General features: G+C 51.9%; 6 protein-coding genes and 3 long non-coding RNA genes across 12 annotated transcripts; 5 read left to right on the forward strand and 4 right to left on the reverse strand.

Annotated features, from left to right (window-relative positions):
* Positions 1-32,665: 32,665 nt before the first annotated feature.
* On the reverse strand, positions 32,666-61,094 carry NLRP12 (NLR family pyrin domain containing 12). The gene is made up of 10 exons (XM_045789412.2): positions 60,693-61,094; positions 56,338-56,418; positions 52,335-54,036; positions 46,948-47,118; positions 44,863-45,033; positions 43,282-43,452; positions 40,486-40,656; positions 36,378-36,548; positions 34,452-34,622; positions 32,666-33,931 (listed from the first exon to the last, which is right to left on the reverse strand). Exons 1-10 carry the CDS (start codon positions 60,973-60,975, stop codon positions 33,844-33,846), a joined length of 3,180 nt encoding a protein of 1,059 aa, XP_045645368.1. The 5' UTR covers positions 60,976-61,094; the 3' UTR covers positions 32,666-33,843.
* Positions 61,095-83,888: 22,794 nt separating this feature from the next.
* Positions 83,889-105,649, reverse strand: LOC123786997 (uncharacterized). Of its 3 annotated transcripts, none has more exons than XR_006778096.2 (5): positions 104,743-105,647; positions 95,386-95,440; positions 87,462-87,557; positions 85,188-85,323; positions 83,889-84,626 (listed from the first exon to the last, which is right to left on the reverse strand). It is a non-coding gene; the product is annotated as an uncharacterized LOC123786997 (long non-coding RNA). The 3 variants fall into 3 exon arrangements; XR_015728137.1 differs by having other exon boundaries at positions 83,889-85,323; positions 104,743-104,859; positions 105,443-105,640; XR_006778095.2 differs by having other exon boundaries at positions 83,889-85,323; positions 104,743-105,649.
* Positions 96,264-102,311, reverse strand: LOC148108330 (uncharacterized). Its single transcript, XR_015728138.1, has 2 exons — positions 100,427-102,311; positions 96,264-97,540 (listed from the first exon to the last, which is right to left on the reverse strand). It is a non-coding gene; the product is annotated as an uncharacterized LOC148108330 (long non-coding RNA).
* Positions 105,650-105,653: 4 nt separating the features above from the next.
* On the forward strand, positions 105,654-109,708 carry MYADM (myeloid associated differentiation marker). Its single transcript, XM_045789409.2, has 2 exons — positions 105,654-105,816; positions 107,289-109,708. The coding sequence occupies exon 2, from the start codon at positions 107,291-107,293 to the stop codon at positions 108,257-108,259; it is 969 nt and encodes a 322-aa protein (XP_045645365.1). The 5' UTR covers positions 105,654-105,816; positions 107,289-107,290; the 3' UTR covers positions 108,260-109,708.
* A 2,770-nt stretch (positions 109,709-112,478) lies between these two features.
* Positions 112,479-130,238, forward strand: PRKCG (protein kinase C gamma). The gene is made up of 18 exons (XM_045789406.2): positions 112,479-112,921; positions 113,449-113,480; positions 114,453-114,535; positions 117,978-118,089; positions 118,235-118,366; positions 119,530-119,686; positions 120,388-120,522; positions 120,837-120,924; positions 121,206-121,235; positions 122,913-123,065; positions 123,404-123,592; positions 124,358-124,449; positions 124,528-124,590; positions 124,805-124,943; positions 125,966-126,046; positions 127,472-127,579; positions 128,896-129,036; positions 129,275-130,238. Exons 1-18 carry the CDS (start codon positions 112,752-112,754, stop codon positions 129,461-129,463), a joined length of 2,094 nt encoding a protein of 697 aa, XP_045645362.1. The 5' UTR covers positions 112,479-112,751; the 3' UTR covers positions 129,464-130,238.
* Positions 130,239-131,978: 1,740 nt separating this feature from the next.
* On the forward strand, positions 131,979-151,777 carry CACNG7 (calcium voltage-gated channel auxiliary subunit gamma 7). Of its 2 annotated transcripts, XM_045789405.2 has the most exons (6): positions 131,979-132,108; positions 134,660-134,884; positions 135,719-135,805; positions 136,167-136,307; positions 149,882-150,027; positions 150,324-150,717. In XM_045789405.2, exons 2-6 carry the CDS (start codon positions 134,689-134,691, stop codon positions 150,579-150,581), a joined length of 828 nt encoding a protein of 275 aa, XP_045645361.1. In that variant the 5' UTR covers positions 131,979-132,108; positions 134,660-134,688; the 3' UTR covers positions 150,582-150,717. The 2 variants fall into 2 exon arrangements, with proteins under 2 accessions (XP_045645361.1, XP_045645360.1); XM_045789404.2 differs by lacking the exon at positions 149,882-150,027 and having other exon boundaries at positions 150,324-151,777.
* A 5,047-nt stretch (positions 151,778-156,824) lies between these two features.
* Positions 156,825-160,848, reverse strand: LOC123787040 (uncharacterized). The gene is made up of 3 exons (XR_006778099.2): positions 160,729-160,848; positions 159,172-159,340; positions 156,825-157,077 (listed from the first exon to the last, which is right to left on the reverse strand). It is a non-coding gene; the product is annotated as an uncharacterized LOC123787040 (long non-coding RNA).
* Positions 160,849-164,443: 3,595 nt separating this feature from the next.
* CACNG8 (calcium voltage-gated channel auxiliary subunit gamma 8) lies at positions 164,444-176,778 on the forward strand. Its single transcript, XM_045789465.2, has 4 exons — positions 164,444-164,900; positions 172,938-173,021; positions 174,094-174,234; positions 175,881-176,778. Exons 1-4 carry the CDS (start codon positions 164,723-164,725, stop codon positions 176,642-176,644), a joined length of 1,167 nt encoding a protein of 388 aa, XP_045645421.2. The 5' UTR covers positions 164,444-164,722; the 3' UTR covers positions 176,645-176,778.
* Positions 176,779-182,668: 5,890 nt separating this feature from the next.
* Positions 182,669-200,572, forward strand: CACNG6 (calcium voltage-gated channel auxiliary subunit gamma 6). Its single transcript, XM_045789464.2, has 4 exons — positions 182,669-184,240; positions 190,565-190,639; positions 192,408-192,545; positions 200,039-200,572. Exons 1-4 carry the CDS (start codon positions 183,910-183,912, stop codon positions 200,275-200,277), a joined length of 783 nt encoding a protein of 260 aa, XP_045645420.1. The 5' UTR covers positions 182,669-183,909; the 3' UTR covers positions 200,278-200,572.
* The last annotated feature ends 12,896 nt before the right edge of the window (positions 200,573-213,468 follow it).

Genomic DNA, 213,468 nt, shown 5'->3' on the forward strand with positions numbered 1-213,468 from the left:
CATCAATTACCACTAATAGCAATAATTGATGAGGCCATAGAATTCGCCCGGGAAATACCAGGTCTGTCACAAAGTAAGGTTTCCAGTAATATTCTAAAAGGAAGGAAAGGTTTCCCAGCATCCTCAGAATGAGAGTTTTTTTTCTTTTTTTTTTTTTTACATCAAATTCTGCTCCGTCCCTCTCTACCACCTTCTAATGCCGTCTTCTCAAAACTGCCTGATGATGAGAATCACCTAGAGAGCTTCCGAAACCAGACTCCGGGGTGTCGCACCTGCAGGGGGGCTCCGAGTGTGTGTTATGTGTCTGTGTGTGTGTGTGTGTGTGTGTGTGTGTGTGTGTGTATACACGTAGACACACAGGTGCCGGAACTCTCAGAAGCTCTTGTTAAAATACGGGCCACCCATGTTGTCACTTGCTTCACAAGAATACTGAGCTCTGTCCAGGTTTTTCCTATCGCCCCACACTCCCTTCTCACAGAAGACCCCCTCCTCTCTGCCTGTTCAGTAGAAACAGTGGCCAGCCTCACCTCCCTGATTGCACCTGCTGATGAAGGATAGTTGGAAGGCGGGAAGGCAGGGACAAGGGACCTCACCCTAAGAGGAAACCTCCCTTAAAAGGATTCTGCACCACCCTGGAAGGAGCTCTCCACCCTTTCCCACGTGATAGATAGATGACAAAAATCTGATTGGAAATCTGATTGAATGACAGACGCAGGGAAGGTTAATCAGATTAAAACAGACCATAAAAATCCCTAGACTTAGACACTCCAGCAGTAACCCCTTCGGGTCCCCTCCCTCCTCGGGAGCTTTGTGCCATCACTTTGCTGTCGCTCAATAAACCTTGCTTTGCTGCCCACCACTCTGTCTGGTCTACCTCTTCATTCTTGGAACTGGTGTGACCAAGAAAATCCTGTAACAATCGCTGTGTTTGAACCGTGTTTATATCAGGTGGGCTGGAGAGGGGAAATTCGCGGAGCAAGTCATCAGGGTGAGCGGGACTGGGGGCGATCAGGATGGAGAGAACTCCGGGCAGGTGTGGACCATGAACCTGGGGCTGGTGTACTCAGTCCTGGGTCCCCAAGGCTCCCAGCAGACAGGTATAATCATGGCGAGCAGGCCCCATGTCTGAGTCCAGCACCCCTCCCATAGGATTTAAGCTTTCTTTACCCGACTTTTCTCACCTGATAAATGGGAATAATGATGCCCACTGGGAGGACAGACTTGGACCAGCTTTAGGCTAACAACAGAAGGATAGTGTGGAGTCTTAATGAGAAGCACCGATTAACATCCCCACGCAATGAGGAACTAAAGCTCAGGAAGGTGACCATGATCCAAGGACACGGAACTGGTGGGTGCTGGATTCCTCAGGCTCTGTCCCTGCTGCTCCTTAAAGGAGCCACAAAGTCAACAGCCTGTCTGTCCCACAGGCCAGTCGCACGCCATCCAGTCCTCGAGGACACCTGCCCTGCTGGAAGTCTATCGCAATGGCCCCACTGACCCCCGCTGGTTCTGTGGCTCCCAGGGCAACCCCAGCCGGAAAGCCCTCCCATCCTTCCAGTGAGTCTGAGCCACCCTGGCTTCTGTGCTCTGTTCCCCCCAGCCACAGGTGGGGCTCCAACTCTAACCTCGAGGGCGCTAAGAGCATGAGCTGGCAAGAATTCTACACAGTCAGATGGTAGATATTTTAATCTTTCTCTGCTATATGTAATCTGTCCCATATTCTTATTACCTTCTTCAATCCTCCTCCTCGTCCCCCAGTCTGTCCCCCCCCCCCGCCCTGCCCTCAACTCTGTTCCCCCCCCACCCGACCCTCATCACCACCTTCACCCTTCCCTTAACACTCCCCCAGACCCCACCCCACCCCTGCCCTCATCCTCCCTACTCACCCTCCTTCTCTAAACCTCTACAAAATGCAAAAACCAGTCTTCACTTACTGGCCACACAACAGACCAAGAAGAGAATTTGTCAACCTTTGGTCTAGAAACTGGTGACTCACTGTCCCAGTTTGTACCTAAAAGGTTTTCCAAATGCAGCCCTTTCTGTGCTAAAACCAAGAAGCCACCCACCCACCCACTCCCCAGCAAATCAGGATGCATTAGTTATCCTATCTAGAAGGGTTGAGGACACTTCTCTTCCAAAACGGCATCTATCAAAGTAAAAATGAGATTGGGAAGGAATAATCTTGTTATCTCTTGTTTCTTACTATCCTTCCTCATTTTGTTATGTAACTTCTCTGCCTCAACTTCCTAATCTGAAACTGGGAACAGGAATGGCGGCTGTCTATAAATCTGTTACAAGAGTTTAAATGCAGTGATGTGGGAAGGAGGTCAGATGGTGCCTAGACATGGCTAGCTCGTACTTTTCTTCTCCCCACTGGAATCAGAGGCAGACAGGCTGCGTGGTTTGGGCAAGGGTCCACCCTTCTCTAGGGCACCCAGAGGAAAGATAAGGGCTAGAGCTGAGGCGAACAGGGTTTGGCTGGGCAGTGCACACCATGCGTGTCTGTTCTAGGGTCTCCTGGTCTCTGGTCCCAGGAGGAAGGGAAGGCTAATCATGAATCTGGCATGACTACTCCGTTTCCCCAGTCTGCTGTTTCCCTCCTTCCTAGGACAGCGAGGGCACAGCCCAGCCAACAGTCATGGCTTACCTAAGAGCAGGTAAGGAGTAAGACTGCAAACTTAGCCAACTCCCGACTTAAGGAACTGTCGGTATTCTTCCCCAGCTTTAAGGAGGTCCAGTTGACAAATTTAAACTGTATACACTTCAGGTGTATAGCATGACGGTTTGATACATGTCCACACTGTGAAATGATCACAGTGGGGCACCTGGGTGGCTCAGCAGGCAAAGCGTCTTGGTTTTAGCTCAGGTCATGATCTCAGGGTTGTGAGATCAAGCCCTGCCTCGGGTTCCATGCTGGGTATGGGGCCTGTTTGGGGTTCTCTCTCTCCCTCTCCCCCACAAAAAAAGAAATGACCACCACTATCAAGCTAATTATCCCGTCCAGCACTTCACATAGTTTCCATGTGGATCGACTTTGCAGATTTCAGTTATGCAATCAACGTAGTAGTATTAAGTGTTCTCACCATGCGGTATGTTAGACCCCCCAGAACTCATTCATCTTACGGTTATAAGAAGTCTGTACCCTTTGACCAACCCCCTCCATTTCCCACCCCACTCCTCAACCACCGTTCATTCTCTGGTTCTAGGAGTTGGACACACAAGGAACATCATACAGTAAGTAGATCTTTCTCGGGTTTGTCTCACTTAGCATAATGCCCTCCAGGTTTATCCACATTTTCACAAATGGCAGGATTACCTTCTTTCTCATGACTGAATAATATTTAAAGAAACTTTCAGGGGCACCTGGGTGGCTCAGTCGGTTAAGCCTCTGTTTTGGCTCAGGTCATGATCCCAGGGTCCTGGGATCCAGCCCCAAATCTGCATTGCCAGGCTCCCTGCTCAGTGGGGAGTCTGCTTCTCCCTCTGTTCCTCCCCACCCACTCATATACTCTCTCTCTCTCCCTCCTTCTCTCTCTCTCAAAAAAATAAAATCTTTTTTAAAAATTAAAAAAAAAAAAAAAACAGAAGTCTTTAAAACCCATTCTGCACGATCGTGTAACTAAGGTCTGCAGAGGTTATGTCCTCCAGCCCAGATTTTTATTCCTATCCATGTGTCCAGAAACACCAGCAGAAGAACGTAAAGGGCTCCTATGTCAATCACATCCCATTCACGTCCCATTAATCTCCGAAGCACGATCTTTGTGCCCAGATCCACACAATTTCCCTAACCACAGAACCCCTTAGGGAAAGAGCTGTGGCGTTCTAGCCTTCCAACACCACCGAACCGCACCAGGACACCCCTGGGCCCGTGGGCCTCTGCACCGCCCCGAGGCCCATGCCTCCTCGGTGCCTCCCTTGGAACTTGAGAAACAGCAGGAGTTGGACACCAGGCCCCTAAGTGGATGCAGAGGAAGAGGTGGGGGCTCTGCAATTCCCAGCTTCTGTCCTGGGAAAGAGGGGCGCGGTCCCGAGGACCCTTTCCGTACCCTGATTCACATGTTCTCTCTCCTCCCCAGATTGGGTCTAGGAACAAAAGAGCCAGAGCAGGAAAGTCAGCGGCAGCAAAGCACGAGGTGGGGGACCAGAGTACAGAAGGTGGACCGACACACTACCCGCAGCCTCGCTGTGCCGGCCCCGACACCGCCGAGGTCCGCGCGTCTTGCCCGTGGCGCAGGCCTCCTTACCTGCGAAGCAGGGCCGTCCGCTGGTTCTGCGTCTCTACGCCGACGTCTGCAGCGCCGGGGTCCTCAGGCCCTCAGCACCCCCATGTGGCATCTCTTCGACCCCCGACAGGCTTCTGACGCCAGCCCCCTCGCCCCGCTCCTGGACCGTCTGCTCGCCTGCCCAGCGCGCGCCTGCACCCGGTCCTGAGGAGGCCGGTTTCCCGCCAGACTCCTGGCGTGCGTGCGTGCGTGCGTGCGTGCATCCGTCCGTCCCTGCGTCCTGGCGCTGCGTCAGGTCCCCAGAGCTGCTCCCGCCCATCTCCACCCCCCACACAGGTCCCCCTCGCCCGCAGCGTCAGTCTCCACGCCCCACAGGTCCCGACACCTGCCCTGGGGAGAGCCTTTCCTCCAGCCCATCCCGCCCACGACACCTCACCTGCGACCCCAGTGACAGCTGTCAGTCGTGATGTTAACATTCTCAGCAGTTGCACGGTGTCTCCCCCCACACGCACCCCGCAAGGCCCACACCGTCCCCTCCGCCACACCTGTCCGCCAGCCCCTCAGTCTCCGGGCCCCACTCCCCCGACACCCTCGAGGCCGGTCCCCCGTCCGAGACACACCAACTCCAGGCCTCTCTCTGGCCCCTGGAACCCAGAGCTTGCTGAGAGGTCGGAACTTGTGGAACTGGAATTTGGCTCAATTTGAATTCTGCTGTTGATCTGTTCCAACCTCGGAATTGGGTTCTTCTGCCGTGTCTTGCGGCTTCTACACTGGGATGGGAATCTTTGCCCCCACGCACACCCTCAGGCCCTCTCCAAACCCCACTAGTTGAGTGGTCCCCATGCACCACTGCCTTGATGCCCCCCCATCCCGAGCTCTGCACCCTGCAGTCTTCCACACAACCAGGAATTCCAGCACCCTTGGGCGCACTATACCCCACGAAGCAGTGGGGTCAGAGCTCCAACCAGGACTCGCCCAGACACGAGGTTCCCCCTCCTGCTTACTCCCCTTTTTCCTTGCCACCCCACGTGCATGTTCAGGCTACCCCACATCTTCCGCTGTCTTCAAACAGGGGGTCAGGAGGTCTCAAGGCACTTGGTCCTCCGTTTGTTCTAACTCAGCATGGCCTTGCCTCCAGGACCCCTCTCCCCAAGGTCATCTGAGTGAGGTAAGTGAACTAAGGTGGAGTATTTCCTGTGTTGTCTGTAACAGCATGTGGTGCCTGGGGTTAACACTGCATTGCGTTCAGTTGGGCACAAACCACCCCGTCCCCGAGACCCTCTATGGACCGCAGAGTGTGCTAGGACATTGCTCAGAAACCCGGGGGCGTCTCCCAGTATGGTCTGCTCCCCAGACAAACACCCCCGTCTCTGCTGACACTCTGCGGGGCTGAGACCGTCTCTGTTACTCGATCTTATGCCCGTCCTGTCTCATTTTCCTCCCCACCACAGACAACTCTCCCAATTTCCAAAAACATTGATTCCCCTTATTCATAGGAGTGCTTTTATTCATTTTAGGCTTTGTTTTCTAAGATGTTTTGACGGGAGCATACATTTTTAACATGCATCAGTGGAATTGTTTGAGGTCTCATAATGTTTATTCTTCCTACACCGTGTTTATAAAGCTGTGTGAGGGTGCGTCCGTCTGTCCCTTTGCTTGCTACAGCTGCGCCACACCCCATGGTGGGTGTCTACCCCAATTCTCCTTACCTGTTCCCTCGCTTGTCTCCTGCTCCCATGACTGTGAGGATTTGTAAGGAGCCCCCCAGAGCTCTCAACTCCTTGACCAGGGTGGAGATTTCTTCCCCTGTCCATTTCCAGGACCCTGGTTGCTTGGTTGTGTTTTAAATATGGAACTGATTTAAACAAGTCCTTCTAGGGGCACCTGGCTGGCTCAGTGGGTAGAGCATGTGACTCTTGATCTTGGGGTTGTAAGTTTGAGCCCCACGTTGGGTGTAGAGATTACTTAAAAGTAAAATGTCAGGGGCGCCTGGATGGCACAGCGGTTAAGCGTCTGCCTTTGGCTCAGGGCGTTATCCCGGCGTTATGGGATCGAGCACCACGTCACGCTCTTCCGCTATGAGCCTGCTTCTTCCTCTCCCACTCCCCCTTGCTTGTGTTCCCTCTCTCACTGGCTGTCTCTATCTCTGTCGAATAAATAAATAAAATCTTTAAAAAAAAAAAAAGTAAAATGTCAACAAAAAAAAATCCTTCTAGATTGCTCTCCAGCAGGCTACCCTGGTCCATACTCCACCCTCTAGCCCTGACCAGCCCACACCATTTATCACTTTGGATGGTTTTTATCCTTTCTGAAGGGCAGACAGACAGGTCCCTTGCTTCACGGCTTTCAAAATATCCTTCTTCCATATACATTTTAGAATAGTTGAGAATTTCTTACATATTATTCCTTTATATGATTTTTGGGCAAAACTTTAGCAAGTCCCCACCCACCCACCCCAAGAAAGTCCAGTTAGCATTCCAATCAGAATTGTTCAGAGTTTACAAGTGAATTTGGAGGAATCTGCTTCTCATTAGACTTTTCCATTCATGGACATGTTATATCTCCTGTGTTGTCAAGTATTTAATGCCTCCCACCCCGATAAAAGTTTACCACTTTATGCAGAATGACCTTGAAGATTATTTGCAGATTTGTACTTAAACCTCTTTTTTCCCCATAATTGTTACTGGTGAATAGGTCTCTCTCTCATCCCTCTCTCTCTCTCTCTCTCTCTCTCTCTCTCTCTCTCTCTTTTAAAGTAATCTTGGGGCGCCTGGGTGGCGCAGTCAGTGAAGCATCTGACTCTTGGTTTCAGCTCACGTCGTGATCTCAGGGTTGTGAGATCAAACCCCACGTCAGGCTTCAGTCTCACCATGCTCAGTGTGGAGTCTGCTTGAGTTTCTCTTTTCCTCTCCCTCTGCGCCTCCCCGCCTTTCTCTAAAATAAATAAATCTTAAAAAAAAAAAAAAATCTCTGTGCCCAACATGGGGCTCGAACTCACAATCCTGAGATCAAGAGTGCCATGCTCTACTGACTGAACCAGCCAGGCCCCCCTACTGAGGCGTGATTATGTTATTTTCTTTGGCTGATGTAAGAAAATAACTCTTTAATTTTGTCCCATTCACTCATAAGCATGTTTTAAATTTTATTGTTACATAGTATATGTTTTATAAAGTCAAACTTTTATCATTACGTAAGTATGCATTTTATAAAGACTCCTTTTTCCTCTCATTTGTGGATGTAGTTTCTGAAATGCTAGCTCCCTTCCCCCCCACCCCCATGCTGTCAGCCCAGCAAAGGACAATTTTTTCACTAGATTCTGATTTAGAGGAAAGGTTTCTGTATCCCCTGATGATTTCGTTTAATTCTATTTGTTCTGTGGAACCCTAATGCTCTCCCTCTGCTTCTTTTTTCCCCTCCCAGACTTAATCTCCAAGGAACTGGTCTCCTTTGCATTGGACCCTGCAGATGCCGTGAGTCCTGAGAAAGCCATCTGGATGCATGCTGGTGGGTAAGTCCCTTTTCTGAACTCCAGGTACTCAACAGCTGGGGCACTCTGCATTTTCACAAGTAGGGTGGACTTTTTTTTTTCATCTCTTCCGTGCATTTTTTTCCTGGACCATATTCGCTCACTACAAAGGCTCAGAAGGAACGTTTGGGGATTTGGATGTAATTCTTCTTCTTACATGTAATTTGAAGTTTGGCCATTCTCTGCCTTCTAATTAACCTGAGGACATGATTTATTTTTTCTTGTCTTTTCTGGATCTATCTCCAGTGTATTAAAGCTGCATTGGAGATATGCAAATACTGTCCAGGTATTATTGGCATCAGTAATTTGCTCCTTGAAATAGCAAGGGAAACAGGGGAAAAAAGCTATTAGAAGGGACCAGACTGGGACGCCTGGGTGGCTCAGTCCGTTAAGCCTCAGCCCTTGGCAGGACCCTGGCAGGGGGAGGAGCAGAGGAAGAGAGGAAGAGAGGAAGAAAGGGAGCGGGCTCCTCACTGAGCGTGGAGCCTGATGCGGGCTCTATCTCGACCCTGAGATCATGATCTGAGCCGAAATCAAGAGTCAGACACTCAACTGACTGAGTCACCCGGGTGCCCCAGGACTTAACTTATTTTACAGCTGAAAGTTTGTGCCTTTTGACCATTTTTATCCGGTTCCTTCCCCACCCACCCCCCACTGCTTCTGATAACCACTATTCTGTATGTATATGCGTTCAGGGTTTTTTTAGACGCCACAGATAAGTAAAATCATACACTATTTGTCTTTGTTTGACGTCTCTCATTTGGCAAAAGTCCCTCAAGTTCCTCCGATGTTGTTGCAAATGGCAGAATTTCCTTTTTAATAGCTGAATAACATACCGCTAATGGGTACAGACCACATTTTCTTTATCCATTTGCCCGTCAGTGGTCACGTAGGTTGTTTCCCTGTCTCAGCTAACGTAAATAATGCTGCAGTGAACGTGGGGGCACAGATACTTTGTGAAATAGTGTTTTCATTTCATTCAGATATATTCCCAGAGCAGAATTGCTGGATCATTGGGTGGTTCTATTTTTTATTTTCTCAGGAACCTCCAAAATGTTTTCCACAATGGCTGCACCGGTTTGCATTCCCACCAACGGTGCACAAGGGTTCCTTTGTCTCCACATCCTCGCCAACACTCCCTGTTCCTTGTCTGATAACAGCCATTCATGCTAGCAGGTGTGAGGTGCTATCTCGCCGTGGTTTTGATTTGCATTTCCCTGATGATGAGAACATTGAGCACTTTTTCACGGGCCTGTTGGCCAGGGGTGTGTTTTCTTTGGAAAAATATCTATTCAGATTCACTTCCCATTTTTTAATTAGACTGGGTTTTACTTCTTTTTTTCCCCCCTTTTTCTCTTTCTTTTTAGCTTTTTTCGCTGTTGAGCTGTATGAGTTCTTTATACGCTTTGGAAATATTTGCTCCCATTTGGTACCTTGTCTTCTCATTTTGTTGATGGTTTCCTTTGCTGTGAGCAGCTTTCTAATTTGATGTCGTTTTGTTTGTTTTTGCTTTTGTTGCCTTTGCTCTTTGGCGTCAAACCCAATAAAATTATTGGCAAGACAACGTCAAGGCGCTGACCCCCTGCTTGCTTCTAGGAGTTTTATGGTTTCAGGTCATGAATGCACTTTGAGTTCATTTTAGTATATGGCGTAAAATAGTGGTCCGGTGTCATTCTTGTGCACGTGGCTGTCTAGTTTTCTCAACACCCAGATGTGAGCTTTTATTTTATTTTTTTTTTAAAGATTTTATTTATTTATTTGACAGAGAGAGAGAGAGACAGCCAGTGAGAGAGGGAACACAAGCAAGGGGGGTGGGAGAGGAAGAAGCAGGCTCCCAGCGGAGGAGCCTGATGTGGGGCTCGATCCCACAACGCTGGGATCACGCCCTGAGCCGAAGGCAGATGCTTAACCGCTGTGCCACCCAGGCGCCCCAGCCTGAAGTTTTTTAATTATGACTCGAAATCAACAGGCCATAAAAATTTAATTAAGAAGGATGGAAATTGTGACACATATTGTAACATGGATGAACCTTGAGGAGAGGCCCACTGACATAAGCCGTTCACAAAAGAACAAGGAGTTTATGATTCCACTTGGGTGAGCTTCCTGGAGGCATCGTTCGCAGAGACGCAGCAGAACGGTGGGCACCAGGGGGCGCCAGGGGCTGAGGGACGGGAAAGGCGGGTTGCTGTGTAATGCATACTTTTAGTATGGAAGATGAAAAGAGGTCTGGAAGTGGGCTGCATAACGATATGAAGTACTTAGCACACTGACCTGTACCCTTAAAAATGGTTAAGATGGGGGGCGCCTGGCTGGCTCATTCCATAGTGCATCCGACTCCTGATCTCAGGGTTGTGGGTTTGGGCCCCACGACGGGTGTCAAGATGACTTTAAAAATTAATTTTAATAAACACTAACTTTAAAAAATGGTCAAGGTGGTTTTAGGTATATTTTACCACAATTAATAAGTAAATTTTTAAAATTTTTGCATGGCCTGGAACATTAACAAAGCGTCAGCTAACAGCCTGGTAGAAAATCCTGGCAACACGCACTACAGACAGAGGGCTAAGACTCCTGACATAGGGAGAGCCCTCCTAGGAAGCAAGGAAGACAGACAGAAGTCCGGCAGCACAATGGCCTTTCCCAGCAGCCTTCTGTGACCGGGTTTATTACATCCCCCATCACACAGAACACCAAGACTCAGGGAATCAGGAGTGAAAGCCAACTTTATTTGCAAATGTGCCATCCCAAAATGCAGGCAGTTTCTTCTTATAGGAAAACAAGTATGACGGATTGGGTCCAAAGGGCTCTGGTTTCTGCAATGTTTTTCCTACCATGAAAAACAGAGGAATGAATGTCTCTAACCCAGAGCTTTGGGTGCAAAAGCATGCCCGAAGGAAAACGGGGGCAAGAGAAGAAAGAGAGATCCCCTGGAAATTCTGGTGTGACCTAAAACCATAATTTTTTAAAGATTGATTGATTGATTTGTCAGAGAGAGAGAAAGAGCACAAGCAGAGGGAGAAGCAAGCTCTCCACTGAGCAGGGAGCCTGACATGGGGCTCAATCCCAGGACCCTGGGATCATGACCTGAGCCGAAGGCAGACACTTAACCGACTGAGCCACACAGGCATCCCAAACCATAATTTTTTTTTTAATTTTATTTATTTATTTGAGAGAGAGAACAAGAGGGGCAGAGGCAGAGGGAGAAACAGGCTCCCTGCTGAGCAGGGAGCCCAATGCGGGGCTCGATCTCAGGACCCTGGGATCATGACCTGAGCCGAAGGCAGACGCTTAACCATCTGAGCCTCCCAGGCACCCCATAAATTAACTTTCGTAGGTGGTTGGATCCTGATAGAAGGCTCTGTTCTACCCACTAGTAAAATTACCCAGTGACAGGTCAGCCTTTTTGTGCAAGAGAAATGCACATTGTCTTTTTCATAGTTTCGGCTGTCCTGGCACAAGGACATGCCTCACAGCCACTGTTCTATAATCAAGCCCTGAACAGCCCCGAAACGCCATCCGGTGCCCCAAACAAACGGGCATGTGTCACCTGGGCAAATCGTGTATTTTCAGACTTTTGGGTAGACTCCATCCGTTTGCCAATCACGGTGGAGAGACAGGATCAAACATCTGAATTGCACAGCAGATTCCACTCGGGAAGGATGGTAGCTCGGAAAAACGCATGCATCTGCTGTCGTCAGGACCACACCACCTTGTATACAACAAAAGCCTGATCTGGTGTCGCTCCCTAGGGCACGGGCGAGCGTGCATAAATGTTTAGCTGGTGCCGAGGACCATGCGGTGGCCTGGGTGGCCTGCGTGTTGCCTCGGCGTCGGAGCTGGGCCCTCAGGGAGGAGGGGGGCACCTGCGCAGATGTCTTGGGACAGCCTCCAAGAAAGGAGAGAGGGCACGTCATATGTGTGGCCTGAAGAAGGAGGAGTTCAAGGAAGCAGGCAGCTGGGGGTGGAGGAAGGAACTGGTACAAGGGACAGATGAGAAGCACAGCCAGAGGCAGGGCTGGGTAGGGCCCAGCGGCCTGTTGTGACACCGGGTCTCATGCCGAGGTGGTCATTATGCAGTTTGAGAAGAGGGGTGACATCTGATTTATCTTTGTTCTCTCACTGTGTGCAGGGAGGTTTGAACACGGTCACCCCTGGGACACTGACACTGCTGCCCAGGCAGGAGGTGGGGAAGCTCTCAAGAGGGTACCAGCCGTGGACACGGCACACGTGTCCCTGAAGCTGGGGTGCCCGTATTCCTGAGGGGGGTGCTACGGGAGAGGAATCAGGGATGTCCTTCTAGCTGCAGGGTGGCCCTGACATCGACTAGGGTCGGGGAGACAGAGTGTGTGGCTCCCATCCCAGGGGCCACACGCCCAGGGACGCAGGCTGCGTCCAGGAGCTGGGAGGGGCAAGGAGCAGATTGTCCCCGGGCCTCCAGAAGGAACACAGCCCTGCCCACACTTGCATGCTTAGCCCCAGAGCAAGTGAAGGAGTTTTCAGTCGCTTGAAAGCTTGCCTTTCCATTTGGATGCATCTTCATCAGTGAAACACACTGCTTAGATAATCAGGTCGGCGAATTCTGAGTTTTATGTCAGGGCCTTCGGTGCTATCTGTACTTGGGTCCGCTCTGTGTCTTTCAAAGCATCCCAATGACAGGAGATGCGGTCAGGAGCCTGTTCACTACCTCAGCGTGGTCCCCGGACCAGGAGCACTGGCCGCAGGCTTGTTGGCAATACAAATCCCCGGGCTCTTCCCCAGAGCGGCCACATGGGGACGACCGTACCTGTTATCAAGCCCATGGGGATGCAGACCCAGAGCTGGCTGGGGAATCCCAGGACACAGAGGTCGCAGTGAAGGGTGCGAAATGTGCCACCCCCAAAGTGTGTGTGCCACTCTGGCATATCGATCATTTTACATTCAAGGTACTGACCCTCCTTTGCCCCCTGAAAGCAGCAGGTGGGTCTCCCACAGGAAGGGTCCCCCCCCCCCCCCCATAGCAGGAGGAGGGAAGGCATCCTTATCACCAGAGAGAGACTTCAGAGCCGGGAAGGCTGGAGGAACCTGAATCAAGTCCCTTCTTACCTCCCCAGTGTACTACTCCCATCCCAAACCCCTTTCTTGGTCTTGTCAATTCTTCACACATTCACCATAATAAAAGCTAAAAGCTGCTTGCATTGGCCATTTCTTTGAATCTCCTATTTTTATGGGGCCCAGGTACCTACAAAATTATGTTTATTTTTCTCCTGTTAATCCGTCTAATGTCAATTTAAGTATTCGACCGGCCAGAGAACCTGTGTCTCCCCACTCCTTACCACCCAGCCCCTCACCGTGTTTGCGGCAAGGGTCGGGGGCAAGGCTCTCTCCACGGCGTCTGAAGCAACAGGCTTGGCTTTTCCTTCTGCTCTTTACGGTTCTGCTTGTTTTTCAGTCTTCACGGAGAAAAGATTCACCATCACGTTCACCATTTTAAGAGCGTACAATTCCACGGGCATTATTCGTATATTCATGGGGTCGTGCGATATCCCCACTAATTCTGGTACGCGTTCATCCCCCCCGAAAAGAAACTCGTACCCATTGGCTGCCACTGCCCAGTCCCCTCTTCCCCCAGCCCTGGGCTGCCACTGGTCTGCTTTTGATCAGTAGGGATTTGCCTCTTCTGGACATTTCGTGGAAGTGAAATCTACACCACACTACGTGGCATTTTGTGTCTGGCGTCTTTCTCTTGGCATACTGTGCTTTGGTTTGTCTGATGACAGGACTCTCATAACTGCGGAGTGATCCTTGGAACATGGAGCACATGGCTGGGAGAATCCAGGGCAGAATAACCCCACCCCTGGGAAATGAGGGGTGTAGGCATATCCTGATGATGGGGAAGCCAGACCTGGGATGGTCACGAGGGTGGAAACCCCATTCTGGTCACTGGGGTCACTGAAGTGACCAGTGCAAGGGGTGCGGGGAGGGGCAGGGAGAGTAGAAGGTGGCGAATGACGCGGGCTTGGATCATGAGGGCTTTGCCCTACAGCACAGTGTGGGGTGAGGGGGAGGTGGGAAACAGGGCTGCAGGATGAGGATTTCTATCAGGCAGTTTGGGGGTTGCTCTGAACTGAATGGGGAGTTCCCCGTCTGTCCTCCTGGACATCTCTCCCCATGGCCAGGACCTTGCCCATTTCTGCAGCCCAGCCATCCTTCCTGCCCAGACTCCCACTCTGCTGCAGAATTTATGGATCTGGGAGGGGTTCTGAAGAGTGATGGAGACCCTGCTGATCCAATCCCTTCGCTGGGGCCCTGCAGCCCTAGTCCCTGCTCAGGTGCAAACCATCTGGAGAGATGCCTCCCTGCGTCCCCAAGGGGGAGCTCTCCAGGATAGCGCACCAGCTGGAGCAAGTAAATTACCAGAGGCCTGGTACAATTTGAAATTCAGACCGACAGTGTTTTAGTATCAGTATGTCCCCTAGATATTGCATACATGGGACATACAAGAAAAGTCACTTCTTGTTGAGGTGTGGACATGTGTCATTGGAGCCTGCAACACGCGAGACATGTTTCTTTGACTAAAAGATGACGCCTTGTTCACTTGAAACCCAAACGTAATTGGGCATCTCGCATTTTCCGTGGCCGTCTTTTGCTGCCCGGTGGCCTGTGAGGGCTCCTGTCTGTCAGAATGGTCTCCCTGCCTTTGTTGGTGTGGCCAGATGGTGCTTAGTCTCACACAGAAGACTCGGCGTTCCGTCTTTAGTGCACGGATTGCGAGAAGTGTTTCTGAGCCAAACACTGTCCCCTCTGTGTGGATGGGGGACTGCACACTAACATCTGTCCTCAAGGATCTTATGGTGCCAGCAGGATACAGAAACGCACCATTAAAATAGAGATGGTAGACACGACAGTAAAGCATTCACGGAGAAATAATACTCCCTCCTTTTCTGAGGCGGCTCCACCAGCCAGACCCTTCTGGGTATCGGATTCCCTTTGCTGCTGGCTGCATGGCCACACCTGATCCACGCCGCTAGAAAGGTGTCCCGGGGTCAGCAGTGCTCTTGTTCATTTTGCACCATTTTGTCTGAAATAAAAATCATAAAAATCAGAGCTATAATAGAAGCTTCTGAGAATTAAAAAAAAGTGATCTGTTTTGCAAAAGAGAAGAATGGGGCATTTGGTTTTGTCGGGAGCAGTTTTTTCTAAGGAAATCGCATTGCATTTCGGTTCAGGAGGATGCACAGTGGTTGGCCTGGTGATGGGCTAGCCAAAACTGAAAACCGTTGCAGGCGGAGAAAATCCTATGCTGACGGACCCTGGTCAGAAAAGAAATGAAGGACAGCCAGCGTGGCTGAACCAAAATGAGGAGGGAGACTGAGAGCAAGTAATTACGTTGAAGAAACTAACAGGGACAAGGTTATTGAAGTCCCTGCGAGAGCTGGTTAGAATGTGATTTTCCAAGGACACTGGGGACCAGTAAGGTCTTTCTGGCTGGTTTCATGTCAGGATAATTATTTGCGTTTGGAGAAGAACATTCTGGTCCAGCTGGAGCGCCTATCCCCCGGAGGCCTGCCTGGATGTAGGGCGAGCACAGAGCGCTGATTGGTCAGCAGGTGGGACCCGAGCCGCCCCGCGCTTGGCCACGGGGATGGGCGGGGCTTGTAGGGTGGGGCGTCCTAGGAGATGGTCAGCAGGTGGGACCCGAGCCGCCCACAGGAAGGTCGCGGAGATGGGAGGGGTTGCCGGGTGGGGTGTCCTAGATGTTCAGCAGGTGGGACCGGAGCCGCCCAGCGCGAGGCCACGGGGATGGGCGGGGTTTGTAGGGTGGGGCGTCCTAGGAGATGGTCAGAAGGTGGGACCCGAGCCGCCCACAGGGAGGCAGCGGGGATGGGAGGGGTCCTAGGAGATGGTCAGCAGGTGGGACCGGAGCCGCCCAGCGCGAGGCCACGGGGATGGGCGGGGTTTGCAGGGTGGGGCGTCTTAGGAGATGGTCAGCAGGTGGGACCGGAGCCTCCCAGTGGGAGGCCGCGGGCGTGTGGAAGGGTTTGCAGGGTGGGCGACCGGGGAGGTGGCTCACAGGTACTGTGCATTTGAATTCGTCCCCCCAACACCCTTCAGGACGGTAGGGGAGATGGGAGAGCTCCATAGCACGGGGAGCGTGTACAACAGACATTACGTTGGTAAACCGAACGTGCCCTGCATGCAGACTGTTGAGAGCGCTTGGCGCGCACCAGCCAGGATGCGCTTTCCCACCGCGGCCACCGGGGGGCGCGCCGAGCCAGGCCATCCGGTAAAGCGGAGGCGCAGAGGCCGCGAGCACTTCCTTCTCCGGCCAATAGGGGGAGAACACGAACCAGGCCAGACTCGTCCCGCCGCTCAAGCACGCTTTCCGAGCCAGGTTCCTGGGTTCAAGACCCGCGGCGCCCCCAGGCCAGCCACGGACGCCTTTCATATCTACCTCTGTGCTTCGTTTCAATCAGATACGATTCAGCTGTGGATAAATGTTAGCTCCCCAGGCCTGGTCCCCAGGGGACCACAGGACCTCCTGTCCCCAAACTCATGCCCCTAGGATGCAGAGTGGCCCCCCAGGAAAACAAAACCCAAAGTATTCCTGAAAATAATTTGGAAAACAAACAATCGTTCAGGTTTCATTTGGTTTTTTCTTCTGTCCTCAGCCCTGTAGCTGTGACTTCCCAAAAGGGAGGAAGTAGGATTCAGCATTCCCCCCACCTGTTTTCTTGTTCTCTACGTTTTAATAAACAAAAGGATATCTTTGATTGAATGTATGTGGTTCCACGTTTTCACAACGGTTTGTAGAAGTTGAAAATCGTCGGGACTCTCCCACCCACCCTTGTTTCTTTGCTCTCACTCATGCCCGTCCCTCCCCCTATGAATGCCCCCCCCCTTACCCTGCTCCTGTTGCTCCCATCTGGAACATGATTTTCTCCCATTACTATATGCATTCGCCTACACCTTTAAAAAATTTTCTGGGGGAATGGGGCGCCTGGGTGGCTCAGTTGATTAAGTGTCTGCCTTAAACTCAGGTCATGATTCCAGGGTCCTGGGATGGAGCCCTGCATCAGGCTCCCTGCTCAGTGGGGAGCCTGCTTCTCCTTGATCAGTGGGGAGCCTGCTTCTTCCTCTGCCTTTCCCCCCTGCTCCCCTGCTCGTTCTATCTCTCTCAAATTTTTAAAAAATTTTAAATTCAGCAGTGTGTCCTGCAGAACTTTCCAAATCAGAGCTTCCTCACTTTTTTGCATAGCAAATACATACCATTCCAATATGTGTGTGTGGACCATTAATTTTGATCTAGTCCCTTATTAACAGATTGTTTCTAAGATTTAATTTTTTTACATCTTTCCTGCACCCAACATAGGGCTCGAACTCACAACCCCAAGACCACTGAGGGAGCCCGCCAGGTGCCCTGACAGATTGTTTCTCATGTTTTTCTGCCACGTGCAATGCTGCAGTTAATAACCTTGTCCGCCTTAAATTCTGTGAACCTGCTGTTATACCTGCAGGCTAAGTAGCAAGAAATGGTAAAAGGGCAAATGCTTTTGTAATTTTAATTGCCAGTTGGCCACCACAGGGTCCTGCCATTTTGCGCTAGGACCTCAGTGTCTGAGCAATTGTTTCTCCACTCCTCTTCCAACAGAAGGAGTTTAGTTCCAGACTATTTGTTCATATCCTTTGCCCACCGGGGACACAGAATTCCAAATGTCTGACCATCTGTTTTAGGGGGCAGTCCTGTCTGTTCCCGGACACTGATCTGAAAGCCCGACACCTGCTTATCTCATTTGACACCTGCTTATCTCACTTCACACCTACTGGCCCTGGAAGTGACACCATGAAATCACCATCTCTAGGCTCCCCATTCGGGAGATGTACAAAAGGAGGCTGTGCATGGGGGAAAGCGTCTCTGCGTAACCTGCTTGGCATCTTGTCTTATTTGTAATAAGTTCTCGTTGACCGAGAGATGATACAGTATTACTAGACTGTCAGCGTTACTATTATTATAGCCGTAAGTATTACCATTATCACTGTTACAGTTAGCACTTACATGCCTAGTATTCATTAGAAGTGTTGCTATTTTTCTAGTAACACAGATTACTATTATCACCATTGCTTTTATTATTATGTAGAATAATGAGTATCACTATTATTTTCTGAATTGCAAGCTCACGGGCCTTGGAGAAAGAATCTGCCAGCCACTCTGCCCTGCTCGCCTTCTCCCGCCGAAGGCAAGTCCCCAGGGAGCCACTCCCGAGCCATCAGCTCTGAGCTGGGCGAGGACAAAGGTTTTCCTACACTTCTTGGACTACACCCTGAGGTACCAGGCATGCCATTGACCAAGAACTGTAGGAAGCCTCCATCCGCCATGACCTTGAGTAAATGGCTTGAGTTCTCTGGGTTCTCAAATACCTGGTCCCTTCCTCATGGTGGGGTGGGGGGACAAATACAGGAAAGAATGTGCCTCGGGCACTGGGCAGGCCGATGAGCAAACACTCCCTGCTCAGTAAATGGACCCCTCGTTAACTGAGCCGCCTAGCAGTCGTGGCCGATGGCTCTTCCCTGGGATCTGCCAAATCCGGGCTGCTAGACTCACTCATCAGTCTGTCCGTCCATCTGGCCCTATTCAGTCAGCTTTCTGCAGGCCAGTGCTGAAGCTAAATGACACCAGGGATGTGTCTGAAACACTCCCCAACTGAGGGGAAGGCAGCCACAACCCAGGGTGGCCCGGGCAGTGGATTCCGTGGCAAGTCACAAATGACACTTCTAAACAGAAGTCTCACCCCAAAAGGAACTGTATTTGCAGATGTGCACCTTCCTGGGGGCTTATTCTAGTCTCCACCGGCCTCTTCTCCGTGTGCACCCAGATGGGCTCCCTCGTCCATTAGCCGAGATGGCAGCTGGGACCTCACGCCCTCCCGGCCGGGATCTCTGTGAGCCCATCTGCAAAATGGGGCAGCGACAGTCTAAATAGGAACATCGTTTATTGAACTCCAATTAACACATGATTTAAAAAAAAAACAACTTAGGATCACATTCATCAGTGACTCATCAAATACTGATCAGAGATGCAGATGCACTGGAAAGACACGGATAATTCATTCGGGCCCGATCTCTGCTCTCACGGAGCTTGTTTCAGGGACCAGGTTCCTCTTCATGAAGCTCCAACCCTCCACTCGGGCCCCACTGCTCCATCCCCAGCCTCAGGAAGGCTCCAGAATCCGCGTCCAGCACCACACATCGTTGTCATGTTGTTTCCCTTGTGATGAAAACTTCCAGATACACAATCGAGTATTATTAACTAGTCCCTGTGCTGTGCATGACATCCCCATGACGTACGTCCTTTATAGCTGTGAGTTGGTACTTTTTACCCCCTTCTCTCGCACCCCCACCCTCCCACACACACCCCATAGCCTCAAATCTGTTCTCTGTATTCATGAGCTGGGTTGTTTCTATTTTTTAAAAAAATTTTTTTAGATTCCACATATAAGTGAGACCATATGGTATTTGTCTTTCTCTGTTGTACTTATTTTCCATTGCATAATGCCCGGAGAAAACACTCCGATCTTTCAGAACCAGCCCTTTATCCCGCGAATGCAAATGCTAGCAGCGTCTCCTGCAAACCACCCCCACGCCGTCTCACCAGGCTCGGGAGCGGGGACCCACGCAGACCCCAGAGCTGCCATCGAGTTTATCGTATCTTTGTCCCACAGGGAAAACCTCTGAGCTACCGAAGATGCTCAAGGAAATCTTAGACGAACTTCCCTCCCGGGGGGGGGGGGGACAAAAAAAACCAGTTGCCCTCAACCCCCGCCCCGCCACCGCCCGAGGGAGTTCCGGCAAAGTCAGCTACCGGGACAGACTAGTCTGCGCATTTCCCTTCGCATCAAAAAGCCCCAAAGAATCCTCGATCCTCTCCCATTGAAGCCGTAACATCCCTCCTTTTGTTAAGTTGATACATATAAACTTTTCTTCACACCCTTCCTCCAGTTTACTGGGAGGTCCCTCATACACGTGTAAATAAACCTGTCTTTTCTCCTGTTAATCTGACCATTGTCAGTTAATTTCCAGGCCCCCAAGCCCTGGAATCGGGCTGGGAGAGGAAGGTTTTCCCTCCCCACGTTTTCTCTGGAACACCTTCCGTAACTTCCCAACCTGCGGGGAGCCACCCCCCCACCTTTTCAGATTCTGAGCTCTGGACGATGGGCCCCAGGTGTGAAGGAATTCCACGTCCCCTCCTTACTGTTGCACCTGGAAAGTGGTACGTGTCAAGGGATACTTGTTGAAAACCAAGTGTGTCGCAGGAATCTTAAGAGTGGGCTCTGGAACCTTAAACACAGTCCCGCCTAGCAAACCCGCGAGAGACCGATTTCTGCCCTACCTCACTCCTCGCGAGGCTTCTGCACTAATCGGAAAGGAATCCCCCATGGTGAACAGAGCGAGCGCTGATCTGTGTCACTTCAAAAAACAAAAAAACAAACACCTTTTTGCATCAAACTCATCAGAACCTATTCTTTGAGAGAACCAGCACCTGAACTCTTTTGGCAGAAGCTGCAAATCGTGTGTGATTCACGCCTTGCAGTCTCGTCCCGTTTCCTAGACCCCCCCCCCGCCCTCCCTCTAGGCTCTGTGCCCCCTGCCCTGTCCGTCCACATCTGCACGTCGGACGGTGCCCACACCAGCATTTTTGCACCTCCCTGCCCAGCCAGACCTCCGGCGAGGGTACAGATCAGCATCTGTGCAGTCCCGTCCGGGGCGCGAGCCTCCCTGGGGCTGCTGTGCCTGAGGAGCGCTGCCAGCTTTGGGGCGCACGAACGCAGGGCACCCGGTTAAATGTGCACACCAGACAGGTTGCTGTCCTTGGAACATCTGTGTACTAGAAATTCACACCCGGGGTGCCCAGTTGGCTCAGTCCGTGGAGCAGGTGACGCAATCTTGGGGTCGTGGGTTTGAGCCCCACGTTGGGCGTAGAGATTACTTTTTTTAAAAATGGGAAGAAAGAGTGTATTCAAGACAAATGACTAGGAATTGTCAGGAAGGGAAAAAAAATTCTCTAGGACCCTTTGAGGTTCTGGGCTGAGACATCCCCCAGCTGGACATAATAAAAGGATGAACGGGAACAACAGATTTGATTGTGTTTGTCCATAGGTACGTGTGGGAGGCCCACCGAGATGTAGACTCAGAGGTGACCAGAGCAGGGAGCTTTTAGACCTTTTAGAAAAAGAAACAAAGCTGTGAAGAATTGACAAGAGGAAGGGGTTTGGTCTCCGGGTAGTTAACAGGGTTGATTTACACAGCCCCCTTGGGCCTCGGGTCCCCCTCTCCGGTGAGGGAGGTGGCTGTCTACCTTCCTGCTGCTGGAAGGTGTCTTTCACCTGGGACATTTATGTCCTGCTTTCAGGGCGACAGAGGAAGCTCAAAAGGGCCTTCTTGCACCTGTGGTCTCTCTTGTACCTTTAATTCATTTTTTTTTTAAAGATTTTATTTATTTATTTGACAGAGATAGAGACAGCCAGCGAGAGAGGGAACACAAGCAGGGGGAGTGGGAGAGGAAGAAGCAGGCTCATAGTGGAGGAGCCTGATGTGGGGCTCGATCCCGGAACGCTGGGATCACGCCGAGCCGAAGGCAGACGCTTAACCGCTGTGCCACCCAGGCGCCCCTGTACCTTTAATTCAAAACAAGCAGTATGCCGAAGTGGCCAGTTTTAGGGTGATACATTCTGAACCCCTGCAGGGTCATGACGATTGCAGGAGGGGGGAGCTATGGGGCTCAACTCCATAAGGAAGGCAGGGAGGGAGTTAACAGCCAAGGAGAAGAGTGAGGTGGTCCTTGGGTGGGAAATTACTGAGGGGGGACACGGGGAGGGCGATTCCTACTGGACTGGCCTCAGGCTTCTGGACAAGGACGTGGACGCCAAAGGTGGAAGATGAGAAACGTGATCAGATATCGGGGTGGGAGGGGTGACAGCAGGATTCTTTGCTAAGACAGGTTGGGGCCAAAGTCAAGGTCTAGTTAGGAGGGCTGGGGAGCCTGACCACTGTTTGGTCATGGAGAGCATCTCAGTCAGGATGTCCCTTGAAGCGTGATGAGAAAGGCATGCATGTTGATGGTCTTTCTCCCCAAAACCCACGTTGCCAGGCTAATCAGGACCAGAAAACATCAGACAAATCCCAATGAAAGTACTTTCTGAAAGTCTGACCATGAGGCCTCAACCCAGTCATTGTCATCAAAGAGAAGTGAAGTCTGAGGGGAGCCTGAAGAGACAAAATGTAATGTGGTCCCCTGGGTGGGAGCCAGGACCTTAGGGGAAGCAACAAAAAACAAAAGCCCTAAGGAATGGAAAAAACTACGGCCTGTGGCCAAGACTAATAATAATACTGGTTCTTGAATGGTAACAAATAGGAATGTATTTATAATAGCAGAAACTGGGCGTCCAGGGTGTAATGGGAACTCTGTGCTGTCTTTCCAGGTTTTCTATAAATCTAAACTTGTTCTAAAATTAAAAATTTTGTTTAAAAAAAAAAAAGTCCGAGGACCGGCCTGGCTGGCTCGGTTGGTGGAGCGTGAGACTAGTGATTGCTGTAAGTTCGAGCCCCACGTTGGGTGTATGGATTACTGAAAGATAAAATCTCTAAATTTAAAAAAAAAAGGTCTCTGGCTTGGCAAATTCTTAGAAATCCAGTGACTGGGAGTGTGTTCCATTCCCCACCCCCAACACCCCCACCCCCCCAGCCCCCAGGGTTTAGTAAACAGAACTGAATTTGCCATTGTTAACAGATGCGTGCCTACCCTTTGTGTTCCCTGCTATTCAAAATATTCTCTAAACAGCCCATCAACTCTGATTCTTTGCACGGAATGAGGGTCCGACTGTCTTTCCTGAACCCTGGGGCAGGAGGAATTCCCACCTCTGGTTCCCAGTCCCGTTTAGATCACCCCGCCCCCCATCACCCTGGGAGGTCCGTGGATTCCTGCGGCCCCACAGATGGGACTTTGTGGGTGAGGAGATGGCCGGTCACAGACGGTCCTCGAGGCTCGGCACCCACTTTGCTCCCAGCCCAAGCTCTCACATCTTTTCCTCCTTTGTGATTCACGTATTTTGAGCAGAAGGACTGGGTCCCTTCCCAAACTACAGCCTGTAGCCGGGCTCCCCTGACCTTGACCTTGGCATGAGACCGTTTAGGCCTGCCCAGCCCAGCCCTGATAAAGAATCCTGCTGTCTCCCCCACCCTTGGTATCTGATGACTCTTGATATCTGATGGAGTTCCCATCCCCGCTCTTGGATGTTCCCGTCCTCTGCAAAAGCCTGTGAGGCCGGATCTGTCAGAATCCCCCTACCCGAGGTGGCCCTCTTACTAATTTCCATCCGCTGACTGCCTCCCCCTGTTCCTCGGCTGCAAATCCCCTTTCTCCCTGTTACGTTGGGCATTGAACTCAATCTGTCTCCCCTGCTGAGAGTCTGGACCCTGGAATCCAGAACGTGCCACCCCAAACTATGCCGCTCTCCTCTGACATAGTGGCTATTCTGAGTGAAAAATGCCTGAAACACAGCAAATCCACCAAAAAAAAAAACAAAAAAAACCCACTCTTTTTTTTTTTTTCTGAAAAGAGGGAGATGGAATTTCCGGATGAAAGACGTAGTCCCTCTCCGAAGGAAAGCCATAGGGTTGTCCAGGGTGAGAAGCTGGGACTGCCCCTATTTCATGGATGGGGAAGTGCAGGATGAGGGTCCCACAGGTGGTCAGTGCCAGAGCCCGGATTTAAAGCCCTCAGTCTCCCCCCAAGCCCCTGCCTACAGCCTCTCAAACCTTCAGGTTTCCCCAGCGCTGCCCTTCTAACAAGCTGCAGCCCCCAGGCCACAAGGCCACACCTGTGCTTGTGGAAACTTGACAAGACACAGCCCGGGGCTATCCCGTGGAAATAAATCATGCGGGCTGCATATAAAAGGTGAACATGTTTAAAGATTTTTAATTTTTTTAAAGTCATGTCTACACCCAACGTGGGGCTCCAACTCACAACCCCAAGATCAAGAGTCACGTGCTCTACCCACTGAGCCAGCCAGGCGCTCCAAAAGGTGAAAAATTTTAATAGGCATATGAAAAGAAGAGGTCGCAGGTGAAGTTAATTCTGTTAATCTACTTTCTCTCACCCAGTAAGTCCAAAATAGGATCATTTCTGATTGAGATCAGTATGACAACATGATTGAGACCATGTGACTGGTTTCTGTTTGCTTTTACTAAATCTTTGAAATCCTGGGTGAATTTGACCATTTGACCATTGGAGCACTTTCCAGTTTAAACCAGCTGTTATCAGATCAGCAGACATGGGGAGGTTCAAGGGAATCCTTTGGGAAAGTGAGTTTTCCTATTCTTTTAACAAAGCTGGAGAAGCTAACTGTCATCTCATTAAAAAATAATTTTTGATGATATATCATGTCATTTTTGGTACATAACTTCAAAGGGATTTGAAAACAACTCAAGTTGACAATCTGAGTGAATAAGGATTGTGGGCTTTTTTTATTTTTAAAATGTTGCGTATTAGCTCACATCATTTAAAAAGAATTAAAAATTTTGAGGAGCATTTCACTATGCCAGAACTCTCCTGTTCTCATCTATTTACCTGAACAAACGTTCTGAGAACTGACATCACGACAATGAAAAATAAGAACGAAATATGGAACTCTCTTTTATTCTAGCTACACAATCTATTTGGGAGAGAAACTGTTCATCTCATTATCATGTCTTTCTGAAATTGGATTGTACTCTTCCCCCAAAGTGGAACATATGTGGCTTTGTCTGGTCAACTCTGAACCAACAGATTTCCAACGACGACCCAGGCCAGAAGTCTCCGATTTCACACTTAGAACAAGGATCACAGAAAAATAAAAAATTGTTACATAAATTGTGATGGATGAGCACTTCTCTTGCAGATGGTAATCATAGAGTGGGGTTTTTGTTTTGTGTGTGTGTGTTTTCTTCAAGTAATCTCTATGCCCAACATGGACCTTGAACTCATGACCCCGAGAGTCACACGCTCCACCAACAGAGCCAGCCAGCTGCCCTTTCATACTGAAAAAAAGATAATTTTTTTAAAGACTTTATTTATTTATTTGACAGAAAGAGAGAGAGCAGGGGGGAGGGGCAGAGGGAGAGGGAGAGGGAGAAGCAAACTCCCTGAGGAGCAGGGAGCCCGATGAGGGGTTCGATCCCAGGACCCTGGGATCATGACCTGAGCTGAAGGCAGGCGCTCAACCGACCGAGCCACCCAGGCGCCCCCATAATAGCCATTTTCTGAGGACTTTTTGGTTGTCGGTGGGGGAGAAAGTCAACAAAGTAATGATCGAGGGCAAGGGCCAAACACAGAAGGAAACGGTTGTATTTACGCTTTTGCAGCTGGGAGAACATTGCAGATGCGACCAATGATCAGAGCATCTGGGCAGAGCGGCTTTGCCGGGGAAGATTTTAGGAAGGCATGGGCCGGACAGTGTGATCACTGGTCTGAGGGGCCGCCCCGCCCCCTCCAGGGAGCATTTCCCTCTCTAGTTCCGGTGGATTTTCACTTCAGCTAAAGCATCTGGGGGACACAGAATTGGGAGCCCGGGGTCTGGGTCTGGCCTTGTCTGCAGGTGCAGACATAAAGGGCAGAGGTCAGTGTTTGGCCTCGTCTCAGGACAGGGGAGTCCCCTGGGCACATGGAGAAGGGCGGTGGTTTGCACAAAGTCTTTTCCCGGAGCACAGAAGTGTCCAGAAGGGACTTCTTCACCATCCCTGCTTACAGGACATTGGGACAGCCCAACACTGGCCAACTAAACCAAAAATGTAGAGTTCGTCCGACGATCACGAGCGTATTAAGGAGAAGTAAAGCAGTGTGAGGAGACGGGGTGGGGGCAGCAGGCTAGGATCCTGAGGTCATGGTTCTAATGACGGGTATTTCGGGCGAGGTTTGGAGGACTGGAGAGGCTGCAGCCCCATGAGTGGACAGACCCCAGGGGGGTCTCTGCAACAGGATTGCCTAGAAGACCCCCAGGCCACCTGCAGAGTATCATCGCCGGCTTCCTCAGATGACCGCGGAGGTCCAGGGACCTTGAGTGACCCTGGAGGCCAGGTCCTTGCTGGACCCAAACTGAGGACTTGGGCTGATGAACAAAGGAACTTGTTTTACCCAATTTCCTCAATCCAGAGGGCAGGACCACCACGAACCGCCCCCCCTTCTAGCACCAGAAACCCCGATTTCCTACCAAATCAACTATTTGGGGGATACCTCCACCGGCCTGGGAACGTTAACAGACTTAAAAGTTGTGGGTCATGTCTGCTTTTTTTTTTTTTTTAAGATTTTATTTATTTGACAGACACACAGAGAGAGAAGGAACACAAGCAGGGGGAGTGGGAGAGGGAGAAGCAGGCTCCCCACTGAGCAGGGAGCCGGATGTGGGGCTCGATCTGATCCCAGGACCATGGGATCATGACCTGAGCCGAAGGCAGACGCTGAACGACTGAGCCGCCCAGGCGCCCTGGTCGTGTCTGCTTTTTAACTTCAGTGTCTTTCAGTCTTTGAGGGCGAGCCTGGGGTCTGGAGGCCTGACGTTACCGATGCTGAGTTTCCTTCCCTTAGCCCCTCTGCACATCTGGGAGAGGCAGAAACTCACCGTGCTCCCTGCATTTCCTAACCACACGAGGTACGCATGCTCCCTGAAGGAAATACAATATATCGAGGCGAAAACTAGCACAAAACTCATAAACATGCCTCAGGGCGGCTCCTGGATGGCTCGGTCGGTAGAGGATGCAACTCAGAGTCGTGAGTTCGAGCCCCCCGGCCCCACACGGGGCATGGGGCCTACCAAAAAAAAAAAAAACTCAGAAAATGTTCCAAACTGGAGCTGTTTGACTCAACGCCCACCACACCTTACGCCCCGTGCTTGTGATGAGTGAACGTCTGGTGTCTCCCGAAGTCTTCTGCCAGGGGCTCAGCTGGTGTTCCTAAAAGTAGAGGTTTGCTTACGGTTTCACATACAAAATTATCACAACACAGCACATTCACCTGGATTCCTCCGGTTTCTAAAGTGTTCCCCCAGACTTGATCTTTTTTTTTTTTCTTTTCAATTGACAGATTCGTTTATCTGGTAAATATTTCTGAGCCTCTATGACGTCCCAGGCACAGGGGAATACAGCCCTGAACAACCAGGAGAACGTTCTACCCTCAACGAGCTCGCGTTCTAGCTGTGGAGACAGACAATAAAGAAACAAGTGGGTTTATGACGCCAGTAACGTCCAGACACGTGGACCCTTCCGTGTTTGCTTGTGCAGTTCCGGGCCTCCCGGTCTCCATTCCATGGGGTGTGACGTCCTAATGTAACCTCATGCCTTGTGGGTTGATGACGCTCCTTGCCCACTCTCTTCCTGCTCGAATGCAAACTCCAGGCACGTCAGGACTTTGCTTTACTGTTTCTTAGGTACCATTGTATTGCCAGCACTCAGGCCTGAGGGCAGCACCCCTAGGTCTCAGAATATATTAAGGGACGTGTACCGAGTCTAGGCGGTGCCGGGCACACAGGCAAACAGGACAAAAATCAGTGACGTCCTATGTGCCCTTGAGAAGCGTCTCAGCTACTCAGGAAAGAAACTTCCCCCACATTTTCTCCCGAACCTTGTCCCAAAGCAGTGCATTTAGATAAAATGGCAGGATTCTCCTAATGTCGTAAATGGGATTATCGACCCTCCCCATCCCCCCACTCCTGGGGCTGCAGGTAACTGTTGACCGATTGAATATAGGGTTAGCAGGAACAATACCTACAAAAAAGGATTTCAAAAACTGTTGGGATCTTCACAAAAGAATCTCTTCTTATTGGTATGGAAACCAGCCAGATAATGCTGAGGACTGGGTGGGGAGGGTGTGTGTGTGGAGGGGGGGCCAGGCGGATTGTAATGACAACGAGGTCTAGTGACTTGCAAATGAAGATCTTGCAAATCTGCAGGAAGAATTCCTGATTAGGCAAAACTCTTTCTGTGTATTCCCAACCTCCCCCAACCACCTCCATAGCCTCAGGCTATCGAATCAAGTCTGGAGAATTTCTGATTCTTTCCAACCGGAATCCAAAAAAAAAAAAAAAACCCAAACCCAAAAATCTTTAGAATATTAATTTGAGACTTTAAGTCAATAAAGCTGGAAAAAAAAAAGAAAGCAAACCACTTGGAGGGGGCAAATAGCTAACAATGATATTAACTTGAGACGTTCAACAGACATGTTAAATTGTCAAAATAGCAACGGTTAGACCGAGCTTGGAATTGGCGAATCAGAGGAAGGTGTGAGGGGCTCATTCTCTCGCACTGTCTCACCACAAACATCACAAATCACTGGGAAAATATCAAATTGGGTCTTTTACTATCAATTTACTTAAAATCATCTTTGAATATAGTCTTCGTTTAATGTTCCCTAAATTCAATTGCATTCACCACATTGATCACCCTGGGGCAGGGAAATGCTTGCTGCATTTTTACTGTGCGTCAGACCAAGGACTGATTTGGGGGGGATAGAGGTTGGGGGGGCAGGTGAATAAGACAAGCAAGGGATTTGTTCCCCAGGAGCTAAGCACAAGAGGCAAGTTAAAAAACGGTGGCAAATAACCGGAACTGGTGAGCACTTCATATTAGAGAAACAGAACTGGTAAGCAGGTAAAACTAAGTCAAAAAGGGATACAGGAGGCTGTCTATGCAGCACTGAGGGGAGACCCCTAGACAAGGCAACTTTCAGCACGAGAAGAAAGGCATATGGGGGTCAAGGGCCGGAGGAGAAAGCTGCCACTGGCCCAGAAAGCTGCAAGGACAAGGTGAGGTGCTGGCAAAGAGCTTGCTGAGTTTGGAGAAACACCTGAAGGTCCAGGCAGATGTGTGTGTGGAGGGGTGTGTGGAGGGGTGCAGGTGTGTGTGGAGGGGTGCAGACCCATTCAGATCTGAACCTGGAGCACGTACCAGATCGTACGCACAGCTCTCCAGCAACTTGACAAGGACCAAAGCAAGAATTCGGAGCCCAGACTTTCAAACCTTACTTCTTTCTGGCCCTTGTTTTCCCCGGGCAAATCACTGCATTCCGTGGTCACACCTGTCAACCGCCCACAGCCTTTGGAGGGTCAACTCGGAATCCCAGACGACATCAGAGATGCCTGCACTCTTAGAGCTGCTCTCACAGACGTTTAGGATAACTTGTTAAATTATCCCAAAATTCTGAGATGCCTGGCTGGTCAGCAGGGCATCTGACTCTTGATCTCGGGGTCGGAGTTCAAGCCCCACGTGGGGCGAGGAGCCTACTTAAAAGAAAAAATTATCCTAAATTTTAAAAAATTGAACATGTGTAAGAATAGGGGATTCATGAAATTAAGATAAAGCGTTCTCTGTATTGCCCTTCAGCCTTTAAAACACATTTTATCTATTTTTCTGTTGTTTTACTCATATATTTTAATTCCCCTAACCTCCCCCAGCAGGTGCCGTGGGCTTCAGGTATATAAATCTCCAAAGTCTGCCACGGGGAGAATTCCAGTAAGGCCCCAGACCTCAGCAAGATGCACGTTTTAAGTAAAACCGTGCACATTTTGGAAAGGTACCAAGTTTATGGTGGTTAAAACACGTTTTAAGATTTAAAAAATTTCTGGGGGCGCCTGGGTGGCACAGCGGTTAAGCGTCTGCCTTCGGCTCGGGGCGTGATCCCGGCGTTATGGGATCGAGCCCCACATCAGGCTCCTCTGCTATGAGCCTGCTTCTTCCTCTCCCACTCCCCCTGCTTGTGTTCCCTCTCTTGCTGGCTGTCTCTATCTCTGTCGAATAAATAAATAAAATCTTTTTTTTTTTAAATTTTCTGTTTGTAAGTCATCTCTCCATCCAACACAGGGCCCAGACTCACAACCCCGAGATCGGGAGTCTCCTGTTCCACCGATTGAGCCACCTAGGCGCCCCTAAAACAGGTCTTAAATACTTTGTAACAGACAGTTGAATTTACAAAACACAGAGGTGTGCTCCCAACACCAACATTTCTATAAATATGCTGCAACGTTGAGATGAAATCATTTGAATGGCAATTGTACGCATGTGTGCCTGTTGGGGGGGGGCGCTATTTTCCCCCTGTTCATCAGCCTTGTACTGAATCAATTCCTCATCTTTGATGCTGCTCACAGTTGGGGCTGGGGACCCTTCTTCATCAAGAGGGGCTGCCTGGCCCCCCGGCACTAAATGCTGGAAGCACTCTACCCCCCACAACCCAGCTGTGACAACCAAAAATTCTGTAGACATTGCCCTTTGTCCCCAGGGGAGAAAGAGACCCACCCCTGGTTGGAAACCACTGTTCTGGATGATACAGCCCATGGTCTAAGTCATCCCTCCCCCCGATGGAGCTAGCAAAATGCCTGGTGAATCTCATAAATTCACTGATATAATTCAGATTATACTTAAATGTTTGCTGAATGAATAACTGACCCCACCCCAGGAGAAGGAATTACTTTCCTCGAATAAACTGTTTAACAGGTAAGGGAGTGTCTGACCCAGACCAGCTCCAATCAGAGGCACTCAGGTGGGTCTGGGCGGAGAAGGGGAGGAGGGAAGAGTCCACCCCAGAGTCTGGGAAGAGTGGGCCTGCAGCTTATATAAGAGCCCAGCAGCTCCTACGTTGCTACCGGCCCCAGAAGGCAGTCTGCCGGCGTCCTTTTTCTTTGTGAGTATGATCTGCCTCTTCCTCCCGTTTTCTCTTCCTGCCGCCCTGCATATCTGAGGTTGCACTGGGTGGTGACTTAGTCCCACTCCCCACTCCTCGTTCCCTCTTGTCTCCCCCACCCCAGCCCCTCAAGCTTTCTCATGTTGTGGGGGCTCTCCCTGCAGACTCTTACTCAGAAGAGTGTTTCTGGGTGACTTACTAGTCAACGGTATCCTGAGTGGGAAGCCTTGATTCTTCGTGGCCTTTGGGTATCTCCCATGCTCAAGTGTTGAATCAAAAACTGTTAGTTTGAGACTGTTCACGCCATTCTGAGTCCTAACCTCACGTCACCAAACGTTCTTTTTAGGTCTTAAGCGATTCCGTGACTGTTTTCTCAATGGATGTTTAACGTTCTAAGTTGGGGGCTGGTGGGTGACCTTGTGTCTTTTCAGTTGGCGTCCCCTTCATCTCCCAGACCTTGGGGGCAAGGCGGGTTTCATCTCCGGTCCTGCAGGACTTCCCACCCAGTAAGTGGCTCCGTTGGTGGCTGGTGGCCAGCCGTGGATACTCGACCTGTGCCACTCAAACTGTGGGGGCACTTTCTGTTCTAAGTAGGGAAGTGCCGCCATTTTTTGAGTGTCACCGGTTGAGGCGGTCTGCTGGGAGCCACGGAACCGGTCCTTGCCTGCTGAGCCACATGTCTTTCGGGGTCAAGTGGAGCCCGGTCCACGCCATGTCCCTGCAGAGGTCCCCCGTGGTACTCAAATGTGGAAGCACTCTTCGGACAACTGGGGGAAAAGTGCTACAATATTTGGGTGTTGCTGGTGGGCACTGTCGGAGGAACCCAGTCCTGCTCTGGTCCCAGCTGTCCTTGGGGCTCTTCCGTGTCAACGACTGAGACCTGTATCCGTGGGGAAACGATGTTGGGATTCAGGAAATGCCTGCAAATCTTCCAGTCGGCAGTGCTACTTGTGGCCTTTCCCGTACATGTTACGTGTTAACCTTGTTTCTTAAAGGTTCTATTCATGGGACAGCCAGCGAGAGGGAACACAAGCAGGGGGAGTGGGAGAGGAAGAAGCAGGCTTCCAGCGGAGCAGGGAGCCCGATGCGGGGCTCGATCCCAGAACCTTGGGACCACGGCTTGAGCCAAAGGCAGACGCTCAACGACTGAGTCACCCAGGCACCCCAACCTTTCTGTATTAGGCCTCGCAGGGCTGCGTGTGGCCCAGCGCCCTTACCGCTGACTTCCGGAGCCGATCCCAACTGCTCACACTGGGGGACACAAAATGAGGGCACTTGCCGTTGTCTGTCTGGAAAGTGCTTCCATTTTTGTGTGTCCTTGTCTGAGGAAAGCAGCCGCATGCTCAAGGCCACCTGGGAAGGTCCGGGCTTTGGGTGAATGAATGCACTAACCTCTGCGTCTACACTTCCAGCCTCCTACCTCCAGGTCTGGAGCCAGACCCACGGCCTCCAGCCCAGCCGCCCCTCCTGCAGACCAGCTGTCCCCACAGCCCACGTCCTTCTGTCCTGCACATTTTCTCCTGCCTCGCGGGATTTAGGGCAGTTCTAAGTTTTTTCCATAAACCGACCCTTGTATTAGAAGAGCCTTAGGAGATGGGAGAGTTTTGTTAGAAACCTAGGACTTCCTTCAGCTTAGACAAGCTTTTCCCTTCAGTTCCAAAAATTTCTAGTTCACTGAAACTTGGGGAGTTGGGGTTCCTCTTTGCTATTCCTGCATATTCTCAGCCCTGTTTCAGAAATGGTATTTCTCAATGCAATAAAATACGAAATAAGCAGTTTCCGTGTCATTCTGACTTCACCCGACTTAGCCTCTGCTTGGCAGAGTAGTGCGGAGGGATGGGTGGGGCTGTGTCTTGGGCCTAAAGTATCCGCCCTGTGTCAGAGTTGCCCCCATAAGAGGACACGTGCCACATTTTCCCTACTCACCCATCAAGGAGTCACCCTGATGAACTTCCTGCACTTTATTCCCCACAATGAGGGGAATTCAGCTGTTGAACTGAATTCTCCACAATCCCTAGTGTTCAGCTTGGCTACAGACCAAGCTCCCATGGGCTCATACTGAAAATGAGGGGTGTCAGGAATAACAAGGTTAACCCTCTATAGGGTATGCAGGGCCTCGGTTTCCGGTGGGAAAGCATCAGGCTGCTTGTGCTGGGGGGAAGCATCCTGCAGGGGGTTAAATTTTAGGTGCTGGCATGTAGGTAAAGGTGAAATCTTAGACCACGAACTTGGCTGCTGGCTTCCAAGGTTTTATTAGCAATGGCTGCTATTCACCATTTCGTAGAGCAGATCGGTCCTGGAGGGCTGGGACCCGCGGGTCTCCCCGAACCACTGCAGTGTGGTCCCTGAAATGAGCAGTCGGGCCCAGGGAGCTGCCTTGGCCCTCGCAACTGGCTGCCATCTAACCAGAAGCCCGCTAACTCCACCTTAACCGTGTTGAGTCTTCGTCCTCCCAAGAGCTGCCCTCCAACTCCAGCAAAGGGCCTGAGTCGTGACCCGTCGGGCTGTGAGGGGCTCTTCCAGAAGCTGCTGATAGGGAGTGGAGGCCAGAGAGACTGCAGGGGCTCAGTAAGGGAGGGCATTTGTTTCCCTTCCCAGACTTCCATGGGTTACAAGTAGAGTTTTCTCTACAAATTTCCTCTGCTTCCTGGGAAGTTTTTCCCGACCCCTTCACCAACGGCCTCAGTGTGTCATGCTCAGGTCCTTGGGGGTTCCTGCCCATCATGGGCTGGGGCTGAGGTTCCCCACTTCCGGTGTTCAACTGGAAAATCCGGGTTGTCATCCAAGGCATGGTCCAGGTTATTGGCCAGCCTACAGTCCAGCCAACCCTGGCAGGGGGGCCAACCACAGGGCACCTGCCTCCAGCTAGGGGCCCGAACCCCGTGCAGAACAAGGTTGCAAGGGCACGGGTGGGGTGTTGGCATGAGCAGCGGCCTACGGCACACCGGCCTCCAAGATGGCCGGCACCCTCATTGCACCACTGGTCCCTGAATGAGGCTTCTCAACCTCGCCACAAATGTCCTTTCAGCTAAACACTTGGCCGTGAGGGGCTGTCTTGCCCTTTGTGGGGTGTTGGGGAGTATGCCTGGCCTCCCTCCACTACGTCCTCCAGGAGTTCCCAGCACCACCCCAACGCTTCCTGACATTGCCAGGTGTCCTCGGGAGGGAGAGGGTGCAAAACCTCCCTCTGCTGGGAATTACCGGGGCCCCGTCCGAGGTTCCCTGTGTGACACCCGCACCCCCAGAACCAAGGCTCCACGCTGCACCGCACGTCCATGACATAGTCCCCAAGCTGAAGGGCTTCATGTCGCGTGGCAGTTTGCAGGAAATAAAAGCCTGATCACGATGACTGATGCGCTGGTCCTGGGATCACCGTCCTCTGTCCTGACTCCAAGAGAAGAGCCGGTGGCTAGAACCGTTCAGCAACCGATGTCCAGGTGAGGTTTCGTGAGCCGAAGGGCTGCCAGTCTTCTGTGGGCCGTTTTATTCAGGGGCATGCCAAATAGCCTTAGGGCACAGAGCGGGACACGTTATTCCAGGCCACTGCCGTGGCATTCCGATCTACCTGGCCTCCTGCCTTATTCCCGTAATTTCATTATCTAGTACTTCGTCGGGAACCAGGCCGCACTCGGTCCCTGACCTGCGCCGACCCCTTCAATCTGGGGGATCCTGAGGCACCAAGAGGTCGCGCAAGTTGCATAAGCCCATCACAGAACTGGCAAGTGACCGAGTTAGAAGTGGAGGCCTGGCAGAGTCATTCCAGATTCTCTCTAAGCTACGACAGCCTCACTGGACAGAGGAGGAAGCCGGTCCTCAGTGCATTACCCAAAGTCACCCAGCTAGCGAGGACAGAAGGTACGACCTCCTCGGCGTTGCACGCTGATTGCATACATGGGGCACGAAGGAAATGTTTCCACGTTTTCTAGCTTATTTGTCCAGCCGCACCGTGGACCTCAATCACTGACCCTCACTCCCACCTCCGAGCCCCATGCCCTGCATCCTTCAGAACCAGAAACCCGTCTCTCACCAGAGGACTTGAAGTTTGCAGCCGGGATGACTCAGCCCCTTGCAGAGCAGCCTGACCCCGGAGTTCCCCAGGGCGTTGTTGGTCAGATAAAGCTCCCTCAGGGTCTGGCTGACCCCGAGGGCGGAAGAAAGATCCTCACAAGCTTTGGCTGTGAGGCCGCAGCTATCCAGCCTGCGGGAGACAAGGGGTGGTTGAAGAAACCTAAGGAGCTGTTTTGGAAAGTCTCTTGCAAGGGATTCGGGGTGATGTTTTGGGGGGACCAACTGAAGAGAAAGCAGAGTAGAACCCAACCGGTCCTGGTTAAGGCCAATGTGGTGACAGAAAACATTTAAGAGACGATTTAAGGATGCTTGTCAGTTCACAGCTCCACCTCTTTAGGATACCCACTGATTCTGCAGTCAAGTATCCACTTCCCTTCCTGGTAATTCTACCCCAGTTTCTCATTGAAACCCCAGTCTCAGCCCATCTGGGGTTCACACCATCCCTAAGCTCAGGACCCAGGCCTGAGTTGGTTAGTTTCCGTGTCTCCAGTTACCATGAATGGTTTCAGCTGAACAAAGGACCCACCCAAAACCGGTGAAGGAGAACCATACTCGATTCCTGGAGGTTTTCTTCCAGAACTTAGACCTGGTAAGTCCTCCTTAGAGCTGCAGGTGTTTTGCCACCAAGCAGGATCAAGGCTAAACTTAGTCAATAGAGGAACCAATACAGCAGCAAGTATGGAAGAGAATAGAGATCAAGACTCCAAACACCTAGATCAAGCCATGCCTGAAGACAGTATCCGTTCACTAGTCAATAAGCCCTCCTTTTTTTTTTTTTTTTTCCCGCCCAGGAGCCAGTATGAATTGGGCTGCCACCTGCCCCAACAATATGCCATCTGATTCTCTCTGATTTCCAATCTGCCTCCCAGTGTGTTTCCTTCCTGCATTCTCTGCTGTTACAAGAAGACCAGGCAGCATTCACTGAGGGCCAACTGTGTGCTGAACACCTTGCTAAGGGCTTTGTGCTCCCTCATTTATTCCTCACAGCAATCCTTTGAAAAAAGTACTATCACAGCTGGGATGCGAAGCAGAAATATTTTAATCTTTGTTTGGCTGAAGCTGTGAGGCAAGAGATACCAGCTTCTAAAATGGGGTAGAAGACAGCAGCTCTGGACTTGCAGAGGAAGAAAAAAAACCCAGCTTGGTGATGCAGAACTGCCCACATCACAGGTGCAGAAGGGTCAGGAGAGGAAGGTTAGGGTGAGACCCGAAGGGGCGGGGGGAACTGTGCAAAAGGAGGTCGACCCAGATTCCACGTCAGGAGACTGGGCAGTCGGGGTACTTCCGGGGGGCTCCCGTAAGAACGCGCATGCGATCCCCATGACCGAGGTGGCGTTGGATGCCTGCCAGATGGGGGAGATACTGACATTCCGGGAGCCTAGCAGCACCGATAAGGGTTAAGTGCTGTCCCTGAGCCCCTGTCTCCGATGCCCACCCACTCAGGGCCCCAGATAATCGAGAGACTCAGAAACCACCACGACAGAAACAGTCCCTCAGGGTGGGGGCCAGGCGGGTTCCGGGGAGAAAAAGGGAGGAGGAAGGGACAATTCACATTTGACTGGAATTCACACTGGAGCAGATTGAGTTTTTATTCTAAAAGATCACTGAGGAGCCACGCATCTGTGCAAGTAAATGTCAACAGAAAAGGGGGAATTTTACAGAAAATGTTTACAGGCCATGAGCGAAAGGAAAGCGAAGCATTTTATGTTTGCATCCTATAGAGAACGAATTCCACCACTGCGAGCTGTTCGCAGCTTTTCCTTCCACCTCTCCGGGCTCCTGGTGTCTTCCAGAGCCGTGGAGGGATGGCCCTTCCGTGAAGAGAGCACAAGGACAAGGACGCCCCACCACCGCCACCCCACCCGTCCCGACGCCCGGGGCTTACCACAGTTTCTGCAGCCTGCAGGTGGGGTGTCGCAGCCCCTCGCACAGCGGCCACATGCCCGCGTCCCCCAGGTCATTGAAGCTCAGGTCCAGTGCCTGAAGGTGGGGGTTGACCCGGAGCACCGTGCAGATACCCTCGCAGGCGGCCGAGCTGAGCCTGCAAATGCCCAACCTGGAAGACAGGACGCCCCCAGCCCAGCTGCCTCAGTCCACAGACGTCCCCGGGGACGGCTCCCCGGCCAGGCGCCCCCAGACAGAAGAAGGGAGAAGCAAGGGGCAGGCGGGTGGACAGGCAGAAGGAAGAGAGAAATAAGGAAGAGGGGGGCAGGACGGAAAGAACACAGGACTGTTTGGGTTGGGTATCGGACGGGGGCCAGTGTAGGAGCGTCCCGGGGCTGCTGGAAGGAGAACCCACGCTGGCAGCTCACACGACAGAAACTGTCTCACGGTGCTGGAGGCTGGGAGCCTGGGTCCCTCCACGGCCCTGGAACCTGCTCCGGCCTCTGCCCCGGGGATCTTTGGAGTTCCCTGCCCCGTAGAAGTGTCGCCCCGATCTCTGCCCCCATGCTCACACTGCATCCTCCTGCGTGTGCACTGTGTCCCAATGTCCCTTCTTCATCAGGACATCCCGCTCCAGCAGGGCCCTTGCCTGAGCTAATTTGTTTTTTTAAGATTCTATTTCTTTATTTGACAGGAGAAAGAGCACAAGCAGGGGGAGCAGCAGAGGGAGCAGGGAGCCTGATGTAGGACTCGATCCCAGGACCCTGAGATCACAACCTGAGCCGAAGGCAGATGCTTCACCGACTGAGCCCCCCAGGAGCCCCACCTGAACGAATGTTACCTGCAATGATCCTGTAACGGGCTGAGTCGTGCCCCTCCCCAGTTCCGACATTGGAGCCCTAGGCCCCAGTATTTCAGAACACGGCTGCATTGGGAGATGAGGCCTTACAAGAGGTGGTTAAGTGAAAACACTGTCCACCCGGACCCAACAGGAGCTGTTGTCCGTACAAGAGTAACTCTGGACACACAGACAGACGGGTGTGCACACGGGAAAGATCGTAAGGACAGTGACGAGGGGACCGTTTGCAAGGCAAGCAGAGAAGTCTGACGACAAATGGAGCCTGCCGACATTGATCTCCCAGCTTCCAGCCTCCGGAATCCTATTTCCACAGGAGGTCACCTTCTGAGGGCCTGGAGGCAGGGCCTTCCACACATTTTCCAAACACATGGACCCGTAACAGCAAGTGATTTGCATGGGCCTCCCTTTTTATTTTATTTTATTTTATTTTATTTTATTTTATTTTATTATTTTTATTTTATTTTATTTTATTTTATTTTATTTTATTTTATTTTATTTATTTTAAGTATTCCCTACACCCAATGTGGGGCTCAAACTCGAGACCCCGAGCCTGGGGTCGGATGCTTTTCTGACTGAGCCGGCCAGGCGCCCCAGCAGCGAGTGATTGCAAGCATCACTTCCTTTGCTCCTGGCCATAGCCGCTGGGAGGAAAATGCTGTCATACCCGTTGTACGACACCTGTGAGCTCCTAGGCCTGACAGACAGACAGACACCAGGCACTGCTCAAGGTCACACACGTGGGGCCCCTTGGCCACTGTCCATGCCCTTGCAGTCCGAAGACTATGTGGGGTTTAAGAGAGTCTGAAGTGCTATATCTCATGGTATAGTATTTTTTCCCCTAATTTTCAGAGATTTCTGGCTGTGATAGAGCTCCCGTACGGTGAAACCCTGAGCTCTCCTTTCCTCGGAGGATCAGTGTGCATGCAAGCGTCTGGCGGGCCTGCCGAGTCCGAACAAGAGAAGGAGCCCAGCCTCAGTCAGTAAGAGCCACGCGGGGGTAACTGGACCGATGTGTTCTAAAAATAATTTTTTTTAATGCATCCTAAAATTTAACGGCAGAATAAATGTCTATAGATAACAGAAAATCTGCAAAAACAAAAAGCCAAAGACAGAATCTTCCTAACAGTGGGGCACGTGACAAACTATAGCAATTACAAAGGCAGGAAATTAGATGAGGCGCACAGAGAGGGGGAGAGGATAGAATCAAATACAATATGGGGGAGGGGGCTCCTGACTGGCTCAGGCAGCTCTTGAGCTCAGGGTCTCAAGTTCAAGCCCCATGTTGGGTGGTAGAGATTCCTTAAATAAACTCACAAAACAAAAAACAAAAAACCCCCCACAACTAGTATGGGAAAATAGCTTACAATAGGACGGGCATTTCAAATCAGCAAGGAGAGCATGGGTCCTTTATTAAATGGCATCGCCAAAATTAGAGAAAAAAAATTGAACCCTGCCTCACCACACATGTAAACACAAAGGAGAAACTGAATACACCTGTCATGTTGTACTAGCAAAGGATTTCCTTTTATCTTTTTTAAGTTTATTTTTTTTAGTAAACTCAACACTGAACGTGGAGCTTGAACTCAAAGGACCCCGAGACCAAGAGTCGCCAGCTCAACCCACTGAGCCAGCCAGGCGTCTGGCAAAGGATTTCTTAGACTTGTCAAAAGAATATAAATCATAGACATACATATGGATTTGACCTCAAAACATAAAAATTTCTGTTTGATGAAAGCATCCACAGACCATTTGACGGATCGGGGACCTGCTGAGGAGACATTTCCAAGGTAGGCAGTCCACGAAAGATTAATATCGGAAACAGGGAACATCTGCACATCGAGACAAATATAGGACACACACCAAATAAATAAATAAATTACACGAATAGGCAACTCACAGAATGGGGAAACCAAAAGAGCTGATAAGCACATGAAGAGATACTCAACACTGAAATGCCATCTAAGAACATTTCACACCCACCAGGGTTTTAAAGATAGAAAGTTGAATAACCCTAAAGATACCGGCAAAGCAGCTTTCCTAAATTGTGGGTGGAAGCGTAAACTGCCGATCTTTCTGGAGAGCTATTCAGAAGGGTTGAGATACCGAGGATGCAAATTCAGGCTGAGTGTGCGACTCTGCCCCGGGATGGGATCTCACTGGGGTTCAGAAAGGGACCCAGCCGAGAAGGAACAGCGGGGGGCGGGGAGCATGGATCCAGAGCCTCTGGTGTGTGCAAATGGTGGCAGCCAGGTCCCCGCGAAGGAATGCCTGGATCGTCTACACCAGGCAAGCGCATCCTGAATGTTTAATGGTAAGTGGGGCGGAGAGGGTGGGGAGGGAGACACTGGTGAGATGTACCGGTTACATCAAATAGAGTCAGGAGTGCCTGCAGATGAGCTTTGGGGGCCAACGATGGAGAGAAAATTAAAGCAGAGGCGTGAATGGGTCCATAGTGATGTTGTGTACCAGACGCAGTGGAGAGAAGAATGTGAAGAAACAGGGCACTTCCCCAAACGTAACAAAAGCAATAGAAGGCACGCTATTCACAATGTCTGGAAAGGAAAAAAAAAAAACCTTCCAGCATGAACAACATCAGATAGTAGTTGAGGCTCTTGTAGGACAGACAGACAGACTCTCCTCTGGGACTACAGAGAAAAATTATTTTCTGAAAATTGACAGCCTTCTGCATTTTCTTTTTTATCTTTGGTGTGTTCTTGCATTCACTCACTTAAAAATATGTTAACTAACCTGGAATTAAAACAAAACATTAATAAAAAATAAAAATAAAATATATACATTTCCGAACACCCCTGAGCCAAGTCTTACACTGGCCACCAGAGTACAGAGCTGACACGGCTTCTAAACTTTTGGAAGATCACACACATGTACACAAATGACAACTTTTAACGAGTGATGCTGAGAAGCATAAGACTGAATTAAATCCCCAAACTAGGAATCGAGACCCTATTCAGGGGTTAGGGGAGGCACGCATAGGGAAGAAGCATTTGTTTTGTTTTGATCCTAACAGATAAAACAGATGTCATCAGGGCAAAAGGGGGATTAGCAAAGCAGAAGGGCATCCCAGGAAGAAAGACCTGCTTGTGCAAAGGCCCTGTGGCAGAAAAATCTTCGAGGCAGATGTAGCTAGAGGTTGGGAGCAGAGGGGAGTGAGCGTGACCCAGGGAGCCCAGACCCAAGAGCAAAGATTGTGGATTTGGACTCGGATGATGGTGAGCAAAGCAGGACTCACCGGACGGTCTGGAGGCTGCACTGCGGATGCCTGAGGCCCTCACACAGCAGCAGCGCCCCGGGGTCCCCCAGGTCATTCAGGCTTAGATCCAGCTCCATCAGGCTCCGGTTCACAGCGAGGGTGGAGGCGAGCTCCTCACAGGCAGCCGCGGTGAGGCGGCAAATCTTCAACCTGCAGGAAATCCAATTCAGCACGCGTCACGGAGTGTTTTGCACACCGTGCTGATGCTGCCCTCCCTACCCCCACCCGTACAAGCAATAGCTTCCAAACAAAACTCAGTTTTTTAAAAATGGGCAAAAGCTTTGAATAGACATTTCTCCACAGAAAAGAAACGAATGATCCAAAATCACGTGAAAAGATGCTCGGCACCCCTAATCGTGGGGAAAATGCAAATCAAGACCAGCACGAGATACCACGTCACAGCCATCCGGATAGCTATTATAAAAAATAATAATAAAAATTTTTCATAATTGAAAAAAAAGAAAGAACCCCCAAATCACAAGCGTTGGCAAGGACGTGAAGAAACTGGAAACTTTATGCACTGCTGGTAAGAATGAATAACGGTGCCGTGGCCGTGGGAAATGAGATGGTGGCTCCGTGAAAACTTAAAAGGAACCACATGGTCCATCCATTGCACTTCTGCTTACAGAGCCCAAAGAGTTGAGAGTAAGGGCTCAAAGAAATATGTGTACCCCAATGTTTCCAGCATTATTCAAAATAGCCAAAAGCTGGAAGCAACCCAGGTGTCCATCAGCGGATGATTGCACAGATAAACGAACGATGGCATATCCACGCAATGGAATGTTGCTGAGCCTAAGAGGGAAGGGACCTCTAACACACGCTGCCGTGGGGATGAACCTGGAAAAGAGACTGAGTAAAACAAGCCAGGCACACACACACACACACACACACACACACACTTCGGGATTCTACTTATATGAAGTAAATGAAGTCTAATATGAAGTCAATTCATGAAGACAGATAGTAGAATGGAGGTTGTCAGGGGTCGGGGGAGGGAGACGGGGAGTCCGTGTTGAACGGACCGTCTCAGTCTTGCAAGATGAAAAGGTCAGGAGATGGATGGCGGTGACGGTTGCACAACAGTGTGAATGTGCTTGGTACCACGGAACTGTGTGCTTCAAAATGGGGAGATGGTAGGGGCGCCAGGCGGGCTCAGCTGGTAGAGCGTGTGACTCTTGATCTCTGGTTTGTGAGTTTGAGCCTTATGTTGGGTGCAGAGATTTTTTTTTTTAATTGTAAGACGGTAAATTTTATGATATGTGTATTTTATTTTATTTTTAGCACGATGCATTTTCTTGGCGAAAATAATCAAGAAAATAGAGAACAACATTTCTGTGCCCAGCATGTGTGATTCCTCAGCCTCTCTTTGAGGCTACCCCAGCAATCCGTAGTAGTGTGTCTGGGGTGCAGTTAGCACCTCAACTGATGGAAATATAGAGCAGAACACTACTGGCCCTCAAAGATGTCCTCTGTTGACATTTCACATAGTGTCTTCCTATATATAGAAAGGGAAGACAGAGACAGAGTCCTGATTTTACCACGTGAGTCCCTGGATTCAGCTCTGCTTGAAACCAGTATTTCCCTCCGGACTTCCTGGGCACGGAAGCCAACAAATTGACTTTTATCTTCAACCACACTGAGATGGGGAGTCTGTCTCCGGCGACCACAGGAGTTTTTGTGGAAGCCTTTCTTTTAGGGGGCTCTATGGCACTTGTCCCTGACGCTACGACCCCCTTGATATTTATTTATTTATGTTTTATTGTAGTAAAATATATACAACGTGGGGCGCCTGGCTGGCTCAGTCAGTAGACCTGCAACTCTTTTTTTTTTTTTTAAAGTTGCAGTCTTTTTTTTTTTTTTTTAAAGATTTTATTTATTTATTCGATAGAGATAGAGACAGCCATTGAGAGAAGGAACACAAGCAGGGGGAATGGGAGAGGAAGAAGCAGGCTCATAGTGGAGGAGCCTGATGTGGGGCTCGATCCCATAACGTGGGATCACGCCCTGAGCCGAAGGCAGACGCTTAACCGCTGTGCCACCCAGGCGCCCCTAGACCTGCAACTCTTGATTGGGGTCTTCAGTTTGAGCCCCACGTTGAGTGTAAAGCTTACTTCAGAAAAGTGTATATAGATATAGATAAATATAGATATAAAGCATAAAATTTACCATTCTAACGTTTTCTTTTTATTTAGTAATCTCTGCACCCAACCCCACATGGGGCTCGAACTCACGCCCCCGAGATCAAGATTCACACGCTCTTCCAACTGAACCAGCCCCCGTTTTAACCATTTTTATGCGTGCGACTCAGTGGTGTTAAGTACCTTCACATGGCCGTGCAACCATCACCACCACCCACGTCCAGAACTTTACATGGTCCCAAACACAGACTCTGCACAGTTCCCCATTCCCTCCTGCCCTGGTCCCATGGCAACCACTGTTCTTTCGGTCTGCATTTGACTCTTCTAGGGACCTCATAAGTGGAATCATACCATCTTTGTCCTTTTGTGATTGACATTTCACTTCACATCATGTCTTCCAGGTTCATCCATGCTGGAGCACGTGTCAGAATTTCACGCTTTTTTTAAAGATAGAATAATATCCGGTCTCACATACATGCCATATTTTGTTTACCCATGCACCTGCAGATGAATATTTGGGCTGTCTCTGCCTCCGGGCTCTTGTGAATAAGGCTGCTACAAATCTGGGCATACAGATAGTGGCTGTGTTTTTATCCATCCCTCGATGCGTTTTAAGTTGGCGCCATGAAGAACTCACCACAGGATCTGCAGCCTACACCCTGGGTGCCTCAAGCCTTGACACAGGAGCCTCAGACCCAAATCCTCCAGCGCGTTTCCCGTCAGGTCCAACTCCACCAGATGTCGATTGGTGCTGAGCACGGAGGCGATCTCCCGGCAAGCCCCAGCCTCCAGCTGACACTTCCTCAACCTCGGGAGGAAAGGGACGTTGAAGAGGGCACCATCTTGCTGTCCCCTACCCTGGCCCCTTGACTCACCCAACACAAACCTGCACACGTGTCACTACAGCTCAGAAATGAGCAAGACTTCATCATTTCCAGCAAGGAGCATCCCATCTCACGAGACAGAGGGGTAAGCAAGCATGCTCCAGCGAAGGTGGTGCCATTGAGGCACGAGTGCACCATAGCTCAGGTGGGGTCTCCAGAGCTCAAGACCTGCGTGTATCCATCTCTGCCCCCCACTCGCCCTGCACCCTCCAGCAAGCTGTCAGCAAGTCTGTCCCATGTTTCAGGAGCTGCCTCTGTGTCTTAGGTTCACTGCCTCTAAAATAAGGAGATAATTGCACCTGCTTCAAAAGGATTGTATGTACTTTACTGAAGGCACACAGTAGGTGCTCAGACAGTGAGCTACGGTTTATTAAAACCATCACGGTGGAGGGGACGCCTCACTCAGGTTTGGCAAACTGTGCACAGTCAGGGAGGACTCTCTGGGGAGTTTGAGATGGTTCTGGAAGGCTGAGCTGGAGTTCACAGGCAGGAACAGGATGAGACAGGGTGGGAGATAGTAGAAAACCCGTGTGCTGGTCTCTGCGATCCCCCTTCCCACCCCCGCCCTGCCCCATTCCTGACACCCCTGAAACCCGCTCCTGAAACCCCTGCAGTTCCTATGTGACAAGGGCGCTAGGAGCGTCTCTGGTTCTAAGGGCCGAGCTTCCTCGTGGGGCTGGGCCCCAGAGAGACCACACCAGGATAAGGGGCTGGCAACGTTCAGCCCTGCCCCCACTCTCCTCCAGAGAGGGGAAGGGGCTGGAAATGGAGTTCACGATCTACGGGCCACAAGACGAAGGCTCCATAAAACCCCGAGAGCGTATGGCTCCGAGGTTCCAGGCTGGCGAACAGGTCCACGCCGGGAGGGTGACGCACCCCAGCTCCGTGGGCAGAAGCTCCTGATCAGGGACCCTCCCAGACCTCTCCCCACGGGGCTCTTCCTCTGCCATAGATCTCACCCTTTACCATATCCTTTAACAAACACCGAAGTGCTTCCCGGAGTTCTCTGAGCCTCCCTAGGACACTCATCAAACCGAGGCAGCTTCAGAAGCCAGGTGACAACCGGGGTGTGTAAGGGACTCTGCAGCAGGGGGGCCGAGAGGGGGCAGTCTCAAGGGACCAAGCCCTCACCTGTGGGGCGTGACCACCTCCAGGGAGATGGTGGCGGAACGGAACTGCAGGGGACTGTAGGACGCCCCACGGGTGGGGGGGTGGGGCAGAGTTGCCGCACGTGTCTGACCAGAAGTGTCAGAAGGGAGTGACGAGGCCCCGGGGGGACGCTGGAGGGGCTCCTCTACAGCCACGGCCTTGCAGCCAGAGGGGCGGAGACTCACTGGATCGCCTGCAGCCGGCAGCCGGGATGCTGGAGCCCCTCGCAGAGCAGCCTGACGCCGGGCAGGCCCAGCCCGTTGCAGCTGAGGTCCACCCTGGTCAGACTCCGGTTGGCCACCAGGGCGGCCGCCAGGTCCTGGCACGCGGAGCTGGGCACGCAGCACCTCTTCAGGCTGGGTGGGAGGGAGGGAGAAGGGCCAGGTCACCACGGTGGTCGCTTGGTGGATTCTGCCCCTCGTCCTTTGTCTCCCTCCTTCCCAAAGTAAAAGAAAGGAGATCAGGGGGTGCCAGGGGCTGGGGGAGGGGGAAAGCCGAGTGCCTGCTGAGGGCTAGGGGTGTTTCTTTCTGCTGCGGGGAACATATTCTGGAGTTTGTGGTGACGTTTACACAAGCTTGCGCCTACACGGAAGAAAAACCGCCACTGAGTTTTCCAGTATGTCAATGATACGTTAAAACATAAAAGCAACAAGAATGACATAAGACGTCTTGTGCTTTGCAGGGAGGGCAATGCCGTCACAGAGGTGCCCTTAGAGGGGAAGTCAAGACCCCTCCTCCTGGCTCTGCTCAAGGCTTTCTTGGAGAAGGAGGTGCCCTGGGCCCTGTGGAAGCTTGCCCATCTCTGCATCTCTCCCTGAGCCACAGGAAAGCAAGGCTGATATCAGGCCTTGACCTGAGTGAGTTGGTGACATGTGTAATGTAAGTTCTTGGCATGGTTCCTCGTACACGGCACGGGTTCAAGGAAGTATGTATTATTTATCATTCTGTCTTTGGGATCAGGCGGTGTCCTGCTCACAAAATGCTGGGCGGGATCCCCGTGTCTGCCCTTCAGGGCGCGCACTCCGGGAGCAGGGCTGTGTTCTGGTCAGGATCCAGACACCCCCGGTTCCCTCAGCTGGCTGTCATCTCATTTCTCTAAGCCGCACCTTAATATCGCCACGTTTGGAAACAGCACAGTTGAATACGCAAAACGTAAATTTATTATCTTCACTGTTCTTTCTTTCTTTCCTTTTTTAAGTAATCTCTACCCCCAGCGTGGGGCTCGAACTCACGACCCTGAGATCAAGAGTCCCCTGCTCCTCCAACTGGGTCAGCCCAGCGCCCCTGGCACCGGACTGTTTTAATTACTATGGCTTCGTGCACCCCACTTGGAAATCAGGGAGTGTGATTTCAGGTAGCAAGCCTGGAAAGGAGGAGATGAAATAAGAGAAGCGGGAGATAGTGATGCTGGAATTTCTACTGACTGCTTCTAGTAGTTATGGGCGGAGTCGTGTCCCCCCCAATTCATACACTGAAATCCTAATCCCCCCAACCTCCAAGTGTGCCTGCATTTGGAAATAGGGTCTTTAAAGAGGTAATTAAAATGAGGTCACCGCTGTGACTGGTGTCCTTACAGAAAAAGGAAATGGACACACACACACACACACACACACACACACACACACGTGAACACACTGGGAGGAGTCGGCCCAGGGGAAAGCCGCCCCGCCCACACCTGGATCCTGAACCAGGCAGCCCCGCCCACACCTGGACCCGGAACCAAGCAGCCCCGCCCACACCTGGATCCGGAACCAAGCAGCCCCGCCCACACCTGGATCCTGGAACCAAGCAGCCCCGCCCGCACCTGGACCCGGAACCAAGCAGCCCCGCCCACACCTGGACCCGGAACCAAGCAGCCCCGCCCACACCTGGATCCTGGAACCAACAGCCTCGCCCGCACCTGGATCCTGGAACCAAGCAGCCCCGCCCGCACCTGGAACCAGAACCAAGCAGCCCCGCCCGCACCTGGATCCTGGAACCAAGCAGCCCCGCCCGCACCTGGACCCAGAACCAAGCAGCCCCGCCCGCACCTGGATCCTGGAACCAAGCAGCCCCGCCCGCACCTGGACCCTGGAACCAACAGCCCCGCCCACACCTGGATCCTGGAACCAAGCAGCCCCGCCCGCACCTGGACCCCGAACGGTGAGAAAATGAGTTTCTGTTGTTTAAGCCCCCAAGTCTGGTGCTTCGTGAGGGCAGTGAGAGCGAGCACCACTACGTAGTCTCCGCGGAGCCCCCGGAAGGTGGGGTGCAGGTCCGCCTGCACTCACCTCAGGTTCTGAAGCTTGCAGCCAGGGTGTCTGAGCCCCTGACACAGCAGCTTCACCCCCCGGCTGCCCAGCGCGTTGCGGTACAAAACCAGCTCCGTCAGGTTCGGGTTGGTGCTCAGAGCGGCGGCAAGCTGTTTGCTGTAGGCCTCCGGCAAAACGTGCTTCTCCGGTCTGCAAGGAGGGGACACAGGACAAAGCCTCGCTGTGCCCGACGCCGCACAACTACTGTGTGGGGACTGTGTGTCACCTCGCAGTTTATGAAGCACTGTCATCTTTACTGGTTACTTTTTTCACGTGGGCTCCATGCCTCACTCAGGGCTTGAACTCCCAACCCTGAGATCAAGAGTCCCACACTCTACGGACAGAGTCCACCAGGCACCCCTCATGTATTTTAAATATTCCACTGTAATTATTATTACTTTTTTTTTTTTTTTTCAAAAGCATTAGCAGCCCACGCAGACAGGGCAGGAAATGTTCAGGCTTTGCTCCTTGTTGATTTAACACCAGGGAGCCCATGTCCACGCCCTCCCCTGCACTGGTCGGCTGAGTGCGGCCCCAGGCCCACGGCAGCAGTGCCTGGGAGCGTGGCAGAAACAGAAGCCCCACTTCACCAGAGATTCCGGGGACGTGGCCCAAAATCTGTTTCACAGACAGCCCCCTGGGGGTTCTGCTCAGGTTCCAGAAACACAGGTGAGCCTAGTGGTTTTCTGCAAGTTTTTCCCTTTCTTCCCAGCTAATGAAAGTGCAATGTTCTCTACCGGAGATCCAGAGCCAGAAATCACGAGTCTGTGGCCTGGGAGCTGAATTCCTCCAGTAATTTATAAATCAGGAGGCCTCACACGAAAATAGGGGTTTCTACACTTTTTTGAAAAACCAAGTCCGGCTGCAAGGGGACCTTATGAGTAGGAGGCAGCCGCAGGGCGCCCTAACCATGTGCGTGACAACCCTGTTCCTGAAACCTGAATGCTCGGGGTGGCCGGCCTGCCGAGAGCTGACTCATTAACCCGAGCGTCGCAGCTTGAAACAGCACAGCTGGTTATCTTCTAGTTCTGGAGGTCAGAAGTCTGGAAGGAGTCTCGCGGGGCTAGCGTCAAGGTGGACTGTCTTCCTTCCAGAGGCCCCGCATCCCTTGGAGGGTGTCTCACCTGGATAATCCAGGTCAGTCTCCCCCATCTCAAGATCCTGAATTTAATCACACCTGCCAAGTCCCTTTTAACCTGGAGGTGACATATTCACCCATTCCAGGATTAGGGCACAGGGGTCTTTGGGGGGCGGCGGCATTATTGTGCTCCCCACTCTGGCCTTGGCAAGCATTTGCATTTATAATTCCTGCTTACGAGAGAATAGAAAGTGTCTCTATTGGTGTCTGTCCCTGGTTCCTGGCACAGAGCCCCTAAAACCGATGTGATTTCCTAAGTGGTAAGAGCACTAGGCCCATCTCTTGTTCCAATATGTGGTCTTTGACCCCGTCCCTGACCCAGGGCTCCTAAATCCTTTGGACTCTCTGGGTGAGAGGAGAGGCTTTTGTTCTCATGAGGTGACTCGGAGTGACTTCTGCTGACCAAGGCCAAGCTATAATTAGAAGCTTTGCACTTCCTATGGAATTTTGGGAGATATTGTAATTTTGGAACCTCTAAAATCTTTATGACAGTCTCTTCCTCTGAATCGGTCTGGGATTGAGAACAGGCAGACTCACATGGCACAGGGTATGACATGAGGCCGGTAAGGCTCCTGATTTACTTCTAGTTATACAGTCTGTCCTAAAACCTAGGTTTAGAGGCGCCCGGGTGGCTCAGTCGGTTAAGCGTGTCACTCTTGGTTTTGGCTCAGGTCATGATCTCAGGGTCGTGAGATCGAGCCCCATATTGGGGTTCACCCCCAGCATGGAGTCTGCTTGAGTTTCTCTCTCTCCCTCTGCCCCCCCAAATAAATAAATAAAATATTTAAAAAATAATTTAAAAAAATTTTACATAAAAACCCTACGTTTATAGTACATATATAATTATACATATAACTATATATAATAATTATATATAATAGATAATAATATATATAATTATGTGAGAGAGAGAGAGAGAGAGAGATAAATAAATAAATATGGGACCCCAAAGCCCCAGAGGCTTTAACCACAATGGAGCTGGTGGGTCTAACAAATCATTGTACTCAGAGTGTCTACACTGTTACGAAAATGTCATGATGAAAAGGTGACATCTAACATCTGTTGGCTTCTGACCCTGTATGCAACCCAGCATTGAGCCTTTACAACAAACCTGAAAAGGTCAGAGTTTTAGTTTCATTTTCTGTCCAGAAACACCGAGGCTCGACCAGCAGAAGTAACAGCTCGTGAGCGGTGGAGTCGGGATGCTAACCAGTGTGCGTGTGATTCCAAACCCCGGGCCCCTGACCTCCACCCCCTCCTGCATCCTGGAGCGTGCTAACAGAAGTTCCGAGGCACGTGGCCCCACATTTAGGGAACATTTAGGGCATCTGGGTCAGGGAAGATCCTGCTTAGCAGAATTTTGCCTCCACGTGGGATGAAGAGTCGTGCAGAGCAGGGCAGAGTGCCAAGTGGAAGTAAGCCTCCAGTCAGAGTGGGATGTCCGCACATTGATCCCTACCGCCTGTACCCCTGGCCCTAGGACACCTCTCCTTCCTAAATGTTCCCATGGCTGCCTCATCTCCTCACTGAGGTCAGTGGCGGACATTTGGTGAGCAGACTGGGAGATCCTGGGGGCTGACACCCCAACTTGACTGGGTACAGCTCAAGACCCCTGCTCCCCTGCCCGAGGAGGGGCTGAGGCATACCTCCAGGTCCGATTAGTGACCCGCCCAATCATGTTCCCTCTGTTGGCTGCCTCCCTTCCTTCTCTTCTCTACTGCCTGGGGTCACCTCCGAAAGAAAGTGCTCTGGGGGAACAGGATATGCCACCCCCAAATATGCCACTGTGGCATAAGGATTATTTTGAGTTTAAGGCAAACGAGATTCAGAAAGAAGCCTTCCCAGAACTTCCTTTACATGACACTTTTTTTTTAAATTTTAATTTTAATTTTTTTTTACATGACACTTCTGAAAGTGAGGACTGCCATAAATCCCTTTCCTGGGGAGGTTTTATGGCCAAGAAGATGGACGTGTGGTGCCACTGGGGTTCAGAACACACTACCCCAAGAGGGGGCACCTCAGATGTCTTGAGCTGAAGGAGTGTGAGAAAGAGGCAGAGGCAGGAGGGTCCCTGACCCCCTACCCCACCACCATCTGGCCCTTCTTCCCTGAGAGCAGATCAGTCTCGCACGTGAAGAGTGTCCTCCCTGTACCAGAAGGAAGGGAGGCAACCTGACCACTAGAGAGTGAATTCTGGGCCACAAAGCCTAGGTAAACAACCTTGTTACTTCACCATGTACTGCTCCCCAGCCCAAAGCCCTTTGTCTTGTCAATTCTTTTTTTTTTCTTTTCTTTTTTTTAAAGTAAACTCTATGGGGACGCCTGGGTGGCACAGCGGTTAAGCGTCTGCCTTTGGCTCAGGGCGTGATCCCGGCGTTATGGGATCGAGCCCCACATCAGGCTCCTCTGCTGTGAGCCTGCTTCTTCCTCTCCCACTCCCCCTGCTTGTGTTCCCTCTCTCGCTGGTTGTCTCTATCCTGTTGAATAAATAAATAAAATCTTAAAAAATAAATAAATAAATAAAGTAAACTCTATGCCCCATGTGGGGCTCAAACTCATGACCCCGAGGTCAAGAGTCACATGCTCCACTGACCGAGCCAGGTGCACCCCCAATTTCAGAGATCTTTCATTTTATTTATCCATTTATTTTTAAAGATGTTATTTATTTTAGAGAAAGCATGCGTGAGCAAATGCACATGAGGTGGAGGAGGGGCAGAGGAAGAGGGAGACAAGCAGATGCCCCACAGAGCGGGGAGCCCCACGCAGGACTCGATCCCAGGACCCTGAGATCAAGACCTGAGCCGACATTAAGAGTCGGACGCTTAACTGACTGAGCCAGCCGGGCGCCTAATTTCAGAGACCCTTTAACGTAGCTCTCTATGTAACGGCATGGTAAAGCTGATTTGGAATTGAGCCTGACGTGTCCTCAGATGGCCTGTCAGTTCTTTACAAGTTGATGGTCTTGTAAGGCTCCCAGGCTCCCAGGCCCATGTGAAAATTCAATAAACTGTTTCCTTTTCTCCTGTGAATCTGTCACGTGTCAGTTTAATTCCTAGGCCCGCCAGAGACCCAAAGAGCGAAGAAAAGAATTTTCCTCCTCTAGAGATCCAAGTCAGACCTGCACAAACATGTCAGCCCATTAGCTTCCCGCATATTTCTGCCTTCCCACAATTAACCTCCGGAGAAACTCAGTGTCCTTTTCCTTTGTCTTGCTACTTCTCTAAAAATGCATTGTTCTTGTGTTACAGATTCTAACCAGCCCCTTGAGTTACTCATCTCTGGGGATTCCCAGGTGTAAGTGAGGACGAACTAATAAACTTTTTTTTATGCCTAATGCGGAGCTTGAACTCATGACCCTAAGATCAAAAGTCACATGCTCTACTGACTGAGCCACCCAGGCGCCCCAGAACTCATAAACATCTAATAACGTCTTTGTTTTTCTCTGTTGATCTGTCTTTTGTCTGTTTAATTTGCAGGCCTCCGTACAAGACCTAAGAGGGTAGAAGGAAAAAGGACGATTTCCCTCCTCTATTTTACTTACATTCAGCTCTTCGTGCCTAAGATTACCTTTCGGGGAACCCAAACCAACACAAAGCCCTAGCCAAAAAGCCAAAAGAATCACTTCCTCCGAGCTTCCTTCCTCCATCCCCCCCTTCATACCACCCAGCCCTCCAAATCACTGTCTCTTATACAACCCTGTTTTATTTTCCTTATAATGCTTTTCTCTACTGAAACTACCCGAATGATCATTTTTTGTTTGTTTGCCTGTTTGTGTATTTACTGTTCTTTGTCTCTCTCCCTTCCCATTAGGATGTCTGGGCTGGCAGGGCACTGCTGGTCTGCTCACATTGTCTGCACCCTGTAGAAAAGCACCCTTGATAATATTTGTGGGCTGGATACGGTCTCCTTGACCGGGGCCCCGACTTAGTCCAGATGAGTTCTATTTAAGAGCAGGACACTCATCCGGACACTGTGGACCTTTGGGGCCAGACCATCCTCTGTGGTGGGGGGCCATCCTGGGCACTCTGGGGTGTCTTTGCCGCATCCCTGGCCTCCACCCTCCAAATACCATAGCACCCCCCTCCCCACCTCCTCTAGTTGTGACGACCCAGCATTTGTCCAGATATTGCCACGTATGTCCTGGGGTGGCGGCAACACCAGCCCCAGCTGAGAACACCAACCTGGCCGAGAGCAGGAGCCCGGAGAGCGCGCCCCACCGAGTACTTACGACGGTGCCGGTAGCGTCTGGGGCCCCGGAGCCCGTGTCCCCCCATCGTCCTCGTCCGTGCTGTAGGCAGCCCCGTGCAAGTGCAGCCCCAGGGCGCGCCGGCAGCTCTGCACGCAGAAGGAGGCGATCACGTGCTCCATCTTGGTGGCCATGTTGCCGACCACGACCACCTGGAAGTGGCTCAGCGCCTGCCGGATGAAGCGCTCCTCCTGGATCTCGTACAGGCAGCTGAAGAGCTCCAGGGCGCCCTGCTGCAGAGTCGAGCCCTCGCTCTGGGCTTTGCCTTGGATGCAGCGCAGCAGCTCCGCCTTGACGTGAGGCGAGACCTTCCAGCCCAGACTCTTCTCCAGGTAGCTCCTCGTGTCCTCGTTCAGGAGTCCGAACAGGAAGCGGACGGTGAGCGCCGCGAAGCTCCGTTCCGAAAAGCCGTACTCGGCCAGCAGCCTCGTCACGTTCTGCTCCGGGCCGGACCCCCTCTCCCCGGGGTCCAGGAGGTAGTACATGGCCGCGAAGAACTCCTGGAAGCTCAGGTGGATGAAGCTGTAGAACTTGGCACGGTTGATGTCCTTCTGGAAGATGTTCATGTTGAGGAAGGAAGACACGTCCGCCCCGGCGAGGCCGTGCTTCCGGAGGTCCCGCTCCTCGAACAGCACCTTCCGATTCCAGAGGCCCTCGGCCGCCAGCGAGCACAGCCCTCTCTGGTTGGGCGGGGGCTGGGGGGCCGGGCTCCCCGGCTTGGGCTGCATCAGACTCAGGAGATAGAGCACATACACCGCGGTCGTGGTCCGGGATGTCTGTCTCAGAAGCCCCCCGTCCTCCAGCTGCTGCTTGAGGCAGGTGCAGACGACCCAGCACACCATGGGGACAAAGCACAGAGTGAAGAGGGGCTCGTTGTCCCTCACGAAGTGGAAGGCCTGCCCGGCCTGCTCCGCGTCGTGGAAGTACTTGTAGAAGTACTCCTTCCTTTCTGCCTCAGAGAAGCCCAGGATCTCCACGTGCCTGGGGTGCTCCAGCCAGCGGTGGAGCCTCTCCAAAGCCGTGGGCCTGGTGGTGATGAGCACCGACAGCTCGGGCAGCAGCTTCTTCCGAATCAGGCTGCAAAGGAGAAGCTCTGTGGGCCGTTTCTCCTCCCAGCAGAGGCACCAGGGGCCCTGAGGGTCGTGGAAAGAGGGTTTGAGCTCATCAAAGCCATCAATGATGAACAGGAGGCGCTCAGGGACTCGGACAAGCTCCTGGAGGGGCACGCCGGGCTCAGGCCAGCAGCTGGAGATGAGGTCTTGGGCGCTCTGCTCGGCGGTGGTCCGGTTCATCTCCCTGCAGTTGATGTAGAAGACGTAATCAAACCTGTCCTGGAAGAGCCTGCCGTCGGCCCAGTCCAGCATCACCTTGTGGGCCAGCATGGACTTGCCCATCCCCGCTGCTCCCTGCAGGACCACCGTGCGTGGCGGCTCAGGGCGCTCCTCGTCGGGCTCAAAGAGGGTCTCCATCTGGATGAAGCTGGCCTGGTGTCCCAGGGTTCTCTCCTGTCCCCAGCTTGTGTCCAAGAGCTTCTGCTGGGCCCACATGGGATTCAAGTGCTCCTTCACCAGGAGAAGGCGGGTGTACCTGCGGCTGAGGTTGACGCATTCCCCCAGACGTGCATTGCGGTCTTCCATCAGCCGGAACTTCCTGCGGACATAGTCCCTGTAGGTTTCCTGGGGATCTAACGGAGAGGAAGGAGGGGTCCGAGGGAGACTCATCAGCCACCGTTCATGGATTCATAAGTTAAAGCCAACCACGGTCTGCTGCCTACTTGTTCCACGATATCCATGGGACGGTTTTCTGGATGGAGCCCAGGACCCTTGGTACTTCTCTATAAAGATCTCCCCTTTTCTTGGGAAGCAGAGGCACTAACATGGAACTGTCTTTAGGCACAGTATTCTATCCTTGCTACTCAGACAGTGGTCCCCGCCCAGGAGCTGATGGAAGACCACAAGGGCACCTAAGGAACGTGTCAGTCTCAGCCACTGGTTCCCTCGGGCCTCCCGGTGAAGAGACACTGAAATCCCGCCCCTTGTGGGCTCACAAGGAGCTGGTGGGAAATGCAAACGTGAGTCCCACTCCCCACCTACTGAATCAGAAACTGCAATTCTAACAAGACCGCTGCATGATTTGCATGCATGTTTAAGTTTGAGAAGGCCGTGCTGCCACGTGTCCCCTTTGAGAAAAGGCAGATAGGCACCTGCACCAGAGAACGTATCCGTTCCATAAGTCCTGTGCTTAAAGTCTCTTTGGGAAATCTACTTGGTGTAGAAGTGACTGCATAATCTAGAACAGCGGTGCTCAGCAGGGTGATGGTGTCCCCCCTGAGGGGCTTTCTGGAAAGGTCTGGAGATATTTTTGGCTGCCGCACCTGGGGGGTGGGGGCAGGCTACCACCATCTAGTGGGTGGAGGCCAGGGATGCTGTTCAACATCTTACAGTGTCCAGGACGCCCCACAACGGAGAATGGTCCAGCCCAAACTGCCAGTGCTGCCCAGGTAGGGGGACCCTGGTCCAGACAAAAATGTATCCTTTTATATTTGGATGTCAGCAGAGCCCCCTAATGCTGCCCAAAGGAAGGTAAACAAGAGATCTAAATTTGATCCCAGGACTCTCTCAAAAGGAATGCATGTACTCTTTTATTTGTAATCGTAGTAAAATACACGTAACATAATATTTAGCATTTTAACCACTTTGAAGTGTCTGATGGACTCGGTGACATTACATGCATTCACAAAGTTGTGCAATCATCACCACTAACCATTTCCAGAACTTTTCCATCCTGCTTAACGGAAACCCGTGCCTACGAAACGCTAACTCCTCATTCCTCCCCCTCCCCCAGCCCCTGGCGGCCACCGTCCCTTCCTGTCTCATGAGTGTGATTACTTTAGGGACCTCATGTACGGGAAATCACACAGGGTCTGCCTTTTTGTGTCGGCTCTTTTGACTTAGCATAATGTTTTCAAAGTATATCCCGGCTGTAGCAAGTATCAATTTCATTCCTTTTTAAGTCTGAATAATATCCCATTATATGTATATATACCATATTTTGTTTATCCATTCATCTGTTGATAAAGCAGTTTTATTAGCTCCCTTAATGCATATTAATAAATATTAATACTTCTAGGTTCATAAATACACCAACCGTCCTTCTCTTTTGTCAACAGAGATTGTATTTCATGTAGAAAACATTTTTCAATTGAACAAAGATAATTGTGACAGTAATGTCTGGATTCTGTAAAAGTCTTAGTCTTTAGAGAAAGTGTTCTTATTTTGAGACACAGAGAACATTAGGAAAATAGAAAAGCTTAAAATAAGGACAAGAACAGTGTTACAATATATTGGCCATGTGCTATGCCCGGTGCATTAAGGTGCCTTGAAAGGGTGTCCAAATCATGGGGGTTATTGCTGACGGTGGTGCTGTCTGTCCAGCAGCCTATACTCATTTCTTCCTTGCCAACAATCCTGATTCTATTAAGGTAATGGGTGCTGGTCCCTCAATCCCAGTGAATGCTGTCCCTTCACAAGCCCCAGGGGATGAATGTTGGCTAAACCAGTCATGAGCAATCTCATTCCCTGTTGCCAGTGGCTGGTCTGGGAATGTGCACCAGTCCCGACCAGTGAGTGGGGGGATGACCACTGGGAAGGGGGAAGCTTATTGATTTTATTCCTGAATGAATCAGTACTCTCGAGGAAGAAATCCTTCTGTCTCTCTTTTCTCCCCTGCTTGGAATTCACTTGCATGGTTTGGCTGCCATCTTGCAACTGTGAGGTGACAAGTCTCAGGATAAATGAACCAGCAAGAAGTTGGGGCTTTGACGGTGTTGTTGACCTACATCAACTCTGCAACCACCCAGCCCAGGGGTTCCTGTTATAAGCAAACATGAAATAAACATCTTTTTTTTTTTGCTTGATCTACTCTGTTGGAGAGTCTGATGCGTGTAGCCTTGTGCGTTCTACAAGCTACAAGGCTCATAGCTCACCTCTTCTTGGAGCTCCAGGAAAGACTTCCAGAGAACATGCTGACAGGCTCCCCAGGGAGGACGGGCCACCAGGTGGAGTATCTGGAAGAGACATTGTAGGAGATCAGCGAGCATTTTTCTGGCTAGCTCACAATAATATTAGCTACTGTGCACACCTGAAACGGATATAACTTGTATGTCAATTTAAAAGATATTAGTTACTGTTATGTCAAACTGTCTACACGATGACTCTCTGCCCACCCATGGTCACCTCACACGCACTGCTGTTGAAAACACTGTCCTTCATAACCCACTCTCCTTCCTGGGCACACATCATGGTAATTGGCACCTCCCTCCATCCAACAAATCCCCTCAGGCAGGAAGTTGTGTCAGCTTGGATTCCCTCCCTCTTCTTCAGTCCTCGGCTGTGTCTCATCCATCCATGCACCCACCCATCTACCCATCCATCCATCCATCCATCCATCCATCCATCCATTCACCCATCCATCCACCCACCCATCCATCCATCCATCCATTCACCCATCCATCCATGCACCCACCCATCTACCCATCCATCCATCCATCTATCCATCCATCCATCCATCCATCCATCCATCCATCCATCCATCCATTCACCCATCCATCCATGCACCCACCCATCTATCCATCCATCCATCCATCCATCCATCCATCCATCCATCCATTCACCCATCCATCCATGCACCCACCCATCTACCCATCCACCCATCCATCCATCTATCCATCCATCCATCCATCCATCCATCCATCCATCCATCCATCCAACAAATATACTCGGCACCGGTGTTATCCAGGCAAATTTTGCTAGCATTGGATACACAGCAGTAAACAAGGGCTCTGTTCCACGGACCTTACATTCCAGTGGTGTGGGGAGTTGAACACATAAGAAATAAACACTTCAGAGGCGCCTGGGTGGCTCAGGTGGTTAAGCGTCTGACTTTGGCTCAGGTCATGATCTAGGGCTCCTGGGATCCAGCCCCACGTCCGCTGCTCTGGGGTCAATGCAGAGTCTGCTTCTAGCTCTCCCTCTGCCCACCACCCGCTCATGTAATGTCTTTCTTGCAAATGAATGGATAAAAATCTTTTAAAAATAAATAAATAAACACTTCATATAACTTCAGGTAATGATGAAAGTTGTATCTACAATTAAACAGGGGTACACAACAGAGTGCTTGAAAGTAGTATTTTAGTTTGGGTGGCCAGGAAAGGCTTTTCTGTGGATGTAAGAGCAAAAATTCCAAGTACTTCCTGGGCCTCTTTGAGCCTCACAGGGCCCCAAAGTGTGAGCCTACGTGTGAGTTCGGGTGTTCTGGCCAGGTATGACCCCACCTAGTGGGAGCCTGTCCCACTAGGTGCTAGTTTTCCTAGCAGAAGTAGACCAGCTGCCCCCCACCTCATCCCCATGTCCTAGACCTACTGCACCTCACCTGGTCCTCATTCTCACAAGTTCCAGTTCCCTGCTAGCCCATGAAATCATTCAAACAGTCAATCTCATCCTTTTTCAGGAGTCACAAAGCACTCCATGCTCCTGTGTCTACAAAGCCTGCCTCCCACAGCTCCTGCTGGTTCACTGTATTCCTGAGTGCAGCCCTGCGAGACCTGCGTGGTGCATGGGGTCTCCTCCCCTGGGCTGTGAGTACGTGAAACCGTTGTCAGTCTCATATGTCCTGTGTTTGGTGTCATGTGTTCAGCCATCTAAAATCATTGAGTGGGATAACCCTCCTTCCTCAATGGGTTGAATAGGGGGGGTAATCAGAACAGAGTATAAGACACTTAATCTAAGATTTGAACAGCAAGGGGCCAGATACGTGAGCAAAGGCGTTCTAAGCCAGAAAAAAACACAGCAAGTGTAAAGGTCCTGGGGAAGAACACAATGACACAGAGAGGATTGAAGTCGGGAGTGGAATGAGCTTCAGGGTGAGTGCTGGGTGAGTTTGGAGAGACACGCTCAGCCAGATCTTGTGCGAGCAGGTTGGGGAGTTTGGATTACATTCTATTATCAACAGGAGGCCCTTGGAGGATTCAAAACAACGGAGGGGAATGATTTAATCAATGGTTGTAAAGGTTATTGTGCCTGCTGAGTGGGAAAAGCCTGTAAGGGGGGGTGATGGGAAGCAAAGCAGAGCTGGGGGCAGTTAGCCAAGTGCAAAGTGGGTGCCAGCAGTGGGAGACAATGCTTAGAGGGGGAAGTACTGGGATTTGCCAAAGACCGGGTGTGTGAGGTTTTGGGAAACAAGGACTGAGGGGATGCCCGGGTAAAACTAATGACAAATGACAGCAATCAGACTTCACACTCATTAGGATGGCTGCTTTCAACAAATATAACAGAGGGGGCGCCCGGCTGGCTCAGTCGGTGGAGCGTGGGACTCCTGACCTCAGGGTGATGAGTTCGAGCCCCACGTTGGGCATAGAGATGACTTTTTTTAAAACTGAAAAAAAAAAAGAAAAAAGGACACGAAAACCTAGAGATAGCAGGTGTTGGCGGGGATGTGGGAAAATTGGAACCTTTGTGCACCGTGGTGAGAATGTAAAACTGTGCAGGTACGATAGAAAACAATGTGTTTCTTATATATTAAAATAAAATTACTGTTTGATCCAGCAATTTCATTTCTGAGTATATACTCAGAAGAATTGAAGGCAGAGCCTTGAAGAGAGAGTTGTGCACCCATGTTAACAACAGCATTACTTACAATAACCAAAAGGTGACAGCAACCCCAGGGCTCATCAAGAGATGAATGAATTAAAATGTAATGTGCACGTGTGTTTTCCACACGATGGAATATTATTCAGCCTTAAAAAGGAAGGAAACCCTGACACCTGCTACAACATGGATGAGTCCTGAAAACACTGTGCTCGGGAAATAAGCCAGTCACAGAAAGACACTCTGTGACTCCCCTTCTAGGCACTCAAGAATACGGTGAACCAGGCTCTTCATATCTAGAAGAGTCTGGTTCATTTATAATAATTTCGTTCTGTGAATTTTACCACGATTTTTTTTAAAAGGTGATCAGTGAATAGTACAACTGACAAAGACGTCAGAGATGTCCTACCTTGTGTTTTCTGAAGCGTGCCCTGAACACCACCCACATCCAAAGGCAGATTCCCGGTGCCCCAAACCTGCTGGTCTTGGATTCTACCTTCCCAGCAAGGTGTCTGGATGATTCCCACGCATTCAACATGCGAGAACCACTGAGCTAGTCCAAGCCCTTCTGTCTTGCTGATGAGGCAACAGAGGCCCAGAGACGTCCACTGATCGCCTAGCACCACACAGCTGAGGAAAAGTTGAGTTTCAGACCACGGGGCTGCCCTTTGATGAATTGGAAGGACGCAGTCTGGAGAAGGATGCTTGCCAAAGTCATCAGTTGTGACGCTGGGGAGAGGTTTAGGTGCAATGGGAGAAGTGGGGGGCACTTCATACTTGTGTATTATTTGAATTTCCTATAAGCAGTACGTAGAACTTCTATGAGTAAGACAATTATATGAGATCATAGATGGATACATTTATCCTTTTTTCTCTATTGCTGATAGCGCTTTGATTTCCATAGGTGTCCTTGAGTAAAGATGGGACGCAATCTCACACTGGCGCAGGCCGAGGCCCCCGCAGAGTTCTCCAAGGATGGAGACAAGGAGAGAAGGAGCCACCTGGGCCCGGATCTGGGGAGACCTCTTGTCATCGCGCCTCACCAGTTCAAGAGTCTGCCGCTGAATTTCTACGAATTACTAGCCAGTGGGCATCACGCTGGGAACTTCAGATCAGCCCTTGGGCGTGTTTACGCCCTGAAGGGTAGCAAATGCTACAAACCAGGGTCTCTGTTTTCTCCCCCACCCCGCGTCCAACAGCAGCTGGTACCCCTGCGCGGGGCCTGAACCACTCTGCATGTGTTATCCGGGGAGCTCTGGCCTGGGGGCAAATCGTGTTTTTCTGAGCCTCCGTGTCCTTTACCTCTGTAACAGGGGTGATCCTAATAATATCTCGCACACAGCACTAAAAGCACAGAGCGTGTCCTTGTGCCCCGTGGATACCGTGTTGCCAGCGTCGCGACTATCTCACAGGACAGCAGGTACAGTAAGAGAAATCGGGGCGCTGCAGAAGCCAGCCAGGGTGGCTGAGGGCGAGGGGCAGGCTGGGGGGGTGGGGGAGGAAAGAACTCGCACACAGGGTAGTGCTTCCAGGGTTCTGATGGTGAAGCAGGGATTTTCCAGGTAAAGACGGCAGAGCGGGGGCGCCGCGGGCAGAACGCAGCGCGAGCAAGGCCAAGGGCAGAAGCTAGACCCGGGTCTCGTGCGCGCGGCCACTGTCGCCAGTGGAAGGGCCCCCGCGGCTGCGGCCTCCTTACCCCTCAGCGGCTCCTCTCTCTGTCCTCTCTCCCACAGGTCCCGCCGGTTGATGCGCTGGAAGAGGCCCAGCGCCAGCCGCCACGCGGCGTCTGGCCCGCAGTGCACCACCAGCAGCCGCGCGGTGTCCAGGGGCCCGGCCGGCTCCAGCCGCCCCCAGGGGATCCTGCTCGCCTCCGCCTCCGTGCCCAGGTACAGCTTGAACTTCTTCAGCTCCACGGCCTCCAGCTCTTCCAGGTAGGCCGAGAGGCGACAGAGGCCGTTGCTGGCCGGGGCTCGGGTCATGGGGGCGTCGTGAACCGCGCAGGGCAGCAGCCGGAGCCCCGGGTGTGTCGGCCCGAGGGGAGCGATGCCAGCATGCCCACCGTCCGCTCCTCCACAGGCCGGGCTGCAGGAGCGAGAGAGGCAAGGCCTAGTGTTGAAATAGAGCTTCCTCCCGCGGCAGGTGACGCCTGCCCTGCCCCACGACATGCACCCATGGGTGTTCCCCTCGAGTAAGAGGAAGTTGGTCAGGTTAGGAAATCCCAGGAGCCATTCCACCATGAGAAAGACTTTCACTTCTGCTCCCTCTTCCCGGCTCCCTCGGCCAAGAGCTGCACTCCTTCCTTAATCCTTCCTGCTGTTTCTCTTGGCGCTGGGGTGCCTGTGGTCCTTTGGATGATTATGGAACTAGGTACTGCCCCTTCTCATGGGATCGTCTCTGTTGGTATTGGACTTGGACCGGCAACCTGCAAAGGGAGGTGGACCCTGAGCCAGCGGGATGTGAAATGTGGGCAAATGTGGGCAAATCTCCCTTCTGGTAGAAGTATTAAGAACCTTACTTGCAGGGGCCTGCTCTTTTCTCTTTTCTTGGCCACAAGACTGTTATACCTACCACTTTGTGGTGGACAGGATAACGGTCCCCCAAAGATGCGTGTCCCCATCCCCGAACCTCCGAAAGGCTACCTTCCATAGCAAAAGAGACTTTGCAGATGTGATTAAATGTAAGGCTCTTGAGATGGGGACATCGGCGTGGCCTGTCCAGGTGGGCTTGGTGTCCTCACAAGGAGGACCAGAGTCGGAGGCAAGAGAGATGAGAGCCGAGGAAGGAGTGATGGGATTGATGACTGGCTGGAAACGGCAAGGAAATGGATTCTCACCTGGAGCCTTCCAAGGAACAGCCTGCTGACACCCCGATGTTAGCCCCCTTTCGAGCTTCCGACCTCCAAAACTGTAGGTAGTCAATATGTGCGGTGGGGATTTGTTACAGCAGCATAAGAAACTGGTACAGACTCCCAGGAATGAAAAGACTACAGACGTAGCCAGGGCTGGCAGGCCCACAGTGAACTGCTAGGGAAACAGTGTTGCTGTAAGTCACGAAGGTGAAGGACCCAGGCCTCACTGCAGCACACCTCAGCCGAGACTGACTGGCATGGGGGGTTAAGGATTTCGGGAGGGCAGTCAGAGCAGCATTGCTTCACTTAGGATGCCTTGGGCTGAACCTAGGAACCCTGATTTCAATGCTTTAAACAATAAGGAGAAACACACCATAACTACAAGAAATAATATGGATTAATCCCGTGGGCATAATGTTTTTTTGTTTTGTTTTGTTTTGTTTTGTTTTTTAAAGATTTTATTTGTTTATTTGACAGAGAGAGAGACAGCCAGCGAGAGAGGGAACACAAGCAGGGGGAGTGGGAGAGGAAGAAGCAGGCTCCCAGCAGAGGAGCCTGATGTGGGGCTCGATCCCAGAACGCCGGGATCACGCCCTGAGCCGAAGGCAGATGCTTACCGACTGAGCCACCCAGGCGCCCCTGGTGGGCATAATGTTAAGCAAGAGAAGCCAGATATTAAAAAGTGTGTTCTATATCATTACGGTTGTATGGAATTCCAAAACAGGTAAAACCAATGAACAGTGTTAGGAGTTAAGATATCGGTTGCCCTGGGAAGGGGGTCCAATTTAGCCCCAGCAGTTCTGATTGCCATTTTCTTCCCAGCAACTAGACTGGTACCCATTATATTTGCTGAGCTATATGATGAATGACTCACGTACACATATAACATTTTGTGTGACCCAAGATGGAGACATTACGTAAGGGAGGGCACAGTATTTTTTTTGGAGAAAAAAAATATTTGTATTTTGTTAAACTACTTGGAATGAAAATGAGACCGTAAACCTATGTCCAGCCTATGAACAGGGCAGGCTAGATCATCCTGGGTGAGAAAAGGGGGGGGAGAGGGAGAGAGAAAGTGGGGAGGGGCTTCTGTGAGATGATAATACCGTCCTCACTTGCATATGCAAATTGTGGAATGCTTGATGGGGGCGGGGAACTCTGGTGGAAAGTTGTGAAGGAATTTTTGTATTATTATTATTGGTCTGAATTGATTAGGAAGATAAAATGATTGACCCGAAACAGGAGACAGGGAATTAGAATGTTTTCCCACCAGGACTCATAAAAGTGAGTGGCTCCCATAGGTAGCAGGGAGTCCGTGAGTGTTTCTGTGCGAGCCAACGTGAAGAAGGCGTTTGGGGGAGTTCCTGCTGACTTTCTGGGCACAGCAGTGCAACGTGGAGATCCCCCAGGTGTCTCTCTCCCCCACCCTGTACCCCACCACCTCACTAGCGGTGTGCCCCTGGAAGAGTCACTTTACCTTCACTCCACACCTGTGAAGGCTCAGCAAAGGAATGAAGAAATAGGACGCAGGACAAGTCCTTACATAATGTATGTAAAATGGGAATCTCAGAGGTGAGGTGTTGGGCTCTGACCCTCAAATGTGACCTACTTCTGTTTTCCTATTTTCACTAACTACTGTGGCCTCCACGAGTCTGCGTCCAACTGCATTGCTACTCGAGGCCAGGATGGGACGGGTACGCTCAAAGGGGAGGGGAGGGGTTGTGAGAGCCAGTAATGATTTCTGGACTCAGAATACAGCGGCACTCAGAATACACAAAGAATATAACTCTGAAGGATATTTAAGGGGTGGGATTGGGATTAGTGATCATTCCTGGGTACCATCTCAAAATCAGGAGCCCAGTGCTTCTCAAACTTTAATTGTACATGAATCCCCTGGGGACCTTATTAAAATAAGGATTCTGATTGAGTGGGTCTGAGACTCTGCGTTTCTTTCTTTTCTTTTCTTTTCTTTTCTTTTCTTTTCTTTCTTCTTTTTCTTTTTTAAGATTTTATTTATTTGAGAGAGAGAGGGAGAGCAGGAGAAGGGAGGAGAGGCAGAGGCAGAGGGAGAAGCAGGCTCCCTGCTGAGCAGAGAGCCCAATTCAGGACTCGATCCCAGGACCCTGGAATCATGATCTGAGCTGAAGGTAGATGCTTAACTGACTGAGCCGCCCAGGTGCCCATCTATTTTTTTTTCTTTGTAGAGCTAGAGAGAGAGCATGAGTGTGCATGGTGGAGGGTGGGAGGGGCAGAAGGAGAAGGAGGGAGGGAATCTCAGGCAGACTCCAAGCTACTCGGCACAGAGCCAGATGTGGGGCTCAATCTCACCACCCTGAGATCATGACCTGAGCCAAAATCAAGCTCAGATGCTTAACTGACTGAGCACCCAGGCACCCCTAGATTCTGCGCTTCTAACAAGATCTTAGTTGATGTCAGCACTCCTGGACCCAGTCCACACTGGCAAGGAGCCAGACTTCTGTCAAGATTAAACCTCTGTCAAAATGTCTGCAGAAGGACTTGGTATAGAACAAATGTGAGGAAATAAATAAAAAGAATTTATATAAATGAGAAAAAAGATATGGGTTCACTTTGGATTCTGCAAAACCGTGGAGTTGAGAGTTTTAGATGCCAAAGGTGCCCCCAGATACTTTGTGGGTGACGTTGGTTAAAAAATCATTAAGCACCCAACTGTGTGGGGCTGTTCAAGGTGCCAGAGACAAGCCATGAAAGATGAGCAAATTCTCTGCCTTTATGGGACTTTCTCACGAATAGAGACAACAGACACAAATAAATAGATAAGCATTTGTATTTCAGATCGTGAAAAATGCTGCGAAGGGAAAAGATACAGGGAGGAGAGTTCAGGAAGCCTTGCTCAGGACCCGGTGTATGAGGTGAGTCTCGAAGGATGGGCACGTTCAGCCATGGAGGGGAAGCACACCTTTTCAGGCCTAGGGACTGGACTGTCGCAGGAGGAAGGTGGGAACGGGCTGAGCCATCAGATGGGTCTGGTATGTGGAGGGAGGGCAGGCACATATCAGACGAGGTAAGTGAGATAATACGAAGACAGGTCAGAAATACCTTGAATGAAGCTTGGACTTTATTCCGGGGGCAATGGGGAGCTATGGAGTATTCTTTTTTTTAACTGAGGTAAAATACACACTACATAACATTGGCCATTTGCACTGTTTTAAAATGTACAATTCAGACATTAAATACGTTGGCCGTCTTGGGCAGCCATCACCGCTGTCTGTTGCTAGAACTTTTTTCATCCCAAAAGGAAACCCCAGACCCATTAAGCAAGTCACTTCTCCTGTCCCCCTCCCCCAGACCCCGGTAACCACCCATCTACTTTCCCTGTCTATGAATTCTTCTCTTCTGGATATTTCATATAAATGAAATCATGTAATATGTGACCTTCTTCCACATCGAGCTCTTTGCACTTAGTATAATGTTTCAAAGTTCATCGATGTGGTAACACAAATCGGTACTCGTTCCTTTCTCTGGCTGAATAATGTTCCATTGTGGGGCATGGGGTGGTTTTGAGCAGGGGAGGGATGAAGTGGGATCCACGTTAAGGAAAATCCTTCAGGGCCATTGTGGAGGAGGAATGAAGGAGGCAGTTTGGAGTCTGAGGCTCCTGTCTGGCTCCGTCCATAGAGCACGTTACTCTTGATCTCAGGGTCATGAGTTCGAGCCCCACATTGGTGTAGAGCCTACTTAAAAAAAAAAAAAAAAAGGAGGAGGAGGCTGGAGCCCTGGTTCAGGGGCCTGAGTGGGGGGAGTGGATACGTTTGAGGGATGTGGGGGGAAGCAGCAACATTCTAAGGCGGGGGGAGAGGGAAAAGATGCTGCTAATTTGGATCCTGTATGGGCTAGAGCAGAGCTTCTCTGAATGACTCACCAGCTGACACCTTCCTCCCCACCGCTGTCGCAGGAGGAAAAAGATTTCTAAGAATGCAGAGGGGAAGGCCGAGGAAAGCCGAATCTGTGACTGTTCTGTACATCCCCTTTCAAAAAGGCCCTGCTTTCTCAAGGGAAGGAAGAGGATGGGCAATTTCTGGGCACTTGGGTAGCTCAGCACTATTTCTACACAGGGATGAATTCATCCCAGGCCCCGACTTCAAGGGCCTCAGAGTTTAGAGACAAGGCAAGACAACCGTTTTATGACAGGCAATTCAGGAAACACTGAAAATGCTTCCTGAGACTTCTTTCTCACCGAGAAAACGTGGTTTTTCTGATTACAAAAATGCTAGGTCTTTACTGTAAAACATTCTAGTGTGTTAGTAAGTGGAAAGAAACATGAAGATGTTGAGAAATTTTTACTATTGTAATGACTGCACGGGATTTATGTTAAGGAGAATCTTTTTTTTTTAAGATTTCATTTATTTATTTTTAGAGAAAGAGAGAGCACAAGCAGGGGGAGCGTCAGGCAGAGGGAGAAGCAGGCTCCCCGCTGAGCAGGGAGCCCCACTCAGGGCTCAATCCCAGGACCTGGAGATCATGACCTGAGCTGAAGGCAGGTGCCCAACTGACTGAACCTCCCAGGTGCCCAAAGGAGAAGCTTGATGAGCAGCTTGGAAGAGAAAGATAAGCACTACGAGTTAAAAGGAGTGGGGTGCCTGGCTGGCTCAGCTGGAAGAACGTGTGACTCTTGATCTCGGGGTCATGAGTTTGAGCCCCATGTTGGGTGTGGAGCTTACTTAAAAAAAAACACACATGTCCACACAAAAACTTACACGTGAATGTTCATAGCAACATTATTCGTAGCAGCCAAAACATGGAAACAATTCAAATGTCCCTCAATGGATGAACAGATGAAGAAACTGCGGGATATCCCCGCAATGGAATATTATTCAACCCTAAGAATGAACAAAGTTGTGATGCATGCTACAACACGGACGAACCTTGAAACACATGCTGAGTGGAAGACAGGCACAAAAGGCCATGTGTGGTGTGATTCCACCTACAGGAACGTCCAGAACAGACAGATCTTTGGAGACAAAAAATAGATTCCTGTTTGTGGGGGGAGGGGAGGAAGGAGGAGTGAGCGCTAATGGATTTGGGGTCTCTCTCTGGGAATGGAAATGTTCTGGAATTAGACACTGGTGACGGTGCCACAACTTTGCAAATATACCACCCCCACCCCCAAAATCCACACTGAATTGTACACCTTAAGAGCGTAAATGTATGGCATGTGACTTGTAACTCAGTAAGAGGACTGTGTGAGAAAAAGTCAAGTCCAGGGACGGTCCTTGCTAGGGGCACAGCTGACCTAGGTAAACAACCTAGCCGCGGGGAACCTCTTTGCTCTGCCTTCTTCTGCATTCGTGTCCTCGCCTGCTGATCCCACATCCCAGGTCAGCGCACTGAGGAGCACCCCCCAGGTAAGGTCCCCCCGCTGAGTCCCGGAAGGGGAGCGCTCCTTCCCCACAGCTCTCATTGGCCAGATTCAGTCACATGGCCACCTCTGTGCTTCTGATTGGTCAGCCAAAGCCTGGCGCCAAAGGCTGTGCTCCACGTGGCCTGAAAGTAAGGGGGAGGTGGGTCTGCGGAGTGGGGGGGTGGAGGGGGTGGAGGAGAGAAGGGGGGGACACTTCTGTAACCAGAAGAGTGGGACCCAGATGCTGAGCAGGTGTCCATACGATGGGGAGAAGGGGAATGAAAGACAGAAGGAGAGGCTAGAACAAGTCGAGGTACCCACGAGAGCCCTTGAGAACACTTTATTTTTTATTTGATTGATTGATTATGTTCAGTTATCCAGCATATAGTACATCATTAGCTTCTGATGTAGCGTTCAACGATTCCTTAGTTGCATACAACACCCAGTGCTCATCACCACACATGCCCTCCTTAATGCCCGTCACCTGGTGACCCCATCCCCCACCCCCCTTGCGAACACTTTTAACAGTGATGGGTGTTCTGCAAACTGTCATTTTTTAAAATTAATTTTTAAAATATCTCTGTCATTTCAGTGATATAAATCTCTCCTCTGTCCCTCCACGGAATCTTCAGTAAAGCCTGCCGTTCTCAGGAATGTCTTGTGTGAGTGGATTTCCCTTGAGTCTCATTTTTGGGGACTCAGAGAATGCATGGGCGAAATAATATCCCCAGTAGGCAAAGGAAGCCCTAGAACATTATAATCCTTCCACCGTTTGTAGACACTTTGCTAGAGAGCCATGTAATTGGCAGAGGTTCAAGAGAAGTTTCTTAGATCATAGGGTCAAGGAAGCTAACATTAAGGTTAAGAATATCACCCACTGTCCAGATAGGGCTGCTTCTACATATGACAAAAATAACGTATTTCATGATTGTTTGGGTGCAACATGAATTTTGATGATTTCTACAACTTAGTTTTGGTATTTACCTGTCAGTTCCACTGTGATTTAAGTAAGTAGGTTTTATTTTTCCCATAGGACAAAGCTGAAGGCCAGCTGCTCAGTGGCACACCAGCACTCTCAGGGACCCCGGCTCTCTGCATTGTGTATTCCGCTCCATCCCTGGCATCCACCTTCGTCATCATGCTTGACGCCTCATCCTAAGATGTCTGCCACAGCTTCCGGCATCCCAACCATGATCAGGGCAGACGTCAATGGGGAAAGGGTGCTGTCATTTTATCAGGAAGAGCAAATGCCTGCTCAGAAACTAGCCCACTTTGACTTGCATTTCACTGGCCAGAACCCGGCACCTGGCACCTGGTGTAAGTTCAACAGGTGAAAGAATGCTTGCTATGCCCTGCCACCTGGTCCATTTGCTCCTACCATGTTTCCAGACTAAGACTGACCCAGTCCCCAGTTCCTGAATCTAGCGTCAAGGGGGTCGTGATGACAAACTCTAAAATTCTTGTCACGAAAGTTCAAGCCTGCGGTGGTGTGATGCAGTGGAAAGACCACGGTCCTGGAGTCAGACAGACCCAGTGTGAATTTCGGCTCTCACCTGTGCTAGCCCTGGGACCTGGGGCAAACCACTCCCTTCTGCAAGTTTCGGTTTCCTCCCTGAAAAAATGAGCATAATAACATCACCTCCTTCATAGTATCAGTGTGAAGATCTAATGAACTATGTGACAGGTCGTCTGTAGAAGTCAGGTGTTCGTTTTTGCTGTGACTGACTCGTACGGGAGCCAGCAGGCAGTGGGCGAGGCTGGCCATGGGCTCAGGTGTGACGCAGACTCACCGTCTCCAGCATGAGAGCAGAGTGGTGTCTGCCCACGTTTACCACCGTGTTCCCAGCACCCTGCACACAGGAGATCCTCTCAGTACTTGAATAAATGAGTTCTATAAATACATGAATGCAGGAGTGAGTGGATGAATGAATGAATGTGTGGGGCACAGAGCACATGACTATATTATTGCACAGAATCTGCACTACGGCCCTTAAGTGGGGACTATTGCTAACCCCTTGTATGTGTGAGAAAATAAATCCGTGGAAAAGACTTGATCAGCGTCACATGACCAATAGAGTAAAAGGCAGACCAAGTCTAAACCCGTTCAAAGCTGGTGTTCTCTTCCTCCTCTTGGTTCTCAGCTAGAGGTGAACATCATGACACCCAGGGGAAAGTTTTTTTTTTTAATTTGAGAGAGAGAAAGAGAGAGAGAGACAGCAGGGGGGAGGGGGAGAGGGAGAGAGAGAATCTCAAGCAGACTCCGAGCTCAGTGGGGAGCCCGATGAGGGGCTCAATCCCAGGATCCTGAGATCATGACCTTAACTGAAATCAAGAGTCTGACACTCAGCTGAGCCCCCCAGGTGCCCCCAGGGAAATTTTAAAAAATTATATATATTATATATGTGTATATATATGTGTGTGTGTATACACATAAATAAAGTTTTCAAATATACATATACAGTGTAAATATTTTGTATTTATATATGAAATTATAAGGATTTATAAATTATAATTTATAAATATAGGAACGTAATATGTATATTACATGGGCCCCTTCTTAGCCCTCCTGAGTCAGCATCTTTGTTGGGGGGTCCGGGGGTGGGATGTGAGGCCATCAGATACATGTTTTCAAAAAACTCCCCAAGTATTTCTGCTAGGAAGCACATTCTTATGTTAATACTGTAAAGGCACAGAGAAACCGTATTTTTTCTGGCAACAGAATTCCCTTGTCCCCGTTCTGGAAGAGACCTGTTTCTGTCGAGGGAAGTTCTGAAAAGTCACTTAGGTGCAAGACCTGCACACATGTTGAGGTGTGAGGCGTGTGTGTTCGCAGAGGGCGCTAAACCACCCAGGGTGAAAAGGAGTTTTAGAAGCCAGGCTGGGAAAGCCAGAGGGAAAAGAAACAGGTGTCAGGTGCCTGGAGGGAACTGTCGGTGGGTTTATGGGGGTGACTCACGGGGACTTTGATTGCTTTGCTCTATGGTGAACGTTGAAAGCTCTCTCTGCCTCCACTCCCATCGGCAGCAGGATCCACGTTACGTCCCAACGTAAGCTGGATTTGCTTTTACAAGAGATGGGACAAAACACCAAGTCCGTAGGTGGCACTGGGTGAGACCAGAGACTGCCCTGTGAGAGGCCACGGTGGGGGTCAACCTTCACTGTTGCTGTCACATAGAGAGGACATCGAGTGTCCCCCCTTGGGGCACTCACCACGGCTGTCATCACCACCAGCATCACCAGCTCAGAGGCAGCTGGCCATAGGTGGAAATCATCCTCAGCCTACAGATGGGGAAACCAAGGCCCGGGGGGAGTCCCAAACAGTGTGCCTGTTTGGACACGACTTCCAAACTCCCATCCGTCTGGCTCCAAGGTCCACTGGAAGGACACTTACTGACCTACCAGGTGACTCCTCCAATTTGGGGTCCACTGGGGCCTGAGGAAGTGAAGTCACCTGCAGACCATCATTTAGCACCCCAAGCTGCCGAGTTCACCAGTCCCTGCTCCCACTGCCCAGGCCTCTCCGGCCGGCGGTCACAAACACACCTTCGCTGGGCCTGCGCACAAGGGTTGTGAAACTTCCTGCGTAGCTGTGTCCTCACCGCCTCTGACCACAGACCCTGGAGGAAGTGCCCAGCCCGGCAGGCCCCTTCCCCACGGGGCTCGGGGGCAGTGTTCCGGAGCCCAGCCCTCCAGGATCCCACTGTTTCTGCCCTGACCGTCCAGGCAGAGCAGGCCACTTGCTGATGATCTTAAAACTCAGTAGTGGGAGGCACTCAAAGACAGTCTCTCCTGTCCCTAACACCTCCAACCAGGTCATGCGTCTCCATTACAAGCTCTCTCCCCGAATGCAGGAGGAGGGCACTTGGCAGAAGTTAGCATGGTGTGGAATTCTCTACTGTCCTCACCCAGTTAGTCAACAACCACCAGGAGCCCACGCATCGGCCAGCTAAGTCAGGTTTGTTCCAGGTGAACTGGAGGGAGGTCTGAGCTGGGACCACGCTCAGGGAGGGGAGAATGGATCCCTCCCACCAGCTCTAGGATTCCCAAACAGCTGTGGTCTTGGGAACACCCTCTCCATTCTGTCCCTTTATCCGGACTTCCCCACTCACGGCTCTGCTCTGGGAATCTACTTTTGGAGCCGGATGAGTAGGGAAAAGCTTGCCAAGCTGATGTCACGCAGAATCCCAGAATCCACGCAGTGAGCTAGGACAGGCCTTTCTCCCACAAGAGAAGTGCGTGCTGGTTCAAGGCCAGCAGGTGGCTCTGTTCCAGGCTCACCGCGGACCAGGCTGCTGGATGCCTCCACACCCCCGCCTAAGGCAGCCGGCGGCTCTCCCCAGACCCCATGCAGCAGGAGGATGGAAGGAAAAAAATGGAGAGCAGGCAATTTTCTTAGGAAACCACAGTCCACACATACATTACACAGATCATCCCCCTTCTACTCCAATCTTCCAAAACCGTCACATGACCAAGGCAGCTGCAAGGCAGGGTGGCAAATGTCTTTAAGAGGCCATCAGGCGCTCAGATAAAATCAAAAGTGTTCTTTTGCTAAAGTAGGACCTGGAGAGGCAGGGTGACCAACAGCCTCCAGCATTATGCCAGAAGGTTATGGTTTCCAGAGCAAAAAAGCCATTTTTTTTTCCATCTTCCATTCTCCTGGAATGAACAACTGTAACCACAGTCAGCTCTTAAACTAACAATTTTTTTCCTCCCTGTTTAAGTGGGGGAAAAAATTGCCTTCGTTGGAAAAAAAAAAAAAAAGCAAGTAGCAAGCAGTCATCTGCAAAGCTTATGCCCTGAAGTTTTTAGAGGAAAACCTTCTCCCCCTGATCGGCAAATCCCTGCACCAGCTCGTTGCTAAGGCAGCAGACAGAGGGGCTCACGGGGCGGGGGCGGGGCGGCGTGTGGTATTGGAGAAAGCAGCCCCACTGTGGAGGTCTGCGTGGGGTTCGGAGACGTGGTGGGGCAGCTCCTGTAGCCCCGGGAGGCCACCGGGATGCGGGAGGAGAAAGCCCACGAGGAGCCCCGATGAGGGCAGGTGGAGGCCGGTGCTGCGGACGCCGCCGTAGGACAGCTGGCTGCGGCCGCGTGGAAGGGCTCCAGCGGGGGAGCGCAGCCGCGGGAGTGGCGTCTGGTGGGTGGGTTTGCAGCGGGGGACACAGCCCCCTGCACTTGAGCCCCAATCTCTGGCTTGGCCCGCGTCTTCACCCGTTAGATATTCGTCGTATCTTACATTCACCACATGCAGGCTCATGATGGACTTCGTTCATTACAGACTATCTCCACGCCTGCCTGGGGCGGGGGGCTGGGCGGGGCGCTGGGGTGGCATCTGGGAGGGCAGCTCCTTCTGCTCATGGGTCGTGTCCCCGTGTTTTAATAAAACCACTTTTTTCGCACCAAAAAATAGTAATAAAATAAATAAGAAATCCAGGATATGTGTTCACACACACACACACACACACACATGCATATGTATGTAATTTAAGAAAACACTCAGCACTGATGACATCTTACTAGTTCCCTCACTAATTAAATAATATCTTTGACACATTTCCTTTTTAAATACATATGGACACTATGATTTCACATTTCAGAAAAGATCATGCTCTAAGCCTTAAAAATATGAATTAGCCTTGGGACGCCTGGCTGGCTCAGTTGGTTAAGTGTCTGCCTTCTGCTCAGGTCATGATCCCGGGGTCCTGGGACTAAGCCCCCTCAGCAGGGAGTCTGTTTCTCCCTCTCCCTTTGCCCCTCCCCAGGCTCCTGCACACGTGAGCGCTCTCTCTCTCTCTCAAATAAATACATAAAATCTTTTCTAAAACTTGGAATTAGGCTTGTTTAAAATGAACAGATACCCCACATCACACGGGGATGTGATGAGAAGCCTTGGAAGGAAGGTGTGTTTGTTGCTGGGGTTCTCGGAGGACAGGATTGCGGATACGGCCCTTCCTAGCTGGGTGAGCAGGTAAGCGCGTGCTTGTGGCCCAGTGTCGGGGAAGCCGTGACCGGGGATCTGTGATACTGTGATTTGTAATAAGAGGGGGCCCACACTCTAACTCCCTCAAAGTGGTTTAGCAAGAAAAAAACAAAAGGTCCGTATCAGTGGAGCCCAACAGACAGGAAAAAAACTAGTTGATTCTATGAATGCATATTCCAGACCTTTTCAAAAGCATCAAGCCGCCTTATCCGACAGGTAGCGTGCTCTCGATTCAGGCCTCCAATAAAAAGTGCCCTGGTTTTGTTGCCCAGCGGAGATATGGTCTCCGCAGGAGTAACTCTTCCGTCCAGCTCATTTTAGGAGCAATTCTGGCCAAAGTTAGTGTGAAAACCTGCTCGGACCAGTGCTGGCCCCACACACTTGCGCACACTCAAGAGAGTTAATGGGCACCACGCAGGGCAGGTGGGAGTCAGCCTCCACAGCCGAGCGCAGTGAGGGGCGAGTCACATAGTTACCGGTCGCTGAAAATCCAACAACGTTATACATATTTTTAAGTTTATTTATTTAAGTCATCTCTACACCCAACAGGGGGCTGCAGCTCACAACCGTGAGAAGAGAGGCATGCTCTTCCGACTGAGCCGGCCAGGCTCCCCGTGCAGGATGTTATCTTCAGTGGAATTGCCCAGCAGTCAATCAGGGGGGAAAAAATCATAAAATAAAATAAAGATTAAAATAAAAATATATAAATATAAAATATTTTTTTAAATTTTAAATTAAAAAATAAATTTAAAAAATAAAAGATAAAAATCTAAAAAATAATAAAATAAAATAAAATCGAAAACAAAAGCCTCTGAGCTCCGGAGGATAGTGGCCACCAAATTCGGGATTGTGTCCCTAGAGGCCAAGGAGGTGAGGCCCCCGGCTGGGTTTTGCAGGCTGACCTCTGACCTCCGCCGCGGGGCTGGCCACGGCTGCCGAGGGCCCGCGCCGCCGGCAGAGGGCGCTCCGACACAGCAGGTGCCAACCCGGGCGGCCCGGCGGGGGGAGCGGAAGCCAGGTGAGCCGGCCCCGTCAACTTGAAAATGACTCACCGCTGAGTAACCGAGCCTCAGCTCCTGGAAATCATCTGCGAGCCACGCACTGGCTGCCGAGGAGCCAGGTAAGCAAAGTTCCTGTAACACGATAAAGCACTTAGGCATGCAAATGAGAGCCTGCCTTTGTTCTCTTACACAAAACTGACGGTGATCACATGTCTCAGGATGCTGGGCGGCGTGAGACACCTTTATTCGGCAAACCATTCGTGGAGGTGATTCTCCTCAAGGGTTCAGCTCTGAGTGAGGTAGCAGGTATTTCCAATGCCACCGGATAACAGGGTTATTTAAAGGCAGGGCAAACAATTAACTTCCTTAAAGAGTAAGGGAGGGAGGTTGGAAGGAGACAGACCCAAGGAGGGAAGGGGAAAGGAGAGAGGGGAAGCGAGCACCAGCTGGGCAAGGGTCCCACATCTCCACCAGTCCGTGGCATGCCCCAAGTGGCACGCCATGCCCTCTGGAGGAGACAGTGGGGGCAAAGGGATGAGGTTGCGTCCCCCTGGGTGGTTTTCCCCAGACACAATCTCATCTGGAGTCGGGAAGAAAGGAGCAGCGGTGTGTGCTGTGTGAGCCCCTCAAGGAAGCGAGATGAGATGTGTGCCCACTGTCCCCGTGCCCCACCCCCACCCCCAGTCCGTCTGGGCTTGCCCTAGTGGAGTTCTTGACACACTGCAGGTGGGCACAGAATTCCTGGCAAATGGTCGTGCTGGCTCATTTGCAACTGGATTCCTTTCACCTGTGGGGAAACCTGGGGGCAGACCCGAAAAATCAATATTTTCCCAAATGCTGACAGGTGGGTGGGAAGTCGTCCTCCTCGCCAGCACACAGCGGAAACCATGCTGTCCCCAGACAGTGGGGCTCTCGTCTTGGGCCTGACTTAGGTTTAGCTTCTGGTGTATTCTTTACGCGAATATTTATTCACTGAGATCCTGAATTCCGGGCGAAGCTATCTAATATTTTCAAGAACCATCACATTCTATCTCATTGTGTGCCAACAAGAGGAGATATTGCATTTTGTCAAACGCCCCTTTAGCATGTCTGGGGATGATCATAGGATTTTTTTCTACTTATCTCTGTTAAGATGATAAATTACTGATTTCCTAATCTGGGTCATCCTTGCATCCCCCACTCACCAAGATGTATTTTTGTTCGTTTGTTTAAATATGCTGCTGGGTATCGTACAGGGACCAAACCACTCTCTCCTGGAACACAGCGCTGCGGTCAGAACCTCTGATGCTGATCGAATTTTCTTTCCCTTCTAAGTCAACTTGATCTATTGCTCAGATGTCTACGTAATTGTTTTCCTCTTAAAAAAAAAAAAGAAAAAAAGGCCAACCAGTACTTTCTCTAGAATGCGTCATGCTGAGGACTGGTTTTGGTCGACTTTTCTAGTTACAACCTAGGCCCTTTGGTTTGAAAGCCCAAATCTTGAATTTGGGAAAAGTTTTTTTTAGATTCTTGCTTTTATTCTTTGTTTCCCTGCCTTGCTTTGGTTTTTCTTCTTTAGCTCTTTCCTCGTCCCTCCTCTGTCCTCTCACTTTCTGGGGAATGGTTTGTATCCTCCTCATTTATATCTGGTTGGGTTTTTTTTTTTTTTTCCTTCTTCTTTCCATCTTCCTTTTCACCTACCATGTGTTCTGTGGGTCTGTTCGTTCCTATTACAATTCAGCTGTCATTTTTAAAATATCTCCTTTTTTTTTTACTTTTTAAAAAATTTACATTTAAAATAACTTCTTAAAAATGTTTAGTCCTCCCCGACCCGCATCAGCGCCTCTTCGTGTGCCTTCATAGATTCCCTGCATGACGCCGGGACTGCGACTAAGACGTCTGTATTTGGCTGAGCCCCTCTGCTAGCGTTTCGGGGTTCACCCAGACACTTGCCCACCTTGTTTTCCCGCAGAGGTGGTCCGTAGGTATTTTCTTTCGCCGTGTTATGTTGTTAAGGAAGGCATGAGGGAGATTCAAAAACAAATCGTTCTTGCCTCTCTCTCTGCATGTATTCACTATGCCTTGAAGACGTACTTGGGATTCACGGGCATGCATTCCTTCGCTCACTCATTCATTCACGGAGGACTCGTGCACCATGGAAGGGAGAGCCGGTCACTGGTGCGGGTGGGCCTGCCTCCCCGAGGACGCAAGGCCAGCAGGAGGTGCAGGGGGGGTAGGCCTTCCGCAGCAGATGCTCCCCTGCTCAGCCCAACAAAACAATTACTCATGTTTCTCACCAAATCCAAGACTCAGGAACAGGCATATAAGCGGTTGGCACAGGGAGCCCTTTGCTTCATTCCACTCTTTCCAGGGCTGTTGTCCAGGGCCTCCTGGACCTCGGGGTCTGCAGCCAGCCAGCGCCAGCAGGCCCCGGGTCGTTCTGCCACCTGCTCCAGCGCGAGGCCCAGAACACAGGAGGTCCCGGGGAAAGTCTCCCGAATTCGTGAATCATCTGTGGGAAAAATAAGCTCTTTCGGTCTGTTCTCGAGCAAGGTTTCTCAACCTCAGCAGGACTGGGATCAGGAGCGGAGTCGTTCTGTGGCGGGTTGTGGGGGGAGCCGTTCTGCGCTGCACAGGTCTGGCCTCTACCCCTGCGTGCCCGTAGCTGCCTCCCCCTCCCCTAACAGAGACAGCCCAAACTGTCTCAAGACATTGAAGTCGTTGGGGACAGCGGGTGTGTTAATCATCTTTTACTCTGTGGTTTTGGTGCATTGACATGTTGGGGTCTGGCTGACTCTGGAGGGACGGCCCTTTTCAGGTCTAGCTCATTCCTAGAAACAGCAAACTGGCCTTTGAGTGTGCCTTTCCTCTGCAGACCCCCGCCCCTGCATGGCCCCCTCTTCTCTGCCCTAATCACCAGGGCCCAGACAACCAGGCACATCCCCTAATGGCCAAGAGCCCATCCTAAATCCGTTCACCCTGCCTCCCCCGTTCCTTCCCATAGTAACCCACCTCCCCCTGGGATCTGGGCATGTCCCTGTGCTGTTTCTACTACGGGCGGTTCTCCACAAACGTCGGGGGATTCCCACACCCACAGCCAGTTCTCCAACTTTCCAGACACCGAGTGTCCAGGGATTCAGGTCCCTTCTGACCCCGTGTACCTGGAGACTGCGTCAGACCCTGTGAGTTAAGGCTCACTCCCACCAGACTGCCCCCCACTTCAGACGCCAGCTCCAAGTCCCAATTCACCACCGTACTTCTGACCAAATGGCTGTGAACCGGGGGTTCCCACAACCCCCTCCTCGGGTTTGACAATTTGCTGGGATGGCCCGCAGGACTCAGGAGAGTGCTTTGATGGTAACTAGTTTATTATCAAAGATGCAGCTCAGGAATAGCCAAGTAGAAGACGTGCACAGGGGCGCCTGGCTGGCTCAGCCCGTAGAGCGCGCAACTCTTGATCTCAGGGTGGTGAGTTCAAGCCCCACACTGGGCATAGGGTTTGCTTAAATAAATAAATAAAATACAGTCTCCTAGAAGGAGCCATGTGCCCAGACTCTAACAGCTCTATAAAAAAAGAGAGATGCATAGAGCGAGGGGTTGGGGGGTGGGGCAAACACAGAGCTTCATGCCCTCTGGGGGTACATCACCCTCCCCGCCTTGATGGGTTCGCCAACCGAGAAGCTCACCAAACTCCATCATTCAGGGGTTTTCTGGAGGTTTCATTATACAGGCACAATTGATTAAATTCTGGCTCTCGGTGATGGACTCAACCTCCAGCCCCCTCCCCTCCCTGGGGCTGGGGCTGAAGGCTCCAGTCCTCCAACCGGCCCGGGGGGGGGGGGGCTTGGTGGCAGCCAGCCCCCGTGCTGAAGCCGTGTGGGGGCCACCAGTCAGCTCCTTAGCACGCAGAAGACACCACTCTGGGGAGTCCAGGGCTGTCGGGAGCTCAGTGCCAGGAACTGCCCACAAAGGCCAAAAATTAAAACAAAAGATGCTCCTATCCCCCCCTACCGCTCAGGAAATTACAACAGTTTTAGAAGCTGAGTCAGGAACTGAGACAAAGACCAGTTATAAACCATGTTTTCTTTTTTTTTTTTTATTAATTTTATTTCCTTGAGAGAGCGAGAGCAGGAGAGAGATCATGAGCAGAGGGGAGGAGTAGAGGGAGAAGCAGGCTTCCGGCTGATCAGGGAGCCTGATGCGGGACTCGATCCGAGGACCCTGAGATCATGACCTCCGCCAAAGCAGACACTCAACCCACTGAGCCACCCAGGCACCCCTTAAACTACGTTTTCAATGGCAAACACTCGTCCGGATCTGTTGGCCTCACCATACCTGAAGATTAATAACACCTCTACTTTTTAAAAAGTTTTTCTTTAAACCCCAGTTAGTCAACAGTGTCATATTGGTTTCAGGTGCACAATATAGTGATTCAACCCTCGCATACAGCACCCGGGGCGCATCTCACGCGTGCCCTCCTCAGTCCCCATCACCTGGTCCCCTCCTGCCTCCCCCGCCTCCCCTCTGACGACCATCGGTGAGCATGCTCCCGGAACAGTCTGTTTCTTGGTTTGTCTCTCTCTTTTTTCCCTTTGCTCATTTGTTTTATGAGTGAAATCCTATGTAAAACCTCCATTTTATTTACTTGTTTATTTATTATTGTTTTTAAAGATTTTATTTATTTATTTGACAGAGGGAGAGGGAGAGAGAGAGAGCACAAGCAGGGGGAGCGGCAGGCAGAGGGAGAAGCAGGCTCCCCACTCAGCAGACAGCTGATGTGGGGCTCCATCCCAGCACCCCCGGGTCATGACCTGAGCCGAAGGCAGATGCTTAACCATCTGAGCCCCCGGGTGCCCCTATTTATTTATTTATTTATTTATTTATTTATTTATTTATTTATTTATTTGCGATGTTTCTTTTCCCTTTTTTTTTATGATTTATTTATTTATTTTGAAAAAGAGAGAGAGTGCAGCGGGAGGGGCAGAGGGAGACAGTCTCAAGCAGACCCTCCGCTGAGCACAGAGCCCACTGTCACCACCCTGAGATCACGACCTGGGCCGAAATCAAGCGTCAGATGCTTACCTGAGCCACCCAGGCACCCCCAAACCTTTAAAACGGGGCAAACCTGCCTCCCGTTGAGTCCCATTGTTCTAAACTGCATCTGTTAAGATCATTTATTTATTTTATGCACACTATAACTTTGCAAGTAGGAATAACATTGTTCCGAGTTCTAAAAATAATCTCTGCAATCTTTTTTTTTTTTAAGTTTTATTTATTCAAGTAATCTCTACGCCCAATGTGGAGCTTGAACTCACGACCCAGAGAGATCGAGTCGTGTGATGCCCTTCAGACCAAGCCAGCCAGGAGCCCCGAGGCTAGTTTAAGTTTGTTAGCTTTTTAAAAAAGCAATCTCCATGCTGAACGTGGGGCTCAAAGTCATGACCCTGAGATCTCCCGCGAGCCAGCCGGAAACCCCTGTCTGTACCTTCCTGAGGGGCTTCAGAACAGTCTCCCCAAAATGTGCCACTTTGGCATGTGGGTTATTCTGAGCTGAAGGCAATCGAGAGACCCTGCAGGCTAACAAGAAACTTCTGCCCCTCCATTCACTACCTAGAAGACTCTAAATTGGGGGTCTTTCCAGAATTAGAGCTATTCCCAGAGAGAAGTTTTATCTGAGTGGCCATCTGTAAGGCAGGGCAAACATCTACTCACCAAACCTGTGTTCTTACTGTCCTGCTCCCCTTTGGAGCCCCAGCCCCAGCCCACTCCTTAGCTCAGGACGCACGGATTCCTCATCCTGCCTCCCTGTCTTGGACCCTCACACCTACAAAAGCAAATGTGATTTTCTCCTGCTAATCTGTCTCACGTGGGTTTAATTCTCAGACCAGCCTTGGAAGGATAGAGAAGTTTTCCTCCCCAATATTATCTATGGGTTAAGATATTTAAAAACTGTATCAGCAAGGTCATAGCCAGTGGTTAATTATCACAAGTTTCTGTGGGTTTGTTTGTTTTTTCATTTTTTAAAAATTGAAGTATACTTTTTATTTGGGCTTTTTTTTTTAGGAGAGAGAGGGTGGGGATGGGGCTGGGGGAGGGGCAGAAGGAGAGAGAATCCTCAAGCAGAGGATTCCCAGAGCCCAGAGCTTATGCGGGGCTCGATCTCATGACCCTGAGATCATGACCTCATGACCTGAGCGGAAATGAAGAGTCAGGTGCTTAACGGACTGCCATGGGGGGGGGGCCCTAAACAGAAGTGTAGTTACACAACGTTACTGTAGTTTCAGGAGTTCAACAGTGAGTCCACAAGCGTATCCAGTACGCTGCGCCCACCGCAAATGTAGCCGCCATCTGTAATCATCACAAGTTCGTCAAGCAAACTCCCTTTCCTTTTATAAACTTGGTTCACAGGGGCACCTGGGTGGCACAGCGGTTGAGTGTCTGCCTTCGGCTCAGGGCGTGATCCCGGCGTTCCGGGATCGAGTCCCGCGTCGGGCTCCTCTGCTAGGAGCCTGCTTCTTCCTCTCCCACTCCCCCTGCTTGTGTTCCCTCTCTCGCTGGCTGTCTCTATCTCTGTCAAATAAATAAATAAAATCTTTTAAAAAAATAAATAAATAAATAAATAAACTTGGTTCACAGCTTCAGATCGGCAGAATATTTCACAACAAACGTTTCAACAAATGTAACTGTCCATCACCAACAGTCACAGTTTCGAGGTTTCAAGGTGATGACCTTCAGGACTATTTTTAAAAACCTATGAATGTTATTCAAGTACTGTCTTTTATGATGGCGAGCTATGGAATAAATATAATTTGGACTCTAATTTTAAGACATTTGGTATGTCAATGTTTGCTCACTTTTTTCTGAGCCATTTACACAAAGGTTAATGACTAACCCAGTTATGTGGGCTCGCTCACTTCTGTCAACCACTTCTTTTTTCTTTTCTTTTCTTTTTTTTTTAAGATTTTATTTATTTGACAGAGAGAGAGGCAGCGAGAGAGGGAACACAAGAGGGGGGAGTGGGAGAGGGGGAAGCAGACGCCCCGCTGAGGAGGGAGCCCAATGCGGGGCTCAATTCCAGGACCACGACCCGAGCTGAAGGTAGACCCTTAACAACTGAGCCACCCAGGAGCCCCTGTCAACCGCTTCTTAAAGATTGTCTGAGGGAGCCTGGCTGACTTAGTCCGAGGAGCACGTGACTCTTGATCTCAGGGTTGTGAGTGTGAGCCTCACGTTGGGAGTAGAGATTACATAAAGAAGTAAAATCTTAAAAAGGGGGGGCGGCTCCTGGGTGGCTCAGTTGGTGAAGCATCTGCCCTTGGCTCGGGTCATGATCCCAGCGTCCTGGGATCAAGCCCCGCATGGGGCTCCTTGCTCATGAGGGAGCCTGCTTCTCCCTCTCCCCCCCACCCCCGTTTATGTGTGCTTTCTCCCTCTTGTTCTCAAATAAATAAATAAAATCTTTAAAAAAAATTTTTTTAATTAAAATTGTCTGATGGTTTTTTTCAGTAACTGCATGTTGAGACTCAGGGCCTCTGGTTTCCATGATAATTTTGATAAAGGATAGGGCTTATCATCCATATTTCTTATTTGCAGAGAATTAATAAGCCCCGAGGGGCCAGCCAGAAACATGCTTCTGATAGAGACTGTCCTTGCCTGGCATGTCTCCTGTTCATCAAGCTTGAGTAACTATAAGGGGTAACATTTATTGAGCACTGACTGTTAGGAGTTGATCCAAATCCTTTCCACGCATTAAATAATTTAATCTGAGGTATGTGTTATCACAGAGAGCTGAAGTAATCTGCTAGTCATCTGTTGCTGTGCAACAGACTTCTCAAAATTGGAATAGCTTAAAACAATAATGATTTCTTACTTCCCACGGTTGCCGGGGTGGGCTGGGCTCTCGGCTGCCTGGTTCTTGGGCTCGGTGTGGTGCCCACTAGAGGCCCTTGTGAAGCTGCGTGCAGTTGGTGGCTAAGCTGAGCTGGAGAACCCAAGATGGCGTCACTCGAATGCCTGGAGCCTTGGTGGGAACGACGGGAGCACCGGGGTCCTTCTCCAGCACGCTCATCCTAGTCTAGCCCAGGGCTTCTTACCTGGTGACTGGCTTCCAACACACCGAAGTCAGAAGTTGCAAAGTCTCGTGCTGTCTAGGCTGAGAAGGCACCCACTGCCACTCCCAGCATGTTCTGTCGGCCCAGGCAAGTCATCGGGCCACATCCCGCCTCCCAATGGACGAGCCACAGGCTCCCACAGATCTGGGAGGAATTGTCTGCAACCATCTTTGTAAGAAGGTATATAACAGGCATTTCACCTTTAAATGGTGGAGCCAGGGTTGGAAGCTTGGCGGTCTCACCAGTGCCCTCGCTCCTAAACATGATGCTCTTCAGCCTCTCCCTGCACACTTCCAAAGACGTGTGTCGCGGACCCCTCAGAAGCAGAACTACCTCCTCTGAGGTTCCCAATAACGTCTTGTAGGTTAACGTTACCTTTATGTGTCAGCCTGACTGGACCACGAGGTTCCCAGGTGTTTGGTCAAGCATGATTCCAGGCATGTCTGCGAGGGTGATCCTGGAGGAGATTAACCTCGGAATCAGTACACTGAGTTAAGCAGATGGCCCTCTGTAATGTGGGTGGGCCGCCTCTAATCAGTCGAAGACTTGACTAGAACAAAAAAATTCTTTCTGCCTGACTGCTTTGGGACTGGGAAATTCATTTTTCTTTCTTGCCTTTGGCTCTTTCTGGGTCTCGAGCCTGTCAACCTTCAGACCAGCACCACCTCAGCGGCTCTCCTGGGCCTCCAGTTTGCTGGATGTAGATATTGGGACTTACCAGCCTCCATAATTTTATATATAAGTTATATATATGTAAATGCATACATAATTTAATATATATATAAAAGCACAAATAACCATGCTTGTCATCATCCTATCAGCTATGACTCCTGGAGGAGCAACTCTTCCAAGCCAGGGAGGCCAACTCCCATGTGCATTCATCTGCTTCCCATAGAACTGTAGCCCAGATCCCCTGGATGGATTCATTTGCTTCCCAGAATATCCCCAGATGAGCCCTGCCTCCTCTTAAACTGTGTGTCTGTAGTGCCTTCATAACAACCGTTTAATAATTCCAAGAATAGCTCCTTTCTCTTAACCTTTTTACTATGTTCCAGGCATTCTTCCAAATCCTTTAAGAGACTGAGCGCCTAACTCTGAATGGGAAGCATGACCACAGCCCCATCTGAGCCCACCTCCCCCCTGGGGAGCCTCGGAGACTGGAGGGATTGGCAGTTCGTTCCTCAAGGACGTGTTTGTCAAGGTCTGCGATTTTGTAATCCTTCCACACTCATGCGTTATCTTGTCCCTGTTTCAAGGATGCTGGCAGAACACTTGTGCTCCTGACTCATACACGGTTTCTTCTCACCACACAGCAGGCAGTAGGAGCCCCACATTTGTGCCGGCTCTCCGGGTCCCCCATATCCCGTCTGGGCCGCAGAGGGGCTCTGCACCTGCAGGGATATGCATCGAAGCTGCAGAAAGCTAGCTTGGGGGCCCGCCTCTCGTAGAGCAGTCCTCTGCTCTTTGTCCCCTGAGGAGACGGCCCCCCACCTGCCAAGGCTGCTTGTGGCAAACTCAGCCCCTGAGAAATGGCCGATGAACAGGGGAGGGCCATGCATTTTGGCGTGCACAGCCTCTCCCAGCGACGTGGCCCTGTGTGCCCGGCTGGATGACTGGGCTACCTTGTCGTGAATGGATGCCTCGCGGTCATCAAAACACTGAGTCAGCATTACCTGCAGCTAGGGGGTCCCCCTGATTATCTCCCCCACAATCTCTGGGTGGGTGTGTCCTTATGGAGTGAATCTTTAATCCTAATACTCCCTCTGATAAGACTATCTGTCCTTGAGTGTGTGTGTGTGTCTCTCCCCACAGACAGCCCCCCCAAAACTCCCTGAGGACCTGTCTTTCAGCTGTATCTCCCTCAAACTCTGCTCATTCTCAGACCCCACTCTCCCCTGACCACACCATTCATTTTACTTTCTTAAAGATTTTATTTATTGATTTGAGACAGAGACAGAGACAGCACAAGCAGGGGGAGCAGCAGAGGGAGAGGGAGAAGCAGACTCCCCTGCTGAGCAGGGAGCCAAGGTGGGGCTTGATTCCAGGACCCTGAGATCATGACCTGAACCGAAGGCAGACGCTTCACCTGCTGAGCCAGCCAGGCGCCCCGTTTTGACTCATTTTAGAACAAGCAAACCCCTCCCCCCACACTTGAGCGTGCTCTTCCCACTCCCAGGAATGCTCTGCTCCGAGGCATTCAGGCCCCAGGCACAGAGGCCTTCCCTGATCACCTAACCGGGAGCCGAGCTGCACCTGCTCCCTCCTATCAGGTGCTGTTGTCTGCTTCTCCGTAGTGTCCGACCAGTGAGGACCTCACAGCCTCACCTGCAGGGCCTGCAATGGGGCACAGTGCTCTCTGTTAATACTGTGGGGGCGGGGGGGGGCGTGGCCCCTGCGGCCACGCAGCGACCACGCTGGCACCTTTCCCCGGGCGCCTGCCTGCTCTGGCCTCCTCACTTCACTTCTTGTCTCTACTGCAGCCGCTTTGCTGGCTTTTCTCACCCAGCAAGATGGTTTTAAGCACAGAAATCAGATTATGTCATTTGCAGCTTTAAAAGCCTCTAATTGCTTCCTTTTGCACTTTGAACAAAAGCCAGAGTCCCTATCATGGCCTAAAACACCTTCCACGACCGGCTCCCGCTCACCTCCGTGGCTTCATTTCCTGCCTCCTGGTGGCCATCTCCATCCCGCACTGCAGTAGCCTAAAGGCGATCACACCCCGTTTATGCAGGGTCTTGAAGCTGATGCCTCCCCGTGCCCGAAATGTCCAGGCTCCCTCTCTTCCCCTCCCTACCTGGCTGGCTTCTCCTAATCCCTCAGTTCCAGCTCACAGGTCGCCAGCTCTGAGTGGCCTTTCACACTGGGTCAGGACTCCTGTGCACCCTCACACTGCACCTTTTGTGTTTGAAAGGATCCGATCCACGTCTCTGCCGTCTGTATGGTCTGCCTCTCTCCCCGGTATGTGTGCCCTGGATGGGCCACGTCTGTCTCATCCACGGCCATCTGCCCCGTCCTACGCAGCCAACCGATTCTTGCAGAAGGAAAGAATAAAAGAACCTTTGTCATCTTCGTCAATATCTCAGATAAATGCACTTCCGCATCACGGTTCCTAGAGCAAGATCTCAGCAAGCAGGAGCCCTCACGGGACCCAGATTCACACAGTCGCTTTTCTGAAACGCCCCACCCCAGACTCCTGTCTAAGGATAGAGCGGGAGATCTCAGGAGGCGAGAGAGCCCCAGAGCCAGCCCGGTCTCTCACTCTCCAGGCCTAAGTTTATCTGCGAAATGAGGCATGGTTCTGGAAACCTCCTTGGACCCTCGTGCCAGCCCTGGAAGAGCTCCCAGTCTGCTGGGGCGGCCACAGCCTGACTCACAGAACACAGGGTACCAGCAATAGATTCCCGGGGCGGAGCCCCAGGCTGGAGATCATGGACCCTTGGGGTCAACATCTGGCCTTGCTTCCAGCCGCCTGTCTGGAGACAGATCAGCTGCTACTATTTCTCAGTCTCTTTGCCTTTGCCGTGAGCCAGGTGTCTTCTCCCCAGCTGCAAGCCCACTGTAGCCTCCTTCCAGAAGCACTCCTTCTCCAGCATAAGGCTCCCTGTTGGCCAGATTCTATTCCGTGCCCAGCTTTGACTCAGTAATCCTTTGCATGGTAAACTGCAAAGTACTTTTGTACAAAGGACAAGATGGTCAACATGTGAGAACAGAAGATTGCAACAACATGCATGGACCTGGAGGGCATTACGCAAGGTGAGATAAGCCAGAGAAAAGACAAATACCGTATGATATCACTTACGTGTGGCATCTAAAAAAGCTGTCCTCCTAGAAACTCAGAGTAGAATGGCGGTTACTAGGGGTGGGAAAAGTGGGGAGATGTTGGCCAAAGGGTACAAACTTGCAACTAGTAGATAAGTCCTGGAGATATAACCCACAGCATTGTGATTATAGTTCCTGATCACATATGAACTTCAGAGTTGCTAAGAGACTAGATCTTAATTATTCTCACTATAGTGAAATAGTAAGTGTATGAGATGATGGAGATGCTAGCTAATACTACAGTGACAATATCGCAATATATAAATGTATCAAATCAGGTGATAATATTGCAATATATAAATGTATCGAGTCAGGTGATAATATTGCAATATATAAATGTATCGAGTCAGGTGATAATATTGCAATATATAAATGTATCAAATCAGGTGATAATATTGCAATATATAAATGTATCGAGTCAGGTGATAATATTGCAATATATAAACGTATCGAGTCAGGTGATAATATTGCAATATATAAATGTATCAAATCAGGTGATAATATTGCAATATATAAATGTATCGAGTCAGGTGATAATATTGCAATATATAAATGTATCGAGTCAGGTGATAATATTGCAATATATAAATGTATCAAATCAGGTGATAATATTGCAATATATAAATGTATCGAGTCAGGTGATAATATTGCAATATATAAACGTATCGAGTCAGGTGATAATATTGCAATATATAAACGTATCAAATCAGGTGATAATATTGCAATATATAAATGTATCGAGTCAGGTGATAATATTGCAATATATAAATGTATCGAGTCAGGTGATAATATTGCAATATATAAATGTATCGAGTCAGGTGATAATATTGCAATATATAAATGTATCGAGTCAGGTGATAATATTGCAATATATAAATGTATCAGGGGCGCCTGGGTGACTCAGTGGGTTAAGCATCAGACTCTTGACCTCAGCTTAGGTCTTGATCTCAGGATCATGAGTTCAAGCTCATGTTGTACTTAAAACAAAAACAAAAATTGACCAATCAAATCAACAGGGTGCACACCTTAAACTTACACAATGTTCTACGTCAGTTATATCTCAATAAAAATAAATTTTTAAGTCAAATAAGTTCCCCACCTATCCCCATTTTCCAGTTTCTCAATCCCCCTCCCCTCTTACCACTTCGTTATCCTCTCCAGAAATTCACTGCATATACAAGAATGTATTTAATGCTTAGCAAGTAGCAAGATGTCCCAATGTGGAGGCACCGTTCTAAATGCTCTCCTTGATTTGAGCTTCATAATTAATACTTAAGTGTGAAATGGGAAACACGTTTATGGGTTTAAGAAATCCCGATAATGCAAAAGGTACACATCAAAAGGTCTTACCCGTGCTGTCACAGCGAAACACTTGTCAGGCGTCCTTCCCTTACAGGCCAGCACGTTGATGAGTTTCTTATGCAACCCTCCAGTATTTATGCAAAACTCGGAAGATAGGAAAATATATTCCCATTTTTAAACCTTTCCTCACACAACTGATGACGTAATCCTAGTCTGTCCTTGCTTATCTTACTAGAAAATAGATCCTGGAGATTTTCCTATGCTCTATCCAGTTAAATAACATTCGCTCAACTGAGTAGGGTCAGCTGGCTGGCGCAGTTGGTAGAACATATCTCTTGATCTCAGGGTCATGAGTTCAAACCCCATGGTGGATGTAGAGATTACTTAAAAAAGAATTTAAGAAATAGAAACAAAAGTTCAACTGAGTAAATTTGCTATTTTTTAAAGATTTTCTTTATTTATTTGACAGAGCGAGAGAGCACGAGCAGGGGGAGCAGGAGAGGGAAAGGGAGAAGCAGGCTCCCCGCAGAGCGGGGAACCCAATGCAAGGCTCCATCCCGGGACCCCAGGCCCAAGGAGAAGGCAGATGCTTCACGGGCTGAGCCACCTAGGTGCCCCAGAAAAGGATAGGTTTTTAAAGGCAGAAAAAAGTAAATTATTAGCAAAGAATGCATTGTTTTAAGCAAGGTCACCCTCCTGAGGGAAACTGAGGGACCCATCCCGTCTACACAGGTGCCTACCAGATAATTCCAAGTTGACTGATCAACAGTCACCTTCTCAGGGGCTGGAAGTGCATTTAGGTTTGGTGTTAAGTCTTGGTTCGCTGATGTGGGGTTTTAGCACGAGTGACTCCATTTGGGGCCTGCTGCCTCCACTTCCACACCCCCACACCTTTGCCTGTTGTTAAATTCTCCTCCAGTTACGCGATAGAGTTTTGTGGTTCCTGACTCCAAAGGTGCCCGGTACGGGGACATATCTGAAAACCGCTCAAGTGTGGACGGGCGATGTGGGGGTGCGGGACACTCTGGGGGCCAGACCCTAATCAAAGGGAGCTTTTCTTTCTCTTTTTTAAGGATTTTATTTATTTATTTGAGAGAGAGAGAGATCCTGAGCAAGGGAGCCGGGTAGAGGGAGAAGCAGACTCCCCGCTACTCCCCGATGATCAGAGAGCCCGATGTGGACTCGATCCCGGGATCCTGGGGTCATGACCTGAGCTGAAGACACTTAACCGACTGAGCCACCCAGGCGCCTGTCAAAGGTAGCTTTTGATGAGTGGGTGTCTTAGTCCATTCAGGCCCCTGTAACAAAATACCATGGACCAGGTGGCTTACGAACAGCCTACATTTACTTGTCACACTTTTGGGGGTGAGAAGCCGGAGATCAAGGTGCTGGCCGATTCTGCATCTGGCGAGGCTCGCTTCCTGGCTCGCAGAGGGCTGTCTGTCTTTTCCCTGTGTCCTCACACGGAGGAAGGGGCGAGGGGATCTCTGGGGTTTCTCTTATAAGGGCATCAGTCCCATTCTCGAGGGCTCCAACCTCATGATCTAAACTTCCCCAAACCATCACATGGGGGATTTTGGTATATGGGGGTGGGGGTGGGGAGCCCAGACGTTCAGTCTACAGCAACAAAAGTTCTGTTTTACGATAGTTCAAACGTCCTGTGTGTACACAATGCCCTGTATCCCATTAAGAAATCTCTGTCAGGGGCGCCTGGGTGGCACAGCGGTTAAGCGTCTGCCTTCAGCTCAGGGTGTGATCCTGGCGTTATGGGATCAAGCCCCACATCAGGCTCTTCCGCTATGAGCCTGCTTCTTCCTCTCCCACTCCCCCTGCTTGTGTTCCCTCTCTCGCTGGCTGTCTCTCTCTCTGTTGAATAAATAAAATAAAATCTTAAAAAAAAAAAAAAAAGAAATCTCTGTCAATCCCAATATCCCAAAGATCCTGTCTGATGTCTTAATCTTTTTTTTTTAAGTTTATTTATTTATCTCCACACCCAAGAAGGGGCTCGAACTCACACCCCTGAGATCAGGAGTTGCATGCTCCTCTGACTGAGCCAGCCAGGAGCCCCTCTGATGTCTTATTCTTGAATACTTACTATTTTATAGTTCACAGTTAGCTCAGAACCATCTGGAAATTTATTCGAGGGTATGGTGTGGGTGGGGGTTGTTTGGGAGGGTAAATTCTCCTCTACCCTTCGAAGGTTTCTCTGGCTGGTCTAAGAATTAAACTGACACAAGACAGATTCAAAGGGTAAAATCGAATTTAATTTTGCACATACAGGCTCCCCGCATGCACGAGAGGGTCCAAGACAGGGAGGCAGGATGAGGAATCCGTGCGTCCTGAGCTAAGGAGTGGGCTGGGGCTGGGGCTCCAAAGGGGAGCAGGACAGTAAGAACACAGGTTTGGTGAGTGGATGTTTGCCCTGCCGTACAGATGGCCACTCAGATAAACCTTATCTCTGGGAATAGCTCTAATTCTGGAAAGACCCCCAATTTAGAATCTTCTAGGTAGTGAAGGGAAAGGCAGAATTTCTCTTGAGCTTGCAGGGTCTCTCGATTGCCGTCAGCTCAGAATAACCCACAAGCCAAAGTGGCACATTTTTGGGGAGACTTGGTCTGAACCTGTTCAAGGGCATTGGTTCAGCAAGACTCAAAAAAAAAAAAAAAAAAGAAAGAAAAGAAAAAACCCCTCCTTTTTGCAGCGCACATGTATGTTTGTTCGTAAGTCAAGTGGCTTTCTTTTTTTTCCCTAAGATTTTATTTATTCATTTGTACAAGAAAGAGCACAAGCAGGGGGAGTGGCAGGCAGAGGGAGAAGCAGGCTCCCCGCCGAGCAGGGAGCCCCACGCGGGGCTCGATCCCAGGACCCCAGGATCATGACCTGAGCTGAAGGCTCATGCTTCAACGACTGAGCTGCCCAGGTGCCCCAAGTGACTTTCCATGTGTGTCTCTGTTTCATCCATGCGTGCGTCTGTCTTTGTGAGAATACCACATTAGCGGCCTGCCTCCCACCCGCCCCTCCCGGCTCTGGACTCAGCCACCACACCTTCCCGCTCTTCCCTCCCCCTCAGGGCATCTGCACCTGCTCTGGAATGTGCCTCCTTCCTCCGACTCCTTGGGAGGCAGCTTCTCCCGGTCCTGCAGCCCTGAGCTCCCGTGTCACCCCCTCACGAGGCCCTTCTCTGACCACTCTGTCTAAAACGGAGCCCGATATCCTCCACATACTTTATGTCGTTGATTCGCAGAAGCGACCTGCGTCTGTGTTTCATATGCACGGTCTCTCCCTCAACTGTGCACAGAGCAGTGCGGAGCTCGTGTCTTGTTCACTTACCCTGGGCCTTGTGCTCCACAGGGCGGTGCCTTCATTTGGAAGGAGCAAGAAGGAAAAGGTGACTCTTCCAAACCCAGGATGAACGCATTCCACCCTCACAGTCCCCTAGAGGGCGGCCAGCCACAACGCGCCCGCAGCACCCGGCCCTGCAGGCCATCTGGAGTTGTTTTTGTGAGTTTTCACTGAACTGTGCCTTTTAACTACAGAATTAGAAAGAGAGACCACTAAGGGGGGAAGCCAAGGTTCAGCCCTAGGTGACCAAGATGAGTAATTTTTACTGACTCCGGGCCCCATGCTCCCCTCCCCCGAGGGCATGCAGAGCTTAATGGGGCCAGGTGGCCGTCTTGGTGGGGGTGACCCCAGCCTCTCGGCCACAGCTTGACTCACAGAGCCCTGGGACCCCACAGCAGGTGTGGGGTGTGTCTCATGCCTGCAGATCACAGACACTGGGATAAATCCGCCTTGGCCTCCAAGCCTTCCAACTGCGGTTTGATCCCCACTATTTTAATCGGAGAAAGGGAGCTCAATAAGGAAAAGGCATCTGTATTCATTTATCATCATAAGGCGCCTTGCCTGGCAGATTGAAAATAGCCCGTTAAAATGCATGCATGCGTACTTACACGTTTTTGACTTGGTAATGTATTTACCCCGGCAGGGAATTCAGATAATACAGAAAAGGGGTGGAGAGTGAAAAACAAGTCTCTCACCCGTGCCCGCCTGCCGGTTGCCCTGTTCTCCTGTCCCTCTGGTCCGACCTGATTTCTTTTGTATCTTTCCAGAACTTTCCACAGCGTATTTTATACAATATTAGGATATGTTCTGTATTGCACCATAATTAGCGTCTACCAATGGGAGCCATCCTTCTAAGCATTTCATGTGCATTGAGTCATATAATCTACGCTTCGATATAACCGGAAATAATCGGTTAATATGTTTAAAATTTAAAATGTATCCATACACACAAGGAAGTTCCATTTCCAACTCCGTACCCCACAACTCACTTTCTGCCCGCCCTTGCAGGCCACCACTTTTAGGGGTCTCTTGTGTATCCTCGCAGTGTTTAAACAAACATCAGCAAATAGGGGTGCCTGGGTGGCTCAGTTGGTTAAGCATCTGCCTTCAGCTCAGGTCATGATCCCAGGGTCCTGGGATCAAGCCCCGCATCCGGTTCCCTGCTCAGCAGGAAGCCTGCTTCTCCCTCTGCCACTCCTCCTACTTGTGCGTGCTCACTCTCTCTCTGTCAAATAAATAAATAAAATCTTTAAAAAAAATCAGCAAATAGACCTAGTCTAATTTTAAATATTCTCACACAAAAGGTTAAATCATGTTATATCATTCTGCATCTTGCCTTCTTCATTAAGTCCATACCGCGGAAAATTTTCCATTTAGGTAAACAGAGCTCTTCTAATTCCTTGATTGATTTATTTTTCTAAAGATATGCACGTTGTTGCATTACCTGGAGGTACCACGGTTTGCTTATCCAGTCCCCTAGAGCTGGGGACTTGATTTGTTTCCCATCCGATAAGAACATTTAGCAGGGGAGTTTTACAAATCAACTAGATTTCCTTCCTCACCTCCCCCCACCCCGCCCCAAATGCAGCCTACGTCTTCAAAACAGAAGACTCCAGTCTGTTTTACTTAAGGAGGATGAAAGTCACCATCTGTTAATCCAATCTGCATTATGGAGGAAAAGGAAAATCGTCTCATGGCCATGAAATCTCCTTTCAGATCCCACAAAGGGGAATTCCTGGGGGTCTCCTCCAGGGTAGCAGTGGCATCGAGAGCTCCTACCTACTGAGGTCCTGGTTTGCAAATGACATTTCTCCTGGACCTGAGAAGCAGAGGAGGCATATATGGGAGGGACCCCGAGTAATTCACATTATGCATGGGAAGGCTAGACAACCCAGCTTGGGAATTTGGTGGCAAGCCAAGAACAGACCAGCAGAGTGTCCCTAAAGTCATGTGAAGCCACAGCCAGCTGGGAAGCTGCCACGGCCACAACTGGTTCCACGGGACACTCCCTCCTGTCCACGCTTGACCAATGAACGAAGCCTTCGCCCTTCCCCCTGCACTCTGAATTTCCCCACGTCCTAGCCTCCTTCCTGCCTAATCAGAGTCCCAGGAGGAAGCATTCCATTACCCCTACTTCCCAGGGATAGGAGGAAGGCAGGTCTGGCTCCAGCCCCCACCACAGTACCCACAGTGAGGAACTACCTCCAAAATAAGAAGAAGGGAGTCTAGATACCGGGAAGCCCCCAAAATAGCTGGCGCTGTCTACAGCATTTATACATGCTGACGTCCTGCAAAGAGCACTGTGAGAAGTAGGGGCCGTAGACACCCTCCCTGACACCAGGGACCCTGGAAACCACTTCACAGAGCGGCAGCCTTGGAGGGCCACTGGAGTCCAGCAGCTCTGGCAACAATAATGTCCTATTTATTCAGTGTTGTTGTTGTTTTAAGCACTAACGGATATTCCATTTTGCCAAATGCTCTTTTCGCATATATGGGATCGTCACATGACTTTCTTCCTACCTGGCTCTGCGATCTCATCAACGGTTTCTGAACATGAGCCATTTCCATACGTAGCCATTATCTATTGCATTTTGAGAGTAAACTCAGCTGGGTCACAAAATATTATTTTTTAAAAATACTGCCGCGATCCGTTTGCTGGTTTAGGCTGGCACACTGCGAAATCACGGAGAGTTCCCCTCTGAGCGTAAGGAAGTAACACTTTAAGGACGAGCTATCCAATATGGTAGCCACGCCGAGCGTCTGGACCTGCGGCCGGTGGGGCTAAAGGACAAGATTGAGCATTTTACTGATGTTTAATTTAATCTAAAAGCTGATACTTGATTCAGTTAGATAACTTGTAAGTGTGTTTGGGCAACTGGGGCGTAGGGATTTACTTTTTCAGCTATTATATGAATTCTACCTACAGATGAAGCATTTTCCCTTGAAAATTTAGCGTCCAGATTGAGATGCACTCTAAATGCAAAATAGCGGGGCACCTGGGGGGTTCTGCTCAGTCATGATCCCAGGGTCCTGGGATCGAGCCCCACGTCAGGCTCCCTGCTCGGCGAGAAGTTTGCTTCTCCCTCCTCCCCACTGTTCATGCTCTCTCTCAAATAAATAAATAATCTTTTTAAAAAATGCAAATTAGGCTCTGAATTTTGAAGGGAGTACAGGCCAGCTTCCTTACCATGGCCAACAGCTAGGTCTTATTGAGAAATCTTTTCAAAAAAGTGATGTAGGAGCGCCTGGCTGGCTCAGTCGGTGAAGTGTGAGACTCTTATCTCGGGGTTGTGAGTTCGAGCCCCATATTGGGTATAGAGATTACTTAAGAAAAAAAGAAAGATATGAAACATCTCACCAATAATTTGGGTTATATATAATATGTTATTAAAGTTAACTTGCCTGTCTCTTTTTATTTTTTAAGATGTAAGAGTAAAGATTACGTTCGTGGTTCACGTTATATTTCTATTGGACGGTGCTGTTCTTGAGGAAAGCAGAAATTCCTTTGTAGGCTTTGGTGCTAGATGGTCTAAGGACTAGAGATACTGAGATCTCTGGAGAGGTACTTCTGAGGGTGGTTTTCCTGGTCATCGTGAGGCCTGGAGAACATTAGGGACTGAGTCACTCTTGAGGATTGCTGCAGGCCAGTCCAGTCCAGCAAGTGGGGACCTTGCAAAAATCCATTCTACTGATATTTGGGTAATCCTATTTACCATCCTTCCACTGACACCAACCCTTTTAGGGTTCCTGGAGACCCATTCCAACATGGGAGGGGTTCCCCCTACCCCACAACAAGTATTTCCTGGACACCAGCTAGTGTCCAAGAATTCAAATCAATTCTACATTATGTACCCAGAGATAGCACCAAACCCCCCAGATTAAAGGCTCAGTTCTACCAAGACTGCCCCACCCCCACATCGGATGCCAGCCGCAACCGGCCAACCTGTGGTCTGTGCTTCTGGCCAATGGCTATGGATTGGAGGGTCTAACAACCTTCTCTTCAGGTTCATTTATTTATTTTTTATAGATTTTATTTATTTATTTATTTATTTGACAGACAGCACAAGTGGGCAGAGCGGCAGGCAGAGGGAGAAGCAGGCTCCCCACTGAGCGGGGAGCCCCGTGCGGCACTTGATCCCAGGACCCTGGGATCATGACCAGAGCCGAAAGCAGACGCTTAAGGACTGAGCCACCCAGGTGCCCCCCTTAGGTTCTTTTAAATTGCTAGAGCAGCTCACAGCACTCAGGGGAACACTTAGGTTTAAAGGGTATGAAAAAGGATATTTCTCAATAGCTAGATGGAAGAAATGCATAGGGTGAGGTGTGGGGAAAGGGCGTGGGGCTTCTGTGCCACTGTCCGGATGGCCACTCTCCCAGGCCCCGCCCCACCTTCACCAAGCCAGAAGCTCTCTGAATCCAGCCAGTCCTCTCGGGGCTCACGGAGGCTTCGTTACATAGGCACGATGGACTGACTCATTGGCCCCTGGCTGATTCCACCTGCAGCCTCTCCCCACCCAGAGGTCAGGGGGAGTGAAAGTTCCAACCCTCTAACCACGTGGCTGGTCCTCCCCGCCACCAGCCCCCGCCCTTGGGTAGAGTCCAAAAATCACCTTAACACCACAAAAGATACATTTATCATCCTTATCACAGGGAATCCCAAGGGCTTCAGGAGCGGTGATCAGGAACTGTGGATGATAGGAGAAATATATATTTGGTCATCGGAGAGACTAAATATAGATTTCTTACAAATCTGCAATACTCAAGCATTCCTTTTAAAAAAAAAAAAGGAGGTTCAGAGTGCTTCCTTTTTTTCCATTTTCTTCTGTTCTATTCTGGACGTTCCAGTCTGTTCCATTGTCTTATTCATCTAGCTTTGTGCCAACACCACACTCACTCAAGTATTTGGCTTCATAAGTAAGTCTTTTTTTTTTTAAGTTAATTTAAGTAATTTCTACACCCAGCACGGGGCTCAAACTCACAACCCTGAGATCAAGAGTCAAATGCTCTTCCAGCTGAGCCCGCCCGGCGCCCTGAATTCTCACGGTTGTACAATGCAACCTTCACCACTACACATTTCCAGAACTTTTCAACATCCCAGACTAAAACTCTGGATCCTTAAACACTAATTCCCATGCCTCCCCGCCTCTAGCCCGTGGTAATTACCACTCTGCTTTCTGTACCCATGCGTTTGACTACCGGAGGCCTCTCATATGTAAGTGGAATCACACAGTATCTGTGCTTTTGTGTCTGGCTTAGTTCAAGAAGCATAAGGGCCTCCAGGCTCATGTGTGCTATAGCAGGCATCTGAATTTCCTTCCTTTAAAACACTGAGTTTTGGGGCGCCTGGGTGGCTCAGTCGGTGAAGATCTAACTCTTGACTTTGGCTCAGGTCATGATCTCAGGGTCCTGGGATGGAGCCCCAAGTCGGGCTCCACGCTGGGCTTGGAATCTGTTTAAGATTCTCTCTCTCCTCTCCCTCTGCCCCTCCCCTGCTTTCTCTCTCCAGAAAAAAAAAAAAAAAAAAAAAAAGACTAAAACAAAACACTGGGTTCTGGGGAAATGCATTATCCAGCAATACGTAACAAGTACAGACATGTACAGAACTCGATGAATCTGAGGGGAGATACAGGAAGCAAACACAACAGGACTTGGGGGTGCCCTGGATGTAGGAGAGGAGATGCTCGGCGATGACTCAGGATTCTGGCTTTTGCAACTGCATGAGGGCTGACGATGCTCACGGGTGGTATGTGCTGCACTGGGAGCGACAAGGTTTTGAAGGAAAGGTCTTCTGTTCATTGTAGATGTGTAGAGTTTGGACTTTTGTGTCATCCGAGTGGAGGCACAGCGGGCCCCTGGAGACACATCTCTGGAGCGCAGCGGAGAGATCTGGGTTGCGGTCTACTCCTGGGAGCTGTAGTCTGTTCCTATCCAGTAGTTTCCCCCAGTTGCTTTCCTCTGTACTAGAAGGTTTATCTGGACATACGTGTCTGCAGCTGAAGACGAGATCCCCCAGTCTCCCTTACAGCTCTGCGTGGTCATGCAGCTAAGTTCTGGACAATGGGATGTGTGCAATTTCAGGATTACACCCTCGAAAAGAGAGAAGGATGCCAACCTCTCCCCCTTCCCCTCTTCCTGCTGGAGGCAATGCCAACAGAGTGGTATGATCTGGATCCCAGACCGAAGCCCTTGTTGAGATGACAGAGTAACAAAGGAGAATGGTTCCTTGAGACGGTGGAGGTATCATATCAAACTTGGGTTGCTAACTCTTGGACTGCTACAAGAGAGGAATGTGTCATTGTCTTGCCTAGGGCTGCATTGTCTGATATGGCAGCCATTGGCCACAGGGGGCCATTGAACATTGGAAATGTGGCTAGTGTCATACACTGAAATTTTTGATGTATCGGATTAAATAAAATCTGTTGGTAAAATTAACCCTTCCCTTCTACTTCATTTTAATGTGGCTACTAGAAAATTTACAATTGCACACATGGCTCATGTTATCATTTTTATTGGTCAGCCCTGGTTTCAGCCACTGATATTTTGCCTTTGCAGAACTAGCATCTTCACTAGTACGTGGGTTGTTTACCCAATGGTGCCACCCAAAGTCACGTGAACGCCTAGCAAGAGTGGGTCATGAGAAGAGCAGGGGCTCCGGAAGAGTTTTGAGGAACTCCAGTTTTCAAAGGAGCATGAACTTGCAAAGGAGTCAGAAAAGGAGCCCAAAGAAGCAAAAGGAAAACCAGGAGAATGGTGTGCCACGTAATCCTAGAGGACAGTGTTTCAGGCTGGAAGGAGATACCAACAGCATGAGTTACTTGAGAGATCAGAAAGGTAAAAACTGAAAAACAAACAAACAAAATTGTTCAAAGTGGTAGGAAACTGTATTCGTTTGCTAGGGGGTTCCATAAGAAAGCACCACGGACTGCGTGACACAGAAATTTACAGAATTTACAGAAATAAACAGAAATTTATTTTCTTGCAGTTGTGCAAGTTAGAAACCCCGGATCAATGTGTCGTCAGGGTTGTTTTTTTCTGAGGTTCCTCTCCTTGGCTTGTAGACCACCATCTATTCCTGTGTCGTCACACGGTCACAGCGTGGCTATACCCAGTGCCATTGAACTGTGCGCTTAAAGATGGTCTAAAAGGTGAATTTTATGTTATGTGTCTTTTTACCACAATTAAGAACTGTCATTTCTTGAAAAGTCAGTGAAAGATTCTTTGAGTGGGAGATACTGACTATCCAAAAAGAGGAAGAACAGTTCATAGCAATCGCAAGAGTATGAGAAGGATGTGTTTAGAAACCACAGAGCTAAGAAGGATTGGCATGAGGTAAAAAGAACAACTGTGTACTTGTTAGAGGAAGGCAGTCCTGGAAATAGAATCAGGTCTATGGTTTTAGGAGATTGAGGGACTTCCCAGCCGGTTTTCTATCATCTCTCAAATAATGGAGGCAGGTCATAGGCGGAGAGTGGGGGTGGGGGACTGGAGGCAGAAAGTGTGTGGGAGATTGAAGAGGATAAAAATAGTGCACTTGTCACCATGGAAACGAGAATGAGTTGACCAGGTGATAGCAGTGGGACTGTGGGCAATGTTGAAAGCCCGTGGAGTTCCGCCATCACGTAGTCACGGTGGAACCATTCTGCCCTCCCTGTAAGGTGACTTTCTTCAGTAACGCTCAATTGCTTAGGGACAAGCTCGGAAAAACAAAACAAAATCTGATCGATGGGCTATTTCTTCTCCAAGACTGGGGCCTTGCAAAGCCAGAAGGGCAGGGGCACCTGGGTGGCTCAGTCCGTTAAGCATCCAGCTCAGGTCATGGTCTCAGGGTTGTGGGATCAAGCCTGGTGTGGGGCTCTGAACTCAGTGGGGAGTCTGCTTGAGATTCTCTCTCCCTCTCCGTCTGCCCCTCCCCACCTCTCTAAAATAAATAAATAAATAAACCAACAAAACAAAGACTGAACAGCAAAGGAGTATTAGATGCCTACCATGGCAAGAGTATTATGGAAATGATGGACCCTGGAATCATACCCAAAGGAAAGAGAGGGTGGGTGGATGAGGGTTCCTAGCAAGTTAAGAAAAGGTCATGGTGGGGGCTGCTGAGAAAGCAAGTGGAAGAAGGAGTGGTTGAGGTCAGGGGGGTGTGGAAAACCGAGCAGATGGTTGGAGGGGACAGCACCATCAAGGCCACATCTCCTCTAAGTGCCTCCCAAATGCCTTCCCATCATGGGGCAGATAGAAACACGATGATGTTTTTACAGCTTACTGAGGTAAACAGATAAGCCGGCCACAGACAGAGGCAACCAGCCCACTCTGAGGGCCGAGGAAATCAATGTCCCCCAGCCCACCTGTGACCTGCTCATGGCACATCAGTTGGGAAGCTCTTTAGAGATCATGACCTGAGCCGAAGGCAGATGCTTAACAGACTGACCACCCAGGAGCCCCAGGGGTGTATTTGTTTCATTAAAGGCAAGAGAAGAAGACTTAAAGAAGTTGCTTTGGGGTGCCTGACTGCCTCATGTGACTCTCGATCTCAAGGTTGTGAGTTCAAGAACCACATTGGGCATAGAGCCTACGTTAAAAAAAAAAAGAAGAAGAAGAAGCTGCTTTGATAGAGAAATTGGACTTGCTGATTGTGGAACCCGTCCAAAGGACATAAAGCAAGGGTTTCTGAGGACTTGAGCAAGGAGCTGGAGCAGGGTGGTAGTGACTGGGAGAGCCAGGATCTAGGAGTTTCCCTCCTGTATGGTGCTAGAGTCGTGGGTTTCCATCAGCTCAAGAAACCCAGCCTTCGTGGGGAACACTGAGACCTGGACACACAGGACCCGAAAGCTCCTCGTCCTTCCGCACATCCGCGAGGTTCACTGCCGGACATACGGGACACCAGCAGGTGACTTCAATTGCAGCTAGTATTCCTGCTGCAACCTCCCTGCTGGATGAAATCAACGCAGCCCTTGGCATCTGGGACGGCCAATCCATTTATCTCCATCACAACAGACAGAGGAACTAGGTGCAGTTTGCTTTATTAGGGATGCTGTCATGGCTAAATAGTAGTCCCGGAGATATGCCCACACCCAAATCTCTAGAACTTACAAATGCTGCCTTACTTGGGAGAAGAGTCTGTGCTGACATGATGAACGTAGGGGTCTTGTAGAGAGGAGGTCATCCTGGGTTATCCAGGCGGGCCCTAAATCCAATGGTCAATGTCCTAATATCCTAATAAGATGGGGTTGGAATGTCTGAGACAGACCCAAGAGAAGAGAAGGTGCATAACAACAGGGGGTAGACCCTGGAGTGCTGAGGCCGTAGGACAAGGAGCTCACAGTTACAAGAAGCTGGAAGAAGCACAGAGCCCTTAGAGCCTTCAGAGCAAGTGAGGCCCTGCTGATAACTCGATTTCAGACTTCTGGCCTCCAGGACTTCGAGAGAATACACGTCTGTGTTCTGAGTCACTAGGACCATGAGGATCGTTACCGCAGCCCTAGGAAACTAACACCGCTGAGTCACAAGACCATCACACCTTCGCCTGGGGCTACACTAATTCTCTGACTGTTCTTTAAGATACTTGGACCTCATATATGACATAATGCTGGTAAGACCTGAGAAGCAGGACGGAGCACATAGATACACCGACACACACATGCCAGCGCGTGGGAGATAAACACCATACAAACCAGGGAGTCTGGGGCGCCTGGGTGGCACAGCGGTTAAGCGTCTGCCTTTGGCTCAGGGCATGATCCCGGAGTTCTGGGATCGAGCCCCACGTCAGGCTCTTCCGCTATGAGCCTGCTTCTTCCTCTCCCGCTCCCCCTGCTTGTGTTCCCTCTCTCGCTGGCTGTCTCTCTCTCTGTCGAATAAATAAATAAAATCTTTAAAAAAAAAAAAAAAACAGGGAGTCTGTCGCCTCAAGGAAGTTACTGAGTCAGGGGGTCTGAGGACAGTGAGAATATCCCATCCGGATGAAGTTACCACATCTCGAACCTTTGCCGCTAACCAATGAGATAAAATCTCCACGGCAGGAGGTGTTCCTTTTTTGTGCTCACATAGGAGGCACTCGTAAATATTTGTGGATGAATGAATGCAAGTTCCAGACGGACGTGGAGTAAGTATGGAAAGATCCGTACGATATCGATATAACAGAGCTCCCTAAAACCCTTGTAATGCCTGAGTAGTAGGGCTGAGAGGAGCATCTTTTATTCAATATAAGCCCCTTTCAGCCGTACCTGAGTTGATGCTAATGAGCCGAGTCTTGGTGAGCCCCTAAGTGGCTCAGGATGGGGGCTGACTGCCAGAGCAACCAATCCTGCAATTGGAAGGTTGGAATTTTCCTCCTCCCTGGAGGAGACTGAGCTTGACTGGATAGCCAATGATTTAATCAACCATCCCATGTAACGGAACTTCCATAAAATTCCTAAACAACAGGGCTCAGACACCTTCCAGGTTGGTAAATGCATCAGGGTGCTGGGAGGTGGCATTTCCACACGGAAGCTCGGCAATTCTCCTTCCATATTTGCCCTATGTGTCTCTTCCGTTTGGCTATTCTGGAGTTGTATCCTTTGTAAGAAATCAGTAATACTAAGTAAAGTGCTTTCTTGAGCAGTGCTGAGCCCCCGGCATGGTAGGGTTCCTAGGGAGACCAGCCAAATACCTGGCCACCTGAGAATTATGTTGGGCTCCCTCCATCATGAATTGAGCAATGACTTTTTCCTCCCTGGAATAATTAAATCTGGGTTGTTATTTGCTTTCCTTGCCTTACCCACTCCCGCCAACAGCAGCATCTGTGTACCCGCTGAATGGCCCTATTCACTGTCATGTTGACCCACACAATATTGCTTCTGATCAAGGAATTCCATTTATTAGGAAGTCGGGGGGCAGGCCCATGTACCCCATCACCCCAAAGCAGCAAGCTTCATAAAACAAAAGTATAGCCTGTTTGAGATTTGAGATGACAGTGTCAAGTTGGAGACAACATCCTGGGTGTCGGGTGCTGTCCTACAGGGTGGGCAGACTCCCTGAACCAGGGGCACATGCACCGTGCCAGATTACACACACCCAGGAACCCTAAGGTATCACTTGCCAACACCGCACCCGGTGACTCATTCTTTCAATGTTTGCTTCCTCTTCCTGTTACCCTGAACTCTGCTGTTTGGGGGTTTTCATGCCTAAAGGAAAACACTTCCACCAGAGAGCACAACATAGTAAATTGTGTGAGTGGAGGCCACCCCTGGACTCTTTGGGGTATCTCAGGAGTGCCACTATGGGGTCAGGCTAAGAGGGTGCCTGATTGGGGCAGAAAGCGAGAGAGAGATGCCTCTGCCCTGGGGGCCAAGGAGGTGTGTGAGTGGAACCTGGGGACCACACTGGAGAACCTCCAGCTTGCACCATGTCCTGACTCCTTCAGCAGGGCCGGATGCCCGGCTCATGGAGACCCCTGCCCTACGCAGAGCACAGAATGACAGAAAGGGTCTGTGCCTATCCCCTTTGCGGGGGCACAAAAGTGGGCAGGCACGCTCATCCCTCCCCCCATCCCACCCCCCCCCCCCCCATACTGCCGCGCTCACCGCTCCTAGGCCCCCAGCCCCTCCCACCTCCGTAGGGCACGCAGCCTGCTAGACAGGCTCCCCGACCTCTTCCGACCACCCTACCTCGCCGCGGCTCGCGCGGCTCCCACCCTAGGGCCGGGTCTCAAAGCCTCCTTAGTCATCCTGGAAGGCACCCAGCGGCACGAGCGCCCCGTTAGCTCCGTGTTGTGGAGCGTCCGCAGCCGCCACCAGGCCCCGCCCAGAGGCAGCCGCGAGCAAGGCCGCGCCAGGGACGACTGCAGAGCGCGGTGAGTGAGCAGGGCCAGCAGGGAGGGACCCAGGCGTCCCGGTCCCCGCCCCTACCCCGGGCAGGCATCCCGACCTTCCCCTTGCTTCTTGATTCCGTCACTCGGTTTCGGGGCCCCAGAGCTGCCCTAAGAAAGGACCCCGCAGCCCCTCCCTGTTCTGGGCCTCGGGCAGACCAGCTCTTCGGGCCCCTCCCTTTTTGCAGAAACCAGGAATCTGACGTCCCCTGTCCCCCAGCCCGGTCCTCATGGAGCTCCTGAGCCCTTCCCTCTATCCGGGAGCCAGGAATGCAGGCCAAAAATATCTCTCCGTTCCAGACCTAGGAGTCTCGGCTTGCAACCACATCTGAGCAGATGAAAACCCAGGAGTCTGAGCTTTGATTGCTTTTTGCGCCAAGAATCTGGGCCCCCAGCCTAGGCGTCATTTGGAACCTGGGAGTCCATGCCTCCGACTCCCACCGCCCTAGATCCAGGCGTTTTGCTATCAACAGCCCCTCCCCCGCCCGCATCGACTGTGACATCTGGGACCCAGGAGTCCCGCCCACCAATCCATAACACCGGGAGTCCCAGTATAAATGAGGATTTGGGGACCCAGGAGTCGGGGACCTCAGCCCAGAAACCCCTTAAAGCCTAGGGATCGGCAGCCTCAACTATTTCCCCTTTCGAAGACCCAGGAGACAGAGACCCGAGCCCACAGATCCCATTATACTGAGAGGCCTGGTGTCCGAACCCGCCGCCACCCAGATGGTCAAGATTTCATCCGTTCTGGAAGAGCGGGGCTGGAGCAGGCGGGGAGGGGAGGGGGCCGGAAGGGAGAGAGAGAATTGAGTGAGGTGAGACTGGGGTAGGGACCCCGGCTGGGGGCTCCGTCCTAAACAGACGCTAAACAGACGGGTTGCCATGGCAACGGCCTTCCCGGGCCTCGCCTGGAGACTGCGCTAGGGCCCAGTCGGGGGGGCAGCCCCCAGGAGCCCCCACACCGCCAGCTGTTGTGTCTTCCTGTTTTGTCACCACGGCAACAGTGACCTCAGCCCTCCACCCCCACCACTGGCCTGGCCGGGGAGTCTAGGTCCATTTTCCCCGGGGAGGGGCGTGGTCTCTTGGCCCCGCCTAGGGGGTGCGGCTGGGATACCCCGGCCCGGGGAGTCCCTTTCTCAGCCAGAAACCCGCGCTCCCGCCGGGTCCCCGACCCCGCCCCCGGCCCCGCCCCCGCCCCAGCCGGCCAACCCCACCCAGTAAGCAAACCCTTACAGTCTGCAGCTGCCGCCTCTGCTCAGCAGCAGCCGCCACTGCGGGAGAGGTGAGGCTGCGGGGACCCCCCGGCGCGGAAGCTGCGGTCGGGATTCCTGGGTGCACAGGGAGGAAGGGGCTGGGGTCCCGAATGTCTGAGTCTCTAGAAAGACTGGGGCATGGATCAGGACTTGGGTTCTGGAGAGGACAGGGCTCGAGACCTGCACTCATACAGGTCATCCATTTAAAAGAGGAGGGGCACGGGGGTGACTTCTGGGTCTGAGGGAGGAGGGGCACGGGGGTGACCCCTGGGTCTGAGGGAGGAGGGTCTGGGGGCCTGGGCTCCTGGGTCTGAGGGAGGAGGGGCGGGGAACCTGGGCTCCTGGGTCTGAGGGAGGAGGGGGCTGGGGGCCCGGGCTCCTGGGTCTGAGAGGGATGGGGACCCCTATGTGCCCTGGTTGAAGGGTGCTGATATCTACTACAAGGAGGTCTTCAGGAGGGGAGGAGCTTGGAGTTGGGAGTTTGGGTTTGGTAAGGAGAGTGGCCTTCCCCGCTCCCCACCCCTCCATTCTGGGGACAGAATTCGAATTTTGGTCCCCAAAGGCCAAAAAGCGAGGACTGGGAAGCTGGTGTTCTGGGCCGAGAGAAGCCAAGGCTGAGGCCAGCGTCCTTGGGTTACTGAGAGTGGAGGCTGGGGTTTAGAGACGCGATTCTCAGTCTGAGTGATGGGGTGTGGTGTTTGGCGTGGAGGTGGCGAGAGGGGATGGGCGTGGCCGGGGGAGTCCTGAAGCTGCGCGGAGAAGCCGAAGGGGTGTTTCCTCTCTCTCCGACCGTCTTCGGCGGTGCATTCCTGAGTTCTGACCTCAGGCGGCGGCTGGAAGCCGGGCGGAAGGGGATGGACCCCTCCCCTCCGTGTGGTCCTGAGCTACCCACCTCCGTCCTTACGGCACTTCTGGAGTTGGTGGCTCGCACTCTTCCTCCTTCCCTGCTTGGGTCCCGGCAGTACCCGCTTTCTAGAACTCCAGAGTGTAGACCGGTCCTGACTTCCTCCTAACGGGTTTTCGAAGGGCGTGTGGGGGGAGCAGGAGGCGGCCGAGTCCCGCGGAGCACCTCCCAAGTGGCCCGGGAGGCCCAGCCCTCGCCCAAAGACCTGCCTTCCGAGGGGCGGTGGGAGGTGTGGCTACTAACACCTCAGTTTCCGGCTTCCAGGGGGTGGAGGGGGTTCCGCTAGGCAAACCCAGGAGTCCGGTTTCCCAGCCACTCGTCTCTCAGAGACCCTCTTGGGGTCGAGGCTCCCAGCCCCTGCTCCAGGGACGCAGAACTCACATTTTGAAGGACCCCGAAATTCAGGCTTCAGGCCTCTCTTCCTGGGTGGACCCTCCTCCCCCCGAAACCCACGAGTGGGGCGGGCCCTCCCGGAGGCCGGCGCAGGGCGGAGGTCCCAGCACCGCCCCCGCGCCCCCCCCTCCCCGGTCCCCGCCACATTCCAGATGGCTGGGATGACTTGAAGCCCTTATAAGGCCCGGAGACGCTGCGCGCGGCCTGGCCGTCCGCCCCCGCAGCCACCGCCCAGGGCCCTCCCGCCCGCGGCCCCGCGGCTTTCTTGGGCTGGGGCAGGGTTAAGATCACTTACACCCACGCCGGCCTGCGGGGCGTGCACTTTCACCGGTGTCCTCCGTTCCTGCCCCCGCAGTTTGGGGACTGGGCAGGAAGAAGGGGCGGGGCTTCCCTGGAGTCACCTCCGGGACCTCTCCCCGCCCGCGGCCAAATCCCCGCCCTGGCTGGGAGGGCGCCGGGACTGCCGGGCCTGGTGGCGCGCTCTGGACGAGCCCCCGCGGCGCGCGCGCGCCGGCTGGTCGCCTGGGTCCCGGCAGGGCGGAGCCGGGGCTGAGGGGGACGCCGACTCTCCCTCCCTCCTGTGTTCTGACTAGCCTTTTCCAGGTGTCGCACTTCATCCACCTCCACACCCGGATCTTTCTCCGTCGGGGTTCTCGGCAAAGACCGCTGGTGAGTGAGCCTGGACTCCCGGGTCTGAGGGAGGAGGGGCTGGGGGGCTGGGGGGCCGGACTCCTGGGTCTGAGGGAGGAGGGGGCTTCTCACCTGGACATTTGTGTCAGAGGGAAGAGCATCTGGGGGCCTGGACTCCTAGATCCTGAGAGAAGGACCTTGGAGCTTGCTCTCCGAGGAAAGAGACCCAGACACCTGTGTACCAGAGAAAGAAGTGTGTCCGGGACCTGGGCCCCTGGGTCCTCTGGGCCTCTTGCAGGGACAGCTGGGCCGGGTTAGAGCCTGTTCTACTGCCCTCTAGGCCCCCCTATGCCTGACCCTGGAAAGAGGAAGTTTTATTTCCCTGCGGCTGAGAGAGGCCTTCTGAGCTTTTTAGGGGTGGCCGCTGAGAGATTAGATGTCCTAGGGCCTGTGGGAGGATTTGGACACCTGGTCCCCGAGAGGCTGGGCTCTCTATCCCTGAGGGTCTTTAGGACAAGGAGGTAGAAATCGTAGGTTCTAGAGGGATGGAAGAAGGAAGCTGATTTCCCAGACTACAGGTGTCTGGTGAACTTAAAGCCGAGGGCCCGGAGTCCTAAGGTCTGAAACTATGTAACTGGACGTGAGAGGCCTGGAGATTTCAGTGGAAGGGGCTGGGGCACTGGACAGCTAAGCATCTGGGGCGCTTGTTTCTTGGAAGTTGGGGAACTGGAGTTTGGACTCCATGTGGGGGAGGGGCATAGGCAGGAGAAAGCTCAGTGTCCTTGGGGACAGTACTCCAGACCCAAATAAATCCCAGGAGGCATTCAGATGGAGGGCCCAGACCCTTGATCTCTGAGGTGAGGGGTGGGCATGAGAGGAAGCATTCTCCAGAGCTCAGACTCTGTTCCAGAGATAGGCTGGGAGGTTGGAAGCTCTGATCACATGTGGGTCCCTGAGAATGTTTCCACGTGGAGGTTGGACTCTTGAATGTCTGGAGGCTGGAATTGCCTGTTCAGTGAAAGAAATCAGGTGGGTGCAGGAGCAGGGGTGCAGAGCCCTGGGTACCCAGAGGGAGGAGGTAGAGCTCACCAAGCAGGGCCTCTTGTTCTGACCCGTGGTCCGGGAGGTTTTAGAGCAGAATCTGGGGTGGCTGGGTGGCTGAGTCCCTGGGGGAATGAGGGCACCTTTGAGTGTCTGGGATGGGAAGAAAGGTAGATGGTTTTACAATAGTTGGGTTGCAGAGAGAGGGAAGGAGAGAGGCAGCCTAGACTCCTGGGTTTTGACACGGGAGGTGGGAAACCCGAGTCCAGAGGGAGGAGGGGGCTGGGACCTGGGTGACCAAGTCATCCCCCTAGGCCCGCAACTGTCCCACTTTGAAAACTGAAAAGCCTGCACCCTGGGTGCCCCCCAGCTAGAGTCCAGGTTACTTTGTCCCCAAGGGAGGAAGGGCTGAGAGCCTGGATTCCCACATTTAGAACCTTCTTAGGACACTTCCTTTCTCTTCTTCCCAGCCATGCCGGTGACAGTGACCCGCACGACCATCACGACCACCACGTCGTCATCCTCAGGCCTGGGCTCCCCAACCATCGTGGGGTCCCCTCGGGCACTGACCCAGCCCCTGGGCCTCCTCCGCCTGCTGCAGCTGCTGTCCACCTGTGTGGCCTTCTCACTGGTGGCCAGTGTGGGTGCTTGGACCGGGGCCATGGGTAACTGGTCCATGTTCACTTGGTGCTTCTGCTTCTCTGTGACCCTCATCATCCTCATAGTTGAGTTATGCGGGCTCCAGGCCCGCTTCCCCCTGTCCTGGAGAAACTTCCCCATCACCTATGCCTGCTACGCTGCCCTCTTCTGCCTGTCGGCCTCGATCATCTACCCCACCACCTACGTCCAGTTCCTGTCTCACGGCCGCTCCCGGGACCACGCCATCGCCGCCACCGCCTTCTCCTGCATCGCCTGCGTGGCGTATGCCACCGAAGTGGCCTGGACCCGCGCCCGCCCCGGGGAGATCACTGGCTACATGGCCACCGTGCCAGGCCTGCTCAAGGTGCTGGAGACCTTTGTGGCCTGCGTCATCTTCGCCTTCATCAGCAACCCCTCCCTGTACCAGCACCAGCCGGCCCTGGAGTGGTGTGTGGCCGTGTACTCCATCTGCTTCATCCTGGCGGCCGTGGCCATCCTGCTGAACCTGGGCGACTGCACCAACATGCTGCCCATCTCCTTCCCCAGTTTCCTGTCGGGCCTGGCCCTGCTGTCCGTCCTTCTGTACGCCACCGCTATTGTTCTCTGGCCGCTCTACCAGTTCAGCGAGAGGCACGGTGGCTGGCCCCACCGGTCACAGGATGTGAGCTGCAGCCGCAGTCACACCTACTACGTGTGCCCCTGGGACCGCCGACTGGCCGTGGCCATCCTGACGGCCATCAACCTGCTGGCTTACTTGGCTGACCTGGTGTACTCGGCCCGCCTGGTGTTCGTGAGGGTCTGAGGCTCCGACGACGACGAAGGGAACTCTCAATTCCCTCTTGTCGGCAGAGGTTTCTTTCCCAAGCCCGAATTTCCTCTTCCTGGCTCCCTCTCGCCTACCTTTCTCATTTCCTTCCTGACTCATCCTGCTCTTTTCCGTTCCTTTAGCTCCTGCCTCCTCTCTCCTGGTGCTCTCGCCTTTCCTTCCTGTTGTTGGGTTGCCCACATCCTGTTTGGCCTGTTTGCCTCTTTCTGTTTTCACCTCTTCTTTCGTACCTATTCTGTTTCTCGGCTCTTTTCTGGTCCTCTTGTTTGGTTTCTCACCTGCCCGTATCCTGGCCACCTCTGTCCCAGTTTCTTTCTTCCGATTTCCTTGGGAGCTCTGAGACTTCTTTCTTCTCTGCCGCCATTCCACTGCCCCCCACCTACAAAGGTGCTGAGCTCCACGTCCCACTCCCCTTTGCAGCTGTTCATACCCTGGGCCTCCCGGAGAGGGGCCTCATTGCCAAAGCATGCCTGCCCGCCCTGGCTGTGCCTTAGTTGGTGTGTACGTGTGCGTTTGTGGGGGTGGGGGGGGTAGCTAAGGGTGGGACTCCCTTTCCCCCAGTGGTGGGGGGATGTACAGTACATGTTCCCTTTAATCTCTGGAGGCCAATGATCTGCAGTGGGCATGAGGCTTAAAGCACGGGCTGCGGGTCCCTGGGCCCTGCCTGGCCCCTGCCTGGCCCCCCGCCTTGCCTGAGATTGGCTCCAGAATTTTTGCCAGGCTTATTAAAATTCCGCTGCCTGGAGGCCATCTTAAAGGAAGTAAAGGGTGGATGCTTTCCATCCCAACTGCTCTCTGGGTTATTGAAAAAGTGGCTGGCAAAGAACCGTACAGTCTTAAAGACAACTGTCCGAGTATTTGTGGGGGGCAGGGATGTTGCCCTCCTGCCTCAGTGTTAGAAACAGCATGTAGTGCCTTTGCTGGGAGGAGAGGTTGGCCACTGTTGGCCTTCAAGGCAATGTGAGCCTGGGTTTTTTTGGTTTTTGTTTTTTCCTTTTCCTGGTCACGAGGGCAAAACATATGGGGTGGCCCTCTTCTAAAAGGAAAGTTTCTTTTCAATGTCTTTTTCTTTGCGGGGGGTGGGGGGGTTGGGTAGGTGGGGATCACTGTTGCCATAGTCAGAGGAATTGCGTTGCTCGAGTGTGGTACGCACACACACACGCACACACACACGTGTGTTTCTGCATGCTAGTTGCTTCCTGTAGCTGCTTCCTGCTTCTCTGGGACTCACACATAATGTCATATATATAAATGTATAAATATATATTTTATTTTTTTTTAAATTCCCTGGAGCTTCTGGTTCCCATCAGTCCCTGCTGTCAACCACAGAGGGAAGACTTGTCCGTTCCCTCACTCCCACATCCATAATGGTTTTTTTGTTTTGTTTTGTTTTGTTTTTTACATCAATACAAAGATAAAAGAAAAGCTGTGCTTGCTTTATTGCTGGGGAGGGCTCCAGGAGAGAGGGCAAGGTCCAGATTCTTGGGTCTGGTGGGATAGGGGGCCTGGGGCCAAGACAGCCTTGGCCTTTGGATCTCCCAATTTACTCTCCCAAACCAGGAGAACTAGTTAGGATTGAAATGAGTAAGATCTGTCCCTCGTTGGAGTCCCGTGAGCATTTCAGAACTAGTGTCCCCATCTGAGTGCAACATTTCTTGCCAAAATCAGCTCTTCGGGTTCCCCATCTCAGTAATAGGCTCCCGAGCCTGCCAACCCGGGTACTGGCTCTTCCCATCTGCTGTCAGTCGCTCACCAGACACTGTTGGTCCTTCCTCAACTGTCCCCTCCTCCAGACTCCTGACCCAGCTCAGGTATCATCTTTTTGTCCTGAGCTAGTACCCCAGCCCACCTCTTGCGCACCCTGGCCCCAGGGGGATGCTTCTAACATCTGACGCTGCTCTCCCCTGCTCAAATCCTTCCGTATCTGCCTACAGGTAATACCAAAGCTCCTCCGACCGGGCCTCCAGGACCTGACCCTGCCTACATTCCCCACCCTCAGCTCCGTCTTACCCTCAGTTCTGAGCTCCCTGACACAACCTGTCCATAGAAGACCTTGATAAAGAGCAAACAAATTACTCCTACAATGAATCTCTGTCCCACAGAAGATCCTGTTGCCCGTTTCTCCAGCCTGAGGAGAATCACAAATACATAAACATAAATCCGCAAAACTCGCAGGATCATGCAGCCCATTTTCTGCACTTAACACCCGCAAAAGCCATTGGCAAGAGATATGTCGAGGGACGGGGTGGGGGAGGAACCCCCGGAAGAGAAGGAAGGGCTAACTGGAATAGATACACTCCTTTTCGGCGAGGAGACGCCTTTCGATCTTTGCAGTGTCCACCCCGGAATTCCGATCCACACCAATGCCTGCCTCCTCCAAGGCCTTCTCGCCCCCACCATGTTTAAACCCCTTCTGGAAGGGACCAAAGAAAACAGTTCTAGAACCCGGGGGTGATGGGCTGGTTGTTGATGCGGGGAAAGCAGCCAAGCAGAGCAAAGGTGGGATTCCCAGGTCAGTTTCCAGGGCCACCCTCACCCTATATCCTTGCTCTTGGGCGGGCCGGACGCCTGGAGGTGGCTGGCAGGCAAGAGCACCCCACTTCTGAAGGGTTTGGAGAAGAGTTGGATTCCCTCACCTCCCCTTCGGCTTCGGGAAGCGGGCCCCGGACCCCCAAAATTCCCAGAGAAGCCGTGGTGAGCGGGGACCCCAGGCGCCTCCGCGGCGCCCCGCCCCGTCTCGCGGGGCACGCCGGGAGAGGAAGTTCTCGGCCGCGTCGCCGCAACAGGTGGTCGGCAGGCTCAGACTCCAAGTCCCAGGATGCATCTCACCCCGCAGCCCGGGGCGGGCCGTGGTTGCCCTTGGCAACAGAGCGGCTCTCTGGGAGCCGGGAACCGTCCGCGCTCGGGAGTTGGGGGAGGGCGGGGCGCGACTCGAGAGGGGCAGGGACGCGGGCGGAGTGACAGAGGGGAGCCCGGAGCCCGGCAGGGCCGACGTTCGGAGGGACGGAGATGCACAGGGTTTTCCAGGGCCAGAGAGGGACGTGGAGGGACGGGGAGACCCCCGGGCACGGAGAGAGAGGTTCCTAGCCGGAGAGGGTGAGAAAGGGATAAAGATGGGGGGCGGGGTAAGGGTGGGGGGGACAGACGAGCTCAAACATTCAGAGATACCCCCAGCGACAGGGGGAGACGCTGGCAGAGCCAGAGAGTGGGTCAGAGAGAGGGACGGGCATAGGGAAGTTCGCAGACACAGAGACACGGGGAAAAGGAGGGCTGAGGAGTGGAAGAGACAGAGACTGGCTCTCAAAGAGAAAGACACAGAGGAACGGAGACACGGAGGCCCAGAGAGACTCACAGCCCGATGGAGTGCGGCTGAGAGACAGCCACAGAGACAAATAGAGGCAGGAAGAGGGAGAGTTTCAGGGAGACAGAAACAGGAATGTAGGAGACATCTGGCAAGAGGCCAAGGGACACGGATTCACAGTGAGACAGACATCACAGAAATAGGGGCATCAAGACCCAGAGAGGGTCACAGGATGGCCACAGGCACAGACAGACACAGAGCAAAGAAAACAGAGAAACAGAGGCAAGGAACAGGGACAGAGTCACAGAGATAGGGAGCCAGGAACACTTGGACAGGGACAGAGATACACAGACAGGGAGCCAGGAACACTGGGACAGGGACAGAGACACACAGACAGGGAGCCAGGAACACTGGGACAGGGATAGAGACTGAGAGCAAGAGACAGTCCCAGAGGGAGACACAGACATACAGATTCACCCAGGCCATGAGAGAAATCAAGACTTGAAGAGCGGCAGAGTGAGACCAGGCCTCCCCGTTCACCACTGTGTCCCCAGCACTGAATACAAAGTTTGTGTAATGAAGCAGGGTGACACACTCAGAAACCCAGGGAACCGAGTGGAGTCTCAGCGGGCTAACGGGACCCACCCAGGCACCTAGTGGGGAGGAAACCCGGACCCGGCGACAGAAGGAGGTGGGGGCAGGGCTCCGCTCAGAGGATGCCCCCTCCCTCCAGCCAGCCCCCGGAGTGGGTGTGCGCACGTGTGTCGGGGGGAGGGCCTTTGTCCCGAGCCTCAGGGAGGGGGGACGCCTTTAAGCTGAAACCCCGCCCCTCGGTCGTCATGGCAACGCCTCCCCCCAGCCGGGGCTCCCACATTTCAGCAGGTGCCTGAGCTGGAGCTCCCGCCGCCGCCGCCGCCCTTGCCTCCGGCTCCTCTGCGCCCTTGCCCTCGGCTCTCCGCCCTGCCCGCCCGCTCCCCCTGGCGGAGCCGGCGCGCCCCGGGGAGCCGCTCCCTGCCCTGCGCTCCGCGCCTGGAGGTGCCTCGCCCCTCTCCTTCCCTCCTCGCAATTTCCCCGTGGCTCAGTGCTCTCCCGAGTCTCCGGCTCCTCGCCCTTCCACCTGTTTCCCCAGAAAGGCAGGATCCTGGTCCCTGCTACGTTCCTGGGGCCATGGCAGGCCTGGGCCCCGGCGGAGGCGATTCAGAGGGGGGACCCCGGCCCCTGTTTTGCAGAAAGGGGGCTCTGAGGCAGAAGGTGGTCCACGAAGTCAAGAGCCACAAGTTCACCGCCCGCTTCTTCAAGCAGCCAACCTTCTGCAGCCACTGCACCGACTTCATCTGGTGAGGGAAGGGGCTGGGGGCCTGAGGGACGAGGGAACGAGGGATGGAGACTCCTGTCACCCCAGACCCCTGACGGTTGGGAAAGGAAAGGGCTGCAGCCCTGGCTCGTGGTCCTAGGGTAGGAAGGGGCTGGGGGCCCGGATTCCTGCGTCTGAGGGAGGAGGGAACTAGGGGTCTGAACTCCTGAGTCTGAGTCGGGGGCTGGGTGCCCAGACCCCTGGGTCTGAGGGAGGAGGGGGCTGGAGGCCTGGACTCCTGGGTCTGAGGGAGGAGGGGCTGAGGGGGTCTGGACTCGGTCTGAGGGAGGAGGGGGCTGGGGGCTGGACTCCTGGGTCTGAGGGAGGAGGGGCCGGGGGCCTGGGCTCCTGGGTCTGAGAAAAGAAGGGCTGAGGGCCAGAATTTCTGGGTTCTAGAACAAGAAGCAGCTGGGGTCCTGCTCAAGGAGGGAGCAAGGCGCAGTAAGGCTGGCAGAGGTGGGAGGCCCGAGTACCGTTTTCTGCGCTGACCTCTGATTCTTGCTTTTGCAGGGGAATTGGAAAACAGGGCCTGCAATGTCAAGGTAAGAGCTGGGGTCTCGGACTCCTGGGACCCTCAGGAGGGTGGAGGCTGGGGCCCCACAGCCCAGGAGGCTTGACACACGTGTTCTTTGGTCCCCAGAGAGGCGCGGGGGAGCCCGGGGCGGGGGGTGTGGCAGAGACACAGCCTGCAGTGGGGGGGGAGCTCTGATGGCGGGGCCACCGCGGAGGTGGTGCTGGGGGCCCCTCCCTCGGCCAGCTCCAGGTGGGGACAGATATTTGGAGAATCTGTTGCCATGGGAACAGGGAGATTTGGAAAAGGGGAGCTGAAAGGGGGGGCTGGAGATGCGAAGTCAGAGCCCCCCCCCCAAGCTGCTGTCGCCATGACAACACCAACAGTCCTAGGCAGGGGCAGGCCGGGTGGGGTCACCAATGGGCGGGTGGGGGCCGGGCGGGGCTGGCAGTTATGGGGGGCGGGAGAGGGGGGCGAGTCCTAAAGCACCAGCTGCTACTGCTGAGAACAGAGTGAGTCAGGGAGGGGGAGGCCAGCAGCGGCCCCCAGACTCACTTCTGCCCAAGTCGCTGCTCTCTCTGTTCTGTCGGAGGACATTTCTCTGTTTTCTCTCCTCCTCAACCTGCCTCTTTTCTTGCTTTCTTGCCTCGGTGGGCTTGTGGCTGTCTATGGGATCCTATTTTCTCTGTGTCCCTGTGTCTCTGTCTTTCTCGGTCTGTCTCTGCGTCTGTGTCTCCCTTGGGCTGTGTGTAGGCACTGGGGTCTCTCTGCTTTGTGATGCTCTGTGTCTCTGTTTCTGTCTGTCTTTGGGTCCATCTCCTGAATTTCTGTCTCCTGGTTTCCCTCCCCTACTCCGTGTTGGGGTCCTCCTTTGATTTTCTATTAAACTCTCTTGATTTTGGGCCCCCCCCTCTCTGGTTTTCTTTCTGTAGGGGTTTCTCTCTGATTTTCTGTCCATTGGGCTCTCTCTCTGTCCCTGTGTCTCTGTGATTCTCATCTTCAGTCTGCAGCTTTGTGGTTCATCGACGATGCCACGAATTTGTGACCTTCGAGTGTCCAGGCGCTGGGAAGGGCCCCCAGACGGATGTGAGTGCCCGGACACCTGAATCTTCCTCCTTGGGCCGCGCCCCCGCCCTCACCCCCTCGGCGTCCGTCCCAATTTCTCCTGCTATTTTTAAGGCTGGGAGGGGAGGGGGGCTGGAGAGATAGGGGGAGCTAGTCTGGCCCAGATTCCCTGCCCTTGGCCTGGAAAGGGGAAATGAGAGGGGGCTGAGATAGGCTGGGGACACAAGTGGGGGACAGAGAAGATGCAGGGGTGAGGGGACATAAGATGAGAGTTGGAAGGGGTGGGCTGTCATCCAGGGGTCAAGAGATTAAAAAAAACGGAGAGTTGAGGGACAGAGAGAGAGACAACTATTAATGCAGGCACTGAGATCAGACAGAGAGAGAATCTCAGAAATGCAGAAAAAGATGGAGACCCAGAGAGAGAGAGAGAGAGAGAGAGAGAGAGGCATGGAACAGAGACAGCAGCCCAGGCGGAAGAGAAGGTGAGCCACAGGAGCTGAGAGAGACAGACGGAGACAAGAAACCCAGGGAAGCAGGGCTGCAGATACCCAGAGAGACAAGCTAGAATAGAAAATGGTAGATAAGGAGAAGGATTTCTGAGACGCCAAGAGGGACGCCCAGGGAGACCCTTCAGTGCACACACATGAGCACACACACACACAGGTGCACGTGTACACACATATCCCCCATGAGCACACACACGTGCATATACAGATCCCTCATGCACGCACACATACACACACAGCCTCTCTCTCCCCCCCTCCGCTTCCCATGACTTACAAGAACAGTCGACCCTGTGGCCCCTTCCTGATCCCTCCTTCACTTTCTGTCTGGCTGTGGGGCTCTTCTCTCGGGGCCTCTATCTACGCTGTTCAGGATGGCAGCCACCGGCCACACCTCAATAGCTAGAGGTGCACTTGGGGGGGCTACCATGACTGGCCAACGGAAATCTAAACCCCATTTAATCTGAACTGATTTAAATTTAAACAGCCACGTGTGATTAGTGACTACTGGGTGGGACAGCATATAAATCCCGACCTCCCCCCGCTTGTTTTGGTAGTTCAATGAAGCCAGGGGGCTTGAGAGTCTAGCCCAGGTTTTGACGTAGGCTTGGAGCCAGTTTTACGATTAGCAGATGAAGAGATGGAATGAGAACCTGAGACAGAGAGAGAGAGAGGGACAGAGAGAGCCCCAGAAGTCCATGGGACATTTTGCCAGCTGCTTAGGGGAAGAAAATTGAAGTTTGCATAGAGGGTGTGATTTCATAGAACATATATTGAGCTCCACTGTCTACTAGCACCCATATATGTCGTTGATGAGCCGCCTTGCCTGCCCACCTGCACCCCCAACACCATTTCTGATTTATCCAGCGCTCACTGCACGCGCTCAGCAGCTATCTTGCAGACAGCACAGGAGAGTGTCTGCGCAACGTACAAGGTGAGGTGTGGTTCCTGTCCCCATCGGAGCAGAGGCTCCGGAGCCGAACACCTGGGCTTGAATCCCAGTTCCCCCACGGAGAGGCTCTGTGACCCCCCAAAAGTTAAAGTACTTCTCTGCACCTCTTGAGCTCCTCATCTGCAAATGGGGGTGACGACCATGCCTACCTTACAGGATCGTTTTGAGCACTAAGTGAGTCAAACGCTTGGGATGGTACCTGGTACGTGGCAAGAGACAACATACCGATTATTGTCCTCGTACGGTTGTTGCTATTACCGATGAAGGGACAGATGGGAAAACCAAGGCAGGGGTCTTCCTCTACCTCACTCTGACTTTCTTTTCTCTTCTTCTTAATGCTTTTGATCTTGTTGTAAAGTCACATGGAGCAAGGGCTAAAGAAGGGGGAAGGGCTTGGCAAGCATGATTTCCATGAGACCCCTTTCAGGGAGGCCTCGTCGCCCCATTTTATAGGAAGGAAGGCTGAGTCTCCACAAAGGGCAGTGTGGGGGGAAGCCGCAGAGCTGGGTAGTGGGCAGAGTCAAAATGTGGACGCTGATCTCTCGAACTGGAGCTGCTGGACTGTCTCCTTTTTAATAGTCATTTCACCTTGAGGATAAGAACAGCTTCTGTCTGTGGTGTGGTGGAGCTTGTGAGGCAGGCATCCTGCAGAGAGCTTCACACAGTGTGTCACTTAAAGCAGCGGGCACCCTTTGAGCTAGGGTCAGCTGAAGATCTTTAGAGGCCCAGAGCATTGAAAGAGATCATCACGCCCTACCCGCCCCCCAAGTGTCATTCAAAATAGAATCCCCGCTCAACTGCAAAAATAAATAAAAGCCCAAGAATATCCTGAATTTTCACCCTAGTAATAGCTCTCGCAATGCATTCCTAGAAAAAGGCAAATACCAAATTATTTAACACTCAGACATTGCCAGGAGTGGGGAAGGAATGCTTTACTGGTGTCCTAAGTTCACGCTTAATTGGAATCTGGACATTCAGCATTGCTTCAAGGTACAGACTATTGATTTCCACTGGGCGGAAGCAGACACTGAGACTCAAAACTGGACACTAACTTGCCCCAAATCACACAGCTGGTAAATGGCCCAGCTCTTATTTAAACCCAGGGCTATGTGGAGACTACAATAAAATCATGAATAGTAACCACGGCAGCACAAATAACAGTACTGAGCACATTTGGCATGCCAGGCCCTGCTATGCAGTCTACACTTAGTCTTTTTTTCTTTCTTTTCTTTTCTTTTCTTTTTTTCTTTCTTTTCTTTCTTCTTTCTTTCTTTCTTTCTTTCTTTCTTTCTTTCTTTCTTTCTTTCTTTCTTTCTCTTTGTCTTTTCTTTCTTTAAGTAATCTCTACACCCAATATGGGACTTGAACTCGTGCCCCCAAGATCAAGAGTCCATGGAGCCAGCCAGGCACCCCTACCCTTGGTCTTTCATTAACTGAGAGGTCATGTTCTCCATCTCACAAGGGGCTCAGAGAAGGCATCATCAGTGGGCAGACATTGACAGAGGCTGACAGTGAATGATCTGGAGTTCATCGTGGCCCACAAGTCCTCAGAGAACAGCTTTTGGGAGGTGGGGGGAGCATAGGGACTATAGAACACTAGGAGCCCCCACCTCCTTCAGGTTCTGCCCAAATGCCACCTTGTTAGCGAAGCCTTCTGTAATCAGTCTCTGCAAATTTCAATCCCCACCCCTGGCGATACCCTTTCCTGCTTCATTTTTCTCCAAAGCACCTGCGACCATCCATCATACTATTTTATTTATTGACAGTGTTTATTTTCTGTCTCCCTCCACTAGAAAGTAAACTGCATGGGGACAAGAGTTTTTATTTGTTTGTTCACGGCTGCTCCTGGCACACAGTAGGCACTCAATAAATACTGTAGAGTGAATGAGTGAGGTGGAGCAGCAGACTGGGAGAGCAAGGTAGAGGAGGCAGAGTTCAAAGGGCTTCTCTCCCAGGGGGCTAGGGCTCCCCGCTCCTGGCCCCCCTGACGTCTCCTCTCTGCCTGCAGGACCCCCGGAACAAGCACAAGTTCCGTCTGCACAGCTACAGCAGCCCCACCTTTTGCGACCACTGCGGCTCCCTCCTCTACGGGCTGGTGCACCAGGGCATGAAATGCTCCTGTGAGTCTCCGCTGGCTGCTCCTGCCAGAGCCTGGCGCTCCGGGGCCCCTTTCAAAGCGCACTGTCTGGGCTCCGGGTAGTGCTGGAGGATGGAGTCTGGAGTGGGGGGCGGCCGGACCCGCTACCTCCGGTTTCGTCCCCGCAGGCTGCGAGATGAACGTGCACCGACGCTGTGTGCGCAGCGTGCCCTCTCTGTGCGGGGTGGACCACACCGAGCGCCGTGGGCGCCTGCAGCTGGAAATCCGGGCACCGACGGCAGATGAGATACACGTCACAGGTGAAGCCCCGCTCCTTTGTCTGGTCCCGCCCTTTTACCCCAGGGCAAGGGCCCGAGGTATTCACCAGCGCGGCGCGCCCCACCCTGCAGGGAAGGCACGCCCCCTGCGGGTCACGCCCACCCGCCTGACCCCGCCTGTAAAGGCTGAGCACCATCCCGCCACGCCCCTTCCAACTTCTAGCGGCGTCTCCAGCCTTGACTCTTGCAACTTTCAGCGCCTTTTTTTTTTTTTTTATTAAAGATTTTGTCTATTGGGGCGCCTGGGTGGCTCAGTCGGCTAAGCGACTAAGCGTCTGCCTTCGGCTCAGGTCATGATTTCAGGGTCCTGGCATCGAGTCCCGCATGGGGCTCCCTGCTCTGCCGGGAGTCGGCTTCTCCCTCTCTCTCAAACAAATAAATAAAATCTTGTTTTTAATTATTTTTTAAAAGATTTTATTTTATTCATTTGAGAGAGAGAGAGAGGGCTCAAGCAGGGGGAGAGACAGAGGGAGAGGGAGAAGCAGACTCCTCACTGAGCTGGGAACCTGATGCGGGGCTCTATCCCAAGACCTGGAGATCAGGACCTGAGCCAAAGGCAGACGCTTAACTATCCGAGCCACCCAGGCGCCCCTCAAATAAATAAATAAAATCTTTAAAAAATTATCTATTTATTTGAGAGGGAGTGAGAAAGAGAGCACACAAGCAGGGAGAAGGGCAAAGAGAGAGGGAGAAGCAGACTCCCTACTGAGCAGGGAGCTGGATGTGGAGCTCGATCCCAGCACCCAGGGATCATGACCTGAGCCAAAGGCAGATGCCCAACAGACTGAACCACTCAGGTGCCCCATTTCAGCCCCTCTTACTGGCCATTCTAAATCAAGTTCCTTGAGAGAGAAGGAGGAGAGAAAACCTAATTGGGAGGGAGGCTAGGGATTACTGTTGGTGATATGGCCTGGGTTCTTACTCCGGGGTCCTCAGTGGGGAGAGGGCTCTGGGTCTGATTTCTGGGTCACTGGCTGGAGAAAGGGCTTTAGGTCCTGTCTTCCAGGTGCTGGAGAGGTAAGAGACCAAAGACACCTGGGTAGTGAGAAAGGCTGAGAGCTTGGGTTTTTGATTGCCCACTGGGGGAGACTTAGGGGCTTCTTCCTGGATCTCTAACCCGGTATACCCTCCTTCACTCCTCTCAGTTGGCGAGGCCCGTAACCTCATCCCGATGGATCCCAATGGTCTGTCTGATCCCTATGTGAAGCTGAAGCTCATCCCAGACCCTCGGAACTTGACGAAACAGAAGACCCGAACAGTGAAAGCCACACTAAACCCTGTGTGGAACGAGACCTTTGTGTTGTGAGCCTCGGTGCAGGGGACGCTGTGATGGCTGTCAGAGAATGATCTGAGGGTCTCTGTGGCCCACAAGACCCCGGAGAGCAGACGGTGGGAGGTGTTAGAATAGAGGGAACCAAAGAAAAGGGCAGAGAAAGGCGGTGGGAGAGGGAATGGAATGACTGAGGGAGAAGGATGGAATTACAGAAGCCAAGGGAAAAATATCTGTGCATTTAATCTCCATCAAAGCCCACTACTTTAAAGTGAGACAGAGATGGAGGGTGTTCAGAAGAGACACAAACCCAAAGAGACACACAGACAGAATGAAGGGAGGTGGGGTGTAAGCAGAGGGGTGGTGGGTGGGTGGCAGGAAGAGAAAGAGAAGCCAATTAACTGAAAGACAGAAGGACAGAGACCCAGAGGAAGGAGCGGGCAAAGAGATTCAGATAAGAGAGAGAGCTGGAGAGAAAGGACAGGACACGGGGATGGGAAGGAGCCAAGAATGTGGGAGGAAGGGAGAGAGACTGCGAGCTGTCTAGATGTACTCAAGGTCCCGATATTGGGGAAGACCCCCTTCGGGAGGATCAGAGATGACAAGACACTTTAGGGAGCAGGAACAGACCCCAGCTCACCTCAGAAGGGCTTGCCTCTTCCTCCAGCACCAAGGATGGGGAAGCCGGGCAAGTGGGGAGCTTGACCCTCACTCCTCCCCACCCTTCCCGCAGCAACCTGAAGCCGGGGGACGTGGAGCGCCGGCTCAGCGTGGAGGTGTGGGACTGGGACCGGACTTCCCGCAATGATTTCATGGGTGCCATGTCCTTCGGTGTCTCGGAGCTGCTCAAGGCGCCAGTGGACGGCTGGTGAGGGCCGGGCAGGGGTGGAGGGTGTGCCTTGGCCTCTCCGTCTCCGTCTGTGTGTGGTCTCGCTCCTCCGGACCACCAGCATCCTGCCTCCCTGCGCTTCTCTCGCCCCCGTCCCCCGGCCCTCTCTCCCTGTGTTCCCCCAACCCTTCCCTCTCTCCTTATCTCACTCCTTCTCTCTCCATCTCTGTGTCTTTCTTTCTGTGTCTCTTTCCCGCCTCTGATCCCTCTGCCTCTCCCTCGGGGGCACCCCCCACCCTCCACCCACCCCCACCCCGCCTCCTGCTCCGCCCTGGTCTCCGTCTGCATGTCAGGTACAAGTTACTGAACCAGGAGGAGGGCGAGTATTACAATGTGCCGGTGGCTGACGCTGACAACTGCAGCCTCCTCCAGAAGTTTGAGGTACTCAGGCCCCGCTTCCCCGGTGGGGGGGGGGGGGGGGAGTCCAACCCTGCGGCTCACCGTTCAGAGCGGCTGGTTGCCCACGGGTCCTGGGACTACAATTCCCAGAAGACCCTGGGGCTCCTTCCCCTGCTTTTCTAGGGGACTCCTGCCCCAGGGTGTGATGGGAATTAGAGTTCCTATCCATTCTCATGGCTTGGGGATTTGAAGTCCTCACCCTCTGCTCTAGGGCAACGTCCTCCCTCCCTGGGGGCTCTGACTCTGGCTTTCTTCTCCCCTAGGCCTGTAACTACCCCCTGGAACTGTATGAGGTGAGTAGAGCTTAGGCCTGGAATGGAGACAGTTTCAGTCCTGTGGTCTTCATGTCTCTCCCCACGTCTCCCTCCCCTGATACCTGTTTTCATTTCCACACACATGGGCTGCGCACAGACTTGGCAGCCGGGCTCGTGCTTGCTGATTAAACCTAGCACCCCAGAGGTGAATCTGACCCTTAAGTCCCCCAGGTCAGGACACAGTGACGGATACTTAAATTCCACGATGACGTACTACATCAGAGGTAGCCCAGGGCACCGAGAAGCCTAGAGGAGGCACTAAGCCAGCCCTGGGGGAGGGGGCAGGGCGGAGGGGGCCAGAGAGAGACTCCCCGAAGGAGGTGACACCTGAACGGATCCTTGAGTTTTTCTATTTATCACTGTGGCCTTCTCTCCTCCATTCGTTTTCTCGCTCACTCAACACCTATTTCCTGAGGTGTCACATACACCAGCCCCTGTTCTGGGAGTAGAATCAGTCCATTCCCTGGGGAGCTTCAATTTCAAAGTAGGAGACAGTTACAGATAGAGACATCCACCCAGAAGGAATGTGTTTGAAAATGGAGGTAGTAGCCTCAGGCACTGGGGGTACTGGAAGCTGGCACAGCCCGGGAGAGCCAGGGAAAGCTCCTGGGGGGCGGGGGGTGAGTCCAGGAGGAAGTGCAGGATTCTCCAGGTGCAGGAGAGGGAGACCAGATTTCCAGGCTGAAGGATAGAAAACCTTCCAGGCAGAGGGGAGAGCAGGTGCAAAGGCCCTGTGGTGGGAGCAGGCCTGGAGTGTCTGTAGCACAGCAAGGAGGACAGTGGGGCTGAAGCGGGGAGAGGGTTGGGAAAAGGTAGGAAATTAAGTCAGCGAGGGAAGAGGTGTGACTTGGCATTCACTGGAAGGATTTTAGCTTTTAAACTGGGTGAGATGGGGCGGGGACGTGGGCACATCAAAGGTGGCCTGAAGTGGTTTAGGTCAGAACGGGACAAGTGCTCTGTGTAGAGAATAAGACGGAGGCAGAGGGGAAGAGGGGAGGAGGCCCTGTGGAGACTCAGGTGGGAGGAGCAGGAAGCAATGGTGGTAAAGGTGTTCAGACTCTGGGTGTGCTCTGAAGGTTGAACAGCAGGAAATGCGCTCAGCACTCACGTCCTGAGAGACCTTCCTCCGTTCAACACCCTCCGTGCTGGGCGACGCTGAAGACACAAAAAAGGAGGGAGACACAGTCTCTGGCTTTAATGGGTTTTGATTTCTGGCTCTGCTTTTTAGTCTGCTGTGTGACTTTGGGCAAGTTATTTAATGTCTCTGTGCCAATTTCCTCTTCTCGAAAATGGGAGTGGGGTGGAGGCACCCAGCTGGCTCAGTCGGTGGAGCATCAGACTCTTGATCTTGGGGTCATGAGTTCGAGCCTCACATTGGGTGTAGAGATTACTTAAGAATAAAAAATAAAATGGAGGGGTGATAACAGGGTTATCTAATGGCATATAGTAATCTGAGTGTTAGTTAAATGATCAGCCCTCGAGGCTGTGGAAAATCAGTGTAAGTTCTTAAGCCAAGAGGTGGGGGGACAGAGGCAACTTTCTTTTTCTCTCTGTCTCTCCCCATCCCTTTCATTCTTGGATGCTGTCTCTCTTGGGGGCATCTCCTTATCCCAGTCTGGGGTCTGACTGCCTCTGGGTCTCTCCCCTTTCTCACAGCGGGTGCGGATGGGTCCCTCTTCCTCTCCCATCCCTTCCCCATCTCCCAGTCCCACCGACTCCAAGCGCTGTTTCTTTGGGACGAGCCCTGGACGTCTGCACATCTCTGACTTCAGCTTCCTCATGGTTCTAGGAAAAGGCAGTTTTGGGAAGGTTGGATTCCTGGGGGTCTGGGGGGGAAAGGGGAGGATGTCTGGGGGGAGATCAGATTCCTGGTCTTTAGGGAAGACATACATGGGGAGGGACATTAGGCAACTGAGTCCCCAAAGAGGTCTCTAGGGGACCCCTGAGTGCCCCTGAGAGGACAGGCATAAAGATTCAGGTGCTTTCCCTGAGGGAGTGCTCAGCAAAATCAGGGCACCTGGTCCCCTGAGAGAGAGAGGGAGGACCTGGGATTCCCATTCTCCGTGTCCCTGAAGGGGAGGGGCAGGGACCTGCATCTCTGGGTTCCTTCCCAAGATGGACTGGGCCTTTTGGGCCTCTGTCCCTAGGTGATGCTGGCTGAGCGCAGGGGCTCCGATGAGCTCTACGCCATCAAGATCCTGAAGAAAGACGTGATTGTTCAGGATGACGACGTGGACTGCACCCTGGTGGAGAAGCGAGTGCTGGCCCTGGGGGGCCGAGGCCCGGGCGGCCGGCCCCACTTTCTCACCCAGCTGCATTCGACCTTCCAGACCCCGGTAAGGAAGGGGGTGCAGAGGCTGACTCAGGTCAGGCATCTGCTCTGGGATGCTGCGATTATGGCGACGGAAAAGAACCTTCCGCGCGGACTGGGAGTGGCCGGCGGGATGGGAGCCTGTTGGGCGTGGCCTGAGCCGGCGGGGTCTTGAGTGCGGTGTGTTCTGAGCGAAGGAGTTTTGAGTAAAGGGAGTGCGGGGAGGAGAACGGCTTCCGAGTGGCCTGCCCACCGCTGGGCTCCAAGCAACGAAGCTGTCACTCTTGGATTCTGAGAGAAGGTCTGGTCAGACACGGGGCGTGTCTCCCAGATCGTGGGACGGGACAAGGCGTGAGGACCGCCAGAGGTCTGAGAGAGCATGACTCCTTCCAAAAGCTCTGGATAAACGTAGCCAGCTTCCTGGACTTAAGGCAAAGTTATTGCCCATTGCCAGTGAGGCCCGAAACACCTCTGGTTCTTAACAGGTGGTCAGGGTTGCGTTTGCGTGAGGAGGTGCGGGAAGAGGTGGCGGTGTCCCTGGGGTTTCCAGGGAATGGTGGGCCTCAGTCATCCATTCGCAGAGGGCGGACCAGTTCGGAGCAGCAGGGGGCAGGGCGGGTGGAGATTCTGTGGCGGCTGGCTTAGAGTCCTCGGGACCTCCTCGCTGCTCTGGGTTTCTGATTGTGGATCGGGAACCTTCCAAGTTTGTCTGGAGTCGCGGGAATGGACGCGTCCTGCCCTCTGGTCAGCGTGTCCCCTCTTCTAAGTCCCCCCCCCCCGTCCCCTCCAGGATCGCCTGTATTTTGTGATGGAGTATGTCACGGGGGGCGACCTGATGTACCACATCCAGCAGCTGGGCAAGTTTAAGGAGCCCCATGCAGCGTGAGTCTCGCCGAGAGAGGAGGGGTCGGGGGAGGGGGCCCCAGCCTTTGACCTCTGACGCCCCGCCCCCTTCTCTAGGTTCTACGCAGCGGAAATCGCCATCGGCCTCTTCTTCCTTCACAATCAGGGCATCATATATCGGTGAGAGGTCTGGGCCTTTCACTGGAGGCCGTCAGGCCCCTGGAGGGAAAGGGATCAAACCCGCGGCTCCAGGGGCACCTGGCTGGCCCAGCGGGTAGAGCGAGCGACTGGTGATCTCGGGGTCGTGAGTTCCAGCCCCACGTGGGGTGTAGAGCTTACTTTAAAAGAAAACAAACAAACAAAAACTAAACCTTGCCTCCCCGCCCACCCCCAGGGACCTGAAACTAGACAACGTGATGCTGGACGCCGAAGGACACATCAAAATCACGGACTTCGGCATGTGTAAGGAGAACGTCTTCCCCGGGACCACGACCCGCACCTTCTGCGGGACCCCAGACTACATAGCCCCTGAGGTAAGCTTCCCTGTGCTGCTCTTGGTGCCCTGCAACTTCGCGGGGGGGGGGGGGGGCTGGGGGCTCTTTGTCTAACATTCAGAGTGTGGGGGGTCCTGACCCTGGGGTCTTTGCGCGAGTCGTGGGCGGTCCAGCAGCAAGCAGCGTGGAGAGGCCTGCGCTCTGCAGTCCGCGTGGATGGGGCGGGGTCTGAGCTGGCGAAGCAGGAGGAGGTGGGGGGAGTTCTAAAGGAGTGACACTGCTCGGCTCCCAAGGATTCTGAGAGCAGGACCTGTTGCAGGACTATTCTAGAAGGCGGAGACAACTTCCAGTGTACTGAGTGGGTGGGGCCCGTGCCCCCGGAACACTGGGCGTGTGGAGGCTGTCTCCTGAATATTTTAGGAAGGGGGCGGATACTCTGAGTTTGTTAAGGAGGTGGAGCTAATGATCTGACTGTATATAAGTAGATGGAGGGTCCTGACCTTTCTCAGTTAAGTCGGAGGTGGTGGTGTTGGTGCGCTTCTTAGTGTTTCAGGGTGATTCAGTGCTAATGCCCAGGAAATCAGTGTCGTGGTTTCAAAACATGGCTGGGATCAGACTCACCCGGGGAGATTTTGAAAAACACACACATGTTGCTGACTCTGACTCTGACTCTTGAGGCCGGAATTCTAAGTGCTAGAACAGCCCCCTAGATGAATCTTAAATGCATCCAGGTTTAAGACTCTCTGGTCTCTGAAATTTAGCACCTATGCACCCTCTCCTTAAGCAGAGGGTCCGGTTGCCTAAATATTCTAGCTGGGTGGAACTTCTGACTTCGTCCTTAGGTAGTCTTTATTTTGGGGACCAAAGGAATGTTCTACGTAGGTAAATTTTGTTTCTGAATTTTCCAAAAATGTGGAGCTCTGGCCTAGTGGTATGAGTGGTAAGAGTTTGTATTGAAAACACTTAAAGTGGGTTGGGTTCCCAGAGGGTGAGGTCAGAAGGGGACTTAGGCTTCTTAAAGCACAAACCATGATTCTTTGACTTCCGTCCTTTCTCACCAGATCATTGCCTACCAGCCCTATGGGAAGTCTGTGGATTGGTGGTCCTTTGGGGTTCTGCTGTATGAGATGCTGGCAGGACAGGTAAGGGAAGCTGGGGAGAGTCTGGCTTGGCTAAAGGCAACACGGCATGGGATGCCACCTGTTCCATGGCCTTTATCTCAAAGGAGCAGGTTAGGAAGGGATGTCTGCCACCTAAGGAGGGGTGCTAAGCAGGTGGGGACGTCCTGCCTGGATAGTGCTGTCCTTGGTCCTGAAGCACTATTTTCCCATAGGCCAGAGGTTCTTAAAACTTTTTGGTGCCAAGGACCCCATCTCAGAACAATGTGTTTAAATGCATGAAATAAAATAATGGGATTACAAAGGAAACCACTCACATTGAAATGGCTATCAAAAGTTTAAAATTTTAATTTAACTTTGTTCAGCTAACTAAATAAATTTAATTTAAAAGTATACAGTTAAGTAAATATTAACCACTGGGATGTGGACATATATGTGATTTCCTATTAATGAATTAAATAGTAATATCTCACAGTGATGGGAAATAAATAGGAAGATCTACCAGTAATCTTGAAGTTGAGATGACTAACATTTTGAGGTATCTGCAAATCTAATGTGCTGTGATTTCTGTTGGTGATGAAATCACAGCTACTGCTATTGTGGTTTTTGCCTACATTTATAAGGGAATGCTAAATTTCAGTTAGAATTTTCAAAAAATAAAGAGGTACTTTTTCCCCTGTTTAAGCTCATAGACCCCCTCAATTGTTTAAACAGACTTCCTAGACCCCACATTAAGAATCCTTCCCTTGGGAGGCACTGGGTGGTTCAGTCAGTTAAGCATCTGACTCTTGATTTCCGCTCAGGTCATGGTCGCAGGGTGATGAGATCAAGTCCCGTGTTGGGCTCCACACTGGGCATGGAGCCTGCTTGGGATTCTCTCTCTCTCTCTCTCTGCTCCTCACTCCTTCCCTCCCTGGCTCCTGCACGCTCTCCAAAAAATAAAAAAAAGGAAGGAGGGAAGGAAGGAAGGAGGTAAAGAAGTAAAGAGGGAGGGGGAGGGAGGGAGGGAGGGAAGAAGGAAGGAAGGAAGGAAGGAAGGAAGGAAGGAAGGAAGGAAGGAAAAGAAAGAGATGAATCCTTGCCTTGGAATTGCTTTTCCTAACCCCAGAAGAGCTTGGAAGCCACTCATCCAACCAAGAGGATGCTTTTACAGTTTTTCCTGCATTTTTTGTCTCTCTTCTATTTAAGTGACATATTGTCTAATTAACGCCCTGCTGATTTGCCTAGCAGGGAAAGACAGAACAGCAAGGAGGTGCAGAGAGCTGGTGCTTCTGAGAGAGGAAACCAGAGAGCCTGAGAGGGAGAGAGAGAAAGCTTTGGTGGCTCGGTCCAATTTTTCCCTAAGATGTCGGGGGGGGGGGTGTTCGTGTTCATGGTGGGTGATGAGGGTGTGGAAGGTGGGGAGAGGCAGTGTGTCAAGTCTCTGACTCTGTCCCTCTATTTACTCAGCCCCCTTTTGACGGGGAGGATGAGGAAGAGCTCTTTCAGGCCATCATGGAACAAACTGTCACTTACCCCAAGTCACTTTCCCGGGAAGCCGTGGCGATCTGCAAGGGGGTGAGAGCCCCCTGACCCCCAGTCTCCAAACAACACCTGTGCCCCCCCATCCTGAGCTTCCCATGCAGTGGCTCTGTGTGTGTTAGAAAAAGGCTCCCACCCTCTAGTTACTTCCCTCCCATCTGCTGGAAAAGTTTGTGTAATACAGAGATGTCGTTAGAACTCTAATCGACTGCCCTGCTCTCTCCTCTGGTCCAAGGATGGCCTCTAGTCTCCTGCCCTCTGCTGCACCCCCTCCCCAGCTCCCTGCAGGGAGTGCTGGAAGGCCAGGGCGCGCCTCTCCAGAACTGGGGGGGGTCAGGTGAACCTAACTCCTGCCACTTCTCTTCCTGTGGGATCTTGGGCAAGCCACCGAACCCCCAGGAGCCTGCCTCTTCTATGGGGTTGTGGAGTTAGTGCAGGAGAAAGAGCGTAGCCCGTGGCAGCATTTCAACAAGCATTAGCACCCTTCTGCTTCTGGCTCCTGTCTCCATTCTCTCTGACTGTCGCTCTCTGGCTTCTGTCTCCTACCTCTGCCTCCATCTACGTTCAATGGGGCTTCCTGTGTCTCCACCTTTTCTCTGTGTCCCTGGGGATCTCTGTCCACCTCTTGCATCTTTGTCCCCCTCTCTCTGGGTGTCTGTTCCCCTCTTACCCCCAACTCGCATACACACATACTCTGGGTCTCTGTCCTCTTTCTGGAACTCTCCTCCTCTCTTTCTGAGTCTCTGCCTTCATATCATGTCTTTCCTTTACCCGTCTCTCTGGGGGTTTGTCTTCTGAATGTCTAACCTCTCTTTCTGCATCTCTGCTTCCCCCCAACATTTGCTCTATCTCCCACCTTCTCTGGGTCTCTGCCCTTCCCCTGGGTCTCTAACCCCCCCTCTCGGATCTCATTCCCCCTTTGCTCTGGGTCTCCAACCACTCTCTCTCTCTCACCCTTTGCCTCTCTCTCTCTCTTCCTTCATCCCTCCCTTTTCCCCTCCTTCTCTCTCTTTCTCTCTTCCCTCTCCCCCATCCCTTTTGGGGATTCTTCAAATGTCCGCTTCCTCTTTCTGGGTTTCTTGTCCCTCGTACCCTGATGCCCTGATTTTTCTCTCTTTCGCTGTCTGTCCCGGGGTCTCTGGGTTTGGAGTTCATCTATCACATTCTCACTTATTCTCCCCCATTCCTCTTTCTCCCTGCCTCCCCCACCTCTGTTCCCCCCTGCTATTCTTCTCTCTCTGGGTCTCTATGCTCTGTCTCTGTTCCTCTGTTTTTGTCTTTCTCTCTTGCTTGTTCTCTGTGCCTCCCTGTCCGGGACTCTGTCTGTCTGTCTGTCTCTGTGTTTTCCACAGTTCCTAACTAAGCACCCAGCGAAGCGCCTGGGCTCAGGGCCAGACGGGGAGCCCGCCATCCGTGCTCATGGCTTTTTCCGCTGGATGGACTGGGAGCGCCTGGAACGACTGGAGATCGCGCCTCCGTTCAGACCCCGTCCGGTCAGCCACCTTGCAGGAACAAATCTTGGTCCCTCAGGGTGGGGGTACCCAGGAGCTCCAGTTCCTATATGTGGAGGTGGGGTGGGGCTCCCTCTGTGGAGATGCCCTAACGGGAGCTGCAGAGGCCATGAAGAATGTGCAGAGATTCCAAAGGAGACAGGAGATGGACAGAGGGGACACAGAGGGACACCCAAGGAGCAAGGAGAATTTCATCTTTCCCTCCCTGCTCTTCCCACAGTGTGGACGCAGCGGTGAGAACTTCGACAAATTCTTCACGCGGGCGGCGCCAGCGCTGACCCCGCCAGACCGCCTAGTGTTGGCCAGCATCGACCAGGCCGATTTCCAAGGCTTCACCTACGTGAACCCGGATTTCGTGCACCCGGACGCCCGCAGCCCCATCAGCCCACCGCCTGTGCCAGTCATGTAATCTCTCCTGCCGCCACTAGGTGTCCCCATTGCTCCCTCCCCGCTCCAGCCTTAGCCCCCTCTTCACCCCCTTTCCAATTTAGATCTTGCTCCCCAGCATTCTAGCCTCTGCCCTGTGGGTGCTAGGTGCCCTTCCCCAGCGTTCCTGGCATTCTAAACTCCACACAGTCTCTAGAGCCTTACCATGTTCTAGATTCTGCTGTGCTGAGCCCTGGATTCTCCCCCACCTCAGTGTTCTGGACTCTGCTCTACCGGGTTCCAGAACCACCACCATTATCCCAATTCCATGGGGTTCTAGACTCCATTATGGTAGAATCCGTGCCTCTCTCTCTCTCTCTCTCTTTTTTTTTTTTTTTTCTTTCCTTTCTGGGAAATAGTCTCATGGGGTGGGCTGTTCCAGACTTGGATTCCAGAACAAACCCCCACTTCCGACCCCCCCTCCACTCCATTCTGGAGTAAGTGGGAGGCTGTGCCCCCATGCTCCAGCGCTCCTCTTCTACACTCTAGGGATTCCTGGGATGTATGAAGGATTCTTACCCCAGCTGTTCTCAATCAGCTTTTGTTCTAGCCGCCCCCACCCTAAACCCATCAGTGCTCGCCTGCCAGGTGCATGGCTCCAGTCCTGCTCGGAACCCCTCCTCCCTCCTGCTCCCCCCGCCCCACCTCGTGCCTGCCACTCTCCGGGACTCTCTCCTCCTCCCCGCGCCCACTCTTCTCTTTGGCTGTCCCACCCGGCCACAGCTGCTGGAGAATAAATTTGGGATGCTGATGCTGAAGTGTTTGGATGTTTTCTTCTAAGCTTGCAGAATGAAGGGGGTGTGGAGGTGGGACAGTGTACACGGAAACACACACACACAGGCTGGGGGCGGGGCGGCAGAGAGAGAGGGAAAGCACAGAGACCCATAAAGTGGGGAGAAGGTACCCACAGCGCCAGAGGAAAAGAGCAGAGACCGGGTGTGTGGGAAGGCACGAGTGCCGCTGAGAGGACCGAAGTGGGCACGTGCACAAGGAGGTAGCGATGGACACGCAGACCACTGTCAGGTAGAGACCCCCCGGCACAGAGACACAGGCATGCACCTACTCACCCGGAGCCATGCGCAAGCTCACAGACCCACACTGAGACCCAGAGACTGGGGCGGGGGTGGGGGCAGTCCTGAGAGGGGAGATGAAAGGCAAGCCTCCTATTGAGAGACCTGGAGAGACCCCTGGGAGATCCCACGCCAGAGAAACCAAACAAGCGAGCCTGTGAACCTAAGAGTCGGCTAGCGAAGCAGAAGACAGGCTGACGCTCCCTCCGGGCCTCTTTGCCTTGACCCACTTGCGGGGGCGGGGGGGGGGTGCGTGTGTGGAAAGAACAATCCCAATAGACTACAGTTCCCAGCAGACACCGCGGCGGACCCTCCCCCCCAAGTGCGGCCCCTCGCCGCCAGGGCTGATGGAAAACGTAGTCCCGGACCCGGGCAGGCCAGTTGAATGGTGTGCCTATGTCTGTGTGTTCGGAGGGGAATGAGCCCCAAAGCTTCGCAGGCTCCCTCGGGGAGCCCCGGTGTCTCTTCGTCCCTGCAGCTTTCGGGTTTCCGGGACTCGTTCCAGTTGGATGCTGGGGCTCTCCTTGGCTTCCCCAGCACCGTGGCAGTACCCCCATACTCTGCCCGCGGCCCCCAGCCCCCGCTCCGACCCTCGGCGGGCGGCCTGCCCCTTTAAGAGTGGCCCCGCTGACATCACGGCGGGGGGGGGGGGCGCTGGCCCGGCTCCCGGCTCCGCGGCGGCTGCAGGACCCGGCTTCGCTCTGCGCCCGCCTGCTGCTCTGGGGACCCCGGCCCGGGACGCCCCCTCCCGCCTCCTCCAGACGCCCAGACCCCAGGCTCCGCCCCAGGCCTGGCCAGAGCCCCAGTCCTTATCAGGGGAGCCCCAGGATTGCCCCTGCTCTCTCTCCTTCTCAGGGTCTCTCTCTCCCCCTGTCTCTCTCTCTCTCTCTCTGTCTCTTTCCCTAGCTCAAGGTGTCTGGGTCTCATCATCTCTCAGCCTAGGGCCTGTGAGCGTCTCCCTGTCTCTCTGTCTCTCTGACCTGTTCACTTCCAGAGCCCCAGAATCTCTGAGCCCGAAGACAGCGGGGGTCTTAGACCTGATCTCTGCCTCTCTTTTTCTCGCTCTGTCTCTTTTAGGCCACCTCTGTGTTTCCCCCAGTCCCCAGACCTGCGAGTCTCAGAATTTCTCAGCCTCGAGGTTTCGGTGGGACTCCAGATTCTCGGCTCTGTGTCTCTGCCTCTCTGTGTGCCCCTGCCCCTCTCGGGCTCTCTGCCTCTGTTTCTATTCTCCTTCCCTCTCTGCCTCCCCCATTCTCAAGGCCCATCTCCCTCCCTCCCTGCAGCCTCCCCCTTCCTTCCCGCCCCTCCCCTCCTCCGCAGTAGCCAATGAGCGGCCGCCGGTCCCAGCTCCCGGCGCCGTCCGCCAAGTGAGGCCGCGGGCGCGGGGGGTGGGGGGTGGGAGGCCGGGAGGGGGCCGGGACGCCGGGCTCCGGGGCGGGGGCGGGGGGCGCGGGCACCGGCGACCCCGGTGGCTGCGGCGGCGGCCGGGGGAAGCCGCGGGGCCGGTCATGCGGCTGCGGGGCCCGCGGCCCGGAGCGTGCGCCCAGCCCTGAGCGAGGTGAGCGCGAGGGGAGGGTCCTGGAAGGAGTGGGGGCTCCCCTTGAGGTGGCCGGGAGTCGGGGGTTGGGGCTGAAAGGGGCCCGAGTGGCCCCGGGGTGTGGGATTCTGGCGGTTCGGACGCCCGAGTTCGGGAGGCAATGGGGGGTGGGGGACATTGGGCCTAGGGAATCCGGGAGGACGGGGTCCTAGGGTCCTGGAGTGGGGCAACTATACATTTAATGTCCGAGGCTTAGAGACCGTGGGCCCTGAGGAGGGTGCAGGCCAGGTCATGGAGGGAGGCGGTCCTGGAGGAAGGGGGGAGGGCCCGGGCCCGGTAAGAGCAGGACGTGTCTGAGAATGGGGTCCCCAGAAACGGGGAATGCCTTCCTGAAGAGATTGGAGGGAGACGGAGTTTGGACTTGGAGCTTGGAGAATGGGACCCCTGGGATCCGAATGCCTGAATCCAGGAGAGGCGGCGATAGATAAAAGATAAGAAGGTGGCTCCAGGCCTGGGGGAGGGTCCCAAAGGAGGAAGGGCTGGAGGAGAATGAGGAGATCTGGGCGGGCCATTTGGTGTGAGGCGAAATCGGAGCGAAGAAGGAGGGGGCTTCAAAGGGGAACCGAGAAAGGTGTCAATGGGCAAGGTCCCAGCTGGGAGTCCAGGGAGCCTTGGGGGGTGGGGGGAGCTGAGGTCAGCTACCTGGGACTCAGGCAATCAGGGTGACTGGGTTTTTGATGCTTGTTTCCGAGCTGAGCGGGCTGGAACCGGAGCAGGCAGCTGGCGGTCAAGCCTTGGGACGGGGGATGGGAGGTTTGAAAAGCTGGTCCGAGCTCTGCCGGACTCGGATCCGTGACTCCTCCAGGAGGCTGGGTGTGGGGCCTGGTGGGATGGGGGCTCTGGATGATGAGATGGTGGGGGGGCGGTGAAAGTTGTCTGGCTCCCAGATCCTTGCTGGCATGGGGCAGACTTTCAAGGCTCCGGGAATTCCGGTTAGAGAAAGCTGGGTCTCAATTCTTGGCTACATTGTTGGGGAGTGTTTAGGGGGTCTTAAACTTCATAGTTTAAAAAGATGATGGGGATCGCTGCTATTCAGGGATGTAGAGGTCTTCGGCTGAGATAGGATGGGGATCCCAAGTTGAGTACCCCAAATCATAGGATTGTGTAGTTTAGGGAAAAGTTGGGGGGGGCAAGGGTGGTAGATAAGAGATTAGGAGTGCCTTAGTTAGAATCTCTAGATTCCTGACTGAAATCTGGAAGACGACAGCTATGAACTGGGGATCTCTTATTTTGAGGACCCGGTGTTGGAGGGGTCCGAGTTCCAGGCTAGATGTGGAAGAGGGTCTGTAATTGGGAGTCCTAGCATGGAAGCTGGAGCCCAGAATCTCTGGTAGGGAATTTGGGGATCTTGTGGTGGTGCATGAGGGGATGGGGCTCCTGGGCTTCCTGATTTGGGGTTTTAGGGTTCAGAGCACTGATCCCTAGTTTCAAGGATAGTCTAGGGTACTCTGGTTAGGGTGCTGAGTTGGAGGGGAAGGGGATCCCAGATCATGGTTTTGACATTCGGGAGTCTCTAGCCAAAATTCAGGCTCCAGGTCTCAGGGTCCCAGTGTTCTGGGATCCAGCAGTCTGAGATGGAGTCCCAGCATCCCAGGTTCAGGACCCTGACTGGATCTGTGATGGGGGGAATTAGGGTTTTGGAATCTTAAATCTGAGTTGTGAGCTGTGATCACAGATTGGGGTACCAAATTGAGGTCAAGGCACAGGATCCAAGTTAAAAGGTCATGGGTCACGGTCCTGGTGTTAGAATTGGGTATTAAAGGTCAAGATAAGAGTCCAAAGGCTTAAACTTAGGTTTATAGACCTCTCTGCTCAGGTCTTGGTTAGTGGGTCCTTGGTTAGTAGGACCCTTAGTTAGGGTTCTGGTTAGTGACCTACTTGGGAGATTTCTGGTAATTTTTTATCAGAGTCCAAAAGAAAGGCGTCAGGGTGCCAGGAGTCAGGCTTGGGGGATTTTGCCTGGTGCCAGTGTTGAGAGGCCCTGTCAGGGCAATAGTTTCTGAGCCCAGGCTCAAGGTTAGTGATTCTGGTGAGGGCCGGCGGGTAGGGTTAAGGTCTCCGGTCAGGGCATAAGGTTAGGGTTGGACGGCCTGGTTCTGGCATTGAGAATATGGAAGGTGAGTTTCTAGTCAGAGTTACGATATTTGGGCCCCAGGTCCGGACACACGCTTGGAGCTAAGATTCAGTCTCTGGATCTGGGCTGAAGGTTATGGTTGGAAATCTCTCCTGGGGGCAGGGGTCTGCTGTGGCATGTCTCATCAGTATCCAGAGCCAGAACAGAAGTGTCAGGTCTGGGAAGACCAGTCCCGGGGCTGACGGTCAACAGTCGGCGTCGCCGGTTCAAATCCAGAAATGGGGTCACGGGTTAGGGCACAGAGGTCAGATTTGAGACGTTTCGGCGCAAGAAATGGTGCCTCTGGCTTGGGATCCGTGTCCCAGGTGGCTGCGCGGGGCTGGGGACTCTAGTTAGTCCCATCGGGGCTCTCCAAGGCCGCGGCTTCCCGTGTCTCAGGCCCCGCAGGGCGCCCCCCGCCGCTGAGGATGGGTCACTGCAGCAGCCGCGCCCTGACCCTGCTGAGCAGCGTGTTCGGCGCGTGCGGCCTGCTGCTGGTGGGCATCGCGGTCAGCACTGACTACTGGCTGTACATGGAGGAGGGCACGGTGCTGCCGCAGAACCAGACCACGGAGGTCAAGATGGCCCTGCACGCCGGCCTCTGGCGAGTCTGCTTCTTCGCAGGTACAGACCCCACGAGTCCGCCTTGCCTGGGACCCAGGGTCCTTATCCGCCCTTCCATCCCTGGGGTTCCAGAAACCCAGAAACGGATCCTGTTTCTCTCCTGGGGAGGCGCATTTCCACCTGGAGACCCGGTTTCCAGCCCTTAATTTCCTGGATCTAAGAGCCCCCACGCCAAGTCTCTAATCCCTGGGAATTTACTGCCTAGAAGCAATAGTTAAGAAGCAGAGCTTGTCCCCTGCACAGTTCCAGGGCTGAATGGGCAGAATAAAAAAATCCACGCCTCCCAGCGACCACAGAGACCCTCCGCCTCGGAATCCCAGCCCCCATCCTCTTTTTTTTTTTTTTTTAAGATTTTATTTATTTATTTGGCACAGAGAGAGAGACAGCAAGAGAGGGAACACAAGCAGGGGGAGTGGGAGAGGGAGAAGTAGGCTTCCCACCGAGCGGGGAGCCCTATGCGGGGCTCGATCCCAGGAACCTGGGACCATGACCTGAGCCGAAGGCAGACACTCAACACTGAGCCACCCAGGCGCCCCCCCCCCCCCATCTTCTTTAGGGATTCAGGAGTTCTGGCCCACAGCCCCTCCTCATCGGGACCCAGGGTTCCAGCCTTGTCCTCCGTCCCTGGATCTCCAGGGAAGCTCGAAGGAGGAGCTACCAGACCTCCTGTGCACCCCCTTCTGTGACCCCCCCTAAGAACAGTATAGACAGTCACCCCCGGATTAAGCCTCACATACCCATCCCAGAGTCTCCACACTGTGCCACCTGCCCCTCACTGCCCCTCCAGAGCTCAGGAGCCTCTCATCTAGCTTTGCCTTCGTATCTTATCCCCAGGCCGGGAGAAGGGTCGCTGTGTGGCCTCGGAGTATTTCCTCGAACCGGAGATCAACTTGGTGACGGAAAACACGGAGAATATTCTGAGTGAGGAGAAGCAGGGAGCCTAGACAAGGGGTGGGGGCGAGTCCTGGGAAAAAGGGCAGCAGCAGGAAAGGGGTGGGGTGGAGGGGAAGGAGTGGAGGCTTGAAAGAAGGCAGTGGTTGGGTGAAGAGGAGGAGCCAGATCGATGGGGCGGGGCCTGGGTGGGTGGAGCCCACTGGAACGGGGTGCGGTCAAACTGAGGGGGTGTGGCCTGGGTGAAGGGGTGGGATCAGCAATGGAAGTATCAGAAAGGGGAGGAGCCACCTAGAGGGGCGGAGCGGTGGAAGAGGGGCCAGGGGAATGGGGAGGTGTCATCCCCCCACGTCACTCCTCACCCCTGTCTCTCCCTGTCCCCTTCCCTCAGAGACGGTGCGCACGGCCACCCCGTTCCCCATGGTCAGTCTCTTCCTAGTGTTCACGGCCTTCGTCATCAGTAACATCGGCCACATCCGCCCACAGAGGACCATTCTGGCCTTCGTTTCTGGCATCTTCTTCATCCTGTCGGGTGAGCCCAAGGAAGGGACTTAGGGCCTGGGGACTGTTTTCAGTTCCAGGAACCTGTGGTCCCTCCTTCACTCAGAAAGCTGCTTCCTTGCTGTGTGATCCTCGAGGGGTTGCACAAACCTCTCTGAGCCCCACTTTCCTTCTCTGTGAAGTGGAGATCGCAGCACCCATTTCACAGCGTGTGGGGGGGCCCCAGTCATAGCGCGTGTTTCAGGTGCTGATCAGGTACGGGGCTCTGTCCCGATACTCACCACAACCCTGGGAGGGAACCGCTATTAATAGCCGCATTGTGCGGATAGGGAAACAGACGCTCAGAGAGCTGAAGTCATCTGCTCAGGTCCGCGCAGCCAGGGAGACACGGAGCTGGGACCAGACACTTGCCCTTCACCTCCACAGGCTGAGTTTTTTCACCCCTCCTGATATTTTAGCAGTTAACATATTTCAAAGCGCTTTATTTCTTGTGCACCATTTTATTTGAAAATGTTTCAAACAGAAAAGTGGAAAGAATTTTGGAGCGAGCACCCATGTACCCACCACTTAGAGTCAACCCTTACCCTATGACAAGACTGGCTTTGTCCTGGATCTGTCCATCTGTCTGTCCACCGTATTATGATCTCTTTATGCATTTAAGTGGGAGTTGTGGGTGGCCGTACACCTCACCCTGGATATGCCACCTTGCATGTCATCAGCTGCATTTCAGTATTTGTCTTTGTTATTTTTTCTTTCGAGATACGAGGCTCTTGTGCGTGAGGGATCTCACACCCTTCCCATAACATCTCTGCCGTGGAGTTATTATTAGCACTCACTTGATAAAACGGGGGCACCGAGGCCCACAGTTGTGCAGGGAGTTGCCCAAGACACCAGCTTGAGCTGGAGCCGGGGGACCGAGTGTCCTGAGCTCCAGAGCAGGGTTCTTGCTCGGGAGTCACCTACCCCCAATGTCAGCACTGTCTGGTCCAATTCAGTCCCTCTGGGCTCAGGTCAGGCCAGGTCAACCCAGCCCTAATGCATTTAACTCACCCATCCGGGCCAACTCAGCCCAGTCCATTCTGACTCCATTCGAATTGATTCAGCATCATTTCATCAAACTCCGTTCGGGTCCTTTTCATTCAGTTGATATTTCATGAACAAACCACACTTACGGCTCATTTCCGTTCTGTCCCCTGGGGCCTGCACTGGGATCCCTGTTTAGAGTTGGCCAAGAGTTGAAGACGATCGTTGCCTATCCCCAGTCTCATCCCGCTCCTCACCCAGCTAAACCTCCCCCATGCCTCCCACCTAACCTGATGAGACTTTTTCCCGAGAAACCAGGGTGCGACCTCCCTGTAAACTTGAATTGCGGCGTGTGGAGCCAGACACGGAGCTAAAATAAGACATGTACAATATCACCATCCCAGAGCGTCAGAGCAGAAAGGTCTCATCATTTTTCATATGGAAAAACAGTGGCCTAGAGAGAGAGAAAGTGGGACAAGGGTAGGAAGCATGGAGACTCTAATTCAATCCACCCAAAACACTAGAAGGGAGTTCCCATTGTTTGCTGTTCACAGAAGGGGCAACATAGCTCTCCGGCAGAGGGACGGCTGGCACAGAGGGTGTTCTCATCCCCAAACCCACACTCATGCTCCTGCAATGCCCCAGGACCTGACTTCCCAGGGTCAGGCTGACGATCAATGGTGCTGTCAGGGCTGGAGGTCAGGCCTCCGATGTAACGATAGAGTAATTTGGGGGGATTGAACCCCACTTCCTGAAGCCCTTCCTCGAGTTCCTGTCATAGACTACGTCCTGTGCACCCCACTTCAAGGAGTCCGTCATGCGCTTTCAAGGTTGTGGGATGTAGTGGCTGACGGTCCGTGCTGCTGTGACCCTACAAAGACCTGGGTGTGAATTCTCCACCTTAACTGCATGGGCTTTCCGTGGTCCTGAAAGCCTATTGTTCTAAGGCCGGGTTGTTTCTATTCGGCCTGGAATGTAGGTGATTCTTGCCTGCTGTACAATCCTGAAACAGAGGTGGGGTGAGGGGGGAGACAGGGGGTGGGAGTTGGATTACAGAGAAAAGAAGGGGGAAAGGAGCCTTCCTTTGTGGAGTTGTCGAGAGGACAAATCCTGGTCAAGGGTTGGCAAACCTGTGTAGGGCCGAATAGTAAATATTTCAGGCTTTGCGAGCCATAGGATGGTCATGGCAAAGCAAGCAGAGGGGAAGTGGTGGGCCTGGCTGTGTCACAGTAGACCCCAAAATTTGAATTCCGTGTAATTTTCATGAGCCATGAAATATTCTTCTTTCGTTCTGTCCCCCACCCAACCCCTGGCACCTTTTATAAATGTGAAAACCATGCTTAGTTCGAAAACCATGCAAAGACAGGTGCAGGGACATGTGGTCGTTTGCTGAGACCCCTGATCTCCGTCATAGATGTGAAGGGCCGACCCAGTGCCCGGTAAACACGAACATATGCACATTCATAGTAGTAATGACAGCAACGGCACTTGATTGAGTGCCGTGCTTGGGGGAAGCTCTAAGTGCTTTGTGCAAATCAAGTGATCTCTTTTCCTTGACCTTGTAAGGCAGATGGCCTTGTTATTGTCATTCTCCAGCTGAGGAATCGGAGGTGCGCAGAGGTTCAGTTGCTCCGCAGCGGAAGCAGGATTCCCACCCAGGCCTTCACCGTGGCGCTATACCGCCCTCCACAATTAATAACCACCAAAAACGGGGCACTTGGCTGGCTCAGTCGGTAGAGCGTGCCACTCTTGATCTCAGGGTCACGAGTTCGACCCCCATATTGGGCATAGAGATTACTTTAAAAAATAGGGTAATAAAAAAAAATTAAAAGTTTTTAAAAAAATCATAAAAATGGGGGCGCCTGGGTGGCTCAGTCAGTTGGGCATCCGACTCTTGATTTCAGCTCAGATCTTGATCTCAGGGTCGTGAGTTCAAGCCCCGCCATTGGGCTCCACGCTGGGCTTGGGGCCTACTTTAAAAAAAAATCATAAAAATGAAGGAGATTTAAAAGGAGAGGGAAGGATGATAGTACCAGCATCTTAGATCTGGAAACAGAATCATCTAGTCCAACTAGTTCATGTTCCCAGACTTGGAGAGACAGGAGTTGCCTAAGGGCTGGTAGATAGTGGCATTGGCATTTAATTCTGGAGAAAGCGGTGGTAGCATCGGGCAGAGGAGGGACAGGGTCACCCCTGGGTGTTAAGCACGCTTCAGGGATAGACTAGCAGGAAAGAGATGGGAAATGGGCAAACCAAGGAGGAAGCTTATGCAGTGGTCCTGCAAGAGCAGCTGGGGCTTGAGCTGGGGCTGGGGATGGAAAGATAAAGGCAAGTGGGTGGCTTTGACAGAGAAAGATATCGACAGAGGAATCAATGGAACCAGATGACTGGCTGGATCTGGTTGGTGAGAGAAGCAGGGAGGAGGCTGAAATGACATTGACTCTTTTTCCAGGTCATAAGAAGCAGGTTTCCCATGCAAAGCTCATACTGACCCCTGACCTTCAACATGTTCTGTGCACGTGCTCATTCATTTGCTCATCAAGCATTTACACACGCACCCTAGATGGCCAGGCCCTGCACTGAGCACGGAAGGTGTGGCTGAATCCTGGAGAGCTCACATCCAGTCAATTACAAAACAGCCCCAATTACCTGTCCATCAAAACCACACACCTGCTTCAACCCCTTCTGTGCTCAGTGGATTCCCATCGCACGTAGAGCCCATCTAAACTCTCCATGCTGGCTTACAAGGTTTTCGAGGATTTAGCTAATGCCCAGATCTCTGACCTCATTTCCTAACCCACTAACACTCTCTCCATTGCTTACAACCTCAGCCACACTAGCCTCCTTCTATTCCTTGAAAATGTTCATCTCAGCGCCACATGAAGACTTTACACTCATGAGCCCTCCATGCTTGGAAGTCTCTTCCTCCTGATATTCAAAGGGCTTGAACTTTCTCTCTTCAGAGTTTCTTTCTCTGACAACAGTATGTAATGTTGCCTTGCCCCCACTATGCCATCACTTTGCATGCTTTCTGTTTGATTCGTAGCTATTGTCGCCGTACGTGTTTTCCCTCTCCTACTAGAATGTAAACTCCAAAATACATGGACCTTTATAATCATGCTCTCATTTGTGTCTGCAGAGCCTAGATGGGTTGCTGGTACAAAGTACACATTGAAATATTTGCATAAGAGAGGAATGATAAGGACCACTAGGGCATTCTGGGAAAGGGGAGGATGCATTAACTTGGCACAGTAGGGTGGTGGGGAGGGGGGAATGACCTGGGAGGGCTTCCAAGAGGAGGTGACATCTGAGTAGATGAAGCTGAAAGGGTGAGGCAGAATTTTCCAAGTGAAGAAAGAATAGCACCTTGTATGGAGGTGGAAGTCACAGCATGTGTTAATGCCCTAGAAAGCCTGGAAGACAGGTAGACGCGTGTGCAGCCCTCCATGATCCTAAAGCCTATTGTTCTAAGGCCAGGTTGTTTCTATTCAGCCTGCAGTGTAGGTGATTCTTGCCTACTGTGCAATCCTGAAACAGAGGTGGGGTGAGGGGGGAGAGGGAGTGGGAGTTGGATTACAGAGAAAGGAAGGGGAAAAGGAGGGAGAAAAGGGGGAAAGGAGAAAAAGGGGGAAAGAAGATTATTTTTAGAGAACCAGAGCCACTATAAAATGTCCAGGAAGTAGAAAGAATGACAAGAATAACTTACCATTTGCAATTGTTTTCACGTGATTTTCAATTACTAAAAACAAAAACAAAAGCAAAAAAGAACAGCAAAAGATTCTTTCTCTTTGGAAATGTCTGTTTCCTTATCAACCCTTGCTCCTGACTCGCCTTACAGAGAATGTTTGTTACTTAGAACCATGATGTGAAACATGGAACTTAGGGTGAGGTTGGGTGGTTAGCAGGAATCAGATCATAGTCTGGAATGGTCAGGCTGCAGAATGAAAACCTTCTCCTCTGGACAGTAGGGAGCCAAGGAAGAATTTCTTTTCTTTTCTTTTCTTTTCTTTTCTTTTCTTTTCTTTTCTTTTCTTTTCTTTTCTTTTATCTCTTCTCTTCTCTTCTCTTCTCTTCTCTTCTTTTACAGAGAGAGAGCAAGAGAGCACAAGCAGGGGGAGCAGCAGAGAGAGAGTGAGAACCAGACTCCCCACTGAGTGGGGAGCCTGATATGGGGCTCAGTCTCAGGACCCTGGGATCATGACCTGAGCCAAAGGTGGATGCCTAATGGACTGAGCCACCCAGGTGCCCCCCAAGGAAGAGTTTTGATGAGAGAAGGATAGAGTTCGTGTGGGTTTTAGAAAGAACCAGAATCTGGGGCGCCTGGGTGGCTCAGTCGTTAAGTGTCTGCCTTCGGCTCAGGTCATGATCCCAGGGTCCTGGGATCGAGCCCCACACCAGGCTCCCTGCTCAGAGGGGAGCGTGCTTCTCCCTCTCCCGCTCCCCCTGCTGTGTTCCCTCTCTCGCTGTCTCTCTCGCTGTCAAATAAATAAATAAAATCTTAAAAAAAAAAAGAAAGAGAGAAAGAAAGAAAGAAAGAAAAGAAAGAAGGAAAGAAAGAAAGAAAGAAAGAAAGAAAGAAAGAAAGAAAGAAAGAAAGAAAGAAAGAAGAAAGAAAGAACCAGGATCTAAAGCAGGAGATAAGGGATTTAGGGGAAATGGTAAAGCATGGACAATAAGCCTTAACTGGGTCAGAGGACTTGTGGTTGCAAGAAGGGGGTGTGATTTATGAGAGAAGCAGGAAGCAAAATGAACTTGACCTAAGGACTTTGCTGGCTGAGAGAGAGTAAAATCAGGATGACTCCCCTGCATGGGACTAGGGTACCCAAGTGAGTGTGAATTGTGGGTTTCCCCTGCTATCTCTTTTCTTTAAACCTGCTCATCTTCTAGACCTATCTCAGATGCTTTTCCACCACGTAACACGTTATGGGCCCTCTCTTCTTGAATATCAATATTATGGAATACTAGAAATTGAAAGTGCTTTGGAAGGTCAGAGCAAGGAAAGGTTTAATTCTTAGAGGACATGGAGGAATGGTGGGATTTAGCGTGGGTTCAAAGATGGGAAGCAACTCATGAGCTTTTCTAGAAGCTCCAGTTGCTTGGCAAGTACACTTATCCATTCAACTGGTGTTTACTATGTGCTGGATCTTGCGTTAGATGGTAGGGGTACAAGAGGAAACAAGGTAGGCTAGTCCCAAGTATCCTGGTGGGGAGAGTGCTTGGGGGGGGGGCGTTATTTTATCACAATCACTCCAATTTTTTATGAAGATTTTATTTATTCATTTGCAAGAGAGAGAGACAGAGAGAGAGAGAGCACAAGTGGGCGAGAGGCAGAGGGCAGAGGGAGAAGCAGACTCCCCGCTGAGCCAGGAGCCCAACCTGGGGCTCCATCCCGGGACCTGGAGATCACGACCTAAGCTGGAGGCAGACCCTCAACCATCTGAGCCACCCAGGCGCCCCTCAATCACTCCCATTTTCTAATGAAAACTTTGACATTGATAGACGAGTGCAATGAGCACTCTAATACCTCCCTCCACCTACATCCTGCATTTTGCTGATGTTTTTGCCATATTCTCTCTCTCTCTCTCTCTCTCTCTCTCTCTCTCTCTCTCTCTCGACACTTTTTTGGGCCTTAACCATTTCAGAGTACGTCCCAGGTGTCATGATAGTTCAGCTGTAGGCACTGCAGTATGAGTCTCTGAAGAGGAAGGACATTCTCCTCCTGCACCACCATTCTCACACCAAGAAACTTTGCAGTAATTCCATAGTACAGTTTACCCCATTTGCAGACTGCCCCATTGTTTCAAGAATGCCTTTTATAGCTTTTCCCCCAAAACTGGGACTCGGTCTTGGTTCACACACAGCATTTAGTTCATGTCTCTTTTACTCTAGACTAGTTCCCCCACTATTTTTTTTTTACACTACTGACTTCTAAAATGAATCCCATTATAAAAATATAGAAGGAATAGTATAAATAAATGAAATCCCATGTATCCTTCCCTCCGTTTCAGTAGTTATCAACATATGGCGAATCTTTTTTTAGTCGTACTGCCGTATCTCCCTCTGCATTTCAGCACATTATTTTAAGGCGGACTCAGCCATTAAATCATGTTATGCACAAATATTTCAGTGTATCCCTGAGAAATAAGTACTTTGTTATTTAACATAGCCATCGTGCCCAAACAATTAGGAATAGCTACTTAATATCGTTTAATGTCTAGTCAGTGTTCAACCTCCCCGCTTGTCCCATAAATAAACACTTTTTTACAGTTAGTTTGTTGCGAATCAGGATTCAGGTTCCGCTTGTGTATTTAGCTGATAGATCTCAGAAGCCTCTTTTAATTTGTAATAGTCTCTCTCCTATGTTTGCCTTGCCATTTGTCTGTTGAGGAAATCTGGTCATCTGTCTCGTAGAAAGCCCACAGCCCTGAGCTTTCTCCCTGTGCTCTCGTGTTGTGGTTCCAGGCCCTCATTCACCCCAGTGTTTTCCTATTAAACTGTTGTTGATCTGTTGACCTGGTCCAGATTTGTGGGGTTTTGTTTTTTGGTTTTGGTTTTTTGTGTTTTGTTGTTGTTGTTGTTGTTTGGCAAAAAATACTTCATAGATAGGGGGTGCTGTTTCCATCCGACCACACTGCATCCAGAGACGTAACGCCCGGTGGTCTCTCCTCGAGATGTTAAGGATGATCACTGGTTCGAGCGTTACCAGCTCGGCCCACGTCACTGTCCTTTTGGAGACCGCAGACCAGGGTGTCGCGCAGAATGCCCCACAGCCTAGATTGATTTGACTGTCTTCCCATGGCATCATTCGATTTGCTCCTGTTTCCTCGTGTTCTCTGTAACCTGGAAGTTCTGTCTAGACTAGAGGCCTTATTAGATTCGGGTTAAACAGGTTTGGCACGCAGGTGCAGACCTGGTGCCTGTTCCTTATCTGCCAGCCCTTCGGTGGCGAATACTGTCAGGTTGCTCGCGGGGAGGGGGACAAAGTTTGAACCCTTGATAAAGGCGGTGATCATCAGGGCTGTTCACTGAGAAGGTACATTTTCCTCTTTCCAATTAATAAGTGGTTTGCAGGGTGATACTTTGGTACCTTGGGGAGGTAAAATCCTCCCCTATTTTGTTGAAATTTGGTGAGGGGAATTTAAACCTACAGAAAAAGTTGCAAAAATAATATAGTGAGCTCTCATATACCCCTTATCTGGACCAAATTTTAACATTTTGCCACATTTGCTTTCTCTGTGTGTGTGTGTGTGTGTGTGTGTGTGTGTATTTTATCTGAGATCTTTCTTTCTTTATTTTTGTATCTGAGATATTTATAAACACAAATATACGAACCATTTGAACATAAGTTGCAAACACTTCACCTCTAAATACTTCAGCAAGTATCTCCTAAAAACGTGCATTCCCTTTTCTGGCCACAGCACAATAATCAAATTCAGGAAGTTTAGCATTTATACAGTATTCTAGCTAAAGCACTGTCCGTGTTCAAATGTCACCGATTGCCCCAATATTGTCTTGTATAGTCATTTCCCCCCCAATTCAGTATGCAATCTAGGATCATGCTTTGTATGTCCTTGTCCCGTCTCTTTTGTCGTCTTTTATCTTTTGTATAGTTCCTGTGCCTTTTTAAAAAAGAAATATCTTTCATGTTGACTTTTTTTTGAAGAGAGCAGCCGGGCGTCTAGCAGGATGCCCACGGTTTTCTTCGGAGTGGATTCAGGTTACACATTTTCAGCAGGAACCCTACGTAAGTGGAGTAGTGGCAGGCTCGCATCAGGGGGTAACGCTGTCCGCCCGCCCCGCCGTTGGTAGTGTTAGTTTTGGTCACTTGCTTGAGATGGTATGTTAGGTTCGTTTCCGATTAAGGAAGTTTTTAAAAAAAATCTCTTTGTAATTACTAGATATTCCAGGGGGAGGTTGTGTAGGGCAGTGATTTCATGGCCACTGATGATGCTGGCCGGAATCCTGATATTACTCATAGGGCTGCAAAGTGGGGCTTTTAAATCTGCTGTTCCCATCTATGTGTATACCACTGAAAAGAAGAATTTTCTCTTTTCTTTTATTATGTTTATTTTATTTTACTTATTTATTTTTGAAGATTTTATTTATTTATTTATTTGACAGCGGGAGCTGGCATGAGCTGGGGGAGCAGCAGAGCGAGAGGGAGAAGCAGGCTCCCTGCTGAGCAGAGAACCCCCATGCGATGCGATGCAGGGCTTGATCCCAGGACCCTGAGATCATGACCTGAGCCGAAATCAAGACTCAGCCGCCTACCTGACTGAGCCTCCCAGCTGCCCCAATATATGCCATTACTTCTGTTATTCGTTTTGCTGTTCAAATTGTCCCTAGTTGGACCATCAGGAACCCCCTTCAAACCAGTCCCTGCATCCTCTTCTGATGTGTCCTCCTTGTTTTTTGAGTTGTTCCTTCCTTTGTGGCATAAGTACACTTTTCCTGCCTCTCCCCGAGGCTTCAAATGAGCTATTTCTTCCGGAAGTGCTGGCTTCTTATTTAGTGGGGGATGATATTAGAGACCAAACCTCGCTGCTAGGCGGGCTCATTGCTGCTGGGACGTCACACCGTCTCTAGGACGTCTCAGGACACAAACTGCAGAATTACGTGCTTGTAGAACAGGCTGTTTAGTGGCAGCCCAGGTCTTCTTCATCTTACCCCATTCTGATCTGTGCCTTCCCTTTTTCGGAACCAGAATCCAGCTCCTAAATATCACTATATTTGCAAATGTGCTCTGTCCTATACTGCTTAAGGGCTGCTATCTCTAAGCCACTCCCCCGGAAATGTACTAAGTAAGGTTCAGGATTTCTTTGCAGATCTTTTGTCTTTGGCGTGAAATAGATAATCCAAGTACTGTACTCGAAGTTTACTCAGAACACGACTTTCAGCCCCTCCTGTGGTTGTACCATTCATTTGATATAAAGTTAGCTTCGTTTATTTTTGTTTGTATCCAATTTTCGGTTCTTTCCCCATCCTTGTTGATTTTAGCTTTTGAATATATAAAATATTAGCATTCTTCCAAAGGTCCAAATCATGCAAAAATATGTACTGAGAGGAGTGTCGCTTCCTTCCTGTTCTCACTCACCTCCTGCAGGTAATCAGCCTCCTTTGTTTGTTTTCCTTACTGTGTCTCTTTTTGCAAAAATGGGCAGATGTACATATGTATTTTACTTATTTTTTTGCTTGAAAGCTAGCATCCTGTGTACTCTTTTGTGCGTTACTTTTTTTTTTTAAGTGAGTGATAGAGTCTGGAACTCTCATTGAACTCCACTCTAGTTCACAGAGACCTTCCTCATTCTCATTTCACAGTGGCACGGCACTCTGCTCCGTGATGCTTTACGGTTTATCCCACTAATCCTCTGTGTACATTCACGTAGGTCGTTTCCAGTATTTTCAGTTCCGGGTAATGAGGTGAATTAACATGCGTCTGTGTGCTTTTGTATGGATGGCCAGATAGCTTCAGGGTAAATTCTTACGAGTGCGATTGCCGAGTTAAAAGACAGATACACGTGTGGTTTTGTTAGACATGGCCAGATTCCCCTCCGCTGGGGCTGGGCTGTTCTGCAGTCCCACCAGCAACACATAAGAGCTTCTGCTTCCCTGGCCTCACCAAAAGCGTATGTTGTGAAGCTTTTTAACTTTTTTTTTTTTTTAAGATTTTATTTATTTATTTGACAGAGAGAGAGACAGCCAGGGAGAGAGGGAACACAAGCAGGGGGAGTGGGAGAGGAAGAAGCAGGCTCCCAGCGGAGCAGGGAGCCTGATGTGGGGCTCGATCCCAGGACCCTGGGATTATGACATGAGCCGAAGGTAGATGCTCAATGACTGAGCCACCCAGGCGTCCTGCTTTTTAATTTTCGATGACCTGATGGATGATGAATGGCATCTTTTCACAGTTTCCATCAGCATTTTTTAATTCTAAGTAAAGGAGCAGTTTTTGAAAAGATGCATTTATTTATTTGAGAGAGCAAATAGGGGTTGGGGGAAGGGAGCAAGGGGAGGGGCAGAGGGAGAGAGAGAGGGAGAGAGAGAGAGAGAGAATCCTCAAGCGGACTCCCTGCTGAGCATGGAGCCCTACACGGGGCTCGATCCTAAGATCCTGAGATCACGACCTGAGCCAAACTCAAGAGTTGGCCATTTAACTGACTGAGCCACCCAGGTGTCCCCACGTTTTTCTTTTTAAACAAGGAGCTCAAAGAAGTCCTTTCTAAAGAAGTGACAAGGGAGGAGAGATGTAAATGAAGTGAAAGAGAGACGTGGAGAAATCTGGAGGAAGAGTATTTCAGTTGGAGGTAACAGCAAGAGCAAAGGCCCTGAGGCAGAAATAAACTTGATGTGTTCAAGGAAGGGTGAGGAAGTCGTGTGATCTAAGTAGAAGGACCAAGGAGAAACAGACCAGGGATGAGGCTGGTGGGGCTCAGACCACATAACGCATTGCAGTCCAGGGGTCATGGAAGTTTTTCTGTAAAAGGCTGGATAGTGAACATTTTCAGCTTTACTGGCTGTACAGTTTCTCCACAACTGTTTAACCTTGCCACTGCAGGCGTAGGCTACACGGAAGCAAAGGGGTGTGGCTGGGTGCCAGTAACGTTTTATTTATAGACCCTGACATGAGGAATCTGTATACTTTCTAAACCGAGATATTACAATTCACAAAATACAAAGTTCACATAATTCAGTGGTTTTAGTATATTTGCAAGGTTGTGCGACGATCCCCGTTACCTGGTTTCGCAACATTTTCATCACCCCAGCAAGAAACCTCATACCCTTTAAAGACAGCCAGTGGGAATCTCCCCTCCACCCCGCTCCTTGGCAACCACGAATCCACTTTCTCTCTCTATGGATTTGCCTATTTTCGACATGGCATATAAATGGGACCATACAGTACGCATCTGCCTTCTTTCTTTTAGCTTATTTTCCAAGTTCATCCATGTGGCAGTATAAATCAGGGCTTCATTCCTTTTTTTGGCTGAATAATATTCCTTTATAGGGCTAGACCACATTTTGTTTATTCATTTAGTTGATAGACACTTGGGTTGTTTCCACTTTTCGGCTATTATGAAGAATCCTGCTGCAAACATTCATGCGAAGTTTTTGTGCGAACATATGTTTCCCATTCTCTTGGGTAGAGATACCTAGCAGTGGAATCACTGGGTCATGTGGTAATTCTATCTTTACCACTTTGAGGAACTGCCAAATGAAATTCATGTACTTTTTACATGCCACAAAATATCATTCTTCTTTTGATTTTTTTTCAACAATTTAATCGTGTAAAAGCCATTCTTAGCTAGTAGGTCATACAAAAACAGGAGGTGGGCTGGATGGAGCCCATGGGCCGTCATTGGCGGACCTCTGTTGGAGGCAATGGAAGGAATTTAGATTTATTCTGGGTGTGATGGGCACACAAATGTTTATTTGTAGGATTCTGGGGGAAGATGCTGATGCGCTGACTTGGAGTGGCTTAGGGCAGGAGACCTTATGACCTCCTTAAGCCACACGTGGCATGGCTGTTGTTTAAAAGAGGTTCGGCTTGAGGAAGTGATATTTGCCTCTTAAGACTTCTCGACCCAGACACCTCCTCTCCACTTTCTCCATGTGCCTCTGTTCCCTCAACTGTCAGTGTTGATAAAAATGATACTTTTGAGGAAGGACTGTTGGAAGGTTTGAATAAGTTAATACATATACAACACTGAGAACAGTGCCTGGCACAGGGCAAGACCTATATAAGTAGCTGCTATTATTTTATTAATATTATCATTGATGTCGTTGCTATTATTATTATTCACAGTGTCAACTCTGGCCTCATCCTCTTCGCCCCTGGAATGTCACAACTAGTCTCTCCCTCCAGTCTCTTCCCAGAACCAACTATCCCCCAAGGGTTCTTCTAACACTCCAATCTGACCCTGTCCTTCCTCTGCTCCAGACCTTCCATGGCTCCCTAGTGCCCTTAGCATCGATGCCAAGCTCCTCAGCTTGGCATTTGAGGCGCATCATGGCCATGTCTGTGCCCCTTTCTCTGGCCTCATATTTTGTGGCTGTGGTCCATGTTTTGGCTATACGGAGGGATCAGTTTGGTGCTTCCTCTCCAACCCTTTGGCCCTGCTGTTCCCTCTGTCTGCAGTGGTATAACTGTGTACTCTTCTCCCCGGGCCTCATCCTTTAGGATTTGGACAAAGGCCCTTCTTCCAGGAAGCTTTCCTTGACTTCCCCTGCCCCTCCCCTAGGTGGGTTGGTGCCTCTTCTGGACCCACAGAACTCTGTGCTACTTCCCTTACTGCGCATGTCACCGTGTATGTGACTATCGACCAATGTCCATATTTGCCTTCCCCAATTGCGCTGTGAACTCCTGGACTTGGACGGGAGATTAGGGGAGGGGGGAAAGAAGAAATTCATTCATCTCTGGGATCCCTGCAGCCAGCCTAGGCCCAGCACACAAGGGGCTTCAAAAAATGGAATTTAGTTCAGGACGGAGCAGGGAGGAAAGGGGAGGGGATGGCAGTGAGATGGGGGAGGGGGTGGGGCCGGGGAGAGGGATCCACTGCTAAGGGACCAAGGGCACCCTCTGCTCCCCAGGCCTCTCCTTGGTGGTGGGCTTGGTTCTCTACATTTCCAGCATCAATGACGAGGTCATGAACAGGCCCAGCAGCTCTGAGCAGTATTTCCACTATCGCTATGGGTGGTCTTTTGCCTTCGCTGCTTCCTCCTTCCTACTCAAAGAGGTGATGTCTGTGGGGCCCAGATGGAGAGGGGTGGGGGGGGGGCCTCTTTCCTGGGTCCAGGAGGAAGAGGAAACTGGGGGTGTAGACTCTGGATTTAAAAGGGAGGTGGCTGAGGGCCTCACCCCTGGTCCTGAAGGAGAAGCCTGGCAGCTCCCAGCTTGTGGGGTCCTGGTGGGGGGAGGGGCTGGAGGCCTGGGCTCCTGGGTCTGAGCGAGGAGGGGCTGGGAGGTCTGGAGTCTTGGGGTCCTTGGGAGCTCGGGGCCAGCCTCTGGGACCCTGACCATGCGTTGCCACAGGGGGCTGGCGTGATGTCCGTGTACTTGTTCACCAAGCGCTACGCGGAGGAGGAGATGTACCGTCCCCACCCGGCCTTCTACCGTCCGCGACTCAGCGACTGCTCCGACTACTCGGGCCAGTTTCTGCAGCCCGAGGCGTGGCGCCGCGGCCGCAGCCCCTCCGACATCTCCAGCGACGTCTCCATCCAGATGACGCAGAACTACCCTCCCGCCATCAAGTACCCGGACCACCTGCACATCTCCACCTCGCCCTGCTGAGGCCCGCCCCTCGGCGCTCCCTCCTCCTCCTCCTCTTCTTACTCCTCCTCTTCCTCCTCCTCGGAGGTCTCCGGGCCCCACAGCTCCGCTCCCTCCCTCGGGACTTCTCTTTCCCTCTGGAGGAAGCTGCGCACGCTTTAGCCCCGCCCTCTTCCCGGTGGCCCCGCCCCCTCGTCCTAGCCCCTCCTACTTTCCAAGGGCTCCTCCCCCTTCGGGGCCTCACGACCTCCTCGGTCCGATCCACTTGCAGACGGCCCCGCCCCTTCTCCCATGGGGCCCGCCCCTTTCCTCTGGCCCCGCCCCTCCCCTCCCATTTCCGGGCCGCGGATTTTCCTGCTGCGCGCGCTAAGCGCCCGCGGCCCCCGGCGCGCTGGGCAGGCGCCCACCCACCCCGAGCCCACAGCCGGCCGCCTCGCCGCAGGGGCCCTGGGCAGGAGAGCGGGTTCGGCAGCCGCCAGGAATGCCAACCGTCTTCTTCTCGCCCCGGCCCCAACTTCTGTCTTTCCCCGCCCAATCTCATCTCCGGACCTTCCGGGCCCGCGGGTGCAGCGCGCGGTCTTCTTGCTGCGCCCGCAGCTGCGAGGTAGAGTGGGGAGCAGGAGGCCGGGGCGTGCTTAACCTAGTGTCCCCTCTCCCGGTTCTCTGCTCTCCTCGGAGGCCTCGTTCTTCCTCACCGGCTGGGCTCTTCTCGGCCTCCTGAAGGTCACCTGCCTTTTAAGGGGGCGCCGTCGGAAGGATCTCCTTGCTTTCTCAGTTGCCCTTGGCTTCTTTTTCTTCCTCTTCTTCCAGCTCTGTCTCCCTTCCTCCTTTCTACCCGCTCATCCAAAGCCCCTAGGTGCATCTAGCCGCGCACGCCACACGACAGGGATGGAGACCCTAGGGAGGAGGGAATTCCTCCGTGCCATTTCCACACCTGTGCCCGCCTCTTCCCCCTCGAGGCCCCGTCGGGGGAGGGAGAGGCAGTAGCGGGGGTCGAAACCCCCCAAACCTCGAAGTCTTCCATTTTCTGGCACTCCCCCTCATTGAAGTCCCCCTTCCCATCTCAGACCCCCCAACTCTGGCCTCTTTCGAGGGTCCGTCCGCCCCCTTGGACAGATTTGGGGGGAAGGTCACCAGAAACTCGCCCTCCCCCCTTATTAGAGGAGAGGGGGCGAGGTAGCACAGTGTTGTACACGGAACCAGAAAGGCCCCCGGGGTGGGGGGAGGGGGGCAGGGGAGGGACGGGGGCTTTTAGTTTGCATCTTAGGTGGGAGGGGGGAGGGGGGACCGCAGCAGTTAACCTGTCTTTACGCAGCGATTTTTAACGAGGCTGGGGGGAGGGGGGCTTGGGGGTGGGGAAGGGGTGGGTGGGGGGGCCTGGCTCTGTTATTTGCCGTGTATCATATGTAAATACCGACAGAAACTTCAATAAACTTTATTTCAAACACGTCTCCGCCTGCCCGAAGGAGGGGGGAAGGATACAGGGTCTGGGTCCTGGTCTCTGCCCCCAGGGTGGGGGCCTCGAGTCCTGCAGAACAAGGTTAGACTGGTCTTTGTTAAGTTGCTTAATCGTCATAATTATTGACAGCAGCACTTGATAATTCAGCCAGTGTAAAGCATGTAGGACAGCAAATGACACCCGGTCAGGATCAATAAAAATGAACTCTTGGTGTTACCATGACCACTTAGAGTACTGTCGCTATGGCTTGCCTTCCTTCTACATTTACTGCTTCACTGGATTTTCTCCCCAGGCCCACGTGTTGAATTCACTGAAGTCATTTTGCAGATAGGGTCATGGAGGTGAAATGACTCACCCAGGGTCACACAGGCACAAAGTGGCAGAGGCAGAGCTGAAAGTAGGTTCAGCTGTGCCAAAACCTCAGCTTCCTTCCCCTCTCCCTGGGGAGCAGCGGATTCTCCTAAAGCTCTGTTGAGAAATCATTGCTGCGTTTATTGTGCACCTACTATGAGATGCACACTTTCCTCCAGAAAGTGATCTCAGGTGTTCCCCGCGGTCCCGTATCAGAGGCTTCCAAGTGGGCCCTAAGATCTGTGATCTCACCTACTCCACTGAGGGACTGAAAACATCCTGAATGTTAACTAGCTGCTTCTTGAAGTGTGTTGGGAAGGAAGCAGTGCTAGCCCTTTGGCTCTTTGCCTTATTGGGACTTAGGCTCTTGGGGGCAATCAGGACAGCTCCCAAATCATGACCACACTCACCAAACTGTTACTAGGTGTCTGACACCATGCTGAACACTTTCCATGTGTTCGCTCATTGGATTCTCCCGAACCTCCGGGAACTAGGCATTGCAAACAGCCCCTTCCGTAGATGAAGAAACCAGCACTCAGGGAGATAAGATCACCCCGCTGGTAAGATCCAGAGGAGAATTTCCTGTCTGATCCCAGAACCTCCTCTCTCAAGCCACTCTATTTCACTACCATGACTTTGATGCAAACTCATCCTGTGACCTTGAGAAGTCTTTTAATCTCTGGGGCTTCAGTTTCTTTTTCTGTAAGAAGGAGGGGGGATGGGCTACAAGGACTCCAAATCCCTCTGGCACAGGGAAAGTGGTGGGGGCAGGTTAGCAGACTTCCTGAGGGAAATATTCTGAGTCATTTCCAATGGTTTCAGGAATTTCTGGAGGTCATGCTTGAGATCTGGGATGGCAAATATGTTCCAGCTTCTTTGTCAAGACGAATCGATTCCTACTGGCTGCATGGAGCATGGTGTTGGGAAGGATTTTGAATATGTATCTGCTCAGTGGGAAAGGATGTCCCCGTTGATCGGGTTGATTGGTGCTGTCTGTCGTTCTGATCAATTGGTGCTGTCTGTCTTGCCTGCAGAAAGGGCTGTTTGGGTGCAAGTGCTGGACCTTTGCTGGACATTTGCTCATTTTGTCCCGAACTTAACAACCTCATTCCCTAAAGTTTATGTTCTTTTTTAAAAAGAACCAAGTTTTTTTTTTTTTTGGTTGTTGTTTTGTCTTTTTACATTTTGAAAATGGAATGGGATCTTAAAGATTTATCTTTAAAAAAAATGCTGTGAAAAGTCAGTCTTACTTCGGACCTCTTGACATCCAGAAGTCCCCCTAGCCCTGAGGTATTATCATCATACCACATGCAATTTCAAAACCTATTTGCATACTGAAGTGTATACACACGTGTTTCAATCCACACACAGGTGAGTATGTAGCTCATACACGTTTATCGGACACAGCATTTATCATCGTATACACACAACTGCACCTGGCCGTGTTTTATGACAGTGTTTCGTGTCAGTTATATAACTCTACCTTATTGTTTTTCAAGGATGCTTAATAACGACAGTTTGCATAAATTAATTGCATAATTTATCGACTGCTTCCCATGTGCCAGCCACTTTGCATTCAATAACCCAGGGAAGCTGGTGCTTTTCTTTTCATCCCCATTTTATAAAGGAGATCCTGGAGGTGCAGAGAGGTAAATTAACCTTTTCCTGGTCACACAGCTCGTAAGTGGTCAAGCTAAGAGTCGAATCCTGGGGGGTCTCCTGAACTGACCGCACTTAACCACGAAGCTGTATGCCTCCGAGTACACTGAAGCCGCGTAGTTCCTTCTAGTCACCTGTCATTGTTTTGTTTATTTTAAGAAGGCTCCGGCTTGAACTCAAGACCCTGAGATTGAGAGTCGCACGCTCTACGGACTGAGACAACCAGGTACCCCATCTATCATCATTCTTATACTGTGTTACCCAGTCAGTTAATTCACAGAATAATACCACATATGTTAGTGGTCCTCGAAGTGTGGCCCCGGGACCCTGGGGCATCCTTGAGACCTGGTGACAGGGTCCACGAGGTCAAAACCACTTTGACAAGAATCCTAAGCTATGGTTTGCCTTTTTCACTTTCAGTCTGTCATGAATGTGTAGGGTCCAGAGTCTTTCTGTGGCTTCACAACGGGTGGGACCACAATAGAGTGAATGCAGAAGCAGATATGAGAACCCCACTTCCTTCCAGTAGCCCAAACATTGAGTAGATTCTCAAAAATATAAGCCAACACCACTATGTTTGGGAAAATACAATATTTTTCGCTAAAATAAGTTGTCTATGTAAACAGCCAGTGAGTTTATGATTTTACTGAAGTTAATACAGATTGTTATGTCTCTTCTGTTTGAATTTTGAATATGTTACATGTCAATAGACACAGCCCACAGAAACAAATGCTTTTGGGGTCCCCTGCAATTTTTAAGCATATAGAGGGGTCCCGAGACCAAATGTGCTAAGCATTGCTGCTGTTTGTCGTGGAGGCGAAGCACGTCAGATACAGAGACTCACCTCATTTCTTTCCACGGCTGTGTGTGTGTGTGTGTGTGTGTGTCCCTTGAATGGAGGTAACTTATTTTAGCAACAAACTCATTTTTATTATAAGTTTAATACCTAGTCATGAATTTCAAATTTAAGCAGCAGAGAAGGACAGAAAGAAAAAAGTGCCTTTCATCTTCTCACGGATGCCAACCCCAGCCTCATTTCCCGAAGGGAATGATTGCTATCACTTCTGATTATGCCCCTGGGGGGACATTTCTGGGTGTCACCGTTGGAGGGGTGCTGTTGGCCTCTGGTGGGTAGAGGCCAGGGATGCTATGGAATGCCCTGAAGCCCAGGATTATGCCCACTAGAAAGCACGATCGGGTCCAAGATGTGCTCAGCTTGAGGAAATCTGCCCTGGAGGACAGCTATGCATCCTCGTGCTTTCCCTTGCTTTTTTTTTTTTTTTTTTTATTGACCCAAATGAGATTTTGTTAAATCTGTCAATAGGCATGAGTCTTAACTCATATGGGGGTTAGGGGTCCCTTCAAGAACAGGAGAAAAGCTATTGACCTCCAGAAAAGAATACCCACATTCACAAAATTTCACAGACAATTTTCAGAGCTCCACAGACACCCCCAAACCCTGCCAGAATTCCTTGGATGTGTGACTTTGAATCATAGTCCCTGGACATCCCATCTGGCGTGAGATCACTACCCACACCCCCTCCCCATCCCCTCTAGACAAGAGGACAAAGTGCCCAGAGCACGAGAGTTAGGTTCTGGGGTCCCTTGGGAGGCAAGGAAAAGCAAGGACTGGAACCCAGGCCACCTGATTCCTCAGCGCTGGAATATTTCCACTTCACCCTAAATGAGGACATTTTAGAAACGCTGATCTTCTCTTCCTGGTACAGCGGGAAAACACGCCACCACCACTCTGTTCCTCTTGAGAAAACACAAAGGCCCCAGCTGTTGTTGACGAGATACACTCAAGCACCTGGGAGAATGCACACTCAGGATATGAGGCGGGAGAGGGGTTGGGCAGGGATGAGAGGCTGTAATTGGCTGCCAGAGGACCCTAGACTATGTATCCCTTGTCTTCCACTCCTTCCTCCGTCCATCTCTCCGTCCATCCGTTCAGCACCTGCGGACCGAGGCTTCCTATTTACCAAAACGGGGCACTGGGGGATAGCGAAGTGAACCAGCCCTGTGCCTGTCTCGAACAGCCCCCACTCTGCTGGGGGGACAGATGGACAGGCCAGTCACAATGCACGGTAGTCACCCTGCCCTAAGGAGGGCACGACAGGGCATGGGGAAAGGGCAGCTGTATCCTCTGATGCAGCCTTGGGGGGTCAGGGAAGGCTTCCCGGAGGAAGGAGCATTTCCGTGCAGACTTCAGGTGGGAGATGGAAGAAGATTCCAAGAGATGGAAGAGGTGGAAGGGGGTTCCAGGCAAGGGGGCCACACTCAGGAACCTCAGGAGTGTGAAGGAGCTGAGCAGAGTGGGGAAACCACCCCAGTCTGTGGAAGGCCACCATGGGAATGGCATAAGACAAGACTGGCGTTCTTGACGAAGGACACGGGTGAAGAGCTTCTATTTTCTCCTGAGGGCAATAGGGAGCCATAGGAGAATTTTGAGCAGAGGAGGGAAAAGTTCCGCTCTGAGTGTTAGAGAGTCTTTAGGGGCCGAGTGAAAATCGGGCTGGAGGGAGACCAGGGGCATTGGCTGGTGGGGCAGTCCAGACAAGAGCAGGACAGAGAGAAGGGGATGGATAGGAAAGGGATCCAGGAGGGAGAGGGGCCCGCACACAGGGACTGACTGGTTGTGGGAGTGAGGGAGAGGGAGATACGGAGAGGGGGCACTAAGGCACCATTGGCTGAGCTGCCCGTGTGACCTTCACGGTGCAATGTGACTTACAGAGTCTATTAGTTACGGGCTGCCACGTAACAAGTGACCACAAATGGCGTGGCTTCAAGCAACATGTGTTTATTACCTCATACCCTCCTTGGCTCAGGAAGCCAGTACAGTGCACGGCGTCCTCTGCTTGGGGTTTCCCACGGCTGCAATCAGGATGCCGGCTGGCCGCATCCTCTTCTGGAAGTTCGATAAGGGAGAAGCCCATCCCCAACCTCACTCAGGAGATAGAGATCACTTCCCTGGGATTGCAGGGCTGACGTTGTTCCCTTGTTCTTGCTAGCAGATGGCATCCTCAGCTCTTCACCACGTGGCCCTCTCTGTAACGGGACAGCAGGAGAATCGCTTGCTCTGAATCTCTGCCACTTCTGGACCCTTTGCAAAGAGATCACCTGATTAGGTAAGGCCCACCCAGGATCACTTCCCCTTGGATTAACTACAAGTCAGTTGATTAGGGACCTTAATTACATGTGCAAAATCCCTTCATCTTGCCATATAATGTAATCTACTCGTGAGAATGACACCTCACCCTATTACAAGCTTGCCCATACCCAAGGGGAGGCAATTCTACAGTGTATGTATGCCGGGGGGTGGGTGGGAATATTGGGGGTCATTTTAGAGTTCTGCTGACCACGTGGGATCAGGGGAAGTAAGGGTGGAGGACCTTCTCGAACCTAGGGGCTTAGCAAACTTATCTCTGATTCTACAGCCTCTAGACCTCTAGATCAAACCCATGGGAGACCTTGGGTAATGGGACATGAATTCATGAGCAAATATAGGAATGAGATCTGAAAGCGGCCTAACCTGTACCTTCTGTGACACCCCTTCTGAAGGGTCCTTCCATGAACTGAAGGGTTGATCCGTGGGTCTAACATTTCTATCTTACAAAACAAAGTCCAGAGATGTACCTCGTTTCTCAAAAGGATAAGCATAGGATCCAGAAATGCCACTTCTAGGTATATGCCCAAGAGATGTGAAAGCTATGTCTGGGGCGCCTGGCTGGCCCAGTTGGTAGAACACACGACTCTTGATCTCAGGGTTGTGAGTTTGAGCCCCACATTGGGTGTAGAGATTACTTTTAGAAAATAAAATCTTTGGGAGCGACTGAGTGGCTCAGTCAGTTAGGCGTCTGCTTTAGGCTCAGGTCATGGGCCCAGGGTCCTGGGATGGAGCCCCGCCTTGGACTCCCTGCTCAGCGGGAGGGAATCTGCTTCTCCCTCTCCCTCTGCCCCCCACACCCCCGTGCTTTCTCTCTCAAATAAATAAATACAATCTTAAAAAATAGTAATAAAAATAAATCCTTTAAAAAAATAAAATCTTTTAAAAACCCCCAAACATAGGCCCATGCAAAAACTCGAACATAGCTGTTCACAGCAGCATTACGTACAATAGCCAAAATGGGGAAATGACCCGAATACCCAATGGATAAGTAGGAGGTAACATAGCCATACAATGGGATGACATTCGTCCGTACAAGGAAAGGAAGTACTGATACATATTACAACATAGATGACCCTTGAAAACGTTGTGCTCAGTAAAAGGAGCTAGACACAAATAAACATACAGTATGAGTCCATTTCTATGGAATGGCCGGAATAGGCAAATCCACACAGATGGAAAGTCGGTTAGTGATTGCTTGGGGCTAGGACGGGCTGTGGGGGGCGGTGGGGGACGGCGACTGGCTAAGGGGTGTGTGGTCCCTCCTCAGACTAACGAGCATGCTCTGAAATGGACCTAAACTCGATAGTTGCCCTATTCTGTGATTATAGCTAAAAGCCACTGAGTGGTACACTTTCCATGGGTGAGGTACGGTATGCGGATTCTATCTCAACAAAGCTGCTGAAAAGAAACCAGATATATGCCCTCTGAAACAAGCAGTCACAACGTAAAGTCTATCACTTACTGCCACAAAATTAACCAATAGAACTAAGAATATTTGTAGGGGGAGGAAGGGAGGGAAAAGAGTGAGGTCGACAGGAGTTAAATCGTTATCTGTCAGAGGAAAAGAATCTGTAATGTATAAGGCTGACACATCCAGGAGGTAATTATCATTTAGGGATGGAAAGGCAAGTAAGAGAAGAAACAGCTAACAACGTTAAGGGGCTTTTCCAAAAAGGAGCAGGATTTGAGGTGGGACAGACTGAATTCTTTTTTATCATAACCCCTTGCCCCTGGCATGCGGTGGGTGAGGGCAGGGTGCTGGACATCCCACAGCGCGCAGCGTGGTCCCCACCACCGAGAATTACCCCGCAAGCGTCACTAGCTCCGAGGTTTAGAGACCCTGGCTTGCTTTATTGGCCTTGTGGTCGTTTTCACCCTTTGGAAGTTTCTGGTTTTGTTGTTTATTTTTAGCAGAGAAAACAGCACGGGCTCTAGGACCTGAAGCCTCGGCCCTGATTGCAACCACTTCCTACCTTGGGGATGTGCTTCCCTCTCTCAGTCTCAGTCTCCACATCTTTAAAATGGGGGCTAATAACAGAAGCTGGAAGACCGAGTCAATGCCCGCAGATGACTCCGAGTCTGTAATATTCGGCGCTCGACTGATACCGGTTACCATTACTGTTTGCAGCTGCGTCCCTCTCCCTGGCAAAAGAGCAGAGGCGGAACAAATAGTTCTCGAATGAATGAATTCCAGGCCCTGTCCCCTGAGGCTGGCGTTTCTTTGCTTCCAAACAAGGGGTGTCAGAATGCTTCTCTAAACTCCTTTCCCCGTGGGCCACGGTGAGAATTAAATAAACTGACCTTTAGAAACTCCAGTGGAAAGGAGAGATGCCGGGTACAGAAGGGTATGGCTCCTGCAGGGGGCGGGGATTGGATGTGTGGGGAATACAGGTTTTCTCTGTCTCTGCCAGTCCCCCAAGGGAGGAGCTGGCCCCAAAATGGCATGTTAAGTGGCTCTAAAGTTCACCTATTGCTGTCCGCCCGCCCCTGTCAAGCCCCACAAAGAGGCTGCTTCGTCTCCAACTCTGCCTTTTATTCCCTGAGCGATCTGGGTACATGGCGATACATCTCTGAGCCTCAGTTTGCTCATCTGTAATATGGGAACATCAGCGCCCACGTCGTCGCAAGGATTCTGTTAAGAATTCCACAAGACATCGAAGCATGCAAACTACCTAGCCCAAGTCTGTGGTCATGGCTAGCTTTCAGTTTTGGTTAGCATTTGCAGGAGGACGCAGGCTTGAAGTGACTGCCTATCTAGAGCAGCGAGTAAAGACCTTTTCTCCGTTCATTAGAGGCAGCTTTTGTTCCCATTACAACTGAGTCTAAAAAGGAGGGAATGTTTTGCCCAAGGTCACACGCTGGCTACAGGCATCTCTAAGATTTGAATTCAAAACCAAACTTTCTGACTCTCATCTCAGACTTTCTGCCTTGAGTTTTCCCACCCCCTGCCCACTGGCTAGTTCTGGAACTCCACAATCATTGTTCTGAAAACTTGCAGAGCTGTCCCGCCCTGCCTCAGGCAGATTTCTTGAAGACTTATTTCCACCAAGTTTCTCACCTCTTATTTGCCCCCTCGCTCCCATTCCCATCTTGGGGGACTCTAACTCCTGGAGTAAGGGGCGGCGGGTAGGGTGGGGGGGAGGTGAAATGTCAGTGAAACTAAGGGCTTGCTACCCTCTTAACTTGAATAGAAGAGAATTTCATTCTCAGGGGCTCTTTGCCCTTAGCAGTTGTGGGGGGTGGGAAGGCCCAGGGAGGTGGAGCTGTCCCTTGGATTTGGGGAAAGGGGACAGCTCCTGGGGTCCTTTTGGAAAGGCCCTCCCCTCATTTCCGGCGCTGCTGCCAGCCTTGGCTGGGCGCCTGGATCCTGTTGCTATGACGACAGGAAGAGGCGGTGGCGGCGGCAGGCGATGCTGTGGAGAGATGGAGGCTAGTGGGGGTGGGGTGGTGGCTTTGAAATGGGGATGGGGGTAGGGATCGGGGCGAGGGATGTGGTGGGGGAGGGGGCGCGGGTGTCCTCAATCTCTGACCTCCTTCATCCATCGGAGCCTGGCCCCTCTCCTGTTTTCCTTCAGCTTCCTTCTGATGCCTCCTCAGTGTCTCTCTGTGTCTCGTTCCCGGGGTCTCTCCCAGTCAGGCGCTCTCCACCTATCTCTCTGTTTGGGTCTCTCTCCCTCCTTCTGCACCTGCCTTTCCGTGTCCAGCCACCTTCTGCCACTCAGAGCCTTCTCCCCTAAATTTCTCTTATTATTTACTCTCGTGTCCGTTCTCTCTCTCTCTCCATCTTTTTCTCTCTCTAAAGCATCCTTGTCTCTAATAAGACCTTGCCCCCACCCCCCCATTTCTCTCTCCCTTTCTCCCTTTTCTCCCCCCCCCCCCCAGTCTCTGTCTGTCTCTCCCCATCTGTCTCTCCTCCCCCTCTCTGGATGACTCTGTCCCTGTCTCTTCTTTCCTTCTGTTACCCATTCTGACCCCCCCCATCCTCTCCCTTACCCCATCCCCCATCTGTCCCCCAGTCTCTTGGTTTCTTTCTTTGTATCTCTGTCTCTGTCCCCTTCTCTCTCTGGATATTTCTCTGTGTGTGTCTCTCTCTCCAACTTCCTTCTGCTACCAGCCGCTGCCTCCCCCAAATTTCTCCCTCCCCCATTTCTGTTTCACAGTCTCTGGGTTTCTCTCTTTCCGCTTCTCCTTGTCTCTCTCTGTCTCTCTCCCTCCCTCTCTGGGTCTCTCTCTCTCTTTTTCCTCAGCTTCGTTCTGCCACCCAGACCCTGCCCCCCAATCCTTTCCCTCCCCCCACCTCCTCTCCGTGGCTCCCCCATCTTCAGCGGCTCCCCTCCCCCTCCCTCCCTCCTCCCTCCCTCTCTCGTCCTCCAGCTCCGCACTTTACCCAGCGACACGAGAACCAAATTGTCTCCTCACCTTTTTTTTCATCCCGACCCCCACTCCCTTGGGGCCCGGGCTCAGAGCTGCCCCTCAGCCTCCCCTCCCACCTCCACACCCTCGTTCCCCATACGCCTCCTCATCTCCACCCCCCCAACCAGGTCGGACGCCTGGGTCCCTCGCTGCTGGGGGAGGGGGAGCAGTGAGAACTGGGAGCCACAAGGGTTTTTCTGGGGGGGTGCAGACAGGGGGGCTCATCGTCCCCTCCCCAGTGCATCGGAGAGTTGACCTATCGTTAACAGAGGTGAGACAGATCTTTTTATTAATCGGAGGTGGGTGGGTGTAGAAGGAAGGTTCTGTGACCCCCCCCCCCAATTCTGAAGGAAGGAGCCAGCCCCTTCAGAGGGAGAAGGGCTGGTGACCCCTCTCCTATCCGGAAGCTTTAGAATTGGGGGTCCCCTGCTCCCTCCACCTTTGCTGCCGCTGACAGATGGACTAAAGGAAGAGTCCCTAAAACCAAACAGATTGCCCCTCAAATAGACAAAATGAAAAAATCTTCAAATCTTTTTTTGATGGAGAATTTCCCTCACTTACCCCATTTCCATCCCCTGCTTATCTTGGGTTGTGGGGGGCCCAGCAGGGGAGGGGTACAGCTCGGGGTCATGGGCTCACCCCGGGGTGGAAACAGAGATTTGCTAGGACAGTGGAGGTGGTGGTGCTCGTCGTGAGGGGTACAGATGGAGGGGAAGAAGCCAGGAGATGAGGAGAGGAAACTCGGCATTTGTCTGGAGAGGAAAGAGGAAGGGGCCAGAACCGAGGACAGGGGCTGGGGGATGTCAGTGTCCAGTGGGCTGATGAATGGGGACCGGTAGGGGCTGTGTGTGGGCAGGCTAGTGGAGGTGGGGGAGGGAACACATGTGTGGGGCACTAGGCCCAGTTGCCATGGAGACACCCCCCATAGACAACCTTTTCAGCAGCCCCTCCTAGGAGCAGACCCAGGCAGGGCCAGCTGATGGAGGTGGAAAAGGCCAAGGTCACCCTGGTACTAGGACCCGGGGGGGGGGGGTTCTCCTGTTGGCTTCCAGGCTCTGAACTGTCACAGGGGGTTTGGGGAAGAAGCCTAGGAAACAGTGAGTGGTGGAAGCAGGTAAGGGTCGTGTGCCTCGAAGGAGGGTTGGGGTGGAGAAGGCAGGGCTGGGGGTGTGGTGGTGGGCATGCTATGGAAGTGGGAAATGAACAGACACGGGGGTTGCAGAGTGGGAAATTATTCCCAACTAAAAGAGTTTGTAGCCTCGTGGATGAAATTCTTCTGAGGGGCACTGTCTATGGGGGGCTCCCTTTACCTTTGGAAGAAAGTTGGCTGCAGAGCATGTCCGTGCACAGGTGGAAGAGTAAGGGGAGTTGAGGGGGTTCCCAAGAAGGCGAGTTGGTGGGGGCTTCTGAAGGGAATTCTCCTGAGTAGAGGAGATGTTGGTGGAGGAAGGGGATTCTTGGTGGTGTAAGAGAAGTCAGGTTAGGGGGAAGGAGGGAGGCTCTTGTAAGTTGAAGAGAGTGGGAGGTCCAAGTGAGTTGGGGAGATCTAGAGTTGGGGGGTTCATCGGTGTGATGAAGATAACAGGGAACCAAGGCTACAGTCAGGGGGTCTGGAGGCAGTGGAAGACGGTGGAAGGGCAGAGGAATGGGGCAGGGGGGATGCTGGGCAGAGTGGGGGGCTTTCCCTGGACAGCAGTGGGAGTTTGGGTCAAACATCGGGAGATTTCTGAATGGAGAGGAACTGGGGGTCTGGGGGAAGGGATTCCTGTGAGTAGCTCCTCCGTGGAGCTCATGGAGGAAATTTTTCTTAATGGAGGAGGAGAAAGTGATAGTTATGATGAGTTTGCCTAAGTTGTAGAGACAGTGGGGGCCAGATTCAGAAGACTTCTTTAAGCAAAGCGGAGGATGGGGGATTTTGCTTGAGTCCAAGATGTAGTAGGGGATTGGGGTTGGTCCAAGGGAGACAGTGTGGGCTGTAGAGTGAGTATGAGGGAGCTGGGGGCATTCTTCTAAACCACAAGGTCCTGCGTGTTGCTTGCCCATTAGAACCCCCCAGGGAACTTTGAAACACCTAGATGCTCCGGGGCCACACCCCAGACCAATGAAATCGGCATTTCTCTGATAGGGCCCAGGTGGGGCTCAGGTGGGGCTCAGGTGGGTATCCTAAAGATCAGGTATCCTGATCTTTAAGGTCCTTTGGTGATTTCAAGATGCGCTTGAAGTGGAGAACCTTGGTCCAGAGACATAGGGGTCTGAGAAGGGAAGGGGGTTCCTACCCAGAAGAGACTGTGGGGGGTGGGGGTTGTAGTCGTGGTAACCATGTGGTTCCTCTTAGTTGTGCAAACAGTAAGGATTCCTTGGGAAGATTTTTGTTAGCAGAGGAGAGATTGAGAAATGTATGTTTCTCATACATTTAGACATAGTAGGTGAGGAGGTGAAACTTGCAGGGGACGTGGGGATCCGGCAGAACTGGGAGAGATAAGAATGGTGATGGGGATCTTGTAGGTTTCCTTGGGAGGAGAAAGCCCTGGGGCCGGGGGGGGGGGTGGCCTTCCCGGTGGGGAAGACTTGAGGACCTGGGGGAGGAGCGGGAAGGCAGGGGAGGAGTGTCTACTGTGCCAGGCCACGGTGGGGGGGGGTAGTGGGAAGACTGCCTGCCCCGGGCCGAGGGAGACTTTTTCAGAGAGAGGGAGGCAGTGAGAACCCGAGTGTAAGGAGTTTCTTCAACCCAGGAAATAGTGGGGGTTCTCTGTGGGGCGGGGGCGGCGGTGGGGGAGGCACGGAGCTCCTTGACTAATCCTTTATCTGCTCCCCGCCCCCACCAGCCGGCGACCATGGCCGCCCTCTGACCCCCTCCCGGGCCGCGCGTCCTCCTCGCCGCCCCCGCCCAGCCCGGCCGGCCCCGGGCCCCCACTTCTGCCTGCGCTGTGCCCCCCCCCAGCCGCCGGCACGGCCCCGCCCCCGCTGCCCCGGTGGTGGCCCACGGCCCCCCGGCTGCCCGTGGTCAAACTGGAGTCGCTGAAACGCTGGAACGAAGAGAGGGGCCTTTGGTGCGAGAAGGGGGTGCAGGTGCTGCTGACCACGGTGGGCGCCTTCGCGGCCTTCGGCCTCATGACCATCGCCATCAGCACCGACTACTGGCTGTACGCGCGGGCCTTTATCTGCAACACCACCAACCTGACGGCCAGCGACGACGCGCCGCCCCACCGCGGGGCCGGCGGCTCCTCCGAGAAGAAGGACCCCGGCGGCCTTACCCACTCCGGGCTCTGGAGGATCTGCTGCCTGGAAGGTAGGGTGCGGGGGGGCCCCCGCCTCGCGCCCCTCCTCCCCTCCAGACTCGGGGGCCGCCCTCCTGCCCACCGCTGCCCGCCCGCCCTCCCCCACCCTTTCACCTCTCCGGGGACCCCGGCCCCCTCTCGCATCCCCCGCCCCGCACACTCTCCCCTCCCCTCTGGCCCTCGCGTCCTGTCCTGCCTCCCGGGCGCCTCCTGCCCCTTCCCGTCCCTCCCTCTGCCTCCTCCCTCCAGGGCGCCCTCTGCGTTCTGTCTTCTTTCCTTCTCACTGTTCCGTGGACCCTCCCCTCCTCTCCGGGGCAGTCTCACCTCCTCCAGTCCCCTCTCACCTTCTCTCCACAGACACCCTACCCCAGCCAGTCCCCTCCGTTCCCCTGCCCCCTCTTCCTCCTCTTTGGCTGTTTCTCCCGCAAATGTCATGGTCATGCCCTGTCTGGTCAGAGCTCCTGACCCTCTCCTCTCTTCCCTCTTGGAGTCTCCAGTCACACTTGGCTCTCCCTGTTAGATTTCCTCCAGCCTCCTATCCTGGCCCTAGGCCTCTTCTGCTTCATCTTCTGTCCACTCACACCTCCTTCCACTTCTTCCTCCTCCTTGAACACCTCACTTCTGGACCCTAAGGCCACTGCCTCTTCCAGTCTCCATCTCTGGTCTGCCCTTGGGTCCTCTCCCTCTTGCAGCCCTTCTCCTAGCTCTGGCCCTCCGCCTCAACCTCCACTCACCTGCCCACTGCTGCCCTCTCCCTCCCCAGCTCCTCCTCCCTCCCACTCAGCTCTGCTTCGCCTTTGCACAGCCCTGGGCCGCCTCTGCACAGCTCTGGGCCACGGGGCTGGAGGCAGGAGACCTGGGTCCCAGGCCCACCATGCCTGGGTCTCCTGTGTGATCGATATCTCTCACCTCCCTGAGCCTCACAGCTCCCATCTGTAACTACACAATCCCAAACCTCTCCTCCAGCATCAAAAAGACCAAGATCCCTCCACTTCTTCATCCCTCTCTTTTCCCATCCTTTCCTCCTCTCTTTTGCTGAGCACTCGCCGTGAGTGAGGAGTGCAATTGTCTCGTTTAATCCTATGAGGCAGGTGCACCCTCCTGTCCGGGATGAGGAAACCAAGGCTCAGAGAGGTTAAGCCACTTGCCCAAGGTCACCCAGCTGTGATTGGGGCAGAGCCAAGAGAACTCAGGTCTGAAGGATGGGATGTGCAGATATGCTTTGTCTGGTGTGCCAAGTGTTTAAAACTGAAACCAAAATCTGAATCAGTTGCCAACATTTAAAAATAGGGAGACTTCACATTGAAAATCTGATTTCCGGCTTTTTTTGAACTAGCAGAAGATCTGACAACGCAGGGCCTCATTCTGCAGTGGCCACGACTGGCCAATTCAAGCAGCAGCTGCTCCTTCAGATCAGGCATGCGGTCTGCCGGTCCCCACTGTCGCCTCTGCTCCCTATGGCCTCACACCTGTCCACTCTCTCATTATGGTACTTCCTTCCTCCTGTGGGCATTCGAGTCCACGTCCATTCACTGGTCTGACCAAGCGCCAGGCACCAGCCACGTGTGGGGGCTTGCCTCCCGAAACTCCTAGGACAGCGCACAGCGTATAGTAAGAATGCCATCCATCATCCATCCTTCCATCCATCCATCCACACGACCGATACTTATTGAGTTTATACTATGCACCAGGCACTGTTCTTGATTGCGGGGCTATGGCAGCGAAAAACGAAAGATCCCTGTTTATATGTGTTCTATTCGGAGGGAGAGATGAATAATAAGAAAGATAAGAAAACAGAACGCTTAGGGTGTGAGCTGGCACGAAGTGCTAAGCAGGACAGGGGAAAGGATGCAGTGTGTTAGGACACACTGGGAAGTTGCAGGCGAGGAGACCAGGATGGGCTTCACTGAGCCCGTGACCTCGGAGTGGGAGATCTAAAGCAGGAGCTGGAGCCGGCCGCAGCGAAGGCCCTGAGGTGGGAGCCTGTGTGTCTGGCCCCCGGCAGAGTGAGTGAGGGGACGTGGGGGGAAGTGCAATGGAAGAGAGGACAGGCCTGATTTCACAGGTTCTCGGTGCTGGCATGTGACTTGACTCTCCCGGCCAGAGCTCCTGAGCCGAGGAGTAAGGAGAGCTGACTTGCATTGTGGACAGGAGTGCTCTGGCCGCCCTGGAGAGAGACTAAGGGGCAGGCAAGAGGGAGTTTGGGCGGAGGCTTGTCTGGACTGGGGGCGGGTGGAGTTGGAACAGTGATTTGAATTCAGAGCGTGTCCCAAAGCTAGAGTGGGGTGGGGTTTGCGGCATCGCTGGCAGCGTGGGTGTGGGAGGTGAGAGAGAGAGAGGTCGGGGTGTCTCTAAAACCGCATCTCTCAGCCTCAGCGCTGTTGACACTTTGGCGGGGACGGTTCAGAGCCGTGGGGGCCGGCCTGCGCATTCTAGGGGGCTTGGCAGCACCCTGGCCTCCACCTTCTCTTCTCTGTGCCGGGAGCAGTCCCCATGTCGTGACAACCTAAATTGTCAACTGTCTCTGGTCCGGGAATAAATTCGTCCCCGGTTGAGAGTCACTGCTCCCAAGGCTGCGGCCTGAGCACCTGAGAGTGGTGCAGGGGTGGGGGGGGGGTGAGGGAGGAGGCCTCCGGAGGATGGCAGAACGGGCGTTTTCTTTTATTTATTTTAATTTTCTCTGATCTAATGTATTGTGAGGAGAGCTATCAGGAGCTCAGTTTTGGACGTGCTACATTTAGGATGCCTATCAGAGATCCCACCTAGGACAGGGGTGGGCATAGCAAAGTGCCACACAGTCAGTATTTTAGGCTCTGTGGACCTGTCCCTGTCACAGCCACTCCTGAAAACGACGTGAGTGAATGAGCGTGGCCGCGTTCCAGTTAAACTCGTGTATGGACACCAACCTCTGAATTTCGTATCCTTCTCACATGCCACGAAATACTCTCCTTTGATATTTTTTTTCAATCACTTAGGAAATGTAAAACCCGTTCTTCGCTGGATTTGGCAGGCTGGGTCTGGCCCACGGGTTGTAGTTTGCTGACCCCTGATCTAGGCTGTGAGTGATACGATGTACGAGGCCAGAGTTCAGGGGACAGTCTGGGCCGGAGATATAAATTGTGGGGGGGTCACTGCATATGGATGGATGAGGTCACCTAGAGAATGCGGAGAGAGAAACATACCGAACAATTAGTGGAAGGGCTGCAGCCTGAGCTAGTCCACTATTACAAAAGAGATGAGAGAGGCCAGCAAAAGGAGCTCAGAAAGCAGGAGCCACAGAGTTTTAGGGAAAATGAGGTAAGTGGGTGTCCCGGAAGCCAAAGGAAATGTTGTATACAGGAGGGTGTAAATGAAGGCCGGCTTCATTGTTACTGTCATTGTCATGTATTTGCCACAGAATGCTCACAATAGCCCTGTGTAATCTGTACCCCTATTATCCACCTTCTAGAAATGGAAGCGAAGGCTCTGAGAAAGTGAAGTGACTCCCCCAATGTCACACAACTAAGAGGTGGTAGAGTCTGGATTTGAATCCAGGTCTGTTTTATTTCCTAGGAGAACAAAGCAATGCATCCACCAGCCTCTAGCCCACGGGGGACCCAGGCATGTAGAAACTGAGCCCCGTGAACCATTGCCTCCTGATGGCACTGTATCCCCGGGGATTTTCGGGTTCCGTCTCCATGTCCCTGTGAGTCTCCCTGATAGACGCAGTAGGTGTAATGACTGAGACCCAGCCTTTGGGACAAGACTGGGATCGGGTTTGCCTCCTGTCTGCCGGGCACAGCAGGGTGACCTCGGGCCACACAGTGAACCTCTCCCTGCCTCATTTCCATCCTCCAAGGACTGGGGATAGCAATAGCCCCTAACCCATAGGGATTGTGGAGGATTCCGTGAGCTGCAATTGAAAGGCATTTAAAAGGCTTGAAGGCACAGAGTAAGGGCTAGATCGTGTCGTTACATTTTGTTGTTGTTGTTCTTCTAAGTATTCCGAACTCAGGCGACTGCCCTGAGCAACCCCTTCCTTGATCACCCAGAAATCCCAGCCTCTTACCCAGCACTGCCCAATACAAACATCACGCAAGCTGCATATAGGATTTAAATTTTTCCAGTAGCTACATTCAAACAAGGAAAGAAGAGAAGGGTCAATGAATATAATTTAATAAATAGAATTCATACACTATAATAAATCAATATAAAGGTTAATAGTATCTTTTATTTAACCAAGCATAACCAAAATATTATCATTTTAATATGTAATCAATATAAAAAATTATTGACGGAATATTATGCATTGTTTTCATACTAAGTCTGAAATTCTGTGCGTATGTTATGCTCACACCTCATCTCAATTGCCATGTTTCAAGTGCCCAAGAGCCCCCCAGGGCTAGTGACATCTGCTTGGGTGTAGCCCCCTCCTCAGGAATCAAGACTCTGGACCCACAGCTCCATTTATTCAAGCCAGTCATCTAAAGCCCCTGTGCTCAGCACTTTGCATATCTTATTATCCTGAATCTCCCAGTTGTGCCGAGGGGAGTGGTATGAGGAGGAAGCTGGTGGCCAGCAAGGGAAGTGAGTCAGCCACATGGTCACCCAACATGTGAAAGGCAGAGCCGGCTGGAACCCACTTCCCCATGCACCCTCACTGCAGCACACCCCCCCCACCCCCGCCCCCGCCTACCCTGGTCTGTGCTAGGCAGGCTCTGGGGAGACCCAGGGACACATTACTGCTGTCCCTGCACATAAAAAGCTCCTGGCTCAGCCCAGTCAGGCCAGATAATATGCAGAAGCATGTGGCATAGTCCCCTGTATCCTGCACTCGACTCCGTGTTTCATCGAACTCTTACCAAACCCCGTGAGGTCATGTCCTTGTCCTCATTTCCCCAGTGAGGAAGCTGAGGCTCAGGGGCATTCAAGTCCCAAAAGCCACACAGCTGGGAAGTGGCCGTCCTGGCGTGTGAGTCCAGCAATATGATTCCAGGGACCACGCTCCACGGTCTTAAATACGCTCACCTCTGAAGCCCAGCTGCACTGCGTCTCCTCCCCGCGACTTACCGTCTGCATGGGACTGAGCAACTCCTTGCACTCTCTGCTCAGTGTTCTCATCTGTAAAGCAGGGACATCATTATTGTCCAGTATCCCTAGGGTTAGTCATCATGATCGAGAGCATTAATCCCAGTGAGAGGCTCAGACGGGTGCCTGGTGTGTGGTTAGCCCTTGGTAGCGGGTGCTCGTTGTCACTAATGCTGTCGTCACTAATCTGGGTGCCATGCGCTTTACATGCTCAACTTCATTTAATTATGGTTAATGTTTTGAGAGACGTACTGTGATCCCATTCAAGAAAGGAGACGGCTTGAACCCACGGTCTTACCGACCGCACCGTAACGATGTGCTGATGGAGAAGAGTTTGCATGCATTCATTTTTTAAAAATTGTGGTAAAATAGAACAAACCATAACATTAAATGTATCATCCTAACCGTTTTTAAGGGTGCAGTACGGCAGTGTTAAGTGCACTCGCACTGCTGTGCACCCGTTGTCCAGACGCTTCATTTAGCAAAATGAAACTGTCCCCATTGAACGAAAACTCCCCATGCCCTTCCCCCAGCCCTGGCACCCACCGCTCCACCTTCTGTCTCTATGAACTTGACTCCTCTAGATGCGTCATACAATATTTGTATTCATGTGACTGGCTTCCTCCACTCAGCGTGATGTCCTCAAAGTTCATCCGTGTTGGAGCACATAGTCAGAATTCCCTTACTCTTTAAGGCTGAATAATACTCCATTGTATGTATAGACCACATTCTGTTTATCCGCTCACTCACCAATGGACACTTGGGTTGTTTTTGGCTGTTGTGAATAATGCTGCTACGAACATGAGTGTACATGTGTTTCTTAGAGACCCTGCCTTGAGTTCTCTGAGTACATACCCAGAAGTGGAATTGCGGGGTCATATAGTAACACTGTTTTTAATTTAAAACATTTTTAATTAGTTAATTTTTAAAAGGGTAGGAGCTGGCACCATTTTCTGTCCCCACCAACAGTGCACAAGGGTTCCGGTTTCTCTACTCCTCATCAATGTTTGTTATTTTCTGTTTTGCTTTTTTTAATAGTAGCCATTCCAGTGGTATGCGGTGGTAGCTCATTGCAGTTCTGATTTGCATTTCTCTGATGATTAGTGATGTCGAGCAGCTTTTCGTGTCCTTGGCCCATTCAATCATATGCTCATAAAAATATTTATTAAGCACGAAGTGCTAAGCACTGTTCTAGATTCTTGGAAGACAGTGGTGAACAGGCCATAGCCTTATATGCCAGTAGGGCAGACTGCTGTGTGTTTTAATTCTGCTTTCACCACCCATCGGCTGTGAATTGATGAATCCTTTCTGTGACTCTTCTTCCTCATCTGGACAATGGGTAGATCGACTGATATCAACTGAGCACTTAAGTATGTTCCAGGCAAAGTGCTCAGTTTCTTTACCTGGATTCAATCCTCACAACAATCCCATGATGTAGGTCCTATTATCCCCTTTTATAGGTGAAAGGACTGAAGCAAATTGGCCTAAGTAACACCAATGAGGTCACAGAATCGGGACATGATGGAGCTGGGTTTCATTATCAAGCAGTATGAGTCCAATTCCCAACGTTTGGTCACTGCACAACACCAATAGCATTCTCTATTTCATGGGACTCTTGGGAGCTCCGGAGGAGTTAATCTACCTAGGAAGCACTTAGCAAATGTTAGCTGTTAGTGGAATTACTCACTGCCTTATATTCCTTCTTCCCAATCCTTTCCTTTATCCTTATTACTTTCCCTGTCATCTTCTGCCTCCAATCTCCCCTTCTGCTACCCCTATATTCATTCATAATTTCACTCATTCATTCAACACCCATTTCTTGAGGCCTCCTTTGTGCCAGGCAATGCTAGGGACACACAGAGGAATTAGACTCCGTGCCTTCCCCCTGCAGGAACTCCCAGCTTGCTGAGGAAGAAGAAGCTTATAAAGCAACCCTATGCATGCCAAAAAAAAAGGGGGGGGTACTGCAGGGAGCTGTTCCACCCTGGAGGGGGATACTGACCCAACTTTGGGGGGAGGCGTGTGCGTGCGCGTTCACGCGCACCCGCACACTGGGAAAGCTTCCTCAAGCAGGTACCCTGTGAGCTGCCCATTTGCAGGGTGAGTTTTTCATCAGTGAAGAATGTGAACGGAATCCACAGCATAGGCAAAGGCCTGCAGGTTGGAAGGAGCCTGGAGAATCAAGGAAACTAAGTGTGTTTATATTTATATTTATTTACATATCAATCTCCAGTTATGTGATAGAGGTAGTAGAATAGGAAATGTCCCCAAAGGTGAGAAGATGGGTCCCCAAAGGGTGTGAGGATGAGGATTCTGGGACGGAAGAAGGGGGTGAGACTGCATGACGCCTAGAGGCATACCTCCTCACATGCCTCTACTTGCTCCAGCCACTCCATCTCCTTCCAGAGGATTCCAGGTAAGAGACAGAATCTCTCTCCCTATAGGCAGAACAGAAGAGACTACAACTCCCATGGTCCACTGGGGCTGCGCTCTCACAATTGGACTCAAGACTTCATAGGGCCTCATGGGAAATGTAGTCCTCGCCTTCTGTGCGCTCCTTCGTTTTCCCACGCATTTTCAGACCCGTCGACAAGCTCAGAGTTGCAGAGCGCCTTGACATTGCTGAAACCAGCGCCTTCTTTCTTATAGCGGGGGGGAAAACAGAAGGCCAGAGAGGTTGAGTGTCCTAGCACGGGTTACAGGGCAAAGGTCTTTGTGGCCTTTTAGTGAGTGTTGCATGGGTTTCTTTCTTTCTCTTTTTTTTCCCTTTTTTCTTTTTTCTTTCTTTTTTTAACTGATGGGAAAACTGAGGCCAGAGAAGTTTAGGGTTTGTCCCAGATACTGACAGGCTCAGGTGCCAGGATTTCCTGTCTCCCAATAGGCCCAGAGAGGAGGGGTTTGGGGACGGAAGGGGTCTTCTCTCACTGGGGGTTCTCCCAACTCTTAAGTCCCCCCCCACCATCACCCCCATCCCCCTCCAGGATTGAAAAGAGGCGTCTGCGTGAAGATCAACCATTTCCCGGAGGACACGGACTACGACCATGACAGCGCGGAGTATCTGCTCCGTACGTGGGGATCTGAGTCAGAGTGGGGAGGAGTGCTGGGCCTGGGCGGGGGGCCGGAGCGCGGAGAGGGGACTGGGGAGCAGCCCTTAGATCGACACGCAGGGATGAACTTGCCGGCCAATCCAAATCCAGATGCTGAGATCCTCTGGACCCCAATTCGTTCGGTGATCCCTCGCCCGCCCCCTCCTCTCACCTTGGGGCGGGCCGAGGGGCGATCCTGGGAGGTAATTGGCCTCCGTGCTGTCCCGGGCTCGCGGCAACACTGCTCCGTGACTGGTTGTCGGTTTCTGGGCTGGGATTGGCCACTGCGCCCTGGGCTGTGGGGCAACCTGCGGCGCGGACTGGCCACTCTCGCGAGCTGGCTGGGGAAGCCGGTGGTGCGATTGGTAGCTACCCCGAGAACGCGGCAAATCCTGAATTATGATTGGCTGCGGCCTCCGCGGGGCTCAGAAATCGCAAAATCTCTTTGCTGGGGGTCTGGAGGGTGGGTGGAAAGGACTGCAGAGAGACAGACGGACAGACAGACAGACACACACAAGCGAAGCCCAGAGCAATAGATGGAGCCGGGCAGAAGGACAGGGGGTGGGGCACAGAGGGAGGAAGGGCGGGGAACCCAGAGAGATAGATGAAGCCGGGCAGAAAGGGGGTGGGTAAGATACTACGAAATTTGATAAATTTAGAGAAAGGAAAGAAATACACGGAGGAGAAGGAAAAAGAGAAAAAGAGGGAGGGTCCACAGAGAAGTTCAGAGAAAAACAGAGAGGGAGAGTGATTTTGAGAAATAAAAAGGAAAAAAAAAATGTGCCAGGAGAGAGAAAGGCCGAGGGAGAAAGAAAAGAAGGAAGAAAAAGGCGGGAGAGAAGATCAGACCGAAAAATTGAGAAATTTTAAAGAGGAGAGAGAACGAAAGAAAAAATGAAATGACCAGAACACAGAGAGGGAGAATTGGAGGAGTCTAGCGAGAGAAGCGGAGACGAAAGCGGGCAGGAGGCGCAGCTCCCGAGAGGCGCAAAGGGCAGCATCTGACGCCCTAGCTCCCATCCTTTCTCCCCTCCTCTCCTCTCCTTCGCAGGAGTCGTCCGGGCCTCCAGCATCTTCCCCATCCTCAGCGCCATCCTGCTGCTGCTCGGGGGCGTGTGCGTGGCGGCCTCCCGGGTCTATAAGTCCAAGAGGAACATCATTCTGGGCGCAGGGATCCTGTTCGTGGCAGCAGGTGAGAGGCAGAGGGAGGGGGCGGCCGGATGGGGCGGCCACCTGCGCGGGTGCACGTGTGTGTGTGTGTGTGTGTGTGTGTGTGTGTGTGTGTGTGTGTGTGTGTGTGTGTTCGCGCGCGCGCGCGCCGCGCGTTTGCAAAGACACCCTGCCCCAGGCGCCTGCTGGGGCCTGGAGCCTTCCTAGGCTCTTCCTAAGCTCCATCGCCACCCGCTGGGCAAGGTAGGTGTCGCCTTAGCGCCGTCTTTGGGGGGAACAAGCCCAGCACTGACACGTGTCTAGCGCGGAATCAGGGGTGCGGGGAGCTTAGGTTCCAAAGCCCGCCGTTCTGCAGACGGAAGGGGCGGGGCTTAGGGGAGGGGTGGGGCCTGGAGACAGCTGGGGTCTTGAAGATAGAAGGGCGGGGCTGGCATCCCGGAGACCGAGAGGGAGAGGGAGAAAGATTTGGCGGCAGATGGAGGGGAGGAACCTGTTTTAGGGGGCGGGGCCTCGTGAACTCTGGTAGATCCAAGAAAAGGCTGGTCCTTGGGAACCATCTAGACGAACTTCGAGTGAGGTTTCCCCACTCTCTCCTCCCCACGCACCCCTCTTCCCCGCTTTTCTACATGAAATGAGTAGTGCTGGGAAATTCCAGGGGACAGAATCCAGAGAAGGGGGAGGATTTAGCATAAAGAGCCGGGGGTGCTTTGGGGATGGGTCAAGATCTGCTTTTGAGCCAGAAGACTCAAAGGCGGGGGACATGAGAGGAGCCGCGTCTGGACCTTCAGGGGGCGGGGCTTGATAATTTGGAGGCGGGGCTTAGGGTTGAAGGGGTCCTGATCCAGTAAGGGCGAATTTTAGACCAGCTGGGGCAGGGCCTAGGCTAGATAACCAGTCTGGATTGATCTCCTGAAAGGAAGAGTTTAGATCAGCAAGGGACCGAGCCTAGAGAATCAGAGAGGAATTAAGACATAAACAGTTTAAACGGGTGTAGGACTCAGGAGAAAACCCAGGTTTATAACGTTAAGGCTTGAGTTACACTAGCCAGGGTAGGGCCTGGAAACCCACGGGCAGGGTTTAGACCAGACCAAACAAGGCGTGGACCAGCTGGGGCCTGGTTTACACCAGCCTAGAGGAGGTGGGGCCTGGGCTAGCGGGGAGTGGGGCTTCGACCTTCTAGGGGTGGGGCCTACGTCAGGTGGGAAGGAGTTTAGACCGTTAGTGACAAGGTCTGGGCCAGCGGGGCCTGGACCACTGACTGGGGCTGTGATCCAGAGTAGGCTGTCTTGGGGCAGGGCCTGGATTAGCCAGAGAGCAGTTTAGAGCACGAGGGAGGGGACAAGGACCACCCAGGGAGGGACGCAGAGTATTTGGGGGCGGGGCCTGGATCACCCGTGGGTGGAGCTTAGACCAGAGTGAGGAGGAGGCTGGGCCAGCTCGGGAGGAGTTTAGAGCGCCTGGGACAGGACAGGGCTCGTTTGGGGCGGGGCCTAGACCACCCAGGGGCGGAGCTTAGACCAGCGCGGGGCGGGGCCTGGGCCATCTCGGGAGGAGTTTAGAGCACCTGGGAGGGGGCTCGGACTGTCGGGGCGGGACCGCGGGGCGGGGCGGGGCGGGGGCGGGGCAGGGGGTGGCCTCCAGGCTCCCGTCTGACCGTCCCCCGCCCAGGCCTGAGCAACATCATCGGCGTGATCGTGTACATCTCGGCCAACGCGGGCGAGCCGGGCCCGAAACGGGACGAGGAGAAGAAGAACCACTACTCGTACGGCTGGTCCTTCTACTTCGGCGGGCTGTCGTTCATCTTGGCCGAGGTGATCGGTGTGCTGGCTGTCAACATCTACATCGAGCGCAGCCGCGAGGCGCACTGCCAGTCTCGCTCGGACCTGCTCAAGGCCGGCGGGGGCGCGGGCGGCAGTGGCGGGAGCGGCCCCTCGGCCATCCTCCGTCTGCCCAGTTACCGCTTCCGCTACCGCCGCCGCTCCCGCTCTAGCTCCCGCTCCAGCGAGCCGTCGCCGTCGCGGGACGCGTCTCCCGGCGGCGCCGGGGGCCCGGGCTTCGCCTCCACGGACATCTCCATGTACACGCTCAGCCGCGACCCGTCCAAGGGCAGCGTGGCCGCGGGGCTGGCGGGGGCCGGCGGCGGCGGCGGCGGCGGCGGCGGTGGCGGCGGCGCGTACGGCGGCGCGGGCTCGGGCGCGGGCGGCGGCGGGGCGGGCGCCGAGCGGGACCGCGGGGGGGCGCCCGGCTTCCTCACGCTGCACAACGCCTTCCCCAAGGAGGCGGGCGGCGGCGTCACGGTCACGGTCACCGGGCCGCCCGCCGCGCCCGCGCCTGCCCCGCCCGCGCCCGCTGCGCCCGCCCCCGGGACCCTGGCCAAGGAGGCCGCCGCCTCCAACACCAACACGCTCAACAGGAAAACCACGCCGGTGTAGGGGCGCGCGCCGGGGGGCGCCGAGGGGGCGTGTCCGGGGCGCGTGCGCGGGCGCGCGTGCAACGAGGCTGCCGGGGGGCGGGGGCGCCCCTCCCTCCCCGCGAGCGCGCTGGAGACTGCTTGGCCTTCCCCGGCGCCCCGCGCTCCGATCGGGGACCCCCCGAGGGAGGGGGCCGCTGGGAGGGGGCGTCGTGTTTTATTTTTTTGTGGGATGGGGGGAGGGGGGAGGGCCGTGGAGTTTTTTTGCAGTTTTGAGATGTTTTCTTTTTAATGTTTTGCTGTGTGCATGTGGGGGCGGGGCGGGGGGAGGAGGGAGGGACTCCCAGCCCAGCCCAACTCCTGGAGAGGGGCCCATAACACATGAATATATAGTTATGCCTACAAACTATATATATGCCCTATGTAAAGAGACAGAAAGGTAAAGAGAAGGCTTGCAGAAAGGCAAAGTAACAAGGAATGGACGTGGGCATTCATTCACTTTTTCATTCATTATTCCGCAAGGGTTTATTGTGTTGTGTACCAGGAAGGTACTGGGGAGGGAACATAACCGGCACAGTTACTCGTTCATTCGTTATCCGAAATTTATTTGTATACCTAAGCACTAGGCATTGTGCTGGATGCTGAGCCTACAGAGGGAAGGAAGACAGACAGGGTTCCCCAATGTCCTCATAGAGTTTGCATCTTGTGCAGGAGACAGACGTTAATCAAAGAATTGTATATACGAACAGTAAGTTACAGTTAGAACACAAATGAGCAAAATGCCTTGAAATGCCCTGCCAGGGAGGTGTAACCCAGTTTAAAAGGAAGGAATATTTTAGCTGACATTGAAAGGATGACAAGACACCAGCCTGGTGAAGCTGGGGGATGTGTCTCAGCCAGGGAACACTCACCCAGGGCATATGCAAAGGCCCTGGGGCAGGAAGAGCTTACAGGGAGGGCTAAGGTATAGTGAGTCAGGTGCAGATGGGACAAGACAAAGCTGGGGATGTAGACAGAGCCAGACTGCCCAGGGACTTGTACCTTAGGTCAGGAGTTTGGATTTCACTTGGAGGGTGGCAGGGAACCCTGGAATGGCTTTAAACAGGAGTATAATGTGAATAGAGTACAAAAGGGAGGCAGGAAATCAAAGAGGAGAGTGAGAGGCAGAGGCAGGCTGAAATTCAGCATCAAACACAGGCACTGGCTCTTGAAACTCACATTCCTGGGAGGAAGCAGGTAATCACACAAAGTCCTAAAGCACAGGCAGGTGTCTGGTATACAAGGGAAGCTCAGTGGGACTTAGACATTTGTGTTTCATTCATTCATTCATTCAGCCATTCACTCGTTGACATTTCTGTGTCTCTGCTAACATCCCAGGCCGTGTGTTGGAATCAGGATCCCCCGAGATGAAACAGACCCTACGCCTGCTGTTGAGGAGTCGTTAAAACCCGTAATGCAGGCAGGGTGATTGGTGCCGTGACAGGGACCATCGATGGGTAGAGAACAGAGTGACCGAGCTCCAGCAGTGGGCGGTACTCAGGGACACTTCCTGGAGAGGAATGCCCAGCATAAAAAGGATGCGTAGGAACCTGTCAAGTGATGAAGGGGGTGACTCAGGCAAAAGCCAGGGGGAGTGACATAGTGCGCTGTATTTGGGACAGAGTTCAAAGTTCTAGCATGCTGGAGGACAGGGTGGGGGTGGGAGGTCAGGTCAGAGAAGCAGCCAGAAGCCAGAGTTGAAAGATGCTGGAGTTCCAGGCAGAGGAGTTTGGGCTTTATTCTGAGGGTAGTGAGGAGAGACGGGAGAGCTTGGAGCAGCAGAAGTCCAGGACCGGATGTGGGTGTCAGAAGGAGCCACTTGGGAAAGTGGTGAACAGGAGGCTGACACTGTGGGATAGGGGAGAAGAGGGTGGCAGGCGAGCTGAGCAAGGGCTGTGGGGGTGGAGGGGGATGGATCCGAAGACCACTGAGGATATAGAAGGGACGGTGCTTAGTGGACGTGCCTTCATTTGCTCAGTAAACAACTCCCCAGGTCTCCTGTGTGCCAGGCCCTGTGCCTGGCAGTGCTGGGGGTTGGAGATGCTTCAGACCCTGCCCTGCCCTCTAGGGCTCCCAGTCTGGTGGGAAGACAGCGTCGGACATGAATGGGGAGGAAGGGGTTATTGGTGGTGCCAGGGACTTCAGCAGCCTCTGTCCTGATGACGTGAGGCAGCAGAAGGAGGGATGGGGTCAGACTGGGTGTTGGGAGTTCCCCCCAGAGGCCCTGTGGGTGGACTAGAAGTAGGGAGAACCTGGAGGGCAAGGGACCAGGGAGGAATTCCCTGGGAGCAGTTTCAGGGAGAGTGGATAGAAAATGTGGGGGAAGGAATACAAGCCGGGAGAACAGAGTGCAGGGAAGCTAAATGGAGAGGCGAGGACAGAGAGAGGCAGAGTCAAAAGAGACAAGCTGGGTGGGAGGGGGGGGGTTCTTTGGTGGAGCAAGGGGTAGAACTGGTTGGGAGGAGTGGATTCTAGAGTCCAAAGGCCAAATATATAGCAAGAAAGAGGTGGAGTTGGGCAGAAGGGGGGGAGGGGAGATGGGGAGGAGTGGAGGGATGGGAAGAGGGGGGATGGGGAGGGAAGAGGATAAGGACATAAGAGAAAACGGGGTGAGTCACAAAGACAGGGAGAGTTGAAGACACTGAGGGTGACCCAGAGGGGCAGAGAGAGAGGGGCGGAAGTACACAGGTCAGAGGAGGGATGTCTCAGAGACACACAAAACCACACAGACACGGAGAGGTGGAACCACAGAGAAAGATCCAGAGATCTGTCCAGAAGCAAGTGTGGAGCAGACAGGATAAGAATGACCCACTTCTTTTGTGTTCAGTTCTAGTATGCAAGAAGTATTTATCGAGCGCCAACCTGTTCGGGACCCAGGCTAGGCCTAAGGAATGTATCAAGGTCCTGCTGTCCTGGATTCCCAGGAGAGACAAATGATAAATACCGCGGTTACCGAGAGGTGCTTTAACACTAAGCAGGATGTGGTGACAGTGACAGTGATGGGACACAGGTGACCTCAGACGAGGTGCCCTGAGAAGACCTCACTGCAGTGGCACCATGTGAACAGATACGGGACTTGTGACAAGGGAAGGGGTCAGGACTAGCATCCAGGCCACCCAAGGCAGCACAGAAGCCCCGGGGGTCACAGGTTTGGGAGGAGGCCTGGTGGCAGGAGGATTAACAGGGGTGAGCACATCGGGGCGAAGTCGGAGTGTAGGCTGGGTGCCCATCCTGCAGTCCCGGGAAGAAATTCGCATTTTTCTAGATTTCGTGTGAAGCCTTCGGAGGGTTTTGAGCACAGGCATGACGTCACATTTTTATTTTTAACAACAACAACAACAACATAACAGAACTGCATGGTTGTGCTGAGACTAGGAGTGAAGAGTGGGAACAAAGAGCTAGTAGCTGTTGTCCTTGTCCAGTCGCGGCTGACAGTGGCCTGGACCGAAGTAGAGTCAGTGAGGATGGGGAGAAATGGAGGACAGGGTCTGGGAGTTTGGAGGCAGAGCCTACAGCGGTGGCGAGTGAAGAGTATGCAGCAGGACGCGGAGTGAGAAGCCCAGTGACAGAAAGAGGAACTCTTTTTTTTTTTTTTTTAAGATTTTATTTATTTATTTGACAGAGAGAGACAGCGAGAGAAGGAACACAAGCAGGGGGAGTGGGAGAGGGAGAAGCAGGCTTCCCGCTGTGCGGGGAGCCCTACGCCTGCTCAATCCCAGGACTCTGGGATCATGACCTGAGCCAAAGGCAGAAGCTTAAGGATTGAGCCACCCAGGCGCCCCAAAAAAGAACTCTTAATTGGGCTTGCGCAGCACACGGTGTGTTGCCTGGAAGGGGGCTCCCAGAACAAGGAATCAGGATTTGGGTGGGAGGGACCAAGCGTTCTCCTTTGGATATGTCAACTTGGAGATGCCTGCCAGAAACCCAGGTCAGGGTATCCGGTAACCCGTTGGATATGTGAGCTTCGGGGAGAAGCCATGGCTGGAAATATAAGTTCTGGAAACGTCAGCATATAGGAGACATGGAAAGCCACAGGGGCTGGACGGGGTGACCTAGAGGGAGAGTGTCGACAGAGAAGTGACCCTGGCTAGAGGCTAAGGGGCATCTGTGTCAGGGGAGAAGAGGATGTAGCAAAGGGAGCCACAAGGGGTGACCACAGGGTAGGCAGAGGCCAGGAGGAAGTGGCCAGTGGGGCTGAGAACTGCGGAGAGAGCCCAAGAGGCAGAGGGCGCGAGGTTTGACCTGGTAAGAGGTTACTTCATTGCAATGGTGGAGACCAGAGCCCTGCTTGTGTGGAAGGAAGAGGGGCAAGCCATTTTTTTGGCATGAAAACAAGAGCTTTCATATCAAGGGAAGTTCATACTCTTTCTGGGAAAAGAGAGCAAGGGGAGGGAAGACAGACTGTGCACTCTGAAGTAAGTTAGCGCAGGCGAGGTACGGATGGGTGGGCAGGTGGGCGACTGGGCCAGGAGGGGAAGATGGAGTTGCGATGGCCAGTGTGCTGCAGGGGGTGGTGTCTGCTCAGAGGCTCTGGTTCCCCTCTGGGTCCTGTCAGGGCTGGGGAAGGAGAGAACGGGAGTCACTCATTTAAGAAGGAGTGCCAGGCCTTCCAGGAGCCTGGCCGTGCAAGCTCACAGCTGCTGGTCCGGAGAAGTGTAGCAAGGCCGGTTAGGATGCAGAGGGAGGCGCGACCCGATAGGGGCACCTTCCCCTCGCTTGGGAGGACCTGTCTGTGTGTCACATCTCGCTTCATCCATCTGTCCATCCTTTTGAGTCACCTGATGCACATCTCCCAAGGCCTGTGCTCCCAGTCCTGGGCTAGGCGGTATGGAGGACAGACATGAGCTCCTCCTGTACCCCGGCCCTGCCCCAGGCTGGGGGAGAGCTGGACACATGCACACACACACACACACAAGCCACACAGGGTGCTGTGAGCGTCCACAGCAGGGTGGACAGACAGGGCCACGGTGCACCGGAGCAGCCACGGACGAAGGAGGTGCTGGAAGGTGGGTCCCACCTGGCCCGTCTGCACGAGGGCTGAGGGAGGGGGTGAAGGGGTGAAGTTCAGGCCCTGCTGCCATTCCACATGGCTGTCCCGTCCCTGCCCCCGGGGAGCTGAAACTGCATGGACAGTCCCCTGGGGGTGCCCTGTCTAATAAACTCAACGACGAGGACTGTGGCTCTGGTTCTAGTGCCCCTGACACCCCACCTCTCCCTGAGGCCTGCCCTTTCCACTTCTGGGGAGCTGAAGATGCCAGCACCAGAATGAGCTCTTCCATCCATCAGGACCCAGGGATCTGGGCCCAAGTTTTCTGTCCCAGGGGTTCCGGCTCCCAGTCCCCTCCTCCCTCCCATCCAGGAGTCCAGGCCCCCGGCCCCTCCTCCCTCAGCCCCAGGAGTTCAGACCCCAGCCCCCTCCTCCTTCAGACCCAGGAGTTCAGACCCCAGCCCCCTCCTCCCTCAGACCCAGGAGTCCTGAACCCCAGCCTTTCCTCCATCAGACCCAGGAGGTCAGGCCCCCAGCCCCTCCTCCCTCAGACCCAGGGGTTCAGTCTCCCAGCCCCCTCCTCCCTCAGACCCAGGAGTCCTGAACCCCAGCCCCTCCTCCCTCAGACCCAGGGGGTCAGGCCCCCCCAGCCTCTCCTCCGTCAGACCCAGGAGTTCAGACCCCAGCCCCCTCCTCCCTCAGACCCAGGAGTCCAGACCTCCCAGACCCTCCTCCCTCAGACCCAGGAGTCCAGTCTCCCAGGCAGGCCTTCTCCGGACCCAAAATCCAGGTGCCCTGCCACCTTGGAGATGGGACCCTTGGCTCAGACGCTTGCCCCTTAAGGAAATAAAAGTCCCCTCAGGCTCCAGTCGGGTCAGGACCCGCCCCCAGGCCCTCCTCCCGGGGCAGCCTCCCTTCCTCCCCCCGCGTCCCCTTAAAATACCCGGGGTCCCTATGGCAACAGGCGCGACAGGTGCGGGTGTTATTTACGGGTCGAGCCTGAAATAGCCCGGGAGGGCGAGGGCGTGGGCGGGGAGGGCGAGGCCGGAGCGAGCCCAGCGGCGCGTCCGGGCGGAGCGGGCGGCTGCGTGCAGGACCCGACGGCTCGGAGGCTGCGCGGAGCTGGGGCCTGCGCGGTGCGGAGGCAGGAGAGCGAGAGGGGGCCCTGCCCGGGAGACCGGGGTGGGAGGCCTGCGGGAGGCAGCTGGCCTGGAGCTGAGCCTGGAGCGGTCCCGGCCCGGCAGGCCCTGGGAGCCCGGGGGAGGGGGAGCCGAGTGATCCCAAAGGGACGCAGAGTCCCTTCCGGGTCCCAGTTGTCCTTCGAATCCTGGGGGATTTAGTCCCTGTTTCCTGAGCCTCAGTGGGGACCACAGCCCCTCCCTCTAACCCAGATAGAGACCCCAGGTCCCCCTCCTGAGCCCGGGGGGCGTCCCCTTGCCCCCTTCTCTGGACCCCACTCTGTCTCTGAGCCACTAGTCCCCTCTCTCAGACCCACGGAGACGTTCTCCGATCTCTCTTCTCTAAATGGCCAGGGAGACACCCACCCCCTTTTCCTGAAGCCAAGCCAGGACTCCACTGTCCCCTTCTGTGAATATTGGGGGTCCTATTGCTTTTCTGAGACTCAGAAGGAGTTCTGATATCCTCTTCTGAACCCCAGAGGGAACCCAGCTTCTCCCTCCTCAGACTCTGAGCCCAGAAGGAACCAGGAGGCATCTCCTCTCAAACACTCCGAGGACCTCAGTAACCCTCCCTGGGTACCCCAAGCTCTGAGCCTTAGTGGGGTGCTCAGATCCCTTTCCCCAGGACACCCAGTGTCCCTCTGGTGATTTCTCCCCGTGGGGACCCAGAGCAGCCCCTCAGAGCCTCAGTCGGAGGTTCTCCTTCTTCTGGAGCCCCGAGGCCCCCCTCCTAGAGACACAGCTTCTAGCTCTGGGCCTTGGGGGTACCTTGCTTTTCTTCTGGGTCCCCCCTTCCTTGCGGAGTATCTGTGGCCTCCCCAGGCCCTCCTCTGAATTTAGAGGGTTTCCGGGCCAGAGGCTCCTTTTTTTCCCCTTCTAAGCTCCAGAGGCGACCTCGACTCCCCCACTGGAGGTTTCAGGGAAGATTCAGATCTTCCTTTCTCAGAATCGGGTGGAAACTGAGCCCCTCACCTCCTTCAGGACCCCAGGCGCTCCCCTCCCCCCTCCCGCCCTCAGGACCCCTCCTCAGCTCTGCCTCCTTTGCACCTGTTTTGAGCCCCATCGGCTGCTGCGGCCTCTAGGATGATGATGTGGTCCAACTTTTTCATGCAAGAGGAGGACCGGCGGCGGCGGGAGGCTGCGGGCCGGCGGCGGGCTCAGGGGCAGCACCAGCTGACGCCGGAGCGGGAGGGAAAGATCAAGCTGGGGCTCCTGCTGAGCGCCGTGGGCGCCACGCTGGCCGTGCTGGCGGTAGGCACCGAGTTCTGGGTGGAGCTCAACACCTACAAGACCAATGGCAGTGCCATCTGCGATGCTGCCCACCTGGGGCTGTGGAAGATGTGCACCAAGCGACTGTGGCAGGCCGACGTGCCCGCGGACAGAGACACCTGCGGCCCCGCAGAGCTGCCTGGAGGTGAGAAGCCACGCCCCCAGCCCGGGGATTGCACCCCAAGATAGCGAGAGTGGTCGGGGTCAGGGGAACCCATACCCCAGAGGGAGCCTGAGCCCCAAGAAGAAAACTTGCACCCTCAGAACCAGCCCATACCCACATCAGCTTGTGCTCCCCGGACACTTACTGTGTGTGTGTTGGCGGGGGAGTAGGGGGTAAGGGAGAGAGAGAAGAGAGAGAGTTTGTACTTCCAGACTAGCTTGTAACTGACAATCCTGTACCCACCTGCCCCCCAAGCAGCCTGTCCCAGTTATTTCCTGTGCCCCAACCTGCCTGTACCCCCAGACTTGTCTGTGCCCAAAACTAGCCCATACCCTTAGACCAACCTGCACCCGCAGGCAGCCTCTGCCCCCAAACCAGCCTGTACCCTTAGACCAGCCTGTACTCCTAGACCAGCCTGTACCCCCAGACCAGCCTGTGCCCCTAGACCAGCCTATACTCTCAGACCAGCCTGCACCCTCAGACCAGCCTGTGCCCTTAGACCAGCCTGTGCCCTTAGACCAGCCTGTACTCCTAGACCAGCCTGTATTCTTAGACCAGCCTGCACCCCCAGACCAGCATGTGCCCCTAGACCAGCCTATACTCTCAGACCAGCCTGCACCCTCAGACAAGCCTGTGCCCCCAGACCAGCCTGTGCCCTTAGACCAGCCTGTACTCTCAGACAAGCCTGTGCCCCCAGACCAGCCTGTACCCTCAGACCATCCTGTAACTTTAGCCTGTACTCCTCAGACCAATCTGTACCCTCAGACCAGCCTGTACTCCTCAGACCAGCCTGCACCCTCAGACCAGCCTGTGCCCTTAGACCAGCCTGTACCCTCAGACCATCCTGTAACTTTAGCCTGTACTCCTCAGACCAGCCTGTACCCTCAGACCAGCCTGTTCCTCAGACCAGCCTGTTCCTCAGACCAGCCTGTACCCTCAGACCAGCCTGTTCCTCAGACCAGCCTGTACCCTCAGACCAGCCTGTTTCCCTAGACCAGTCTGTACCCCCAGACCAGCCTTGTCCCTAGACCAGCTGTACCCCTAGACCAGTCTGTACCCCCAGACCAGCCTTGTCCCTAGACCAGCTGTACCCCTAGACCAGCCTGTACTCCTAGACCAGCCTGTACCCCCAGACCAGCATGTGCCCCTAGACCAGCCTATACTCTCAGACCAGCCTGCACCCTCAGACCAGCCTGTGCCCTTAGACCAGCCTGTACTCCTAGACCAGCCTGTATTCTTAGACCAGCCTGCACCCCTAGACCAGCTGTACCCTCAGACCAGCCTGTAACTTTAGCCTGTACTCCTCAGACCAATCTGTACCCTCAGACCAGCCTGTACTCCTCAGACCAGCCTGCACCCTCAGACCAGCCTGTGCCCTTAGACCAGCCTGTACCCTCAGACCATCCTGTAACTTTAGCCTGTACTCCTCAGACCAGCCTGTACCCTCAGACCAGCCTGTTCCTCAGACCAGCCTGTACCCTCAGACCAGCCTGTTTCCCTAGACCAGTCTGTACCCCCAGACCAGCCTTGTCCCTAGACCAGCTGTACCCTCAAACCAGCCTGTACCCCTAGACCAGCCTGTACCCCTAGACCAGCCTGTTCCCTAGGCCAGCCTGTACCCCTAGACCAGCCTGTATCCCTAGGCCAGCCTGTATTCCTAGACCAGCCTGTACCCCTAGGCCAGCCTGTACCCCTAGGCCAGCCTGTACCCCTAGGCCAGCCTGTACCACCAGGCCATCCTGTACCCTAGACCAGCCAGTACCCCTAGACCAGCTTGTATTCCTAGCCCAGCCTGTACCCCTAGCCCAGCCTGTACCCCCAAACCAGCCTGTACCCCCAGACCAGCCTGTACCCCTAGACCAGCCTGTCCCCTAGGCCAGCCTGTATTCCTATACCAGCCTGTACCCCTAGGCCAGCCTGTACTCCTAGACCAGCCTGTACCCCTAGGCCAGCCTGTAACCCCAGACCAGCCTGTACCCCTAAACCAGCCTGTACCCCTAGACCAGCCTGTACCCCTAGACCAGCCTGTTCCCTAGGCCAGCCTGTACCCTAAACCAGCCTATACCCCTAGACCAGCCTGTACCCCTAGGCCAGCCTGTATTCCTAGACCAGCCTGTACCCCCAGGCCAACCTGTGCCCCCAGGCCAGCCTGGACCCCTAAGCCAGCCTGGACCCCCAGGCCAGCCTGTGCCCCCAGGCCAGCCTGGACCCCTAAGTCAGCCTGGACCCCCAGGCCAGCCTGTGCTCCAGATCGTGCTCTGACCTCCAAAGCTCCTGTACGTCCAGCACAGCATGCGATCCCGGACATTTCTGTGTCTCCAGACCAGCCTGTATCCCAGAGAGAGCCCGTGTTCCCTAGCGAGATCTCGTACCCCCTGCATGCAGCCTGTGTCCTGACGCGCAGCCTGAGCTCCACTCACAGCTGGTAACCTCAAACCCGCATTCCCCAGAAGCACCCGCACTTACCAAGACAGCCTGTGCCCCTGGAGAGAGAGTTTGCGCTCCTGGGGTCAGCTTGCTTTTCCCACACTGGAGACAGGCCACACTCCCATCTTGCGGGCCCTGGGGAGACAGACCATTTTGATGCCAGCCCCCAGATGGAATCTGTGCCCATTCCCCACCACCGATTCCGCCAAGCAGAGCCCTCTCCAAACACCCCCCAACATCCTAGCAGAGACCTCGTGCTTCCGGGAAACGTGCTTCTCCATTTCCTGTCCCTCCCACTCTGGAATGTCCAGACTGGACTCTCCGGTCTATCTTATTTTCTCTTACAGACACCCCACAGCCCTCACTGTCCTGCCGAATGGCCTTTCACCCCTGGCGGTGCCAGAGAGCTATCCCACACCTCTCTCTCTCCCTGACAGGACATGCCATGCCCTCCACGTATACCTGCGGGACGTCCTCCACCCCTTGGGGGCAGGAGCGGGCTCTAGCTCCACATCTGACACCCCTCACCGCCCAGCCGGGGTGTCACAGGCTTGATCACCCGCATGAGATCTCCAACGCTCCACTCTCCCGATGATGTCCCGTCACCTCTGTGCCCCTCAAAGAAGATCTTCTGTCCCTCTGGGCTCCAGATGGGATTTCCCTCCTCCCTTATCTAGATATGATATCTTACATCCATGGGTTCCCAAATAGGATGTCCCAAATCCTGATGGCAAGGTGGGATGCCCAGCATCCCTTGTTGTGTGAGTCCCCCACCCACCCAGGGTCCGGATTAAACACTCACTTCTGCAGATGGGCTAGATTTTTTTGCCCCTCAGAGCCTCAGGCAGGAAGTTCCCAAACTTTTGCAAAATGGGATGCCCTGGTAACCACACGCTTGTGTAATATGTTTAGATGCTTCTGTGGTACCCAGGCTCTGTTCGAAGTACTTCATGTGCCTGAACTCATTAGTCCTCACATCCTCATAGCAACCTTCTGAATAGTTATTACTTATCATCCCCATTTTGCAGAAGTGAGAAATGAGGAGTGAGGAAGGTTGAGTGGCTTAACCTACGTACCGAGGCTAGTCATATGGGATTCGAATGCTGGTTGTCTCTGTTCTTAACAACCGCACTATATCGCATCTCCTTAGTCTGCAAAGATGTCCCAAAGGTCCTCGCTGCCCTGGAGGGGATGCCCCCTGCCCCAGCCTCACTGCATAAGGCAGATTCCACATCCCTCGATGTCCCCCTATCGTTCAGCAAGGACTTCAACCTCCTCATTGGACCGTCTCCATCATCCCCCAGTCCTGACCCTCCAGGGGACCCTCCAGAAGCTCACAACTTCCATTATCTCAGAAATATCCCACATATTGCCCTACCCATCGAAGGACATTCCATATTTCCCCAGGTGGCATGGGGAGAGGGTGTGTGACCCATCCCACTCTTTCCCAAATGGGATATGCCATCTGGAGTCAGAGACGAGCTGTCCTCAATCATCAGTAGCCAGAACGGGAGGCCGGACCCCCCATACTCTCTCAGACAGATGTACCCCACCTTCTTACTCTCTAGACGGGACTCCACATTTCCCTCATGGATGAAGACCCTGGGTCCCCCCCGCCGACCGCCACAAATAGCATCCTCACCCTTTGCTCTGCTGCATGAAGCATCCTTTACTTCTTGCTGCCGCAGGATTGCTGCTGCTGCGGAGTAAGGACTCCCGTCCCACTGCTTCTGATGGGACCCCTCCGGCCCCTCTCCTTCCCTTAGGCCACGGCTGCGGCGTCCCCCCACCTCGCCCGACTTACAGTCTATTTCTTGTCCCTCCACATCCTCTTCAATTTGGAAAGTTCCTTTCTCCTTCTCCAGACCAGCCGGCCCCTCTCCTACTTCTTGTACCCCTCTTACTGTCTACCTCTCTTCCCCCTTCCTGTGCCTCAGTTTCCCCATCTGTAGACTGAGAGCACGGGGCCAGGTGAATTTTGTGGGAAGTGCTGGCTTTGAAATGCAGTTCAGAAAGTGCCCCCGCCTTCTTAAAGTTTAGGTTTCTTTGCACCCCAGGAACACAAAGTTGGATGAATCTTGCTCTTCTTTGGTTTACACGGCAGTTGTCACCGGCCTTCCCAAGATCCTTCTCGTGCTTTATTTTACGTGATATTCTTTTCCCCCTTCCTTCCTAACTCAGCTCTTTCATGTGTTTGATATGCATCCACAAATATATATGTTAACTTGGAAACATGTAGCATTATTTATATCTGTCTGTTTTAATTTACATAAATGATATCACGCTGTGGACTTTTTCCTGTGGATGATTTCTTTTTCTCAACACTTGCTCAGATCTCCCCACATTGCTTTGTTATTCTTTTTTTTTTTAATAATGATTTTTTATTATATTATGTTAGTCACCATACAGTACATCCCCGGTTTTCGATGTAAAGTTCGATGATTCATTAGTTGTGTATAACACCCAGTGCACCATGCAATATGTGCCCTCCTTACTACCCATCACCGGTCTATCCCATTCCCCCACCCCCCTCCCCTCTGTAGTCCTCAGTTTGTTTCTCATAGTCCATAGTCTCTCATGTTTCATTCCCCCTTCTGATTACCCCCCCTTTATCCCTTTCTTCCCCTACTGATCATTCTAGTTCTTATGTTCCATAGATGAGAGAAATCATATGATAGTTGTCTTTCTCTGCTTGACTTATTTCACTAAGCATTATCTCCTTCAGTGCCGTCCATGTTGTAGCAAATGTTGAGAACTCGTTCTTTCTGATTGCTGAGTAATATTCCATTGTATATATGGACCACAACTTCTTAATCCAGTCATCTGTTGCAGGGCATCTCGGCTCCTTCCACGATTTAGCTATTGTGGACATTGCTGCTATGAACATTGGGGTGCATATGGCCCTTCTCTTCACTACGTCTGTATCTTTGGGGTAAACACCCAGTAGTGCTCCACATTGCTTTGTTATTCTAGTTCACGGCTGCTATGTGCTGCAAAGATCTGCCCAAGAGGGCATCCCTCCCACTTACGAGATCCCCTAGGGATGGATGCTTGGGTTATTACGAGCCGTGTTGCAGCGAACACCCACATATATGTTCCTGCTCGTAGTTTTTGTCTGGAAACACACCCAGAGATGGAATTGTTGGGTTATTGGGTCTAAACGTACTTCATTTCATAAAGTACGTCAGAGTGCTTTCCAAAAAAGACGAGTGTATACTCCCAGCTGTTTCCTCTTCTCTCCAGTGCTTGCTATTATCCTTTTAATATTTGCCAGTCTAATTGATCGAAAGTGGCGTCCCCTGCTGAGTGAAGCTGCATGTCTGTGATCCCTGGCGAGGTGGGGCATCTCTTCATATGCTTGTGAGTCATTCAGACTTCTTCTGCTATGAATGGACTATTCCTGTCCTTTGCCCATTTTTCAATTGGTTTCCCTCTCTTTTCTTGCTGACCTGCAGGAGTTCTTTGTGCGTTCCAGCTAGGAATTCTCTCTGAGATTGTTCCCTGTATCTTGGTGTCCTTTGTTGAATAAAGCGATCGTGGTTTCTAATCCCACTTGACCCTCAGCAAACCCATACGATGGAGTCAGGAATGAGACTATTATCTCATTTTATAGACAAAGATTCAGAGGCCCCGGAGCGGTCAGTGGCCCTCACAAGGCCACAGATCTGGACCTCAGAGCTCCAGACTGGAATCCCAGCTCCTGTAGAGCTGGGGGACTGCAGGTGGTTTTTGCTTCTCCGAGCATCGTGGGTCGCCTGGGTACGTCAGGGATGCGGATGTCCTATTTTTACGCTGCTGTGAGTGATGGTAAATGTCCAGTCCTGCGCTTACCCCAGCAACTTCCATATCATCACCTGTATCTCTCTCCTGCTCCCACAGAAGCAAACTGCACCTATTTTAAATTCTTTACCACGGGGGAGAATGCACGCATCTTCCAGAGAACTACAAAGAAAGGTGAGAACGGCACCGCGGGTGGGGGCGGCGGGGGGGCGGGGGCAACGTGCCGACCGCGCCAGAGGAGTTCTCCATAGCATTGTCTTCTCTGTTTTGCCCTGGGAGGGTCCCATCTTTGGGGGCAGGCGGTTCTGCCGAGCCCCGTGCCCGATGCTCCTGCCCCAGCTTTGCCTTTGCCGCGTGCTGTGTGACTTTGGGCGAGTCTCGGCCGCTTTCTGGGGACAGTACTTAAGCGTCTTCAAGATGCCACGTGCTAAGGCGTTTCCTTGACAAGATCTCCAGTCCCTTGCACGACCCTGCGGGGCACCTGCTTTATCTGCATCATCCACACGAGAAAACGGAAGCCCAGAATTGGTTACATTTACTTTTCCTGGGAAGTGGCAGAGGCAGAGTTCAAACCCAAATAACCCTGACTATGGTCTCCTATGGAATCTTCCGTGAAATGGAAATGCTGTCTATCTCTGCTGACCAGTGGGGTCGCCACTGGCCCCATGTGGCTGCTGGGCACTTGCAATGTGGCTAGTGTGTTGGAGAAACTAAGTTTTTTTTTTTTTTTTTTAAGATTTTATTTATTTATTTGACAGAGAGAGAGAGAGAGAGCATGAGCAGGGGGGAGAAGCAAGGGGAGAGGGAGAAACAGGCTTCCTGCGGAGCAGGGAGGCTGATGCGGGACTCGATCTGAGGACCCCAGGAACATGACCTGAGTAACTGACAGAGCCACCCAGGCGCCCGAAACTAAGTTTTTAAAATTTGAGGTGTTTCTTTGTTCTTAAGTAGGCTCCGTGCCCAGCATGGGGCCTAATATGGGGCTCGAACTCACGACCCTGAGACCAAGACCTGAGCTGAGATCAAGAGTTGGATGTTCAACCCACTGAGCCACCCATGCAGCCGTAAATTTTGTTTTAATTTCAATCCATTTAAAATTAAAAGACTACACATGGCTAGTGGCAACCAGACTAAACAATGGGACTCTTAGGACTTTACCCTTTCTGCTATACCCGCAGCCTCTCCATCACCCCAGGATCTCAGTATCCCTCCCCACCAGTAAAGGGATTGCGATCATGTCATGACTCTGATCTGGTCTTTGTAAGGATTTGGTGAGATGGTGCCGCTACAACAGACAGTGTGGCTCCTGGTACATAGTAGAGCGGTCTCCCTCTTTCTCTCTCGTTTCTGTGCTCAGCGAGCCCGGGCAAGTCTCCGTGCCTTTCCGGGATCACAGTGAGCGTGTTTGGCACATCTGCTGTGTGCCAGGTGCTGCCCTGGGCACTTTACGTAAGCGATTTCTAATCCTCACAACAGCCCAATCAAATAGGGATTTCGATCCTGATTTTCTAGAGGAGGAAACCGAGGCTCAGAGAGGTTTGGTGACTTTACTACAGCTTTCCAGCGAGGAAGTGGCCGGGGAGAATTCAGACTCACACCGTTCCGCTGTAACACACCGTCTTCTCTGCTCTCACCCACACACCCACTGCCTCAGCGGCTTCACCTGTAAGCAAACAGGGACCGGATCACAAGTAGTGATGGGCAGTTCCCATTCCCTTCTCATCCTGGCTGTGTCTCCTCTTTGCTCTGTGGCCTCAGGCAAATCACTGACCCTCTGTGAGTCTTAGTTCCTTCAACAGTGTAAGCAAAATACTGGACTGGATGATCTACCTGAAAATCCCTGTCTCGTTCTGAATCTGCCATCGTCCCGGCTCCTATAGGGGAGTTCCTCCCACTGCCTACATCCCGTGTTCTCAGCTTCTTCCCCTTCCTCTCCTTGCAGAGGTGAATCTGGCAGCTGCAGTGATAGCGGTGCTAGGCTTGGCAGTCATGGCCTTGGGGTGCCTCTGTATCATCATGGTGTTCAGCAAGGGTGCAGAGTTCCTACTCCGAGTTGGAGCCATCTGCCTTGGCCTCTCAGGTGAGGGTTGGGAGCCTGGAGACTGAGGGAATTGCATGCTGGGAGGTAGGATCTCCAAGCATGTTGCATGCTGGGAGGTTGGATCTCCAAGCACTGTTGCATGCTGGGAGGTTGGATCTCCATGCACTGTTGCATGCTGGGAGGTTGGATCTCCAAGCACTGTTGTGTGCTGGGAGGTAGGGTGTCCGAACACTGTTGCATGCTGGGAGGTTGGATCTCCATGCACTGTTGCATGCTGGGAGGTAGGGTGTCCGAACACTGTTGCATGCTGGGAGGTTGGATCTCCAAGCACTGTTGCATGCTGGGAGGTAGGGTGTCCGAACACTGTAGTATGCTGGGAGGTAGGGTTCCCAAGCACTGTTGCATGCTGAAAGTTGAGGGAAACCCATGGGCTATGTGGGCTCAAAAATGGGACAATTCCAAGCTTTGTTGTTGCCCAGGGATTAAAGGGTCTCCAAACACTATATTAAATTTGGACCACGGGTCTCCAAGGATTGTTGCATGTTGGGTTGTACGCTGGTGATTGGAGGAAGCTCCAGCATAGAGGTCTCAAACATAGGAGAATTCTGAGCCCTGTTGTTGGTTAGGAATGGGGGGGTGCGTCTCCAGTTTGAATCTAGGGTCTTCAAGCGCTCTTGCATGCTGGGAAGTTGGAAGACATCTCCAAGCACTGTTGCATTCTGGGAAGCACAAGGGCTGTAGTAGGTTCAAATGTGGGAATTCTAAGCCCTACTATTACCTGGGAATTGGAAGGTCTCCAAACACTCTTTTAGATTTGGAACTGGGGTCTTCAAGGACTGTTGCATTCTTGGAGTTGATGGTCCAGAAAAAAAAAATAGTGCATCTTGCTAATGCAGTCCTCATTGGATCAAATGTTTTCTAAGGTATATAGAAAGGTCATCAATTATATACACTTCATTTATTTATCCTTTGTGTATTTACTGAGCATCTGCTATGTTCCATGTGTTGTGCTAAGGGCTGGAGATACAAGACTAACAAGATAGTGTCTGCCCCTCGCAGAGCCTAGATTTTGACAGAATTAGACAGTATCCAGGGGCACCTGGGTGGTTCAATTGGTTAAGCATCTGCCTTCAGCTCAGGTCATGATCCCAGGTCCTGGGATTGAGCCCCACATTGGGTTCCCTGCTCCGTGGGGAGCCTGCTTCTCCCTCTCCATCTGCTGCTTCCCCTGCTTGTGCTCTCTTGCTCTGTCAAATAAACAAAATATTTTTAAAAAGAACTAGACAGTAACCAGTAATTACACATATAATAATTCAACCATAATTGTGATGAGAGCTATGATAAGGCATATTAAGGGTACGCTTTGCGGTGAGAGTGTGTCCGGGAAACTCAGAGAAGGTGATATTTAAGCTGGTAATTGAAGGATGAATAGGAATCGTCCAAAGTGCTGTGGTGACAGTGGTGGGGGCAATACCGGTGATGTTTGTTGCGGTGGTGATGGTGACAATGATGGTGGTCATAACGGTGATGTTGTTGGCGATGTTGGTGGTGATGCTGGTGATGCTGGTGATGATGGAATAGCACGTACCGAGGCTGTAAAAGACTTAACAAGTTTGAGGAACAGAAGGAAGATCAGAGCATAAAGCAGGCCAAATCTTGCACAAATGTACATGGTAGCCTTAACCAACAAGGGAGTTAGAACCTGGTGCAAGATAAGAGAGACACGCCGAGTCTTCAAGAGCACGGACACATGAATGGAAAAAATAAGGACCGATTCTTATTATTTCGTTGCCTTAGACATCTTCCTAAATAAGGGGGAGAATTCAGTCTTCCCCTTTCCTTTCTTTCGTTAATTCACGTATTCGTTTTATTCATTGGTACGCACACAGTTATCCGCAACACATTTGTATGTGACCGTAGATGTCATCTCAGAGTGTACCAGACAGAAAGGTGCTTTCCCGTATGGAGATTATCATCTGGTTAAGGACACAGAAGTATCACAGGTCGCCCCACAACTACAGACTTCTAGGTGCTATAGAGGACAAGGAGAAGTAGATTTCTAGGAGAGTACATAATGAGAGCGCTTGACTCGAAGCAGAGAGTTAGAGAGGGCGTCCATGCGTAACCAAGCTAGACAGAGTTTGGTGAATTTAAGGTCTTGAAAGAAAGCCTGTGTGGCTGGAGCATGGAGAGTGAGGAAGATACCGGTATAAAAGATGGAGCAGGAAATCAACCGGGAATCAAAAGATCTGGGTTGGAATCCCAACTTTTGAAGAGTTGTGTGATCTTGGGCAAATCTTTTTTTTTAAATTATTTTTTAATGTTTTCAATCTCTGAGCTTAAGTATTCTTATATCCCTGAACTCACTCATCCAAGTATCCATTTGTTAAATATCCATCCCGCTCATCCATCTGTCCACCCCATCCATTCATCCATTGATCCATTAATTCCCTCCCACTCTCTTCTCTTCGTCCTTTGCCATTCTCCTTCCCTTTCTCCCTCTCTCCCTCCGTCTGTCTGTTTTTCCATCGGTTCATCCATCCAATTATTCGACAAGTATTTTTGATATTTAGTTAAGGGCTAGATGCTGTGCCAGGTACCACTGGGGATGGAATGGTGAATGAGGGTTAAGATGTGGAATTTATAGCGTGGCAGGAATCTAGTGCTGCTGTTATTACTGAACTCATACCCGGGTTATTCCTGGGGGTGCCATGAAGGTGTGGATATAAAAGTGTTTTATGGAAGTCTCAGGCATGACATTTTTCTGCAAATCGTACAACCAAATGAAAGTGAGGGGTGGATTTCATGCTGTGAGGACTTTGGTTATATGGGGTATCAGGAACTGGGCAGATTGTGCTTTTAGGGTCTCCGTAGATAAAGGGACATATTTGGATTATATAGTTTCTCTCCATAAAATACATACATCAGGTGTTGTTCATGTTCTAGACATATGAGACGGACAAGCTTCCTGCCCTCGTGGATTTATGGTTTAGTGAGGGAGATAGTAATCGGCCAGACAGACAGTGCTGATATAAATTAATATATGTTCATAATTCCAGCTGTGATAAATGCTAGAAATGAAAAGAGTACGAGGGACATGTATAACAGGGAGATCTGATATTGACTTAAGTGGCAGAGCTCAGGGAAGGCTTCTCAGAAGCAGTGTAATGTAAGTAGGGGTGCATACAGCTCTCCAGGCTTGAAAGAATTTGGTGCATTTAAAGGTTGGAAGAGGGGCGCCTGGTGGCTCAGTCGGTTAAGTGTCTGCCTTCGGCTCAGGTTACCATCCTGGGGTCCTGGGATTGAGCCCCACATGGCACTCCCTGCTCAGCGGGGAGCCTGTTTCTCCTTCTCCCTCTGCCCCGCCCCCCACTCCTGTTCTGGCATGCTCTGTACTCTCTCTCTCAAATAAATAAATAAATAAATAAATAAATATCTTTAAAAAAAATAAAGGCTGAAGAAATTCCTCGTCCCTACTCTATTTATTTGACAGAGATAGAGACAGCCAGCGAGAGAGGGAACACAAGCAGGGGCAGTGGGAGAGGAAGAAGCAGGCTCCCAGTGGAGGAGCCTGATGTGGGGCTCGATCCCAGGACCCCGGGATCACGCCCTGAGCCAAAGGCAGACGCTTAACGAGTGCGCCACCCAGGCGCCCCACTCCCTACTCTTATAGGGTGGGAAGAGCAGCTGAAAGGAGGCTGAAGAAGTTGGCAGGGGCCAGGTCATGTGGGCCCTTCTGGGTCATACCAGGGATGTCAGGCTTGATCAGGGAGGAGGTACAGAATGGTCTACGGAGTAGGTCTGGCTGGGCTCAAACCCAGGCTCCCCTTCTCCAGGCTTTAATGTTCCCATCTATATAGTGGGGATGATAATAACATGACCTCATACGGTCTAGTGGGAAGAGATGAGATGTGAGAGTGTCTGGTTAGATTCTTGGCACAAAGCTAGTGTGTCAAGGCCAGGGGTCCGCAGACTACAGCCCACGGCCAAATCCTACCTTCCTTTGCTTTGACGTTAGTCATATTTTTAAACCATAAGTCATATTGTGGCTCCTGCCTAGTTCAAAAGCCAAGAGAATGACAATAAATTATGCCACTAGAATAACATGGCTCCAGGGTCTTACATGGCCTGGCTCCTGGCTACATGGGACTTCATCTCTTACCGCGTGCTCCATCCATTCTGGCCACGTTGGCTTCTCCGCAGTTCCTCAGATACTCCAAGCTCATTTCTCCCTCAGAGCATTTTGAACTGCTGTCCCCTCCGCCTGGAATGTTCTTCTCCTAGATATCCCATGTCTCATTTCTTCATATCATTAAGTCTCTGATCAAATATTACCTCCTCGGAGAGACCACTATTGACCACCTTGTCTAAAGTAGGCCCATTACCTGCTGTGTCCCTACCTTGTCCTTTTTCCCTCCATAGAATCGATCACTACCCCAAAATTACACATTTACGTATGTGGTCGTTTGCTCAGGCTGCCATAACAACGTACCATAGCCTGGGGTGAGGAGGGGGCTTAAAGAACAGAAATGTATTTTCTCACAGTTCTGGAGGCTGGAAGTCTGAAATCCAGGTGTGGGCAGGGCTGGTTTCCTCCGAGGCCTTGAGGCCTCTCTCCTTGGCTTGTAGATGGCCGTCTTCTCCCTGTACCCTCACGTGGTCATTACTCTGTGTGTCTGTGTCCCGATCACCTCTTCTTGTAAGGGCACCAGCCATATTGTCCTCCATATGGGATTCGGGCCCTGTTGGCCTCATTTACACTTAATTATTGCGTTAAAGACCCTATCTTCAGGGGCGCCTGGGTGGCTCAGTCGTTAAGCGTCTGCCTTCCGCTCAGGGCGTGATCCCGGCGTTCAGGGATCGAGCCCCACATCAGGCTCCTCCGCTAGGAGTCTGCTTCTTCCTCTCCCACTCCCCCTGCTTCTTGTGTTCCCCCTCTCACTGGCTGTCTCTCTGTCAAATAAATAAAATCTTAAAAAAAAAAAAAATAAAGACCCTATCTTCAAATATAGTCACATTCTGAGAAACCGCAGGGTCAGGATGCCAACACATGAACTTTTGGGGGCACGATTCAGCCCACAACAATACATTTACCTGATTATCGTCCAATTCTCCCTCTGGGTTGGAGCTCCAGGAGGACAGGGCCTTTGCTAGTCTTGTTTATATATTTTACAAGGAGAGCTCAGTTAAGATTTGTTGGATGAATGAAAGGTGCATGAATTAGCAAAGGAAGAAAGGGGACTGGAGAGTGAGCGTCTCCTCCTTGTCTGGATGCTCTTGCCCCTCCAGTGCCCTAAGCTGAGCTGCATGGGAGGCCAAGGAGGCCTCAGAGGGGAGCCAGGAACAGGACACAGATTCCTGGCTGCATTCCCTAGGCCCCTGATTAAAAACCACATGGGGAAGTGGAGTGCCAGGAGGAAGGAGGATCTGGGACTGAGGTTGGGGCCAGAATCTGAGACAGGAGACAGCTAGGACCCATGACTCATGGATGACCATCAGATGGTCCTACATGATCTGACCCCAGCTTCCCTCTCCACTTCCATCACCCACCACTCTCCCCTCCCCACTCTCTTTGCTCCAGCCACACCGACATTCTTTCCCCCAAACACACTGTATTCATTCTACCACAGGGCCTTTGCACCAGCCATTCCTTCTGCTTGAAACAGCCATCTCTTAATTTGGTGCGTGGCTGGCTTCTTTTCATCCTCCTGGTCTTACTCAAATGCCTTTCCTGGTGACATCATCTTAAAGTCCATGCTCCACCCCTGGATGTCACTCCCCTTCCCATCACCCTGTTTTTATCTCCTTTCCCAGCACACATCACTCTCTGAAATTATCTTGTCTTCTCATGTGTTTACTTTGGAAGTTAGAACCTGGCAGCCCGCAGCCAGCAATGACCCATAAACGTACTTTGGCGGACAGTGCATAGGGATTTCTCTGAGCAAATATTTAAAGGTTGGGTGAATTTCCATAAAAATCATCATCATTAAAAAACTCCAGCTATCCTTGAAAAATCAGAAGGTCTGGCAATGTAAGTCCCCATTTCTGAAGGGCTGCCATTGGCCGAAGGTGCGTTTTGGCCACTCTCTGTCGTGTTTCCTGCCTCGTTGATTTATGCTTTCTCGTCGCCTCCTGCAGGCATCTGAGTTTGGCAAGCTTGGTTTCTGTCTTGTCCAAGCAGCATATAAGCTCCCTGAGGTTAGGGTCTTTGTCTTGTTTTTTCTTCTTTTCTTGCTGTTGTTGTTTTTAATCAAATTGCATTGCACCTTGACTGCCTTTTTTTTCGTTTTGTGACCCCTCATCTTTATTGCGGTATGATTAATGAGCTTTACTGGGGGATGATTGATGAGCGGAGATTGTAGATCGTTAAGGAGTATAACCGGACGTGTTGGTGTACATGCACGCCCTGAAATGATCGCCGCAGTCAGCCTCCTTAACACCATCCATCACCTCACATGGCTACCTTTGTGTGGTGGGAACTCTGAGGATCTAGTCTCGTAGCCGATTTCCAGTGTATGATACAGTGTTGCTAACTATAGTCGCCCGGCTGCACATCAGATCCCCACAACTCATTCGCAAGGCCTTGCGTGGTTGAATTCTGTGCCCTTTGCCCCACGTCTCCCCATTTCCCCTCCCTCCAGCCCTTGGCAACCGTGTTCTACTCTGTGCTTCTATGAGTTGGGCTGTTTCAGATTCCATCATCACTCTTTCCAAAAGCCTTGATGGAGTTGTTGTTGTTGCTTTTAAGTAAGCTCTACACCCAACATGGGGCTTGAAATCACAACACCCCCCACCCCCAGATCAAGGGTCGCCTGCTCTACTGACTGAGCCAGCCAGGCGTCCCTTTTATTTTTTTTAAATATGTATTTTTCTATGGAGTCTTCATTTGATTTTTGCTATGCTTGATTCCAGGGTTTGCTTTATTTATTTATCTATTTATTTGAAAGGGGGGGCAGAGGGAAAGAGAGAATCTTAAGCAGGCTCCATGTCTAATGTGGAACCCAATGTGGGGCTCGATCCCACAGCCCTGAGATCATGACCTGAGCCTAAGTCAAGCCAGATTCTTAACCGACTGAGCCACCCAGGCGCCCCTGCGTTTTTCTTTTTTAAGGCTATAAAATGCACATAACATAAAATTTACCCTTTCAACCATTTTTGGGTTCGGTGCTGTGACGTGAAGTATGTTCCCGCTGTGAGGCAGCCAGCCCCGCCGTCCAGCTCCACGACTCTTCCACTTGCGTGTTTCCCCGGCTGCTCTGTCCCCACGAAGCAGCAGCCCCCGTTCCCCTGGCCCCTCAGCCCCCAGCGGCCACCATCCTGCTTCTGTCCCTATCCGTTTGGGTTGTGTTCCTTCTTTGTCTCCAGCTTCCCAACTGTGCGTGCTGCATAGTAGGGTTTAGTAAGGAGCTGTTGTTGGCATGAGGTGGGGCGGTTGCTGCTTGAGCGAGCACGGGATGGGGTGTGTGAGGGGAACGCTCAGACCCGGGCAGGTCCCCAGGGGCCTGAGCACCGCGCCTGTCCTCTCCCCACAGGCCTGCTGCTCCTGGTGAGCCTGGAGGTGTTCCGGCATTCTGTGCGAGCCCTCCTGCAGAGAGTCAGCCCTGAGCCTCCCCAGGCCCCAGCCCTGGCTTACGAATACTCCTGGTCCCTGGGCTGCGGTGTGGGGGCCGGCCTGGTCCTGCTGCTGGGGAGTGGGTGCTTTCTCCTGCTCACCTTGCCTGCCCGGCCCTGGGGCTCCCTCTGCCCCAAGCAGGGGCACAGGGCCGCCTAGAGCCACCACCGTGCCTTCTGCAAACTCCTTCTAAACCCTTCTTTTTCTCCATTTTATCTCCCCAAATCTGCCCCCCCCCAGCCCCCATCCCGGAGAAACTGTTCTCCTTGTTGTGGGGCACATGTGGTTTGCACAGACCTGCCTCATCTTTTCCCTCTGTGAATGTGTTCTTCTCCGTGGCTGAATTGGGATGCTTGGGGGTAGGATGCGGAGAGGCTTTTTGCAAACGAGGTTCCCCAGGGAAGGCTGGGGGGGACCTGATGGGGTTACTAGGGAGTGGGGTGGGGGGGGTCTTGGGAGGGAGTTGGACCGATTCATTGCCTGGATCTGGATGTGTTCAGTTGTGGGGGGGACCTAATGGGGTTACTAGGGAGTGGGGTGGGGGGGGTCTTGGGAGGGAGTTGGACCGATTCATTGCCTGGATCTGGATGTGTTCAGTTGTGGGAGAGACCTCTTCCAACTAATTTGAACCTTGGGGAAACAGGGGAGGGGGCGGGGAAATCTTTGGGTCTGACCTTGCTATGGTCAGTTTGGGATTAAAGGTTTGGAAATTTAATAGCTTTTATTTGGAGTCTGTTTGGGTGTGATTGTGCGTCTCCAGAAACCTGTGACATGCTACTTGGCGGCCCCGGAGTCACATGTCCAGAAACCCAGATAGTGTCAGGAAAACGCAGCAATTCAGAACACAAACATTGTGGGTGGAACTGCATCCCTCCCAAATGTCTGTGTTGGGCTCCCACCTTCCAGGACCTCAGCACGACCCCTGATCTACAGAGAGGGTCTGCCCAGAGCTGATTAAGCCCTAGTCCAGTGCCTGGTGTCCTCCTACGGAGGGGAGATTATGACGCAGACAGGCCCGAGGGAGAGAGGGGGAGAAGGCGGCCAGTCGCCTCTGAGCCCAGGAGAGCGCCCGGGTCAGATCCTCCCTCATGGTCCTCGGGGTCCTCGGAAGGAAAGAGCCCTGAGACATGCCAACCCGGGCTCCCCGCCTCCAGAACCCGGACAGTGCTCTGTGTGCTCTGTTAGGGTGGCCCCAGCTGACCAGCTCGGAGTCCGGGACCTGGGAACGGGTGCTCAGCAGGAGCATGGGGCTCTGGGAAGGTCCGAGAGAGGCTGAGGACCGCCGAGGTGCAGGATGGAAAAGCCTCCATTGTCTCCAGGAGACTGTGGGAGGGGATGCGCATTCCCAGGGCTCCAAAGAAGGAGGCAGGAGAGCTGTCCTCTCGGGGAATGCAGTGATCACATGGACAGAAGGCTGGGAGAAGCTGGAACAGCCCCTGCGGACAACAGGGGGGAAGGAAGACCTGGGTCCAGGGTTCCCATCCTGCCGGCCAAAGGGCTGGCCTTGAGACTTGTGAAGACCAGGTATGTATCAACCCAAAAATCATGCCCCGAGGGCATTCTTCAGTTACCCAGGAATAGGCGAAGAAGTTATTTCTCAATGGCCAAAGTCTCTTAAACATTTAAAAATACTCAGGGATTTTTAAATACATAGGGATGCCTGGCTGGCTCAGTGGGTGAAGCATGCAACTCTTGATCTTGGGATGGCGGATCCGAGCCCCACGTTGGGTGTAGAGATTACTTGAAAATAAAATCTTTTTTTAAAAGATTTTTATCTATTTGAGAGGGACAGAGCGAGAGAGAGCGAGCACAAGTGGGGGGGAGGGCAAAGGGAGAGGGTTCTAGAAGCAGACTGTGGGTCGATCCTTGGCCTCTGGGATCATGACCTGAGCTGAAGGCAGGCGCTTAACCAACTGAGCCATGCAGACACCCCTAAAAATAAAATCTTAAAAAAAAATTTTAAAATCGGGACTGTGTGCTGGCTTATGAATACAAATGTGTTAATATCCAAAGTTTGATTCTCTTAAATGTTGCTATATTTAATAATAAATTATAAATACGATTACATATATAATATTTATAGTATACCAGTATTACATATAGCATATGATTTTATTATAATCACTTTGTTATTAATAATACTATGGATATTGTATTTAATATGTTAACACTCTCTTAAGCATTTCTATATTTAATTATACATTGTAAATACAATTATATATTCTATAACTATATAATGTAACATCATTATATACTATACTTGACTTTATATAAATATTATATTATTAGCGTATCATGTTAAATACAGCATTCATAATATTACATATATGGAACCTAATATATAATATGTAAATATAATATTTATAACATGTAGCATAATATTTATATAGCATGACGTGTTATAGGACCTAAATAATTATGCATATGTAATTACAATCATCCCAGGGTTCCCAGCAGCCTCCTCACTGGCGAGATTGGTTTCCGTCCAGGAAACGTGGGGTGGCCTGTTAATTCGCTGAGACTGCACCCCGTCTCGGACTCAGTGGGGCACTCTTTGGCAAGACACTCTCTTCATTTCTTTACGTACTGACGTCAGCATCATGCTGAGGATGGGGGGTTCCTGTCCTCTTTCGACAGGTAGAGGAGGCGTGGGACAGTGGTCGGGGAAAAACCCTCGCTCCACCTCCCACCGCCTGAGCAAGCCGATGGACTGCTGGGTTTCCACTGGTCATCCCTTCAGAGAACTCCTCTCAGGGCTTACCTTCTAGAGCCATCACCAAGCGTCGTGCTGTCCTAATCCCTGCGGAGCCTTGGCACCCGGGCATGACTCGATCAGCCCTGCTGCTCTTATTACCGAGTGGTGCTTTGGGCACGGCATACAGTAGAGAGCAAAAATGGGACCCCCGAAGAGTTGACAGTCTGGTGATGGAAACAGATATTAATCGCATAATCACACTAATGAACGTGTAATTATAAACTCAGATAAAAGCCAGGGAACAGGATCAGCAACATGGTTTTTTTTTTTCTACTTGACTTTGAGCCCAGCCTGCTCGGGGCGGCTCTGAGAGATGTCCGCCTTCAGGCGGAGAGACCTCTGGTCTTGGGATGGCTCTTTGCGCAGGGGTCCGTATTCTGCACCCTCTTTCCTACCCAGAGTGTCCAAGACCAGTAATTGGAACCACATCGTACTCTGGGATAAGTTGCCAGAACATTAACTTGCATCTCTTCACCTTATATTTTTTGCAGTAAAGGAAAATAGAAGCTTCTTGAAATCTACAATCCTGTCCTTTCTAAATACATTTTAAAACTTTTTGAACATCATTTCAAAGTGACAGAGAAGTTGGAAGAATCAAGATAACGCGCAGAAGACCCACATACTCTTCGCTCGGTTTCCCCTGTTGCTAACGTTTTACCCTACGTCCGAATGTGTCTTTTTGAAATTCAGCAAACATTTATTTTTAAATGTGGAATGCATCCTATATGCAAAAGCGTGTGTAAGAACCCAACATCCCATTTAAAGAATCAGAATAAAAAACACTCGCTTTCTCAGAACCCTGGCTGAGAAAAAGAACTCGGATCTTGAAAGTTGCCCTTATGTTCTTGGCTGAGCTCACTCTCACCTCAGTTCCCGGCTCCGAGATTACGAACCACAACCTGGATCTTGTGTAAATTCCTCCCTTTTCCTTGTAGTTTTGCAAACTATAATTCCGCTCTTTAAAGAAAGCGTTGTTTCATTTTGCTCATGTTTGAACTTCATGTAAATGGAATCTAACCCTGTATATTTTTCTGTGTAATGTTTGTCTTTTTATTTTTTTTAAAGCCCGAAGAAGATTCAAGCTCATGGCCGGAGGGACAGACAAGACCCACAGATGTATTTGTTTAGCCTTCACGATGTTTACAAGGTTATTTACTTATTTAATCGAGGGACAATTCATACAATGTAAAATTAACCATTAGCCATTTTTAAGCAAACAATCTGTCAACATTTAGTACATTCTCGGTGTTGTTCCAAGATGTTTTATGCCCCCAAAGGAAACCCTGTCTGCGCCAAACAGCTACTCTCCGTTTCCCCCGTCCTCCCAGTCCCTGACAGCCGCTCAGCTACTTTCTGTCTCTGTGGATTGACCAGTTCCGGGTGTTTCCTGTAACTGAACACAGGTCTTCAGACTACGGCTTGTACGTGAATGTTGTCTGCGGGGAGTCAGAGGAGGGCACCATGCGGAACCTGATGAGATCAGCTCTAAACATTCTTCACTACCTCCTGGAGGAGAAACAAGGAGCCCTCAAGGGTGAGATGGGAAAAGCCAAAGGTAAGATAAGGAGGGCTTAGGAATGTGCTTGTCTTCCTTCTCAGTGTTGTGAAGGCATTTTCCATGCTCTACTTCCTTTTTCACTTGGATAAAAATTCAGATTTCTCATGAGTCTGTGTGATCTGGCTTTGTACCTTTCCTCCTGTGCTTTGTTCTGACCAGCGTACTTTGCCCCAGCAGCACTGGCCCCGTGCTCAGTTTTTAGAGCTAGAACATGCCAACTCTACCCTGCCTCAGGGCCTTTGCACTGGTTGAAATTCTGACGGAGTGGCATTCCCTTTACATTCCTCATGGCTGGATACTTTGCAGTCTTTAAGTCTTGTAAACACGTTTCTTCCAAGCCTTCCCTGCCTCCCTTCCTGAAGGGAAGATCTACCCTCCCCACACCCATTATGTGACATTGTATCACCCTGCTTATAGCCAGCCTAACACTCATCACAATCTATAAATATTTACTTGGTTATGCCTGTCTTTCCAAGCAGAATATAAGCTCCATGAAGGTGGGGATCTTGGCTACTTAAAAAAAAAACAAAACAAAACAGTAATAGCTCTTCCAAAAAAAAAAAAAAAAAAAGCCTGGTATATCGTAGGTGCTCAATAAATGTTTGTTAAATAGATAGCTGGATAAATAAACAATTCCAGAAATGGGTGGGGCTTGCTCAAGACAGGGAGCCTGCCCCAGGCTTCTGTCTCCAGCCTCCCAGACCAGGGTCTGACCGTTGCAGGTACAATGCCTGCCTAGAGCAAAGAAAGCCCTAAAGTGGACTGACTCAGTGTCATAAAGTCCATTCATGTCGTTGTCCACCTCCAGAACTTTGTCTTCCTAAACTGAAACTCTCTATCTATGAAGCAGTCACCCCCACTCCCCTCTCCCTCCAGCCTCTGGCAGCTACTTTCTGTCTCTATGAATCTGACAACTCTAGGAACTTCATCTAAATGGAATCATCCAGTGTTTGTCCTTTTGCGTCCTGGCTTCTTTCACTGAGCATGGTCTCGAGGCTCACCCATGTTGCAGCAAGGGAAATGTACAAGTTCCTTCCCTTTTAAAGGCTGCGTAATGTTCCATTGTGTGGTGTTACGGACTGGATCTGTCAGCCCCAAATTCATATGTTGAGGCCCTCACCTCCAATGTGACTCTATTTGAAGATAGGGGCTTTAAGGAAATCATTAAGGTTTAATGAGGTCGGAAGGATGGCGCTCTAATCTAATGGGACTGCTATCTTTATAGAAGAGACACCAGAGCTCGCTTGCACTCTCTCTTTCCTCATACAGAGTACAAGCCACATGAGGACACAGTTGAAAAAGTAGTCATCTGCAAGCCAGACAGAGAGCTCTCCCCAGAAACCAGCCCTGCCGGCACCTTGATCTTAGCTTTCTAGCCTCCAGAACTATGAGAACACGAATTTCTGTTGCTTCAGCCACCCAGCTATGATATTCTGTGATAGCAGCCTGAGCTGATTAATACCCATGTACATGCCACATTTTGTTTATACATTCATCCGTTGATGGGTTGCTTCTACTTCCAATGCTGCTGTGAACACGGGTGTGCAAATACCGGATACAAATATGCCCCTTTGAGTCCCTTGCTTTCGATCGTTTCGGGCACATGCCCGGAAGCAAAGCAGCTGTAGAACACGGTGATTTATTTTATGAGTTGGAATCTGACGGTCTGAATTTTTGTTGTGTCAGTGAGGACTCACAGCGAGAGCTGCTCGGGGGGGATGGCTTTGGGGAGCGTGATGTTGTAATAAACTATATTTCATTTCCTGAAGGGTCAGCAAAAGACCAACTGTGGGGCAGAAAACAGAGCAGGAGAGAGAGTGTGAGCTCCCCAGCTTCCCTCCCGTTCTCCAACTGCAGAACCGGAACCGGGGGGCTTTGGAACAGGACAAAGGGACCTCTGCGTGTGTGATCCCTGCTGCGCTTTGGGGAGCCCCGTGCGGCTGAGCAAATGGCGTGAGGCTGGAAATGAGGGTACTGGGGTGGAGACATGCAGGATGGGACTGGGTTTCTGTAAGGAAATCACCATTGCAGTGCTCAGCGCTGTTGTGTTGGACATTAGACTTGGGGCGAGAACCGTGGGTGTCTTGCTTCTTCTCCATCTTTCTTTGGCTGGAGACAATCATTGGCCGCCACCTAGCTGCAGAAACTGGCAGCAAGTGGGGGCCATGGGAATAAAGGCTTTCACCACCTCATCGGCCACCCGCTCCTGGAGCTGATTCTCTGTTCTGGTTACCTATCGGTTTATGGCAAAACCTGAATGACAGAGAGAGATGTGGGTGGCAGGGTCCGGGCATCCAGCCCAGTCATCCTCTCCCTGGTCCCCGGCTCTGCACTCACGCTGCTTTCTCTCACCCTTTAACAAGTAGACTTTTAATTTTAGAAGGGTTTTAGATTTACAGGAACATTGCAAAGAGAGTACAGAGATGCCCATTTATTCTATGACCTGCTGCCAATCCCCCCTCTTGTTAATATCTTATGTTAGTGTGATGCATTTGTTACAATGATTGAGCCAAGCTCGATACATTGCTGTTAACTGGAGTCTGTGCTTTGTTCAGATGTCCTTAGTTCTTACTTTGTGTCCTTTGTTCTGTTACAGGAATCAGGACACTGATACACCATGCCTCCTCTTGACCCCAACGGTTTCTGGACTCTTGTTTTGAATGACCTTGATGATCTGAATGACCTTGATGGTTTTGAGGAGTGCTGGTCAGGTGTCAGGGGTGGGGTTCATGTTCACCGGAAGGTGTGGAAAAGCAGTGTCGCAATTGGAAGAGTTGTGTTGTTTTCAGGAGCTGTGAGTCCTCATGTAGGAGGGTAGCAAGCATGCCAGTTTCTCACTTCAGGCTTCGAGGGGGAAAGCTTCCACTGGAACTCAGAGCATTTGGTCATGGGGTCAGGGCAGGCTCAGAGAGGAATGGAATCCAGCTCGAGTTGCAAACATCTCAAGGGCTCCAGATCGCGGCCTACAGCTCTGGAGACGTTTGGGACCGAACGGATGAATCAAGGGTCTTTTGTGCTTTCTACCAGCGCCACCTGGAGGTGGAAGGTGAACCTTGCAGCGAGGCTGGAAATGGACTGATGGACCCCAAAGACAGAGCAGGAGGTCCTTCCGTGAGCACCCGGAGGAGAGGCGTTTACAGGCATCAGGGGGACTGCAGGTGAGAACAGTGGCCTGGGGAGGGGGAGAGGGGAGCAGAAGCTCCAGGTGGGGAAATGAAGAAAAAGCTGACCATGCCCACTGCAGCTGCAGGCAACCTGCCAAAAGCATTTCAATTACTGAACTGACACTATTTTTCCCTTGCATGTGACTAATTGGACACCTTTATTACCTAAGATGACTGTGAAGGTCAGGAGACTCGCCTTAGATGTCTCCCAAGGGCACAGACCTGTGACGTGGGTGTGTTAGGGTAATGGGGGCGGAAGGAGAGAGCCGATGTTCTTATCACGCCTGCTTACAGCTCCCACGCTTACAATGAGGGTGAGGAACGAACTCGTTCCCGTTTGCCCAGGGCTTTCTCAGTTTTCGCCCTGAAATGTCCATGTCCTGTGAAACTCCTCGTTCCCACATCCTGGGGCAGCCCCCGCCCCAGCCCCAGTCCTGGGGAAACTGGGACGGTGGGTCCTACTACTGGCAACAACCCTATCCGATATCTGCCTCTCTTTATGGTGAGGACACGGAGTCCTGGCGATTTTAAGAAATCTTCCTTAGGTTCACATAACCCGAATGTATACCCAACACCATCGGAAAACAAAGGACACCCCCTTTCCACAACCCTGGCCTCTTCCCCGGCACGCCCCCCTTGGAAGACACAAGTTAGGAAAACACCAGTGGGCGACCCTCGTTATACTGCGTTTGGAATTTTAGCAAATATGAAAGATGCACTGTCGTGACTGAGGGTGAATACCAGAGTGGATGTCCGTAAATGATATGTGAGGGCCCGCGATTTTAACGATATTTGTCCAGACTCTGTTCAAAACAAAATCCCTTCTCCGACTAGCTCCGACTCAAAAAACTTTTACGGGTGTCATTTATTTAAAAAAAAACTTTTTTTTTTGGCTCAGAGGGCTCCCAGAATGATGGAACAAGAAAGCTGCACGGAGAGGGGGGATGCTGCGTGTTGGAAGCAGTCAGAAGAAAACAAAAGCTGCAGGGCTCCGTCTCCTCCACCGAGGCTCTGAGTCATCTTCGTGTTTCTCGTTAAAGACCGGCTTCCTCCACATGGTGAGACAGATGGCCACCAAGAGCGCCCAAGTTTTAAAGAGAATGACTTCCCCGACTAGAGGAACAGAGGTAGCGCTCCCCCGCCCACCGACTCCCCCAGGGGCTTCAGCGCCTTGTCAGTGGCGGGCTGTGCGGAGCGGAGGGCAGCAAAGGGGCTACGCAGGCAGGTGCACGGATCCCTGGAGCTGCTGGCTGGTGCTGGCCGCCCGCTCTGCCAGCTCCCAGGCCGTGCAGGCCGTGCAGCCAGGGCCGCAGGGCCTCGCCTTCAGCAGGGACCCTGTGCTTGGGGCTTCATGCCCGCACTCACCGTCTTGAAGTTCTTAGTCATTTATCTTGGGATCTGTGTTTTGCTGATGAATTCCTACGGGACAGCATAGCATCTGCCGGGGGCTTGGAACCATGCTCACCTCCTGCTAGCCGGCCTCCTGCTGCCTCCCTAGTTCCCTGGGTTTGCCTGTTCTCCCAGCTGCTGTCACAAAGCGGCACAGACCGGGGTGGGGGGGTGGTGCTTAAACAACAGAAGTCTATTCTCGCTCAGTTCTGGAGGACAGAAGTCCAGAATCGAGGTCAGCAGGCTTGGTTCCTTCTGTCTCAGACCTCTCTCCTGGCTTCTGGGGCTTCTCGGCTTGTAGATGCATCACCCCGATGCTCACATGGTCTTCCCCCCTGCGCATCTCTGTGCCCAAAGTTCCCCTTCTTAGAAGGGCAGAGTCGTATGGGATGAAGGGCCCGCCCGCCTTTTTAATTAGGTCTGCAGTGACCCCATCTCCACATAAGACCACCTTCTGAGATACAGGGGGGTTAGGCCTCACATGTATGAATTATGGGAGTAGACAAAGTGGAGCCCACAAGAGTGTGAGTTGGCGTGTGTGATTGTGCACGTGTAAAGGGTCTGTGTAGCTCTCTCTGGGGGTGTCTGCATAGAAGAGTGTGTATGTGTGTGTGTGTTATGGACTGAGTCTCTGTGTTCCCCCAAAATGCATTATGTTGCAGCCCTAAACTGCCATGTGGCTGTATTTGGAGATGGGCCTCTAAGGAAGTAATTTTGGTTAAATGAGGTCCTAAGAGTGGGGCCCTGGTCTGATAGCATCAGTGTCCTTATGAAAAGAGCCACCAGGGAGTTGGCCCTCTCTCTCTGTCTCCGTCTCTCTCCGTCTCTCTCCGTCTCTCTCCATCTCTCTCCATCTCTCTCCATCTCTCTCCATCTCTCTCTGTCTCCACCCACTGCACGAACACAGAGGGAAGGTCATGTGAAGACACAGTAGAAAGGTAGAAAGAGAGCTCTCACCAGAAGCTGAGTTGGCCGGCACTCCATTATGGACTTCCAGCCTCCAGAACTAAGAGAGGATAGATTTCTGTTGTTTAAGCCCCTCCCCACCCCCCATGTTTTAAATCACCCAATCTACTGGGTGTTACTGTGGCTGCTGGAGGGATCTGATAGTGTGTGCGTGTGTGTGTGTGTGTGTGTGTGTGAGAGAGAGAGAGAGAGATACAGAGAGAGAGGGAGTCAGAGAGAGACTCTTTGTAGAGCAGAGGCCCCTGTAGCTTCATCCTGTGGGCCTTTCATGGAAATCCAGACTGAGCCTCCTCTCCCTTCCTCCAAGCTGACTGACCCCTCACTCTCCTCTGCTTTCTGTCCTCACCCCCAGAGTGCCCCCCCAACCACACACACGTGCACTGAGAGCAGAGAGACTGACACACCCAAGGGGGAATCTAGAACAGGCCAGGGCCCCAAGATACAGGTGGCCTCTCTGTTCTCAGGCCCCTTCACCCTCTTCCCAGCCCAGTTGCCTTGACTGCACTTTACAGACTGACTCAGGCTATCGAAGTGAAGCCACAAGCTGCAAAGTTCCTGGGAAACAAGCCCCATCCTGGCTGCAGAGCCAGCTGGGTCTGTTCACAAAGAGATGTCGGTTGGGCCCCCTCCCTTAGGTGAAGCCACCTCTGCAGCAAGATGGATAGCCCCAGAAGGTCAGCACCCCAAGCAGAGAGGACTCCAGAAACCATCCTATCGTGCTTGTTTCCCACTTTTACAGATCTGAAAACTGAGGAAGGAGCAAAAAAAAGCCTTCCATTGCATCCTAGAGTACGTATTCCCTGGCTTAATTCAATTCTTATCCTGGTGATTCATTCAGATTTCAAAAAGCGTTGGTCTAGAATGGGTGCTGGCAATAGGCCCATTACTTGTGTTTGTAAATAAAGTTTTATTAGAATACAGCCCCACCTATTTGTTTACATAACAGATATGGCTGCCTTCATGCTTCAGGAGCAGAGATGAGTTGACATAGAGATCTTATGGTCCGCAAAGGCTGAAAATACCAGCCTCTGGTCCTTTTCAGAAAAAGTTTGCTGACCTCTGGTCTAGGACTTGGCAGGCCTGGGTTTTCTGTCTACCGTGTAGACACATAGATGAAAGATGCTAAACCATATCCTCTTATTATTCCTAATCAGGTGGGCATGCATTAGCCAAAGATAAGACTTGGAGGTTTTCTTCTTTACGTATTAGTTGTAGTAATGTATGAATTGAAGCTTATCCTCCTCAACTCTGTGGTTGTGCTGAGGTCCAGGTGATAAATGAAAGGCAAGATAAATGCTTGATTTCTTTCCTCTGTGCTTAAATCTTTTGTGAGTGAGTTTCTAGCATGTTCCAAAGGTAGCCAGTAATATCTTTTTCTAAATTGATCCGGTAAGTGAAAGCCCCCCTTACCTCTTTGGCTAAAAGTCTGCAAGGCTGTGAGCCTAGAATTGTCACTGTCAGTCCCAGACTCCTCAGGACAGCTGGTCTGAATAATAATGATAACACAGAAATAGAAACAGGGATGAGAGATACAGAGAGGAAAAGTCTAAGTGATATTTGAGCCTGTGGATGCAATTGTCTGAGATATCTCTAGCTCTTTCTTTTCCTTAGTTAGGTTACATGACTCAGTTTCTTCTTTCTTTCCCTCCCTCCCTCTCCCCCCACCACTTTTTTTTTTTTTTAATGTAATCTCTAGGGGCACCTGGGTGGCTCAGTTGGTTAAGCATCCGACTCTTGGTTTCTTCTCAGGTTATGATCTTAGGACCTTGAGATCAAGCCCAGTGTCAGGCTCTGTGTTCCCTGGGGAGCCTGCTTGAGATTCTCTGTCTCCCTCTCCCTGCCCCATGTGCATGAGTGCTCTCTCTCTCTCTCTCAGATAAATAAATAACTCTTTAAAAAAAATAAATGTAATCTCTACAGCCAAGGTGGGACTTGAACTCACAACCCCAAAGTCAAGAGTCACATGTTCTATCAATTGAGCCAGCCAGGTGTCCCACCTCTTCTTTATTGTTTTCAAGTCTTTTCAAATCAGGTTTCTCCTTTTGTCACTTCCATCCAAGAGTTTGAAGTTCGCTAATAATGGAAGGCAGGGCAGATGAAATAGAAGTGAGCACGTTTCATCAGATTAAAGACACAATTTGAGTGAAAAAGAATGGGTCTTTCAATAAAAGGTACCAGGGCAATTGGTTATCCAAGTGGAAAAATTAGATCCCTACCTCACACCTTAGACAAAAATTAATATCAGGTGCATTACATATGAAAAGCAAAATTAAAACATTTTAATTTAGAAGATATGAGAGAGTATATTCATCATGTAAAGCCAGTCAAGATGATGAGAAGTCCCTCAACATATAAATTAAAAGATGAATTACCTTAAGTAGCTAACATTAGAAGATACAGAAGGAATGAAAATAAGTCACAGGCTTCAAGGAGATGTTCGCAGCATACAGCTTACAGAGGAAAGGTATGCCTGCTATATATATATATAAACCAGAAAGGAGAAGACCAACAGTTCAGCCAAAAAGTGAACACTGGATAGAAATCATCAATTTACAGAAAAGAAACCCCAAATGGTCAATAAGCCTCACTCATAATCAGGAAAATGAAAATTAAAGCAACCATGAGATATCTTTATATAGGCAGCTTAAAGTGGGTTATGAGTTCATCTATTTTAATCAGCAAAAATTATCAAGTTTAATATATTTCTGAATTGGCAAGGACGTGGGGAACTGGGAACTTATACGTCCCTGGTGGAAGTATAAATAGGGAAAACTACCTTACTTCTCAGTTTGGCTCTCCTAGTGGGATTAAAGGCGTGGACATCACAAAAGACAGGTTTTACTTCTAAATATGCCATCGAGAGATCACACTTGTGAAGGGAACGTCTACTGTAACATTTTGCTGATAGCACAGCCCCGGAAACAGCCCAAACATCTAGCTGTTGAGGAAAGAAGGAAAGACAAGCCATGGTTGGTCCATCCAACCAGTTCTTTTCACAAATTTGGATTATTGAGATATAATTCACATACCGTAACATCTATGCTTCTAAAGCATTACAAGTCAGCATATTTTTAAAAAGGTATATTCACAAAGATATACAACCATCACCAGTTTCTAATTCCACAACATTTCTCTCACCCCCGGAAAAGAAGCCCCACGCTCATTCTCCCTTCCCTCCACCCGTTGGCATGCATGAATCCGCTCTTTGGGTCTGAGGGTTTGCCTGTACTGGGCATTTCACAGAAATGGAATCCTACAGTATGCGTGTCGCTTTTTGTGACTGGCTTTTTTTACTGAGCGTAATGTTCTCAAAGTTCATTCATGCTGTGGTGTGTCACGGGGCTTCTTTCCCTTTTGGGGCTGAGCAACGTTCCAAGGTACGGCTAACAGCCGAATTCTATATGGCAGGAAATGAGCTAGACACACAAAATTCACCTGGATGATTTTCAACAGCATAATATTGGGGAGAATAAAAAGTCACAGAACTATAATATATAATAGGATTCCATATATATGTG

This window comes from Ursus americanus, chromosome 21 (genome assembly GCF_024610735.1).
Source record: "Ursus americanus isolate L20-20 chromosome 21, mUrsAme1.1.p, whole genome shotgun sequence".
Classification (NCBI taxonomy): Eukaryota; Metazoa; Chordata; class Mammalia; order Carnivora; family Ursidae; genus Ursus; species Ursus americanus.

Excerpts from the sequence above, each read along its gene's own strand:
- NLRP12 (XM_045789412.2), bottom strand. The coding sequence starts at position 60,975 with ATGACCCGAGCCCCGGCCAGCAACGGCCTCTGTCGCCTCTCGGCCTAC. Across the intron at positions 43,453-44,862 it reads TGCCGGCTGCAGGCGATCCA|GTTGAGGAAGTGTCAGCTGG; the intron begins GTGAGTCTCCGC and ends TTTCCTCCCGAG. Across the intron at positions 33,932-34,451 it reads TGCAAACTTCAAGTCCTCTG|GCTATTTGGCATGCCCCTGA; the intron begins GTGAGAGACGGG and ends CTGTGCCCTAAG.
- MYADM (XM_045789409.2), top strand. The coding sequence starts at position 107,291 with ATGCCGGTGACAGTGACCCGCACGACCATCACGACCACCACGTCGTCA.
- PRKCG (XM_045789406.2), top strand. The coding sequence starts at position 112,752 with ATGGCAGGCCTGGGCCCCGGCGGAGGCGATTCAGAGGGGGGACCCCGG. Across the intron at positions 113,481-114,452 it reads ACAGGGCCTGCAATGTCAAG|TCTGCAGCTTTGTGGTTCAT; the intron begins GTAAGAGCTGGG and ends TCTCATCTTCAG. Across the intron at positions 127,580-128,895 it reads CCGTGGCGATCTGCAAGGGG|TTCCTAACTAAGCACCCAGC; the intron begins GTGAGAGCCCCC and ends TGTTTTCCACAG.
- CACNG7 (XM_045789404.2), top strand. The coding sequence starts at position 134,689 with ATGGGTCACTGCAGCAGCCGCGCCCTGACCCTGCTGAGCAGCGTGTTC. Across the intron at positions 135,806-136,166 it reads AAACACGGAGAATATTCTGA|AGACGGTGCGCACGGCCACC; the intron begins GTGAGGAGAAGC and ends CCCTTCCCTCAG. Across the intron at positions 136,308-150,323 it reads CATCTTCTTCATCCTGTCGG|GGGGCTGGCGTGATGTCCGT; the intron begins GTGAGCCCAAGG and ends GCGTTGCCACAG.
- CACNG8 (XM_045789465.2), top strand. The coding sequence starts at position 164,723 with ATGACCATCGCCATCAGCACCGACTACTGGCTGTACGCGCGGGCCTTT. Across the intron at positions 173,022-174,093 it reads CAGCGCGGAGTATCTGCTCC|GAGTCGTCCGGGCCTCCAGC; the intron begins GTACGTGGGGAT and ends TCTCCTTCGCAG. Across the intron at positions 174,235-175,880 it reads GATCCTGTTCGTGGCAGCAG|GCCTGAGCAACATCATCGGC; the intron begins GTGAGAGGCAGA and ends TCCCCCGCCCAG.
- CACNG6 (XM_045789464.2), top strand. The coding sequence starts at position 183,910 with ATGATGATGTGGTCCAACTTTTTCATGCAAGAGGAGGACCGGCGGCGG. Across the intron at positions 184,241-190,564 it reads CCCCGCAGAGCTGCCTGGAG|AAGCAAACTGCACCTATTTT; the intron begins GTGAGAAGCCAC and ends CTGCTCCCACAG. Across the intron at positions 192,546-200,038 it reads CATCTGCCTTGGCCTCTCAG|GCCTGCTGCTCCTGGTGAGC; the intron begins GTGAGGGTTGGG and ends CTCTCCCCACAG.